The sequence below is a fragment of the Mauremys reevesii genome, linkage group 24 (assembly GCF_016161935.1).
Source record: "Mauremys reevesii isolate NIE-2019 linkage group 24, ASM1616193v1, whole genome shotgun sequence".
NCBI classification, from domain to species: domain Eukaryota; kingdom Metazoa; phylum Chordata; order Testudines; family Geoemydidae; genus Mauremys; species Mauremys reevesii.
Window position 1 is genome coordinate 8,073,091 of NC_052646.1, and position 239,081 is coordinate 8,312,171.

Consider the following 239,081-nt stretch of genomic DNA (forward strand, 5'->3'; position numbering starts at 1 on the left):
AGCTGGAAGCCTTTCCAAACCACCCACCTTATGCAAATCTGCTGCAAGCTGGGAGCCTTTCCAAAACACCCCACGTACGGCTGCTGCTATTGGCAGTTGCACAGTCCTCTACCTCTGTCCTAGTTCCAGTCAATGCTGACCCTTTACTGGGAATCGATGTGTAAACGCCCAGTTAACCTCATTCTGCTGCTCTTGTACCCGGTGATGCTGTGAGCAGGGATCGGATGAAGGGAAGGAGACTCAGACTCATAGACTTTAAGGTTAGAAGGGACCATTATGATCAGCTAGTCTGACCTCCTGCACAACGCAGGCCATAGAATCTTACCCATCCACTTCTATAACAAACCCCTAACCTATGTCTGAGTTATTGAAGTCCCCAAATTGTCGTTTGAAGACCTCAAGCTGCAGAGAATCCTCCAGCAAATGACCCATGCCCCATGCTGCAGAGGAAGGCGAAAAACCTCCAGGGCCTCTGCCAATCTGCCCCAGAGGAAAATTCCTTTCTGACCCCAAATATGGCGATCAGTTAAACCCTGAGCATGTGGGCAAGACTCACCCGCCAGCACCCAGGAAAGAATTCTCTGCAGTAACTCAGATCCCATCCCATCTAACATCCCATCACAGACCACTGGGCATACTTACCTGCTGATAATCAAAGATCAATTGCCAAAATTAGGCTATCCCATCATACCATCCCCTCCATAAACTTATCAAGCTTAGTCTTAAAGCCAGATATGTCTTTTGCCCCCACCACTCCCCTTGGAAGGCTGTTCCAGAACTTCACTCCTCTAATGGTTAGAAACCTTCGTCTAATTTCAAGTCTAAACTTCCTAGTGTCCAGTTTATACCCATTTGTTCTTGTGTCCACACTGGTACTAAGCTTCCTCTCCCTCCCTAATATTAATCCCTCTGATATATTTATAAAGAGCAATCATATCCCCCCTCTGCCTTCTTTTGGTTAGGCTAAACAAGCCAAGCTCTTTGAGTCTCCTTTCATAAGACAGGTTTTCCATTCCTCGGATCATCCTAGTAGCCCGTCTCTGAACCTGTTCCAGTTTGAATTCATCCTTCTTAAACATGGGAGACCAGAACTGCACACAGTATTCCAGATGAGGTCTCACCAGTGCCTTATATAACGGTACTAACACCTCCTTATCTTTGCTGGAAATACCTCACCTGATGCATCCTAAAACTGCATTAGCTTTTTTAACGGCCATATCACATTGGCGGCTCATAGTCATTCTGTGATCAACCAATACTCTGAGGTCCTTCTCCTCCTCTGTTACTTCCAACTGATGTGTCCCCAATTTATAACTAAAATTCTTATTATTAATCCCTAAATGCATGACCTTGCACTTTTCACTATTGAATTTCATCCTATTACTGTTACTCCAGTTTACAAGGTCATCCAGATCTTCCTGTATGATATCCTGGTCCTTCTCGGTGTTAGCAATATCTCCCAGCTTTGTGTCATCCGCAAATTTTATTAGCACATTCCCGCTTTTTGTGCCAAGGTCAGTAATAAAGAGATTAAATAAGATTGGTCCCAAAACTGATCCCTGAGGAACTCCACTAGTAACCTCCTTCCAGCCTGACAGTTCACCCTTCAGTACGACCCGTTGTAGTCTCCCCTTTAACCAGTTCCTTATCCACCTTTCAATTTTCATATTGATCCCCATCTTTTCCAATTTAACTAATAATTCCCCATGTGTAACCCTGTCAAATGCCTTACTGAAATCAAGGTAAATTAGATCTATTGCATTTCCTTTGAGAAGGTAACAGATTATTTAGACAAAGAAGGAGATCAGGTTGGTTTGGCATGATCTACCTTTTGTAAAACCATGTTGTAATTTGTCCCAATTACCATTGATCTCAATGTCCTTAACTACTTTCTCCTTCAAAATTTTTTCCAAGACCCTACATACTACAGATGTCAAACTAACAGGCCTATAGTTACTTGGATCACTTTTTTCCCCTTTCTTAAAAATAGGAACTATGTTAGCAATTCTCCAGTTGTACGGTACAACCCCTGACTTTACCGATTCATTAAAAATTCTTGCTAATGGGCTTGCAATTTCATGTGCCAGTTCCTTTAATATTCTTGGATGAAGATTATCTGGGCCCTCCGATTTTGTCCCATTAAGCTGTTCGAGTTTGGCTTCTACCTCAGATGTGGTAATATCTACCTCCATATCCTCATTCCCATTTGTCATCCATCCGTTATCCCTAAGCTCCTCGTTAGCCTTATTAAAGACTGATGCAAAGTATTTGTTTAGATAATGGGCCATGCCTAGGTTATCCTTAACCTCCATTCCATCCTCAGTGTTTAGCGGTCCCACTTCTTCTTCCTTTGTTTTCTTCTTATTTATATGGCTATAGACCCTTTTACTATTGGTTCTATTGGAGAGTGGGAGGCAGCTCAGATGGACCTGACGCATATTATGTGAATTACCATAGCAGCTGGAAGCCCCCCACTGTGGTGGGGGCTGCACATATACCTAGTGAGCGACAGGCCCTGCAGAGCTTACAGCCTAAATAGACAAGCCAGACACAAGGTGGGAGGAGAAGTGATGTGCCCAGGGTCACGAGGCAAATCAATGGCAGAGCTCAGAACATAGAATCCAGGGTTCCTGAGCCCCCCTCCACTGCCCCCACGAGTTGTCACAAAGCTCCATTAAACTAACCAGGAGAGCCAGGACGGGTGGTAGCTTTCAGAAGGCCCCCCCTCGAGGAAATACACATCAACATGAATAAAGGGTTTCCCCCTGAACCCAGAGCGCTGGCTATTTGCTCGTTTTCAGCCATCTCCGTCCACCGATTCAACATTGCAGAGTTTGCTGACCACCTTGATCCTGCGTCCCACATGAGGGATGTAAAAGGTTAACCGGTTAACGGGTAAGCATTAGGCTTACTGTTAACTAGACCTTAATCATTAACCCCAGCAGCCGGCCGGCCGGGCTGGCGGGACCCCAGCACTGGCCGGGCCGTGGTGTCCCGACCTCGGTTAACTGGTTAAACGATATAATTTTAAGAGTTTAGCCAGTTAACATTTGCTGTTGTCATCTAGATGGACCATACGGGTCCCAAGACATTGACATAATGCTGTCCAACACGGACCTGTGTCTACCCACCCCCCACCTTGGTTAACAGAGACCTCGGGCTGCTTCGCCCCATAGCGAACGCACTATTCAAATTCTTTTAAAATGTGATTAAAAGCTACAGAAAAAGAAACAAGTTAAAAACACATTTGGAACAAAGGTTCCATTTTAACAACATTTCCCTTCACCCCTCCCGATCAGCTGAAAGCCCGTGGGCCCGGGCGAGGGCAGCCCTGATGGCAAACTCGCTGCAGTAGCCTCCGTCTGTTCTTTCGTCTTTCTTCTGTCTTCTCTTTAAGCACCCAGGGTGCGGAACAGCCCATGCTCTCATGATTTTGTCCAGCCCCTGGGCCTAATAGCCAATGCACCAATTTTGGACCATTTGTTTCCAGTCCCAGTCTTCTGTTTTTACTAAGCACGATTTCAACCTACTCCTTGAATTACATCAGTGCGGTTGGTTTTTTGCCTGCACTAATTCGCTTTCATAATTAATGTTATAAACAGGTGCAAAACACCTTGACCTCTTTTCCATCGACCTCTGTTGTTAGAGGTTATTGTAACATCTTATAAACTTTCATATACTTTTCCCAATTGATCTTACAATTAACGTAAATTCGTAAGCCCAATCATCACACCAGGGGACTTACAAATTGGCAATTCACTTTATTCTCTGCATCATCTCCACCCAACACAACAGAGGTCGAACATTCAGAGGATGGGCTGTGCTGTACCTTAACTGCTGGCTGCGAGAAAAGGCCCCTGGCAATGGAAAAAATGAAAACAAAGCACTCACGCCTGTGGACAAGGAAATGGGATTGTTCTGCAATTAATGAAAACATCAGTAGCAGCAATGAGGCAATGGAGAAACAGCTGCAATTTCCCTCAGGACCTTTGCGTTACCCCCCATTGCTGTCCCCCTGCCTATAGGATTCAACAATTCTTTTCTCATGAATTGGGGGGAGGGATAGCTCAGTGGTTTCAGCATTGGCCTGTGTGGCAGAGCACCAACCTTGTCCTCATGGGTCCCGTGCTTCATGCTAGCCTCAGTGGCTCACTGCGACGCTCCACGTAGCCCTTCTCTCTCTAGGGCCAGGGATACCGTCTGAGCCCTTTTCACCATAAGCCAGCAAGCTCTTTTCATCACATCCCAGAGTCTCTGTTGCTTCTACGGCCTCATACCAGCCAATTTAGCCTCCTGCCCTGACAGGGCCCTGTCTTCCCCTCCCAGGAGGTGTTTCTGTAGTGATGGGTTGGGGGGAACCTGGGCCCGTCCTCTACTCTGGGCTCCAGCCCAGGGACCCTAATGGTAGCAGCTATTGGCAGCCGACCTTTCACTGCCAGAGTTGCTACATTTCCCTGGGCCACTTCCCCACAGCTCTCCTGCTTCTCCCTTCTTCACCCTTAGGGCTCCCTTACCGATGGTTTGAGGGTGTCTTCATTAACCAGCCCTTCAGCCGCATTTCCTCTCCTCTGGCTCCCCGGCTCTCCTCTGCCTGACTGGAGTGAGCCCTTTTCTAGTATCGGAGGGGCCTTAATTAGAGTCAGGTGGTCACATTAGCTTAATGGCCTCACCTGACTCTTTGCAGGTTAATTGGAGTCAGGAGTTCTCATTAGCCTGGCACAGCCTCTGCTCTGGTCAGTCAGGGAACAGAAAACTGTTAATTCAGTAGCCAGTATATCTGCCTTCGACTACTCTGCGGTACCCAACTGGCCTGGGTCTATAATACCTGCTAAACCCAGGGTTGTGAGTTCAATCCTTGAGGGGGCCATTTAGGGATCTGGGGATTGGTCCTGCTTTGAGCAGGGAGTTGGACTAGACGACCTCCTGAGGTCCCTTCCAACCCTGATATTTTATGAGTGGGGGATTTTTCCAAAGGAGGGGGGGGGGGAAGAATGGACATTTCTGCACAGTGAAACGGACAGGACTATTTGCTCCCAAGAAACATGGGCGATTATCTCAGGTAAAGCCCATCATGCTTTGGAATAATGCCTGTTGATCAAACACAACCTTCCTAACCCATTTTCCACGTCTTTTTTTCCCCCATCATGGCTGGAGAGTTAACTTGCTCCTTAATGGAGGTAGGGTATAAGAATTAAACACTTGGCATTTTCTTCCCCCATCCACTAGTCTTCATACGAAGTCCATTTTCTAGCTGCAGGCAGCTTCCTTTGCTAGCCAGAGGAAGGACAGACGTAGGGTGAAAGCACAAGAGTGGGAGTTAGAGATTCTCCTATGGGTGTTCTTATCGTCTGTAGTTGGGTCCCTCATGGCTGTAATGTGCTGTTTGATCTCAGACTCTCCCCCGAATAATTTGATTTCAGTTTTAATATGTCCAAGATCTGAGGGATCTGGTAAAACTGAAGTTCTGTAAAACACAGGAGTTCAAGATTTGCATAATCCAGAAAGGACCTTCCTGAATTTGGCAGCACTAACCCCATGGTTGGCTTATTGAAAGCCTTTGTCGGTGCATCGTCACAGGGCACTGACTGGGGTTCCTACATGCTACTGTAATAAACTGAAGAGAAAACGCTTTGCTTCACCTTCTGCATTTGCTCAAGATACAGCTTGAATAGTGCCCCTAGTCCAACTCCAAGCCTCCCCCCCCCCCCACAAAAATCTCAAGTGGTACTTTAAAAACTTAAGCTAGGTGGCAGGGCCGCCCAGAGGGGGGGGGGGACAAGTGGGGCAATTTGCCCCAGGCCCCACAGGGGCCCCCATGAGAGTTTTTCAGGGCCCCTGGAGCAGGGTCCTTCACTCACTCTGGGGACCCTGGAAAACTCTCGCAGTGCCTGGGCCCCCGGAGTTTCTTCGGCTCTGGGTCTTCGGCAGCGGGGGATCCTTCTGCCCCAGGACCTGCCGCCGAAGACCTCAGGCCCCCTGAATCCTCTGGGCGGCCCTGCTAGCTGGCTTGTGGGGGGTAGGAGGTTGACGCTCCGGTGCTGCAAGTGCTCAAACTAGTAATGCAGTGATCATTCCCGCTGTAACCAGATCCTGCCGCCTCAGCAGCTGCTAAGCCGGTCACTTCGCCTGGCTCCAGAGTTGTTTCGCAAGATGGTTGCTCTCACTGGAGCAGAGGAGCCGGAACGAACCATTGCACGGAAGACCAGCCTTGCATCAGCATCCCCGGCTGTGAAACGTGAATCGTTAGACTGTGCAGAACACAGTGAGACTGGAAGCTCTTGGACCTGGGAGGGTCTTTTCCTGTAGTAGTACAGTACCTAGCGCAAGTGGGTGCTGGTCCATGCCAGGGCTCCTAGGTGCTATCCCAATGCAAACAGAGACCCTCCTCCAGGGAAAGGAGAGGGGCAGAGAACTGTTATTTTCAGGGTGGATGTTTTGTTACTGATGGAATGTAACTGCAGGGAATTTGTTCATTACCTCGTCGCAGTTCAGATACGTTTGTTTCCCCAGTTATGGGCCCAATTCAGCGCTGTAAGTGACACGTCCCTGCTGCAAGTCCCTTAAAGCAAGCGCAGTTATACCAGGAATAAACCAGGTTGGACTTGAGCTCACCACTACATCACGGTGAACACCTGCCATTCAGATCAGCTCCGTTAATTAGCACTTGGCAACCCTCAATGATGATGTGTGCTAATAAGTACCTCGTCCTGGCACAGGGGAGCTCAGTGGTACACAAGCAGCCAGCCTCCCAACTGCTGCTGGACAAATAGCACTGGGTAAATAAATTTCACCTCTCTCTGGTTGGAAGTGCGCTGCGATTTCTCAATCTGAGATCCAGATATGCACGGTAAACCTTATGCTACCGCCACCTTTCGCTCTGACGACTGAGGGTCAGTGGAGAAGCCGAACCACACGGACCAGGCAGTGCGTGCCATAAAGGTGCACTCCTACAGCACCCAGTGGACATCTTTTAGATGGGCCCAGAGCTCTGCTGTTCCGGAAGCACGTCCCCAACAGTGAAAGAACACGCAGAGGCCGCCTCAAAGCATCTGTTCCATCTAGGCATGTCCCAAAGACCCTGGTCCTGGCAACATATCTGCACACGCGTGTTTGCAGAATCCCGGTTCTTGCCAGCAGTGGTTTGAGATGGTCAGAGTTTTACAGGAGAGAACTTTTGAAAAATGGCTTCTGTTAGGATGTTATAATTGTTTTAATGTTGCCGCTGCAAGGTAATTCTGTCCTTGTGCACCCTCATTTGTCCATCTCCACCTGTTGTCTCATTTGATACTTAAGACTGTCAGCTCTTTGGGGAAGTGATTGTATTTTTTGTTCTGTGTTTGTACCGCGCGTAGCGCCCTTGGTCCATGAGGGGCGGTTAGTGCAACACAAACAAAAATAAATACGCGCCGCAGGGAAAAACTGCAATCAGATTAGCTTCAGCGCGTATAAACTTTTAATTTTAAAATACAAGTTGAAGGGCACATGTAAGAGGAACACGGTTACAGAATAAATCAGATCATCTCTCTCGTATACTGCTATACAAGCCCTCAGACTCCATAGGGACATGAAAGCCACTCTGCAGTGAACGCTCTTAACATTGGACTTGAATCAATCCTCCCCTCCCCGGTCTCAAATTCCTATTACATCGGGTTTTATTTAAAAAAGCAAGTTATCCTCGCAGGAGATCTCAGCAAGGATTCCCCTTCCCCCTCTCTGGCCCAGCCCCTGCAGAACGGCCTGTGGAGACCACCATAAGCCAGGCTGATCCCTGCGTCTTTCTTGGGGGACATGCAGGTAGCCTACGTCTCCATCGTACAGCCTGGCAGCGTAATATCCTCTTGGTGTATAGAGCCACAGAGCCAGCGGGAAGGTAAGGCCCAGCTAGAAGAGGGGGAGACGGTGCCCCTGCTGCTGCAGGATCCCCACGCACGTTGTGGGGTGACAATCGGACCATACAATTCTGCAGCTCCTTGGCTCTCGCTCCTGCTGAACATCAATGGGCCCCGTTACCCTAGTACAGCCCTGGGAGAAGCGTCACTGACTTCAGGGCGGTTGTTCTGCATTTACAGCCGAGGGAGAGGGGAAATTCCAGCCCTGAGCTGGTCCCAGCCCAACGTCACTCCAACCAGCCATGCCCACTCCCACCGCTGGGGTCTGTAACAAACGTCCGTAGGTCCCTTAGCGGCTCTGAAGCAGGGCTGGCTCCCATCAGGCTCCTGAAGGAGGCATGTTAGATCTTAAAAAAAAAAAAACAAAACAACCACCCCACATCTCTGCTGGGAGGACCCTCTTCTTGCTCCATGAGCCACACAGCTCATCAGTGGCCGTTTCTGGGGAGTCCCATGTCCCGTTACTTTGACAGCTGGTGGGGGAAGGGAACCTTAAATTCCATCTCCTCATTCCACCCCTACAGCCTCCCCTTTGAAGCTGCTGCTTCGCAGAGCAGCTTGCCTGTAACAGTGCAGGGGGTGGGTCTCTGCACCCATCAACAGAGCCCCGATGAGGCGTCTGCTGTCCCGGAAGACCTCCCTGGGATCCAGAGGCTGGCCAGCTCTCGAGAAATGCTCTTGGCTAGTTCCCTCCCTGCAGCTCCTACAGATCAGGCGGGTTTGGAGGAGAAGCAAAGCCAGGCGCAGAAGGCAGAGGCTGCCTGCAACGAAACCCACATGGGCCCTTTCAGATGGAGAGTGAAACAGGACAGCCCTCAAAAGGGGCAGACTGCAACCCAGTTAGTGAAACCGTCGCTCCAGCAAAGCCTTTGCAATGGGCACATTCCTACAGTCACAGAGCATCGCAGGTTCAGGCTGTCATCCAGCTACAGCCACACCCATCCAGGGCTTTTTTGGGTGTGTGTGTTTGGGGTGGGAGGGGGAAAGAGATTCCCCCCCACCCGTCTGTGGGTGTTTTAACAAGGCATCTTTGTTTCAGTAATTAAGTGCCTAGTGTGAAGAGTCCCAATTAAAACCCACAGAGAGAGAGAGAGACGCAAGCCACCAAGATCAGCTGAAAATCCAGCTGTTTGAAAGCTGGGGCAGATTCGCAGTCTTCCATCCACGGCAATGGAATTACTCCCCTGGTAAGCTGACGATGTAGCCCTGATTCTTATGTCACCACCCGCTCTTCCTCAGTGGCGGCAGCCTCGAAACGAAAAAAGAAAAAAAAAAAAAAAAAACTTGGCTCCCTGAGCAAATTCCTCATGGTGCAGAGCTGGAGCTGGTTGGGGTAGGTCGAGAGATTGTCAAGGTGTCCCTGAACCAGTGTCCCAGGAGAAGGTGACAGCACTGGCTTGTCGATGACCCGAGATGCATCCTGCAGAATTTATCTATGTTTTTTGGGGGGCTTGGCCTGGAAACGCTAGAGCCAAAGACCTTTTATAACAACTAGAGCAGCCGCTTGGGGAGTTCCCAATTAGGGGCTGCTACTTAAATGGTCCCAGCAAGCGTCTGGGAGTGGCTCTCTGTGCTGTGACACCAGCACGCTGCCATGGAGCAGATGAGAACTCAGAGGACTTGCTGTTCCCATGGCGTTTTGCTAACTGCCTGGCCCGTAGCTGCAGACATTCGAACCGAGCATCAGGATAAAAAACAAACATCCAAAGCGTCGCCTCCTCTGCGTGGCTACAGAGATCTGCTCTAGGGCAGCACGCCAAGCACAGCAGGGTCCAGAGACGGGGCCCCTGTTCGCACCCTTCTGCTGCCAACACTAGTGGAAGCTGAAATCATGCCAGACAAGGCAATGGCTATATTTGAGCATTGGGGATTTTTGTTAGCCCTTGAGCTCTGACCAAGCACCAAGGTGGGTTTATCGCCTCCCCACCTCTGCTCCTGTGTCTCGCCGCCTTGGGTGGGGGGCAGGTGCGTGTTAAACCAGGTAGGTTACTTTAAAACAGAGGCATGTTTAAAAGGTTCTACCCCCAGTTCCCTTCCAAGCAGAAATTCACTGGACTAAATTTCCCGCACTGGACATTCCCCATTAAGGCACGACGGTCAAGGCCTGACCTGCAGGTTGCTCTGAAACCTCTGAGCTGGTGAAGTTTAAAAAAGTAACAGAGGGAGACTGAGGTGTTAGCAGCTCAACCCGCAGCAGAAGCAGGCGGGGAGGTCACACACTTAGTGGATCCTCCCCAGCCCCATATATTCCCAATCTATAAAGCGGCACTTTATGAACAGGTGCAAATTCAGCTACAAAACGAGGCTCAGTGGGAGCTGACAGGCAGGTTCCCGTTTCAAGGATACGCAGGTCTCAAGCAGCGCTAGCTCAGTATTGTTCTTTCCCCTCTCAACTGCCCGGGTGCATTACAGCCCTGGTCACACTCCACTGACCAGGACTGCAACTCGGTGAGTGAAGCAGGAGCAGCGTTTGGGGACACGGAGCTCAGGTGAGAGAATGCGGCTGCCCGTCCCATCAAGGCCGGTACAGCCCTTGCTTTTCCATCAACATCCGCAGCACATGTGCTTCCAAACGCAGGGGTTTGCCTTTCCCCGGCTGGTTTACTGCCAAAAAACAGAAGCGAGAAATTGCTGGAGAGGTGCAAGATAGGAGGGGCCCCCAGTGGGCAGACCCCAGGTGTTTCCTGTTAACTCTGTAGCGGAGACAGCCCTGGAGGCTGGATGTCCCTTTATGCAGGACAGCACAGTGTGGACAGCAGGACAGCCAGGCAGCCCGGCCCTGGATGGACCCCCGGGCTCCTGCCTCATTTCGCGATTGATCGCTCAGCTCAGACGGAGGTGGGGGCAAGCTCTCGTGCTCATCTGTCTCAACAACAAAGTGATATCGTGTCAGATCCAAGTCTCAGCTATTCCAAAACCAGGGTTACTTCTTCCTCCTGGGCCAGCTGCACAGGGGATTAGTGTAATGTCACTGGCAGCTGGGGACTGGACCGAGACCCCCAGTTCCTCTCACACAGGCCACGAACCCTTGGGATCCTGGTCAATCTGGGCGATCTCAAAACTCTTCCTGTCCTACACCCCGATCCTTGGCCTCCTCCAGAGCAGGGCCAACGGAAAGGACCAAAAAAGTGGCAGCAGAGTCCCTTGCCCAAGCACACTAGCCCTGTAGAGTTTCGCAAGGCTGAGGCTCCCGCTCCCCATCCTCTGCCGTTCCGAAGGCAGATCCGTCTTTCGGCGCAGCAACGTGCTCACAAAGAGCGAAGAGAAGGGCAGAGCAGCACGTAGGCCACACGGATCGATGGGCTGGCTGGGAATTTCTCTTTAACGTGGCATGAAGAAACGACAGCTGCACAAGTCCTGGAAAAAGCAGCCGCCGGATTTTAGACCCAGGACTCCACGAGGGCGTCTATAGACATTAGAGAGACTCTCAGAGCAGACACACGCCCGGGGCCGTCTCCTAGACTCTGGTTGGCGACTAACCTACCACGCTTCCCCTTCTGGCAGGGAAAAGCCAACTCCCGCTGTGGCCAAAGAGACAGGTTCACCTCTTGTTTATGAGCCACAGACCATCATCCTGCCTTATTGCACATCTGTTTCCACACCCCCCCCCCGTATACACACAAACATTTGGTTAAGATATGAAACATCTGGAATTTAAGCAATGCCCTGAGAAATCACAGAGAAAAACAGATTAAACAGAATTTTCTGGGGAGCTTAACACCCAATTCCCCCCCCCCACATCCTCCCTCCCAATTTAAGCAGAAAACCTTCCTGCTTAAACATTGTTCTCAGTTCTTCTGCTGCCGGCTCCTCTCCAGTTAGCTGCTTTTTGGAACGGACGCATGTGTCAGCCGACTCCAATCCAAGGATCGCTGGCCTCTAGGATGCTGTTTTTCCTGCTAAAGGGACTGGAACGTCAGTAGGTCGGGGATGCTCCCCCGTGGAATGACGCCCTGCGCCAGCCTCTCAAGGAACCCGAAGCAGTTCTGACCATGGGAAAGAGGGGGCACCCCAGGAGCCAGTTAACGACCCGCGCAGGCCGCTGCTAGCACGAGCTGGTCTGCAGGTTCCCCTCCGTCAGCAGTGAGGCGATGGAGGACGGGCCGTAAGCGCTGTCGAACTCCTCATCCGAGCTCAAGCGGTCGTCTTCCAAGGAGGCCTCTGCGGCCGAGCGGGTGGCCTTGCGCCTGGGTCGGGGAGAGGATGAGCCAGTTCATACCCGCACAGCAGAGCGGCTGCGCTTACCCGGCCCTGCACTCTGGCCCCTGCCGGCTGATTCCCACCAGGGCCCACACCAGCGGGGAGATCCCTGCTCTAAACCAGGGGTTCCCATCTGCCCACCGCCCTGATCAGACACCGTGCACCCCACACACTGTGTCAGAGGGCAGCAATGAGAAGAAAAAAAATCAATGAAATTCCGGACAGGAACCGTTACAAGCCTGCTGGGCTGAGACTTCCAAGCCTTTGCTGGACTCTCAGAGGCCCTGGGGCAGGATCATTTCATTATCCCCGCCCAGTGCTAGGGACTCCCCTTGGCCGCAGGCTCAGCGTGAACGACCCTAGCTAGGGCACTGGAGCATGGCTTAGATTATGGGCACACGGCCGCTCTGCTTCGGGGAGGTCGCTTAGACCAGATTCCTGCTCTCCTCGGCGCGCCCAGCACAGAACTAGGCTCAGCTACAGGCTGGAGGGGGACAGGGGACAGGAAGCCTGCAATTATTCCTCAAGGGGGAGTTTGCTACTATCACATTTCTGCTGGGAGATGAGCTCGGGCTTCAGCCGGCTGCACAAGGAGACTGGTACGGAGCAGGGCTAAGGCGGGATGCGTATTGCTCCAGGAGCCCCTTGCATCTGGCTCTGGGGGACCCCTAGGACGCAGGGCGAAGGAGGGGATTTTGCAGCCCCCACCCCACCCACTGCCTACCAGGCCTCCTTCTCCAGGGCCTTGACGCGATTCTGCAGCTGCTCGTTGAGTTCGTGCTGCTCCTCCAGCTCCCGCTGCGCTTTCTTCCTGGCGCTTTCCAGGCGCTCGATCTCCTCCTCGGCCTCGTCCATCTGGCGCTTGAGTGCCTTGACGCGGAGGCTCAGCTGCAGGGGGCAGAGCAACGGGGGCGTAAGGGGAGGGGCAGGTTGGCTTGTGGTGCTGGGAGGATGCAATCGAGACCTGGACATCCAGGCGGTGCTGGAGGGACCTCACCCCCACTTCTACCCCTCTCCTCCTCCCCCAGGACACTCGGGGCCTCTGCTCGCAGCAAGGGCCATTCACAGCCACAGCAGTGTCCTGGTGCTGAAGGAGGCTGGGGCGAGATGGGAACCAGCCATGCTCAGCTCTCTCTGGAGGCTGGGAGTGGGATAGAGACATGAGGCCTCACGGGGGCTCGTCCCACAGTTCTTAGCGCTGCAGTGAGCGGAGCCGCTCTAGGATTCTTTCCCAGTGAATTGTGGGAGAACTTGTCTGGCCTTCTGGGCATACTGAGAGGGTGGGAATTGGGGGAAGGCACTGGAGGACTGTCAGCACTAGCAGGCGTACAGCCTGCATCCTCATTTCAAAGTGGAACCCGAGCCCTCACCCATCGCCAGGCCAGCATGATCACCCTGACATCTGCTGGGACAGCAATAGAGCAGTGCACGGACAATCTAGGACGCTTTTGGAGCGTGTTGGGGACAACTTCCTGGTGCAAATGCTGGAGGAACCAACTAGGGGCCGTGCTCCTCTTGACCTGCTGCTCACAAACAGGGAAGAATTGGTAGGGGGAGTAGAAGTGGGTGGCAACCTGGGCAGCAGAGACCATGAGATGGTCGAGTTCAGGATCCTGACAAAAGGAAGAAAGGAGAGCAGCAGAATACGGAGCCAGGGTTCAGAAAAGCAGACTGACTCCCTCAGGGAACTGATGGGCAGAATCCCCTGGGAGGGAAAGGAGTCCAGGAGAGCTGGCTGTATTTTAAAGAAGCCTTATTGAGGGCGCAGGAACAAACCATCCGGAAGTGAAGAAAGAATCATAAATATGGCAGGTGACCAGCTTGGCTTAACAGAGAAATCTTCAGTGAGTTTAAACACAAAAAGGAAGCTTACAAGAAGTGGAAACTTGGACAGATGACTAGGGAGGAGTATAAAACATTTCTGGAGCATGCAGGGGTGTAATCAGGAAGGCCAAAGCACAATTAGAATTGCAGCTAGCAAGGGATGTTGAAAGGTAACAAGAAGGGTTTCTACAGGTATGTTAGCAACAAGAAGGGCTCAGGGAAAGTGTGGGCCCCTTACTGAATGGGGGAGGCAACCTAGCGACAGATGATGTGGAAAAGGCTGAAGTACTCAATGCTTTTTTTGCCTCGGTCTTCACAGACAAGGTCAGCTCCCAGACTGCTGCACTGGGCAATGGTATGGGGAGGAGGTGAGCAGCCCTCGGGGGTGAAAGAACAGGTTAAGGACTATTTAGAAAAGCTGGATGAGCACAAGTCCATGGGGCCGGATGCACTGCATCCGAGGGTGCAGAGGGAGTTTGCTGATGTGATTGCAGAGCCATTGGCCATTATCTTTGAAAATGTGTGGAGAGTGGGGAGGTCCCAGACGACTGGAAAACGGCAGATCTAGTGCCCATCTTTAAAAAAGGGAAGAAGGAGAATCCAGGGGAAAACAGCCTCAATTCAGTCCCTTGAAAAATCATGGAGCAGGTCCTCCAGGAATCCATTTTGAAGCACTTGGAGGAGAGGAAGGTGATCAGGAACAGTCAGCATGGATTCACCAAGGGCAAGTCATGCCTGACCAACCTGATTGCCTTCTATGATGAGATAACTGGCTCTGTGGGTATGGAGAAAGCGGCGGACGTGATATCTTGACTTTAGCAAAACTTTTGATACGGTCTCCCACAGTATTCTTGCCCGCACAGCAAGGCTGATTGGCTGAATGGACTGTAAGGTGGATAGAAAGCTGGCTAGATCATCAGGCTCAATGGGTAGTGATCAACAGCTTGATGTCTAGTTGGCAGCCAGTTTCAAGCGGAGTGCCCCAGGAGTCGGTCCTGGGGCTGGTTTTGTTCAACATCTTCATTAATGATCTGGAGGATGGGATGGATTGCACCCTCAGCAGATTTGCAGATGACACTAACTGGGAGGAGTCGTAGATATGCTGGAGGGTAGGGATAGGGTCCAGAGTGACCTAGACAAATTGGAGGATTGGGCCAAAAGAAATCTGATGAGGTTCAACAAAGACAAGTGCAGAGTCCTGCACTTAGGAAGGAAGAATCCCAGGCACTGCTACAGAAAACGACCTGGGGATTACAGTGGACAAGTAGCTGGATATGAGTCAACAATGTGCCCTTGTTGCCAAGAAGGCCAACGGCATATTGGGCTGCATTAGTAGCATTGTCAGCAGATGGAGGGAAGTGATTATTCCCCCTCTATTCAGCACTGGAAAGGCCACATCTGGAGTATTGCACCCAGCTTTGGGCCCCCCCACTACAGAGACAAGGTGGACAAATTGAAGAGAGTCCGGCGAAGGGCAACAAAAATGATCAGGGGGCTGGGGCACATGACTTACAAGGAGAGGCTGAGGGAACTGGGGTTAGTCCGCAGGAGAGAAGAGTTAGGGGGGATTTGATAGCTGCCTTTAACTACCTGAAGGCAGGTTCTAAAGAGGATGGAGCTCGGCTGTTCTCAGTGGTGGCAGATGACAGAATAAGGAGAAATGGTCTCAAGTTGCAGCGGTGGAGGTCTAGGTTGAATATTAGGAGAAACTATTTCATTAGGAGAGTGGTGAAGCACTAGAATGGGTTACTTAGGGAGGTGGTGGAATCTCCTTCCTTAGAGGTTTTTACGGCCTGGCTTGACAAAGCCCTGGCTGGGATGATTTAGTTGGGGATTGATCCTGCTTTGAGCAGGGGGTTGGACTAGATACCTCCTGAGGTCTCTTCCAACCCTGATAGTCTCTGATTCTAAAGCACCAAACTTGGGTGAGAGGGTTTTGTGGGAGGGGGACCCAAGGTTGGGAGGGGGACCAGGGGCAACAGCTGGCTAAGTGCCCAGGCAAGCTCTGCAGGGAAGACAGACTCCCTAGAGGGTTAAGAAGCAACCAGGACAGGAGGGAAAGGTTTTTGTTAGAGTCTGGGGTCAGCTCCATGGACAGGAGTAAGGTGGGGGAGGGGAAGGGGGGGAAATAAAGAGGCTCAGATACCGATCAGAAGTTGTGCAGTCTTCTAAGCTGTTGTACATTGGCAGGCTCCCTCTGCCCCATGGACAGATCCAGCCGCGCTCCATCGTGCCACATCCGTCAGCCACAGCTTTAGGAAGCCAGGCGCGATTAGGACTTGCTCCATCAGGAGTCCAGGCGGAGAAGATGCACACTACTGTCCTGCCAGTGTATTATGTGTGGAAGCCTCTGGCTCTGGGACATGCTGTCAGCAGGCAGATCTTGGCTAGTGGCTCAGTTTAGTCAGGCAGCGAGAGGGGTGTTCTTGTTCCCTCATGCACGGTCAGTAGAGCCCAAAGGATCTGCCCCCGACACCGAGAGAGCAGCTCAAGTAGGAAAACGGGAGCAGAGAACCGAAAACAAAGCGCAGGCTTGGGAGGTACGATGGCAGAGCAGCTGTAATTAGGCAAGACGGAGCAGCAGCAGAGACCAGGAAGCTGAAGGTGAGTGGTGGCCTGTGAGATGGGGCTGGCGGATTCTCAAAATGCTTCTACAAGACTATTCTGCATGGGGTCTTCCCCCCAAACCCTGCCCCCACCACACCCTAAAAAGGACGGTAGAGACACAGAAATATTTGGCTGTAATCAGGATTGGGGGGGGGGGGTCAATGAGGCAGGGAGAATGAGGTGGCTGCAGCTGGAATGGGGATTGCTCTTGCACCAAAAGGAGAAACGTGCTGCGTGAAGGAGCAGAGAGGAGACGTGTGGGAGATGAGCCGAGAACAGATCCGTGGGTCTGGCCCATGGTTTCCATTGGTACCCAGACTGAATTGGCCAGTAGGAGAGGTCAGCCCCGAATTGGAGCCAAATCACTGTCTGAAAGCACACGTGCAAACATGCATGTGTACACACACACACGCTGAGCTCTCCAGCTGCACAGAGCCAACTTGGCTGAGGTTTCCCCATTTGTCTGCCAAGCAGGTGCCAGAGGCTGTGGGAGCCATTTAAACAAATAAAAATTGGATGATAAAAATTGGAAGAAAAGAACGGAGGGATGAGAGCGATGCCCCAGGGTAGCTCCAAGAGCGTGTGGGTGGTCTGGTGGGGTCGGGTGTGTGTGTGGGGAGAGACAGCAGAATGTCATCTACACACCTGGTCCTTCTGGTCATTCACATGCTGTCTTTCATCGTCGATCTGGATCGTCAGCTCCTTCACTTTCCTTTCCAGTTTGCGGTTCGAGGACACCAGGATGTTCTTCTCCCTGAAACCACATTGAGCAGAGCAGACGCTGAGCTCCGTTCAGACACGCATGGGATCTCTGTTTACCATACGGTGGCCCCCAGAAGCCCTTAGTGAGACTAGGGTCCTCTGTGGTGCTGGGCACTGCACAGACAGCCCATGCCCCAGAGAGCTCACAATCTGAACAGGGAAACTGAGACCCAGAGAGATGAAGCACCGAGCCCCAGCTCTCACAAGCAGTCAGAGACAGAGCTGGGATTTGAACCCAGAACCCCCAAGTCCCAGTGCAGCATCCTAACCACTAGGCCACCCCTTCCCTCTGCGGGCAGCATGACTGGTGCTCACCCAGGCCTGGGACGAGCTACCTGCAATTGGATTTGGCTGAAGAAAAACGATGGTGCACGAGCATTTAGTTCTGGGGCAAGGTGCCAGGTTGACAGGCCTGGAAACAGACACCCCGTTTATTGACAACGCAGGAACAGCCCCAAGGCAGAGAGCACTGGGCACGCTTCCCCCAGACGCTGCCAACAAGGTTATTACGCAAGGCCGTGCCTGTTGTGCACCTGGGTCATCGTCCTAGGGTGGCGGCTCTGACAATGGCAACCTGAGCTGGAGGAGCCTCTCAGCCCCCTTTTATACAGCAACAATCAGTGCCACAATCTCCGGATGATGCATTTTTCCACCCCCATAAAACTAGACAGCGAACAATGAGCCCATTCAGCCATGTGAGTTGCACCAATTAGGAACGTCTGTTTTTAAAACTCTAGTCTGAGATGGGGACCCCCCTAGAGGCAGCCTTTAGCGACTGGTCTACGTGAGAAAGGTGCATTTCGGGGGTTATTTTAAACCAAATTCTGTTAAATCGGTACCAAAAGGACACTCAGATTTCAATGTATTTACATTTTAAATAAAAAACATTGGGAAACGCTCTTAAACTGAAACCAAGGCATCACACAGGGGTTTGAAGTGGTTTAGCCAAAATCAGTTTAAAAATTGGCGTTAACGGAGTGCAACCCACCGCATAGACGTTTTTCTTTTCATGATTTTTTTAAACCTGGCAACGGCTGCTCATGCTGCTGAAATCCCAGTAGCAGGGGCTGTCTGCAGAGCTGTTTATTCTGCCTCATGCCACTAAGGTAGTTCGAACCCGTCCAGAAGCACAGAGAAGTGAGGTACTGGCCCTCTCCTGCCAGCTAAGAGAAAGGTTTCTGATCCCATATGGCAGACACCTTCCTCCACACCCCCACCGATTGGGAGTCCGTTCCAGCCTGCCACGATTGGTACCAGACCACTACTGAACTCGCACGTGCCAGTTAAAGGGTTAACCGCACATTCTCACGCCACTTCGCACGGGAATGTATTTGACACTTACACAACATCTGACCTCTCCTGAAAGCTGTTATCATGAAATTAAGCCTCGGAACATGCCTGGGAGGCAGATCAGGCCGAGGTCCGTTTTGAAAAGGGATGGGGGGGGGGGAGAAATGGGACGTAGGATGGAGAGGATTCTAGACGTGAAGGCCCACAGACAAGCACCAATACTACCGAACTAAACCCCTTTCTGAAGCTGCAAAGCAAGATGAGGGCACCGATGGGGCTAGAACCCATGCACTCCCCTGAAACCGCAGTCCTGTGTGGAGACCCTTGAGCTTTCTGGTTAGCGCATGGGGTGGGGGTAAGCATTCCTACACTCCATTATCAGCTCTGCCACGGACATGGGAGGAGTCACAGGCCTGCTGTGTGCCTCAGTTTCCCTATCTATAAACTGCGGGTGGTGATTCCCTCCATCTCTGTGCACTTATAGTTGTAAAACTTTCCAGTGTAAACCAGGGTTGGTTGTCAGTTCAGGTGTGAATTTTTACTGATATGGTTATACCGGTGCAACCCCTAGTGTGGACACCGTTATACCAGTATAGCTTAGTCTCCTTTGCACAGAGAAATAACTATACTGGTAGAACTGCATCCGGTCTGGGGGGTGGGAAGGGAAGGGGTGTAGCTCTCTATACTGTTAGAGTGGTACAACCTGTGTTTAGACAAGGGCTTAGCATTGTGTGCTTTGTGATCTTCTGCCAGAACGGGGCTAAGTCCACATCTTTTACCTCTCTTCTGCCTGCAGCTTATCCTGCAGTTCCTGGATCCGCGACTCCAGCTGAGACAAACTGGCGCTTGGTTTCTGCAAGCCTTCCGAGCTGGCCAGTCGGCTTTTCAAGTCTTTGTTCTGGTGGGAGAAATTACACCTGATTAGTCACCCAAGAAACCAACAGCCAGCAGCGGAGTGAGAAAGTTGGCCTTATAAACAAACAGAGAAGGAACAGAGAGTTATGTAAACCCTGGCAGGGAGTCAAATGAAATCTCTTTCACAAATAGGGCTCTTTGCTGCTTTTACAGATCCAGACTAACACGGCTACCCCTCTGATACTTTTCACAAATAGGAAGCTTCATGAGTTGGGTTATATAATGGCATATTATTTTTCCTGCATTATAAATGTTGCCAACAGAGCGTAGTTTAAAACTGTGTGTGGAATCCAAGCACTAAAAAGCAGGTGAAGACAGTTCTCCCGCTCTGCAAAGCCGATGCTGTCAGAACATGCTGGCTGGAGTCACGGGCCAGGGAATAGCTGACATCTCCATTTAGGCCATGCCTCCCAATGCTCCATCACGATCAGCAGGAAAAACCCGCACACGTCCCCCACAGAATGGAGTTTACAGGCCCACAGTCCTGTACGGATACAGCTTTAGCCAAGGATCTCCTGGAGGGGACACAATCCAGTGCAGAACTCAGATATTAATGACCAATGTATTTAATAGCTTCCTCAGCCCGAAGAGCTAAAATTTGCCAGCTTCACCTCCTTCCTTAAGAGCCATCACAGATCCTCTAGCCTGTTCCGCAGGAAGCAACAGCAGAGACATTGTCAATATTAAACACGCCTCTGTAACTGGCAACGTCCAGGAGGGAGAAATAAGGCTGAAAGCTTTTGAAGAATGAGATTGGTGCACTGCAGGGAACTTCGTGACTTTTTGCACCATCTTAAGTCAGCAGCTCAAGCCGAGTGTTGTTTTGTTCTTGTTAATTACATGCAGAGAACAAGAACAGCTTGAAGGATTTGCTTTTTTAAGCCAGCACACACTTGTGTAACAGAGTATTCGGTAACACAAGTCCGGGCAAGCAGCTGCTGCATGTTCACAGCAACCTGGGCGGTAGTTTAATCACCACATTTTTTTTTAAAATTGGGAATTAAGAGTCCATCTCCAAGTTAAGGCGCACCACAGAACCATGGCAGGGAAAGCTGTCTAGGAGGCATCAGGAGCAATTTCAAGTCATTACAGACCGGTCTTAAATCGGCCAGTTTGTCTGAAGTGTGGGTCAATGAGTGCTGGCTCCGAATGGATTTGAAGCATGAGTCAGTTCAGATCTGCAGATAGAGCCTGAAGATGTGGGCCTTGTAGTAAGATGAAGCCCTGAAACAAACCCTTATATCAGAGGCCTGGTTTGAGGCCTAAGGCCTGAACTAAAGTAATGGTCAAAACTTTGCTGACATAAAGCAAAGTTAAGCTGTGAGCCAGAGGCAGGCCCTGCTCGCAGCAGCTGGCAAGGAAAGGGCTGATGCTGCACAAAGAGACATTCCTAAAAGGTACTGAACACTAGAGAGATAAAACAGATGCTAGGATGGTACCAGAACACTCTGATACGTGCACATTCCACACCGATAACAAGGAACAGGCTGACCCACCCTAAAGACAGGGGCAAAGGGTAATATGATGGATAGAGTTGTTTTGCTTGAATCAACGCGTATAAGGTAATAGGCGGCACTCTGACACGTAGAGGGGTTGCACCTCAATACGTCGGGAATGATGTGTAACTTGTTTGTACCTGTGTATAAGAATGCACCCCTGGGGCGGTGTCTCTGTCCAGCCTAGGGGGCAGTGGAGAGTCCCACCACTGACTGAGCCGGTCCATTGTCAGGGGGCACATATCCGTAGTATGTCCTGCAGAGCCTGCGGGAAACTATTACTGTGCTTCGTTCGTGCCTTGGTACCTTATCGGAGTCTGTGGTCATTGGGGGGTTCGCTCGGGGTCTGCTGTGCCAGTGACCTGCACAGAGCTGGGGCCGCCCACAAAGGGAACACAACTGTTCTCTACACTGGACAGAGCAGAGCACCACACCGCTGACGGCTGACGACAGGCCTCAGGTCTGTGTTTCTGCCGACTGCCCCGGCAGAAGACTGGTGGAGATGCTCTGTGCCACTTCCCCCCTCGTGCAGGAGTGTGTCTAAGGAAGGAAGGGGCGAAGGCAGAGAACTCTGCCCTCCGGCTAGTCCATGTTCCTACTTGGGGCCCCCTTGCAGCCAAGGTGCAGGTTAGAGCTGCCTAGGTGCAGCTTCAGCTCCGGTAGCCTCAGTATCCAAGAGACACAAAGCCACCAGCACCAGAGCCTCCACTCCAGGGCTGTGCCGAGCCGGGTCTCAGTCTCTGAACTCAAACCCTAAGAGTTTCTTGTGGACGGCAGGTGACAAAGCCTCCTTCCCCCAGGCCCTCCCTCTCCCTGCCTTCAGGAACGGCTCCTGGCAGTGAGGTCAGCATTCTGGGATGGCAGGAGAGAGCTGCCTCTTGGACCCAAATAGCTCCGAGACCCCTTCTCCTGGGGAGGCAAAGGGCATCAGCCTGCCCATAAAGGCCCCATCTCCAGATCTACAAAGGAGCCAGGAAACCTGGGAGTGTTGACTGCACAATAACCTGCAACCAGAGCTCGCTGCCCCCTTGCAACCAGGTCAAGAACAAACCCCGACTGCTTAACACTTGAGCCCTGTTGCAGGGTGCTCTGGGTCCAGGCCGCACTAACGAGATGCCCTGGCTCACAGCCATGGGGCAGGCAGGGGCCTTGGGAGGGTCACAGCGCTGGACAGAGCACAGCGGAGGGGTATTTTCAGAGGTAAGGGCAGGGCAGAGAGTGACACAGCTGCTCTCCAGCAGTCCCATGTGGCGCTTGCTGGTACAACACGTCCATGGATTGCTGCAGAGTTCACTTTCACTGAAGGCCGTTCCGGGCACTGCATTATGCTGCAGCTGGGAGCGAGTCTCCTAGGCTGGGCAGGCAGATAGTTCAGTTCTTTGGCTGTCTCAGAGATCTGCCCCTCGGCTTTGCTATCTAGGACTCCCCACCCGCCTTTCGCCGACAGCCCCTGCATTTCACCTATAAATTCCTCCTCCCCTTTAAGAATCAGGCCGAGCCCCAGGTTCTCAGCCTCCCAGGGCACGCTGCTAGCCTCACTCCCCTGCAGCCAGGGAGAGGTTTATGGGAGTTCCTGGGGATTAGAAAATCGTGTCCATTAAGAGCTCCCGACACAAGGTGCAACACGCCTGGGGCCCCCCCAAGCTGGGCGTGTGCAATAAACTGAAAATTAAGAGTGAGGATTAGGAGAAGAGACACCCCTTATTATCCTAGCCGCCTTTGGAATGCCGCTGGAGGGATCGCAGCGCCGCTGGCAGGAGGCACAGCGATGCTGCCAGAAGAAATCCCGAGGATCTCCGACTCTGTCCCTGCTTGGAGAGGAGGTTAAACACTTCAGCCATTCGCAGCATTTTGCTGTTCATATGCCAGTAGCCCCCAGAAACACCAAACAGGGCCCACTGGAGCAGGGGCTGTGTCGCATCTGTCACAGAGAGCAGAGAGTCATACTTTGGGATGCAGATGAGGGAGGGGGAAGGGATGACAGGGATACACTCTTCTTTGCATAGGCGGGCTGGGAACACAGCGTATTATTTATTGTTTCTATTATGGTAGCATGGCCCCTGATCCTGTTCCTTTTTGTGTTAGACGTTGGGCAGACGAGGAAGACAGAGAGCTTGAGACAGATATCGAGCAGGACACAACAGGTCATAGATTGCAAGGCCAGAAGGGACCAATGCGATTACTTAGTCTGACCTCCTGTATGACACAGGCCAGAGGTAATCCCCAGAGCAGAGCTTTTACAAAAACATCCAGTCTTGATTTAAAAAGTTGTCAGCGATGGAGAATCCACCATGAGCCTTGGTAAAATGTTCCAATGGTTAATTACCCACCTGTTAAAAATTTACACCTTATTTCCAGACTGAAATGGTCTAGCTTCTACTTCCAGCCATGAGAGCGTGTTCAACCTTTCTCTTCTAGACTGAAGAGCCCGTTATTAAATATTTGTTCCCCATGCGGGGGTTTAGACTAATCTAGCCACCTCTTAACCTCTTCGTTAAGTTACCTTGTTTGTACTCTTTGAGTCTATCACTCTGGGGCAGGTTTTCTAATCCTTTAATTGTGCGTGTGGCTCTTCTCTGACCCCTCTCCAAATTTATCAGCATCCTCCTGGAACTGCAGGCGCCAGAACTGGACACGGGATTCCAGCAGGAGTTGCACTAGTGCCCAGTACAGAGGTAAAATAACCTCCCTACTCCTACCTGAGATTCCCCCATTTATGCATCCCAGGATCGCATTAGCCCTTTGGCGACAGTATCACACCGAGAGCTCACATTCAGCTGCTTATCCACCATGACTCCCAAATCTTTTTCAGAGTCACTGCGTCCCAGGTGGATGAAACGGATGCAACGTGAGGATGAAACAAAGAACGAGCAGGAGTCCTGGCCGGTCTAGCCAGCACCAGACAGTAGTCCGTTGGGAGGGGTTACTGCAGAGGCAGGTTTTGAGGGTGCTAATGAGAGGTGACAGCTTTATGAATTGTGATGGGGGTGGCATAGGAGACTTTGCAATAGCGCAGAAGGGGTGAGGGGATATTTGTTGATAAATACAAACAAGCAGGATCAGAGCAAGATGATCAACCGAGTCACAAGACCACGCTGGCTTAAATGCATTTTCTATCATTGTCACGTGAGGGAGGGGGCAGACTTGCAACCCCTTGACGTCTCTGCATTTGCAAGAAGTCACAAGAGCAGCCATCAGCTACCCAAGCAGCCAGCAGAGGAGAGGCAGAGCCGTGCAGCAGCACACCCCAAGCAGCACCGGCTGCCAGCATTGAAAGAGGTGTCCAAATCCCACATCCGGTCACAGCCTTACCTGCCTCTCCAGGGATATCTTGTCGCACTCCAGGTCCTGCCGGCTGGAGCGCTCCTGCAGCAGCTCCGCACGCAGCTGGTCAATCTGGAGGAAGGAAGGTTGGTTTTGGTTAGGGGTTATTTCTGGTCAGACTGGTGTGTCTTCTCTCAGCCGGTGGCAGTTCTCTCCCTGGCAGACGGCTAAGATTCCTGAGGCCATTCATGGATACGGCCAGTCAGAGGATTGAGGGGGGTCAGAAACTCTCAAGTTCTCATCTTGGCTATTACACACATCCCGAGTCCCTTCCCCACGGTGTGCCTCAGTTTCCCCATCTGTTGCCTGCCTTTCCTGCGGGGGGCTGTAAGGACTAGAGGCAGCACTGCATTTCGAGAACACAGAAGCTAGGCACAATTGGCATTTGGGGGGAAATCAAAGTCACCAGGGCCTAATCCTCAGTTCAGCCCAAGTCCCTTGCGATCAGTGGAGCCGCACCAGTGGCAGTCGGGAGCGGCTGGCCCATAAAACGTGACAAGCAACGGGCACTGTGGTTCCATTACATTAATGTGGGTTCAGTGGGAGCTGAAAGCCATTGTACTAAGATTCCAGGATCAGGGCCCCTTTGTGCTAGGTGCTGCACGAAGTCCCCCCCCCGCAGAGTTCAGTCTGAGTAGGCAGGACAGGAGTATCCCTATTTTACAAACCGATACTAGAAGGCTTGGCTATCCTACCTCTCCCGGTGGCTCTAAATCAGCCCCCATCCATAGCCCCACCCTGCTTAAGCCACTGCTACGTGCTAGGTCCTCAACTGAAACATGCTGAGAACTCAGAGGCAACGTACGGCAAATCCAGCTCATGCCGCTGCCTGTTGCGACACTGAGCACTCCAGGGCCATCTTTGGTGGGCTGCAGGCCCGCACTGGCGGCCGGCATGGAACAAAGCAGCACTAAAAGGGGAAGCCGTTCTCAGCTGCCGTCCATTGCCCATGGCTGGTGCAAGCACACAGCAATGCATGCTGCTCCTCTGCTGCCGCAGCTGGGTTCAGCGAGTTAGAGACACCATGAATACCCGGGGACCTGGAAGAGGTGCATGTACAGCAGGGTGCAGCCCAGCTTGAGATCATGGCTTGGCAGAGTCCCTGATGCTGGTTAATTGCATATGAGACACTGTGAAGAGGCAGCAGCTCATTTCATCCCCAGCGAGATTAGATCATTGTTTACTCAGCAGCCAGATAGATCTTTTTTATTTTCTTAACGTTTGCCAAGGTTAGGCCCTAGACATGCTGCCAGCCCCCTGCCAACAACGCCCTTCCCTTTGCCAGGCAGAACCGACGGGCGTTTTAACTGCCATGAGCAGAGCGCATGGCGGGGATGTTCTACACTGCAGCTGGGACGTTCTGACTCCTATTGGCGCGCTACATATGGCGGTGTGAATGCTGTGGACACTCCAGCCCCTGGGTCTGAGCTCGGACGGCTGGGCCCGAGCCTCTGCCAATGCCACATTGCTATTCTGAGTGCAGAGGCCGTGTCCCGTTAGCACGAGTCTGTCCCAGCTGCAGTGTGGACTAAGGTTGCCAACTATCTAATTGCACAAACCCAAACACCCTTGCCCCGCCCCTGCTCACTGCATCCCATTTCCCTCACTCACTTTCACTGGACTGGGGCCAAGAGGTTCGGAGTGTGGGAAGGGGCTCTGGGCTGAGCCTGGGGCAGGGGGTTGGGGTGCAGAAGGGGGTGCAGGCTCCGGGAGGGAGTTTGGGTGCAGGGGGTTGGGGTGCAGGCTCCGGCTGGGCAGCATTTACTTTGGGCAGCTCTTGGAAGCAACTGGCACATTTGGCTTCTAGGCTGAGGGATGGCCAGGTGGCTCTGCACACTGCCACTGCAGTGCCAATGGGAGCTGTGGAGTCGGCGCTCAGGGCGGGGGCAGCACACAGAGCCCCCCTGGCCGCCCCTGAGCCTAGAAGCCAAAAGGGACGTGCCGGTCATTTCTGGGAGCTGCCCGGTGCCAGGGCAGGTAGGGATCCTGCCTTAGGCCAAAGTCCAGTCAACAGCGCAGCAGGGCTATCAAAATCTCCCAGCTTGCCTTTAACAGTCACCAGGAGATTGGGGCCTATTCCAGGAGATTCCCGGCCAATCCTGGAGGGTTGGCAACTCTAATGTAGACACACCCAAAAGCCCTGGCAGGAGAAGTTAGGCTCTTACTGCTGTTGCGCATGTATACATTTTCTTAAGACACCAGCGATCTGCAAGGCATTAGCAGGGCATTTCCGGCACCTTTGGCTTATACATCATCACCCCTGCACCTACTGATGGATGCAGCCATGCCCCCCATGGCACTGTACAAATACAGAGGAAAAGAGTCCCTGCCCCGAAGATCTTACAATCCAGGTATCGCCACCCATTTCTGTGCCTCCCTTTCCCCGTCTGAAAATGCGGAGCTTGGACTTTGAAGGCAATAAGCACCCAGATTAGTAAATGGGAAGGCCAGTAGGGACCATTAGGATCTAGTCTGATGTCGTACATGAACGCCGGCCAGAGAACGTCACCCAATCATTTCTGCACCAAGCTAGAGCAGATCGTTGAGAAAGGGACGTCCAGTCTTGACTCAAACTGCATGTGATGGAGCATTGAGAACCATTCAGTGACAGCTGTGTAGAGTCTGAATAACTGTGGCTACTTGGAGAGTACACCAGGGCTGTACCTGGCTCTAAGAAGCACTGAGCCGATCTCTACAGCAGGCAGTCCCCAAACTTTTTGCAACTTCTCCATAGACCACTACTGGCTTAGCAGGACAGAATAGCAGGCTTGGGGCTGACAGCTGGCTTTCAGATTGCATGCGTCAGCGATTTGGAAGCAGACAAAATATAGACTGCAATTCAAAAATATGTACCCTTTACAGCACTTACTGGCTCTAATAAGAGTTAATAAGCCATAGACAATTCTGTTTGGAGAATTTAAGCGCCAAGAAAGCCATTCCACCTGTATGTAACCTGTTCTCTCTCTGCCTATTAAAATAATCACCATGCAATTCAAAACGCACTTGCAGCGTCAATAGGGGTCTGCCATTTGGATCCAGAAAACAGAAACATAGGTAGAGATGGAAGTGGTCAGAAGGCCACCAGAGAAATGAGGTGCAGCAGGAACCCATAATTCAAGCAGGATAATGGTAAGGGGACTTATGCCAGTGGCAGAGCAGTTTGCAGCAGAAGAGCAGCATCTGATAGCAGCTGGAGCGTCTAATGAGCTCTTTATTTTTAAGAGGCTCCGCCGTCTCATGTTTTATGCACACATTAGAGGATTGTGTTACTACAGGGATTCAAGCTACGAACAGGTTTCCAGAGCACTGTTAAGAGATGCTAAGATTGCCAGATGGAAAGCAATAGAGACCTGGTCTGTAGGAGCTCCGTCAACATCCAACAGTCAGTTCTAGTAGCATGTTTGTGAAGCAGGGAAGCACCACAAGAATGGGGGATATTTGCCCTAAGTTGTTGCTGCTGCATTTGGCAAGGAGGGGAGGGGGCAGGGAAAGCAGAAAAAAGAACAGAAGAAAAAGCTGGCGCCGAGCAAATATTTCTAGGAACAACCAAGAGGCAGTAGCTCCTAGTCAGAGGTTGCTTGAGAGGATGAAACTTAGTTTAGACATGAACATACAGCTTCTCCCTCCACCCCCCACCAGTTCTGCAGATGGAGAAGCCGAGGAAAAAGGGCAGGGGAAGGAATTCATTCAAGATTGCACAGTGGATTCAGTCACCGAGCTAGGAAGAAGGATCCAGGACTCCTGATGCCTGGGTGTCCTAGCCCCTAGATCACAGTGTCTGAACGGGACTGCACTGCTAAAACAATGGCACCTATTGGGCATGGAGAGCGCACTTGTATGTGTCCATTGCAGTGAGGGAAGTTCTGCTTTAGTGTCCTTTGCTGAAGCAACTGAAGCTACAGAGCATCCACCTCAGTCACACGCCGACACGATGCAGGGGAATAGATGGGAGGAAAGAACCAAGAGCCAGACAGCTAAGCCCCTGCTCCACTGGCAAGTCTGTCAACAGCAGAGAGCTTCCAGGAAGCAGTTACCTTAGCATCAGCAAGGCTAAGGGCTGCATTCTGCGCCCGACAGGCTCCGTGCGGCGTTAGACGCTAGCTTGGAAAGGATGCTGAATGAGGAGCAGAGTCATAGGGCGCTGTCTAGTTACTGGAGCACCAGGGCTCCTGGGCAACTTCCCACCTCTGGGGAAACTGAGGCACATCTGCACAGGGAGGGGTTATTTGGTCATTGTTCATATTGCAGCAGCAACGAGGAGCCCCAGGCATGGCTCAGGGGCCCATTGTGCTAGGAGCTGTACGGACACAGAACAAAGAGATGGGCCCCTGCTTCACAGAGCTTACAACGCAGGGTGCTTAGACTAGCGGGGCCCACGCTTCATAGCTTCTGTCAGCCAAGCTTATTGCACACCCCAGGGGCTCCCTGAATCCCTCCGTTCCCCCCAAACTCCATTTTTGGCCCCCTCCTGCCCCCGTACCAGGGGCCCTCAGTCTCTCCCCAATTGCAGGGACTCTGTGCCTGCCCCCCGCCTCCTCCTCACACCAGGTCTCCATTAACCCATTGGATGACGCTGGGCTATGGTGCGGTTTTCAAATCCTTCCCTTTGCCGCACACGCCCCTACCTGGTCTCTGCTGCGGTTAATCCGGTCAGTCAACAGTTCCACCGTGTTCCTCTCCTCGTCCAGTTCCACCTCGAGGCGCTTGGATTTCTCCTGTGAGCAGAGCCTGGGTTATTCTAGCTTCGGATTCTGGGGAGGACCGGGGGGTGGGGGGGTTTATGGGACACTAACGCCCCCCACCCCAACCTTGGATCAGACAGGGCCATTCACAGAGCTTTGTGGCACTCCCAGGAGTTATGGGCTCACTGAGCCATCAGTGTGCTCAGAAGTGGTGACGCTAGGCAGTTAACCCCCGAGAGTGCTGGAGTAAGGACATGAGCGTGACGGGGACTCGGTGGGAGAGCCTGGTAGGACCCCCAAGACCCTACTCCTGAAACGTGAGCCATGCAAGTTGGTCCCTGGGCCTGTGCAGAGCCTCACTGCCCGTTGCAGGGCTCCGAGAGCCCCAGGGGCTGCCCCTACCGAACAGCCTGCAGGAAGGAGATGCCAAGCTCCCTTTCCGGGAAGGCTCGCTGATTTCAGGCGCCCAACAGGAGGCACCGTTGGCTGAATTTCCAGAACGCTGAGCGCCCGGAACTGGAGTCAGCGGCAGGCGGCCCTCACTTTTTTCAGAGGTGCTGAGCAAGGATGCCTCAAGCCAGGCAACCAGAGATCAGTGGTCATTTTGATACGGCGCTGACCCCAACCCATTAATTCCTTCCTCACAGAGCCACAACTTTCTAAGGACTCCCACCAGCCGGGTCGGGGGACGAGGGGGCAGAAGGGCTCAGGGCCAGCTCCAGGCACCAGCCCAGCAAGCAGCTGCTTGGGGCAGCCAATGGAAAGGGGCAGCATGTCCGGCTCTTCGGTGGCAGATCCCTCATGGAGCGAAGGACCAGCCGCCGAATTGCTGCTGAAGACTGAAGCGGCGGCAGTAGAGCTGATCGCGACCGCGGCTTTTTTTTTTTTTTAAAAAACACTGCTTGGGGTGGCAAAAACCCTGGAGCTGGCCCTGGAAGGGCTTCAGATTTGGAAAGCTATTTGTTCTCTGAGGCCAGACAGGAGATACCTTGGCCCCCAGCAATTGCAATTTAAACTCTCTGAAGGGGGGCATTTGTCAGCCAACCTGCGGGGGGGGAGGGAGAAGAGAGAGAGAGAGCATCCTCTGGTGAAATCCCTTCTCCGGTGCTTTAACAGGCTCGCTGCACTGCAGAGCACTGGGGATTTCAATGCACACTGCAGCAGGGAGCCAGTTAAGCAGCCTTAGGACTGGTCTGCCACGGGATTTGAACCATGCTTGGAAATAAGAGTTTGATCCCTAGTTAAGTTTCACTGCTGCTAAGCTGGCTTCAAACCATATCGTTTGCACAGACAATGCAGAAGGTTCAAGCGAATCTGAAGACTTTCCAGAACTCAAACGTGGCTGGGAAAGGCCTGATCTCCAGACACCGTGTCCGTGGCTGTTTGGGTTCTGCTGCCTCTGCTCTGTTCCATATCACAAAAGCCATTTGATTTTTCTAAGGGATTGGTTTGGGCTGGATCTGCCTGGGAGCTCCACCTAAACATACTGGTGAACAAGGACTTGGATTTGATCCAAAGGGATTTAAGTTTTACCATGAGATTGGTTGCAAATCACGACAGACCTGCACAAAAGAATCTCAAGCCTGCTGTTGGCATTCAGATCAAAATAGCGGCTTTATAAATCCATAAATAAAGAACCCCGGAAACAGAACAAGTCTCTGCCGTGAACAATTATGCTGCAAGGCTTGAAAGAGCTGAAACTAAATCAGTTACTTGGCAATTAAAGACAGTGTTAAACAAAAGGTCCTGTTTCCAAGTGAATGTGAGACTCTGAAGACAACTCTGCCCTCTGCTGTTAAAGGCAGGCTTTGTAGCGAGCAGGTTTTGTGCCACAGACAGCAGCAGATGCTCTCCTGGATTGAGTGCAAGCTTTCTTACTTGGGGTAAACTCTCAGCTCTCCCTCAAAACAGAGTCCTTGTCATTTCTAGCCAGGCAGCTCCCAGACTCTTGCTCCCTGGCGATTTTGTCTCACCATTACACACAGGGGCAGCTCTAGGTATTTGCCGCCACAAGCACGGCAGGCAGGCTGCCTTCGGGGGCTTGCCTGCGGGAGGTCCCCGGTCCTGCAGATTCTGCGGCACGCCTGCGGGAGGTCTGCCGAAGCCACGGGACCAGCGGACCCTCCGCAGGCATGCCGCCAAAGGCAACCTGCCTGCTGCCCTTGCGGCGACCGGCAGAGCGCCCCCTGTGGCTTGGCGCCCAGGCACGCGCTTGGCGTGCTGGTGCCTGGAGCCGCCCCTGATTACACAGATGCACCAGCTGGCTACTCGTAAAAACTTACTTGGTTGCTTTTAGTCTAACATCTACAAGCATTTGGTTTTAAAAATCCCAGTTACAGCAGATATAGCTGCTCGTTAGCAATTGCCTTTAATAGCACGAAGCCTGTGGCTGTTGCAAGAAAGTTTGATCATTGTTCTTGAGTATCTATGCAGAGCCCCACAGCCTAGGATGAAACAGTCCTTCTTAAAAAGAGGTGAACATTCGGGCTCTACTAACTCTGATGGTTTCATGACCACTATGGGGAAAGGGGGCAGGGTTACGTCACAAAAGGCCCCCAACATGCAGTCAGTGGGAGTTTGGCCTAAGAAAAAGCTGTGACTCTTTCTGTCCTGCTGGCCCAGAACCTCAGCAATCAGCATTAACTGACCTGCTGCTTGCACGTGCTGGAGGAGAGAGCAGACCGCGTGCTTACAGGTGCTCTTGGGGAGACGAAGTGTTTGACCAGCACCTGCAGAGCTGTAGCACTAAAACAGGCCAATCCAGAGGCTTGGACTCCAGTGAGACCCAGAGATACGGCCCCCACCCACTGCATACTCATGGGTCTGTGTCCCCCAGCTACGCCATTACTGGGGCTGCAAGCATGAGAGGCAGCACTGGTACCAGGGCAGTCTAGTCACCACAGTGTGGCTGGGATTGGGGTGCGTCGCACTGTTCTGTTGCGGTTTCACTGTCTCGCCCGTTCTGCGGGGGAACAGAGAACGACGCTACGTTCTGTGCGTGGGGATTTAGTGCCGGTGAGACATTCTGGAGGCAGACGGCACAGACAGGATCGCAGCAAGGAGGCCAGTGGAGATGGGGACTTGGTCATAAAGACTCTTCCCTGAGAATGAGCTCCCTCACGACCGCTGACTGCTACAACCTTCCCGGGGGGACCCTCACGCCGCCAGCACTTGAATAAGAACTCCTACAGTCCAGTGAGCTCCCGGTGCCAGGAGTCGAAACCGGCACTAGGGTCAAGGAAAGCAAACAAACCTCCAGCGCTTTGACCTGCCGAGAGCGATCGTCCTGGGAGCGTTTCTTGGACTCCACCTCCTGCTCCAGGTTCTGCAGGCGCTGGGCCAGCACCTCCTTATCCAGCATGGCGCTTTCCCGCTCGGCCTGGCTGTCCTGCAGTGCTTGCTTCAGCCGCGTGATCTGAGGGAAGAGACGGCGTCAGAGAGCTACCGCGCTAGCCCAGCGTTCCCCCAGAGCCTGCAGAAAGCTGCATGCGCCAGGCATCTAAAGATCTCCCCTAGTAACCACACAGGCTGCCTCACAGGTGTAGCAGCTGGACAAAGCAGAGGATCATGGTGGGGGGAGAAACAAAGGCTGGGCCAGATAGGACCAGTGTGGTGCCAACCCTGGAACAACCCACCTAGGGGCCTCTGGTGATACCATGTGGTTGATGCTTGCTGCGCTAGCAGGCCCTGCAGACAGCCATGGCCAACCTGCTTCGGCTGGAGGAGAGGAAGAGAAAAGAGCAACAGCTCCCGTTCCTGCACTGTGCGGCAAGAGGAGATTCTTCCCCTGCACTTAGACCAGAGCCTGCGGAGGACACATCTGGGCACCCATGCACGGTACCAGTGATCTGCTCTCTGCATACCGGAGAACACCCAGTTCTGTCATCAGGGTGAGTAACAGGTTTAGGAGGGGCCAGACACCACCAAGCTACATACTTCAGGGAGCGAGGGGCCCTCTGGACGGCAGCTGGATTCGGAATAGCCGGGCAGAGCTCTCCAGCCCTGCGAGCACACAACCCCACCCCACCCGCACATTCTGGGGCCCAGCACTGGGCTCGTGGGTTTCACAGGAAGCACCTTAGAGGTTTCTGGCCTCAGGCAGGCCGAGACGCTGCACTTTCACTCGGACGGCAGGAATTACTCCAGCTTCGATCTGTCCAGTCTGCGCTCCCAGTCAGAGCAGAGCAGCTGACTGAACTAAAGGGAGATTCCACTACCTGTCACTCCTCTTAGCCAGGGAGGGCCAGCCCAGCTCCAGGGGAGGGAACCAGAGTCTGTCCCAAGTCCCCCCAGTGATGCAAGAGGGAGGCAGACTCTTTCCTGGCTCGCAAACAGAATCTCCAAGTTCTGACTGCAGGAGCTTTATTGCTGCCCATGTGGGAGCCAGACGGAGCCCAGCCCGACGCTGGTCCCTGCTGGCACTTGCTGTTACAGACGCTCATCCCTTTACTTGTCTATTGAGCAGATCTGATCTGCGATTGCTGGCGATACAGCCCCCACGATGCCCTTGAGCACAGCTGCCTTCAAAGCAGCCAGTCTCAGGTAGCGCAGCCTCTCCCACTGGAACTGGGGGCAAGGGAGCTCTTGTACTGTCTAGAGTTACGTCGGCTGCCGCTCCCGCATTCTCCCGTGTTCTAACAGGGCTACGCTCGCCTTCAGATCAAGGCCTGAGCTGAGCAGGCAGTTTGCCTGAGGCAGGGAAGATGCACGACTGGGTTCCACTGGGTAATTTGAAAGTGGACGAGGAATGTTCACATCTTCCCAGCGCTAGTGATTCCTGGCAAATGCATCGCAGACGCCCTCTCCCAAGACAGCCCCTGGCAGGTTGTGAGCAAGACGAACCGCCCGAGAGCCGGCGGCCTACCTCGTCCTGCAGCCGGCTCGTGGTGAACTGCATCTTCTCCATCTCTGCACTGCGGTCCTTGGCCTGCTTCTGGGAATCTGCCATCTCCTTCCGTGACTTCTCCTTGTACTCCTCCAGCTGCGACTGCAGCATGGCCAGTGAGCTGTGGGACTCCTGGGCCATCTGGTCCAGCTAGAGCACAGGGGAAGGAGTACTCAGGAACCCACAATTAGTGCCCATGACCAACCACCTCCCCCAGGCCACATGGGGATCAACGATGCCATTGGAGTCACACGGGGGATCCCAGTTAACTTCAATAGGAATGGAGGGAAGGGGGCTCCATTAGGTTTAGCCCCACCATGAAGAGGAAGGGAAGGCAATACGAGGGTGTCCCTACAACACTGGTCAGTGGGCTGGATGTTCCCCTTTTCCCCCCAGATATTTGGCTTGAACGACAGAGCTGAACGTCTGAAGGAGATGTGCAAAGCTGAACTCAAAGCAGAGATTTAGCACAGAAATGCCTATTAAACGCAGCTGGCTAACCCGGCTGGGGCCAGCATTACAAAGTCCTTGCAGGTCCCCCAGCAGCACAGCTTAGATTTATACAGCACCTATCACTGGGGTAATCCGAGCGCCAGAGCTCATCCTCCAGTGAATGTCATTAGCAAGCCTGGCGGGCCAGAGGGCTGCAGAATGGATACCAGAGTTCACCCTACAACTTCCAAATCTTCTAGCACCCAGGAGATGCCAGGATGCTGCATCCCCGGGGGTCTCTAGTGAGCCGGGAAGATGTCATGGGTTTTATGGAGACTAGCAGGCAAGAAAAGCTCATCTATGTTAATATCCTCCCCAGCTGGGTGGCTCAGCATCTTCCAGATGGCTCCATATTTCAGCTGGTTTTGCAAGGCAGCTCCAGTTACTCTACTGGGCAAGCTCCCAATGCCACCCCTTGGAGAGCCAAGCCACAGCAGCACAAGCCACATGCGCTCCAGCTAGCGGGCCAGCCCGCCGCGCCTGTCACTAGTCGGCTCTGCAGAATCCCAGCCCAACACCAAGCATCAGCTCTGTAAGCCCTGGCGACAAATGGAGTTGGCAGCCATGAGACACTGAGTAATGATCTTCTGTCAGGCACTGATGCGTCTTAGCGTTACTGTTTGAACGCAGCCAAGTCCTGTTTTCAAGCAGGTTGCTGGTAGGGTGACTGGATGTCCCGATTTTATAGGCTCAGTCCCATTATTCAGGACTGTCTCTTATATAGGCACTTATTACCCCTCCTCCTCAGCCCCTGTCCTGATTTTTTTTTTTACAGTTTCTATCTGGTCACCCTAGTTGCTGGGAAGATCAGAATCCCAGCCCTTTGCAAACAGAGGCCTCTCGCCTTGTTGGCAGCAAATGCCACCAGTGTAAGATTGGTGGGGGTGGGTTGAAGTTTAAATTCAGGGCCCTTGTGCGAACTTCTCACGACAAAGATGGCTGCACCCCACAGAGACTACATGTCCCAGCATGCAGTGCAATAACTCGATCCAAGCAGCCATGGGACACCATAGGCAACACCTGGCCCCTCCCGCAGGCTTTAAGCTGGTGACATCAGCTGAGGAGTCTCACAAACCTCTCTGGTCAGCTTCTCGGTGGTCTTATCCAGCAGCCTCTTCTGCTCCTCCAGCTCATTCTTGGTCCTTCTCAGCTGCTCCTTCTGCTTCATCTCCTCCTGGTGCGAGGTGCTCAGCACCTGGTGCTCCTGAGACAGCCGGCTGAGACTCCTCTGGGCTTCTTCCAGGCGGCTCTCCAGGGACCTCTTGGCCATCAGCAGCTCCTGCTCCTGCTCCACAGCCTCCTCCAAGGACTCCTCCATCTGTCTGCGATCAGCCTGGAAGGGGAGGAGCTCTCAGAGAAACACAAAGCTCCCAGGGACTTCAGGGGCTGGGCTAGCTGAATATTTCTGTCTGGACGGGGCAGCATGGTCCAATGGACAGAGCTCAGGAGATGTGTGACCTGTGGGTGACCCTGGGCAAGTCCCTTCCCCAATGTGTGTGGGCTACACAACAGCAGGAGGTTGAGGTAAGGCAGCTTATATCAGTCTAATTATGTCAGAGTACACACGACAGCCTTGCTCCCGCCGATACAAGCGCCCAGCTACACCGACATAACAACAACTCCATCTCCATGAGAGGCACAGGGCTTATGTCGGTGTAGTTAGGTCGACGCAGTGTCCTGTAGATACTATGACTTACATCTATTGGCTCTCATTCCTGTCAACTTCACAGCTCTGCTGGAGCCGTGGTGGTCTCCACTGCCGGCTCAGGCTGCCCCCTGGGCTTCTCAGCTCCCCGCTAGGAATGGAGCAGCCGACCGGACACCGGGCGTGGATCCCCTGGGCTCTTGGCTCCCTGCCGGGAGCACAGTAGCTGGCAGGACTCTCAGCCCCCCCGCCACACACACACAACCCCTCTAAAGTTGGTGGAAGCGCTGCTGGTGAGGACGTGTGCACCACTGTCGGAAAAAGGACAGTGTGGACACGAATCACGGGGCAGAGGTTAGTACAGTGGCTGTAACTCTATAGCGTAGACATGCCCTGAGGCACTGACTTTCTTTAGGTCTGTGCAGCACCCAGCAGCATGAGGCCTTCAAGAGGCCCCTCTAGGGAGGAAGCTGGGGAAGGAGGTGGGTCTGTATGCAGGGCAGTGCTGCAGCCCTCGTGTACCTCCAGCTTGGCGATCTTCTCCCTGAGCCTGGCCTCCGAGCCCTCCCAGTTCTCGGAGAAGTGCCTGTACTCCTTGACCTGCATCTCCAGGCCCAGGATCTTCCTCCTCAAGTCGTCGTTCTCCTCCTGCGTCTCCCGCAGAGCGGACTCCACAGCCTTCCTCATCTGCTCCGTGGCCTCCTTCTCGCTCTCCACGGCCACCTTCACCTGCACGCCGGGCAAGAAAACATGCACAGGTGAGTCCAGGGCCAGACCTGGACACCATCCGCTGGCACATGGGAAGCCGGCACTCACAGGAGCAGGTCTCCAAAGGCTTGTGCCCAGCGGACGGCAAACAGGCTCACAGGTGGAGATCTTTGCACAGAGGGTGCCCATTCCGCTATGGCCCCACGCACAGTGAGCAGGCATCTCTGCAAGAGGCAGCACCTCTTGTTTGCTGGGTCAACGGGAGGTGTCTGGGGGGCGGGAAATGGAGCATATGACGGAACTCCAAGGAGATGGAGGCAGCACACAGCCAGGCATGCATATGACGGAACTCCAAGGAGATGGAGGCAGCACACAGCCAGGCATGCCCAAGGGCTCAGCGATTCGCTGCCGTCTCAGCGATAAAGGTCTCAGGGGGAAGGAGCAGCAATACAAGCTATGCAGAAGGCGTCCCAGATCTGTGGCCTGGGTACAGTCCTGTGCCCCACTCCTCCTGAGCTGCTCTAGTCACTGCCAACCAGTGCCAGTTACCCAGGCGTGCAGCCTTCAGCATGCCTGCCTTGAGGTCAGGCCGGGATAGGCATTCCCAGGGGTCCTCTACTATAGGGGGTCTGAGCTGGGAGGCCCTGGGCTCTTGCCTTGGCAGCTTCGTCGTAGTCCTTCCTGAGCTGCTGCAAGTTCTTCTGGAACTGCTGCTTCAGCTGTTCTACCTCCGTGTCACGGCTGGCCACCTCTTCCTGGAGCGCCCCCTTCAGGGCGGCCAGCTCCCGCTCCCTCTGGTGGACCAGCTCGTCCTGGGCCTGCTTCTCTGAAGCCAGCTCCCTCAGCTCCTCTTGGGCTTGACGCAGCTCCTGCGGAAGGAGGAGGAGGAGAATTGCTAACAGGCTTTAAAGAGCATTGAATACACGCACCAAGCTCTGGGAGTCCCGGCAGCACTCACGAGGTAGCCAGCGGCCTAACAGAGCGGGAACTGGGCTCCCAGAGATTCTGCTACCCTCAGTATAGCGGTGGTCCACATTAAGACCATTGCGTCGTGGTAGCTAGGCCTGGGCAGGAAGTGTTTTTTCATGTCCCCATTTGGGGGGAGGGGGGGCGGGAGGGGGAAAGGGGAAGAGAGAGAACGAACCATTTCAGCAAAAGATTCCCGACCTGCTCTAGCCATAACCCCCTGGGAAGCAGAGAACAGCGGGGCAAGCTCTGACCACTCCCTTACCCTGCCCTCTATGCCAGCGGTTACGCCAGTGGTACAGTAGCCCCATGTGCCACAAGGATCTCAGGGAGCTCATTTTAAGGCACCAGAGTGGCCTAAAGAGGTGTTGGTACCCGTGAGAACCAGGCCCCAACCATCCCGTCAGGCAGTTCACACAGCTGCTCTGTGAGTCAAGAGCCACCTTCCTCCTGACCACGCCCTGTCCATCCTACCTTCTTCAGGGCTTCTGCTTGGCCAGCATCCACAGTGCTGTTCCTCACTTGGTCCACTTCCACCCGCATGGCCGAGAACCGCTCCCGCAGCTCCCGCAGCTCCTCCTCAAACTCCTCGCGCTCCTGTTTCACCTGCATGAGCCTGCATGCGGGAAGAGAAGTCGTGGCAGGTGGGCTCCCCATTGCCCCATGGAAGAACCATGGGGAGTCTGACCCTGGGGGAAGCTGGGCTGAGTGGGAAGAGGCCTATGAAGGTCACCAGGAGGGGTGCAGAGACTCAGACGGTGGCAGCATGTCCTGTGCACGCCAGCCAAGCCTGAGCTACATGACCCCCCAGTCCTCCCTGGGTAATGCTGAGACATGATCAGAGAGAGGGACCATGCACCTCCTTGCTGGGCTCTGCATCAGCAATGCCAGTCACCTGTACGCCTGTCCACCGGCCGCATCATGGCTTCTGCCAGTGAGCCCAAGCCAAGAATCCTGCCTTGATTCTCCATGGAATGACACCCTAGAGACAGCTCTGGAGACATCCCCCAGTCACCTTTCCTGGATTTACAGGAAAGACGTTTCACGGGATAAAATGGAGCAGCCGAACCCTTTAGGGCCACTCTAGCCCCTGGGCAGATCGGCACTAGCTAACCACGCCCAGTCACAGCTGCGATCCTGGGATGGACACGGCGCATCCGTGAGAGCTCACTCCTGCTTGTTGCTGCGCAGCTCCTCCTTGTTCTTCTGGAACATCTCCCTCCAGTGGCTGGTCTCCTCGTTGCTCTCCTCCAGCTCCTTCTGGAGGTTCCTCACTATCGAGTTGATTTTCTGCCTCTCGATCTCTAAACTGACTTGGTCCTAGGGACAGGAACGACGCTGTCAAGCATTTGCTGTTGGGTTGGGTGCATTTACTGCAAGGAGGCTGGGGAAGGTTATGCCTTGGTAGAAACCTCTGCAAAATTTACACGGGGTTCCTTATAGCTTTGCATGTACTCGGTGGATGCTGCTAATCATAGGCACCAACTCCATGGGTGCTCTGGGGCTGGAGCACCCATGGGGAAAAATTAGTGGGTGCTCTGCACCCACCAGCAGCCAAGCTTCCTTCACCCCTTGCTCCACCTCCTCCCGAGCGTGCCGCGTCCCCGCTGTGCCACCTACCTCCCAGCGCTTCCCACCTGGCTGCCACCAAACAGCTGTTTGGCAGCGTTAGCACGCTCCGGGAGGGAGATAGGAACGGGGGTGTGGTGCGCTCAGGGGAGGAGGCAGGGCTGGGATTTGGGGAAGGAGTTGGAATATTGGCAGGGAGGGGGTGGAGTTGGGGCAGGGACTTTGGGGAAGGGGTGGAGTGGGGGCAGGGCCGGGAGCACAGGGGAGGTCGAGCACTCACAGGAAAGAGGGGAAGTCCGTGCCTATGCTTCCAATGCACACCCAGCCTAGATCCTGTTCTTCGTTACACCAGGGTCATCTGCAGTAGCTTCTCTAAAATCTAGGGAGCTCCTCCAACTGGGATACTAGCGTAACACGGCAGAATTCAGCACCCCAGAGAGACATATCTGAGCCATCGCTTAAGCAAGTGATTTGAGCACCCCCATGTAGCGCTTGGTCAGCGGAGTCAGAAGTTCAGTGCTGGGGGAGGAGGAGCGTTAAGTACCGTGCCCCTTTTCACCGACCCAGGCATCGTCTGAGACGCTGTACCAGTTTAAGTGAAGCCGTGACCTCTTTTAAACCGGCGTTCGTTAAATCACTGAAGGCTGCATGGACGCTGATTCTGGTCAGCTGTGCGGAGCAGAAATAAATCAGGTTCTGACCAAAATGAGCATCCACGGAGCTTTCTGAACCAGCTAGAAAGCAGTTTAAGAGAGATCACAACCTAAGTTAAAACTGGTGCAACTTTCTGGTATAGCCCAGAACGTCACCGTCAATGAGCAGGGACGTGCAGCGCCCATGGCCACACCGCTCCCTAGGATACTTTAGGACAGGAAGCAAAGGTCGTAGCCAACCGAAAAATAACTCGGGGGGAGGGCATTTAAGGGAAGCGGGCCACTGCTATGATTTTCTATGGTTTATAAATCCAGTCCATTGGACGAGCAAGCCTTAATCTCCTAGCAAACGCCAGCCGTTCCCCCCCAACGTGTTTGCTTTACGCTTCCACTTCACGCGTCTGTGGCTTTACCTGAGACACGTCCTCCATGTTTCGCCTCAGCTGGTCCATGTCGCGCTGGTACTGCTGCGTCACCCGGTCCAGCTCCTTGTCGTGATTTGCCACCTCCTCCTTCAGGGCTCCTTTCAGCGCCGTCAGCTCCCGCTCCCGCAGCCGCAGATGTTCTTCTTGCTTCTGTTTGGCGTTGAGGACCTCCTCCAGCTCCTCTCTGGTTTCCAGCAGCTCCTGAGGGGAGGGCAGGGACAGAGATGCTTTCCACCACCTGGAGCTACACGCTACATCTCTAGCAGTGCTGTAGAGAGGCAGTCTTGGCTGGTGGATAGAGCACTGGGCTGGGACTTTGGCAACCTGGGTGACCCTGAGCAAGTTACTGCACCTCTGTGCCTCAGTTTCCCCATCTGCTCAGTGGGGATAATGAGCCTGACCTCCGGTGAGGAGGGGTGAAGGGCACTAGGGATTATTGTTGAGACGCTGATTCAGGGAGAGGCCCTGCTCCCCCAGCGCTGTAATTCAGCGCAGCAATGTCGGCTTCAATGACTGCATCCATTTACCCCGGCTGAGAACCGGGCCCACAGCACAGTCAGGATCCAAGACGCGCAATCAGGAGGCAAGAGTCACGTACCTTCATGAGCTCGTCTCTGTCTGCAGAGTCCACCGAGGTTTTCCGCAGCCTGTCCAGCTCCTCGTGCATCCCCATTAGCTGCTCTTCCACGTCTCCCAGTTTGTCCTCTGCCTGCTCTCTGGCAACTTCCACTTCCTTCAGCCTAGAGGAGACCGTGTGAGCCTGTTCAGAGCCAGGTCTCAGCACAGTATAGCCAGAGCCCACATACAATTCTGGCCCAGACATCGGCTTGCTGTGATCCCCCTCAGGGGCCAGGTTACCTAGTGGATAGGGCTCTGGGCTGGGAGTCAGGAGACCGGAGTTCAATTCCTGGCCTCAGCCACAGACTCCCTGTGGGACCTTGGGCAAGTCATCCCATCTACCCTGTGCCTCAGTTCTCCAGCTGTACAATGGGAATAATACCTCAAGAGGACAAAGCCATGAATGGCCTTGAGGCAGTTAGGATCAGCTAGATAAGGCAGGTCACTTCATCTATAACACAGGGATGCCTGCAACCTAACTCAGCGGGTGGAACGGGCTTGTTAATGAGGGCAAGCACGGTATCCATCGCGAGGATCATTAGCGCTCTGCCAGGACCTGCGTAACCCACAAGAAACGGCTCCTACTCTTGCAAGCGGCTTTTCAGCTCCTGGGTTGTCTTCTCCAAGGCCCCCTTGAGGCGCCTGCACTCGTCCTGCGCCTCCTCCAGTCGGCTCTCCAGGTTCCGAGCAGCACCGCTCCTGGCCTGCTCCGCTTTCTGGCGGAACTGGGAGAGGAGAGAATAGAGCGTTAGCGGCCACGGAAGAGGGAGCGGCTAGGATTTAAAGGGACGCTGCCACCAGCTAGCTTCAGAGAATGTTTCTCGCGGCATCCCGTGAACAAATCCTGAGCTGGCGTAAGCCAGCCCACTGACTTCACCGGAACTGGGCCAGCTGAGGATCTGGTCCTAAGGGGATTAGGCACCTCACTCCTAATTCAGGGAGAGGGAAGGAGGTAAAAAAAGGGGATATTCCAGTCCAGGAGTAAAGGGTGAGACCCTACACAGTACTTACAGCCCCTGGACCAATATAATTACAGAGTCACTGGCCGAATCCCCCCCCAAAAACCTCCCTACTCCCATGCTAGGGTGTATGGAGACAGCAGAGCCCAGGCTCCTCTGCAGCGCACCCCAACCCAATGCAGTGGAAGGTGGCAGCTCCATAGGGCTGGCAGCCTTCCACCACCCGCCCAGCAAAGCAGGAGTTTACTGTCCAGTGCATCTAGCTGACCAGGTACTGGCATCACCTTGGTCTCTTCATCTAGTTTCTGCTGCAGCTCCTCCACCTTCCTTTTCAGCTCACTGTTCTGGGAAACAGATCCTCTTGCGTCCTCAGGAGGCACCACCTGTCAGACAGAGCCCCCTCTTTGTGTAACAAGCACCCTGGAGATGCTGCCTGAAGTCAATCACTGGAGAGGAAGGATGGTCTTGTGGTTAAGACACTGACTGGGATGGGACTCTGGAGCCCTGGGGTCAAGTCCCAGCTCCACCAGGAATGAAACCAAGATCTCCTGAGTGCCAATCCAGTGTTCTCCGTCCTTCTCCCTCAATGCTCAAGTAGTTCAGGCCACCAGTTATAAACTTGCCTTAAGTTAAGGGGGGAAAATGCCAGTCTCGTTCATTCACAGCAGCAATTTTTTTAAACCTGACACTAGCAAGCAGCCCTCTGATGCCAACATCAAAAGATATGGCTCCGAGTCCTGCCAGAGGTATGTTGGGCCTCAAGCAGGAGGCTCTGAAATGCCAGTTTTAATCAACATCGCTGTCATTTCAGGCAAGCTTTGAGCACAGCATGCAGCAGCCAGCACCAGACGAGCTGCGATAATGGTGGAGTCGGCAAAATGGGTTCAGATCTCTTTTAATACAGAATATTAAACGGGAAATGCACTCTCGGTTAACATCTCCAACAGTGTCAGAGCAGATTCCTGAAAGGAAGCCATGTTGCTTTCATACACAGATAATTCTAGGTATTAAAGAGAGTCTCATTTCTGTCTGCTGCCCTGGAGAAGATGACAAACAAAACAAAACAAAAAAAAAACAATTCCAGGGCCACATCGGTGTCCACAGGAGAAACTGATCTCGTCCGGCTAATGGGATAATGTAAAAACACACACCCAGAATCCCAGCCCAAAAACTTTCATTCTTGCTTTAAACTGTTTACGGTTGCAGTTCAGAAAGGATAAAAATATTGAGCCCTAGAGAGCAAAGCATTTGTCAGATTGACCAACTTGTCAAGCCTGGAATCCAACCTCCAGCCGGGGCCAATCGCTGAAAAGCCCACAATGCATCTGACCACGCTGCGTACTGAGAGGCGGGGGGGAGAGAAAAGCATCCTTCCTGACCCCCTGCCACAGGCAGCCAAGTTAAAACCTCAAGTACGAGATTGGACTCTCCTTGTTATCTTCACGTGCATGGGCATGAAGATTTGCAGAAATCTGGACATAGTACAGCTCCCTCCTGGAACAGGGCGTTCCACACTGCGATTTCACCAGTTCTGCCCAGAAATGGGTGTGTGTTTGTTTGTGTGTGTGTGTGTGTGTGTGTGTGTGTGTGTGTGTGTGTCGGGGGGCGGTATTCTTTCAGCAGGATGCATTGAGCTGGAACAACTCAAAAGGGCTAAAAAGTTTTGACCGGCTAAACTCTGGGGAAGGCCCTTTCCTGATACAGATTTGCATTGTTGCGATGAACTAAAAGGCTTAACGGAGATGCTCAGCCCGTTGGTGCGGGTCAGGAGAAGAGGGTAATATCTACCCTGCAGCTGTAAGTTTCCAGCTCATAAGAAGAACGTAAGAACATAAGAACGGCCCTACTGGATCAGACCAAAGGTCCATGTAGCCCAGTGTCCTATTTTCCTACAGTGGCCAGTGGTAGGTGCCCCATAGGGAATGAACAGAAAATCATCAAGTGATCCATCCCCTGTCGCTCATTCCCAGCTTCTGGCAAACAGAGGCTAGGGACACCATCCCTGCCCATCCTGGCTAACAGCCATTGATGGACCTGTCCTCCATGAACTTATCTAGTTCTTTTTTTGAACCCTGTTATGATCTTGGCCTTCACAACATCCTCTGGCAAGGAGTTCCACAGGTTGACTGTGCGCTGTGTGAAGAAAATACTTCTTTTTATTTGTTTTAAACCTGCTGCCTATTAATTTCATTTGGTGGCTCCTAGTTTTTATATTACGAGAAGTAGTAAACAACACTTCATCTACTTTCTCTACACCAGTCATGATTTTATAGCTCGGGTCAACATGCCTGGGCTAGCTTTGACGGAGTTAGTGCACTAAAAATAGTAGTGTTGCCACAGCAACGCAAGCTGCCCGGAGAACAATCCCATGTGAAACAGTAGCTAAGTAGGAGGATGGTTAGTCTCTCCCGCGGCCCACAACACCCCAGCATACTTCTATTTTTAGGGCATTAACTTGATCAGAGTTAGTGGGTGTGCGTCTCTCCGACCAGGGAATCACACTTCCAGCTGCAGTGCAGATGTACACTAAGAGACGGCAGTCATCCTGGCCGATCAGTATCACCCGGGCTTGATAATACAGGAGGTGAAAAATTCACCCTTCTGCGGAGAGCCAGGTGCCACATAAGTCTCACAGGGCTTTTGCAGTGGACTCAGTCCAGGGGTGAATGTCACTCTCTGCAAAGTAAGGGGAGGTTGGTATGGAGACTTACAGCGAGCGCTTGGATCTTCTCAAACATCAAGTTGGTTTTTCTCTTCAGCGAGCTTTCGCTTTCTTTGCTCCTGAAAAAGAAACAAGCAAATACCAACAAAGAAAATCATTCAGGTTAAAAGGGACATAGGCATGTGGGGGAGAAGCAGAGCAGTGTTTAAGGCACTCGCCTATGACTCTGGAGACTTAGGTTTGAATCCCAGCTCTGCCACAGGACCTGCGTGACCCTAGGTAAGTCACTTAACCCCTCCATGCCTCAGTTTTCCCATCTGAACAAGGGGATGAAATACATTAAAGACTGCGAAGTGCTCAAGTACTTTGGTAACAGGGACCAGGTAAGTACTTAAGAGACAAACACTTTTGTCTGGATTTTTTAAACTTAATGTTGTTGCAGGTGACACTTCAGATGAGCATCTCTGGGGCAAGTTAGGGGACAGTTCTGTTCACTGCTCCCCGCAGTCTGAGGCCCAGAATATATGAATGGAAGGTAAAGGGGTAAATCCCTGCTTACAAGAAGCCAGGGGAGTCAAAATCTGAGAGTGAATGTTTCAGTCAAGAGTCCACAAGGCGGGGAAGCGGGAAGGAGAGAGATTGTCTTTAAACCCTCGCTTTCCCGTAGAGAATCCTTTTAGTGATTAAGTTCAGCGGATCAGCTGCATCATATGCCCTGTACTCCCACCCAACTGGGGTCTTTCCAGAGAACAGACACTATCCACCTCCACAGGATTATTTAAAACAGGAGGCGACTCTGATAGGAATTAATTCCCTTTGTCAGCTCCAAGGTTGCCAATTTGCACCTTTCTAGAGTCGCTACCGCTTAGCCAAGAGGCTTACAGTTGTTAGTTCGTGGGCTTAGCTGTAGTTCAAAGGTGCAGAAGTGTACACTCCCACAAGATGCCCAAGGCGCTAGACTCCTATCCCAGGGTTGGATTTAAAGAGACAGAGTTTTGTTTTATTTAAAGGACCAATTTTCCTGCACATCTGGGGCCAGACTTTCCAGACTCAGATTCCAAGGCCAGAAGGGCCCATTGTGATCAGCTAGTCTGAGCTCCTGTGTAATAGACTCCATAGCTAGGCTCCTGTTTCGGATAGATTTCCCCTAGCGAGAGCCGTGGGGCAGATTTCCTTTGAAAACCACCGTCCCTTTGAGAGAAACATGGGTCTCTGATACATCATGTTTGCTGGGGCCCCACCTCCTCCTATTTCACTTTATTTACACAGATTTTACAGATTTTGGGGGGGGAGGGATGGGGGGGGGGGCTGAGCTCAGGGCCCCAGTACAACTGTGCCCCCTTTTTCCCTCTGCCTCTGGTCAGCCCTGATCCTGTCCCTGAGAAGAGGCAGCACTTTGTACTGTTTCAGAAACCTCTTTCACTAAAGTGAGTTTGTGCAGTGTTGTTGGAGCCAGGTTGGTCCCAGGATATGAGAGAAACAAGGTGAGACAAGGGAATATATTTTATTGGACCAACTTCTGTTGGTGAGAGCTGTGAGCATCAAAGCGTGTGCCTCAGTGCCTCCAGTCCCCCATGCTCCAACAGAGCAAGCTGCACATCAGACGCTGCTCCCCTGTCTAACGCTGGACCCAAGGGCGCTCGGCCCAACACTCACCCATCCTTCAGGATACTGTAAATCAGCTCCTTGGTGGACTCGCTGCTCCCAGGCGGAGAGACTTCCTGCTGGTCTTTCAGAAGGTCTGGAGTGGACTTAAGCTGCTAACGAGACAGGACAAGCGTCACCAGATGCTCATTGCACAGCAGTAGGACCTGCCAGACGGGATCAGACCAATGGGCCCATTTAGCCTGGTAGCCCGTCTGATGGCAGCCAGCACCAGCTGATTCAGAGCAAGGCACAAGCCAAGCCCACCACTCTCTTTATGGAATAACCCTGCCCCCCAGGGTAAGTTTCTTCTTAAGCCCAGGCAACGAGTGCTTGGCTTATGCCCTGAAGCAGGAAGATCTGCATCCACCTATGACGCTGTCACTGTGCTCCCTATATTAGGAGAGGACAACAGCAGCAGTTTTGCAAGCAAACGTGGCTGGGGATCTGATGTAACTAGGTGTAGGTGGCAGTTAGGTTGCAGCCCTTAAGGTCCTAGCGAATTTCTGAGTCAAATGCACCTCGGGACCTATGCTCCCGGCATTGAACTCTCGTGCATAAAGCACTTGGAAATAGGCCAGCTGGGAACAGCATTCCTTAAGGAGGAGCAGCAGCTTCCTCACTGGGGTAGGAAGAAGCAGAAGATGGGGCATGCTGATTTCAGGTTGAATAACCACACTGCTGCAGCCATCACCAGCGTGTGGCACTGCACGCGGCCACTCAGGGCACGTCTACGCTGCGACTGCAGCGCAAAGCTAGTGGCAACCGCAGCAGCAAAGCCTCAGCGGCACGAGCAGGGGTGGCTTGACTCTGCCCCAGGGTGCCAGGCGGGGCTAGCCTGTGCAGTGGCAGTTCACTGCTCCCCTTACTGCCATCACACCTCCCGACTGCAGGGGAGGCATATCCTGAGATCAGGGACCAATGGCGTCACCCAGCAGTGAACTTAAGGCCCAGAGAGCTAATTAAGGCTCCATCCTGAGCACTGAGAGCACATGGTTTGCTGGGCTGTCAAGAAGTCATGCACATTGCTACCCCCATTAGCTACGCTCCCCAGGCAGGCCTGAGCCCCGAACCAAGAGTTACCTGCAGTTCTGATTGCACTTGACTTTGCTGCTGCTCAACGACAGGCTCCTCCAAGCTTTTATGGATCCAGTCTCGCGGCACCTGGGCCTTGACTGAGTTTTCCTTCAGATCTTCCTGGAGCGCACGGTTCAGGCTGCCGGCGCGAGGCGCATTGGCCACACCAGGCTGTTTGGCGGCCAGGCCCTTCGGCCCTTCCCTGTGGCGATCTTGGAGCTGGGCAGCGCTCAGCTCTCTGGAATCGGCCGTGTCGTGGTAGGACACCCTGCCGTCGAGACTCTGCGACCGCTTCCTCTCCTCCGGGGAAATCCGGCTTCTCCTGGCGGCTCGGCCCCTCTGCTGAACCTTCCCGTCGAACTTTGTGATCAGGGAATCCACTGAGGACAGGGGCTTCGTGTCGATGTCACTTTGGTCAGCTGGCTGCCGAGGCCTGGAGGACTCTGGGTCTGGTGATGGCTGCTTGCCTACAAACCTTCGTCCAGAAGCTGCATGGGATTCCTTGCTGGGGTCAGTCCTTTTCCTGCCTGCAATGTCCAGCGTGCTGCTGCTCTTGGCACTGGCTGGAGACTGGGATCGGTACGTGCCCCTGGTCTGCATGCTGAGAGGGCTTGGGCCATAGGCCTCCTCTGAATTGGGGCTTAACAGAGAGCTGTGAGATTGAGTCCTCCTCAGCTCCTCCCCAAAAGGCCTCTGGGGTGGCAGCTGTCTGGAGCTGCCCTGAGGGGACGAGGAGCCATCCCTGCGGTAGGAACGAGCTGCCTCAGCGCTGACAGGCCTGGTCTCCCTCGGGTAGCCCTGGGAGCTCAGCTCCTCGTCAGAGGTGCTGTACTGGGAGTTATACTGGGAATGTCTGGCCACGTACCGGCTTTCCGGCAGGTCAGAATCAGAGCTGATGGAGCCCAGGCCTTCCCTGAGGGAGTTAGGGGGCAGCTGCTCAGGCCACTGGCTGTGAGCAGGGTTCCCGTATTTACTCTCACTTTTGATCTGCACCCCGAAGGAGTCCTCTCCTTTTGCCCCGCTGTTCAGGACCACAAAGGGCTGCCCGTCGATGCCCTGGACCCTCACCGCGACCCCGTAGGAGCCTGGCTTGGAATGCTTGGGCCTGATCTTTTGTGACTTCTTCATTTCCTTCAGGTCATCTATGAATCTGATCTGAACCCCGTAGTCCACGGGGTTTGGCTTCTCGGCCATAGCTCCGTTCACGTGCCGCTCCATCCTTGGGGGTTAAAAGCACTCCAGGCTCCTGCAGGGGAAAGAGGAAAACACTCTCATGCCACTGGCACAGCTGGGTTTAGGTAGGGAGCCAGGAGCAGCTGCTGGCAAGGCTGCGCTTGAGGAAACTGGGCTGATAGATTTCAACGCCAGAAGGAACCATTGGCCCTCCTGGATCACACAGGCCCGATCTTTTAGAGGAACATCCAATCTGGATTTAAAAATTGAATCCACCCATGACCCTTAATAAATTGTTCCAGTGGTTCCTCTCGCTGTTAAAAACCCACACACCTTATTTCCTGGCTGAGTTTGTCTAGCTTCAGCTTCCAGCTATTGGCTCATGTTCGACCTTCCTCTGCTAGACTGAAGAGCCCACTATTAAATATTTTTTCCCTCCATGTAGGTACTTGTAGGTGGTGATGGGGCGCCTGCCCCTCACTGGGCTCTAAGGGGTTAATAGAGCCCTAGGGAGGCTGCGCAGGAGGCAGCCAATCAGAGAAGGACTGAGGGGAACAGCCAACCAGGCCCATATAAAAAGGGAGCTGCAGGGCAGAGGAGGGGAGTTCTCTGCTAGGAGCCCAGGGAGGAAAGACTGTGTCCCCAGGGCTGAGACAACTGCCAGCACCCTGGACAGAGCAGGGACCGGGGCAGCAAGCGACAGCTCCTGGCTGGCTGCTGGGGTTTGCAGGCTGAAGCCCTGGGGCAAGGGCAAAGAGGATACTGGGGCCATGAGGAAGTGGCCAGACAATTAGCTCCAGTGCCACTAAGGGAGGTGGCTGAAGAGCGGACTCCCCCCGGAAGAGGGGAGCACAGTGTGTGGCACGGCCAGAGGGCTGCGTCACTGAAGAGGACGCCGCGGTCCTTGGGGAGCCCTGGGTCCTAGAGCAGGAGTGACAGCTCAGTGCCCTCTTCAGGTGGTGTCTTGCTGCCAATTCCCAAGACAGCCAGCAGGAGGCACCACAGTGGTGACTGGAACCCCATTACATAGGATAATCAAGTCACCCCTCAACTTCCTCTTCGTTAAGCTAAAGAGCTCAACCACTATAAAGGCATGTGATTAACCTTGTGAAAGCAGAGCATAACCCACCAGAGCAGGCAGGCGCTCTCTCTCGCAATCCCATTCAAATCTGGAATGCTTTGTTGATACAGAGTTTATTTACACGGGAGATACGGAGCCGTGTTTAAGAGATTAAAGTTCGGCACGCCTAGTACGTGTCTCCGTTTATTACTGAACAACACATACAAGCGGAAGGCGCCCTGGGCAGGGCCCTAGAAATGCAAGGTTCTCAAAGCAGAGAGTGATCCATCGCCAGATCAGGGCCTAAGCCAAGCCATGAAGGAAGCAGGGCTCCACAAATCGGGCTTCGCCCATACTGACACCCTTCTAGGATCGGGGCCTGCGTGACTTGCCAAGGACTCGGCAAATCGGCAATAGAGCCATGAATAGAACCCAGGAGTCTCAACTCCCTTTCCCTCTCTATCCAACAGATGCCCCTTAAACAAACAAACAAACATACACACGCTTCTCAAGTGCAAGATTTTGTTGTTGTTTCCAATATCTCTGGGAAGGGGACGAATTTTACTGCAGAACCTTAGACAACACTGAAGATTCCTTTTTACTTGTCACACTAGCAATGCATCTCATGAGAGGATTAGCCAGGCTGGAGATCAATCGCTTTCTGAAGTTTATACACAGCATTTTTCCTTCAAAACCTCCCCCACTCCCCAAAAGCAGACAAACATGCAATTGTTAAAACGTTATGAGACACTAAACCAAAAAAGCATATGACAGACCAGAAGCCTCACGCTAGCACTGCTGAACCGAGCTGCATTTCTAGGACAGAGCCATTTCACACACGGTGAAAGCCTGTTATCCTGACCCGGAGTACATGCCATCCTTCGAGTCACCAGCATTCCAGATGCAACCCATCCTATTCTCCTTCTCCCATCAAAATCCTGATCAGCCGCACAGCTCCAGTGCCTACAGCCTTGGGCTCCTATTAAAAAATATGTAGCGTCAGCAAATACAACATGCACACGCTCACAAGGGAAAGTAGAGGAGAAAAGCAGGATATGATCTGAGAGAGAGAGAGAGAGAGAGAGAGAGCGAGCATGTGTGTGCACCAGACTCCCTACCTCTTCTGGCTTGCTTGCCTAAGAAACACAAGCAGAGTGCTGCATACTCACTGCAACTGAAGGTTGGCACCTCTGCTGGGTACGAAAGCAGAAGCCCGACATCCACAAGAGACCTGAATAAGAACGCCACTGCGCCCAGTCACCGGCGTCCGATCTAGGCTAGCGTCCCCAGCACTTTGGTAGCCGTAAGACTCCCATTTGGTGGGAACAGATATTAGCAGTGACATATTGAGCACAAAAGTGATGTAACACTCATCAGTCCCAGGGGCAGCCTGCCTGAAGAGAGTCTTTTGCTCCCCATTGGATGCAGTGAGCTTCACTGCATCAGTTCCCTTTGCAATATGTTAGACGACCAATTACCATAAGCTACACGGACTGCTTCACCGTAGGCACGGGCAGGCGGCCGGCAGCACGTAATGGGAATGACAGCCTGCCTGAATGCCCTCCAGCATGTAACTGACCGGCAGTCAGGGCGTCTGTAGGCGTGTCTGATATGCCGCCGCTCCAGCTGCCTGATAGCCAAGCAGGTTACCTGCTTGAGCTCCCAGGGCTCCTTCTACCCTTGATCTGCAGAGCAGCTTGCAGACTACCTTTCCAGCTGGAAGAAAAGCAGGATTCTGCTCCAGGGTACCTTGTGTTGCCCCAGTTTAAGAGGGGAGGGGAGATATAGACGCGTACCTCACTGCCTTTGAGCAGTCTTGCCCTTTGAACCTGGCTGATGCACTCGTCCCAAAGCCAGAGAGGCGCGCAGCCAGATGGACAGAGCTGATACTGGGGACTACGAACAGTTCACAAAAACTCTACTGCTTACGTTTGAATCGACACCTGAGGCTTATAGCCAAAGGCTTCAGGGTGTGCAGAAGACCCCAAGTGTGACCCTATATGGAAGCCACCACCCTGATGGGAGAATCTCTCCATGTCCTTGAGAAGCAGCAGCTAAGTCGACGGAAGAATTCTTCCATTGACCTAGCGCTATCTACACAGGGACTTAGGTCGGCTCAGCTACGGTGCTCAGGAGTGTGGATTTTTCACACCCCGGAGTGACACAGCTGAGTTGATGTAAATTTTCAAGTCTAGTGTTAACCAGCCCTAAGTCATCAGTGACCAGTGATTTTGGGCAGGCGCCTTAGAGGGCAGGTGTACTTTAACAGTCTGGGCCCCTTTAAGATGTTTCCAGTTGGGATCCTCACCTTCCCCCCCCACACATTGGGAAAAGCAACCAGGGTAGGTTGTATTAGCTGTTGTGGTAGAACACAGGGAGTGTGTGTGTGGGGGGTGGATCTCAGGCAGTGAGGCCCTAAAACCACCTTACCCCTCTGTATACAGGTTTTCACGGGATCACTTCACAAGCAGTGTCGCTTGTACATTTCGTACAAGGGTAGAGAGATTGCAGCAGTCTGTACAGCACCAAGCACAATGGGGTCCTGGTTCGTTTCCAGGGCGCTGCAACAGCATTTCACCGCTCGCTAGGATGCCTTGGGAGCCAGGCACTTGAAAGCCATCTCTTGTGCTTCTGAGTCCTTAACTCCAGAGGGCTCTGATTCAGGATCGGGGCTGCTACCACAATCATTATGGCACTTCAGAGGTTACATTTCTGCGAAGTAAATATGGCTAAGGACAACCTGAAAGTTCTTATCTGGCCCTCATTACCATAGTATCTGAGCACCTCAAAGTCAGTAGTGTATTTATCCTCACTACCCACCCCCTGGCAGGTAGGGCAGTGCTATTATCCCCAGTGTACAGATAGGAAATTGAGGTACAAAGAGGCTAAGTGACTTGACCAAGGTCACCCAGTCTGTGGTGGAGCAGGGAGTTGAACCCAGCTCTCCCAAGTGCTAGGGAATAGCCCTAACTGCTGGCCATCCTTCCTCAGTGCTACGGAAGCAATGGATTAGCAAAACGATTAAATACAAGCTTCTTTGACTAATACGGACAATGAGAGATTTTTCCAAAGGCCCATGGCACGTAGCACAGTTTATATAACATAAAAATTCCCATCTCCCCCAGGAAGCAGTGTCAGCTCCCTACTTGCAACGCCTGCATTCAGGCAGCCTCCCTGTAGGGCAGCATTGAGCTCGTTTCTTTAAGCAGCACATGACCTTTCTCCTGGTTTTCCTGCAGGTCTGTGGCAGGGACGCTCTGGACAGAAATGAGCCTGCTGATTATTTTGGCAAGTATGACTGTTTGGGGGAAGGGAGGAGGTTTTCTAGCGCTTTGAAGTCAGGAAGGATTTCCACTCTAATGCACAGTCCTGCTGCCTTCCAGCCACAAGGGCACTAGATTTTTCTGTAAATAAGTTGTCTCAAGACCACAGCTCAGGAGAAGAGTCAGCTGATAGGCACTGGCTGTTCACAACCAGGTAGCAACCTTCAGTTACCCTAATTAGTGCACAACGGAGATCCAGAAAGGAGACTTTTTAAATCACAACTGGTTTGTGTTTCCAGCCTAGCTATTTTTGAGAATCAGCTTTCTCACCTCTCCCCCAGACCATGGATCGCTATCATCTGGCCCCCATCCTCCTGTTTGATTTTTGAAAGGAGTCCCATGCCCTCTGCTTGCTTATGAGCCTTTCAAACTGGCTGCCGCAGTGGTCTCCAACGCGGTGCCCGCCGGGGCACGTATCTGTCCCCGCGTACTGGCTGGTGGACAAGCATCCGCCAAAATGCAGCAACGTCAAGAGGCGTCACCGCCGAAAAGCCGCTGATTTTCGACGGCATTTCAGTGGCAACACCTCTTGACGTTGTCGCTTCTCGGCGGCATTTCGGCAGATGCTTGTCCGCCGGCCACGGTCCTCGGCGGTTCATCGTCCGGCACCCGCCGGATGAAAAAGGTTGGGGACCACTGCGCTGGCGTATGAAATACAGAGCCTTTGAAGAGGCATGAGTTTGGACCTCACAGCATCTCCTCCCCACCGGAGGCAGAGCGGAAGCAGAGAGTTATTACTGTAGCCCCGAGGAGCCTCAGTCACAGTGAGCCAGGACCCCCATCGCGGCAGGAGCTGTGCAAACTGAACAAATTAGTCCTTGCCCCAAAGAGGTCACAATCTAATTTTGGCTGCCACAGACTCTCTGTGGTCTTGGGCAAGTCATTTTGCCTTGGGCCTCAGTTTGATCTGTAAAATGGGATTACACCTTTCTTCCTTTCACCAGTTTGCACTGTGAATTCTTCGGGACAGGGACTCCCACACCCCATCTATGCAAGCGCCTGGCACAACGGGACCCTGATTATCGCAATCTAGACCTCTAGGTGCTTGCGTGATGTAGGCAGCCTCGTAACCCAAAAGGTATTTTCAACCAGGAATTGTCCAGACTCTTTGGTGGCAAGACTAATCAGCTGGCATCAATGGGCAACCCTAAGCCTAAAGAAAAAGTATGTTGGAAGAGATTCAGCTAGCGAGGTGCCATTGAAAGCAATCAGCAGATCGCGTCTTTAAAACTGCTAGCAAGATGTGCAGTGACACAGGTAGAGACACGCATTTGGTCTTATTTCAGCACACGTAGCACATGCAGTTAAGTGGCTGCTCTCAGAAACAGCGGGATTATTGAAGAAGAGATTTAATTCGAGCGACAATAAACCTTTTCAGATATGTCCCTTTACCATCCCCATCCAGCACCAAGCCAGCACTCATGGCACGAGTCAGTTTTCAGAACGCATACGAAGACACGGGGAGCACGGTAAAGTTATTTATTTTAAAGGCTGCAAAGAAGCCATTTGCTCTCAGTTTATCAAGCTTGCAAGGCAGCCTAAGAATTGGTATTTCCATCACCCACTGCAGAGAGCTGATAACAAGGGACTCGATTCTGTGAAGTGCCCAGCACCCTACTCAATCGGGCCCAGGGTGACCTTTGAATGCTCCATGTGCAAAATCAGTTGGGTGGGAGAAAGAGGGGGAGGGAGATGGACAAACAAAACCCAACACACACACACAGGGATCATTTCCCCCTCACTCTCTGCCTCGAGGGGGAAAAACCCTGCGCTGTAAGTGGAGGACTCTGGCTACTCTCAGCTGAGGATTTAAAGATTTAGCAGAGCCTGCCAGGGGGTCGCTTATCCCACTTTCCCTACAAGAGTGCAAGCCCCCGGAAGAGTCGTGAGCCTGCTACAGATTCATGCTAGCAGGTCACGATAGCACCACAGAGCGAGCACTACTGGCGAGGCACTGGCAGACTCTCCCCAGACACAGATCTCAGGAGCAGACGTTTGGGTGATACAGAGCACTGCACAAATCCATCCAGGAATGGAATAGACAGACAGACAGACAGACAGACAGTGTGTGTGTGTGTGTGTGTGTGTGTGTGTGTCACAGACTTTACCCTAGTGTCCAAAACGGAGACCGGAAGCAACAGACATCGCTTCAGTCTGATGGGGAGCCTTCAGGACAAGCAAGGAGGAAAAACTGGGCATAGCCCTATTGGAAGGAGGAAGAGAACAGGCGGATTTCTGTTATACACTAACCTGCCTGTTGATCATCCCTGCTCCAAATAGGCACAAAAGGTAAAAGCCTAAAACATGTTGCAAAACCTCATTCCTGAGCAACTGCTTGTATTATTAATCCACCTCTGCCAGATTCTAAAAGGTCTCATTTTTAGTGCAATGAGGTCATGGCAATTAAGTATTTGAGCAGATTCTGGAAGAGGAGACCAGTGGTTTCCGCTGCATCCCAGTAGCCGTCACTCAGGTGAGAGAGCGGATATGCTACTCCCCCACCCCAGCTCGGCCCCGGAACTTCTGGGTGACCTTGGGCAAGTCACGGCCCCGTTCTGTGCCTCAGTTCCCCCCCCGTATGTGTAAAATGGTGGTACGGATACTGACCTCCACTGTGAAGCACTTGAAAGCTAGGGATGAAGAGAGCTGGGAATTATTAAAGTTATGAGAAAAGCAAAATGCCGAACACTCCCCCTTTTAATCTAGCGCTGTTCATGTCATTTGTATTCAGTATCACCCCGGTCACACCAGGGCCCACTGTGCTGGGTCCAGGAGCTTTATGAAGATGGGCACTATTCCTTGTACCTCTTGGCTTCTCCACTTATTGTTTAAGTGGAGAAGCCAACACAGAGGGCCAGATTCTTCCCCAAGGTGTGAGCAGTTCCCAGTGAAGTCGCCTGTAGCTGTGCACATACGCCAAAGAGGTAAAATTTGCTTCACATAAGGTGACACAGCAAGGTGGGGACAGAACCCAGAAGTCCCTGCACTAACTACGACACCATGGTTCCCAGTCCAGATCTGGACTGGACGTGGAGGGTAGTATCCCTTTAAATGGTTTGAGAGCCCTCCAGTGGTGCTCACTGTGTGCTGTACTTCAGAAGCTGCAGAGGCCAGTCGGAGCAGGAGCATGCGAGTAGCTAGGTCGGGCATATTTGTGTGTATTCAGTAAGCACAGTTCTTTGGGGCCCATCATACCATGAGTGTCCTGCAGCTTCTAACAAAGAACACAATGGGCACCAGTAGTAGGCTCATGGCTATTTTAAAAGGATACACAGTACAGGAGCCCGGCAGTCCCAATTCACAGCCTCCCGATCTAACATTAGGACTGTCTGGGTGGGGGGTGAAGACTTGCGGAAATCTTTCTGCCAGTCACAGTACCAGTCTCAGGGTTTGGTTCATCCTTGGAGTGGAAATTCAGAATTAAGGTTTGCAATCCACCCTTAGAATCATAGAATATCAGGGACGTCAGGAGGTATCTAGTCCAACCCCCTGCTCAAAGCAGGACCTAAATCATCCCAGCCAGGGCTTTGTCAAGCCTGACCTTAAAAACCTCTAAGGAAGGAGATTCCACCACCTCCCTAGGGAACCCATTCCAGTGCTTCACCACCCTCCTAGTGAAATAGTGTTTCCTAATATCCAACCTAAACCTCTTCCACTGCACTTGAGACCATTGCTCCTTGTTCTGTCATCTACTACCACTGAGAACAGTCTAGATCCATCCTCTTTGGAACCCCCTTTCAACTATCTGAAAGCAGCTATCAAATCCCCCCTCATTCTTCTCTTCTGCAGACTAAACAATCCCAGTTCCCTCAGCCTCTCCTCATAAATCATGTGTTCCAGCCCCCTAATCATTTTTGTTGCCCTCCACTGGACTTTTTCCAATTTTTCCACATCCTTCTTGTAGTGTGGGGTCCAAAACTTAACACAGTACTCCAGATGAGGCCTCACCAATGTTGAGTAGAGGGGAATTATCACGGCCCTTGATCTGCTGGCAATGACCCTATTTATACAGCCCAAAATGCCGTTAGCCTTCTTGGCAACAAGGGCACGCTGTTGACTCATATCCAGCTTCTCATCCACTGTAACCCCTAGGTCCTTTTCTGCAGAACTGCTGCCTAGCCATTCGGTCCCCAGCCTGTAGCAGTGCATGGGATTCTTCCATCCTAAATGCAGGATTCTGCACTTATCCTTGTTGAACCTCATCAGATTTCTTTTAGTCCAATCCTCCAATTTGTCCATATCTAATTTGTCCTTAAATAGGTCCATATCGTGCCGGGGGTGAGGTGGGGGAGGGAGCGGGTGAGCATGGTCTAGTTAAAATATGTGCCTGGGCCAGGGAGAGAGGAGACAGGAAATAATCCCCAGTCTATACTCTCATAAATGTGATAACTCCATAGTTATACCTGTTTCACACTGAATCTAACCTGAAGTCTTCAGCATGACATGTACCAGACATTGACCATCACCAGACAACCAGCCCTCTGCAATGTACAGAGTGTATCAAGATACTGGAGCCCTCTACACTCCGTGTCCTGAGCTTGTTATCCACACAGTCTGTAGAGCATTGAGATAACGAGATTGATTTTATCCGGGGGAGTTTATCCCTAGCATCTGTAAATATACCCAGATCACGAGCAGATAGCAAACACGCTTAATCAATCCTATTATTTTCATATTTCCAGGCTAGACGATGCAGAGCATCAACAAGATGCAGAACTATCTTACCAGTTGGTCCTAGATCATCTTCTCTGAATGCATGGGAGGAAAGACCCTGTAAAGCAGAGGGATACTAAACACCTAGTGAGAGACACCTCTGTGATGGGATGGTGCAGGAGGAAAGACAGTATCAAGGATTCGGAACAGCTGTTTCAAGACTCTCCGACCACCTAGTGACTAGAAGAAGGAACAAAATCTGGCAAAAGCAACTGATACAAGAGAGAAGCAACAGGAGCCTGGCTGGTCACAGCAAGTAAGAAGCGGTGGGTGGATTTTGTAACAGGAAAAGAACCGATGCTGCAGCACATCAAGGGGGAATGGAGACAGTGAAGTCAGGTCGGAGATAGCCTTGCTCGTAGGTGCCAACCCTAGCCTCAAGATTCAGTCAGACGGAGCATGCATGATGTGCCGCTGCATGAAGGAAACAGCAGTTGGTACAGGAGAGGGAGAAGCTGAGATGCATCAGCTGTGCTTACCTATAACAGCCACTATAAAAAGTATATGCAGTAAGTTCCCAGGATGCAGAAAGGCAATAAAGTTGGAGCAGACCAGATTCCAGGAACTAGTGCCGAGGGAAGCAGGAGTAACATCACTATTACAGTGTGCAGAAAAACTGATCAAGCAAAACACACAGCTAGAACGTTAATACTGCCTCCAGCTCGCAGCCCCAGAACTCCCTAGCTTGCACCTTGCAACTCCCATATGTTTGCTGCATACAACCACGTTTAGACAGAGGCAGGGACTAGAGACTTACATAAGTTGTAAGCTTTTGGGGGCAGGGGCTTTCTTTGTACAGCACCTAGCACCGTGGGGTCCTGGTCCATGACTGGGGCGCCTCGGTGCTCCCTGAATAGAGTTAGTATAGGAGTATGCTGCATCTGAATCACACCATGTCCTAGGTGGCCGTGAGAGGAGGTGGGTGAGTCATGGTAAATGTTTAATCTCTCAGGAATTCTTACAGTCCAGCTCAGCTGATAAAGGGGCTTGAGAAACAGCATATCTGGACTCCGCTCCCACAGGAAAAAGGGGAAGAGCAGTCCTGAGAGAAACCCAGCCCGAATGCTGTCCCGAAGGAGGGATTTGAGTGTGTACAAGATAGTACGCATCAAAACAGAGGGGGGAGGAGAAGAGCGTTGTACCCAGTTACATTAAACTGAGCACTTTGTTCACCCAGCCATGGCCAAGCTCGAGCTTTATGACACAATTGCATCTTAACTCTGCCCTGCAATAGCCTCTCCAGTGTTTGCTGGGTTAGCACAAGCACTGAGTAATTCTGCAAGGAGGATAGAATTTGGGACTCCAATCTCTCAGGGTACATCCACGCAGCAGCTGGGAGGGGCCGTTCCCAGCTCGGGCAGACACACACACATGCTCTACATGACCTAGCACACTGAAAATAGCAGCGTGGCGGCAGCCGCCCAGGTGGTGGGTCGGGCTAGCTGCCGGAGTGCCATCCCGCCCGGCCCCCTGGGTATGTATTCAGGCGGCTAGCCCGAGCCAGTGGCCACACAGCTATGACTAGTGAGAAGAGCTAACACGTGTAAGCCCACCTGAGCTGGGAACCACACCTGTCCGCTGCTGTGTAGACATACCTCCAGCTCCAAGCCCTTGAAGGACCAAAGCCTGTGCCGGATTTCATGCAAGCCATTTCAGTGGTATATCGCAGGGATTAATTCGGCCCATAGAGTTAAGATAAGGACGTAGGGACAACACAGGAAAGGCAACTGTAGGTTGCTAATGGACACGGACACACACACACACGGACACCGGGGCTGTTGAATCACTGTTTTACTGATAGAAAGAGGCCAACTTCTGCTCATGGGGTTAGCAACACAATAGTACCACAATAATACCACAGCCTTTGGTAACAGGTTAACCCAAAAGGGTGTTTTGCAACTGGCAGAAAGAGAATGGAAAACTAGTGGAGAGCTGCAATATAAATCCTCTTAATTCAAAAAGGAAATCTAGAGTCTGAACATCTGCAAGACGTGGGAAAATGCACCTAGATGCACAGCTCAATGTTTGTAATTTAGACCTTATGGCTACTGAAGAAACGGCTGTGGTAGGGCTCTAACAAATTCATAGCAGTGAAAAACGCATCACGGACCGTGAAATCTGGCCTCCTCCGTGAAAGCTGGCTATCGTAGAGGGGTCGTGGTATTGCTGCCCTTACTTCTGCGCTGCCTTCAGAGCTGGGTGGCCGGAGAGTGGCGGCTGCTGGCCAGACACCCTGCCCAAGAGGTAGTGCCACTGCCAGCAGTAGCACAGAAGGAAGCATGGCATGGTATGATATTGCCACCCTTACTTCTCCGCTGCTGCTGGCAGCGGCACTGCCTTCAGAGCTGGGTTCCTAGCCAGCAGTTGCCACTCTTGGGCTACCCAGTTCTGAAGGCAGTGCAGCAGTAATGGTGGCTATACTGTTAAACCCCTCCTCCCACAACTACACCCTGGGACCCTCTTTTGGGTCAGGATCCCCCATGGTTACAACACCGTGAAATTCACGATTTTTCAAATGCTAGGACTGTGAAATTTACCAAAATGGACCATGAATTTGGCAGGGCCCTACATACAGGAAATGTTGTTTAAGACAAGTCTCAAGTCTTGGACTAGTCTAAGGAATTGGCCAGACAGACCACACCCAGAGTGACATCACTGAGATATGCCCTCTTGTTTTAACTAGCACAATGGAAAGAAATTGTTACTATTTCCTCCTGTTATCTTCCACAAAGCTTTAAGCCATATCCAGTGTGGACCCACAAGAATTGCAATCCATTTGAAATTTGCTGTCTCATGTTTAGATACTGTCGTCCACATGCATCACGGGAGGCCTGACCCTATTCCACACAGCCTTTTGCCAGCATATCCACCTGGACAGATTGAGCGTGGTGTCAGAAAAGTGGCCACCAAAGGTCTGAGTGATCTTAGGGACGGACGCACGCACGCACACACAAACACTGCATCACATACCGCATTAAAATGTGCAAGGTGGAACACACTGTAGAATCAGGACCCACGGTGACTAGATCCTGTGGCCATTTCTTGACGTTTGCGCTGGCCAGGCGGTCAGAACCATGAGACAGTTAAAATAAAATAAAGTACTTTAAATGAGTCCGCACAATGCAGCGTTCCATTTCCGTCACACAGGATTTGCCTGCAGGTGCTGCAGACAGAATGGAATCTCAGGTATACAACCCACTTCGCAGCCATTGCACAACTTTCAGCAGTGAAAGGTAAATAATGATTAAAAGGCAAGACACGTATTCCACAGGAATACAAATATGTCCGTTTTCCTTCTTGGCAATAGAGAATGTTCTCATTGACCAATGCTTATTAAATGTTTAATTGTAATAAAAAAAATATGGAGATCTACCTATCTCATAGAACTGGAAGGGACCCCAAAAGGTCATTGAGTCCAGCCCCCTGCCTTCACTAGCAGGACCATGTACTGATTTTGCCCCAGATCCTTAAGTAGCCCCCTGAAAGACTGAACTCACAACCCTGGGTTTAGCAGGCCAATGCTCAAACCACTGAGCTATCCCTCCTCACTCCCAAGAGTTTTAAAGGCACTCTCTTGTCTCTTTGTTGAGAAAGACAAACTATAGCCGGTTTTGCAAGAAACTAGGGCTACAGTGCCTTGTATTTCACATTCAATGGGTATAGAGGGGACTAGAGAAATTCTACATAGCAGTTTCCTCCTGCTGCACCCACTGATTGTCACAAGATTAGAAGACAGATTGCATCCACAGGCCTGGGAGTCAGGATTGATGGCGCTAGAACCCAAGAATTTGCTGGGTGGCCTTGGGCAAGTCATAGACGATCAGGGTTGGAAGGGACCCCAGGAGGTATCTAGTCCAACCCCCTGCTCAAAGCAGGATCAGTCCCCAACTAAATCATCCCAGCCAGGGTTTTGTCAAGCCTGACCTGAAAAACCTCTAAGTCTCTTCCTCTCTGCGTCTCAGGGTAGGTTATTCGGCAATAAAAACCTGCGCCTGGCCCATATCAGCTGACTTGGGCTCGGGCTGTAGGGCTATAAAATTGTAGACCTTGGGGCTTGGACTGAAGCCCAAGTGTCTACACTGCCATCGTACAGCCCAGGCCAGAGTCAGCTGATAGGGGCCACGCACAGGTGTTTCACTGCAGTGTAAACGTACCCTCAGTTCACCCTCACCCCCAATCGGAGAACGAGGATAACGCAAACATTAGACCAATGCATTTGAGATCCGCAGGTGAGACTAGATGCAAAAGGAATCTCAAAATGTGCCTACGCATTTAACAACGCAGCTCTTTCATCCCACAAGCAAGGAAGAAAAAAAAGTCCATAGTTAATGATCAACCACCAAGATAATGGAAAACAGTTTCCCCATACCTCTAGTTTCACTCCATATTCCCTACGCGCTGTCCCACAAGCCAGCGTAATGCATTTTAATACTTTTACTGTCACTTCATAAATCAAAAGCATCGTTGATGCCACATTAGGCAGGACCAATTCCTACCATTCCAGCAAATGCAAGAGCAGATACAGAAGCAGTTATACAATAGTTTTCGCAGTCCAGAAAACTTTCTTCTACAGTTGCATTCCCTCTCCTATACAGAAGCCAAGCTAAGCTGTTTGTGCTACAAACGGTTTTATTTATGCCTATGCATAAGTTATTAAGCAGGTGGAAAAAAGCCTCTGTTATTATGTTAAAGGGAAAAAAAAGGTTAAGAAGCTTATTGAAATGCTAACCCTTACAAGAGGGGGCAGGGACATAAAACCTCTACCAAAGGAAGCCATAATAGATACACTCTTTACATTGAAAAAAAGTTTCCAATGAAGCCTGGGCCATAGTTACGCTAGTATTTTAGAGTGACTTTTGAAAAGGATGACGTGACTTTGAGAAGTCCGTGGGACGTGTGCTGTTTCACTTAGAGCTTGTCTACACAGGAAAGTTTTTACCAGTAGAATCCACCATGGGAACACACTTATGCCAGAAGAGTGGCTTTCCCACCACCAGTTTAGGTTCGAATCCCTTCCCAAATGACATAAACTGACAGGAGACCCTGTTATTCCAGAATAAGAGTTATACCAGTATCATTTATTAGGCAATCCCTAATAGGAATTGGAAAAGTCCCTCCCCCACAAAAGAAAATAGTGACTAAGACACTGACAAATTACATATCAGTTGTAAAAAAGAAGTGCTAAGAAGCTACCACCATTTTAGATTATGGGCTAAATTTTCAAAAGAACCCAGGTGATTTAGGAGCCTAACGGTATGTCTGCATTACAGCTGTTACAGTGGCAGTGATACCACCGCAGCATAGACACTCCCTACACTACTGGAAGGTGTTTTTCCTGTCAGTGCAGTTAATCCTCCGCTCTAAAAGGCGGAAGCTAGGTCAGTAGACGAATTCTTCTGTTGACCTTGACGCAGCTACACCAGGTGTTAAATTGATCTAACTACAGTGCTCAGATCACAAAATTTTTCACAGCCCTGAGTGACGTAACTAGGTCGATCTAACTTTTAAGCATAGACCAGGCCTAAGCCCCACTGACTTTCAGTGACCCTTCAGAGCCCCAAGGTCTACCTATCATTTTGAGAGGGGGTGGATTTACTACGGAGCTAAGTGAGAGTACTTCTGCAGTATAGACATATCCTAAGTCACTTTTTAAAAATGGGACTCCGGTGCTTTTGAAAATTTTACCCTATGACAGGGTGGGTTGGGAGATTTTTTTTTTATTTTGTTGTTTAAATTATCCGGTTTTTATTTTTAAACATAAAACTGTTTAAAATGAAATCTGAATTTAATACAAAATATATTAAGGCCTAAACTTGTTATAATCTCTTAAAATATGTAAATTAAAAAGATAAAGATGCTGTTTTGTCTCTTTAAATTACAGTTACCATCCTAGTGCAGCTTGACCCAAATCACGAGAAAAAGTTAATTTAGTAAATATCATTCACTATTTTCTAACACACTAACGTACAAGAATCTGAAAATATTAAGCTATATTATTGCTTATATAAATGTATCTATTTATAGCACACTCTCCTAAATAGCAAAAAGTTGTACCAAATCTAGTGTAAAGATACTATTCAGTAGTAAATCAACATATTTTAATGGTTATATCAACCAAAATTCTTTAGAAAATAACTGAAGTACAAACAGAAAAGCTGATTAAAGTTCGAGTTAAATCAACACTTTCCAATTTGAAATCAATCCACACTGCCTTTTACTAGCTGGATTTTAAGAAACCCAATTCAGTAGTCCCCATTTGTTCTTTTTACCTATTTTCTGCATTTCATTCAACCCAGCTAGTGAAGATTGATCCCAAAATATGGAAATAGATTGGTCACTTGCCTGATGCTGGAGCATCTGAATTGCAAGACAGAGAAAATGCCGGGGGTTTTAAAACCCCAACATGCTTTCCTTATTGATTTAGCGCCTGATCCTGCAGAGACTGTGCATAAAGATAACCACATACATGAGAACAGACCTGGTTTGGGCCCCTGTTCAGCAAAAGCTTTGAAGTTGGTAGGAATCCAGTGTCTTTAAGGGCTTTGCTCAAACAGGGCCTGGAGCCGTAAGTAGTTAATATTCCAAATAGTCTCTTCAGATACTTCCTGCCTAGGTATGCGCAGTTAGAAAGACTAATTCCAACAACCTAGATACATGTGAGATGCCAGATTTTAGAAATAAATATTTAACTTAATAGTAAAATAAAACAAACAGTTACATGAATTGCATCATGTCAGAATTCCCCCCAGATTTCTGTTCCAGTTAACCTTCCATTTGTCAGTTTCCAAACAAATCGTGCTTTTGAAAACAGGTTATTCAGATTCACACAGACCCACCAGTAAATATTTAATGGCGGACATAAATACTGGAGTAAGAAACTGCTCCTCGGCGCATGTAATGAATCTGCACCTGGCTGTTTTTCCCAGCACAGTGCCAAGGTATTTTAGAATACTAGTGTGCATGTCATTAGTTTGGTGTTTGGGGATTTGGCCTTCCTGAAACTTAAACCCTTTGAGAACAAATGCAAAAGAGTGAGGGAAAGTAGGCAGACCTAGAATAATCTTTAAAATTATATCAGGTAGTTCAATCCCCTCCTCCCCCCGCAAAAAAATGCTTTTCCATAATGTACTTTTTATTATTTCAAGCACTTTTGTTTGGAGTTAGAAAGCCGTACGAAGAGCCTGCAACCCAAAACGAATACAACCGCGTTTGTGCTCAGGCAGTGGTTTTCAACCTGTCATCCACAGATGACATCTCCATTTGAAAATTTTTAGAGGTCCACAAATGAAAAAAGGTTGAAAACCACTGTGCTAGTGCATGAGTATGAGAGCCTGAAGCTAACACCTGTCCTGTACCATCATTATTCAGACTAAAACATGGGGGAAAAGCAAAACCAGGTCAACTGTTTTTCTAATAACACATTACATTCTTCCAGTGAGTGGTCTAAGGACTTTCAGAATCATATATGGTACCTGTGGGGGATTTTTGATTTTTTTATAAAACCTGTAGGAATATCTAAGGAAGACAGATAGATTGTGGGTACTATTTACAGAAGAGCTTATGTGATTTAGGAGCTCAGAGCCCCACTGACTTTCAACAACATGTTAGGGACCCAAGTCGCTTAAGCAGTTCTGAGAATTTCAACCTATACCAGTAACATGACACATACCTTGATAGCATCTTGGATGTTTTACTTGTATATTGTTTGCCTGTTTGCATATTGAGGATCACGGTGAGCAGCAGTGTAATCCATGAAAAACCCTACTGATGTCAATGGGCTACTCAACACATGAGACTGGCCATACTGGGTCAGACCAATGGTCCATCTAGCCCAGCATCCTGTCTTCCAACCGTGGCCAATGCCACATGCTTCAGAGGAAATGAACAAAACAGACCAATTATAAAGTGATCCATCCCTTGGCGTCCCAGTCCCTGCATCGGAGACTCAGGGATACCCAGAGCATGAGGTTGCATCCTTGACCCTCTTGGCTAATAGCCATCGATGGACCCATCCTCAATGAATTTAGCTAATGCTTTTTTAAACCCAGTTATACTTTTGGCCTTCACAACATTCCCTGGCAATGAGTTCCACAGGTTGACCATGCGTTGGGTGAAGAAGTACTTCCTTTTGTTTGTTATGCAGCCTATTAATTTCATTGCGTGACCCCCGGTTCTTGAGTTATGTAAAGTGGTAACTAACACTTCCTTATTCACTTTCTCCACACTATTCATGATTTTAATAGACTTGTATCATATCTTTCTAATATATATTTTTTGAGATGGGGTGACCAGAATCACACACAGTATTCAAGGTCTGGGCATACCATGGCATGATGATATTTTCCGTTTTATTATCCATCCCTTTCCTAATGGTTCCCAACGTTCTGCTAGCCTTTTTGACTGCTGATGCACATTGAGCGGATGTTTTCAGAGAACTATCCACAATGACTCCAAGATCTTTTTCTTGAGTGGCAACAGCTAATGTATAGCTGAGATTATGTTTCTAGTGTGCATTACTTTGCAATTATCAAGCAAAGATTTCAGCCAGGTCATTGGATTATAAACCCTTTGGCACAATGACTCTGAACCCTATTCGCCAACGCCCTGCACTTTTTAGTTGGTCACACTACAGCAAAATACACACATAAATACTACACTTAACAGCCTTTTTATATTCATTTGGCAATGTGCAGGGCAGTAGAGAATGAATCTCTCCCTCTTATGGTTGTACAGCTCCTAACACCCAAAATGTGCTACTACAATAGGAAGCAACTACATTGCAGTATATTAGGATTAAGGGTAAAGTGACCAATACACAGACCAGTTAGTTTTTTCCAAAAAAAAAAAAAAAAAAAAAAAAAAGGTCTTGAGGCCCAAGAGAGATCCTGCAAGTAACTCTTTGCCCCCTAATTATCATGTGTTCTCCTAAGTGAGATAAGGAATTGTCAACAGGAATAGCCACACAAAACAGCCCTTTAATCTACTAGAACTCTTTAAACAGAAACAGAGCCTATTCAAAACCAGACCAACTGGTTGGGGGGAGAGAATGAAGGAAAAGAAATCCCCACAACCAACCTGTTAATGTATTCTAAAACAAAGGTTGTTATAGTAGGCTAAAGATAAAGAGTTATTATTGAAGACAGATACCGAGGGCCAATTTAAAAGCTTTTATGTAAAAAGGGAAGAAGGGAAGGGAGATGCCAGCTTTGAAATAGCTGCCCAAGTACGAAGCACAGCCCAACCAACTTTCAGCACTGCACTTCTGATCAGTCACTTTGAGGTCTGACTTCAGTAGCCAAACAACGACAACAACAAGCAGCGCGGAGCTGGAGGGATATGTGAACTGTTGAAACAAACCCAGCAAGTGACTAGGGAATGCAGGACACAGCAGGATTCCATCCCTGGGGGTGTGGGGGGAGAAACCCAAGTGCGCTGTCCACAGAGAGAATGGACTGAGTTAAAATAAAAAATACAAATAAACCACCATTGGCTTGGGTAAGAGTTAAAGGTACTTAGCATCTTGAAGGACTGGGTCCCAAACCTCTCTCTGCCTCTTTCTGTCTCTCTGCCTCCCTGGCCAGAAAATAATATTGTGGTATTGGATTCTGACAATTCTTAGCTCTTATATAGCTCTTGTTGTTGATCTCCTTTGTAAAGCGCTTTTGAGATCTACTAACAACATTATCCCCACTTTACAGAAAGGAATATGGAGGCACAGGGACAAGTAGTGACTTGCCCAAGGTCACCCAGCAAACCAGTGGCAGAGCCAGCAATCAAACCCATGTCTCCTGAGGGCCAGTATAATGAACTACCCACTAAGCCACACTACCTCCCATGATGCACTACATAATCCCACTCTCAGCCTCTAGATACCAGCAAATGTGATAGGAGACTAGGGAGTAGTTTTTGGTTGTTTTTTTTTAAAGAGAAACATGTTTTAAATGTTCGTATTATTGTTTTATGATGGTAAAACTTCAAAGTCCCAACAGAGATCAGAACCCCAGTGTGCTAGGTGCAGTGCAGCTCTATAGTTAGAGACACTCCGCTCCCCCAAGGAGTTCACAATCAAGACAGAGGAAGCCTTATTATCCCTAGGAGGCGCCTATGCACAAGACTAAGCAACTTGCCCAGCATCATATAGGAAGTCAGTGGCAGAGCATGAACTAAACCCAAAATGTCTCGAGTCCTACCCACTACCTTCATCACTAAGCCATCCATCCCCTCTGCACTTAGAGGTGAAAGATTCCCCAACAACTCATGCCATCAGCCTGGGTTTGTGGCAGTAACAAAACCCTTGACAGGAGTGCTGCTTTATTACACAAGCAAGAACTCTGTATTCCTAATTACTGTATATGAACAAACAGATACCATGCTTAAGGGTGCAGTCTAATTAGACAGAACAGGAGTGGCATGATGGAATATGTCATCCTTCAGCACAGTTTCCATCCTTGAGGACGGTTTCTTAACTGAAGGCCCTTGACAGGATAGTTCAGTGGTTTGAGCATTGGCCTGCTAAACCCAGGGTTGTGAGCTCAATCCTTGAGGGAGCCATTTGGGGAACTGGGGTAAAAATCTGGGGATTGGTCCTGCTTTGAGCAGGGGGTTGGGACCAGATGACCTCCTGAGGTCCCTTCCAACCCTGATATTCTATAGATCATACACTTGGGAGCAGATAGCAATTCCACAGAAACAATCATTCTGCACCAAAGACACCTATCTGTTTTGTTTTGTGAATGGATTGTATTTTTAAAGTGCCCTGTCAGGACACCTTTTTACACAGCTACAAAATAAATGCCACAAGATGTGGTATCAGAACAATACCGGCATGGCAATGATTGCTGAACCTAATGTATTAACACAATGGGAAGGAACTGTCTTAAAAAAAGCCTCAAGCCTATAAAGATTAAAAGAATCACAGCATAGTCTTCACATTGTAACCAGCTGCTGAGTGTAAAAAATAAAATCTAGGGCTCAGATTTTTATCCTGCTTGAGGGGAGGAAAAAAACAAAAACAAAAACACAGAAGCTACTGGTAAAAATACCATCCTTCAGAATGAATGTTAAAGAAGGGCAAGGCAGTGTAAGAAGCTGCACATTCAATTTTAAGGATGCTGCATTACAGAAATTCTGCAACAGGAGGTGAAACCCAAGGTATAGCACTGTAAGTGTGTCAGTTTGCCTTAATATCAACATTCACAAAAGTTGCTGGGTCCAAGACACTTTTTCAAATCAAGGCTTCCCTGAAGACATTTGTCCCCTCCTCCGCTGCAATCTCAGACCTCACCAGGGGTCTTCACATAAAACAAGACCATGACTATCATGTCAAGGTAGGATTATCCCAGCACTTAGTACAGTCAAGAGTTTGGTTTTGGAAGGGGGCAGGGGGGGGGGGGGAGAAGAGAAGAAAAGATGAAGCAGAAAGATGAAACCAGACAACGCCAACCTATTCACTTGTCATGCAGTTACGCACAGCTTCTATGTCTAGGCCAGAGGCACTTGGCTCTTAGAGGGAAACTCACTTTGTGAGAACTGAGCGACTAAACACTTAAACATTTACAATACAATAACTAGTGCAAAAAGTTCATTGTAATTAATTATAGAGTTGGCAATCACCCTCCATTAGAGCAGCTAAAACAGAAGTTCGCATTTGCTTTACATGACAACTGCCATAAATACAGAATTCTTCTGTCCAGTGAGGTATATCAGGCTGAGACACTACAGGTTTGTTTACACAACAGTTTTCACAAAGCCTAATCTCGTTCCTTCATCTTCAGTGAAAAGAGTTTGTTTGGATGTGAAGTATTTCCATCACACACACCATAAGAGACTGGTGAGGGGCGCTCAGAAACAGCAGCATTGTTCTGACTGCATGGGAACCAGAGAGTGAAACTGGAGTAGTGAGTTTCAATGTTTGCTCTAGTTTCGATCAGCTTGGGGAGGGGAGGACAGGGAGGGAGCATGAACACTAGCAAGCTGTAGGTACAATTTTAAGAACCCTTTGGATTTTAATCATTGCAGGTGTTGTCAGCACCACAGGGAAAGGATTCTTGTGCGTTCTTACTGTGTCCCTTTAGAAAGTGAACGCAACAGTGTCCAGGTCACAAGAGATCAGATTCAATTCAGCAGGAGAAAGATACACACAGGTCTACAAGTAGGGGGCCACAGACCATTTGCTGGTCACCGCTTGGAGAACTGTGGTACCCACAATTAAGTTAAGATTTAAACACAGCCACTAGTAACTGGTTAGATTACGTTTTTCTACTGGGCACAAGGCTATTTGTTTTAGGTCATGGTGATTTAATGCTGCTCATATCTTTCACCATGACAAACCTGGAGTCCAAAGTCCCCATTTAGCCACCGATCAGGGGCAGGCTGTGTGGAAGTAGCCGGGGCTTTGGCCAGAATCCCTGCCAATGGACCTCACCAGCAGACAGACCCTCAAGTTCTGCCTCCGTGTCTCATGCAGCCTCTCTGCTGAGGCTGCTGACACAGAGGCCTGTTATGACCATCCAGGATGGCAACTTTGCTAAGCGCCTGGCCACTAGGAACTGGACAGAAAGACTGTCACACAAGGGCCACGGCTTTTAGTCACTTCCAGCCTGGGCTGGATTTAAGCAGGGGGTCTGGAGGTGAAGGGCTCCAGATACCTCCCACTCCCCCAAGCCAGCCAATTCTCACACACCCAATCCCCAGCTGCTGTCACAAACCTTGTAAAACACCGATGGTGTTTGTTATACACACACACACTCTCCAGCAGGACTTTATCTGGGTGGGAAAACCTCAATGGGAATAATGGGGAGAAGTTGGGGCTTGGGACCAGTGAGCAGGGTGTCTCGTCATAGGAACAGTCACTAGAACAGGGACACACCAAGAGGGGTCCTATAGGAGCACGAGCCCAATATGACACACTGAGTATGGGGGGGGGTCTTACGGGGCAGGGGAAGGTGCATGTGTTGTGGGAGGGAGGTAAGCACATGCACATCAAGGAGAATTAGGGGTTTCCCACAGATGGAACCACCCAGGGAAGAAGGGCTGTTATAGGAGCAGATGCTATAGGAGAGAGATCCCTATAGGAGAAGTCACTATAGAGGGAGTATAGGTCCCTAGGGGAAGAGTCCTTATACAGGCAGTGACTACAGAGGGAAGGAGCTCCCTATAGGGACAGTCACTATATGGGGAGAGGCACTATATGGGGAGAGCACATCCCCAAAGAAGAGAATCCCCATATAGGGAAGCCCTATGGGACACTGTGTCACTATAGGGAACCAGCAGGTCCACAGGAGACAAGGAGGCTCCCTAAATTGGTACGTCCCTATAGGAGCAACAGCTATAGGAGAAGGCAGCGCCCTATAGGGGCAGGGGGGCGAGTCCCAGACAGCAGAGCCCCTATAGGAGCCATAGCTGGGGGGAGGGAGCCCCCTATAGGGGCAGGGCGAGCCCCAGGCAGCAGAGCCCCCATAGGGGCCATAGCTGCGGAGGAAGGCAGCGCCCCATAGGCGCAGGGGGCCCCGCACTCACCGTGCCCAGGCCGCTCCCCGCCGCGAACGCTCCTCACCTCCGCGCCCCACCGCAACCTGTTACCTTCGCCCAGGCCCCGCCTCCGGCCCCGGCCATTGGCCCGGGCTCCGGCCAGACCCGCCCCCTCCCCCCGCGGTGAGAAAGCCCCTCCCCCGCCGCGCGCCACCCCGCCCCCGTTGGCCCGCGGCCCGCCCAGTGGGCGGGGGCAGGCAGGAGAGGTCATGTGACTCCTCCAGGAGGGAGGGGCGCGCCGCCATCTTGGCGAGGGTGGGGTTCGAAGGAGACGTTAGCAACAAGCCCCGCCCTGCGCAGCCCCCCCCCCAATCTCCTGCTCCTCCCGAGCTCGTGCCCCTCTGGCTTGAACAGCCCCCCCCACCAGCCTGGGCAGCTTCCCCCACCTCCCCGGGCTCCTCCCAGTGCCCCCGCCTGGCAACCCCACTCCCTCAGTGCCCCCAGCCCAATCAGCCTCCCCACCCCTGCACTTCCCCACCCCTGTGCTCCTCCCACTGCCCCCGCCTGACAACCCCACTCCCTCAGTGTCCCCCCAGCCCAATCAGCATCCCCACTCCCTGCACTTCCCCAGTGCCCTCCTCAGGCCTGGCCAGCTTCCCCACCCCCGGGCTCCTCCCAGTGGCCCCCACTGCCTGGGCAACCCCTACCCCCAGCCCAGTCAGTCTCCCCACCCCTGCACTTCCGCCAGTGCCCCCAGCCTGGGCAGCTTCCCCCACCCCTGCGCTCCTCCTCTGCCCCCTGCCTGGCAACCCCACTCCCTCAGTATCCCCGCAGCCCAATCAGCCTCCCCACCCCTGCACTTCCCCAGTGCCCCCAGCCTGGGCAGCTTCCCCACCCCTGGGCTCCTCCCTGCCCCCGCCTGGCAACCCCAGTGTCCCCCCCAGCCCAATCAGCATCCCCACTCCCTGCACTTCCCCAGTGCCCCCAGCCTGGGCAGCTTCCCCACCCCTGCGCTCCTCCCAGTGCCCCCACTGCCTGGCAACCCCCTGCTCCCTCAGTATCCCCCCAGCCCAATCAGCCTCCCCACCCCTGCACTTCCCAGTGCCCCCAGCCTGGGCAGCTTCCCCACCCCTGCGCTCCTCCTCTGCCCCCGCCTGGCAACCCCCCCCGCTCCTCAGTATCCCCGCAGCCCAATCAGCCTCCTCATGTCCTTCACTTCCCCAGTGCCCTCCTCAGGCCTGGGCAGCTTCCCCACCTCCCAGTGCCCCTCCCCAGCCTGGGCAGTCCCCCACCCCTCTGTGCTCCCCACACTGCATCCTTTCCCATCCTCCTCTTCTCCTCCCCAGTGCCCCCAGCCTGGGTAGCCCCTCTCATCCCCTCCCAGGCCTAGGCCTGGATCAACCCCCTAGTGACCTCCACCCTGTAGGCTTAGGCAGGGCAGCTCCTCACCCTGCCCCATCTCTTTCTCCACTTCAGATCTGTGTCTAGGCCAGGGGTGGGCAAACTTTTTGGTCTGAGGGCCACATCAGGGTTCCAAAACTGTATGGAGGGCCAGGTAGGGAAGGCTGTGCCTCCCCAAACGGCCTGGACCCTGCCCCCTATCTGACCCCTCCCACTTCATTCCCCCTGACTGCCCCCCTCAGAATCCCCCAACCCATGAAACCTCCCCCGCTCCTTGTCCCCTGACTGCCCCCTCCTGGGACCCCCCAACCCTAACCAGCCCCCCAGGACCCCACCCCCTATATAACCTCCCAGCTCCCTGTCCCAACCCCTGTCCACCCCTCCCCCCGACAGGCCCCTCGGGACTCCCATGCCTATCCAACCCCCCTGTTCCGCATCCCCTGACCGCCCCCCCCGAACCTCTGCCCCATCCAACCGCCCTCTGTCCCTTGACCTCCCCCCTGCGACCCTCTGCCCCTTATCCAACCCCCCTGCTGCCAGCCCCCTTACCATGCCGCTCAGAGCAGCATGTCTGGCAGCTGTGCCGCCCAGCTGGAGCCTGGGCAATTTCCCCTTGTATCTCTTCTGACCCTGGGGATGGGAAGCTTCCTCCCACCTCCCTGAAACAATCTCCCCAGTGCCCCCCAGACAGGCCTGGGGAAAAGCAGCTATCCCAGTGCCCCCTCCTCAGTGTCCTTCCCACCTACTCCACCCCCAACTTTCTTAACACAGGCCCTGGGCATCCTGGCATCTCTTCCCATGTCTCTGTCTCTTGCCTCCTCTCTTTCCCTTTCTGTCTCTCTTCCTTCTGCTGCCCATCTCCCTCCACAGTTCGATGTGAGCAATTTGTGGGCTTCTTCATCTCCAAGGTGCCCAAGGCACTGTTGGTGCTGTGCAAAATATACTGATCCTTTCCCCCTCTGCTTTCTCACTGTGACTTAAGGCAGCTGGACTAAATAAATCTCTCCTCTGATTTCTTAGCTTGCTGTACTGCCTTTCAGCTCCATGAGCTTCATGGCTTTATCTGCACAGCACCCCTGAAATGCAGATCCCCCCACAGGAGGTGGGCACAATGCCCCACATAACAATGAGGCAAGGGAAATTTTGGCCGTGGGTCATTGCTGTACTCTTAAATCACTTCTTTCCTTCATTCCCTCCCACTAGTTTCTCTTTTGTCTCTGCCAGAACTCATGTGGTGTAGGTAAGAATGTCAGATATAAGTACTGAAGATCAGGGATAACTGGGTGAAATCTCTTGGCCTGTGTTATACAGGAGGTCAAGATGAGATTGAATGGGCCTTTCTGGCCTTAGAATCTATGGGGGTCTCCACTACAAATTTACATCAGTGCAACTGCAGCACATCTGGTGAAGATGCTTTAAATTGACAGGAGAGACTGCTCCCCGTTGGCTAAATAACCCCACCTCCGCCAGAGGTGGTAGCTATGTTGGCTGTGCCTCCCCAAACAGCCTGCCAACACAGAATATCAGGGTTGGAAGGGACCTCAGGAGGTATCTAGTCCAACCTGCTGCTCAAAACAGGACCAATCTGCAGATAGATTTTTGCCCTAGATCCCTAAATGGCCCCCTCAAGGATTGAACTCACACCTCTAGGTTTAGCAGGCCAATGCTCAAACCCCTGAGCTATCCCTCCCCATGACATAGCACTGTCTACACTAGGGGTTAAGATCAGTATAACTATGTCACTTAGGAGTGTGGGATTTTAATACCCCTGTGCAACATAGTGATATGGAAGTAAGTATGTAGTGTAGACCAAGCCTAATGAATCTAAGGCCACATCTACACTTACAACCTTACAGTGGCACAGCTGTACTGATACAGCGTGCCGCTGTAAGAGCACTCGTCGCGTTATGCGGATGGGAGAGAGCTCTCCCGTCAACATCACAAAACCAGCTCAATGAACTGTGTACACCAGCGCTTGTGCTGGTAAAACATCTGTTGCTCAGGGGGGAGTGTTTTTTTTTCACACCCCTGAGCAACAAAAGTTTTGCCGACATAAGTGCTAGTGTAGACATGGCCTAAGATAGATCCAACACCTTTTCACCACCAACGTGGCGACCAGAAGAGTTGCTTTTTAGTTTGGGTTTGTACCTACATGCAGTATTTCGAACTCTTGTGATTTTTATCACAAGTCTCACCGTATTTGGAGTGTTTCTTAAAGCCTCAGGTCCTGGCAACATGCAATTAGGTGAGACTCTCCACTTGAATTAAAAAAAAAAACCCACCAAAGGCTAATGTCTAACCCTGAAGACTGGACATAAAAAAGCTTGTAAACATGACCTGAGCATGACCCTAAATGCTCAAAAACCAGAAGGCAACTTGTAAAAAAAAAAAAGTCTGTATTTTTAAAAGGTCTTATTTTAAAGCTCATGTTGTGTTTTTTGTTTTGCTTTTATAGCCTGATTTGTGATCTTTAAACATTTGTCCATGCTGCATGTGTCTAAGCAGCATCCAGGACACTGGTGCACTGTTCATTGCCCACTGCGCTGGCCATTCTCCCACCACAGGGCCGAGGCCCCCGTCCGGCCCTGTTTAAGATAAGAAATAATGCCGTGGCTCTCAAAGTGCTTTGCACACGCTCAGTTACAGTATTGCTAATACAGTAATGATAATCCCTAGCTTGTCTATAGCGCTTTCTGTCCGTAGATCTCAAAGCGCTTTAGTCAGCACTTATACAAATGTTGAATCATTTACCCTCACACCAAATTAGAAGGAAACAGGTGCAGAGAGATAAAATGACTTGCCCCAAGTCTTGCAGTGAGTCCATGGATAGAATCCAGGTTTCCTGACTCCAACTTTTCTAATCTGACTTCTAAACCACATCCATATTTTGAAGACTGGTAAATAATGTGCCTTTGCCACTTAAAACATAAACTCTGTGTAAGCTGTCAATCAAAAAATAATGTCAAGTAATAGTGCATAGCCCCTGCGGGATCTCTAAGATTCCTAATTATGCAAAAGGTGAGTCTCTATCAAAAGAGGATAAAGTCAAATATCATATAAATAGGGATTAGTCATTTTGCTGGAGGTGCTACTGCCATGACGTGCATGTTGGAAGAACCATACAGAATAGATCCGTTCCTGACGTAAAGGGTTAGGAGTAGCTCTGTGGCATTCATCAGGAGGAAAAATTACCCCTGACAATTCACAGTGATTGCAAAACTTCAGCCTAATGCAAACTGAACCGAACCCTGAGGGTAGGGCTAGGAGTGCCCTCAGTTCCCAGATAAGATGGGTGCTAAGGGTGCTCAGCACCCTCACAGCATCAGGCCTGAGTACTTTGCCTTTCTCCCAAGGATTTCTAGGCATCTTGTGAATTCAAGTGAGGTTTCTTACTGATAGCGGGAGTGAGGCTCAGAGAAGTGAAGTGACTTGCTTAATGCTCCCCATCCCCTGTTCTAACTACAAGACCAAACTCCTTCTCTGCATTGGAGATAAAAGCAGGAGTCTTCTGCTTAACTTCTAGCCCACATAATGGATGTGGCACAAAGTTTACAAATCGTAGAACGAGATTGTTATATAATGGACTTTTTTTATCCTTTTCTCAGAGTGTGGGCACCAAGTCCACTATTGCATCAACAGATCCTGCTAGACAGTTTGATTAAAAAAAAAAAAAATCTAAATTCCGTTTACTAAGGCCGGGTATGTCTACACTTCAAACACTTGAGTGGCACTGCTGCAGCCGTGCTTGTGTATCGCTTCAGTGTAGACCCCACAATACAGGGACGGGAGGGGTTCCCCCATCCCTGTAGTTAATCCACCCCCCTGAAAGGCGGTAGCTACGTCAACGGAAGAATTCTTCTGTCAACCTAGCACTGTCTACACCAGGGGCTGTGTTCTACAAAAGCGTATAGCAATCAATTCACTCTGGGAACAGGCTCCTAAAGCATTGTGTGGCTTGGATCTTGGGCCCCAGAACTGTACATGGATGCAACAGGGAAACAACTCCAAAGCAGACATGTCTTACTGCCCCTCATTGTCAAAGTGGTTCCTCAAAGCCTCTCTGATGTTAATAGCAGCCCTCTGGGCTCCTCTGACAGCCCTAGCATCCGGCTGTTCAAACTGTGCAGCCAAGCGCTCTGCCTCAGTGCTCCGCACATGAGCAAAACACTGGAATGTGTGTGCCATCAATCACCTACCTCTGCAAAGCCATCCACTATTTCATGCCCATGTCCCAGAGTCACGGTCCTATGCAGCAGGATGCGATTTATTGCCCTGCACACTTGGAGTAATACAGCCCCAACAGTGGACTTTCCTACCCCAAATTGATTTGCAACTGACTGGTAGCAGTTTGGATTCGCCAGCTTCTACACGGTGATGGCAACACGTTTCTCTACCGGAAGGGCAGCTCTCAATCTGGTGTCCTCATGCCACAGGTCAGCTCATAGCTCCATGAAAGTTGCTTTACACATCCTAAAGTTCTGTACCCACTGGTCATCATCCCACCCCTGCATGACAATCTGTTTGCATTTGGAAAGACTTTTGGATAGACTTTACAAAAACTAGATGAGCCATTTACAACACAAACGTTGCTTCTCTACAAAGAAAAAAGGACACTAAACTATCTCAACTGCTATATGCCACAAGGCGCCACAACAGTAGTTCCCTTAACCCACCCAACAATATTGTTAATCTTTCCAGCTATCCTCTTAGCCCTGCATGACAATACAATCCCACCAATCAGTGCTTGTTTCCCTAGCGCAAAAGCGATGGTCTACACAATCGTATGCAGCTGCTCTGTGAATGCACAAAGCACTGATAAATTGCTGCCATCCATATCACACTCGGGTGCCTGCGATTCATCCTCTGCTAACTTTGCGAGTAACGATGTGAGTAACTGCTGCCATGCACGATGTCCTCACGACAGCTAATAGCGCATAGGAGAGAAGTGCAGGATCCATCCTCTCTCACTGCAGATGCTGGCACGCACTATAACAGACTGACAGTTGGAAAAACAAACGTTGCGAAAGGAAGCCAGAGACCTTTGGAGGGGTGCGACACAAAGTGGTGCATGACGGTACATTTTGCACATCCCAGGATGCGCTGTGCTCCGTTTCCGCATTCCCACAACACCTAGTGACGGATGGTGTCGCCAGGCACTGTGGGATACAAACCCACAGTCCATTGCTCTCGCTGTCGACAAAGGTGCCCCAAATGTGGACACGATCTGTCGACAGAGGGAGCAAATGGAGACACGCTTTGGCCACTTTGCTTTTTCCGATTTTCCCTTGGCAACATTAGTTTCATCGAAAAAACTTGCAAGTGTAGACAAGCCCCAAGAGGAGCCAGATCTGGAAGCAGAAGGGTGAGTTTTTAATTGAATGCTTGGCTACAGTATCCCATGTAATCTGCAAACAAAAGGTGGATAAACAAATGCAAATAGCTACTGAAGGTGTGTCAGATAAAAAGCATCTGTCACTTTAGATGACTGATGGGCCACACCTCCCCAAAAAACACAGGTTCTGGTTCCAAAGCTTGTCTCTCTCACCAACACAAGTTGGTCCAATAAAAGATAGTCGCTCACACACACTGTCTCTCTAATATCCTGGGACTAACATGGCTACAACTATGCTGCGTGCAGGTTCATTCAGGCAGACCACAGGTAATACTGTGTTGTTTTCACCATGCACGTCCTGTATAATTAAATTAACTCTTTGCTGCAGATTTTCTTTGTCAAGATGTTTTTTAAACTATGGTGTTTAAAAAAGATCAAAAGCAATATTTAGAAATCCCACATTGGGGGTGTGCGGTGTGGGGGGGAATCTCTCATGGTAACAAAGTGATCGGTGCCTACAAAAGGATTATTGCTTTATGGGAATACCAGTTAGGCCTGGGCAACACTAGCAAATTAAATCGGCTTACCTACGGCGCTCAGGGGTGTTAAAAATCCACACCCCTGAGCGGCACAATTAAGCTGACCTAAACCCCATTGCAGACAGCATTCCATTGACCCGCCTACCGTTTGTCAGAGAGGTGGATTAGCTCTGCCCACGAACTCCTCCTCTAGGTGTGTGGGTATTGTCTAGGCTGAAGTGCTCCCGCAGCGCAGCTGTGCCATTGTAGCAGTTCAAGTGTAGACAAGTGGCAAGCCCTTAGCGAAAGTACCTGTTTGGACTTTCATCCGGACCCTTGTCATGGCTCAAGGACCGCCGGTGATAAACTAAGTCAATATTTTGCTGTTATCACCACGTGGTCTATGACCCTTTTGAAATATTTCCTTAAATAATACAGTGCTCAATTTCTTTTATGTGCCCAAGTCAATGTGTGCAGGGATTTTTACATTGATTTGAATTGATGAAAAAAAATTGACTGTTCCACTCATGTAAAATGTAGGGCCTTTAATATCATTGTAACATGGCAATATTGTACAGAAGTACCGTATTTAAAACTATATCAGTTCACCCCCAAAAAATCGACCATCTCCAAAAGAGCTTTTATTTTGCTACTCAATCAATTACAAAAAAGAGTTTTACAAGTGTTTTTTTACTATTTTGGGAAGAAAAATCATTACTGTAAATAATCCCCAGGTTTTGCAACTACCATCATGCGGCAAATACAGAACTCAGATCTACTGCTCCTGAAACTCAGCCCCCTGCCACTTGAGCTAGAATAATCATATCTAGCTCTTATAATCAGTAGATCTCAAACTGCTTTCCAAACAAGTAGCAGTATCCTCATTTTACATATGGAGAAACTGAGGCACAGGGAGGGGATGTGCCACTTCAGTTTGCCATAGGTCACTCAGCAGGCCAGTGACAGAGCCGGGTATCAGAACCCAGGTCCCCTGAATCCCCATCCACTGCTCTATCCACTATTCCTGGTATGCAGTATACGAGTTATGACACACAGTTGAGCAGTTCTGATCCCTTCCAGCAGAGGGCATATTCGGTGACTCATTAAAATACAGTGACTAACAGATATGTCACCTTTCATCCCTCTGGGATTTCTCACAGCTACTTTATTGTATTTTGCCAGTTTACAGTAGAAATTCTGAAAGATTCTTAACTATGGAAGATAGTAGGGGATTTCTACTGCCATAAATACAGTCTATATTTAAACCGTTACAGTGGTACAGCTGCAGCACTTCAGTGTAGACACGACGGTGACAGGAGGGATTCCACCTCCCCGAGAGGGGGTAGCTAGGTCAGTGGAAGAATTCTTCCATCAAGCTAGTGCCATGTGCACCAGGGGTTAGGCTGGCATAGGAATATCTCTCCACATCTCTGAGAGATGTAGCTATGATCACAGGTGCCGACTTTCCAATGTGCCGTGGAGTGCTCAACCCCCAGCTCTGCCCAGGCCCTACCGCGACTCTGTCCCTTCTCCAAGGCCCCAACCCTTCTCCACCTCTTCCCGCCCCCACCCTGCCTCCACCCACCCCTGCCCCGCCTCTTTCCACCCCATTTTGCCCCCTCTCCCAAGTGTGCATTGCTGTCGCTCCTTCCCCCTCCCCCCTCCAGAGCCTCCAGCACACCATGAAACAGCTGATCCCAGTGGGCAGGAAGTGCAGGGAGAGAGGGGGGAGCGCTGAAGCTGATCGATGGGGCCTGCCAGCAGGCAGGAGGCGCTGGGGGGAAAAGGGGAGCTGATAGGAGGGTTGCTGGTGGGTGCTCAGCACCCACCGCTTTTCCCCCGTGGGTGCTCCAGCCCCGGCGCACCCACAGAGTCTGCACCTATGGCTATGATGATGTAAGTTCTCAGAGCAGACCAGTTGTAAGTAACGCAGTGGATGCCTGAAATAGGTTTGTTGGGAATCCCCAATAATATAGGTTCTACCAAAGGAGAAGGAAGAGAATCACTTCTTTTCTAATGCAGCCTGGTGGCACTGCCAGAGACAAAATGGACACACATTTCCATCCGACTCCCTTGAAGAGTAAAGGGCTGAGAGGGCCAAGGGATGGAAGGTGGGAGCATAAAGGGGTGGAAGATTAAAGGCTTTGGGTGAAGCTCATTCTGGGTTCATGGGGCTTAGCCATACAAAATAATATCAGTAACCTTTGATAAACCTATTCCTGCGCTTCCCAATAACACACAATGTAAGTCATTTAATGATTACTTTGAATCTTCCATCTGAGGATCTCACTTTACAAATATTAATTAATTTAGTTTCACAGCCCCCAGCCTGGAAGGTAGCTGAGAATTATCTACATGTTACAAATGAGGAAACTGAGATAAAGGGAGATCTATTGGCCTAGCACTGAATATCCTCAACCTGCATTGACCTGGTAACACTCAGGCCATGTCTATGTTACCATTTATGTCAGCAAAACTTATGTCGCTCAGGGGTGTAAAAAAACACACCCCTGAGTGACATAAATTTCGCCAGCATAAGTTGTAATGTGCACAGCACTATGTTGGTGGGAAAGCTTCTCCCGCCGACATAGCTACTGCCGCTCGTGGAGGTGGTTTTATTATGCTGGCGGGAGAGCTCTCTCCTGTTGGCATAGAGCATCTACATGAGCCATTTTCCAATGGCACTGCTGCATCGGTCTCTAGCGTAAACTCTCTAGTGTAGACATGGCCTAAGACTATTCAATAGGGATGTTGACCCAGGTATTTAGGCATCTGGGAGTAAGGCTCTGAGGGGGCCTACAACTCCCATTCCTTAACCCTCAGCACGGATTCCTGCTAAAGTCAGTGGAAGTGGGATTGGACCCAGAGTGGTTATGTCTGTGGCAGAACCCAGGTCTCAAGATGTCTAGGCTTGATCCACAGATCTGGCCTTCCTCCTGACAGCTCATTCCTAGAACACACATCACAGTGGGTAGTTTGCCATGCGTTTCTTTCATCCACCATTGTGTTTGCTGTGGGAACTCATCATGAACAGAAATGATGTGTAACTTGGCTCTAAAATGTCATTCAAAGAAGCTGGCTCTTATTATCAGCCCGGGAAATTATTTTCACTGAGTGATTCAGGCAGACATGTGGTTCATGAAACACAGCCTCCGAAATTGTTTTCTCGCTGGGTAATCAGCAGCTCGTTAGCTTTAATCATATCACTCCGCTTGTCACTTCCTTTTCTGTGTGTGTAGATGGCAGAACAAAGCATCACAGTGAGGAGTGAATGGGGCACAAGGGAAGGGGAATGTCATTCTACATTGCTAGTTTTTTGTAAATTGCACTGACTAACTCTTAATTGGATGCTGAGTAGTTTAAACAAGAGATCTCAAAAGGGGAGGCAGAAAGACGCTGGGTTGGACTTGCATTGTCAAAAGTCAAGAGGAGGGGGTGGTGCAGTGTGCTGGGGCTCAGATTAATTGGGACTAAGGCCTTGAACGCATATGAGATTTCAAATTTCTAGTATACATAAATGCAAAATCAATACAGGGGCCCCAATGCAGCTTATTCGTGCTAAAAAACTGGGTAAATTGCATCAGTGCAAATAGCAGCTATACCTGTCTACATTACATTTAGACTGATGTAACTATAACAGTAGCTGTAACTGGGACAAACCCCAACATACCGGAGGGCTAAGTATTGAGGAATTGCATTCATACCAAGGGTTGGATTTAGCTCTCAACTCATTTGTCTGGTCTAAGTTTTTTAATAGAATTAGATTGGCCAGGGTATTGCACTGAGATGTTGTGACATGATGGATGGCATTGGGTTTTCACTCCATGGTGTTACACCAGCATGTATTACCGATTTGCAGGAAACCTCATGACATTCTGACTGCTAGAGGAACGTCTTGCGAAGCGCCATGTTGGGATTCTGCTGGGAATATTTTGTTCTGCAACACACAAAAAGAGCAACCCTGAATGTGAGGTGAGTTGGCATCCTTAGTTCAGTCATAACTACAATGGCCAATTATCCAAATAACACAGTTACATTATTATTATATTTACTTATGGATCATATTCAAATATAGGGGATAGCTTTGGGCAGGGAAGCTCTGGTATCCTAACTACCCTCAAGCCCCACAGCCAGTTCAGGAAAGTGAAATGTTCCTGCTGAAATGACGAGCAATGGACTAGTTAATAGCATTTTCCATGCAAAGCGCCATCAGTAGGGTTCAGAGTTAACACACCATAGTGCTGAATGAGGGCAGGTCACAGCTCCAAGAGTCACTGTTTCAGGGCGGCTTTATTGCTATCAGTGCCTCGCTGAAGGTGGCTGCACCCACAGGTCCTCCCAGGAGGAGCTGGGAGCCAGTCCCCCCCCACGCCCCACCCAAGATGGCGCCCTATGGGACTCGCCTGTTTTCCGTGGGGGCCACGCTCAAGATGGCGGCGCCCGGCGTACGGCGCGCGGGAGGGGACAGTGGCTGCTGCGCCTGCGCGTTGCACAGACTCCGTCCGCGTCAGTCCGCGCCAGAGTGACTAAGATGGAAGCCGGGGGGATGCGGCTGCCGCTGCCGTTCTGGGCCGGGGGCCCGGCCCCGGGGGAGCTGTACAGCCTGACCGGCCCCAGCGCGGCCGGGCCGGGCCTGGAGTCCCAGGCCGGGGGCGGGGGCCCCCTCACGCGGACCCAGTGAGTGACCGGGCGCCGGGGGCGGTTCGGGCCGCGGCCTCATGGGGGCGGGGAGCCGGAGGGGCCTGCGGGGAGAAGAGGGGCGGGGCTGGGGAGGGGGTCGTGGGTGACGGGGTGGTGGTGAAACTAGGGACTTGGAGATTTTCCGAGGGAGGGGAGGGGCCAGGCTGGGAGGGGCCAGGCTGGGAGGACGGGGCTGGGTGGGATGAGGAGATTTTCGGGGGAGGAGGGGCCAGGCTGGGGGAGGACGGGGCTGGGTGGGATGAGGGGTGAACTAGGGACTTGGAGATTTTCCGAGGGGACGGTGGCTGGGCGAACCCCCAGGGCCACATGGGTGGGGGGGGAGGGAGAGATTTGGGGGAGATGGCCGGGAGCACGGAGGACACAGGTGAATTGCCTTCTTGTGCTAAGGAGGGGACAATGTTGAGGTCTTCTGGGAAAGGGGTGAACAGGGTTGGCTCCCCTAAGGTCACTGGAGGCTGGTGTTTCCGCAGCCCCTATTGTATATGCCTGTGCTGCCCTGGCATCGTGCTTTGTGACCCATTGATCCCCATGTAATGAGCAGCCCCCGGCCCAATCCCCAGTGGGTTAATTTGGAGCAGAATTACAGTCTGTATCTGTGAGTCAGGCTTAGGAGAAGAGTAAGGGCCGCTAAAGAAGAATAATGTTGCTGTTGACTGTCCGACTCAGGGAGCACTGATGGTTTTGCTGGTTTCCCCAGGAATCCCATGGTGACGGGCACCTCGGTGCTGGGAGTGAAGTTTGACGGCGGTGTGATCATCGCTGCAGACATGCTGGGCTCCTACGGCTCTCTGGCCCGGTTTCGTAACATTTCCAGGATCATGAAAGTGAATGATAACACTGTGCTCGGTGCATCTGGAGACTATGCTGATTTCCAGTACCTCAAGCAGGTCATTGACCAGATGGTGTAAGTATTTCTCCTCTGCTGACCCATGGAAGCAGACCTTCCCTCTCTCTGTTAGAGGGAGCCCCATTTCCCAGGCAGAGCAAGCTTGCACTCTTGTGCCTATGCTGTGGATACCTAGACATTGCTCTGCTAGACTTTACTGTAGTAAAGAAGAGAATTATCAGACACATAGATGAACACAATATGTTGGGGAATAATCAGCACAGCTTTTGTAAAGGGAAATCATGCCTCACCAATCTATTAGCATTCTTTCAGGGGGTCAACAAACATGTGGACAAAGGTGATCCAGTGGATGTAGTGTACTTGGACTTTCAGAAAGCCTTTGACACACTCCCTCACCAAAGACTCTTAAGCAAAGTAAGCAGTCATGAGAAAAGAGGGAAGGGCCTCTACTGGATCAGTAACAGGTTTAAAATATAGTAAAGGGTAGGAGTAAATGGTCAGTTTTCACAGTGGAGAAAGGTAAATAGTGGGGTGCACCAAGGATCTGTATTGGGACCAGTCTGTTTAACATATTCATAAATGATCAGGAAAAAGGGGCAAACAGTGAGTTGGCAAAATTTGCAGATGATACAAAATTACTCAAGATAATTAGATCCAAAGTTGACTGCGAAGAGTTACAGAGATCTCACAAAAGTAGATGACAAGGCAACAGAAAGGCAGATAAAATTCAGTATTGATAAATGCAAAGTAATGCATATTGTAAAACATAATTCCAAGTATACATACAAAATGATGGGGTTTAAATTAGCTGTTACCATCAAGAAAGAGATCTTGGAGTCATTGTGGATAGTTCTCTGAAAACATTTCCCCAATGTGCTGCAGCAGCAATCAAGCTAACAATGTTGGGAACCATTAGGAATGCGATAGATAGTAAGACAGAAAATATCATACTGCCAATATATAAATCCCGGGTACGCCCACAACTTGAATACTGCGTGCAGTTCTGGTCGTCCCATCTCAAAAAAGATGTATGAGAATTGGAAAAAGTACAGGGAAGGGCAACGAAAATAATTAGGAGTATGGAACAGCTTCCATAGGAGGAGAGATTAAAAAGACTGGGGCTGTTTACCATGGGAAAGAGATGACCGAGGGGGAATATGGTAGAGGTCTATAAAATCATAAATAATTTGAAGAAAATGAATAGGGGAGTGTTATTTACCCCTTCACATAAAGCAAGAACCAGGGGTCTTCTGATTAAATTAGTAGGCCGTAGGTTTAAAAACAAACCAAAGGAAGTACTTCATCGCACAATGCACAGTTAACTTGTGGATCTCGTCAGGGACTGTTGTGAAGACTAAAAGTACAACTAGATTAAAAACAGAATTAGATAAATTCCAGGAGGATAGGTCCATCGATGGCTGTTAACCAAGGTGGTCAGGGATGCAACCCCATGCTCTGGGTGTACCTAAAACTCTGACTGCCAGAAGCTGGCATGGTCAGTGGGAGATGGATCACTCGATAACTGCCCTGTTCTGTTCATTCCCTCTGAAGCATCTGGCACTGGCCACTGTTGCAAGACAGGATACTGGGCTAGATGGAACATTTGTCTGATCCAATATGGCCATTCTTATGCTCTCTAGGGTTTGCCAGTCTAGCATCTTTCATTAACACTACATAAAATATTTTAAATGAATGTAACACAAATACCCCAAACTAGTGTTTACAAAATGAATTAAACCAGATTTTAGCATCTCTGGAGCTGTCATTTTAAATGGGAACTCTTTGTCCATCTGTCACTGAGAGTGCAAACTTGTCTCCATCCTTTAAGGTCCCACCACTACCACTCCTGCTTATCTGGCTTTGAGCATGCAGACTAGCTGGAGATTAATACAGGGGTATTGACTCTTGAGCTGCAGTCTCCTTCACCGCAAGAAGGAAATCACAATTTCTGCACTACAGATCTTTCCTCACAGGCCGAGTGTCTCTCCAACAAAGGGCCTATCAACAGGTCTCTCCAGTTACCCTTCATTTACTTTAGATCTGTGGCTGATGACCTGTAAGAACACAGAGCAGATGTGGTTTTGCTTTAATGGCCTGTGAGGATTTAATATGTAGGGTATATTGTTTTATTGCTAGCTTGGCTGGCAGGGATGGGTGCTGTGGTTAAATCTAAATAATGTCAGATGATTGGTAAGTTCTTCTAAGTTGTCTAAAACTCTTCTCTATACTAGAATTGATGAGGAGCTGTTGGGAGATGGTCACAGTTACAGTCCAAAGGCCATTCACTCCTGGCTGACCCGAGCCATGTACAGCCGGAGATCCAAGATGAATCCACTGTGGAATACTGTCGTTATTGGAGGCTTTTACAATGGGGAAAGGTAAATCCTGCACAAGCTATGCGGGATGTGTAGCGTAACTTCTCTGCTGCGTTTCCACTTTAGGGACTCGAGCCACTCGCCACTCAATAGAAATAGGTGTCATTTATAATCCTTGGTAGAATAAAGCTCAGGGCTTGATTTAAGGAAGGACAAACAGTAAATTTGAAAGATCTAAAAATGTTTGTAAAGCACAGGAAAGGGCTTTCAATACGGTCTTATCAAACTTTTATTAACTAACCTGAGGTCTTGGGGCATCAATTTGCTGCCTCTTTCAGGTCAGACTATATCTTGTCTTGTATCATGGTGCATAGATATTTTTCCCTTCCATTGCATGTGCCAGATTTTCAGTGCTGGGGCACACGACTGCCTGGCTGTATAATTTGCATATGCAGTTGTTGCAACTGAATGTGTAATTGCCAGTGAGGCCTGCCTTTTGTATACACAGTTGCATGCGCCTGCCATTATGGCCCTTGGTGTCCCATAGATCAAATGCACTCTCTTTCCCCCCACCCCCTCACCTTCCCCCCCAATGGGCACTCAATTTACAGCCTTCTCCTTGCTTCTCCTCAGGGACAGCCTGTCTAGGAGAGAGAGCCCCCATTCCCCACTGACTGAACCACTTCATAGGGGAGCAGACCCTCGCTCTTATCTAGCAGCACACATCCCACTCAAATGCAATCTGCTACAAAGGAAAATACTAGAGGGTATTTTAAAAAGAGGAGTAAGCAGTGTTCTTGAAGGCCAGAAAATACCCTGACCTCAAGCAGTTCTTTCGAGTAGTAGACTGGAAGTTTGTTTGATGCTTGGCCTTGAAAGAACTATCTGTTAAAACAGGAGCCACTGAACATTCCTTCCTTTAGTGGCCTGTGTGCCCAGAGTATCAGGTGGACTTCACTTTTTTCTTGGTTAGCCTGAGGGGTGTTTGCTTTGTCAACTTGTGCTGGAGTTGCGTTTGTAAGCTGGCTACAACACCAGGAGTTGTCCCAGATGCTGATGTTTCTTCTGTGCAACCAGGAATGAAAATTTCCATCATTCTGTGTTCAGTTTTCTAGGGTACGTTGACATGTTGGGCGTTGCCTATGAAGATCCTACACTCGCTACTGGCTATGGAGCTTATCTAGCTCAGGTAAGTGCTTGTAGAACATTGACTGGGAACTGTAGAGAGAAGCAGCATAGTTTAGTGGCAAGAGCAGGGAAGTGTGAGTCAGAGGCTTGAGTTCTTTGCTGTGACTAGTGCATGCTGCTCTGTTCCTTTAACTGCAACTTCAGCCTTGTGGAATTGAGTTGTTGAAGGTTTTATTTATTTATTTAAATGCAGCCATTAATGAGAGAAGTCTTAGAGAAGAAACCCATCTTGACGAAGGATGAGGCCCGGGACCTGATTGAGCGCTGCATGAAAATCCTGTATTACAGAGATGCCCGATCATTTAACAGAGTAAGTATCCTGCCTTGGTGTTCCCTAGTCATCCTGCAGGAACTGCAGTGCCTGTTGTGCTGGCTGAACTGACATGCAGAGTCCAGCCTCTAAGTTTGTGTGATTCATCTTCAGTCATGATACTCAGTTGTCGTATAGCAACTTCCTTCCCCTGACTTCAGAGTGGTTTAGAGCTGCTAAGCCTCACAGCACCTCTGTGAGATAGTGAACTGGGGAGTATATTTGGTTGAGATAGGACTTGCCCAGGATGTTACAGGTTGTTTGCAAAGCTGGGAAGAGAGCTCAGTCCTTGTTCCCTGCTCTAATCTTGGAAATCCAGCTTTTCAAGATTTGCAGTGGCTCCTTCATCCCTAGCAACAGCAAAACGCAGTTTGCCAACTACCAGACAGAACCGGCAAGGACACTATCTTAATCTCAAGTTTTCGTAAGGATATTTAGGCAAAATACACCAAATTAGCTGATGTTTCTCTCCACATTTGGGATATGGGAATTGACATTGGCGCTTATTAGAGTGAGTCGCTCCACCTAGCTGACTTCAAGTAAATGTCAGGGCTCAGACCAGTCCTTCAGTTAGCTGTGAAGGACCCCTGCTTTTATTGGGCAAAAGGTAAAGCACTAGGTGAAGCTAATTGAATGTGAAGCTAACTGAGTCGTTATGTTAAAGGAAATTAAGTTAACCCTAACCAAATTTTTTCAGTGAAAGTTGAACTTCAGATATTCATTATTTGGTCACAAACTATTATTTACCCCATGTCAAAGCACTCGCTATCTCAGATTTCATTTGCATTAGTCGGGCTTTACTGGAAATTCTAATTGTTGATCTCCTCCTTAGTACGAACTTGCCATAGTGACCGAGAAAGGAGTTGAAGTGGAAGGACCTCTGTCCGTAGAAACCAACTGGGACATAGCACATCTTATCCGGTAACTTGCCAAAAGTCGTACACTTCACTGAACACTCAAACTGACAAACGTCTTGTAACTTAAGGCCATCTAACTGCCCTAGGAGCGAAGCCTCCCTCTGGCCCTCATGGGGTTGGGGTTTTGTAGAGAACTTAAAAAAACCAAAAACATTTAGTTGTGTTGCTCTGCTGTTGGAACAATATTCCTATTTGGTTCAATAGCTTGGAGGAACTTGGGGGCATGAATGTACAGTTCTGGCCGGGAGGGGGGAAGCATTTCTTCTGTCTTTTCTGCACCAAGCGATAGCCTCTGAGTTTGGCTAAATATTGGACCTGGTTGCTTTGTTTCTATGGCCAGGGTTTGAACCATTACTAAACCAAGGTCCCTAGGGAAGAGAGAGGCTGCTGACTTACCTGTTCACCAGTTTTCCGCTTGTCTTGGGCAACTGCCTTTTATCAAGCACTGTGTCTGACACCTAACATACCCAAATCTGTTCTTCCCACTTATTGATGCTGACTCTGGTTTATGTGTTCTGCTTGTGTAACTGACTCGTCTTCAAACAACTTGACCTTTTTTAAAATCTCCTTACAGGGGCTTTGAATGAAATCTGAAGAATTGCTTGAGCCTGCTGTGTCCATTTCGCCTTTCGTATGCACGGTGTAAATCAGTTATATCTACCAGAGCATAGAGCTCTGAGTGACCCTGAGTTATACAAGTTTTGTAAATGAAATAAATATGTTGAAACAAGTTTGGATGTTTATGGTGTTTAAGCTTGAAAATGTACTCTGCATGGGATATCTCAAACTGGTGGTGTACCAGAAGAAAAGTCTCATTTTTAGCTTTACTGAACAAGTAACTAAAAATCAGAAACAAAGGGTCAGAGCATTTCTGGGTCACAGGGAGTCAGATGTTCCCCTGTTCAGAAATTAATTACTTTTAATGGTTGGTGGTAAGTGCAGATCTATATGAGCCTCTTCTAGAAGAGGCCAGGATTTAATGGAGCATCCGTTTTTTTGCTGGCAAGCTTACCTTTCACAGTTGTCAGGGGCCTGGCCGTGACTTCACCTTCGTTGATAGAAGGCGGTACCTGTTCTGTCCTATAAGCATAGCACATGTATTATAAGACATTCTCTTAGTCATAGCTGCAGCATGGGCGCTATATCGACCCTCTAATGCAGAAACAGATGAGGGATGGAGAACAGTGGGGTCTCCTACTCTACACCCCCCTTACTGGCCTTTAAGTCTAACAGTTGGACATCTTGTCTCGTACTGGTCCTGCTTGTCAGTAAAGGCCACGCACTACTCCCTCTGCTTAGAAAGTGCTTTTATCTAGTGATCTCGCTATACATACAGATTAACTTAAAATAGACCATGGAATGTACCTAGCTCACAGGAGACTGTTCAGGGATGTTACCTAAAACATCTTAAGTTGTGGGCATGTTTACCATACTCACAGCAGGGAATACTGTAAGCAGGCAACTATATTTTGCATCCATTTAAGTTCCTTGTAGACGGCATCGCACTAATCCAAGTACAGAAGTCTCTTTCCAAGCCATCACAACATTTGGAATATCCAGCAGCAGTGGAAGACTGGAGTTGCAAACTTGAATCGAGGTAGGCAGACCTGCTGCTGCCCTTTCAGTGACTGGCAGCAAGGTTCATGGTGAGCAACCAAAGTTTGCTCTATAGATTCCTGTACTGGCTGAGCAGGACGCTTAATCGTAGAGCGTCTATGCTTAGATGGAGACATGCTGAAGACAAAGGCTTCAGGTTATTGTAATGCATGTGAAAATATTACTTACCTGCCAAGTTCATCTGCGCTTGCAACAGGAACCCTCTTCATTTCAGACAGATGAATTAACACTTATAAACAGTGTTACCTCATCTGTTTTGCTCTGGAGCTGCTGACCTCCAGAGTTTCCTGCTTATTTACTATGGAACTAGGTTTGATATCCTATTCTAATATCTGGCAATTCAGTAACATGATTTAACACCATGAGGTGATACAGAGCAAAACGTCACTGTCACATCACTTATTCCCAAGGCTGGTCATTCTAACCCAAAAGGGCAGTGTTCTCCCCTTACTACCCACTATGCTCCACAAGAGTTTAGCAGCTGTAAAGAGATCTTATTACTAGGCCAGCATTGCATTTACACAACCTGTTCATGCTAATATTAATAAAAAACGGACATTTGGGAAAATAAAACTGTTTTGAGATGTAGTCTTTGCTTCCCGTGTGCTCAGTTTCACAACTTAAGCACTCTGCAAAGCTTTAGTGTAGCATCAAGCAGTTTGGGATGATGTGAAATGACTATAAGCCTCGCAAAACTAAGAGCTACCTGGTTGTAGGCCTCAACAGTCTCAATTTACCCTGAAGCTCAACTGAAATGCATTTCAGAAAAACCATCAACATTTAGTAGAGGTGTGTACTCAGAGGTGTGACAACCACTCAAACAACATGGGCAGCCCTACAGCCTGGAATACCAACTGTTAGAGAAACAGGGTCATGAATCTGTATCATGATAGGTAAAAACCTTTAGCTCACCTTTTAATCCAATACCAAGTGCAATGAAAACAATTTCTAATAACACCATATGGAGCAAGTGCTAAACTACACCAGCTAGATGATAACACAGGGCTCCAACCTTTCCTCACAAGTAATTCTGGAGGGAAAAAAAAAAATCAATGTGACCGTAAGTGTTGACTAGTGTGCCTCTTGTCCCCATATTTAAGCACTACGCAGGAAAATTAGACTTGTGAAGACTACTAACAAATAAGTGTTTTATTGGGCAGGCTTGTACTTAAAACATTAAGTAGTCCAATTTCCTGTGAGGAAGGTACTTCAATATCTTCTCCATGGTGCAGATTGGAAAAAAAACTTGATAGCAAGAGGTTACAGATTTCAAGTTTTCAAACTTAGGTGCCTAAAGCTGAGCAGTTGCCTAAATTTGGATGCCTGACTCCAGTGACTTGGCCAAGGCTACATAATATCAGCACAGAGCCAGGATTAGAACTTGAGCTGCTAGCTCCCAGCCTGTGCTCTGGTAACAGGCCTAATGCTTTACTGACCTTCGTAAATAGTAAAAACAAACAACCTTTGCTCTTTAGCTTATAGCTGTCTTAAGAAACAATAAGATATTACCTCTAAAGAATTAAAATACCAGTTCATTCAGTTAAATAGATGGTCTGACACATTTATACTTTCACAAATGATTCTGTATATATGGCTGGTCTTCGACAGTCTTACAGCTCTTACCATTCACTGGTCTAACGAGGTCCTGCTAACATCAAATTCTAAAAGGACTTGGATGAAGCCCTTGGAAGAGAATCTCACCTCAACAGTGAATGAACTAAAACCATGTGAAATTAGGAATTTTAAGAGTTCTGTAAGCAAAGGGCCTCATCATAATAGTAGGAGACACAGTAGGATACAATTTGGTATGAACATCATACAAAAAACTGTCCATAGCACACATGGTCTTAAGACACATACAAGCACTTAGAGCTGAGATGCCTCCACTTTTTTGGGATCGCAGGTCATGTGTCTAGCCAACTAATACATTAGAAGGATAGTAAAGAATGCAGCTACATGTAGCTAAAATACTGAATAGTCTGCTTAAACTGGGCCATCTCTTTGCAACTGATTTACCCTTGTAATTATAATTCATGACTGCTGCTTAAGTTTCATTTAAATAGGGTCCATTTACCAGCATCTATGAGGTAAACAACTTAAAAACTTTAAGCTGTTGTTTAAGAATGTAGAGATTGCCAAATAAAGATGAAATGCAATGAATGTTTTTACAGTAGACTATAAATATGTATCATTTATGCTTTTCAGACTTTTCTTTAAAAAACCCTCAGGACAACAGGCTGTCGCACTTAACCTACGTTACTTAATATAAGGCAATTAGGTGCCAAAATGCTAGCGTCGCATTGATTTTGTGGAGGGTTGCAAGGTACAACTGAGGGCAGAATCAGGCTCTAAGTGTTAGCTACATGTAAACCCATTTCATTACTATCCCATCTCTGGCTTTTTTCCAGACACAGTGAGCTACTGAGTCCCTTCCCAAGCACGGCATTTGTGTACAAATTGAATCAAATCAGGAATTGGTCATGTCAAAACAAAAGCTTCATCAGCTTCACATTTTTTGCAGAGTTCAGAGGAGCAAGAGAATTAATTTAGGATAATATGCACTTTTCTATCAAATTTACAAGAGTTAAATACTTCTCCATAATAAAAACACATGTTTATAAATCCATTTCCCTGGTTTTATTAAATGTTCCACTTATGTACACTTTAAAGATGAACCATTTACAGGTCTGCACATGCTGCCTCCTGCTTTCCTTGGGTAATAGGGAAGGTTCTCAAAAACCTCTATGGAAACAGAAAGGTGCAGGTGCTTCTGATTTTTGTATGTCAAAATGCTTTCAGTTTATACCATAATACATACAATTAAAAAACCCTCAAACATGCAAATTGTAGAAAAATTTAAGCTGGCAGTGAAAAATAAAAACAAACGTCTTCCTTTTGTGCACATCACAGTTTGTTTCATTAAATCAGATTTTCTAATTCTAAGGAACGTAGTGTCTGATGCCACTGGTTAAAGCAGGTTTATCAACTACTAGTAGTTTAAAAAGGTTGTTTAATGGTCCATATAGTTTTAGCTCCCATCTATTGTACAGGAAGATCAAGACAGGCTTGGCTTGTCTCTTCCGTCATGTACCCTCTGTCAGTAATTCTTTGGAGCAAGGTGGGTGGGTGTCAGATGGTTTCTTGGGTGGAGGAATGAAACCATCACACACAGTGTCCTCCAGTTGTCATGAAGTCTACTCAAAAACGAGAGGCTGGCTTTAACACTGCACCTAACTCCCTAAATATAGATCTCAGTTCAACCCCAGTTCAAATACTAATGGCTCCTAAGAACCGTTGCTGGCATTGAACAGGCAAAATTCTATCGCTTGTGTTTTACCCCATGTCAAGATTCACAAGCAAAGTCATTGCTCTTCTTTTTCTTTTTTAAAAAAGAAACAAAAACCCAAATCTCAATGGCCAATAATAGAAGGTTTCACACATTAAAGCAATAATTCATATCTAAAGATACTACAGAAACCTAAATCTCTGGGTCAAGTGTTAAAAAAAAAAAAAAAATTCTGTGTTAAGACAACCAAAAGATTTATATACTGGTTCATTAGCTACATATTTTTTTTTCCTTTCTTTATAAATGGTCACATTGACGATGTAGTATAATTCAAAACATTTTTGCACAATAAAACAGAAAACTATGATACAGTGAGGTAAAGAAAACGCAAAAATATTCACCCACAATATAGCGTCAGAAAATACCAACACAGTGATTTCTTTTTTTTAAAAAAAAGCACAAAACTTATAAATGAACAGCATAAATGGCTATTAATCTGAGTGATCACCTACAAATTTCCTAATCCCACAAATCCACAGGGAAGTGTAATGGTCTCATCCAACATTTATTTAAAAAATAACCCTTTCTGGATCATGATTCTCAGATTAGTGCTCAGATTTCCATCAGATCCAAATCAGCATCTTCAAAGCCATAGAAGGATTCAGTCTCACTTTCCCCCTCAAAGAGCTGGTGGAGGATTTCTGGGCCTGTAGATTCTTCGGCACGGGTCCTATCCTGGAATCCAACTTCTTCGTCCTGCAGCTCATCGCTCAGCTTCAGCTGCTCCTCAAGAGAGGCGATCAGCTCCTCCTGCATGTCAGCATTGCGTGTGGGAGAGTTGGCCGTGCCATCGGGGCCAGGCAGCACACTAGCCACCAGGAAGGACTGCTGCACGAGTTCAGGACAGTCGCCAATGACTTCCAGAACCTCCGCCAGCCAGCATAAAACCAGCTGGAGGAGAATGTCCGAGTCACATGTGGAGTCCGCCATTTCCTTAGCTTGCTCTTTCCACTTTTTATGCAAGAAGTTTTTCACAGTCCTTTTTATGCACACATCCAGGGGTTGGATTTTGGAGCTGCAGCCAGCAGGGACTACGGCTGGCAGAGTACTGGATGCATTCAGTAAGGAAAGTACCTCTTCAGACAGATGTGTTCGGTGGCAATCCAGCACCAGCATGCCCTTGCTGTTCTGGCACTCCGTGTGCTTCTGCCACACTCTAGAAGACCACAGCTCCATGATTTCATCATCGCTGTAACCATTCTCCTTTGCTTCCAATATAATAGACTCTGGCACATTGGCAGGCTGCTCTACGTGACCCCTGTAGAACACTAGTGTTGGCAGAATGCTGCCATCAGCTAAGATAGCGAGGACAACGTCGCACCAGGGCTCCCCGGTCCCCACTGTCTGCAACGCATTCTCTTTCCTGTCGTCGCTGCTCAGTACCTCCACATCAAGGAAAAGAGAGATCTCATCAATGGCTGCGATCATGGAGAGCGGCAGGTCCTGGGTGTGGATCTGCCGCTGCACAAACTCAATGAAGCAGCTGGCATTTTCATCTACGTCTTTGGGGAGAGGGTGAGCCACCGCTCTGCGGGTGTGCATGCTGAGGTTGTGCCTGAGCATGAACCTCACTGCCCATTCGTAGGAGATCTTGAAGCCTCCCTCAAGGGACCGGCCAATCTTGGTTGCCTTCTGAAAGAGAGTTTCCTCATTCACAGGCAACTGCTGCTCTCTTTGAGTGAGGACCCACTCTGCTAGCTTCTCTTCAGCCTCTAAGCTGAGGTACTTGCCCTCTGACAAAGATGCTAAGTTGTCTTCTTGGAAAGCTTGAAACCTCCGCAGCCAGCGCCTGATACGCCTCTGAGGATTCCTGAAGTGCTCTGCTGCCTGTTCAGTGTTGCAGCACAAAGCAAACAATACGACACGAAGCTTTTTCACGGACAGTTGTTCCTTTTTGCTTACAGGTTCGGGCTCTTTTGCTGTCTGTTCTTCTTCTTGATCATCAATATTTAAGCACTCTTCCTCCTGACTAACTTCAGGTCTCTTATATGCCTCTGGCACTGCTTCAGGCTCCAACTCATCCTTCTCAGGTAACGAAGGCTTTGATTTCACAGTAGCAGCTTTACTTGGGGGATAGGTGGAGTATATATTCTTCATGCTTCCGTCAGGGGGCTGGCTGTGCCTTGAAGGGAGAGAACACAAAGAACCAGCTTAAAACAAGAAAAACAAAAACAGGGAACAAAAACTAGAAGAGTATTTGGCAGATCAGAGATGTCAAACAGTTTACCTTGAATGTGAAATCCAAGTGGGCCCTGAAAAAGGAAATATTTGGAGGTTAGTTTGCAAACATCAACGACAAACAACAAAAATCATTTTTCTAGGATGATGATCTTGTACCTCTACAGCGCCAGTCATCCTGAAGGATCTCAACACAATTTGCAAACACTTTATATGTATAATTTCATACCTATAGAGTAATCACTGTATCCACCACTGAAATGCAGCCACCTCTGGGTTGATGCACAGCAGCTAACAATGCACAATGACACTAGACAATGACCACTAAAACCAGCAGAGAAATACTGTATTCATTTGAAGTCACAGAAGGAATATAGTTAGGCTGGATATAGGCCAGTAAATTGGAATTTGCCCAGGCCATTGGAGGTAACACCTTCCTTTAGCAAAATGTAATAGGGATATTTAATGATAAGCGTCTAGGATACAAGTTTTAAGCCTCATCCAAAATTGTAACTTCAGCAGCAGTACAATGCCTCTTAGCCTCTCACTGGTTCAATAGACTCTCAGAGGAAGAATAACTTACTAACAACATTCATACAGCCCCTGGATGAGTCCCACAGCAATACAGCTGTAACTATACGCAAAAAAGGAAAGGAGATATTAAACCAACCCCCCAAACCTCCAGAATAGACAAACTCTCTCATTCTGTTATGAAGGGTCCACAACACTAAACATCTACCTACATGTCCTATGGCCTGGGTTATACAGCAGGTCAAAGTAGCTGATCACAGTGGTTCCTTCTTACCTAATCTATGAATCTACTCTATGTTTTACATATAAATAGCATGGAAAGCTAGAGGAATACTAGGCCAAATTCATCCCACATAGATATACCAGGGAAGCATCTGGCCCATGGTCTATAAATAATTGCATTATGCCCCACATTACAATGTGACATTTCTGCTTCACCTCAAACTCTTACCTCGGAAAATGATGTTACTGAACTCATGTGATGGGTTGAAGACCAGATGCTTGGCCATTGCATCACCTTCAGATGTTGCAAAAAGACAGGAGGCACAAGCCAACTTTACCCCGCTAGGAGGGGGAAGAGAAAAGGAGTGTTTAAGAACACCAGCATCACAACAAATAGATGCATTTCATATAAAGCAGCAACCATTAATAAAGAGATAAGGAAAGTTCTCATGGAGACTAAACAGGCTATAAAACCAGAAAACTTAGTTGAAATCCCCCATTAATATTACTTCCTTATTTACTGGGTACATGTCACTTCGGGATGGGATGAAGAGGTACAATTTCTAGACACCATTACTGACTGCTTCTTGGAGCAGCTAGTCCTGGAACCCACAAGGGGAGAGGCAATTCTTGATTTAGTTTTAAGTGGAGCACAAGATCTGTTCCAAGAGGTCAATACAACTGAACCACTTGGTAATAGCGACCACGATGTAATTAAATGTAGCATCCTTATAGGGAGAAAATACCTAAGAAACCCACCACAGTAGCACTTAACTTCAAAAAGGGGAACTACATAAAAATTAGGAGGCTAGTTAAACGGAAATTAAAAGAAACAGTCACAAAAGTGAAATGTGTGCAAGCTGCATGGAATTTTTTTTAAAAAAACACCATAATAGAGGCTCAAACTAAATGTATCCCCACTCCCAAAAAAACAGTAAGAGGACCAGAAAAAAGCCACCATGGCTAAACAATAGAGTAAAAGAGGCCGTTAAAGACAAAAAGACATCTTTTAAAAACTGAAAGTCAAATCCTAATGAAGAAAACCGAAAGGAACATACATTCTGGCAAGTCAAGCATAATTAGACAGGTCAAAAAAGAATTTGAAGAGCAACTATTAAAAGACAAGAACTAAAATAAAAAAAATTAAGTACATCAGAAGCAGGAAGCTGGCCAAACAATCAGCAGGGCCACTGGACAACTGAGGTGCTAAAGGAGCACTCAAGGAAGACAAGGTCATTGAGGAGAAGCTAAATGAATTCTTTGCATCGGTCTTCACTGGAGAGAATGTAAGGAAGATACTCACACCTGAGCCATTTTTTTTTTTTTTTTTTTTTTAAGATGACAAATCTGAGGAACTGTCCCAGATTGAGGTGTCAGTAGAGGAAGTTTTGGAACAAACTGATACTTTAAACAGAAATAAGTCACCAGGACCAGATTTCTGAGAGAACTCAAATATGAAATTGCAGAACTACTAATTGGGATATGTAACCTATCATTTAAATCAGCTTCTGTGCCAGATGAGTGGCGGAGAGCTAACATGATGCCAATTTTTGAAAAAGGCTCCAGAGGCAATTCTAGCAATTATAGTCTGGTAAGCCTAACTTCAGTACCAGCAAAATGGTTGAAACGACAGAAAGAACAGAATTATCAGACACACAGATGAACATGATACGTTGGGGAAGACCCAACACAGCTTTTGTAAAGGGAAATCATGCCTCACCAATCTATTAGAATTCTTTGAGGGGGTCAACAAACATATGGACCAGGGTGATCTAGTGCACATAGTGTACTTCAACTTCCAGAAAATCTTTGACAAGGTCCCTCATCAAAGGCTCTTAAGCAAAGTAAGCAGTCATGGGAAAAAGAGGCAAGTTCCTCTCCTGGATCAGTGACTGGTTCAAAGATGAAAAACAAAGAGTAGGACTAAATTATAAGTTTTCACAGTGGAGAAAGGTAAACAGCAGGGTCCCCCAAAGATCTGTACTGGGACTAGTGCTTTTTAACAGTCATAAATGATTAGGAAAAGACAGTAGAACAGTGAGTTGGCAAAGTTTTCAGATGATACAAAATTACTCCAGACAGTTAGGTCCAAAGCAGACTGCAAAGAGTTACAAAGGGATCTCACAAAACTGGGTGACTGGGCAACAAAATGGCAGATGATATTCAATGCTGATAAATGCAAAGTAATGCACACTGGAAGACACAATTCCAAGTATACATACAAAATGATGGTGTCTAAATTAGCTGTTACCACACAAGAAACCAATCTTGGAGTTATCGTGGACAATTCTCTAAAAACATCTCTTCAATGTGCATCTGAAGAAGTGGGTATTCACCCACGAAAGCTCATGCTGCAGAACGTCTGTTAGTCTATAAGGTGCCACAGGATTCTTTATTGCTTTTACAGATCCAGACTAACACGGCTACCCCTCTGATACTCTTCAATGTGCGCCAGTCAAAAAACCTAACAGAATGTTGGGAGCCATCAGAAAAGGGATAGATAATAAGACAAAAAATATCATAATACCACCATATATAAAAACATGGTGGGCCCATACTCTGAATACTGCGTGCAGTTATGGTCATCCCATCTCAAAAAAGATAGATTAGAATTGGAAAAAGTACACAGAAGGGCAACAAAAATTATTAGGGGGATGGAACAGCTTCCATATGAGGAGAGATTAAAAAGACGGGACTGTTCAGCTTGGAAAAGAGACAACTGAAGGGAGATACGATAGAGGTTTAGAAAATCATGAATCGTGTGGAGAAAGCAAATAAGGACGTGTTATTCACCCCTTCAGACAAGAACCAGGGGTCAGTAATAGGCAGCAGCTTTAAAACAAGCATAAGGAAGTACTTCTTCAGACACCACACAGTCAGCCTGGGGAAGTCATTGCCAGGAGATGTTGTAAAGACCAAAAATATAACTGGATTAAGAAAAGAATTAGATAAAGTTCCTGGAGGATAGATCCATCGATGGCTATTAACTAAGAGGGTCAGGGATGCAATCTCATGCTCTGGCTGTCCTAAAAGAAGTTGGGACTGGATGACAGGGTGTGGATCACTCAGTGCCTTGTTCTGTTCTCTCCTTCTGAAGCTTCTAGCACTGGCCACTATTGGAAGACAGGATACTGGTCTGGGATAGTATGGCCATTCTTACGTTCTTATGACCAAATTCTGCCTTCAACTGCATAAGTGCATTTCCCATTATGTGCCACATGAAGTTAGCTCACACTAAGGGTATGTCTACACTACTGCGGTAAGTCAATCTACGCTACGCAACTTCAGCTACATGAATAACATAGCTGGAGTTGACGTACCTTAGGTCGAGTTACTGTGGGGTCTACACGAGAAACTCTCCCATTGACTTACTTACTCTTCTCGTCGGGGGTAGAGTACAGGGGTCGACTGGAGAGCGATCTGCTGTCGATTTGGTGGGTCTTCACTAGACCCACTAAATCGACTGCTGGTGGATTGATCTCAGAGCATTGATCCGGGCTGTAGTGTAGACCTGCCCTAAGAAGTCATTAGGAGTTGCAGGTTATTGAGGGTAAAATATGACCCAGGATCTTGTGCTCTGTTTAAACACTTTTTTGCTATTACAGAAAAAAAAATTTGGATCTTCTTGAGAAAGTGGATAATTACAGAAGATGACAGAGTTAGAAGATCAGAATATAAATCACTTTAGATGGTTAGGAAATTAAAATAAGATGTAATCAAGCTTGGCATTACCAGGCAGTATAGTTTTTAAACAAGGCCAAGTATTTTGGACTCTTCCGAGGAACGTGGTTGCTGCAAGGTAAAAAACAAGGATATTTATTAGAGTCTCAGGATTATTCTGCATATTTAAGCCAGACAAAAAATCATGCACACTTATTCAGAGAAATCTGATCCTATTTTAGAATCATTCTGTTGCAAGTCTCCCTATCTTTCAATTAAGGTTTCAGAGGAATGGGATTCCTATCCCTGATTAAACTGCTTGACCCTGGCTCTGGGGGCAACTGTGCTGCATCCATCGTTTTCTAGGATCTGTAGGCTTGTGTGAATGTAGCATGAACTCATTTTTGATCACAAGACAGCAATATCTCTGCTCTGAAACCCACAGCTCTCAGAGATTTGCACCAGAGGGCAGTTAATGACAGTTCTTACCTAGTAATGTGTTATTTACCACAGTCACTCATGCTTAAGAACTTGGAGAGGTATTTAGGACCAATGGTCTAGAGCAGGATCAGCAAATCCTGATTCTGAATGGGGAGGGCAGCTGCAAAAGTTAGACGGGATATTTCGAGGTGGCTGGCAAATTAAAAGGCGTTGGGGTGCGTGTGTGTGTATGTCCCTCATGTGAGCTGAAATGCACTGAGATTAATCCTCGTCCAGCATTTGCCCTCAATTGTTCTCTCATCTCATTTAGACAGGTGTACAAAGAAACCCATTACCACCCTCTGCGTTGATACAAACCACATGCACGCTGCTCTATAACCCACTTTTAGTGAACTGGAACTTACTGATGCCCCAGTAAAGGAGAATGACAATCAAAAGGGGTGGGGTGAGGTTCCAGTGTATTAGACAGGTTTACTTTTCTAGAGAGTCCTTTTACACCTACTTGATCATATGGTTGGCATATGCTCTGGAGCAGCAAGTGCTATAACGACACAGCGAACAGTGGACGTAGGTAGGAAAGTGGTTTGGGAAATCTGGGATTTCGAAGCTGCACTCCAAGCACGTCTGCCTCCCCAGGACACTCCTGCAGATGAAAGGGGACATTCTCATCAGTGGCTGTACAGATACCTCGTGGAGTTACAATTCCTGTTACTACAAACCCCCTCAGACACAAAAGACAAAGCTAATCAGCAAACAGTGAAGACTGTCATTGGCAGAGGCAAACTTCCAGAAAAAAAAATGCAGTCAAAATAATCTCCTCTGACCTATACTTTCAGCCCTAGCTATATAAATCGTCTTAGTGTTAGGCTTTAGTTTCCCCATTTGTGACACCTCATTAAGGAATCACTCTTATGCCATGTACTCAAATGCAGTGGACTGCCCTAACCAGAAAAAATTAAGGCTGCAGTGTGGGACCTCTGAGGAAGACAGGATGAGAGGGGGAAGAGAAAGAGAGAGGCTCCTCTGGGCTCTCTACAGGGAAAACCCCACAAAAGAGAAAATTAAAAAAACCAAAACTGTTTTAATAATTTGACTTAATCCTGGTCTTGTGGAAAGCTGGCTTCTCCTGGCATGATAGTTCTTCCTGGCAGTGAACAAGCCGAAACTGCACAGTGCTGAGGAGCAGTCTGCCATCAATGGTGGCATAACATAGCTGACTGCATTTTCTTTAACAACCTTTTAATTTGAAACTTAGCAAGAAGTTCTGACATTTTCTTGACTGCTCTCTTCTGGATGTTCCTCTGGACGGGTGGGTACAAGAAGATGGGCTGGGGATCCGAGGAAGTCGTCAGTGGAGTGGCTTCCTGCAAGGTGCCCTGTGGCGCATCATTCGAAGATACTGGCACCGTCCGCGGCTGTCCTCTAGATGCTCTAATTGTAACCTGCAGCAAATGACAGATACAGGCTATACCTCAGCTTTGCATATCTTAAGACACATGCTGCCCCACTCCTGATCTCTGCTCCTCAGCTTTGCAATTGTCTGCTCAATTTAACATGGAATGGCAGGTGGAATCAGTCTGTTCCAACAGGTGTAGATTTGAAGTGATCCACATTCTGCAAACAGCTGTTTTATGGCATCTAGTAAAAACTGGTAGAAAAATGCTGTTGGAATTTTTAGGAGGTACATATTGATAGTGTTGATATACTTCTGAGAAAATGGAGGAGGAGGAGCGAGGGCTGCTGTCTAGCTTGGATCCCTTACCTTGGTTCCAGGTTTCAGTCCTTCTAGCTGTTTGGGCTTTCGGAAAGTTTTGTGGTGCTGCAGCTTGTGTTCAATTTTATCCTTGGCAAATAGGAATTGCAGACGACACTTGTTACAGTGATAAACACTCTTCTTCTAAAGCAAAATAAAAATGAAATATATTTAATTTTGGAGAGTGGAAGCAAAAAGAGAAGGTTCTTGGGTGGTTTATTTTATTTATTTAAAGAAACCAAAACAATGGCTTCTCTTCTTTTTATTCCCTTGATCTCAAGTCCAGTCAAGTTTAGGTGACATTTGAAAATGCTGTATTAAAAGTAGTTACTGGTGGCCTTTGTTCAATTTCCAGTGGGTACAGTGTCCACATCATAAAATCACCTCCACCTCGGCAATTATTAGCAGGTAAATAGGCCCAATGGTCTGTGATGGGATGTTAGATGGGGTGGGATCTATTTTACTACAGAGAATTCTTTCCTGGGTGCTGGCTGGTGAGTCTTGCCCACATGCTCAGGGTTTAACTGATCACCATATTTGGGGTCGGGAAGGAATTTTCCTCCAGGGAAGATTGGTAGAGGCCCTGGAGGTTTTTCGCCTTCCTCTGCAGCATGGGGCACGGGTCACTTGCTGGAGGATTCTCTGCACCTTAAGGTCTTTAAACCACGATTTGAGGACTTCAATAACTCAAACATAGGTTAAGGGTTTGTTACAGGAGTGGGTGGGTGAGATTCTGTGGCCTGCGCTGTGCAGGGGGTCGGGCTGGGTGGCCATAGTGGTCCCTTCTGGCCTTGGGTCTATGAATTGGTCCCTTTATCAGCAGAGGCACCAACAACTGCAGGATCAAGAAAAATGAACTCTTCTCTTTCTCCTAGAGGGGGTTTTCTCCTAGTCACGGCTGAGGCACATTGGCAGAGCAGCACGTGGAAGCTGCTTGCCTTTCCATTGCCTACACCCTATAACTGTTCTGTGAGTAAACTAAGGGTTTGGGGTTATCAATCTGCCACCTGCCAAAAGCACTAACTTTACATAATTTAGAACTTAGAACTACTCACACTTAAAAGAGGTCACCATTCTAGGCAATAGATATGGAACTAGAGCTTCCCAATAGCTATAAAAAATGTGGTCTGTGGGATGGAATTTATTTTCTGGAATGTGAACTTTTCACCCAGAAGGATAAAAGGCTTATATCACCCCCCAACAATCTTTGTTAATTACAACTTGGAAACAAATACCGACAGGGAAAACACATAATTTCTCACATTAAATAGTTATTTGTGCTAATTATAGCTGAGGTAAGAGGCAATCCCTATTTAATCCAATTTCTGTCCGGTGTGTGTGTGTGTGCGCGCGCGCGCAATCATCTGTTTCAGGCCCTGATTCAGCTTTAAGCATATGCTCCACTCCCACTGAAGTCTCTGTGAAAAATGAACCATTTTAATCAAAACTTTGCAAAGACTGTAAATCTAAGTCCGTACTTGGGTTACCTGATGCCTCATGAAATGCTGCTGGAAGGCATTGCCATTCTTAAAGACTTTCAGGCAATAAGGACAGAGCAGGTGCCGTGTGTCCTCATGGATCATTCGGAAATGGCTATCCACTTCAGAGTAAAGCGACGAACGATATTGACAGACCTGGGGATGGACAAATGCAAACAATTAACATGGAAGTAATCTAGGAATTTATATCACATCTGTCACTATAGTATATAGTTACTTTCACTGAAGCATCTAAGCAGCTGCTAACCTACACCCCCTTTAAGTTACTGAATGAACCAAGGCTTATCTGAAGTAAGCAGAAAGGGAGATTTAACAGGAAGTGAGACCTAATAGTAAGTGATCTCTCTCAGTTAAAAATGGGGTTAGTCAATCTAAGTAGATTCTTATATGGCAACCATAACCATGGTTCCTGAGCACCTCAGGAGTAATGAGCTCTGAAAGGAAGTAAATCTTATGCAGTCTTCATCACTCAGAATACAGGGCTACAAGAAGCAGGGCCGGCTCCAGACCCCAGCGCGCCAAGCGCGCGCTTGGGGCGGCATTTTGCCGGCAGGCGGCTCTGGCGGACCTTCCACAGTCATGCCTGCGGGAGGTCCACCGGAGCTGCGGGTCCAGCGGACCTCCCGCAGGCATGACTGCGGAGGGTGCGCTGGGCCCGCGGCTCGGGTGGACCTCCCGCAGGCATGCCTGTGGATGCTCCACCGGAGCCGCGGGACCAGCGGAACCTCCGCAGGCACGTCTGCAAGAGGTCCCCCGGAGCTGCGGGACTGGCGACTGCCAGAGCGCGCCCCGCGGCGCGCCGCCCTGCTTGGGGCAGCGGAATTCCTAGAGCCGCCCCTGACAAGAAGAGAGAGGTATCTTGAGGAGTCGGGGGGGAACATTAGGGTTTACTGGGGGATACACATAAAGAATAAAAAAAAGCCACTTAGATTTTTTTAAAGAGACTACATACTCTTGAAATTAATAGTTATGAGAACAGATGAATTCTGTTCTTTCAGATGGTTATAAAATTAGCATTTAATGACACTATCCATCCAATCTAAAAAGAAGAGAGGGAATAACTGTGCAATCAGGAATAATAGATTGTTACTGAAAAGCAAGTCACAGTATGTCAGATAGAACAATTCACTCAGGCCCTATGTCATTCTGAAAGAGGTTACATTTTATAAGTTTCTTATTCTTCTCTTTCTCCCATTGGACAGGCAGCAGTGGGGCCAATTTATGGAGGTTAGCATCTTGAGAGTGGATGTAAGCACTGACCTCAGGCTTAGACAGCAACTAGGGATGTAATGGAGTTAGTGACAGAGCCTTATCTTCTCCTCTAGAGTGACAGCTTTTATTTCCTGAAAAGAAACCCATCTCCAGGCCCTCAATGCAAACTACTAGTGTCTGCTCCCTCAGCACCAACTCCAATGGAACTAATCACCTACTTAAGTGATTTGTTGGAAAGTTCCAGATCTCCTCCTGGACTTCATAGAAACAGCCTAAAGCACAGAGTTTAAAATGTGTGTAATACCTGACAAACGTAGGGCATTTCTCCAGGCTTGTGGGTATCCTTCATATGCTGCAAGAACATTGGCTCACTCTCAAATGCCCATTCACAAATCTTGCACTTCGCTGTAACAGGGAAGAAAAGCAAAGTAACAGTTAAAACCCCCACAATGCAAAGGTTGCAGTGAATGACTTTGAAATCAGATAATATCATCCCTTTAAAGGAAGCAAAATATTACTGGTTCTCTCCTCTTGGATCTGGGGCATGTGATTTAAATCAATCAATCTATCTATTCTCAGCATCTTCTGGAAGGCATCACCAATACCAACTGAGCAGGGAGTAAAAGAGAAGGTTACTCACCTTGCAGTAACTGAGGTTCTTTGAGATGTGTGTCCCTGTGGGTGCTCCACTCCAGGTGATGGTGGGTCCCGGCGCCGTTGATCAGAGATCTTTGGTAGCAGTGCCTGGTCAGGACGTGCTCAGCTGCTGTCTCATTAGAGTCTGCCTGAGCGTGCACGTCCCGCACCCCCCCTCAGTTCCTTCTCTACCGTGGAGAAGTCAGAATAGTACTTCAAAGTAGAGAGGAGGGGGGCAGGGAGTGGAGCATCCACAGGGACACACATCTCAAAGAACCTCAGTTACTGCAAGGTGAGTAACCTTCTCTTCTTCTTCGAGTGCTGTCCCTGTGGGTGCTCCACTCCAGGTGAATGTGAAGCAGTACCCACTATGGCTGGTGGGACTTGGGAGTTGCAGCAGTGATGACTGTAGACAGTACTGTGTGGCCTACTATGGTGTCTGCCGTGGTATCCTGCGTGATAGCATAATGTTTGGTAAATGTGTGTTCAGATGTCCATGTGGCCGCCTTACAGATATCAGGAATAGGTACACTATGGAGGAAGGCAACGTACGTTGACATAGCTCGAGTAGAATGAGTTCTGATGCCTTCGGGTGGTTGGGCATTCTGAATGTGGTAACAGGTTCTGATGCAGTCAGAGATCCACTTGGAAAGGCGTTGCTTAGAGATAGCTGAGTCCTTCAATCTCTTGGTAGTGGAGATAAATAGCCACAGGGACTTACAAAATGGTTTAGTCCTGTCTAGATAAAAGGCGATTGCTCGTCTGATGTTAAGGATATGTAGAGCCGCTTTGTGCGGAGTCTCATGAGGTCTGGGATAGAATGCAGGTAAGTATATCGGTTGGTTAAGGTGGAAGGTGGACACCACCTTAAGGAGAAATTTAGGGTGGAATCACAGGGTAACTTTATCTTTAGAGAAGGTTGTGTAGGGAGGGTAGGCCAACAGAGCGCGTATTTCCCCTATGCTCCTTGTTGATGTTATAGCAACCAAGAAAGCTACCTTCATAGACATGTGGAGAAGAGATGAGGTAGCTAAGGGCTCGAAGGGAGGTTTCATAAGACCGCAAAGAACTAGGTTGAGATTCCAGGCAGCTGCCGATGGATAAATCTCAGGGTAAAGATTTTGCAGGTCTGTGAGAAAGCGTTTTATTGTGGGGTGGGCAAAGAGTGAATATCCATCCAGCAAATCACGGAAGGTGATGAGGGCTGCGAGGTGTACTCTGATGGAGCTGAGCGACAGCCTGTCCTGTTTTAGTTTTGAAAGGTAGTCTAGGATGTTAAGGAGGGTCCCGGTATGGGGTGTCAAGTGTTTATGGGAGCACCACACGGAGAAGCGTTTCCACTTTTGCAGGTAAGTCTTACAAGTGGAGTCTTTTCTACTATGCAGCAGGACATACCAGACTTGCTCAGGACAGGCGAGTTTGTGGGTCTGGAACCATGAAGGAACTATGCCGTCAGGTGGAGGTTCTGGAGCCGCGGGTGAAGAAGCTGGCCGTTGTCCTGAGAAAGCAGATCTGGTCTGTTGGGGGGAAGTCTGTGGAGGACGGATGGACATGTGGAGCAGGTAAGGATACCATGCCTGACTCGGCCAAGCCAGGGCAATAAGTATGACCCGGGCTTTATTTCTGATCTTGTGTAGAACCCCGTGTATCAGAGGGATCGGTGGAAAGGAATACATGAGAGAGTTGTTCCACAGGATGAGGAAAGCGTCTCCTAGGGATGCAGTCCCAAATCCCACTCTGGAGCAAAATAGGTGGCATTTGTGATTCTAGATTGTGCCAAAGAGGTCTATCGACGAGGTGCCCCAGTGGGAGAAGAGCTGTTGTAGTATCATGGGATGTAATTCCCATTCGTGTTCTTTGGAGATGCGTACGCTGAGTGTATCAGTGTTGTGACATCCGGGTAGGTATAAAGCGGTAATTGTGGTCTGGTGGAAGCAGCATGAAGACGAGTTGCAGCAGGAGCTGGCCAGGGTACCACTGAGGCCAAGGCATGGGATAAGAGAAGTTAGGTGCCGCCCACGGGGGTGGGGAGGCGGCAAAGTAGGGAAACTGAGGCTGGTGGTTGTGAGCCGTGACCTAAGGCGCAAAAGATTCCGGTGAAGGACAAAGAGGCAGGTGTGGAGAACTCTGCCTGCTGCTGCATATCAGGCTCGCTGTCAGTGAAGGTAGCCAGGTCAGGTGGGGAGAGCAGCTGGTCAGAGAGTTAGCGCTGTGTGTCAAGGAGCGGAGAGTCAGGCTGAGGGGCCACTGAGATGTCGTCCTGACTTAAGAATTGCTGCTTAAGAATCCCTAGGCTGTGAGCCTGCTGAGCGTGATCTGTGCTCAGAAGCATGCACTGACTTCGGTTTTGCTTTCCCCGGTGCCGCAGGCCGTTTGTAGGCGCCCTGCGGGAGGGTCCCTGCCTCTGCGCTCCACGGGAGCCGTGGCTGAGGTGCTGGGATGGTCGGAGATGCCTGCCTTCAGCACTGTCAGCATTGAGGGTAAGAATCTTGCAGGAGACCCTTTACCCTTTTGAAAGTCTCTGGACGGAGACAGTTGGGCTTCCTGCCTCTTCGCATGACAGGGTGAAGCTGCGCTCCCGATTGGTTTGGACCTGGCTGGGGAGCATGAGGGAGAGGGTTTGCTATTGCCCGTCTCCATAGGTGGCTGTAGGGATTTCTCCATCAGGACCATTTTCAGCTGCAGGTCCCTGTCACGACGAGCCCTTGTTTTGAGGCTGGTACAATAGACACACTTGGCAGGGACGTGTGTCTTGCCGAGGCACTTCACACAGCATGAGTGTCCGTCGGACCATGGTATAGAGTATTTACAGGAATGACATTTCTTAAATCCTGAAGACCCTGGCATTATTGCACTAGGAATGCCGGGGACAGTGTCTCAACGGGAGACAAACTTGAGGAAAAAGAAGGGTTCTTTTGTTGTTGTTTTTTAAACTAGGTAACTATTCTAAAGGAAGGGAAATAACTGGGATGTTACCAACTATTTCTATGTCTTTGCATTTGTTTCCCTCAGAGACCAGGGAAGAGGATCAGCACTGCCCCGAGTCCCATCTTCAGCCGAGGACGGTTGAGAAGAAACTGAGGAGGGTGTGGGACACACGCACTCTGGCAGACTCTAAAACGAGACCGTGAGACAGCAGCTGAGCGCATGTCCCCCGACCAGGCACTGCTACCAAACATCTCCGATCAAGGGCGCTGGGACGCACCATCACCTGGAGTGGAGCACCCACAGGGACAGCACTCGAAGAAGAACTGAGTCATCAAAGAACATGGAAAAGCTCCATTTCCTTTGGCCCAGGCCAGTGCTGCTCTGTTTCCAAAAATACATTTTTGATCAGATTAGTTTAAGCATCATCTGAAGTCTATTTGGTAATCCCTATGTGAAATGAATTTGGAAAGTCACAACTAAGCTTAGAATAACAGAGACTTGGTGGGGTAACTGACATGACTCGCCCACTGTCATGGATGGGTAAAAATTGTTCAGGAAGGACAGGCAGGGGAGAAAAGGTGGAGGAGTTGCACTGTATGTAAGGGAGCAGTATGATTGTTCAGAGCTCCAATATGAAACTGGAGAAAAGTCTGTTGAGAGTCTTTGGGTTAAGTTTAGAAGTGATAGCAACAAGGGTGATGTCATGGTGGGCATCTGCTATAGTCCACCAGACCAGGAGAATGAGTTAGACAAGGCTTTCTTCAGACAACTAACAGAAGTTTCCAGATCACAGGCCCTGGTTCTCATGGGGGACTTCAATTTCCCTAACATGTGCTGGGACAGCAATAGAGCAATGCACGGACAATCCAGGAAGCTTTTGGAGCATGTTGGGGACAACTTCCTGGTGCAAATGCTGGAGGAACCAACTAGGGGCCGTGCTCCTCTTGACCTGCTGCTCACAAACAGGGTAGAATTGGTAGAGGAAGTAGAAGTGGGTGGCAACCTGGGCAGCAGTGCCCATGAGATGGTCGAGTTCAGGATCCTGACAAAAGGAAGAAAGGAGAGCAGCAGAATACAGACTCTGGACTTCAGAAAAGCAGACTTTGACTCCCTCAGGGAACTGATGGGCAGGATCCCCTGGAAGACTAATCTGAGGGGGAAAGGAGTTCATGAGAGCTGGCTGTATTTTAAAGAAGCCTTATTGAGGGCGCAGGAACAAACCATCCCAATGTGCAGAAAGAATAGCAAATATGGCATGCAACCAGCTTGGCTTAACAGAGAAATCTTCAGTGAGTTTAAACACAAATAGGAAGCTTACAATAAGTGTTAACTTGGATAGATGACTAGGGAGGAGTATAAAAATATTGCTAAGCATGCAATTGGAGTTGCAGCTAGCAAGGGATGTCAAAGGTAACAACATGGGTTTCCATAGGTATGTTAGCAACAAGAAGGGCTCAGGGAAAGTGTGGGACCCTTACTGAATGTGGGAGGCAATCTAGTGACAGATGATGTGGAAAAGGCTGAAGTATTCAATGGTTTTTTTGCCTCAGTCTTCACAGACAAGGTCAGCTCCCAGATTGCTGCACTGGGCAGCACAGTATGAGGAGGAGGTGAGCAGCCCTCAGTGTTGAAAGAACAGGTTAAGGACTATTTAGAAAAGTTGGACATACACAAGTCCATGGGGCCAGATGCAATGCATCCAAGGGTGCAGAGGGAGTTTGCTGATATGATTGCAGAGCCATTGGCCATTATCTTTGAAAACTCATGGCGACTGGGGGAGGTCCCGGACGATTGGAAAAAGGCAAATAAATATAGTGCCCATCTTTAAAAAAAGAGAAGGAGAATCTAGGGAAACTACAGATCAGTCAGCCTCACCTCAGTTTCTGGAAAAATCATGGAGCAGGTCTTCAAGGAATCCATTCTGAAGCACTTGGAGGAGAGCAAGGTGATCAGGAACAGTCAACATGGATTCACCAAGAGCAAGTCATGCCTGACCAACCTGATTGCCTTCTATGATGAGATAACTGGCTCTGTGGCTATGGGGAACGCGGTGGACGTGACATATCTTGACTTTAGCAAAGCTTTTGATACTGTTTCCCACAGTATTCTTGCCAGCAAGTTAAAAAAGTATGAGCTGGATGAATGGACTATAAGGTGGATAGAAAGCTGGCTAGATCATCGGGCTCAACGGGTAGTGATCAATGGCTCCATGTCTAGTTGGCAGCTGGTATCAAGCGGAATGCCCCAAGGGTCAGTCCTGGGGCCGGTTTTGTTCAATATCTTCATTAATGATCTGGAGGATGGCATGGATTGCACCCTCAGCAAGTTTGCAGGTGACACTAAACTGGGAGGAGTGGTAGATAAGCTGGAGGGTAGGTATAGCATACAGTGGGACCTACACAAATTAGAGGATTGGGCCAAAAGAAATCTGATGAGGTTTAACAAGGACAAGTGCAAAGTCCTGCACTCAGGACGGAAGAATCCCATGCACTGCTACAAACTAGGGACCAAGTGGCTAGGCAGCAGTTCTGCAGAAGAGGACCTGGGAATTACAGTGGATGAGAAGCTGGATATGAGTCAACTGTGTGCTCTTGTTGCCAAGAAGGCTACCAGCATACTGGGCTGCATCAGTAGGAGCATTGTCAGCGGACTGAGGGAAGTGATTATTCCCCTGTATTTGGCATGGATGAGGCCACATCTGGAGAACTGTGCCCAGTTTTGGGCCCCCCACTACAGAAAGGATGTGAACAAATGGGAGAGAGTCCAGTAGAGAGCAACAAAAATTATTAGGGGGCTGGAGCACATGACTTATGAGAAGAGCCCGAGGGAATTGGGCTTATTTAGTCTGCAGAAGAGAAGAGTGAGGGGGGATTTGATAGCAGCATTCAACTACTTGAAGGGGGTTCCAAAGAGGAAGGTGCTAGGCTGTTCTAAGTGGTGGCAGATGACAGAACAAGGAGCAATGGTCTCAAGTTGCAGTGGGGGAGGTCTAGGTTGGATATTAGAAAAAACTATTTCACTTGGAGGGTGGTGAAGCACTGGAATGGGTTACCTAGGGAGGTGGTAGAATCTCCTTCCTTAGAGGTTTTTAAGGGCTGGTTTGACAAAGCCCTGGCTGGGATGATTTAGTTGGGGTTGGTCTTGCTTTGAGAGGGGGTTGGACTAGATACCTCATGAGGCCTCTTCCAACCCTAATCCTCTGTGATTCTAAGCTTCTAATAGACAAATGTCCTGTTGTCATGTAGAATAGACCAAAGAAAGAACCTAAGACTTGTGTGGAAACAACAGTCCCATCATGCTTTGCAGATAAAATAAAGCTAACTTTAAGAAGTGGAATTTTACTAAGCATAACATTTGGCATGTTTTGAAATTGTTGTGACAAATATTTTAGCAATATACTAACCACAAAATGCATGCAAGATGTGTAACGACTACCATTGTCCAAAGAAAGGTATAAACAATGACTAGTCATCAGGTTTTAAGACAGCTGAAAAGTTACAAGAGATTGAGTAAGGCATAGTACCTGAACTTTCTCATCTCACAACGTGGCACTGGTGGGCATGGTGTGGGGAAACACATCTTATGTGTATAAACTGAGGACTTCAGTCTGCTTTCACCTGCACTAGATTTGTTTTATTGTTTAAAATAATAAATAACGAGCCGCCAATAAAAGCTCCACGGATCTACCTTAGCTCAGAATTTCATTCCTTTAGGAGGTTCATATCAGAACCTAAACATTATCTGATTATCATTGTTTTGGGTCTTGACAATGAAATCGCTTTGGACTAATACTACAATTTAGTTTGAACTTTTGCAGGCATGCAAAATAATTTAATTCCACGTAACCCCACATCACAAACTGAATCATGATGGCATGGTCCCAAAATGGACAGACCTCTTTCTCCAGAGACTTGCACTGAAATCCTGAAATAAACAAACAAACCACCCGCTACCACCACTTACTGGTTGATTCATAGGGACTATGAACGTTCTCTAAGTGGCACTGCAGCTGGAAGGGGGTGGAGAACTGCCTGTAACAGTGCTGGCAAATAGTATGGACATCTACTTCCCCATTCTGCTGATCTAGTTCAACATGGTGTTTCATATGATTCATAAACCTGAAGGAGAGCAGAGAGTATGTGAACATAAATGCAAAAACATTCACATTTATATCAACCCTGGAAATGGTGTGAACCAGACACTTTTACATTGGTTATTTTTGGCATTGCTTTCACTAGTAGCAAAAATGTTTATTTTCAAATAGCTAACTAAAATAACTGCATTTTTGGCATAGTATTAAAATACTCTCTTCTCACTAACCCTACCAAAACCAGGCCTGACATGATGGCAACACTCCCTCCATCAAAGAGAGATGGACATGACGTCCTTCACTCTGTGGCCCAGAGATATTTCAACAGCAGTTTATTCAGCCCCTGGATAGTAGGATACACCTGACTCTGCTCTCTAACTGCCCACTGAAGAAGCAGCATCAAGAGGATAACAACTAAAATTCTCCATCTGCCATAACAAAGCATATCAGCTCAAAGTCAAATTTTTAGTGGTTTCCTAGGGACTGGACTAGTGGTGAGTTAATAGAACTTTTAACATCTGTAATTTCTGATTAGGACTCAGGATTCTATTATTCTAGCCCAGAGTTTCCCAAACTGTGGGCCGTGGCCCACCAGACAGTCCCGGGTGGTCTACTGGCACAGCCATTGGTGGAGTTTGGAGAGGACATTGGAGTTTGTTGTGAAGCAGACAGTGACAGAGGGGCAGCAGATGATGGCCCCTGCTCAGTGCTAGAGGAGCCCAGCACCCCCAGCAGGTGGCAGAAGACGACATGGAGCCACTGTGCGGTGAGCAAGAAGGGGCTGGCCCTGAGAAGTGGCAGCTCCCAGGGTGGCTGGAGGGTTTGTGGCTGTTCCCGCTCCAAGCCACCACACCCACAATCCATGGCTGTCAGGCCTCCTGGAGTATCAGCTCCGCGGCTCCCCCAGTAACCAGGGCACAGCAGTGCTGCTCTGTTTCCTCCTGGACAATGACCATCACAGATAATGGCTGGGTCTGACCCAAGCACCTGCCTCTGCCCAGCACTGGGGCCCCCCCGAGCCTCTCTCCTGTTCCCAGGCAGGGGGTGCCTGTGAAGCACACAAGGGTGCTGGGTGGGTGACGGGGCAAGGCTGCCAGATGACAAGCTCAAGGCACTCAGTGGGCTGCAGAGGCGGAGGGTGTCAGTGGGGGCTGGCTGTGGCACCTGCCTGGCCCCTTCACCCTTTTGCTGGCCCTGCTCCCTGCTGAGGCGAGGGGCCGCGCATGCTCCATGGTGCCCTCTCCCTGGCAGCTGCGTGGCGGCCACACTGCATGCTAGACAGCCCCTTGCCTGATTTCCCATTTGATCACTCTGAGGGGACGATGGCTCACCTGCCTGGTGGGTGAGGTGGGAGGGAGCACTACCAAACTGTATACGCTGATGGTGGGGAGGGCATAATTTAAAGGTTCAGCTGCCCCCTGAACAGCTCAAGTCATACCCCCTGCACTTCCTGGAAAGCAGCGAGAAGTGCTAATAGTGGGCCGCAGTGCCTACTGCAGCTGCAGGAGGGCCTCAAGGAAAAATGTTTGGGAACCCTGTTCTAGCCAAAAGAGTTCTGGGTTCCGTTCCCAGCTCTCTGCCACTGACTCATCGTGTGATCATGGGCAAATCATTTCACCTCTCCGTGCCTCTGTTTCTGACTTACCTAACCTATAAGGGGAGCTTTGGAACTTAATTGATTGACACAGTAACTCACTTTGAGATGTGCAGATTCAAGAACTGCGAGGTATTGTTATAGGGGCATGTGGCATTCCTCTTACCGTATGTTGTTCTTTAGCCTCTTGGTGCAGTGTGGACACCGGAAGGATGTTGGAACCTTGGGGAAGTTCAAAAGCTGAGTCACTTTGCCACCATCCCTGCCATAGTAGAAATCATCTACCAACATGATGAGTTTGCTCTGGGACGAGTCACCTGCATTTTCACTTTGCTCTGGAGCTTTAGCGGGTGGAGACAATGCAGGGATAGGTGTGGAGGAGGGCGGTGAAGCAACAGCTGCAGTTTTTTCTGGAGATGGAGGCTTTGTAGGCTGAATATTTGGTTCGGGTTCCAGAGATTTTCCTTTCTTGAGGAATTCAACCATTTCAGGGCAGCAGTACTTCAGGAAAAAGAAAAGCCACACTAATGATTAGATTGTACATAACAGTTCCTATATCACTACACATTCAACATGGGCTGTGACCTCATTGGTTCGCACAAGCTAAGTAGGCTGGGCCTCATGAGAGCTGGGATAGGAGCCCACCAAGCAACCTTCAGGAAGTCGTGAGGTGAATGCTCTTCCCTCCAAGTCAGTACGGCTGGGTGAGACTGGTGCTAGGAGGGGCAGTGCTAGTGGAGCGACAGTCCTTTCTAACAAGATATAAAATGAGGTCCTGCCTACCTGGAGTTATTAAAGATCCTGTGGCAGATTTTCCATTCCCCCATCAGATTGTCCTACCCAAGCCCCTTCTGTGGGGGAGAACACTGTTCTTCAGTATTGCCCTATACAATCACCAGTAGTGACTAATGAATTCTTCATCTCAGAATGGTTACTTACACACATATGTCCTCTTAAAGCCTCAGTCACTCGAAATTGGGCATTGCATCTTGGGCAGACTTTCCGGCCACCATCTTGTAAATCAAATGTGGGGACAGGAGAAGAGCTGACTGTAATAACAATAACAATAATAACAACAATAATAAAAACTGGATAAGCCAGAACTGGAATCTGATACTACCCCTACATTTCAATAAAAACTTGGACCTAACTTTTGGCCCTATTGAAAATGATTCATTTCAAGAGTCATAACATTAACTGCTAACAGAACTTGAGAGGAGAGGAATGAAAATGTGCAGATTTATGACAGCTCATAGGAGATACACTGCACACTCAGCATTCCCCAGAACACAGTCACTGGTGTCCTAAGAACTTCCTGATAAACATCTTGCAGCTAAAATCATCTTCTCCCACTACTCCAATCACACTTCACTCTCCTTGTATCCTTTCATTGACTTCCTGCCCCCATCCACATCAAGTTCAAACTCCTTGTCCTCACCTCCAAACCTGGGCAGAAGTCTAGAATCTGGATGGTACAAAAGGTGGCTTAAAGCCAACTTTTGCCTCATTCCCACTGAGATGTGCCTTTTGTGCAGAAGTAGCAGCACAGAAGCTGCCCCTCTGCATGTCTGTAAAGAGCTCTGTACGCCCATGGCGATATGTAAATAATAATTCTAACAATGGTAGCATGTGCATCAATAACTCTGCATACACAGTAATAAATACAAAGAGTAATCAGGAACTCACATGATAAACAGAGAACACTCACTAGGAAAAACTTTAGGGCAATGAAGACATGAAATTCAACCGTATAGCTGTTTAACATGTCTGTTTCCTCTTTTATATGCAATCTAGATAACATGCTTAGTTACTTGTTTTCTGCATCAGAAATTGAGTGTTAGGAACATCTTTAAAAGTCTGTGCTTTCAGCAGAATCTAGAAGGCTGCCACAGACCGTACCTTTCAGAGATGAGGATGATGACTCTGAAACACTGGATCTCTGGGAACCATGTGCAGGGCTGCTATTGGAAACCACAAGGGGACCAGGGCTCTGGCCTAATGAAGGAATGGTATTCAGTGTGTTCACCAGCTTAGCAACCTCGTTGCTGTTCTCTCCAGTTACTCCAGGTCTCTTCACAGTCACAAAGCTTGCAATGCTCACTGCCAACAGAAGGGACAAAAAACAATTTAGGAACACAGGATCTGATATACCAGGCAAGACCCCTCATCTATCATGTCCTACATCCTGATAGATCAGATCAGACCATCGATCCAACATGTCCCCCATCATCTACTGTACCACATAAGTCCATTAGTCCATCAGTTCTGGTATCCTGACTCTGACCGTGATCAATACCTGATTCACCAGAGATGTACAAGGAGGGTTGGTGGAGGACAACACCCTTCTGACTCCCTCCAGCAATCAGCTTACACCATGAAACACGAGATTTGTCCTATGAATAACTATACATGTTATTGATTGTCATAAAAATGATCCACACCCCTTTTCTGAATCTCGCTGCAGTATTTGATTCTGACCTCCTAAATGTAATTACATTGTCTGGACCTGTTGCTGAAAGAAGCAGTATTATTATTTGTTCTAAAAGTTGTTTGCCATTACTTTTGAAAAATCCATCATTCTTGTATTATTGGACATCATAAAAAAGGAACGACTAATTTCCGTTGTATCCTTCTTAATCTTAAAAACAGCTTCATATATAATCTTTCAAAACACACAAATAAGCAACACTTTGTGTTTCTTAGGGTCTTTCATCTGAGTTATCTCAAAACATTTTATAAACACGAATTAGTTAATTCTCATACCCATCTGGGATACATGGAACATTATCCTCCTTTTACAGATGGGTAAACTGAGGCACAGAGCAGTTAAGTGACTTGCTCACAGTCACGCAGTGCGTCAGTGAGAGAGTCAGGAATAGAACCCAGGACTCCCACTCCCATACTCTAGCCACTAGGCCACATATTTGAAAATCAAATTATAAACACTTGAGTTCCCACTGCTTTCCCATGGGAGGTCTTACCTAATTTGGGGTTAGTAGCTTGACTGGATTGCCCTGGCTGCTGCACAGTTAACTGTCCAAGTGTTGTTGGCTGCGTTGAAGTAGGAGTTGTGGAGGTGCTGGGAGTGGACTTACTTTGCTGTTGTGCCTGGGACTGTGGTACAGTGCTCCTGATGGTAAGCGTGGCCGGAATGACCGTAGTGAAAGTGTTGGTAGTGGGTCGGACCGGCATGGTTGTACCTGGTCTCACCTGGGCCATTTGAGAGAAAACCTGAGGAACTCCAACGGTGGGTTTAACAAACTGGGTGCCTGGGGCTTCAAAAAGAACAGAAAACCTGGTTAGATCCTATGCTCCCACTCGATGTGTCAGATATCTAACTGCTTGTTTCCCAGCAGCACTGAGCTCCCACTAACTTCAGTGGAGATTATGAGTGCTCAGCACCTTTTAAAATAGTTTCACTTTCCAAGATGAGTGAAATGCAAAAGGAAACATCAGACAGTGAAAATTACATTTTCATATTCTTCCCTTTTTAATAATTTTGGGTGGGATTTTCCAAAGTAGCACAGTTTTCAATGGGACTCATACTCTTAGTCATACAGACCCTGATCCTGAAAGCTCTTACACGTGTGCTTGGCTTTACTGCTGTGAGTGAGACGACTCACAGTAGGAAAGTGTTCGCAGGACCAGGGGCTTAGGTGCTTAAGAAAAATCCCACTCTTCAAGGGCTACTGGAAACACAGATAAGGAAACAAATTTCAAGATATAATATTTTTAGTTTATGTTCCTTTAGTTGGATAAACGCTAAACAATAGATTTCTACCACATGCCCATTTAGTCGGTTTCAATGGCTACACTGCTTACCTGGGACTAGGGTAATGGGTCTAACCGTTTGGCCTTGCTGTACGTTCAGAACAATTCCAACCTGATTCATTGTGTTTTGTACAGGCCGGACATTCCTTACTGGAAATCCCTGCATTTAAGAGGCAAAATTATCTTTAACATATTTATTTCAACAAACCAAAAACAGAGATAATCAGTGTGATGTTAGTTTCTGAATGGTCTTCCTAAATTACTTCTATGGGGTTTGCTAGGTATGTTTAGGAGTGGAAGAGACAAATTCAGCAACCACAGCAGAACCAGTATTTGGTCAGTATGGAGTCTTTGCATCAATTTCAGTTGGCATTAGATCAGACCCTATATTTGCAAAGTCATAAATCCGATTTCTCTTCCAGTAGAAATCTGCTCAAAAAGATCCTCTAACCACAGTTCCCCTCCCACCCACCCCAAAAAGGTAAAGGTGAATGAAGAATTTTCACACTGACAGCACTAGTCAGAGTAAGTCATATGAAGTTGTCAGAGTGACAAACTGATATAAAGTATTAGCCAAGGCTGGCTATTCTTCCAAGCATTTTTATTCTCTATTTTCCACAGGGTGTTTGTGTGTTTGTTATTAAAATAAAACTAACAAACAGAACTGACTGATCTAAGAGCCCAGGCTCCTCTGTGCCAGTCAATGGACCAGCACCATCCCCTTGTGTTGCCATAAGTATTGATAAAAAGGACTTTAAATATAAAGTGACAAGTATATCATTAAAGAAATACTTAGAAGTACAAATATATTGTGGAAATAATACTTATGCATTTATAGGTAAAAAATACAAGTGCAAGTACTTTCAATGCCTGTATTCTCTGGCCAATATATGAACAACTACCTAAATAATATAAGCACATAGTTGAAGAGAAAGAAAAAGAGCAACGATTAAACTTTATTTATATACACAAAAGAGAATGGAACAACAATGAAAAAAATCACTTAAAACGTAAATAAATTTCCTTTCCATTATATCATTTTTTATATATATATTATGTACAAACAGCAGCTCATTCGATGAAATGGTCATTTTCTTCAATAACAGTAGACTCTTGAATGTATCATCCTGAAGACAGTTCCTTCTTGGCAAAAAGATTTGTCTAGCGCTACTGAATAATCTTTCCACTGGAGCATGATTGGCAGGGTAGTATTACATTTGATAAAAAGTTTAACAACCACTGGATATTTTTTCAATTGATCAAATTCATGAGATGGATCACTGAGGAGTTGCATACCAACAATTCTTAAGTGGGAGTCAGATGCCCCCGATCATCAAAGCAGTAGAAATTAGTGGCATCTTTGGATGTTGTCGCTTGATCTGTAGGCTTTGGTAGGCTGTCACATCAAACCATATCATGTAAAAAGAATTTCCTCTGAAATTTTTCTCTCCATCTGATTCAGCAGCCAACGCAACTTTAAAAAAATCGGTGTAGCACAGAAACAACAACAAATGACTTTGCACTTTTGTTACTCACAGCTGCATCAAATGTCAAAATACGTCCAAACCTTTTCTATAATCTTCCTTCACATTATCTACCAAGCAAGAATTGTATTTTGGAAAAAATGAGTCAAGTCTAGATTTTAGCACAAATGTGGCAGGCAGAACCACACCATAGAAAGACTAATGTTCTCCTCCCCTTAAGTTTGTCAAGTCCAGTGGCAACTGCGGACATCACCTCCAACAAGTCACCTAGAAATTCCAGCTGTGTTGGAGAATTTTGGCAGTGGGAGACGCTCTATCAGGCATATTGTAAATATGGTGAAAGCTATTGAACTCTGAATTCCATTGCGTAGGAGGTAGGTTTGGAGATTGTTTTTCCAAGCGTGTCATTCACAATCTCAGAACTCTTTGAACTATGGTATGCAGTGTTGCTTAAGACAGAGCACTTACCCACTACATTTCTGAAGAGATGCTTGTATTGAGAGTTCTTGGCAAGAGCCCTAGAAGCATCAGTAGTTGCTACCAAGTTCAGAGTGTACGAAAAACAGTCATGTGTAGTGACAAAATATGTGATGGTAAAATATACATGAACAGTCAGCAGTATCGCTTGTCAAAACTTCATCAATACTCACATGGCTACATCTATCAGAACGTGGGGTGTCCACTTGTTTACTAGCATCATCCTCCACTTTCTTATCAGCATCATCCTCCAACACTCCAGGTCCTGAAAACAGCTTGAAGGCTTTAACAAAACTGCTAAAACTGTCTTTGCCAAGTGTTATTTTTATTTAGTCCACATCAAACGGTGAGTGGATCTGAGTCAATAGAGAAGTGATCTTATTGTTACCAATGTGTTCCAACAAAGTGTTGGAAGCTTAAAACTGCAGACTCTTGTTGGATTAGTAGTCAATCCAGTGACAGGTAATACCCATGTAGCTTCTCGCCTGAAGTGTCCACACATCTCCAGTTGTGCAAACATAATGTAGAGATGCCATTTTGTTTTTTATGCTTTCAAGAACCAAGTTGTACTGTCCCAGTAGTTTAATCTTTATTTTTTCGGTTCACATGACAGCAGCTTTGGGAATAATTCCAGTAAATAAAGTGCAAAAGCCACACCCCTCAACAGTTGACAGAGTCAGCATATCACTAATAAAATTGAGAATTATCTTGACTATTTTTTCTTTGGACACTGCTCCATCAGAGTCATTGCTGCAGAAAAGTATCAAAACAGGGGGCCTTTTACTTTGGGGTTTCCTCAGATGCTGTGAGCAAGTCATCAATAGTTTGCTTGCATCCAAAGTCTTTTTCTCCAAGACTTCTCTAAAAAAACAAAAAATATTTTATTTTATTCAGAGCAACTATGTATATATTAATTTGTAATTATTATTCTGCTCAAATACAAAAGGAAAAACAAATGCTAAGTTGTGTATAAAACATACCATAAATACTGCTTGGGGTCTGTGTTTTACAAAAAACTGAATTAGAGTAAATATGGTATTTATGGCCTTTTCTAGCCTAGTAAATCACAATTTCAGGAAATATCAAAATAGCAGTTCAAGAAATAATAAATATGTCCAATTGAGGGGAAAATATAGTGAGCAAAAAATGGAATGAACCATATTTAATTAATAATAATTATTTACCTGCATGTTTGGTGAAATCTGAGAACGCCTTCTGTTGTCTGTGAATTGTCTTTCTTTTTGGTTTGCACAAACTATGAAGTGCTTCAATAAAGTTCCCATCATCTTCAACAACATCTGAGAAGTAAGTTCTCACTACAATCGGCAACACTTTATTTTCAGACGCCATTAGTGACTGAAGAGATATTTCCAGATTGAAGAAGACTAAGAATATTTACAACTCAACAGGAAATGAATCAGGAAGTATAATCAATGATACAATGACTGGCAGTGGTGGCACTAGGCAGAAGTTGACAAAACAATTCCTTAGGCCCCAATTTCCCAATAGCCCCTTCAGCATTGGAGCATGCCCAGTGCCTGGTAGGCATTTCTTATCCTATCCTGCAGGGTATGCAGCTACTGCGCTTGTCTTCTCAATGCAGGACACTGAGAGGTATGTGCCTGCCTGCTCTGCCCCCTCCCCTATACTGACGCATCTCTCCAATAGGCTGGACCTGTCGTGATCAATCAGAAATGAAAAGGGCAGGGCCACCACCCTCCCTGGCTGGTGGAACAGCAGGAACAACAGAAAAAAGCCCATGGCAGCTGGAACTGAGGGCCTAAAGTGCCCAACCCAGTGGTTTCTGGGGATGAACCAGAATCCAGGAGAGTTTGAAAAAGTACTTGCAGATTTTTTTTTTTTAAGTTACTTATGATTTGGGTACTTTCAACAGTACTTAAATACAAGCACTAAGTACAGAATACATAAAAATACTTAAGTACAGTTATGTAGAGTGCTTCAAAATATTTAAAAATACTTAAGTACTTGGTAACAGAAAACTCACCTGTGTTGTAATGAAGATAGGTTGGCTGCTCACTGGTGAATTAGTAACATGGTTGGCATTCTGCATCACCTGAACAGGTCGTAACACTGGCTGTGTTACCATTGTGCCTAGCCCCGAGGTTGGGTTCTGGGTAAGGATTAGTGGCTGTCCACCCTGCTGAACAAGAGGGTTGCCAGCTGGAAGAAGAAAAACAGAAGTAGCTGTCAAATAAGATCTGCTTATTTTACACACCTTAAATTTTTCACACAGATTCCTCAGTGACTAGTTTTAGCCTCCACAATTTGAATTAGTTACACTGAACACATTTTAAAATATACTATCCAAAAGACCCACCTCTCCCATGCATCATCATTTTACTAGTCTGCACATCTGAGATTTTCAAAGCTGTCCAGGGAACAGGGCATCCAAATCCCACAGGTAGTTCTAATAAAAAATTTCAAAGATGGATTTCTCCTGCCCCCCAGCATAGCTGTTGAACATTGATCTGGCAGCGTAATGAGACTAGAAAAGTCTCCGAGCTAACAAGAAGAGAATTCCCTTGGCACGCAGGTACTACTTCAGGGTCAGGTAAACTGTCACAGGACCTCTCACAAGCCCAGTGTAAGGGGTGCGCCAGGAGAAGAACCACAGTGCACAGCATCATAGAAATTCTGGGCAGTCAGAGATGGCAGCCACAATCATGCTGAGGGCTGCACTGCCCCTTAGAACAACCCAGTACTGGGAGGGCACAAAAGTGACCTTAAAGCCTCTTCCTGCTCCTGGACAGTGCTTGTATGTGCTGCACATCCAAGAGACACCATACACAATCTCACTTTCAGCCTTAATATACAGAAAAATTATTGAGCATGTTTGGATCACACTAGAGCAGGGGTCAGCAACCGTTCAGAAGTGGTGTGCTGAGTCTTCATTTATTCACTCTAATTTAAGGTTTTGCGTGCAAATAACAAATTTTAACATTTTTAGAAGGTCTCTTTCTATAAGTCTAATATATAACATACAACAATAGTTTAGTTAAGTAAATAAGGTTTTTAAAATGTTTAAGAAACTTGATTTAAAATTAAATTAAAATGCAGAGCCCCCCTGGACTGGTGGCCAGGACCTGGGCAGTGTGAGTGCCACTGAAAATCAGCTCGTGTGCGTGCCATAGGTTGCCTACCCCTACAGTCCTGAGAATATCCTAAAATACTGTAAGGCTTTTGCCCCTTCAGTTCAGAAACTTTTTTTTTTTAATTAAAGAATGGTAACTCTTTTTTGCCTAGCCTACATGCTGGGCTTAAGTCTGTGAAAAAGACAGTATCTTGTGTCCTTTGAATTCAATATCCTAATATTACATGGTATGTGAAATATTCCATCACAATCCCTTTGGTCTCAAAGAGTTATTATGCACCTACCGGGTCTCCTTGAGGGAATACCATTGCCTGTTACTATTACATGCAGTGCTGGTTTTGCTACTATCGTTATAGTTGCCTAACACTTTCCCTTATAAAACGGCATTTTCAGTTGCAGTTAATTTTGCAAGATTTTGACTGTCCAGGCTAAATTTTTCCATGACAGGTGTTTGCCTCAAGCTGAATTTTCTTAGGAAACTTTCAGCATAAAATGGTTCACCATTTCAGAGAGTGAGATAAAAAGAAAATATGTTGTTCTACTCATGTTAGAAAAATTCTTACAGTGTTTTGTTGAGAAGTTCTAGCACCTATTGGCTATGTAGCAGGAACTTTATATTTGCCAGAAGGATCCTCTGGTGTTGAGGATGTGTCTTTTGCCATTCCCATGAAAAAACAAGCGAATTTGGCTATCAGCATCTGAAAACCTTCATTTGCACATGCTCAACAGAGGTTTGTTAGGCACTGACTCCATTATTCTCCAAAGATTCTGTCTGCACCATCCCCATACAGCTCCTTTATGTCAACCACAGTGACCATGCACCATTCTCAGAGTACAACTAAGCATGCTCAGTCTTAGGGCTGCAGGGAACGCAGGGACTTAGCAGGTCTGTCCCTGCAACTGCCCCTCCTGGTACCCAGAGGGCTGCTGTGGCACCAGAACTGAGAACAGGGAGATAGTTTCTCCTGTGTGCTCAATGCTTCTTCAGTTGGCACCCAGGCAGCACAAAGGATGGAGAAGGAATAGGAGGAAACAACCTGACTGCACAAAAGAAAGGGGTTGAGGACAGAGACATACTAGGAAAGGGGAAAATAGGGCAAAAAGGTCTTTAACCACTGAAACATACTCTGCTACAGACCCTGCAATAGAACTCAGGAGTCTTGAGTCCTAGCATACCTCTCTTGCCACTAAATAGCAGTGAAACTCACTGCCAAAATGTGCATCTCATTTTCCTCTCTGTGGGCTAGTCACCTGGGGGAAATAAGTCTTGTTAACTGAAGTCTATGCTGTGGACCTAAAGGTGCCAGTCTTGCTGATTACCCATGTGGGGGGGTCAACAGAACTCCATGTGATGAAATTTCTGTTTTTGCAGTTTACGTGTTTTGGTTTAAGATTAGGAAGTTAAATAAATAAATTAAAAAAAATAAGTTATGTCAAAAGAACATTGTGGTTGCAAAGTCCAGCATGTAAAAGTTAGATAATGCCCAATTAAGGTTGCACAGGCAACTTTAATTCACTCCCCTTGTGCATATACATTATGATACAGACTTTAATTACATGATCACATAATATATTTTCCACAGAATATCTGCCTCATTCAGTGCACAGACTAAAAGGTGCTCTGGGAATGAATCAAGGTTGTGTAACAAATGAGGCCGTGTCATCTGTATGAACCAGCCTCATTTGTTGCAGAGGTTGGAAGGTGTGTAGTGAATGAAACAAAGGACTGAAAGAGGAGAAAAGGGGTTTTGTCCTTATGGCAGTTGAATGTAACCCTAGAGAACAGGAGTCTATCCTGCCTCTCCCACTTAGTTCCTGTCTGATACTGGGTAAGTCACTTAATCCAAAAACTTCTCACAAGTGCCCACTGGATCTTCCTCATTTTCTGGGTTCCCACTTTAGAACACCTGAGACCTGATCTGAAGACGTGCTAAGAGCTCACAACTGCAACTGAAGTCAATGGAGCTGTGCTTTGAACATATACAGTGCTATAAAAACACTAAGTACTCTGAATAAAAATCAAGCCTGTGGCATCTCAGGTTGGGCTCCCAAAATGAGTGGGGCATTTGATGATTTTGGCTTCAATCTGTCTCACATCCTCATCTGTAAAATGGGAGATAATACCATCTTACCTGACAGGGATATTGCAAAGATGAAATTCATTCACTAATGTTTATGAACCACTTAGATACCACAGTGACGCATTTCAAAGAAAAGCCCATCAGGAAATGTATAATACTGTATTCAGGATTTAAATTTGTGTGCAGTAAAAAAGGCATGGGGTCAGACATTAAATGATGATAAAAAGAAGTATTGCATAGCTACCCATTCGGTCAGCAGCATTGTTCCTGTGCACTGATTGAGGCAGGGGTCCTGCAGAAAAAACAGTGTGATCATGTAATTAGAGACTGTATCAAAATGCCAAAATAAGATTGTATAGGTAAGAAGTTGCCAACCCAAAACAAAGGAATTTTGCTGGGATCTCTTTTTAATGAGTATTTCATATAGTACCGTTGGCAATTCAGTAAGAAGTGTTATTCTTTAAATCAGTACTGAACTAAGATTAGCAGGTCTGGGCTCGAGGATATGTTATCTTTCAGAAGAGTTATAAAACCAAGGTCCTGAACAATCATGGTCATTAAAGATCCCATGGCAACATTTGTACAACAAGAAGAGTTAACAGTAGTATCTTGGCCAAAATCCAACTAGAATAGAATGTTACATACCCTGCAGTAACTGTGGTTTTTCGAGAAGCTTTGTCCACAAAGATTTTGCTTTTAGTGGGCACACCCTATCCATGCAAGATAGGATTATTTTGGTCAGCAGTGTTAGTTGGGGCTATGCCTGTGCTCCAGTTGCCCTTGCACCTCCCACACTCCCAAGCACATAAAGGGCAGAGTGAACCCAATCACCCCTCAGTTTTTTCACCAATAGAGAATCCCATAGAAGTAGGAATTAGTAGAAGTGGGCAAGGAGGGTAGGTTGTGTAATCTGTGTGGTCAACACCTCTCGAAGAACCCAGTTAATATAGGGGAAATAATCGTTCTTTCTTCAAGTGATTGCCCTGACAGATTTTATTCTGACTAAAAAGCAGTGTAGTTGTCCCATTGCTTGGAGGTGCATAGTAGGAGTGCTACTTAAATAAATGACTGCAGAACAGCCCTACTAAATCAGCATCTGATCTGGAAGCTTCTACTAAGGAACAGTGTCTTGTAAGTGTGTGGATTGAACACCATGTAGCTGCCCTACAAATTTCAGATATTGAGACATTCCTCAAACAGGCAGCAGAGGTTGCCTGAGCTCTAATAGCAAGGTGAGAGCTCATTCCAACTCTCAACATATCCTTAGGCAATTGCAAACATACTTAGGTAACATCTGAGAGGATACAAGTTGTCCTTTATTTCTATCAGCAAAGGCCACAAATAGTTTGGGTGTGAGCTGGATGATTTAGTTCTAAGTAAAAAGACAGTGCCCATACTACATTAAGTGTGTGAAGTTTAACTTCCCCTTGGGCTGAATGAGGGTTGGGAAAGAAAACTGGGAGGTGAATGGATTGGTTTTCATGGAACTGAGAGACAACCTTGGGCAGAAACTTGGGTGAGGTCTAAGAGTGGAAATGTCCTTATGAAACACCATATAAGGAGGACCAGTCATGAAGACCTGAGTTGCCTCTACCCTTTGAGCTGATGTAATGGCTATCAAAATACAGTCTTCATTGACAAGTGGTATAGTTGCTACAAGCTCAAAATGGGGATCATCAACCCTGCTAATACTATACAGTACATCCTCACTACAATGCCCTTCATAATAATGAACCTTTGGCTATAAAGAACCTGGTCCCTGAATCCCACTTCGAGCTCCACAGCTGCAGTGGAAGCTGACAGCTCCTCCAGCCCTGCCACAGCCACAAGGCTGGAAGAACTGTCAGTGGCCTCCTCTCCTCTTGTTTCCCCGCCGGGGCAGCAGGGCTCTTTCACTATAATGAACCACTGGCTATAACAAACAAATGGCTTGGATCCTGATGGGTTCGTTATAGCGAGGGTGTATTGTACTGAAGTCCCAGGAGTGTGGGGCGCCCAAAATGGAGGAAAAGCCATGTATAAGGCCCTTCAGAAATCTTGCCACTAAGGGTGGGAAAATAACCTGTGACCCCTAGATAGGAAGGTGATGTTCAGATATTACTACTTGATGGAGCCTTATGGAGCTGATGGAAAGCCCAGATTGTTTCAAGGTTACAAAGGTCCAGTATTGGTGATTTTAAGGGAGAAAGCTGGTGGTGACGCCCAAACAGAAAACCTCTTCCATTTAGCTTTGCAATTAAATCTAGCTAAATATTTCCTGCTTTGTAGAAGAATGTTCTGAACCACAGCTAAACAGCTTCTTTTGGTGGATGTCATCTAGCCAGCATCCAAGCTGACAGATGTAAGGAAACTGTGTCCAGGTATGGGATTTGAATGGTGATGTCCCAGACCATCTCAGGCGGAGCGTAGGTGAAGTCTAGTATGCTGTACAATGTAAGTACATGAGGCTGTGTGTTCTGGAAGTCTGAGACATGTTCTCACTTGTGTGAGTTTCACCTAAATTTTGTTTGGAATCTCACTTGACGGTAATCTCTTGCTGATCTGGAGCCTAACAGTGCTCCTATAAATTCTATGCTCCAAATCAGTGTGGATTTTTGTCTGTTGTCTGCCACTTGGATATAGTTTTGTAGGTATGATCATTTCTCATGCTCTTGCTGAAGTCAAATGTCTTGCTCGCCTCGCACCAGAGGTTAACCAGAATCCGGCCGTGTTTCTCTGCCCAGCTAGCAGTGTGCCTGTTGAAGTAAGGCTAGACCATGATTCCCTGTCTCCTCACATAAGCTGTCACAACCTTGGTGAATGCCCTTGAACATAAAAAGTATCAGAAATTTAATGACAATATATATCTCCAGATCAGTGGCACCGCTATGGGCACCCGCATGGCCCCACAATATGCCAATATTTTTATGGCCGACCTGGAACAACGCTTCCTCAGCTCCCGTCCACTCACGCCCCTTCTCTACCTACGCTACATTGATGACATCTTCATCATCTGGACCCATGGGAAGGAGACTCTGGAAAAATTCCACCATGATTTCAACAGCTTCCACCCCTCCATCAACCTCAGCCTGGACCTATCTACACGGGAGGTCCACTTCCTAGACACCACGGTGCAAATAAGTGGTGGTCACATTAACACCACCCTATACCGAAAACCTACCGACCGCTATGCCTACCTTCATGCCTCCAGCTTCCATCCCGGGCACACCACAAGATCCATTGTCTATAGCCAAGCACTGAGGTACAGCCGTATCTGCTCTAACCCCGCAGACAGAGACCAACACTTAGAAAATCTCCACCAAGCATTCTCAAGACTACAGTACCCACACGAGGAAATAAGGAAACAGATCAACAGAGCCAGATGTGTACCCAGAAGCCTCCTACTGCAAGCCCAAGAAAGAAACCAACAGGACTCCACTGGCCATCACATACAGTCCCCAACGCATCATCAGGGATCTACAACCCATCCTGGACAATGATCCCACACTTTCACAGGCCTTGGGTGGCAGGCCAGTCCTCGCCCACAGACAACCTGCCAACCTGAAGCATATTCTCACCAGCAACTACACACCGCACCATAGTAACTCTAGCTCAGGAACCAACCCATGCAACAAACCTCGATGCCAACTCTGCCCACATATCTACACCAGCAACACCATCACAGGACCTAACCAGATCAGCCTCACCATCACCGGTTCATTCACCTGCACGTCCACCAATGTAATATATGCCATCATATGCCAGCAATGCCCCTCTACTATGTACATCGGCCAAACTGGACAGTCTCTAAGGAAAAGGATAAATGGACACAAATCAGACATTAGGAATGGCAATATACAAAAACCTGTAGGAGAACACTTCAACCTCCCTGGCCACACAATAGCAGATTTTAAGGTGGCCATCCTACAGCAAAAAAACTTTAGGACCAGGCTCCAAAGAGAAACTACTGAGCTCCAGTTCATCTGCAAATTTAACACCATCAGTTTAGGACTAAACAAAGACTGTGAATGGCTTGCCAATTACAGAACCAGTGTCTCCTCCCTTGGTTTTCACACCTCAGCTGCTGGAACAGGGCCCCATCCTCCCTGATTGATCTAACCTCGTTATCTCTAGCTTGCTTCTTGCTTGCTTATATATACACACCTGCCTCTGGAAATTTCCACTGCTTGCATCCGAAGAAGTGGGTATTCACCCACGAAAGCTCATGCTGCAAAACATCTGTTAGTCTATAAGGTGCCACAGGATTCTTTGCTGCTTCCACTTGAACATAAAAAGAACATCAGGCTATACTATCCGTTCTCACAATGGGCATCAAAACCTGCTGCCTTGTGGAAACCCCAGTCTATGGGGCAGCAGAGGACCATTTGCGATAGTATTTGTCTCCTCTTCAGTGGCTCCAAGGTACTCCGTGGCCAACTGTAATATTAGGTAAAGGAATGCTGTATGAAGGATGGCTCTTGAAGTGACTGCTTCCTCCTTGGAGTCGAGATATAGACGCCTGAAGAGTGTAGTCACCCTTGAATCCTTCAAGTAGTAGAGGGCCTCATCCATTCCAGTGTTGAAAAGTTTGTTACCCTCAAAGGGGAGATCCTCAATTGTTGCTTGGACCTCCCTGGGAATCCCCAAAGACTGATACTATTACCTCCTCATGGCTACTGCAGCAGCCATTGTGAATGCTGTATAGTGTTAAACATGTACAGCTCAACCTGTAGGGAAGTGTGGGCAGTCAGCTGTCCCTCTGCCATGACAGACTTCATGTTCTCCTGGGGTTCTTTGAGAAACTTGTTTATAAACTAAGACAACTTATCCCAGTTTAAAAAAAAACAAAACAAAACAAAACATACAGGTCTGTCGCATCTTACGCACATTTAACAGGCGCAATTTCAGCTTTACGCGGTCGGCAAAAACAAAAAAAGAGAGAGAAAAACAACTTTAATACTGTACCTGCAGTGCGGGCGATTCCGCCCGCCATTCAACTCAATGTAATTTTGACTATACACGGTTTTCGCTTTATGTGCTAACCGCAGAACGGAACCCCCGCGTAAGATGAGACTCGTCTGTATTTCGAGATGAGGGCTGAGGGCCTGATAGTCACCCTCATCCAGAGGATAGCTGACAAATATACCATGCAGTTAAAGATGGCCCCATTTTCTTATCCTTCTTTCTCAGTGTGGACCTAGGAAGTCCCTGCTGTTTTGATCTCTCCTGAACTGCTGCCCCTACAAGAGAACCCAATGCTGGATGAAAATAAAAATACTTGAATCCCTGATCAGGAACATGGTAGTCCCGGTCAGCTCTTCTGAATGTAGCCAGGTTGGATATTTTTTGCAGGCTCCAGTAGCCATCTTCTAACTTCTGCAATTCTGTTATTTGATTCATAGACACACAAAGGTACCGCCGTTCACTCCACTATGTCCTTCTACTCCCCTTCTTCTGAAGTAGAGTTAGGCCATGTCTACGCCAGTGAGCTTACGCTGTAAGATCGCTCGTGTAGCTGCTCTAGACTGATGGGAGAGAGCTCCCTCGCTGACAAAGCACTGTGCACACTATCACTTATGCCTGCAAAACTTATGTCGCTCAGAGTTCCCTCACCACACACACAACTGAGCGACATGAGATTTGTCGACAAAAGTGGTACTGTATACATGGCCTTAGAGTCTTGTACATTTTAATACTGAAAAGGACAACATGCCCATAAGGGAATTCCTGCACAGGGTTTGTTACTGTAGGGTCACAGGTCCAGAAGCTGACTTTTTAATCAGCATGGTGGATCTTGTTTAAGAGAATTTAAATTTTAGATCTGCTAGCCTGCATGCAGCATTGATTAAGAAACAATAATGTAGTAGCTAGGAGAAGATGGATGAGATTTAATGGACTTTTGCAACTCTAATTTGGAATTATTTTTAATGAGTGTAAAGCAAAATGCAACAAGACAACCTAGGAATGTAAAAAACTAACTGCTAAAAGCTGGGATGGCTCAAGACATGGCTCGTTTCTTGAGCCTTCAATGTAGTCTGCAGTTTAAAACAGGATTTGACCCTCACAATTACTGGGCCAGTAGATATTGCAGGGATTGTAGAGGTGACAGATGCCCCTCTGGCACTTTGCCATTTCAGTCCCTGCTGGCAGCAAGCCTAAAGGGATTCCCCTGTAAGCCAAAGTCACATAGTAAGAGATGGCATCAGCTCAAATAACACTACTGCTCCAGAAAGAAAAGTCCACATTCACAGCCAAAGAATTTTATTCATATTGGTCTTAAAAGTTAATTGCCTGAGTTCTTCTCTGTTGTACTAGTAATCCAACTGATATTAATGGAGAAGTATGACAGCAACCAAAAGAAGAATGTAGCCTAATGTATGTAAACTAATGGGCTCTAGAGAGATATAGAAAATAGTCATGTTTCTACAGCTCCATTCATCTCAAGGGATTGCAAAGCATTTCACAAACGTAAACTGCTATTAGCAACAATTAAAAAAAAAAAAAAACCACCACTACCACAAAACTACGTTTACTAGCAGTTAAGGTTGACCACATATTCCATCCACCTAAAATCTTAAAAGAATGGAAATAAGAAGTTAAGACTTGTGCATTCCTTTCCACTTTCATATTGCCTACAGCACTCGATAATGCACTCCAACACTCCACAAGACTTTCACTTCCATCTCCAACAGATACCAAAAAGCAACATATATCCCAACTTCATCAAACTCGCACTCCAGCACAATGATCTATAGACAGTAGTCTCATATACTATTATATCAGTACATCTGACAGTCATACATTCCATGCATTTGGGATGTTATTCTGCCTCAGTACCGTGTGGTCATTGTTAAGCTTCCCCCTCTGCTTCTCCAGAGTATTTCCCTCTTACACACACCTCTTTAGTTAAAAAACTTTGCATCAGAATTCTGTAGTGGCCACAGTGTTACTTTTTAGGCCAAATGTTGACCAAGAAATTGTATGAGCCCTCAGACTCACTCCTCTTTAGAGCATCCTGTGGCGACCATAGGTCCCAACATACAGTACTCCACCATGAGCTGAGAAGTAGGCAAAGTATTTAGATGCAGCTCCTATGCTCCTGTGCCATTGCCATCCAGAATTGAACAGAGTTTTGGCAACACGTGCAATGCTGCACACTATAATTCTTCATTCATTTCTATGTCAGGTAGCCTATGACTGAAAGACAGTCTACAACACATACACACAAAAGAAAAATAGCTGTGAAGAATGCTCGGGACCCTCATTTGGCTTGGCTCAGTCTATGTGACTGAAGTTTTTAATCTCTTCCTTAAAGATTAAAAGAAACAGAAGGCTGTGACATTTGCACAGTGCCAATTGCTAATGCATTTCTGTAAGCCAGACCAAAAAAAAAAAAAAGGTCTTCGTTAATTGAGACCACACCTCTTCCTTTTAATATAACTGTTGGAGAGACAGATATGTAGAAACGTAATACCAGCTGTTAATGGCCAGGGCATGAACAGTACTCCAAGCATCTAATTCATTAGGAAGACAATTTTATATACTTCTGTGATTTACAGAACACATACTGAAATTTTCTAACTAGCCTGCAGCATTATGTTAGTAATCTTGCTAAGCCTCCAATGTTCTAGATGCCCAAAGGGTTTGCTTGACACATTCAGACTCAACGCAGCAGTCTCTCAGCAGGGACTGAGAAAGGAAGAGAGAACAGTCTGGTTTCGTTTTCAGATGAGACAGTGGAGCTTTGAATTAGAGTATCATGGCAGCAGTTTTCCAAGACTCTTAAACAGCCAACAACAACAAAAAAAGTGGACAAAATAAGAGGGTGTGTCAGAGTTTGGCAGGACTATCATAGAATTATAATAATTTCCGATGTGACAAAAAACTATTCTACTTCAATTTCTGTGGATCATTTAGATAGTGACCACCCCCTAAGTTAAAAGTACAAATTTTGGATACTCATCTAGCAAACTCAGTTTTACTGATTAATGCGTATTTCTAACAGACTTTTAAAATATTGAATATTATCAATCAGTAACCCTTAAGCTTTAGTTTATTAGTGTTAATCTAATTAGCATGCCAATACCACAAGGATTTGTATTAATTTTTTGTGATTGATTTAAGGCACCTCCCTAATCAACCTTTATCATTAAAACTATTAAATATTTTTAATACTTTTTCAATAAACAAATTACTACTTCAAATAAGGTATAGCACCTGTCCTATTACCTGCACATATGATCAATTTTTCTATTAAAAAATTGGTATCTGATTATTAAGTAGATTTATTGGACACTGAATAATAATCATCTTACATTTATATAGCCCCTTTAATCCCAAAGGATCCTAACACTCTTTATTAACGTAATTCATTGAAATACAAAGTAGACAGAGAAATCGCTTTAGCCACCTCTGCAATTAAACACAGCAGCTGCTTAACAGCACACTGAATGACAATTTTACGATAGGAAGTGAAGAATACCATTATCCAATTCAGACAGGAGGAAAGGTTCAAGGAAATAATATTATTCAAATTTAAAGATGGCCAATGCACCAGTTTAATATCTCTACTCTTCCAAAATGCAACACTGGTTCTTTAGTGACCACAAGTGGTCAAGTCCTTTGTTTTATACCACATCTGAAAGACTATAAAACTGGCAACAGCAATTTCCCCTAACATGCTGGGGCACTGGATTCAGCATTGAATTAGAGAAAAGAGAAGCATCTACTCCACTTCCAGCAGAAGAGGTTACTCACCTTGCGCAGTAACTGAGGTTCTCCGAGATGTGTCCCCCTGTGGGTGCTCCACTTCAGGTGTCGGTGCACCCCGGCACCACTGATCAGAGATTTTCGGTAGCAGTGCCCAGTTGTGACGCGCGTGCGCAGTAGTTGCCCCGCAGTACCGCTGACGCTTCATCTAGCGCTCGCGTAGCCCGACCCCCTCAGCTCCTTCTCTACCACAGAGTCTTTTCTGCGAACTCTAAAGTAGAGGGGAGGAGGGCGGATAGTGGAGCACCCACAGGGACATACATCTCAAAGAACCTCAGTTACTGCACAAGGCGAGTAACCTTCCCTTCTCCAAGTGCTGTCCCTGTGGGTGCTCCGCTTCAGGTGACTGCAGAGCAGTACCCCATTATGGAAGGAGTAGGCTGTACAGCTGAGGTTAGTACCATAAGGCCAAGTATTGTATTGGCCTCTGAACTCTGAGTTATTATGTAGTGGTTTGTGAATGTGTGTACGGAAGGCTCAAGGGGTAGTTTGGCATATTTCTCTGACTAGAACATTATGTAAGAATGCGGTCCAGGCAGAAATCGATCTAGTTGAATGGACTCTAATCCCTGTCAGGGGTTCTATATTTTGTTGTTGGTAACATAAATGGATGCAATTCAAAATCCATTTTGATAGTCTGTTTCAAAATGGCTGTGCTCTTTGATTGTTCTTGGTGACTTATAGAAAGGTTTCATTCTATCTAGGTAAAATGCTAGTGCTCTTCAAACATCTAGAGTGTGAAGAATAGATTCCTGTGTAGACCTATCTGGTTTAGAGTAAAACGCAGGTAGAAGGATAGGTTGATTGAGATGGAATGATAAATTTAGGGTGTGGTCCCATAGTCACTGTGTCTTTAAATAATATGGTATAAGGAGGATGGGCCATGAGGGCCCCAATTTCACCCACTCTACGTGCTGAGGTGATCACGACCAGGAACGCTACCTTCATTGATAAATGTAGTAAAGAACAGGTAGCAAGTGGTTCAAAAGGGGCTCTGGTAAGGCCTTGGAGGACTAGATTTAGGTCCCATGCTGATGTAGGGCTGCAAACTTCAGGGTACATGTTCTAAATGCCTGCAAGAAAGCGTTTCATAATGGGGTGCACGAAGGCTGAAAAACCATCTATCTTGTGGCAGAAAGCAGCTCTGGCTGCGAGGTATATCCTAAGTGAACTAATAGATAACCCCAAGTGTTTCAAATGCAACATGTGCTCCAAAATCAAATGTATCAGTGCTGATATGTGGCTGTCGTGACACCATGAGGAGAATCTTTTCCATTTATGGAGGTAAGTGGTAGGCATGGTAAGTTTCCTGCTGTTTAGCAACAACTTTTCAACCTCTTCTGAACAGGTTAGTTTGTCGTGATGGAACGATAGAGGAACCATGCTTTCAGGTGGAATTTTCCTAGATTCGGGTGAAGAACTTGACCCTCATCCTGAGAGAGAAGATCCCGATGGAGAAGAAGGGTGTACAGGGTGCATGGGGTGCAAATTGCGGTTCAAGTATGGAAACCATGTCTGTCTGGGCTATGTCAGAGCTATCAGTACGATCCTGGATCTGTTGGTCCATATCTTGTGTATCACTCTGGATAATAACGGTACCAGTGGGAATGCGTACAGGAGGGGCGCGTTCCATCGGATGACAAAGGCATCTCCTAGGATTGTGGTCCTAGTCCTGCTCATGAGCAAAACCATGGACATTTGCAGTTTCGTGATGTTGTGAACAGACTGATGTGCGATGACCCCCACATGCGGAATATGTGTTGTGCGATGTCATTGTTCAGTTCCCATTCGTGTTCTTGGGAAAACTGTCTGCTCAATGTGTCTGCCATTGTGTTCTGTTGGCCCGGGAAGGTACGACGCAGTAATGGTAATGTTGTGGATAATGCACCGGTTCCATAATTTTATGGCTTCTGTGCACAGGGAATGAGATCGAGTTCCTCCCTGCTTGTTTTGTAGAACATACAGGCTATGTTGTCTGTCATTATTCCTAGTGATTTGTTTCTTATCATTGGTAGGAAATGTTGGTATGCGTTTCGAACTGCTTGTAGTTTGAGTAGATGGATGTGTAATAACAACTCCACAGGAGACCATTTCCCTTGGATTGTGTGTTGATTCAAGTGTACACCCCATCCGATCAGTGAGGCATCTGGATGGGTGCTGGGTCTTGGTGAAACAGGACACCTGCGCACACATTGCATGGGTTTATGCACCACTGTAGTGATTGTATGACTTTTGGTGGTAGTGATAGAAGTCTGTTTAGATTGTGCTCAGTCATCCCTAGAGATCGTGCATGTGTAGTCATTTGTGCTTGATCACAAAGACAGAGCCGCCATGTGTCCTAACAGTTCTAGGCAGGTGCGTGCAGAGACCCTTGGACTGTTTGTGACTACGGATATGAGAGTGGTCATTGTGAAGAATCTGGTCAATGGTAATGAAGCTTTGGCTTCTATCGAGTCTAGGTAAGCGCCGATGAATTCTAGTTGCTGAACCAGAACTAAAGTAGATTTCTTATCATTTATTTGTAACTGTAGGGTATGGAAAAGTGTCATACTCTTCTATGTGAAGTGTATTGCTTCTGCTCGAACGCGACCCTTCAATAGACAATCGTCCAAGTATGGGAATTTCATAATTCCCTGTTTACAGTATTCTTGCCAGCAAGTTAAAGAAGTATGGGCTGGATGAATGGACGGTAAGGTGGATAGAAAACAGGCTAGATGGTCGGGCTCAACGGGTAGCGATCAATGGTTCCATGTCTAGTTGGCAGCCGGTATCAAGTGGAGTGCCCCAAGGGTCGGTGCTGGGGCCGGTTTTGTTCAATATCTTCATTAACGATCTGGAGGATGGTGTGGACTGCACCCTTAGCAAGTTTGCAGATGACACTAAACTGGGAGGAGTGGTTGATACGCTGGAGGGTAGGGATAGGATACAGCGGGACCTAGACAAATTAGAGGATTGGGCCAAAAGAAATATGATGAGGTTCAACAAGGACAAGTGCAGAGTCCTGCATTTAGGACGGAAGAATCCCATGCATTGCTATAGACTAGGGACCAAATGGCTGGGCAGCAGTTCTGCAGAAAAGGACCTAGGGGTTACAGTGAACGAGAAGCTGGATATGAGTCAACAGTGTTCCCTTGTTGCCAAGAAGGCTAATGGCATTGTGGGCTGTATCATTAGGAGCATTGCCAGCAGATCGAGGGACATGATCATTCCCCTCTATTCGACATTGGTGAGGCCTCATCTGGAGTACTGTATCCAGTTTTGGGCCCCACGCTACAAGAAGGATGTGGATAAATTGGAGAGAGTCCAGCGGAGGGCAACAAAAATGATTAGGGGACTGGAGCACATAATTTATGAGGAGAGGCTGAGGGAACTGGGATTGTTTAGTCTGCAGAAGAGAAGAATGAGGGGGGATTTGATAGCTGCTTTCAACTGCCTGAAAGGGGGTTCCACAGAGGATGGATCTAGATTGTTCTCAGTGGTAGCAGATGACAGAACAACGAGCAATGGTCTCAAGTTGCAGTGGGAGAGGTTTAGGTTGGACATTAGGAAAAACTTTTTCACTAGGAGGGTGGTGAAGCACTGGAATGGGTTACCTAGGGAGGTGGTAGAATCTCATTCCTTAGAGGTTTTTAAGGTCAGGCTTGACAAAGCCCTGGCTGAGATGATTTAGTTGGGGACTGGTCCTGCTTTGAGCAGGGGGTTGGACTAGATGACCTCCTGAGGTCCCTTCCAACCCTGATATTCTATGATTCTGTGTGCTGTTACTATGGTGAGGGTATTGGTAAAGACTCATAACCATTCTGAATTTGTGGGTATGTATAATTTGTTGAGTCTTTCTTCCTGTCTGTTGTACTGGAACATGTTCCATGGCATCTAGTTGTACAAGATGGTTTACTTCTTCTCATAGATGATGCTCATGAGAAGAGTCCTGATATGGTGTGATGATGCCCCATGCTCGGTAAAATGGCCTTAGTCGGTGGCCAAACATCTGGACAGGTTGTGTAATATGTGCTGGTTGTCAGAGGAGGTTGATCAGATCCAAATTGCATCTTGGCTGGTGGTGCCTGGGTCTGAGATCTGAAGACCTCCCATGGGTCCCATTGTGCCCAGTGCATTGGGAATGGCATAGGAGGACACATCCATGGGTTAGCCAGCCATAGAATCATAGAATATAGGTAACCCATTCCAGTGCTTCACCCTGCAACTTGCTCGTTGTTCTGTCATCTGCTACCACTGAGAACAATCTAGATCCATCTCTGCAGACTAAATATGTGCCATCATCATCATAAATGAAGATAATGAACAAAACCCCATTGGACTGACCCTTGGGCATTCGCTTGATACCCACTGCCCACTAGACATGACATGGATGATCACCACCCCCGAGTCCAATGATCTAGTCAGCTTTCTATCCACCTTATGGTCCATTCATCCAGTCCATACTTGACCCTTGGATGGATGCTATCTCAATGTCAGTTGAGTGCTGGCATCAAACGTGCTCACCCCACTGGCCATCGGCAGCGAGGGTAGTGATCATGCTACAGAGGTTCCTCTTCAGAGGTTCTCCATGGGTTGGAGATGTCTCTCTCTTCCTCGATTTTCTGGAGGAAAGGGAACTCGCTCTGTCCAGTGAGGAGGCACCTGGAGAATCCCCGATGAGGTTTTTCCAAGGTAGACCATGGCGTTAGGGATTTCTCCATAAGGATCCTTTTAAGTCTGAGATCACTATCCCTCCTTGCTCCGGCTGTAAAGTTGCTCCAATGGTTGCAATTTTGAGGGATGTGCGTCTCCCTCGGGCAACGGATGCACTGTGAGTGTCCATCAGAGACAGGCATAGCTTCCTTACACAAAGTGCAGCATTTAAAACCAGGGAAGCCTGGCATTTTCATTGTCCAATTTTGTCATAGTACAAGGAGATAGAAACGAAGAGGAAGGCTCTCCGAGATTTTTTTTTTTTTTTTAAATGGGGAAAGTCTAAGTCATTAAATGGAAACCTAAGACTAACTATGAACTAACTACTGGGAATTAAACTTAACAGTAAGATTAGAAATAGTTTTCTAGGTAAATTTTTGACACTGCCGTTGGAGCTCTGTCTGCAGCCAAGGACAGTTGAGAAGGAACTGAGGGGGTCGGGCTGCGCAAGCGCTAGATGAAGTTCCAACAATACCGCGAGACAGCTACTGCGCACGTGCATCCTGACCAGGCACTGCTACCAAAAATCTCCGATTAGCAGTGCCGGGGTGCACCAATATCTGAAGTGGAGCACTCACAGGGACAGCACTCAACGAACCTACCGTTTTTAAAAGAGGTCTCCTATCCAAGTACTAACCTGACCATTCCTACTTAGCTTGTGAAATCTCACAGGATCACAAGCACAAGAGCGTATAGCTACCATTATGGCCTAACATTCCCCCCTGAACACCCACACCCATAATATATTGAAAGCAATTCTGCTTACCATTGTTGTTTGCAAACAGCGTCACTAGTGTCTTCTTAGCACTGTCACTGTTTTGAGCCCCACTGCTACTGACCGATGTAGCTGTAGAGAGATTACCTCCTATGGATGCATGGGCAACAATCGGCAGAGGGGCAGAAACAGGCTGCAGACTCACTGAAACTGCCAGGAAGGAATTTCATAGTCACATTTAGAAAAATAACACAGAGACACTACAAAGTTTGCAGAGATGCCATAACAGCATGCTGTTTGGGCATATTGCTATTGTATTACACTAAGTAAAACCTGTAGTTTCAGGTATCCTCTTTTCTAAGCCCAGTATTTCCTACCAAGCTACACAAGTAAAAAAGGCATTTGGCCAGTTCAAGACCATTGTTACTTATTTGCTAAAACAGATTATTCCCCATCCCCTGCTGAATTATTTTCTCCTTGCTGATGCCACTCTGTCTGCCACAGAAACCTCCCTCTAGCTCTGCTCCAGCTGGAAGAACATGAAGAAGCAGATGGCACCAAAAAGCAGCAGAACTACACCCTCCCTGTTGGAGGCACTGTCTTATCCTACTCACCTACCAATATACCCAGCATCTACTAGCTTGTGGTTTCTTGTAAAAGCCCTGGTGTTGAATCCTTCCCCAAATATCCCATGTTAACAACATGATGCAAACAGCAGCTAGTCAAAAGAAGTTAAAAAATTAGCTGCCAAGAACACCCCCAGAGCACCGCATAACAGGATTAGAACCTAGGTTCATAGTAGTTAAAGATGCAATAGGCCAACTACCCTTGAACTAGAGCACAAGATAGTCCCTAAAAGTACCAGATATTAAACTGATGCTATTCTTGATCTTAGCCAAAAGGCCAAGAAAAAGCAATTCAAATGGCCAAACAAACGACTAATTTATTAAATATGCCAGTCTGTTCCACCCACATGCACAGCTAGGAAAGGACTTAAAAAAAAACAACAACTCCTCACAACACACACCAGGCTCAATAAACTGGAATGAACCAGAAGGATAGTGAGTAAATATTTTTTGATATTATTCATGTTACATCTACTCTTGAATTTTAAATCAATTATTATCGTGATAATTACCCAATTTAAATATTTATTACTTTATCCCAGCCCCGTTCAACATGTTCATAACAGCTCAAGTCAATATTTATGATGCATCATTCTTATACAAATACCTAGATTGGGTAATTATAACTGGAACTATTAAATCAAAACTGAAAAATGAGAAGTGTTGTATCTACCTATTAAGTCCCTTTAAATTAGTCTTAACATTTCTCTTAAAGAAAAACAACAATATAATAAAAAGATATTCTAAATCACCAAATTTAATTATAAACAGTACGGACTTGAGATCCTTCAAGCATGCATGCTTTGAAGTCAGTAGAACTACTTAGGTGTTTAAAGTTAAGCATACATGCACTTGCACGATCAAGACCAAAATCAGTTAAAATAGTGAAATAAAGTGATTTTAAAAAGTAATTAATCAAACAGGTTGCCATCTTGACAGTCTGACAATATAGGCTAGGACATAGGAAATGCAGTCTGCTGTTGAAATTAGTGGGAGAGTCAGCTTTTCAAAGCTGTTGGAATGAGCAGACTACATAACAGTAACATTTGCAAAAGTACTTTGTAAAATGTAAAGCACTATATATACACACATACCCACAATGTTATTTAATATCTTATTCTTATACAAGTTATAAATTGGGTACTTTTTAAAACAATCACATTGGTTGATTTAACAATAGATGAACAACTATTAACCAAAGTTATTACCTTCAAATAACTTTGAAAATCTCTAATTCCACATTAATTCCATTGTTAAACCGCATTTCCTGCCTCTTAATAAGCAGGAGGTCCAGTCTGCTGAAGTATAACCAGAAGGTCAGCTCCTGCAGAGCCATATGAAAGCTCTGTTCACAGTTACACATCAGGAATTTCTAACTGTTCAGAAAATTTATGTTTTAATATATCTATTATTTGATAGCTAAATATTTACTGAACAGCACATAAAGGGAAACTTCAGTGATTAGTTAAATATAAATACTGTGTTATACAACATCCGTATCTTGCATAACTCTATACTAAAATAGCTTTTTACCCGTAGCAGTTTTATCAACTGAATTATAATCTTCAACAACAGAATCTTCAATCACGTCACTGATTTTCTGCCATGGCTCCAGCTCCTCCTCCTCACATTCCATAAAAAGGTCGGTGTCTGCCATCCTGTAAAGGGAAGAGAGGAAAGACCCTTTATTGGGTGTTGAGAAAACTAGATTTCGTCAGACAGCAGAAGTCTCATAAAACAAAGAATCCTAATTCCAGATCCACTAGTAATGTCCATTATTTCTTCACTGGGGTGGGGGAAAATGTGAAACTTGGAACTGCAAATTACATTTTTCTTTCTTGTGTTTTAGAATTTAATCCACATGCTACTTGAAATGGATTTGTTTGTACTCATTTCAAAAAGAAAATTGTTTTTACCTTAAAACATCAGGATTTCAAATCTTTACATTTCTGTTTCAGTACTGCCAACCATAGGCACCAACTTCCTCAGTTCCCAGAGGGTGCCCGTGCTGACTCTGCCCCAGACCCTGCCCCCACTTCACCCCTTCCTCCAAGCCTCCACTCCCGCCCCACCTCTTCCCGCCCGATCCCACCTCTTCCTGCCCCAGCTCCTATCCCCAGTGCCTATGCTGCCATCCCTGATGGCTCAAAAATCATGATCCAGAATCCCCAAATTCATCAAATGTCTTTTTTAAAAATCAGGAGATTTAAAAAATAATAATGATTTTTGGTCTATCTTCTGGTTTTTGAGCACTCCCCAACTACTCTCAGTATTTGTGTGACTACTGCAGGCTGAAAACGTCAATCTTAAATGTGTGCACACAAAAATGCAGGCCTCTGCTCCTCAGCCCTGCCCAGAATCCTCCTCAGCTCCCCACTAGCAGCCTTTCACAGGCACTAATTCCCCAGCAGGCTCCTATAGCCATCTCTGTCAACACTATGCTTCCTTGTGGCAAAGAGTTCCACATGTCGAATATAAGCTAATTTTAAAAAAAGTGAATTTCCTGTTATCAGTCTTATAATAATTTCCTTTCCAATTCACTGAATGATTTTATATTATGAGAATTGTAAATAGGAATGCCTAATTCACTTTCTCTACACCACTCATTTTCTATACCTCTAGCATGTCCCCTCTTATCTATATTTTGTCTAAAGTAAACAATTCCAAACATGTTAATCTCTCTTCATGTGGAACTCTCTCCTTCCTGATAATCATTTTTGTCACTCTTCTCTGAGCTCCAATTTCTTCTACATCTTTTTGAGATATGGTGACCAGAACTGAATACAGCTGAAGGTGTACCATGGATTTATACAGTGGTAATATATTTTTCACTGTTATCCACTCCATTCTTTACACATCCTAACATTTTGTTTGCTTTTTGACCACCATTGCACATCAGAGAGAAATTCTCACTGAGCTGTCTACAACAGTGGCCACGTCTTTTTCCTGTGTGGTTATACTTAATTTAGACCTCAGTGACACATGTAGGAGTGCAATACTAACACATAGATTGTACATCTTTAAGTTGTTAACTAAACATTCAGACGATCAAGCCAGTATTAAAACAAGATGGAAACTGCTTTGCAGTTTGATATTAGCCTCTAGCATCACAAGGAATGTCTCTTCTCAGATGGTAAGACAAGCACCAGTACCAGACCTCCAAAAAGTTGGTTTTAATTATTACTGTTCAGTTCTACATATAGGTCTCCAATAGGGCTTTACACCTTGATAACTCCTGGGCCAAGCAAAATGGAAACATCATTCTTGTAGAACTAGGTCTGCATTGTTTCATTTAGCAGGTATTAGTCTCTAAACTCCATCTCGACATGTGGTTCACCAAAAAATTCAATTCAATGGCACATTTATGGCCATGTCTACACTAGAAAGCTTACAGAGGCACAGCTGTACTGATACTGATCGCTTGTGGAGCTGCTCTATGCCGATGGGAGAGAGCTCCCCTGTTGACATAATAAAACCCCACCTCAATGAGCGGCGGTGGCTATGTGAATGGGAGAAGCTCTCCCACTGACACAGCGCTGTGCACATCACCACTTAAGCTGGCAAAACTTATGTCGCTGGGGTGAGGGGGTTCACACAGGGATAGTGTAGACATGGCCGTAGAAATCTTTAACCCAGACCAGTAATTTCAAAAACGGTATTACATTTTTTTTAAAAGAAACTAGAGGTTTTAATAGGTTACCATGAAAACTTTATTTCCTAATCTTCAAGACTGCTTTATTGATGTAACCTATTGTCCTTTCCATCTACTATAGACCCACCTGAATGGGCTGAATGCAGAACAAGTGGCAGTTCTGTAGCATAGCTAAATGAGGCTTCACACTTGCAGAAAGGATTTTTCTCCTCTTGATTATGTTTTGGTGGAAGAGGAGACTGTTGTGATTGCATTTTGTCATCTCTACCACCATTTGACAGCCATTAAATCTGATGAGAAACATTCTGAGACAGATTGGCCAAAGTAAACAGCTGACAATAGAAAACAAGCAAAAAAGTAATCCAGATCATTTACAGACAATCTGTGTTATCAATAGCCAAAGAAGCAGAGCTGACCAGAATGCTTAAATACAGACCAAGATTTTCATTAGCTTGCTGTTATAAGGCAATTTTAATTTTATACAGTATACCATAAATTAAGTAATCATACTGTGACTAAATGCAAGTCAGATCATTGAGCTACAGTCATTTTACTCCTAATACAATCAAAGTTCGAGCCAAACAAAAGTTGTATCTCTCACAAACTTCAGGACATAACTCACTCGAAAGCAATTGTCTAAAGGAGAATGGTTTTTAATGCATCCAAATACTCAGTCATGATTGCTTATGAGTACCTGTTTGCTGGGTGTTGTTAATGGATCACAGACCTGGGTGGGGTCAATGGGTGTACTAAACACCTTCCATTCAGGCTAAATGAGGGAACCAATAAATGATCCATTGTTTACTGATAATTGAAACAATGGAAACCATCACCTGTGAACTGAAGCAGCATGGCAAGCCTGGACAGTGACTGGACCATGCTGGCTAAGGGGTCTTCCTGAAGGCTGATAGCAAATGCAGGGATTGAGTAGAGGGGATGTAAGTGTCTGAGGCCTTGGCTACACTTGCACGTTATAGCGCAATAAAGTCGCCAAGAGTGCTCTACCTCACTCCACGTCCACACTGGCAAGGCACGTAGAGCGCTCTGACTCCGCGGCTGGAGTGCTCCTGGTACTCCACCTCCCCGAGAGGAATAACGTTTGTTGCGCTCTCACTGGAGCGCCGTGGTGCCAGCGTGGACATCTAATGCGCTCTGATTGGCCTCCAGAAGTATCCCACAATGCCTGTTCTAGCCACTCTGGTCATCACTTTTAAACTCTGACACCCTGTCCTCAGGTGACCAAGCATCAGACCCGCCCTTTAAATTCCCTGGGAATTTTGAAAATCCCCTTCCTGTTTGCTGAGCCAGGCGTGGAGTGCTCTCAGAGCATCTTTCCAGGTGGCCATGCCTCCATGCGCCAGGCGATCCCCAGCATGGAGCAATGGGAAGGTGTTGGACCTCATCAGTGTTTGGGGGGAGGAACCTGTGCAGTCCCAGCTGCGCTCCAGCCGTAGGAATTATGATACCTTCGGGCACATATCAAAGGCCATGATGGACAGGGGCCATGACCGAGATGCAGTGAAGTGTCGCGTTAAAGTAAAGGAGCTGCAGAATGCATACTGCAAAGCCCGCGACGCAAACGGCCGCTCCAGTGCTGCCCCTGCGACCTGCAAATTCTACAAAGAGCTGGACTCAATACTTGGGGGCGATCCCACCTCCACTGCAACGACCACCATGGACACTTCCGAGCCCAGCACAACAAGGGGGGGTGGGAGGAGGAGGAGGAAAGCGTGAGCGATGGTGCTGAGGCAGGGGGAGACACCCCAGAATCCTAAGATGCATGCAGCCAGGAGCTGTTCTTGAGCCAGGAGGAAGGCAGCCAGTCGCGGCATCCGGTGTTTGGGGAAGGACAAACAACAAAGGAGGTTCCTTTCGGGAAGGAAGTTTTTAGGTATGGGCTCTTTGGGCGAGGATGGGGGACCATTGCTGCACACAGGCAAGCTGCGTATGGGCCAGGGCGGAAGCCACATTGTAGAAGAAGACCCTCCCTTGCTTCCCTCGTCACCCTCAGCAGCAAGATATCTTCCAGGACGAACTCCTGTGGAGAATGTTGGGACACTGTTCAGTGTAGGTGCCCCCTGCAGCTGTTGGCTCTCCCCAAGGCACAGAAACCCAGAGGACAGTACAGCCATGAAACAATCAGCCCCCATGGACCCTGTGCTTACTCACCATTTCTGGGGCTCCCGTGGGTTATGTGCATTCGCTTTGGGACAGGCAAAGTATGTTTTTTGTGATTGCCCTCCTTAAGTGCAGTGGAATCACTACTCTGTGTGTACAATGCTGCCTCCGTTAAGTGTTGCATTTTGCCTGTAGAGGTGCAACCTTGAGATCTCAGCTGTCATTCTTATCACCAGCCGACAGACTGAGAAGACTCCAGAAGAGGCCGCGTAAAAGCAAAGTAAACGAAAATCGAAAGACAGAAGGAGAGCAAAAGGAGGATCTGCCAGGAGAACACGATGCACCGGCGGCAAAGCACAGAACAGCTGATTAGCATAATAGAGCGCCAAGCAGACTCTATCCAGACGCTTGTTGCCTGTCGCCATGCAGGCAGGACACTACCATGCTAGCCCCGCCCTGCCTCCAGCCTTTGTCTCAAAACTCTTCTCCTGTGCTCCCATGTCCCCTCCAATCCACCTTCTCCAATATCCGGGTTCTTACCACCCCCAGCTGCCTCCTACCCCCTTAGCTTCGCCATCCACCCACGAAAACTACAACCCTTATTCACTGCACTCAACCCTTCTCAACATGCCTTATAGCCATCCTGAAGTGCAGCACTCAGTGCGCAGCACTCCAGACAGGATTCAAGAGTATGAGACCAGGACATACTCAAGCTTATGAATGAATCTGTCCCCACCCCACCCTCTTGCCCTTTTGGTATTTCTGTGTTACTTTGGTTTTTTTTCCAAGAAATGAATTTTCTTTTCAATAAATGGAGTTTTTTTACTTTGAAAACATATTTTATTAGTGCATAAAGCAAAATATACCTTAGCCCAGGAAAGCAACAAGCACTGCAAGTCAGTGTACCAAACACAGCCACTGCACTTAACTCCTGTGAAGAGCACCAGACACTACTGGTGGCTTTCAGCCTCAAATTGCTCCCTCAAGGCATCCCTAATCCTTGCAGCCCCACGCTGAGCCCCTCTAATAGCCCTGCTCTCTGGCTGTGCAAATTCAGCCTCTAGGTGTTGAACCTCCGAGGGCCATGCCCGAGTGAAGCTTTCACCCTTCCCTTCCCAAATATTATGGAGGGTACAGCACGCAGATATAACCGCGGGGATGCTGTCATCAGCCAAGTCCAGCTTCCCATAGAGCGCCAGCAGCCCTTCAAACAGTCAAAAGCACACTCCACAGTCATTCAGCCCTGTTCCTGGCTGCTATCCAGGCTGTGTAAGGTTTCATGAGCCACGGCATTAAAGGGTAAGCGGGGTCTCCAAAGATGACAATGGACATTTCGACTTCCCCTACGGTGATCCTCTGGTCTAGGAAAAAAGTCCCGGCTTGTAGCTTCTTGAACAGGCCAGTGTTCCGAAAGATGCGTGCGTCATGCACCCTTCCGGGCCAGCCTGCGTTAATGTCAATGAAATGACCACAGTGATCCACAAGCACTTAGAGAACCATGGAGAAATACCCGTTTCGGTGAATGTACTCGGAGGCTAGTTGAGCTGATGCCAGAATAGGAATATCTATCGCCCCTCCACAGTTAGGCAAACCCATTTGTTCAAAGCCAGCCACATCATGCACATTACCCGGAGTCACGGTTCTTCTGAGCAGGATGCGATTAATGGCCCTGCAAACTTGCATCAACTCAATTCCAACCATCGACTTTCCCACTCCAAACTGGTTAGTGACCGATCAGTAGCTGTCTGGAGTTGCCAGCTTCCAGATTGCAATAGCCACCCGCTTCTCCACCAGTAGGGCAGCTCTCAATCTCAGCACACAGTCCCATGAAAGTGGCTTTTCTCAAACGAAAGTTCTGCGGCCACTACTCGTCATCCCAGACTTGCAGGACAATGTGATCCCACCACTCAGTGCTTGTTTCCCGAGCCCAAAAGTGGCGTTCCACGGTGGAGAGCATGTCCATGAATAAGACAAGCAATTTCATGTTGTATGCGTTACGTGACTTGATATCATCCTCGGACTCCTCACTGTCACTTTGGATCTTAAGCAGTAACTCGACTGCCAAACGAGACATGCTGGCGAGTCTCGTCAGCATGTTCCACGGCAGTTCGTGCTCTATTCACACAGACCAAAAGGGAAGACAAAGCGCGCTCTGCACCGAAACCGTTGAAAGATCGTGCCAAATGTGAACAGAAACACAGGGATTGCTGGGATGCAAAGTGATGCATCACGTGGCGTTGGGACAGGATCCAGAATGCCCCGAACCCCACGCCCCCTTCCCACAAGCCACAGCGCCAGAATGGGAAGAGGTGCTCTGTGGGATAGCTGCACATAATGCACCGCTCCAAATGCCGCTTCAGGTGCCGCAAATGTGGCCACGCCAGTGCACTTGCAGCTGTCAGCGTGGACAGACTGGAGCGCTTTCCCTGGTGCGCTCTCCAAAGGCTGGTTTAACCCAAAGCACTATACATCTGCAAGTGTAGCATGGCCTGAGAGAGATACACAGAAGCACCAGAGCAGACAGACTCTCTGAAGTGGTGAAGGATACATCCAGAACCAGCATGGCCCTGAGAGAAGCCTAGGAAGAGAGCTTTTGGGCTAAGTGCTGCTGACTGGAAAGGGGCTTGGAACTGTGAAGAAAAGAAAATTTCCCGTTGTTTGGTTCCTCCTGCGTTCAGGGAAGCAGAATGTTGTACATTCTTTGTAAATAAACAGGACTGCACCAAAGATACCCGACTCTATCATCAATTTCTTCTCCTAAAAGAAACAACCCTCAGAACCCTGAAATTTGGCTACCACTTCAGTCAAAAAGGGGTAACAATACTGACTTGAATGGGACTTCTTTAATTACAAAAAAAAAAAAAAGATTGGGTAGTAAGCGCATGAACCAACTCCACAGAGTAAAGTTATACACAATTGTTTGCAGGACTGAAGCCTAAATAAGACTATACACAAGGAAACAATGAGTTATGGGATACAACAAATACTCTGTAATTATATTCAAAAACAGAGGAACTCAAGAGGGTTAGGTTGTTAGGGCAACACAGTGGTGGTATGTGGTTAAGCATGAAAATCAACTTGGGGGAAAGTACTGAACCATTTTATCTTTTAATATTAGTTCATAGACCTGATTAGAAGCTTAACTAAGTCACATACAGTTTTATTCAGAGTAATAGCAGTAGCCCCCACTTTTCTCCACTTTCATATCTGTAGAATAGCAGGGTACTGAGGTTAAAAAAACCAAACTGTTGCACATGACTAGAGATATGGGCTTCCTCTAAATACCTTTTTTTAATCATTCTTAAAACATATGTTTACATGTATTTAAAAATATAACCCGAAGTGACAACTCTTCGCAAAACTAATAGATTCATATATAATAGGCATTAAACCTGAAACAAGTATCTATTAGTAGGAAAACAGATTGTCATTTCATATTGTGAGATGTTTACATGGCATATATCTGAGATCCTTTTATTTAAAAAAAAAAAAGTGCAAAATGAGGCACTTGGTGTAAAATGTAGTGTTCATATTCCGTTGGGGAAGAGGAGGCTTAAAGAACTGGATACACTGTTTCAAAACTGTAATTTTTCATTAGCAAGCACTCAGCAGCCAAGTTTTGTGCAGCTCCATGCGTGACATTTTATTTTAATTATTTAAGTATGTAAATTCACATCAGTACAAATCACTTTCGAAAACATTGTGGATTTAGTGCTCGTGAAAAGTGCTGGACTGAGACTAGATTTCCTTTACAAGGTTTCCCAAGGAGAGAAGCAGGTGTGGGGAGCCACGTGGCTCCTGGGCAGGAGGGGAGGTGTGGCGGTTGCTATAACCGTCCATGTCTGAGCAAGGATCATTCACATAAGTAAGGGTTTTCAGAACTGGGCCTTTACTCATTACATCTATTTATGACATTTTGAGTTTTTTTGTTCTTCACGTCTTTCTCTTTTAATCAAAGAATGTTTACAGGATATCAGGAACTCTAGACAAGTAAGTTAAGTTACATGACAAAGATAGGTCATAACTGCACTGGGAGGTAAGTAAAAGAAAAAGAACAGAATGAGGATTTGAAATTGTACACATTCATCAACAAAATGGCTACTGCTGCTTTTCTTGCATATCTAACAAATAACAAGCAAATGCATTTATGTAGCTGTTGCTATGAGAATCCATACTAAGAAAAATGATCAATTCACCCTAATAGTTTACTCTTTTTCTCCTGGCAAGATAATGAACAAAAAGTTCACAAATGTAACATACTATTTGAGCCGGGTTATTCCAGTTTAGAACAACCAATCTCCTTTACATCTGTTTAAGCACGTGTCCATTCAGTAACCCCCTTACTCCATATGTCCACTGAACTCATACAAATATTTGCTTAAAAGAAGCTTGTTCAGTGAACAAAAAACCTGGTAACCAATGGGAAAATACAACAAATGAACAGCTGACTGGTAAAAATAAGAATCTTAATTGCCAAATAAAATATTAGAAAAAAATCCATAACTCATCATCATGCATTTGACTAATTGTACATTAGAGTTAGTATGTTAGGCTTCTGTGTTCCTTTAAAATGAATTAAACAAGTGTTTTTCATAAAAACTTCAGTAAAGATCTCTCACAATATGGAACCAGCTCCAGCAATAAATTGCTTAGGGAGGTTGTGGAACCTCCATCTCTGGAGATATTTAAGAGTAGGTTAGATAAATGTCTATCCGGGATGGTCTAGACAGTATTTGGTCCTGCCATGAGGGCAGGGGACTGGACTCGATGACCTCTCGAGGTCCCTTCCAGTCTAGAATCTATGAATCACTTTCAGGGGAAAACTATTTTTCTTAAGTAAATTATTCTGTTGAATTATATCACCTCTGCTATTTCTATTATTTAAGTATCACTACAGAGCACTCATCAACATAGTATCTGAGCATTTCAGAAACATTACTAATGTATTTTATTTATCTTAATAACCCCAGGAGGCAGGGAAATATTCTCCTCATTTTAAAGATGCTAAGACTCAAAGTGACTTGCCCAATATTCCACAGGATGTCTTTGCACAGTCAGAAACAGAATCCAGGTTTCCAAAGTCCTCGTCCAGTGCGTTAACCACAAGACCAAACTCCCCCTCATTCAAAATAAGAATAATTTCTGGATGACAAAAGATAAGGAAACACTCCCTGACAAATAAAACAAAAGAAGGCTCTGCAGCATCAATCTACCTTTAAACTCTGCATAGCAGGGAAAAATAAGACTCCGTATGTCCTAAATACCATTTTTTTCTCTCCTTTGGTTCAAATTTATAATAATTACATTTGAACTTATTTTAAAAAATCCAAAACCATGAGATAGATCTATGCACGTTTCTAGTAGGTCATTGTCTCAATTAACAAATGCCTGCATATTTGTGATTTTAAATAATCATCCTCTTAGAAACATCTAGAAAAGAATTCCATGCAATAAAGCTTCGCTGAGATAATAAAAGAATGGTGACACTTAAAACAGTAACCATTTGTCTGGAGTCATATTACTCCATACTAAATGAGCAACAGTGCCTACACATAATATTGATGGGCACTTTATAAATATTTAAGACAGACAGTCAGATCTGTACACTAAAGCATGCATGGTACGTCTATCCAGTAAGGTAAAAGCTATGAAGTTTAAAATTACATTAAGGAAATCTTTCCACACATTATTAAGAATACATAATTCAACACCTCATAATTATTCAAAAGATGCTAAGGTAAAACATTAAAGACACTGTAGCTACAAGCTTTCTTTGACACTAACTTGCATTAAGTGCATGGTATTTCATCTGTTCATATCAACTCAACTAAGAAAATGTCTTCTCTCTTCTACAATGTAGCAGCTTTGTTTTTCGTAGCTTTGATCTTGAATATTTTTGTAAGTAAGAAGCCCTTGCTCAATAAAATGATTAATCCCAGTGATAAATACTCTACATTTAGCTTTTCAGCTTATAACTGGCAGATTGCTTGCTTGCTTGCAAATATGGATGCCAAAAAAAACCCAACAATCACTAAATGTGCTAAATATACTACAAGAAATAAAACATTTTAGATGCATTTCCCCCCCCCCCGCTGTCAGCTGAAACGTGGGAAAAGACCTTTATAGTGTTGAAAGCCAGTGTGTATTAATTATACATAATTAATTGGCACAATTACAAAATATGGCCCCTTTGGCTTATGTGGACCAACATGGCTCATATTCATCTTTACCACAAGGAAAAAAATCATTAAGCCAATGGTCATTATGTTCTTGTATTAAAAAGGTTAGCATTTGATTATACATTCTGCTAAAACAGCTACCTTCACTGGTGGAGAGCCAGCAATAAAAATTTGAATTTGCATCCAAGTAGACAGATTACCCTAAATTTGAGAAAGGTCTTTTTTCCTTCTTGCCTAGCAGCAGAAAGCTGCTTGTCTCTTTTCTAATTTCAGCTGAAATTTGGCATCTGATCTAGGCTCCAACTGTATTTATTAAAATTAATAAACTGCCATCCTGTACAATTAGATAGATATAAAATGTAACAATTATGAACTGCCATTTTTCTCCAGAAAGCTTGACGAAACAGCTAGGAAGAAGGAGAGTTTTTCTTTTTTGTTTTAAAAATTTAGTGCTATTTTTAAACCTTCAAAAAGCATCTCATCAAACAAAATTCAGTTAATTCAGATCCTACCAACAAAAAAGCCACAAATTAAGGTCCTGATTCTCAACTAATATAAGATTTACCCTAGTGTAGCTCCATTAACTTCAATGTAGTTAGTAGTAATTTATACAGACGTAAGTACGTGAAGAGAATCGGGTCCCAAATGTGTTTATCAGAAGCACCTGTGGGTACTGGAGTCTACATGACAGCTGTAGAATAAGACAACTGTGGCTCACTGAAGTGATATCTAGGTCATGAGATTATATATTTACTATTTCGCTCTCAAGTCTATATTACTTGACACAAAATGAGTTACACCCCCCAGACCCGCCCCCATACAAAAACTTTTTAAGGACTGCAAATTCAAGATTCTCTCTACAGTATTCTTGAAAGCTTGCATGACAGGACATGCTATTAGTGTACAAGTTTTATTTAACGTTTTGAATTTAAAAAAATAAATCTATATAAATCAACACTTGTTAGGCTACTGCTGGTGGCCCACTTTCTGCTAAATAGCGACCTCCTCTCCAACACAGGCAGTCTTGGGGACAGAATATTGGATCATAAGTGAATATCCATCCTACTACATGGGTGGTTAAAAAACAACTTTGTTTTAAGATTAAATAATATTTTCTATTTCTATAGTGTCATTTAGTCTAGAAATTCAAAGCTTTTTACAAACATTACTTAATTCTCACAACATCCACATGAAGTAGGGAAGTATTTTTATAACCATTTTATAGATGGGGAAACTGAGGCAAGGAGATGTGAATTGACTTGCCCAGGATCAAATATAGCAGGGGTCTCCAACGCGGAGCCCGTGGGCGCCATGGCACCTGCCGGGGCATCTCTGTGCACCCGCCTACTGGCCGCCAGACAAGCAGCCGCCGAGAAGCGGCAATGACAAGAAGTGTTGCCGCTGAAATGCCACCGATTTTTGGTGGCATTTCAGCGGCAATGCCTCAAGATGATGCTGTTTTTTGGCGGCATTTCAGCGGTGACCCTTCTTGACATTGCCGCTTCTCGGCGGCATTCCGGTGCCTGCCACATGGAAAAGGTTGGGGACCACTGAAATATAGCAATTTATATAAGAGCATTAAAGAGAATCAAGGAGCTTTGACTTCTGGTCCCCTGCTGAAACCATTAGTTAATACTGTCTCACTCAACATAAAGCCCTCCTCATTATTAAAACCAGAATCAAAGCAAAATAGAAACAGATTTCCAGTCTCTGACCTTTCAGCTCCCCCAAATTAATTAATTGCAAATTATGTCATTTTAAACAACATTCAGCACCACCAATGCTCACAAATGTGGATTTTAATTTAAAAAACTTTATTCACAAATACAACAAACATGGTGAGAAGTACTTGACTTCATGTGAATTTACAGGGTATAAAATGAAGACAGTTATCTTTTAAAACAAGGGAACCTGCAGGGATGGTCAGTCTAAGTATTGGACCATATCATGTTGTTAATTAATTTTTTAGACAAAACTCTGCATTGATTCCAACGGGGATCTTACACTCATGGCCCACTGTTTGCAATTTAAGATTGAATGCTCATCATGGAAATAACACTAAAACAGGAATGTAATTTAATCTGAACACAACACAGCAAACCTATAAACTCTGATTTAAATGTCTGGATTTATTTCTCCCCAAAGAATATAGCAGGATAATTTTAGTTTGAACACAAAGGGATTGAATCCTGCAAGTCTTAGGTAAAATATCAATTGAAGGCAATGGGCCCTGATTCATCATTGCCCTGCAACCCCTCTTATGCCAACCAAGGTAAACTGGTGCAAAGGTGAAAGCCTCTCCAGGAGATCTTTGCAACTGCTCTCAGGCTCTCAATCAGGGGGCATTCTGGGATGGGGCCAGGAGAGGAGGTGTGTCAGGGGCAGGAGGCATGCCCAGCACACAACTGTGCCCTGATGATTCTGTGCCTACAATAATGCCCACAGAGGCCACTGAAGGAAATGCATGATTTGGGCTGTCCTAGCTGAGAACTAGTAGATGCACAAACTGCCTTCTCTCTGTCCCTTCACTAGGGTAGAATCTAATCAATGAGTTTTGACTAAGAATTGCAGGATTTGACCCAAGATTATTATCTGTATCCCAGAAGATTAATTTTAAACACTAAATTATATAAGCTTTGTGCACATTCCTTGCCAAACAAGTTCATCACCATTTTTTACACCAGTCTGGATTTACTACCAAAGATTTTATTCAAGAACACTTATAATATATCCCAGCTAATACTTCAGTCCTCTCCCACAACTGTTGTTTTTCTCTCAGTGTGAAAAAATATCATCTGCATTAATATGTAATTGCCACTTACATTTTCTTTCCCATTTACTAAAAAAACAAGACCAGGATAGGCTTGAAAACAAAATAAAGTTAAAAAAAATGGAACTCCTTCACATGAAAAACAAAGCTAAAACCCTAATGATGCTTCATTTGTTTTTTTATCAAGGACGTTAGACATAAATGGAATGTATAAATGTATCGAGTCAACCACTCTCCCGCTTCTAAGCCCATCTCTTCTCTCCATCCCACCTCCCTTCTTGCCTCCATACACTCCCCTCACCTAATCTGTCATCTTGTTTCTTGACTTCTGTATGTTGTCCCCCTATTTTGATTGTAAGCATTCAGGGGCAGGGAACATGTTTCATCTTTACAAGAACTATGATAATTGATGGCACTGGAATGTTTCTTAATAACATATAATAAAGTAATACCATGATTAGGGCAGGATATATTCCTCTGCTATTGAGGCAAATCCTGCAAGATCCTTACTCTGACAAAACGCCCATTGACTTCAAGGAGTATTTTGCCAAAACAGCATATTGGATATAAAACCGAAAGCAGACTGGATATTAGTCGAAAAGCAAAGAATCTATAATGGGTTTCATATGATGTTTTAATTATTGTTGATATGACTATTTTGACTCTTTATAGCACTTCAGGAGAAGTTCGTGGGGGGAGGAGGGGAGTTGTTTGATATGTCAGAGTCTAACAATTACCTCCTCTAGGGTAAGGCAAATTTATTTTTCATTGGCTGATGTGGTTCATTTTAGTTCACTGGCTACCAGGATTACTTTAAAGGGCATATTAAAATGTGTACAAATGTTATCACTTTGGTTTGTTACATGTTTTATTAAAGGCTTTCAAGTGTGGGACAGCTATTAATTAAAATGTATTATTATTGTACATTAAATTATCATCTGTTCTTACATTTTGAACTGCAAAAGAAAAAAATATATTTAACTTGCTTTCTGATATACTTGTGCATCTAGACTAGCCTTATAATTTTGGGGTCTCATATAAGAGATCCAGGCTATGGGAGAGACTTGCTGGGAGCCTGGGCATGCCCATGAACAGCAGGTCTGTTCAGTCTAGGTTCTTATAACATCTTTGGCACTGATCTTGCAAATGTGCAGGAGGACCCACAAAGAACCCCACTGACTTCCATAGGGCTCTTCCATAGGAGTCTGGACATATGAACCCAGTTGAAAGATAAGGGGAGTAATTAGTGTCTGAGCATTTGTGATGTGATGCTCATAACTACTAAAAATGTATCCATACATACACATGCCAGGGAGGGGGGAGGGAGGAGGAACCAGAACATTTGCAGAACCCCAACCCAGATTGGGGCTCCAAGCAGATAGCGGCCAGAGGCCGTTTGGAATGATGTGGTGGGTGGATGAACCAGGTAGTGTCTTGTTTAATTCACACTGATGTGTAATTTAGAAATGTGCATTAAGATACATCTGTTAATTTCTGTGACCTCCAAACTGCTGGACAGTGGGTAGTGGGATATGGATCAGGGCCATTAGTCTCAAATGGCTGCACGATGTCCCCCAAAAGGAGCAGCAGCCCTAAAAGAATAAGTCACTTGTGCCCTGCTTGATGTGTCTTGGTGACAGCAACTACTGCCAAGTTCACAAAGCAGAGAGCTTCTTGTTGATGCACGTGGGATGTTGATGTCTGAACCCATCCCCATATATTCTTCCCACCACAACCTGGCAAAACGGGGTAAGCAGAGGGCATTTTAAAAGATGCCCTAATGTTAGGTGTCTGAGGTTTCTCAGACACCCACTCATATCAGACACTCCGAAGGGGGAAAAGCAGTAGGGAAGCTAAATGGTTCCACCTCACGCTGGGAGGAGCGAAAAGCATGTTATGGGGACCTCCAGCTTCATTGAGGCAGCCAGGCTGAGGGGAACCACACTCACTCCCTAGACCCAACCCCCTCCACTCTGGGGAGCAGCAAGTATGGCCAGAGCAACCCCTCATTGAGGCACTCAGGCCAAGGGGTACCCTCTGAGAGTGACAGTCAGGCTAAGGGAACCGCCTCCTTTCTCTGAGGAGAGTGGGGGGCTGGATAAGGGGACCCTATCGCTGAGGTGGGTAGGCAAAGGGGGGGGCTCACTCTGAGGGTCGGGGGGACAGCAGGAAGGCCAACCCCCGCCTCACTCTCAGAAGGGCAACTAGGTGGACTCCCCCAGTTCATTTTCATGTAAAAGGATGGGGGTGGCACCTTCCCCACAGGAATAAAAACAGACTAGCTTCCATTTGTTGCGGCTGCTTGGGAAGAAAAGGTAGAGAAAATAATCCCTGTGCCCAACATGGCCGCCCACCCAGCAGCAGCAGCCCTAGGAAGGGGGTGGGAGGCACAGAGACAAGGGAATCTGCAATCCTTCTCCCCGCAGGGTCGGGAACCAACGTGAGGGCAGCGTGGGAGGCACTTTAGGACGGCGCATGGGTTGCTCGGTGCAATGTTTAACCCGTTATGTTCGTCTCCAGCCAGCCGGGACGGGGGGGGGGGGCTGACGCGGAGGGAGCAGCCAGGCCGCATCACTCCCCTCCCCTCAGAGGGAGGAGGGGGTATGCGGATCACTCCGCCTCCCCAGTCAGCGAAGGCGAGAGATCGAGCAAGGAGATATTCCACCGCCCAGCGGGAGCAGCTCCTCCCCCCTCCCCTCAGGAACCGCGATCCCTTCCTCCCTCCCCGCTAAGCGCGTCTGGCCGCTTTGTGTACGGCGCGCGCTGCCCACCCCCCACCCGCTCACAGACCCGGGCGGTTCGAACCGGTTCCAACGGTCACCGCCACCCGCATTCTTGTCGTGCGCGCGCGCCGCCAACCTCTCCCCCCCTTGTGACCCCCCCGGAGTCTGATTGATTCTGCAGCGTCCGCCCCCCCACACACATAACGGACTCGCGCCAACTCACCTTTCTCTCCGTCTCCCGCCGCCGCCGCCGCCTCCTCAGCCGAGCTTGGCTCGCTCGCACACGCTCTTAAAGTGACACGCACCCCACACAACCTCTTACAGGGCGAAGTGGCCGGGAGGGGAGGGCAGGTTGCATGAGCTCCCCCCAAATATTTTTGCCCCTCCTTCCGAAAAAAAGAAGCTGCGGGTTGATACACACAGAAAGGACCAACAGACACACACACACACACAAAAAGGGGACCGGACCGGCGGAGGGATACGGTGACGTCATTTCCTTCTCGGAGCCAACGCCGTCCTCTGATTGGCTGACTGAGGTGACATCACTGGCAGCTAGGCGCATCCTAACATGTCATGGGGAAGTTTGTCTGAGGCACAAATTTTTTGGAGATTCTCTGGGAGGGAGGTTGGTGATAGAAGGGGACTTTTTTTTTTTAGGTTGATCCCAGTGACATGTCCAGAAATGACTGGGAAGATAGAGATTTGGGGGGAGGGAACCAAGAAATGGCTAGAGCTGCCTTTTAAGGGCCTTGTGGCGAGTAGGTCTGCCTCAGTTGTGCTGCTTGATGAAGGCCAAATAGTTAATAGTCCAAACTGGTATCCAATGTGTCTTAACTTTTCCTACAGGTGGCAAAGGGAGTTTGAAGGCAGGACTCGAACCCACCACCTGAAGTGGGTATTCCCTTTGGCATGGCTAGTGACATGGCAGCGTCTCAAACCCATCGCCTGCACCAGTTATTGGCTTTGACGTGATTAATGATGCGGCTGAGTCTCAGGCCCACCATCTGCAGCAGGTATTGGCTTTGACATGGTTAACAGTATAATCAGGACCTGAACTCACCAGCTGCAGCAAGTATTGATTTTGGCCTCGTTAGTAAAATGGCTAGGTGCCAAATACACCACCTGCAGAGGATATAGGCTTTTGGATGGTTGGCAACATGGCTAAATCTGGAACCGAGCCCAACACCTGCAGTATTTAATGGCTTTTGGGTGGTTTGCAACATGGCTGGCACTAGACCTCCCCACCTGCAAGATATAATGTTATTTGGTGGTGTAGTAACATGGTTGGGATTCAAACTTGTCACTGGCAGTCTTCCTCCCGCTCCCACCCTTCTTGGTGTAGCCACAGGATTCAAACCCATCACCCAAAACAAGTAACATTTCTTTGATGGCTAGTGATGTGGTTGGGATTAGAATCTGCAGCCTGGAGCGTGTAGAAGTGTTTTTGTGGTTAGCAATGTGTTTGCAACTTCAAGCTACACTTGTAGCAGGTAACTATTTTTGGTGATTAGTGACATGTCCAGAATCTGAATCATGTTTAGTCAGTCAGGACCAAAAGTCATTACCAGCAGACATTTTTGGGCCTCCGTTGTAGGAGTTGGAGTTAAAAAAATGTTTCATGTCCTCTCCACAAAACCCATAATTCCATCAGTATTTGGCACTAATTTCTTCCCACACTGGCAGCTTGAGCAGAGAGACCAAGGAATAAATGGACCATGGAAATTTAACATCTCTGCTGTCCTCCAGGGGGATTGTTGCAGGACAGGACTCAGGCACACTGACATGGAGATGAGAGAATGTATAGTAAATCTGTAGCCACTGCCCAAGTGGCTATACAAGCCTTGTTCAGTAGGATGCTTAAGCACATGCCTAACTTTAAGTATGTGATTAATCCCACTATAGTCATTGGGACTACTCAGAGCTTAAAGTTAGGCACTTTCTTAAGAATCTTGCTGGATCGGCACCATAGACTTTTGATTTCCAGCACATAACATCAAGGGCTAAAATTCTCACACACACATTAAATATTTTAAATCCTTAATAGTAGTCACATTTATAATTAATACATACATTTAATAATAATCAGTAACACATTTTATAGTAACCACATACAAGTACAAAATTAACAATGACAGTATGCTTAACTGATAATACATATAACAGTAATCAAATCATACCTTGTTATTAGGAATACATATTTAACAATAATGTATTATTAATATTACCAATACTGAATAATATATTAAAATAAATTAATCATTATTTTGTGTAATAGTAAATCGGTTCATTTATATATTTGTCAATCACTATTAATAAATAGCTATTTACATCTTTAGTGCACATTTAAAACATTAACTTACGTTTTCTCACTACGCTCCTGTGAAGTTGGTGAATAATAGTCTGCCCAAATGGACCAACTTAATGAGGCATTCACCTGTTGCTAGCATGTTATTTATTATCCTGGAATTTATTAAACATGCATGTTAGTCTTCTTCCGAGGGACCTCTATGAATTATCAATCATTCTTCCCAGCTCACACTATGCATCAGGTTACTCGACCACTTATTGGTGGGAAGTGTTTGCATGTGTATCACTTCTTTGCCATTTGAAGTTCCAAATCTCTGCTGGGCTATTTCCACTGAAGTCAACAATAGTAGTAGTAGTAATGTGTATTTATTTGTTTATTTACACTGCAATAGTATCTAGGAACCCCAGTCATGGTCCTGCACCCCACTGTGTTAGGTGCTGTACAATGGAATCATTTCAAGAAATACCAGCAATTTTTGCTTGCTTTTCCATGAACATTTTCTGGAGCTAGCTGAACAAAGAGTGAAATATTCAGGAGACAAAAATTAAAAACAGTTCATTAAAGTTAATTATATTCATTGCTGGTCTACACTTAGAAGTGGAAATGTTAATAAAAATGTCTCTACAAGGAATTCAGATATTAAAATAATGGAACTAAAAATGGCAATATTTTATAACAATAACAGATCAATAACTATTCTGATAACCACTTAAAAATCAACATTTACCACACCACAAGATTTGATTTCTGTATTGTATTTACAATATTTTTTAGAATAGAAAACAGAAGGATTAACTTTGACCTCTGTCTTCATCCAATATATACAATTAAGATATCAAGTTCAAGATGAGTCTAATAAGCAGGACAAAAAGAAATAGAGGCTTTAACTGTATTCAATCACCTCAGTACTCTCAAGTTATTATAACTGTGTGGTGGGTACATGTGAAACAAAAGGGAAGACAATGCCACTTTAGGCAATGTATCAAACCTTGGATTTCCTGGTTGTCACTGTGCTGCACACTAGGCTGCTCAGAAATTCACAGTGATAATAGGGTTAGGATTCAGATCCTCATGCTCCAAAAAGCTCAGACAGATGTCTGAGAATAAGGGAGAATTTTTTTTAACTGACGGCTGTGTAGGGTTTATGACCCAAAACTGATCACTCCTGATTCTACCCAGCAAAGAACATTAGCACACAAACACTGGCAAGTTACTTAGGCGTAATATAGATTTTTTGATTTAGGACCTATTATTAAATAAAATAAAAAGACCTAGTAGGCTTACTATTAAATGTATCAGTCTCTTAAGAAAAATTAACTATTTATCTGAGAGCTAGTCTTCCTGGAAAAATGGGAGGAGGCGAGGTCCAGGTGTGTCAACTAACCTTGACCTACCTATGTCATTATTCCTAGCATGGATGCATTGTAATGCCTTTTAACACAATTGAGCAGGTTGACATACATACCCCAACCTAACCTTTACACATTTGTCTAGTGTAGACTAGCCCTTAAATTACAGTTTAGCAAAAGTATGAGTGACACAGCAAAGATTAATTGATACATCAAACTAGCTGTTCCAAAGATAGTAAATTGGAGCATTGTGTTTAGCTTCTGCAGTCTGCCAGTTTTCTTGGATGCCTGCCATTTAGGGTTTTTGCCATGAGTCTAAAATTGGAACCACCTGCAGCTTGGCTGGTGTCAAGGCAAGAACTCAAAAGGTTTCAACATGTGGTTTCTTAACCACTGAGAAAGTCATTGTAAGGGTGTACGATAGCTTGGAAATGGAACAACAGAAGGCTTTGCTACATCAGTTTACAAGCAGTTTTTCACACCATATAGCAGGAGTAGGCAGCCTATGGCACGTGTGCTGAAGGCGGAACGCAAGCTGATTTTCAGTGGCACTCACACTGCCCGCGGGTCCTGGCCACCAGTCCGGGGGTCTCTGCATTTTAATTTAATTTTAAATGAAGCTTCTTAAACATTTTAAAAACCTTATTTACTTTACATACAATAGTTTAGTTATATATTACAGACTTATAGAAAGAGACCGTCTAAAAACGGTAAAATGTATTACTGGCATGCAAAACCTTAAATTAGAGTGAATAAATGAAGACCTGGCACACCACTTCTGAAAGGTTGCTGACCCCTGCCATATAGTCTGGGGCTGACTGGAAGACTCAGTAAATAGGTCCACAAAGCAGAAGTTGCCACTTGGGATTATGATTTTGTTGTTGTTTGGATGGAACAAATTTATTGAACACATCAGGATTTAGTGGTTTAGAACTTTAAAGAGGCACGAGCAATTATACTTCGACTAAAATGTTTTTCCTACTAATAGTCTCAGTTCAGCAAGGTACTTAAGTATGCACCTAACTTTAAACATCTGAGTCCCACTGCCAATCTAAAATGCACATTACTATAATTGACAGATTAGAGGCAAATGTTTCCCTCTTATTTTTTCAATTTATTTTATGCATTTGTCAGCACTTTGAATATAGTAAGATTCGCTATTTCCTTTTTATTCTTGAAATGCTGTTCTCGCTCTACTCATGCAGTTGAATTCACACTTGGGATCTAGAATGATTTTATTTGTGGTAAATTAATATATATTTGAGATTTCTTGAGATCTGAAAGTTTCAAACTTCTGCATGTTCTAGTATTGCACTTGATTTAGAAGCTTTAAACATAAGAACGGCCATACTGGGTCAGACTAAAGGTCCATCTAGCCCAGTATCCTGTCTTTTGACCATGACCAATGCCTGGTGCCCCAGAGAGAATGAACAGAACAGGTAATCATCAAGTAATCCATCCCCTGTAACCCATTCCAGCTTCTGACAAACAGAGGCTAAGGACACCATTGATGGACTTTCCTCCATGAATTTAAGTTTAAAAACTTTGCCTTACTTTCCTCCCAAATAAATATTGAAATAAATGCCTCCATCTTTCTAAAATATGCCTCCCTAATCTCCATGGGAAGCATCTGAGAGAGAGCATTCATCTGTTACGAAGAAATCAACTGCATTACTTTACTCCACAAGATTTGTATTTCCACCTGTCAGAATCTACTTTCATATTTTGCATAATCAGATCCTAATAATACCTAGCTATATTAATGTATTTAACTTAATTCCTAAATAAATTAAGTTAGTTGTTACTCATTTAAATTTACAAGGTATAAAAATGGCTGAATTGTTTAATTCTTGGTAAGAATAAAATTTTGATTAAGAATTGTTTAGTTTACATCTATTGATTCCCCCCCATCCTCTCCCCACCTGACCCCGCACCCACCAAAAACCCAAACCTCCATGATTTTTAAATGTGCAGAAATAATATTCCTTGGATCACTCACTTATTGATTAAGTATTAGTTTCTGTTATTTAGTATGTCTGCATAACAACAGAATTAAGTCAGAATAAAATTTAAAAAATGCAGTCTGCCGCCCATTCTAGCACCAGAGTCACTTTCTGTATCTGATAATGACTTCTAAAGGGTCCAAAGCAGTGGCAATCAGAGGTAATCCTACCTTGTGTACCTGTGAAGTAAGAAAGGAGATCTTAAACCATATATCTGTAATAGGATGTGAATAAATGTAATCAAACATCTGAACTTTGACACAGTGTTCCTACGGACACAGTCATTCAACTGTCAAAGGCCTAATGTCTAATGATATCATTGCCAGTTGATTTCAATTATCTTTAGACTCCAGTATGATACAGAAGCCAATAGTTTTCTGAGATTATCTGATGCTTGCTTCTGTGGAATAACCCCCTCCTGACCTCTTTCCCTATAATTGTATTTAAACTATTACCCAAGATTTTAGTAGGTACTTTGTAATCCCTGTTTCACCACAAGCCTATTCTGTAATTAATACATGGTTTTGGTCTTTTTAAAGTTTATAAATGAAGAAGACCACAGCTTCAGTCTTGGTATCTGATAAAGGTATTCTTTCATTAAAAATACCCACCAGATATTGAGTCCAAAAAGTCCTCCATCTGGTGTACAAAATTTCTCTAGTAAGCTATCTTCTCCTGCAAAGTTATACATTTTCAACCTCTTGATATAACTTCATGTAACAAATAGCCAAGAAAATGAGCACATTAAAAATTGGGAATTTAATTTGAAAGCTATCTGGAAATTATATTATCCAATGAAGAGAGTTTGTACTTTATTTTCTACCCAGCAATCAACATTTACTCCAGAATACATTATATTTATTGTCACATGTTTTTTATGAAACTGTTCTGAATTGCAGCTAAGCACTAGATTGTCACTAGCCCTGTGTGCTGGTTTGCTCCCTGGTGCCGGCTTTCCCTACTGCTGCTTACAGTACTTGAAGGGAATCAGACTCTGCAGAGCTGCTCTGTTCCCATCTGTTGGGATTTTTTCCCAAGACCTTTTCCAATCGGTTCCCAAGAAATCAGCTCAGATCTGGACTTGTCACTGAGGTGGTTTTTTTTTTTTTTATTGGTATACAGCAACACTACACTAAGGTGATTAAACTCATATGCAGGAGGGAGGGTGTAGGAGTTTACCACAGCGCCAAAAGCTCATAATAAAAAATCAAATTATATACATACACTAATGCACGCATATTCCATTTTGCATTGTATCACACATAATAATTGGTTTAATAATTGTTATAACCAATCCTTGTACAATTCCTGAAATGTCCACAAGCTACAAAATATGCTAGTAAACAAAGCTGTAGCTGCAAGCTTATCACGCATTATTCTTCCTACTATTTCTTTGTCTTTTGACAACATGTTATTTACAAGGCCATTTGTAAATTTGTATTTTGTCCATTGTTAACCTCTTTTTCCTTACTTCCGTTTTCTTTCATTGTTTATGCAAGGCCTACACTGCCTTGCGTAAAAGGGTAGAAAGGGTTCATCGCCAGGATGGCCAGCATAGGTACACCAACATGTTGGGCAGTGAATAGGGTGCCCAGTATATATCTGGTGCAGTTTACTTACTCCCTGGAGCAGCCAGGAAACTGGGAGAGAGATTGTGACTTTCTCCTGGGCTGTTCCAGAATCAGTTCTGCACCTACCTACCCGCCCATTACTCTGGGCAGATGGCTATCTCACAATCTAGGCTGAAAGAAATATAGAGACAGATTGTGATACCCACTAGATAGTACCTGCATCACAAGAGGTCTTGCTGAAATCAATGGGATTTTTTGTGGAGTAAGATACAACCAGTCAATGATCAGTCAGTGTGAATGAGGGTATCACAGTCTGTCCCACAATAATTAGGAATTATGGTTCAGTGGAAATACTGCTTGACCTTTGTGTTTAGATTCCAGTGATTCCCTGTTGATGGCTTAACACCTCTTTGTTAAAGGAGCAACACAGTGCTTATGATTTTATCTTGAGTCTTGCAATATTTGATGTTTTCCTTAACATCCCAGCTGCTGGAATAAAAAAAAATTGTTTTTGTTAAGTAACAAAATGATTAGAAAGAAAAGTTTGAAAACATGAAATGAGTGTGCCCTAAAGGCTCAGAAACCAGAAGGCAATTAAAAAGAACCCAAAGTTGGGGTTTGTTTTTGTTTATGTTTCTTAGTAATCATGAGATCTTAAAACAATCTAATGATTTTTGGGGCCTGACTCCTGATTTTTGAGTGTTTGGGGTTGGCAATAGTGGAACAGCAATTTGCAGAGGGAATAAAGCAAGAACTTGAATATGACTTGCAAAGGGGAAAAAAATGGTCTTAGGCCCTTTTTGCGTGTTTTTGATATATGGAAAGATTCCCCCCCCCCCCCGCCCGCTTTTCCTTAATATAGGACATCCAGGTCTTGTCTGCCTTGTTTTTCTTGGAAAACTCCATGGATGGCTAAAGAACGGGCAGGTTTAGAATATCCTGGATACCAAGAAAATTGAACCTAATTAATTGCCAAGGGAAGTGATTTTCTTTTGACTGTTTCTTTGTTTTTATTAACACCTATTTAACCCAAACAGTTGAAAGTCTTTTGTTAAAGACTTCGGACTCTTAAAATTTAAAGATTCAAAAGCCTTCAGTTTGTTCTCAGTCCATATCTCTGTGACTTGCAAGGGAGCACAACAGCAAAATTTGACATTCATGATATTTCAAGAACTTTTCAGGTCTTTTTTATGCATCATAAAGAACCAAATAAGGATGCAAGTTTTATTTTATTTCCTCTTTGGGGCATTTAAAAGGTTTATTTGTTTGGGTTGTTTTTATTACTTAAATGAGGTTTTTCAGTATGAAGTCCTGTGGGACTTTATCTGAGACAGCTGGAGGTATGTATCAGAAGTTACATAATAAAAATATTCTCTTTTAAGCATAAATCAGTCTATGGACAAGTTATATCCTTAGAGTTCTCACTGAAATTTTTGGGTCCATTTGCCAAGAAGTTACTTGAGAATTTAAAGTTGTATGGTTTAATAGGGTAAACTATTATTTAAATAAATTATTGGCCAATAAAGCTGAATATACATTGTGCAGATTAAACCTAAAGAATTATTATTCTTTTAAGAAGACAATAACCATGTGACCTCGCAAATATGGAAACTAGAGAACACCAGGGCCCAGATTCTCAGCTGGTATAGGTCTCTTCTTATTCTGGAGAAAGCCTTTTTGAACCCCAGAGATATAAATAAAGAGCTTGACTGCTTTTCTAGAAAGCTGCTAACACATGCTGATTAATCTTTTCTTAACTGTTTTTAATTCTGGTATTGGACAACTGACAATATTATGGGTCAAAATGTGAGCTTCTTACTCAGGCAAACTCCCTGAGGAAAGACAGTAAAAAATTAGTAAAAATTATGTTAAGGACCTCAGAATTCATACCCTAATGATCCAAAGGACTTTAGGATTTGGCTCTGAACCAAGATATTTCTCTGGAGGAAGCTGTTGTGGCTATAAAAGTGTTTTGTTTTTTTTTAAATCATCAGTTTTGTTTGTCTCATCAACTCCCAGCTGGGATTTCCTCTTGCAGTTTCTGTAAACATCCATTTGTTATAATTTCAGAATTACAAACCGCAAGCATTTAAAAGTCATGAATCAGCCCCTCAAAAATCATGAGATTTAATTTGGGGTCCTTTTATTGGTTCTGTTTTGACTTACACTTTGGCCATGTTTTTAAGTGGAGAGGAGCAGAGCAGGATGAAACTTAAAATGTCTCATGCTGGGTGTCTGCCTTAGGATGAATCCTTTTGGAAAGTTTTAGGTAAAATGGTTCAGGCATTTCCAAGAATGAGTTTAGGGAAAAACATGTTAAAAAATTCTTGCAACAGTTTCACTGAGTAGCTTTAGTACCTTCATGGTTTCGAACATTGGAGATATGAAATTTGGTAGGGGGTTTCCCTGGTGTCAGCGATGTGCCTTTTGCTGTACCTGTAAAAATTCGCCCAAATATGGGCAAGTTATGAGTCTCTGAAAATCACAGTTTGCACATGCTCAGCAGAGACTTGTTAGGGTTTGGCAGCTAAGTTTTGGTGAGTAGTGAGGACCTTGTTGAGGAAATGGTTGTAGGGGACAACCTTGGCTCGAGTGATCATGAGCTAATTTGGTTCAAAATAAATGGAAGGATAAACAAAATTGCATCTGAGACTAAGGTTTACGATTTCAAAAGGGCTAACTTTACTAAATTAAGGCGACTAGTTAGGGAAGTGGATTGGACTAACATATTTAGGGATCTAAAGGCGGAAGACGCCTGGGATTATTTCAGGTTGAAGTTGCAGGAGCTGTCAGAGGCCTGTATCCCGAGAAAGGGAAAACAGTCCTTAGGTAGCAGTTTTAGACCGAGCTGGATGAGCAAGCGTCTCAGAGGGGTGATTAAGAAAAAACAGAAAGCATACAAGGAATGGAAGATGGGAGGGATCAGCAAAGAAACCTACCTTATTGAGGTCAGAGGGTGTAGGGATGCAGTGAGAAAGGCCAAAAGCCGGGTAGAGATGGACCTTGCGAAGGGAATTAAAACCAATAGTAAAAGGTTTTTTAGCCATATAAATAGGAAGAAAACCAAGAAAGAAGAAGTGGGACCGCTTAAAACTGTAAACGGAGTGGAGATTAAGGATAAACTAGGCATGGCACAATATCTAAACGAATATTTTGCCTAGGTCTTTAATGAGGCTAATGAAGGTTTTAGGAATAGTGGCAGAATGACTGATGGGAATAAAGGTGCGGGATTGGAAATTACAGTATCCGAGGTAGAAGCCAAACTTGAACAGCTTAACGGTAGTAAATCCGGCGGCCCGGATAATCTTCATCCTAGAATATTAAAGGAATTGGCGAGTGAAATTGCAAGCCCGTTAGCAATAATTTTTAACTAATCTCTAAACTCGGGGGTTGTACCGTTTGACTGGAGATTAGCTAATATAGTTCCTATTTTCAAGAAGGGGAAAAAAAAGTGACCCAGGTAACTACAGGCCTGTTAGTTTAACATCTGTAGTATGTAAAGTCATGGAAAAAATATTAAAGGAGAGAGTAGTTACGGACCTTGAGGTCAATGGCAATTGGGACAAATTACAACATGGTTTTACGAAAGGTAGATCGTGCCAAACCAACCTGATCTCCTTCTTTGAGAAAGTAACAGATTTTTTTAGACAAGGGAAATGCGGTGGATCTAATATATCTTGATTTCAGTAAGGCGTTTGATACGGTACCGCATGAAGAATTACTGGTTAAATTGGAAAAGATGGGGATCGAAATGAAAATCCAGAGGTGGATAAGGAACTGGTTAAAGGGGAGACTGCAGCGAGTCGTATTGAAAGGTGATCTTTCGGGTTGGAGGGAGGTTACCAGTGGAGTTCCTCAAGGTTCGGTTTTGGGTCCGATCTTATTCAATCTATTTATCACTGACCTCGGAACCAAAAGTAGGAGTGGGCTGATAAAGTTTGCGGATGACATGAAGTTGGGAGGTATTGCCAATTCGGAGAAGGATCGGGATATCCTCCAGGGAGATTTGGATGACCTTGTAAACTGGAGTATTAGTAACAGGATGAAATTCAATAGTGAGAAGTGTAAGGTTATGCATTTAGGGATGACTAACAGGAATTTTAGTTATAAGCTGGGGACGCACCAGTTGGAAGTAACGGAAGAGGAGAAGGACCTTGGAGTCCTGGTTGATCGCAGGATGACTATGAGTCGGCAATGTGATGTGGCCGTTAAAAAAGCTAATGCGGTCTTGGGATGCATTAGGCGAGGTATTTCTAGTAGAGATAAGGAGGTGCTAGTCCCGTTATACAAGGCGTTGGTGAGACCTCATTTGGAGTACTGTGTGCAGTTTTGGTCTCCCATGTTTAAGAAGGATGAATTCAAACTGGAACGGGTACAAAGAAGGGCCACTAGAATGATCCGAGGAATGGAAAGCCTGTCGTATGAAAGGAGACTTGAGGAGCTCGGTTTCTTTTCCTTAACCAAAAGAAGGTTGAGAGGAGATATGATTGCTCTCTTTAAATATATCAGAGGGATAAATACCAGGGAGGGAGAGGAATTATTTCAGCTCAGTACTAATGTGGACACAAGAACAAATGGATATAAATTGGCAGTCGGGAAGTTTAGGCTTGAAATTAGACGAAGGTTTCTAACCATCAGGGGAGTGAAATTCTGGAACAGCCTACCGAGGGAAACAGTGGGGGCGAAGGACCTCTCTGGCTTTAAGATTAAGCTTGATAAGTTTATGGAGGGAATGGTTTGATAGGATAACGTGATTTAGTCAATAGGTCAATAACGTGCGACCACTGGTAATTAGTACCGAGGGTCAATGTTGGGATATTGAAAGTCTTTTTCCTTAGTGTCTGGCTGGAGAGTCTTGCCCGCATGCTCAGGGTTCAGCTGATCGCCATATTTGGGGTCGGGAAGGAATTTTCCTCCAGGGTAGATTGGCAGTGGCCCTGGAGGTTTTTCGCCTTCCTCCGCAGCATGGGGCAGGGGTCACTTGCTGGAGGATTATCTGCTACTTTAAGTCTTTAAATCAGGATTTGGGAACTTCAACAGCTGAGTCAAGGGAGAGAATTATTTCAGGAGTGGGTGGGTCAGCTTTTGTGGCCTGCATCTTGCGGGAGGTCAGACTAGATGATCATAATGGTCCCTTCTGATCTTAAGTTCTATGATTCTATGATTCTAAGTCCAAAGAGTCCATAGGCATTGAGCATACGCCATCTCTCACAGCTCCTACACACCACCAGTCTGGGCATTTACCATCCTGATAGCTCGACCGGGCATGCTCCCTCCATGAGCAGCAGGAGCTGAGATTGCTCCTTCTGGCTGCTGGAGCTCCTGTGGCACCAAGCACAGGAACTGAGAGTATGCAGAATATCTCTCATGCCCTCAATGCTCCTCCATGCAGCAAGCTTGGAGGAGGAGGAAGCTGCCTGATCCAAATGCAGAGGAATTATGGTGGCGAGGAATAAAGGAAGAAGTTGCAAGAGTCAGAGGCTGCGGAGGAGCAGGGAGGGAGAAAGTCAGAAGCTGAGCATTGGAGGGAGAGGATAGGAGTGAAGCAGGAAGGAGTCAAGCTAGGGGCACAAGGGCAGATGGGTCCCCTACAGAACCTGGAATTTAACACAGGAGCTCTCAATCTTTGTTCCTTTGTTGTCAGCAAATAACTGTGAAACCCACTTGCAAAGGGTCTGACTCATCCCATCTCCAAAGACTGGTCCATGTAGAGGATAACAGCCTACTATTGCTACCAGTTACTCCATTAACTGGCACATTAACTCCATTACATCAAGAATTGTAACTTTCAAAAACCAGTAGGAGAGCACTTCAATCTCCCTGGACACTCAATAACAGACTTAAAAGTGGCAATTCTTCAACAAAAAAACTTCAGAAACAGACTTCAGCGAGAAACTGCAGAACTGGAATTAATTTGCAAACTGGACACCATCAAATTAGGCCTGAATAAAGACTGGGAGTGGATGGGTCACTACAAAAAGTACTTTTTCCCTCTCTTGATATTCACCCCTTCTTGTCAACTGTTGAGAATAGGCCACATCCACCTTAATTGAATTGGCCTCGTTAGCACTGACCCCCCACATGGTAAGAAAACTCCCATGTGCAGTAATAGTTATACTGCTTATTGTATTTTTCACTCCATGCATCTGATGAATTGGGTTTTAGCCCACGAAAGCTTATGCCCAAAAAACTATGTTAAAGGAACATTAAGGTTCCAAAGTCAGGCACTGACAAGTTAGGAAAAGCCAGAATGAAGATTTGCCCATGGAAACTTAATTTCTCTTGTATGTATACATTATGAAAACAGTCTTTAATTACACAATCACATACTATTTTTAACACAGAACCCCTGTCTCATTCAATGCAGAGAATGTATGGTATTTTGAGGATGAATCACGGTTGTGTAGTGAATGAGTGTTGTCTGTAGGACCTCTGCCTCATTTGTTGCAGAAGCTGAAAGGTGTGGGGGGATTGTTTTTGTTTGTTTCTATTGTAATAGGGATGCTGCTTTTTATGACAGCTGGGACTGCAACACGTGCTGCTGGGATGTGATGGGAAAGCCAAGCAGCATACAGCGGCGGTGACAGGCGGTGACTCTTAGGCAGCTCTGGGTCTCTGTTGGGAACAGGAGATCTTGGAATAGGAGACAGACTGTGACCTGTCTGTCTAAGTACTTATCTGGACCCCCTGAAAGGTGTGTTGTGAATGAGAGATCGCAAAAAGAGAAAGGATGGTCTCCTGGTTAAAGAAGTAGAATACCACCTTGAAGAATCAAGGTATGAATACACTGTGATAAAAAACCTGCAGTAGTGAGTATCAGGGTCCCGATCAGCTGGCTCGGATTTGTGGGGCTCGGGCTGTGGGGCTATACCATGAGCACCATGAGTCCGAATCTGGTGACCCAGGCCAATCATGGCTGTGCCACAGGTCTTTTATCACAGTGTAGACGTACCCTTGCATAGAGGCCGACTCTGGGGGTGCTCCGGGTCTGGAAAAATTGGTGGGTGCTCTTCACCCACTGGCAGTCAAGCTCCCTGCCCCACCCCACCTCACCTCCACCTCCTCCCCTGAGGGCGCCATGTCCCTGCTTCTCCTCGCAAAACAGCTGTTTCGTGGTGTAACAAGCTCCGGGAGGGCGTGGGGAGGAGCAGGAACACGGCACACTCGGGAGGAGGCAGGGAAGAGGCGGGGCTGGGGCAGGGATTTGGGGAAGGGGTTGGAATAGGGGCAGGGACTTTGGAGAAGAGATTGGAATGGAGGCGGGGCACGGGTGGAGTCGGGGTGGGGCCAGGGACGGGGGGGGGGGGTCGAGCACCCAACCAGCGCCAGCAGAAGTCAGTGCCTATGTACCCATGGAGTCTATCCCTGCCTCTGCCACAGGGTTCCTATGTGATGCTGGGCTAGTTACTTAAAACAAAATTTTCACAGCTTGCCACTAATAGGGTGTTCCTCATTTTGTGTCTGCTCAATGTGAGACAACTGGGGCCAGATTTGTACAAGTGCTGAGTGCTTTGATCACTATGCAAAATGCTAAGTGTTCTGAAAAAGTCAGACCATAGGCATCTCAAATTGAGCTCCTGAAGTTAGTGGATGCTTTTGGCCTTAATCTCTCTGTGCCTCAGTTCCCAAGCTATAAAATGGGGTAATAATGCCACCTCATCTCACAGGGGTGATATGAAGATAAATTTGTTAATGTATTTGAAGCACTCAGATGGAAAAATACATCTTTGAGGAAATTAATAACTATATATTCAGTTCAGGGGGGTGGGTTTTACATAAGATCTGGGGCCGCACATTGAATGTGGATGGTAAAAAGAACTATTAAATAACTACTCATTCACTGAGTCAGGGGTCCTGTGGAAAATATACCAGGGTGATCTTGTAATTCAAGACTGTATAATAATGTATATATACATTATCCTTATTCTGCATGATATTCTTAATTCTAGCATTTCCTAGTTTTTTAAGTTTAAGCTTAAAAAATCAATCAATCTTTTCATGTCATTTTTCTGGATGTAATTCTGTGTCAGTTCTTAACCCACCCGCATCTCTGAAGGACTGAATTCCTTCCAGTCCTGCACTGAGCCACTTGACTAACATCTGTCACATATAGTTCCTTCTCCTCTCTCTTATCTCCTCTGTGGTAAGAGAATTCTGTGTGCAGTATTATGTTTTGTTTTGGTAGGGGTTTTGTTTTTGGTCCTTTATTTTGATACTTATTTCACAATCAGAAGAGGAAAAAATTAACATTATCGGGCCAAATCCTTCAGTCCTTACTCAGTCAAAACTCTCAGTGCCACTTTTCCTAAAGACTGCACGATTTACCCTCTTATTTTGTAGACATCCATTTAAACAGACACAGTGCTTTACAAACACTGAAAGGACAAGATCCCAATCCCAAGATGCCTGTAAAGACAAATATAAGACAGAAGAGTATTGTTTACAATTAGATGATGATATTTATTTTCCTTGTATGCTTACCCTGACTTCGTTGGCCAACATATTTTGTTTGGATTAATGATATATGACAACCACAAAAGCTGAGGACAATGAAGGTCAGATCCATGCTTCATGAGGAAGGTTTGCAGCTGGTGTGATGATGGGACAAGTGATACAAACAAAGTGTTGCATAATTTTTGGTTTCTTAATGTGTTCAAGTATCGGGTGTGGGGAGAGGTCAGTGATGGGGTAGATAAATAGATTGATGGATGGCCAGTTTCAATCTTGTCCGAGGCAGCTTTGAGCAAAAGTAATTACCAGCTCAGATTGTAATTGTTTGTTGACTTGCAGCATGTGAAATATGTTTGATATGTCTCGGTCCAGTTCCTAGTAAAACAATTATTATTACTTTTATCATGGTAACATCTAAGGACTCCACTTTACTAGGCTGTCTGCAAACGAATAACAGAGACAGTTGTTGCCTTAGAAAACTCACAATCTAGTATCCACAGCACACTCTTAATTGGTACAATTGGTGGTGGTCGTAGCACTGAGACCGAAAATTGAAAGAACCTGGGGCAACTCAATGTACATGCTGTCAGCATTTGAAACATTATAGATCAGAACATGAGGACGTGCAAATCATCTTGTGCTGTTTGAGAATGGACTGTATAGACTCTCACAAAGAGCTATAAATAAAAATAATGACATTTTAAGTTATTTGCTTAATACATACCTTCATTTCACATTCTGTACAGTGCAATCAGGCTGTCATCTGTTATTGCAAAAGTGGGGAGGCCGGCAGGTATTGTTAAATCTCATGCTTCAGGGCGTAAGATGATTGCTTGAGGTATGAAGAAAAACTCAATCATTCATCACATACAGAATTGCACTGCTGGCCATGGAGGAGAAGAATTTGCCTTGCTGTGATTACTGGGGATGTGGGACACCAAAACAGATGGGCCAAATGTCTGATTTTCTATAACAAATTCAGGGTTCTCATCAGACATCAGCTGCGGCTCAGATATCAATTAAAAATCTGTGGGCTAAATTCAAAGGGCATACAATTTTTGCATTGCTAGAAATATTCTGATTTAGAAACTGATATAGTTATTGTAATACAAACTCCTCCTGTGGATGCAGGTATGTTATAAAGGTACTTTATAACAGTATAGCTTATAAATGCCTAGTTGTATCGCTTTAGCTATATCGGTTTTGTATAACAGTACAAAAACTGTGTGTAGATCAGCCCAAAGCGAGGTATAAATAGGTCTAAGGGAATGGAAGTTGGTCATCAACACTTAAATGTCATGGTAGTAAGTGCTATACAGAAACCTTAGACAGACGGAGAGGTAGGACCAAATGAAGTTGTACGTTACGCATGGGTTTTTTTTGTTCTTAAACAGAGTTTCTGTCCTGCTGTGTTATAGTTTTGACCTCAAGGACTGGGTGAATGTGCTGTACCTGACTTCACCATCTTGCACCCAGTGCATTGGGGACCCAGGAGGGGGGAGCTGGGAGCCCCAGCTCAAGGCTGAGCCCAGTTCTTTTCCAAGGTCTATATGTGTGCAACATAATCAAGGCCTGACTACAATTCTGTGCTCATGATAGACACCTTCCAAGGTGAGTACTAAGTCTCACTTCTTCCACGACACCCACTAGACATAAGTCAACAATATTTATTATTTTATATTGTTATATTTGTTATTTTTGTAATTAACCAAGCCAGTGTGAAGCACACATGGCTAACCTGAATAACAGCTTGATCATATGGATGTAACTCATACTGACTTCAATGGGATGCTGCAGGAGCATATGGGTCTTCCTGGGGAGATCTGATTGCAGGATCAGAGTCTTAAAATGCAAACTCTTTGAGGCAGCTCTTCAGTATATGTTCTGGGGGTTCTTTAACACAGTAAGCATGCCTTTGGGTACTCTAAAAATAATAGTAAGGTGGACTGGGGTGATATAGTTACTCTTTTAAATGGTAGCTTGAAAAACACGAAAGTAGGCAACTATTTTTAGCTAAAATTATATGTTAAAAACAAAAAGTTAAGGAGGGAACAGGGTGTGGGGTAGGCAGTGGGGATCCTGTTGTATTAATTTTGATGAAATAAATGGGCCAAAGATATTAACATAACCACAGTGGTGTTTGTATATAGAGACCTCAGCCTGCTTAATACCATGGCAAACACACTATTAAAAGTCCTTGGACCCTTTTATTAAAGATACAGAACAGAAGGAAAAGCATTTGAAATGTAAAGTATTAAGTAAGGCTTTCATTTTAACAACATGCCTTGTTCCCTTTCCCTGCAGAGAGATTTATAAGGAAAAACCTCTTCTTTGACAGTTTTGTAGATTTTGTTAAAGATGGTAAAAACTGGTCTTCTGGGGAAAAGAGAAGATGTTAGTTGAAATGGGCTGGAACTGTTGCTAAAGTTCAAACTGGTTTCATCTCAGGCAGTGTTGGGATTCAGGTGGAGCTGGTAGGGGTGGCGACGTCACCAGGGTCCCTCTCTGGCTCCAGTTGGTCAGAACATGTCTAAGGATTAGGACAAAAAGTGTCTGGAGTCCTAGAAGATGGTGGGGGTGGCAGCCATGATGGGAAGCTCACTCCAGTAGCCTCCATCTGTTCTTCCCTCTGATTTTCTTTTCTATTCTCCCCACAAATTCTTTTTTTAAGGATCCCCAAAAGGGAACAGTGGGTGGAATAGCCCATCCCCTCATTATTTTGTCTACCAATTATGCCTAATATTCAACATGCCAATTTTGGTTTGTTGATTTCCGGTTCCACATATTTTGTTTTTGTAAGCAGAGTCAGGATGAGCTCTACCCTGACATCTGGTGGTAGATTATGGGGAGTGCAGAGTGGAAGTTTCAAGTATTTGCATTAGCATTTCAGTTATTTGCATGGGCACTCCCACCCCACTTAGCATACCGCAAAGCAGCATGGGATGGTTATTTTCACAGCTGTGGGAGCCCCAATTTTGTTGTTATTGGGGCAGGAGGAATGAAATGTTGTCACCCTGATTGGGTAAATGGGGAACTACAAAATTGTCTTGTGATGGGGGGTTTCATTGTCAGCTGGATAGCGCTTGCTAGATGGGGCACATGGGTTCCAAAACCCATTGAAAGGAGAGAGGCTGGGGACAGATATCTGTACTTGGTGGTATAGGCTCCTTGTGTGAGCCAGAAGCACCAGTTCCACCTATGCCTCTCTCCACTATGGAATGTCAGAGTTAATTTTTGATTTCCTTAAGAATCTAGATGCAGGTTACTGAGCTGAATTCACTGGTGCTGGGGCTCCCCTACTATGAGCTGGAATCACTAAGAGCTGAAATCACTGAAGAGCTGGACTTGCTGAGCTGAGAGCACTGTGCTAATGAGTGGAGCTGAAATCACTGAAGAGCTGGACTTGCTGAGCTGAGAGCACTGTGCTAATGAGTGGGGGAGCCTGAAGCAATACTGGCAGAGCGGAGTGGAGCAGTTTGTGCAGCCACTGGGTGAGTGGAGCTGAGCAGCTCGTGAGGACGGCTGGAGTGGATCACAGGACAGCTGGTGGACCAGAGCAGCTGGCAGAGTGGAGCAGCCCACAGAGCAAGCGGAGCTGAGCTGTTTGCAGGGACGACTAGTGGAAGCAGAACCCCATGAAGAGGCAGGGCATTTGGCCCCGAAACCACGTAAGGTGCCCCTTTCTACCTAGGCTGGGGAGAGGGACCTCTGCAAAGAGACTCTTGAACTCTGGGGCTGCACTGACCCGTGACAGAGACTTTTGAATTGTGGGACTTTTGGGACTGTGGGTGATTTGGGGGGTTGCTGGACTCAAGGGCCCAGAGAGAAGGACACGGCCCAGTTTGCTGGGGTGGGTCTTTGCTCACGGTTTGACCTATGAACTCTAGTTGAGGTATTTTCCAAATTTAATGCTTGTTGTTTATCTTATGTGATTAAACCTTTTCTGCTACACCAAGAGTCTATGCTTGCGAGAGGGGAAGTATTGCCTCCTTGAGGCACCCAGGGGTGTGTGTAAGATTTTCCCAGGTCACTGGGTGGGGGCTCGAGCTGGTTTGCATTACATGGTGAGGAAGGGACCCCTATGTATTGAACTTGGCCCTTGCTGCTATCGTCTCAGCCTAGCAGAGGGGTTACATTTTTACCAACCATGATTTCAAATCAGTCCTTGAATCATATCATCATGGACTTTTTGTTCAGACTAATTTAGTTTTCCTGTCTCCCTTTTGTTCCTTTTCCCATCAACTTTTCTTGTTATAGGTTATTGTATCATCTACTTTTTACAACTGAGCTCACAATTAAAGTACATTTGTCAGCCCAATTATCACAACAGCCCCCAGCCATTAAACTGTGTAGAATTTGATGAGGTACAAAAGTAACTATTAGCAGAAACACCAACCCAAGGACAGGTAGGAGTTGTAGCCTCATGTTTCTCTTTGAGTGATTCTTTCTATCTGATTAAAGGAGTGGCTTTGTTCAGAGCCAGAGGATGAATGTGCCCGGAGAGCAGGGTGAAGAGTGAGAAAAATAATACCTATTATAATGCTTTTCATCTGTAGCTAACATGTCATTATCCCCATTATTAGAGATGGAGAAACAGAGGCACAAAGACATAGATTCACAGATTCCAATGCCAGAAGGGACCATTGTGATCATCTAGTCTGATCTGTGATCAGGGCCGACTCCAGGTTTTCTGCTGCCCCAAGTGGCAAAAAAAAAAGCCATGGCAGTGCGATCGCACCGCTCCACTCTTTGTCGGCAATTCGTCGGCAGGTCCTTCGCTCCAAGAAGGACTGAGGGACCCGCCGCCAAATTACAGCCGAAGACCTGGACATGCCTCCCCAATAACGGCTGGAGTGCCGCCCCTTGGTATTGGCCGCCCCAAGCACCTGCTTCTTTAGCTGGTGCCTGGAGCCGGCCGTGCCTCTTATATAACACAGGCCAGGAACTTCCTCAAACTAATTCCTAGAGCAGATCTTTAAGATAGACTTCCAATCTTGATTTAAAAATTGTCAGGGATGGAGACTCCACCACAACTCCCAGCAAATTGTTCCAATGAGTAATTACTCACTGTTAAACATTTGCACCTTCTGTCCAAAAGACTAGCCAACAACACCCAGCAGGTCAGTGGCTGAGCTGGGAATACAACCCATACTGGAAAATATTAAATGAATTATCAATAGAGCATTGCTAAATTTTCTTGCATCCTTTTTTATGCACTATTCTCAAAGTGTCATTTAAGTGACGCTTTGTTCATTCAAGCATTTGCAGAAGACAAATTTCAGGCCCATCGTCAACATTAACTTAATCACAAAACAAGCAATTGATAGAGGCCAGAGTATCCAAACAGGAAAGAGAAACAATGCCATGTGACTTAAACAGCCCATCACACAGCTGGAATATTGAATTGTAACTATCAAGTACATGGAGGAATTCACAGCAAATAATTTTCGAGCAACCATTAAGCTGGAATTTATTTGCACAAAACATTTGGCAAGTGGTTTGGAATGGCAAACAAATTAGTAAAAAAATGCAAACTGTTCATGTACAATTTGCATACAGGAAAAAGGTCTAAACTCACCAAATAAATAGTTAGCTGCAGTTTGTTCATTTGATTCTGCCTACCAGTCCCTTGGCTCTAGTATTGTCAAGGGGGTTCTCAATGGTGGGTTTTGAGAAGCGGTTAGGGTTTCAGTTGAATAATTTGTGGATTGTGGGGGGGTGGGGGAAGGGATAGGCGTGCAGCTCTACACTGCTACATCCTCCCCAGGAACATTTTTGGAAATGGCAGGGCAAAATGACTGCATTCTAGAACAAAAAAATATTGCTCTTTAGAAAGCGGGGGGGGGGGAATATTATATTCATTCCTGATCAGGGACAGTTTAGCAGTATCCAAAGTGGAAGATGATCTTTCCTGGGAGCAGAATAATCCCCCCCCCTTCAAATCAGCTGTTGGGGGTCTATTGTGGAAGAGGGCTCCCCTCAACAACAAAAAATTAAGCTCTGAAGTTTTCATGAGAGGAATGGATCTAACTGCAACTAGCAGTAAGAGCTTTTGCAGCTGTCTTGCTTAGAGGATTGAAAAAAAACACCGGCCTGCCAAGCAAGAGACAATTGGGAGCTGTAACTAGGTCATGCATTCACTGCCTGCTGGAGAACTTGAAATATTGCCCAGAAGCGAGAGTTTTATTAAATGCCTGTTTTTTCTCTGTGTAAGAAAGCTATTGGTGTGCAGCAAACATACACACGTCCCTAGTATATGAGTAGAAGCAGGTGGGAGCTCCACCAGAACCAGCTGCATTACCCAGCGTTTGGGGAAGGGAGTAGCAGAGTCCTGCAAAGCTTCCCTGTGTATTATTGGCAGGGAAAGAAGGAGGTGGTGTGCTACTCTGGAACCTCCCACATGCTTTCCACCATTAGACCTCCCCTTGGCAGCTACCTCTTTCAAACCCTCCTGCCCGCCCACTGAACTGCTATATATGATCCCTCAATACCAGCCTTTGCTCTGTAGAATCTTCTCCTGTCACGCTGCAAACGCTGCTTATTCCAAGTCATAAGCAGCTGAAAAGATCTGACCAGAAGGCACTCAACATGGGTAAGAAACTGTCCCCAATCTGCAAGGAGCATTAGGCATGAAGACCCACAGTTTTGGCTGGTGGTTCCAACCTGTTATCTTACTGCTGTTGGTATTTACAGGCTGCAGCATTCATCCTTTGCAACTTCCTACCTTTCCCCTAAGCAGGGACTTGCGGATTTGCTACTGCGTAACCAATGCAGAGTACATGTAAGGAGCAGTGTGGGCTAAAGTTTTGTTGGACTGATAAAAAGTTTTTCTTTAAGCTACTTAAACTAGCTAAAAATAAGACTAAGTTTTAAAATCTTTAAATGCATCTCTTGGTATGTGAGCAACAGCTACATTTGTTTGTTTCAGAATTTGGAAGCTGCATGAAACATGTGACAACAGTAATCTTGCTGAGTGACTAATTCTCCTCTCCTTTAAGGAGGACTGTCAGGTAGCTAGGGACCAACGTTTAACGTTGTATTTACTTGCTTTCTACAAATCCTACTACTAATATAAACTCCTTTCGGAAACATTTTTTGGGGAAACAGTGAACACAAGTAGAGAATTTTTTTTCTTTAGATATAAATATTCCCCTGTATTATTTACAGCCTGAACTAGTATATTGTGCTTGTCATGGTACATGAAAAGGTCCTTGGAGACCATGATAAAAAATTCTTTCAGAGGCAGAAAGCTAAACTGACTAGACTGGTTTAACTGTCCAACCTGAATGTTAACTTTTTGCAGTTCTGACAGCGTAAATGGTGAAAAGTAAACTAGAATTTCGGGTCTGTTTGTTTATTAGGAGGGTTTGATTAGTAACACAGATAAGGCTCCTGTCATAATGACTGCGGTGTACATGCCTAAAGAGCGACCTGAATACCATATATGTAGAGAAAACTACATCTCTGTGCCAACACGGAGTTGAGCTGCTTCATGGATTTCTGACAAACATGAAAAATCGAAAAAAAAAAAAAAAAAAAAAAAAAAAGCCAGCCGCGGCGCCCACCAGGCCCAGTTGCACAGCCCCGTCCTCTCCCCCTCTCTGACTCCCCCCCCCCCCTCCCCCCCCCCTCCCCCTCCCTCTGCAGAGCCGAGCTGTGCAGCCCCTCTGCGCTCCCGGCCTCGGCCAGCTCCCCGCAGCCAGAGCCCCACAGCAGCCAGCGCTCTCCCTGCCCCCCCAGCCCGGACGGCAGCCCCTGCCGGCTGCAGGCTGCTCGGGGGACCGGGCAGGGGCAGGGGGCGAACCAGGCAGCCGGCCCCCCCCCTCCTGCAGCGTGTCTGCCCCCCCCCCCCCTGGCCCCCCCCACCCTGGGCCCTGCCTGCCTGCTGCTGCAGGCTGGCTGCAGGTGTGAGCAGCCCTCCGGGGGGGGGGGGGGGGCAGCAGGTCAGGGAGGGGAGGGGGGGAGGGTCCAGGGGGGGGGAGGGGGGGGTGGGGGCGGGGGGTGAAAGCCTCCTCCATCGCTGCATCGAGGGGAGGATTGTTTGTTTGTTTGTCAGTTGTGCCGATCGGTCGGCGGTCGGGGACGGTGACAACAAGCAAATATCGGGACAGTCCCGATAAAATCGGGACATCTGGTCACCCTACATGGATTTCTGATGAGCCCTAAATCAATCTCGGATGGGGGAGGAGGGGAAGGGAGAAGCCCTCTTGTGCAGACTTTTAGAGTTGAGACAGAATCCTCAATCTCCATGATCACGAGTGATCTGTTGTTTGGGTGGGGTGGGGTGGGGTCTTGTCTCACTTTTTCACAGGAGTGTTACTTTTGGTCCTTTCATACTTTTATTGCTTAGGTTGTGACTGTTTGAACAATGGCATAATTACAGCTCTTGTCCTCCAGGTCTGCTGTATACTCTCATCAGTTTAATGTGGGCAAAGTTATGTCATAAAACTAACTTATTTCTCTACCTCCTTCTTTTTTAATACGTTACCAGATAAGTTAAACATAATCTTGTAGCTTGATAAGAGAACTGCCTGTTTGATCAAACTCTAACAAGCAGATGATGTGCAAAAGACACTCCACCAATCTAATGCGTCCAGTATGAAGAGGAAAACTAAAGACTTAATCCCATTTGATTTGCTGTAAATGGGTTCCCCCCCCCCCCCCCGCCTCTCAAAAAGAGTATAGCACAGACATGCTTTAATGTAAGCTGACTTACAAAGCATACTGTAGTAGTGGTAGGTTGTGTTGATCAATGTGAAAGGTCTTCTGTTTTAGGGGAGGCAGTTATAACTTGTCTAAGAATTTACTGTTGCTGAATCATGCTACACAGTGTCTAACTCAGAAATCGTGCAATCATATACATAAAAGGGTAGTTGTTTAGTGGTGTGGTTAAACATGCTGGAATCTTTCATACTCCTTTAACCTCAAACATATTGCTTTAAGCCAAATTATATAGGAAGGTATCCCTTGATTGTGCAAACGGCTGTTACATTGAACTAACTAGCATGAAATACTCTATACAGAGGCTAAAATGGTTTTTATTATCATATTGCATGTTGTAAATCTATAAAATCTAGTCTCTTTATGCAGACTTCCCACAACTCCTATTTTATCCGAACAGTCTGCAAATTTACTGTAGCTGCCTCAGTAGGCTTTATAGCTCAGCCATATAATGTAACAGCCAGGTTGCATAAGCATAAAGCGAATGGCCTTTTTATTTTTAAAAGATTGTTCTTTTCAGAAATTATTCTGAAAATAGGCTCCCATGTCCCATTTTTATCGCTTGCATGGTACCCAGTGTCTTTGGGCTTCCTTGTATTTCCATGGCATCTTTGCCCTAAAAATCTGAAAGCACTTTACTGCTATTTATTAAAAGTCTACAGTCCCCAGGACTAACATGATCCAATGGCTGGAAGTTGAAGCTAGACAAATTCAGACTAGAAATAAGGCAAATATTTTTAACAGTGAAAGTAATTAACCATTGGAACAATTTACCAAAGGTCATGGTGGATTCTCCATCACTGACAATTTTAAAATCAAGATTGGATATTTTTCTAAAATATCTGCTCTAGAAATTATTTTGGGGAAGTTCTATGGCCTGTGTTATTCAGAAGGTCAGACAATGATCACAATGGTCTCTTCTGGCCTTAGAATCTATGAAAGTATTATTATTCCCAAACAGGCACAGAGAAATGAAGTGACTTGCCCTAGGATCACACAGGGAGTCAGCAATAGCTACAAATAGAACCTAGGTACCTTGAGGTTAGTCCCCTGTTCTAACCACTAGACTAGAGAAGGGGTTCTCAACCTTTTTCTTTTTGAGGTACCCCCAACATGCTATAAAAATTCCATGGGCCGCTTGCACCACCATAACTGTTTTTCTGCATATCCACTAGATTAAAAGCCAGGGCTGGCGTTAGGGGTAGCAAGCAGGGCAATTGTCCAGGGCCCCATGAAGCTCATAGGCTTTAAGGTTAATAGGCAGCAGGTTTAAGACAAATAAAAGGAAGTTCTACTTCATGCAGCGCACAGTCAACTTGTGGAACTCCTTACCTGAGGAGGTTGTGAAGGCCAGGACTATAACAGCGTTTAAAAGAGAACTGGATAAATTCATGGTGGTTAATTCCATAAATGGCTATTAGCCAGGATGGGTAAGGAATGGTGTCCCTAGCCTCTGTTTGTCAGAGGATGGAGATGGATGGCAGGAGAGAGATCACTTAATCATTGCCAGTTAGGTTCACTCCCTCTGGGGCACCTGGCATTGGCCACTGTCGGTAGACAGATACTGGGCTAGATGGACCTTTGGTCTGACCCGATACGGCCGTTCTTATGTTCTTATGTCAGAAGGAACCATTATGATCATCTAGTCTGACCTCCTGCACAATTCAGGCCACTAAGTCACTTGGGCTTCAACTTCAGCCCTGGGTGGCAGGACGGTGGTGGGGCTCAGGCTTCAGCTTTCTGCCCGGGGCGCAGCGAGTCTAACACCAGCCCTGCTCTCCGGTTTATTTTGGCAGACCCTCTGAAACCTGCTTGAAGCCCCCCAGGGGAGTCCAGACCTCTGGTTGAGAACCCCTGGACTAAAGGATACAGTTGTGACTTTCTGACTTTGTACAGCATGTTATATCATTTAGCAGAACTTGGTGGTTAAAAAAACTAGGGTGGGGATGATCTGTCATTCTCAGGGATGACCTTTGGTTGTATGAGGGTCCTTGTAATCATCAAAAGATCGGCCCTTTACTATTTCCATGAGGTCATGGGGAAAACTGCCTCCCCCAACTTTAAACCCTGCTGGGTGGCAGGAGAGGGGGTGCTGCAGGCCTCTGAGGTCTGTTCCTTCACTGTTCTGTTGGGAATTATGGTTCATATCTTCAAAACAACTATCAATGTTGCAGCAGGTCATCCATATACCCTCTTGTTAACTAGAACAGAGGTTGCCAAGCTGTGGCCTATGGAGCACTTGCTGGTGGTTGATTGCTTATGAGCTGGCTGTTCACGTGGGGCTGGCTCACCTCTTGGTTTAAGCTGTGGGAAACAGGACAGATAGACGAGGGCGACAAAATAAAGAACAAAAGGAGACAGTGGGACACTCTACTTTCCTGCACCAAGCACTGGTGTAAATGACTGCAGAGGATGTAAAATGCTACCAACATCAGAATGGCAGTGTTACTCTCACTTTGCACGGGGGCAAATGACTGCACAAAATACAGGGAAATGAAGAATCAAGCCTAGTGCGATGTCTTTGTGAAAAAGGACAAAACACTGCACTAAAAACATAGCTTCCACGTGAGCAATTGCTGTAATTGCCACAAGGCTGTTATCTGTATGGTGACCGAGAGGGAAGGTGGATTGCATGGCACGGGAGCTTTGTCAATAAAGATATCCTCCACTTTTGGGGTGGAGGGGACGGGACCTCAAGTATTCCTGATCTAGCAGTAAACTGAACTAGCTACTTATCCCAGTCACACTGTGATAAATGACAGTAGTTTGCAAATCATGTTGGTCTTTCACTAGATTTCTCTTACAAATACAGTCCAACTTCAAGGTATTCTAAACATTCAGTCCGACGCCAAGATAGCTGGGAAGCTGCATTTAATGACGACTATTAGTATGTGTAATGACACATTAATATCTCTAATGTAAACATTTTTATCAACATCTTGCTGCAAAAATGGTACAAATAGCAGATTCGTGACTTGTGTGTTCATGAAGAGTCTGACCCAAAATACAGTGAAAGCTATAGGTCAACTTCAAACAGATGCTCAACGGTTTATTACAACAGAATATTTGAACACATAGGGAAGGAACGGAGAGAAAGTGGGAGGGAAGGAAGGAGGAGTAAGGGGAGGGAGGGGAAGAGGAAAGGCAGGGAGTGTCACCATCTTGCCCTAGGTTATCTCTAGCAAACATTCTAGTTTAAGCTGTCTCTTACTTTATTAATCTGCAAAAGAACAACGTATTTGTGCAATACTAATCTAGTACTGATCTAATCCATGTTTTGTCCCTGCTAATTTAGCTGACTAGGAAAAATAGGATGGAGTTTAGTGCTATGTATCTATTTTTAATAAAGTTTACATTGTGCCTTACAGGGCTTAGACATTCAGTGGTGTGGAATACATCAGATTTTCTGTCCTTTTGTCTATTTTCAGACAGTCTTCTAAGACAGCCTCTTTAGTACTAACGCGCCTTCGCTTTTTGAGGAAATCATGTTTTAAAGTAACAAACCTCAGAAGGTAGTGAGTGGATTCTGCAAAGTAACTTGTCATCTTTGTTTCCTAAAGAATTGCAACCTGATTTAATGGGGAAATACAGCTGTCACATCCTATTGAGCTGAAGGTGTCGGATTCTGTAGGGTTTGTTTTGAAGAACTTGTTTGTCACAATATAAGATTATAACACGGTGAAAATGAGCAAAATGGCAAGTCATTTATCAGACAGATGCTTGAAGCACTGCAGTCAACTGCAAAGCGGGCATTACATTCTTTGGTCCTGCTCAGAATTATCTCAGTTTATCACATTGCTGCTGGCTGCTCATTATTTGTATAAGATGGGGATGGGGAGGGGCAGTTGGACTCTCCATCCATGTTGGAATGGGTTCAGCAGGACTATAGCAGTGCAGAATTGTATACTCTGATAAGGTGGATAAACTTGCCATGTGGTGTTAATGTGTTTTTAAACAGTGCGTCAGGATAATATTTTCTTGATCCTAGATAGTTATTTGTTAATGTAAACCTGAAACACAAATCCTGTGACTGTCTGGAATATTGACTGTTACAGTAGCAACTGCTATACAGTAGATTTTTATTATTATTTTATGTAACTGTCAACCATAGTGCTCCTATGTAGTTAAAACGAATACGCTCCTGCATTGATACAAAGGGAGCCAAGAAACCTTTAGAAAGAAGGCTAGTAACTGGCAACTGTCTGTCCAGTGTCTGTTTGCACCTGTACTACTACTTCTACATGACCTGGATATGGTGTTTATCACAGTCCTGATTTGAAAATGATCAACAGCTCCAAATTGTGAGGCTTTGTGCCAAAGAAACGTGTGTAGTCCATGGAGCTAGCTTTAGCATTTATTTTATTCAGCAGTAATGTAAGGAACCCTCAGGCCTGTAAGACATTGGCTTCAGCAGTTAGCATAAGGCTTGAGGCCTATGGACTTCGGCACAGATAAATGGCCTAATGGTCACCCCTAAATTTTAGGGAACTGAGAAGAGAACAGTTAAGGGGGAAGTTAGTCCATAATGACACCAGCCAGCCACAGGAACATGAGCAACACCAGCTTTTGGATATCTTAGAATGGGAACATCTTCAGATGTCTAACCACAAGAGTGCCATGTCAATGAATTGACATATGTGATAATACATTGAGATCTTTAATATATAAATCTATAGGAGAAGGGTACCCCAACATTAGTAGGGCGAGGAAATACAAATAAGGAACGGGAAGAAATCCCTACTGAAAATGCATTAGATATAGTGGCATCAGCATATCATATTATACAAGTTGTATCCCAGCCTGTGGGCAGGAGGAGCGAGAGATGTAGCCCTTGGGAGGTGCCAGAATGATGACTGCTAGTGATAGTGATGGTGATGAGGAAGACAATGGCTAACATTTCACGTTGTTCTGCAAGGGATGGTGTGAGTATGTACATGTTCAGATGAACATTCTGTAGTATCTCTGTCTTTCTGGGTTAGAGTGTTTGTGACTTTGCTAAATGCATTGATAAACTATTGTAAATACAGAAGGTTTCCTAAAGTGTGAGTGCCGCAACTGTGCACATTGGAGTTCCCAACTGAACTAATTTTAATAATACTGGGCCTGATTTTGGGACAAGATCCTGTCAAATCTCAAAGTGATAACTGGGAATTCTTAAGTATTCAGTATAGTTAATATATGATTCATAGATCGGACTACACACATGGAATGCACCTTGAATCCACTAAATTCCTGCTTGACCCCTTAAAGCACAGAGGTACACTTGTTTTCAGTTCCTCTACTGCTTTTAATGTACCTTGATCTCCCCTAATAAGGAACAAGCCCTGAGCCTCCAGCCAGATTTGAACTTCACCTGCTGCTTGTCAGATTCCTCCACTGACACTCATCAGGTTCCTTCCCAGACTCGCACCTGAGCTGCCCCCGCTTCTGCTGGTTGAGACTAGTTGAGGAGTGCAGATAGGGATCAATGAAGGTTTCAGTTAGCAGGAAAGTAGGAAGGAGTGCTGAGGAGCACAAGCTGGGGAACTGAGTTTCTAGCAGTGAGGAGGTGGTTCAGGTGAGGATTCCCACTAAGCAAAACACTCTGCACTACTGGCCCCCAACCAGCTTCTAAATCTCTAGAATCAGCCACTCCCAGGGTTAATCCACAGAAGAGGCCTGCACAGTGTTCCTATAATGGGTTAGTCAAATTGAGCAATCTGTCTAGCTGAACTCCTGACAGTGCTTCACTACTAATCCCTAAAACCTTTCACAAATCAAGTCTTTCTAAATCCCCAATGTTTATCTGACTGCTTATGATTCAGTCATTTGGTGTTAAATTGCAGGGTGGGACTTTTTGAAAACTAAGACCCAAGCTTTCTTCCATTTTTGGATCTCCAACCTGACATGCTGGGCCTCATTTTCAGAGGTCTTGAGTGCTCTCAACTTTTACTGGTCCGTGGGATTTGTGGGTGGCACTTCTGAAAACTGGGTCTAAGATCTCTTAAGCTGAGCACCAAAAGTCAGTGACCTTTTTGGAAAATGTGCAGGTGAATAACTTGGAGATATCTAACCTTTTTTTTGTTTTCTCCTCTTTCATCAGCAAAATGTGGAGCATGTGGTCCTGGGTACAAGACTCCTTTAGATGCCATGAAAGGCAAGTCCTATCAACTGTGTTCTGAAATCTAGGTTATCAAAACAAGAGTTTTATTGAACCACCTTCAGATTCAGTGAAGATTAACAAGATGCCTTTTGAGTGTAGCATTAGCTAACTCTATTCTGCAGCTGGCATAATGGAAGGGCTGACAAGCCCTTGTAAGGGGTAGGGAGATTCCCTGGTCTCTCCTTCTTCAGGATAATTTTTTGAAAGTGTGTGCACATTACAGTCAGAGGGCCCTTCAGAAATATCTCTGATCCAGGGATGAGTCCTCCTGGTAATAGAACCTCAAACTGTGAATGGGCCACACCACAGGCAGGGAAATCCCCTTCAGACTGACCCCTGCCTAGTGTGCTTTCCGGCATAATGAAGACTCTGATAATATCTACCCCACCCCACCCATGAGGAAGACAAAGGAAGAAGGTTCCCAACCTCCAGTTCAAGGGGGCTGGAAATTTTTTTAAACTGGGGGTGCTGAGAGCCATTGAACCAAATTGTAAACTCTGTATATAATGGAAACCACTTCAAGATGGGGGTGCAGCAGCATCCCCAGAACCCCTAGCACCTATGCTCCCGTTGGGCAAATCCAACTCAGTGAGAGAGACCTCCAAGGCTTGCTTTGGGGATAGCGTGGAGCTGATTTGTGTTGACCTAAACAAGCTCTCTGCCTTGCAAGGTCCCAGAGAAGAGATTGTGTACCTGCCCTGTATCTACAGAAACACTGGGATAGAGAAGCCTGACTATCTGGCAACAGTGGATGTTGACCCCAAATCTCCACACTACTGCCAGGTACCCGCTGTCAAGATTCTGGCTCTAATCCTCTTTACTTAGCCTGGGCTGACCCTAGGCAACTTTACTGCCATTTAGTAACACTCTGTAGCTGCAGCTCCTTGAACCCCTTCTTCAAAGGGAAAAATTTCTGTGCTTGCCAGTGGTGGCTAAATGGGGACCTGATGCACCAAAATTTGGAGGACCTTGAACAATCTCTCTCTCTCTCTCTCTTTCCTCTCTCTCATATCTATCTATCTATCCTTGATGGATTCTTGTCTTGTGCCTACTCCTAAGCCATTAATTTTCCTGCCAAATGGGGCAGGTCAGCTTTATGTTGCCATTTCTCCTTCTGCTCCACTTCTTGCTATCCTACCTGGGACCTCCTAAAATCAAGAAGGTTAGATCCCAAGGATCCTGCCTTAATCTTTCTTTGTCTGCTTTCTCCCTGGTATTTGACTCTGGTAGATCTTTCTCCATGACCACTCTCAAATAGATGTCTCAGTATTGACTATCAATCTAACTTCATGCTACGTTTCTTAGAGATGTGCAGCCAGTTCACAATGAAACCCCAAACCATGGGTAACTCAACTTGTTTCCTATTTCATTAGAAGCTCTAAACTCAACCTTCCTCTTGGATTTGCCCGGTTTATGATTTCACATAAAAGCTATATGAAACTTAGTGGCTTAGTGGTGTGTTTGCTTTGAGTTTTCAGCCTCTTTCTAAACTTGGTCTTGGGAATCTTCCAGGGATTGCTGAAAGCTAATATTTACCTGTTGTTCCGGGTCTCTTTCAAAGCCATTCTGTGCTTAGTAAGCATTTGAGTAGCTCCCTCTGAAACCCCATTGTCAGTAGGTATTGAGCAAGATTATTAATCACCGCAGGATCAAATTTGTTTGGGGAATCCAACGGATTTGACAGTTACTCATTTGTTGAAGGTAAGTAACTTGATCCTGCTTTAGGCACTCTATAAAACTAATCTGTTCTGTCATAAAATGGGAAATCACAATCTACCTGGCCAAGACTACAGCTCTCAGTTAGCTGGTAAAACTGTATTTTAGAACCACAGTTCTAACAGTTTTTGGTACATGGTTAAAAAAAGTGTAATCTAAACTGCATTTAAAAATACTACCGTAGATAGTTGTATGTCTCAAAATGCTTTAATGCATTTTAGCCTCAGATCTCTAGCATTACAGTGCACCTGAGGGGCAGTTTATCTGTGACAAGACATCTTGTCACAACTGTTCCTTTGCATAACTATTGCTAAGACTCTTACTGGAGGGATGCAGTTTCTTAAAGTTTCTTAAGCGCTGATCTCTCCATGTTTCTTAAATGCACACAATATGCTACTAAGGACCAGCCGCCAGAGTGTAAAGTATTATTACTCCAGTCAGTTTGCCACAACTTGTCCCAACTGAAATCAGATAAACCTTATAAAGTCAGACCCTTGCTGCCTAGATACAATTATTTTTTTTCTCTCTATCACTGATCTGTGTCTCTTGCAACTGCTAGCCAGTCTTTCTACCTTCCAAATATTAGATACATTTAATAGCACACCTATTAAAAAACAAATGTTAGGACGTCATGATGCCCAAATTCACGTGTGATGCTGTCACAGGGCTCTCTACTCACCGCTAGAGCACCTCTTTCTGGCTACATCTGGGGATTATCTCTGCCAAGCCAACAACCCTTCCTGCAGTTGCACTCTGTCACTCTGTCTTCCTCTCTCAGGTCTCAACTGCTCTTGCTTCATCTTTTTGGCCCTCCAGCCAGGTCATTGTGGTTTTCCCTTTCTGGGGAAATCATGTGCCTCAAAGTATTTCAGGACTCACTGTCCCTGTCATTCTTTTCTTTCACTGCCCCTTAACAGTACCACTTCCAGTGGCTTCTAGGGGATCCCAAGCCCATGGGAAACCAAGGCCCATCCTCTACACTGGGTTCCAGCTCAGGGACCCTACAACAAGGTGTCAAGGTCTGCATAGTCCTATCCCTTACTGCTTTATCCCTGGGTGACCTCACCTTCTCTCACCCTAACATGCCTGCCCATCACCCTAAGCTACAGCCCCTCCTGTTCCTCTTCAGCTGAGCTTCATCTCTAATTAGTCCTCCTTGTTCCCTGGCTCCTCCTCCAGGTGCGGCCTAAGTGTTTAATTGGTCCATTTGGCCACCTTAACCTCTTCATGCCTTGTGTGGGATGGACACCCAGTCACAGATGCACAGAGAGTGATTTGCCCAATATCACACATGATGGAGGTAGAGGCCAGGAATAGAACTCAGGAGTCCTGGCTCCTGGTCTCCCGTGCTAAAGACCCAGAATGGGATTTTCTTCAAAACCACCTAAGGGATTGAGCACCAAGGGATTCTTAAACTACTCTGAAAATCTCGGCCTAGAACTACTCACTGGATAACATCAACAATTTCACTCGTGTTTCCTATGCTATGTCTGTATTTCTAAAGAACTGTTTTCTTAGGACTGCCTGTCTTACAGACTGAATCTGAACCATGCCTTTGACTTCATAGGTGATCCACCGCCTGCCCATGCCCAACCTCCGAGACGAGCTCCATCACTCTGGGTGGAACACCTGCAGCAGCAGCTTTGGGGACGTCACAAAGAAACGGAACCGGCTGCTTCTTCCCAGTCTGATTTCTTCCCGCATTTATGTGGTGGATGTGGGCACAAACATGCGGGCTCCCAGGATTCATAAGGTATGTCTGAGGTGACTCCAAGAGATGTATCTCACCTAGGAGGTGGGAACTAAAATTTCCCACTTACGAATGTGAATGAGGAAATCCAGAACAATTTTTTAGGGCTTTTGGGGAACCTTAAGAACTGGTCAGTCTCAAAAGTCTTAGAATATTTAAGAAATTTAATCTTCTTTGGCTGTGGAAAAAGAGTAAATTCTCAAATCCTTGAGTTCTATATGTAGAGCAACACCCCCTCCCTCGACCTGATGTAAATTGGTGCCCACAACATACAACTTGTAGTTTAGGGTAACTTTGCTTCTTTGGGTAACAAGTGTGACTAAACAGTACATACAAGGGGATGAAGGGGGGGGAAAACCCCTGCTCTAGAGCAATGATGTCTGCTTTGAACTAGCTCACTCGATACGCCAAAATTACCTCCTTTTTCTAAGTACCAAAACTTCCAGCTTAATCTGGCACCTGAAAATCAGGCAGTGTTCTCTTTGCCTTTAATACAATCCCCAGTAATAAAGATGTTGCAGTCACAATTTAGCTGACAGCTATCTTGCTGATTCACAGACAAACTAGACTCCATCTAGTTCTCCTGTAGATTTATTGAGGGAACAGACAACTCCAGTGTGTCACAGGCAGCTCTGACTTTCAGACATACTGAGTAACTCGGGCCACTGGTTTCACGTAACTTGTCCTTTGACTAGAGACATGCTTTCTATGTAGCAGCAGGGTATGCGTTCTTCAGGAGAACCACTTAGTGACAGTGGAATTGATTAAAATTCCACCTTTGAACTTCAGGCAAGCAAAGCAGTGGGATTTTGTTTATTCTCTCTTTATATAGTTCAAGCTGGGCAAACGTCAGATTTTTCTGTTCACTTGCAATTAAAAAGGAAATTTGTTTTGGGCTGAACAAAACATTTTGTTTAACCCAAAATGATACATTTTGTTTAAATTTCAAGCATATTTTTAAACTTCTTTTTTTAAAATTTGAAACAAAAATTCATCAAATGGGAAAAATCTAAATTTTTTTTCCCCTGAATAGTTTCAATGTCCACCCCTCCCCCCCACCACCAAAACAGTTCGGTGAAGTTGACATGAATTCATGAAATGTTTCGATGTCACCAAATCTGCATTTTTTGCTGACTAAATTTTTCGGTTGAAAAATTTTGCCCAGCTTTATTCATAGTTTCCATCTCTCTGTCTGGCCAAGCCCAGAACACACAGGGGTTGAGTTTTCAAGTGGAAAAAATCCAACAGCCTAGAACTTTGAAGAGTTTTGAGATGGCAGGAAACCCTTCTCGATGGGAATGGGGGTTGACACTCTGATTTTGACTGGGGGTGGCCTGACCAAGGAGTGATTGACTATGTGCATATAAACTCTCCTTAGATGATTGAGCCAGTGGATGTATTCTGGAAGTGTGGCTTAGCCAATCCCCACACAACTCACTGCTTGGGCAATGGTGAGATCATGATCAGCAGCATGGGAGACCCATCTGGCAATGGCAAAGGTATTTATCCCCCTTAGTCATTCAAGAGAAGGAATCCTTGCTACAGAAATTCAAGCTACAAAACTGGAAGCCTTGTTGAGAACTTGCAATCCTTTTGAGCTGCTGGCCAGCTTAGCAGCCCTGTAGCCAGAAGTTCTCTACTTTACCACAGAATAGGTGCTGCAGGAGGCGTGGGAGGGCAGATTTCACAAACACAGTCCCCTGTCAATGTGATTCAATCCTGACTTGGAGTACCCACCTCCAGTGTTATAGGGGAGTTCAGTATCTAGGGCGCATTTAGTCCTTGAGAGCTTTGAGCCTAACAAGGGGACAATTGTGAATGTTTGTAGTTTGGACGCTTGCCAATGGGTGTACTAGGCTGAGATTAATAGGACTTTCTTATTGCATGGTTGCTGTCAGTTGTTAACTAGGATAGGGCTGATCCCCCCAATGTGCTGGCATTGCTTTTCAGAACAAAGGGAACTGAAACATTTTGATTTAGAAGAGAATGCTACATGTCTGGAGCTCTGTAGCTCTGTCCCCATTCCCTTCCTCCTCCTCTACCAGGGGCTCCATGCCCGCCATCCAGATCCCTGCTTCCCTCGTCACCACTACTCTCCCCCAGTCCTCCTCAGGCCCAGCTTCTCCACTGCACCCCTACAAACCCTCCTTGTAAGGCTCTGATTTCTGTTAGTCCAGTCTACAGACAACTTCCTCATTAGGCAAGTTAAGCAGCTGCCTCTGATACATGTTGGCAGCAGCAGAGAAATTCCTCTGCCTACAGCACCAGGCAGTCTGGGGCCCCTGGTTTTCCTCTGAATCAGGCTTTTACTGTTTTCTGATTTGCACCCAAATCAATATCTTGGGCCCATCAATGCCTAGATCGTTCCCTGAAATTTTGGAATTGATCAGATGCTCCGTTCCAAAGTTATCGCATACAGGCCAACAGAAATGCCATTGAGTTGTGCTGGGCCTCACTTTGCTTGGCCAGTTGGCATACGTATCTGGTTAGGAGAACACTTACGTTAAGATACTTCATCATTGAATCTTTGGGAGGAAATTCTCTTTGAGTTAATTTGCTTACCGTTAGAAATACTAATGAAAGCCCTTGCAATGGGAAGCACAGAAAAAACATCTCCTTCCAGAAAGCTTCTTCACCTTCCCTCAGAGTACATGTAACATGCTACAGCCTATTAGAGGAAGAGTTCACTGTTGCATTGTGTCTTATCCTGCTTAAGCTCTTAAACTGGGTGATTAAAATCAAACAATTTGTTCTGTTTTGTTTTTGGCATCAGGTGGCTTTATCTTGCTGGATGGAGAGACTTTTGAGGTGAAGGGGAACTGGGAGAAAGGATCCAACCTCCCTGCACTTGGCTATGACTTCTGGTACCAGCCACGGCATAATGTCCTGATGAGCACGGAATGGGGAATCCCCAAAGTCTTGGCAAATGGGTTAGACCCAGCAGACCTAAAGACTGGTGAGGGCGTGTTTGTTTAAAATTCGGTGACATTCTGGTCCAGCTTTCACTAAAGCAAGAACTGCATCCAGGGACTCTCCTGTCACCAGTGAAGCCTGGTGATTTCAGAGTACATACGCAAAATTGTCATGTAAAGATGTCTGCAGAGCTAGTTTACACCAGTCATTAAAGATCACAATGTATCTGACCCCAAACAAGGCAGGCCAAACCTACTCTTAGTGTTCTTTAATAGTTCTAGCTGGTGACATCAGAAGTTCAGCAAAACCTTGGGCATATATGAACTAGACTGGCCACAAGGGCTGCTATGGAGCTGTACTCAGTGTCAGAATTCAGCTGTGAGGTGGAAAGGGCATCTCAGTTTAGTCTGACCTCCCCTCAGAAGGTCATCTTGTTCTTCTCTATCACCTCCGTGGAAGATAGTCACATACCCAAAATGTTGGAGGCCACTCATACTGCTTTTGAAAAGACCCGTATGCAGCTAACCTGGGGTGTTCAGACCTGAAGGATCAATGGATTGAGACCCTTTGTCCTCCAGTCTCCCATCGAACTTGGTCTTTCTCTGTTTTCTACTCCACACGGGCCAAGGTGGTGTTGTGACAAGAATCCCACAATCTGATGCCTGACGCCTCATCTGACGATTTTTAAATGGGTGAAGATTTTTGGCATGGTTATATAGTTAAGAGCAAAGGTCCATTTGCTGTGCTATTAAAACCCTTGAAATCTTTCATAAAATCGTAGGACTGGAAGGGACCTTGAGAGGTCTTCTAGTCCAGTCCCCTGCACTCAAGGCAGGACTAAGTATTATCTAGACCATCCTTGACAGATGTTTGTCTATTCTGCTCTTAAAAATCTCCAGTGATGGAGATTCCACAGCATCCGCAGGCAATTTATTCCAGTGCTTAACCACCCTGACAGGAAGTTTTTCCTAATGTCCAACCTAAACCGTCCTTGCTGCAATTTAAGCCCATTGCTTCTTGTCCTATCCTCAGAGGTTAACAAGAACAATTTGTCTCCCTCCTAACAGTAACAACCTTTTATGTACTTGAAAACTGCTATCATGTCCCCCCTCAGTCTTCTCTTCTCCAGACTAAACAAACCCAATTTTTTAAATCTTTTCTCACAGATCATGCTTTCTAGACCTTTAATTATTTTTGTTGCTTTTCTCTGAACTTTGTCCACATCTTTCCTGAAATGTGGCGCCCAGAAATGGACACAGTAATCCAGTTGAAACTTTATTAGTGCAGAGTAGAGCGGAAGCATTACTTTTATTGTGTTTTGCTTACAACAGTCCTGCTAATACATCCCAGAATGATGTTTGCTTTTTTTGCAACAGTGTTACACTGTTGACTCATACAATATTAAGTTTGTGATCCACTATGATCCCCAGATCTCTTTCCACACTACTCCTCCTTCGGCAGTCATTTCCCAATTTGTATGTATGCAATTGATTGTTCCTCCCTAAGTGGAGTACTTTGCATTTGTCCTTATTGAATTTCATTCTATTTACTTCAGACCATTTCTCCAGTTTGTCCAGATCATTTTGAATTTTAATCCTATCCTCCAAAGCATTTGAAACCCCTCCCAGCTTGGTATCATCCACAAACTTTATAAGTGTACTCTCTATGCCATTATCTAAATCATTGATGAAGATATTGAACAGGATTGGACCCAGAACCCATCTCTTCAGGACCTGACTTGATATCTGTTGCATTGGTGCCTTTTAGGCGGGCACGGACAGAGCCCAACAATCAATGTGATTGCCAGTTTGTTTATTTATTACAATGCATTATATATTATATATATTTTTTTATATTAGCAAACAGACACACCAACAACACATTGCTGCTTGCTTTTTTTTTTTTTTTTACACTTTTTTTTTTTATGGCCCTTTTTTTTTTTTACTGATTTTTTTTTTTTATGCACTTTATGATTTATGGACTTGTTTATTACCTTGAAACCATCCCAGCTAGGCCACCTGGCGTCTGCCTCCCTCTGGCAGTTCTCAACTTTCTCATAACGACTTTATCTAACTCCTCTGTTCTTGTTGTTCTGCTGCTGTAACTTTCCACCAAGGCAGCATAGGGAAGATGTAACCCCACAGATATCCCTTCCAGCTTGACTGTGAACCACAGATAACTACTCTGTGGGAACGGTTTTCCAACCAGTTATGCACCCACCTTATAGTAGCTTCATCTAAGTTGTATTTTCCCTAGTTTGTTTATGAGACAGTCATGCAAGATTGTATCAAAAGCCTTACTAAAGTCAAGATATAGCACATCTACCACTTCCCCCCTATTTGCAAGGCTTGTTACCCTGTCACAGAAAGCTTTTAGGTTGGCTTGACATGTTTTGTTCTTGACAAATCCATGCTGACTGTTACTTATCACCTTATTATCTTCTAGGTATTTGCAAATTGATTGCTTAATTATTTGCTCCATTATCTTTTGGGTACTGAAGTTAAACTGACTGGTCTGTAAATCCCTGGGTTGTCCTTATTCCCCTTTTTATAGATGGGCACTATATTTGCCCTTTTCCAGTCCTCAGGAATCTCTTCCGTCTTCCATGACTTTTCGAAGATAATCGCTAATGCCTCATTTATCTCCTCAGTCGGCTCCTTGAGTATCCTAGGATGTATTTCATCAGGCCCTGGTGACTTGAAGACATCTAATTTGTCTAAGTAATTTTTAATTTGTTCTTTCTCTATTTTACCTTCTGATGTTAACTTCATTTTCACTAGCATTCAGTATGTTAGATGTCCAGTTGCCACAGTTTTGGTAAAAACTGAAGCAAAAAAGTCATTTAGCACTTCTGCCATTTCCACATTTTCTGTTATTGTTTTTTCCCCGTCATTGAGTAATGGGCCTGTCCTGTCCTGGGTTTTCCTCTTGCTTCTAATGTATCAGTCTAGTATAGGCTGCAGCTGCAATAACTCTCCTTGCCAGAGGCATTTAATTGTTTAGTTGTCTGTCTTCACTCTTGGAATTGGTTGTTCTCCAATTCTAAAATCAACTCTCCTGACTTTATTTTTGTTTACCTTGATCTCTCAGGGAGCTATGGCCGTCACATTAACGTGTGGGACTGGACCACTCATGTCTTCACTCAATCAATTGACCTGGGGGAAGACTCCATCCCTCTGGAAATCAGATTCCTCCACAATCCCGATGCAGCAGAGGGATATGTTGGCTGTGCTCTGAGTAGTGCAATCCATCGCTTCTACAAGACGGGGGTAAGCACTCTAGCAGCTGCCGTGTGACAGAAGGCAAGGTTCAACGTGAGCATGTTTCAGAAAGCCACTTGGACAATGGGTCACTTAGACAATGGAATTCAGTTAGGATAGATTTGGGCAGCATCTGTTTTTTGTGTTGCATCCAGGTTGACCAAGCTGTATGGCTCTATGAAACAGCACACCTCCCAGAAAGGCCCTGGATAGGAGCCAAATCTTTGCTCTAGAAGGCCCAGGAAAATACTACTTGTTCCCTAAGGAAATCAATAGGCCAATGTCAGCTTATATTGGGAGCTCTCACAAGCTCCTAATGTTCTCTGTCTTTTGGCTGAGTTTCACTTGCATTGTACAAATTCTCAGTGTCCACTGAGCCCTGCCACAGCCTTTACATGCCAGTGGGCATTTGGAAACTAAAAGATAGTTAATAAATCCCAAACTTGCTATACTGAGAACCCAACAAGAGTCAATATCTCCATGTGAAATAATGTGCCCTCAACCACTAGCCACTTTAAAATTAACTCTTTGGCTCTTGAGAACTGGGTGGCTTGGAGAGGTCTTGCCAAACAACATGTTCTTACAATAGTGTTCTTGTTCGTGGAGTTAATTTGAGGTGACAAGCTGGGTGAGGTAATATCTTGTACTGGAACAACTTCTGTTGGTGGAAGAGACACGTTTTCAAGCTTACCCAGAATTCTTCTTCAGGTCTGGGAAAAGTACTGTGTCACAGCTAAATACAGGATGGAGTTCATATAAGGGACATTCATTTTACGTCTTAAGATGGATCTAGAGAACAGCTTAAATGGAATTAAACTGTTTTTTCTATATGCGTGTATAATTATCTAGGCTCTTTGTGGTGAACTAACTGCCCAGTGGCTACTGTATTTTCCCTGCTATGTTCTTTATGGCCTGTGCTAAAGGCTTCTGCAAGCCTTATGTTGGGGAGATATAGCCCCAGTTCCATAGACTGCACAAAGCCTCCTAACCCATCATGTATATATCCCCCTGTCCCTGGCCTATACCTAACAGTTAGGTTGACTTAGCTACATTGTATAGGATGTGAAACATTCAGACCTCTGAGAGACTTAGTTTTAAGTTGACCTAAGCCCTGGTGTAGACACGGCTAGGTCAACTGATTCTTCCATCAACCTAGCCACTGCCTCTCAGAGGAGTGAAGTGATTAACTACAGTGTCTACAGTGCAGCAGCACAGTTGCAGTGCTGTAGCTATACCACCGTAGCATCTGTAGTGTAGACATAACTCCATGGCTATGCTCCAAAACCTAGGCTATTGTTGAGGTCCAATGAACAATGATTCTATTTTTAGTATTGACAGATATATAATCATTAACTCTGTGTTTCTAACTAGTCACCTATTTACTATTCACATCAATTGTTAACGTTTATTTGCAGTACCTTTGTATATGCTAGGTACACACCAGCACATGCTTATTCTGCCTCTGTCATGTATAATTGGGTTCTTGCTGACTTACCGCAAGGGAATATTATGTTTACTCTTGTACAGAATGGAAATTGGGCAGCGGAGAAGGTGGTTCAAGTCCCCAGCAAGAAGGTGAACGGTTGGCTTTTTCCTGACATGCCAGGTTAGTGTAAGCACATTTCAAAATTTTTCCTCCTCATGCTCTGCAGCTGGGCTGAGCATCTTGTCATTGAATGACAAACGCTTTTTGCATGAAACATATGGAGGAGCTTATCAGTTATACAAGGACTTTGGCATACCTTCAAAGAGATGCAAGTGTCCTTCTGAAGAGGGAATGGCTTAGAATTGCCAATTGCATACCTATTTGTATTAAGATCTCCCAATGTGTGTTATGAGTGGGAATCTGGCTCATCTTGACTGACGCTCTAAGGAGGTGGCCAGTGTCTCTTCCTATGGAAGATTCTTTTGCAGTGCCCTTTGGATACCAAGCATAGGCACTGACTCCATGGATGCTCTGGGACTGGAGCACCCATGGGGCAAAAAAATGATGGGTGCTCAGCACCCACTGGTAGCCCCCCTATCAGCACTCCCCCAGCACCTCCTGCCCACTGGCTGGCCCCACAGATCAGCGCCTCCCCTTCCTTCCCTGTGCCTCCCACATGCCGCAGTCAGCTGTTTCACAGCATGCTGGAGGCTGTGGGGGGTAGAGGGAGGAGTGAGGACACAGCACGCTAGCGGGAGGGGGTGGGAAGGGGTGAGAAGAGGCAGGGCTAGGGTGGGATCTTGGGGGAAGAGGTGGAGTGGGGGGCGGGACCTGGGGCAGAGCCGGGGGTTGAGCGCCCCCTGGCACTTTGGAATGTCAGCACCTGTGACACCATGTATCTGCCTCTTTTCATCACCCTTACACAATAGTTATCACATTCTCCCTCAAGTAGCTGGTTCCCCTGGAGCAGATTTATGGGCTGGTGAATGCCAAATGGTCCCTGTATTTGAGAGACCCATTTCTGCATCCAAAGGGACTTGAGGGCCTCTCAATTGAGATCCCAGTCATTGGTTGGTCAGGGGAGAGCCCATTTTCCAGTTGGACCCTTTCCTTTAAATCCATGCCTCCGATTCTCCCACCTCTCCAATTTAATGACCATAACATCACCTCTTGCAGTTTTCTCTCCCTGCCCCGCCTCCAATGGTGGAAATTGTGGCTGAAAGGAGCAGCTGGGAGCAGTACGCTGCCGGCATGTCTCCCCAGCCCATGAAGGACTCACTGCCACATTGAGTCTTTTCCAGGCACAATTTGATTCTCCTTACATAAAACTTAAGCAAAACCTCAAAACAAAACCATTCCTCAGCCCATCCTGGGCTACAGCTCCCAGGGGTTTTCCCCTTTTTTCTCTCTGTCCCTCCTGCTTCAGGACGAACTACTGGAGGCCATCTCCTCTTGTCCTTCTTCAGCCCTCCTCCAGGCCATTTATCTGGAAGTTACTTTTCTCCAGCACCTCCCAGAGCAGCCAAGAACCCTTCTGCAGCTTCTCTCCCTAGCAGAGCTCTCACTCTTTGTAGGCAACCCAGGACCCACTCCCAGCTGGGCACAGTAATTAAACAGCCACATGATCTCTAGCTGACCAGGATCAGATGGAAAGGGAGCCAGTCAGTCACAGATGAGGCTGGGCCCAACTCTCTTGTCCATGACAAACTGGTTGCATCATTTTTGTCTTGGCCTGAAGGTTTTATTCAGAGTAGCACAAGGCGTCCTATTCCTTCCCAAAGCAGCTTAAACATGCTGATCCTGGAACAGGTTGGGTTTGGATTCTCCAACATAGTACCTCTGGTCTGGGCCCATATGTAGTGTGCTATATTCTGTCACCAGCTGCTGATCGGGAACGTTCTAGGTTGAAGAGTGGCTTCTGCTCAGCCCTGCTTGTGAACTACCATGCAGGCGACAGGGTTTGGCTCTTCCTCCCAGGTTGGCTGCTTGAAGATTGACTGACAGTGGTCTCTAGAAAGAATGTGGGAGTCTCTATGTCTTTTAACAGGAACTCACAATAGTTGTGTTCTCCAGGGAGTGGGTTGATCCTGGCTGGAATCCTGGTAATTAATGAGGGCCGAAAAGAGACCTGGAGAGGAAACAGAGTGAATATAATGATATGGCTGAGACCATCTTTTGCTTTGGGCCTGGGTTTCAAATCTGAACAAGATTTGTATGATGTGGGTCAGCGCTGATGCTCTAGGACTGGGGTTCTAACAAAGACGGATCTGTGGCCATATGAGCCTTGTCATTGTCTGCTGCTCTCTGTGTGTTTCCTGACTCCACCTCTGACTGCCCTCTCCAAGGTCTCATTACCGACATCCTGATCTCACTGGATGACAGGTTCCTGTATTTCAGCAACTGGCTCCATGGAGACATTCGTCAGTATGATATTTCCAACACTCGGAAGCCCAAACTGGTGGGACAGGTAAGTCAGAGTCATAAAGGCTTCCATTACTAGGTTGCGAAGCTGGGGAATCCCATCTCTTTAGGAGAAAAAAGGACTGTTTTCTTTTGCATAGGGGTTAGATGGTCAATTCCATACCCTCATGGCCATGTTCCTTTCATACACGGACACCCTGACATCTTTGTGACATCTTTGCTTACAGGTGTTCCTGGGAGGCAAGATTCCAAGAGATGGGCCAATCGTTGTGGTGGAAGACCAAGAGCTGAACTGTCAGCCAGAGCCTTTTGTGATCAAGGTGAGCAATGCTAGGTATTTTCCCCACTGCTCCATTAATACTTCTCTATTGGCAGCTGTCTCTTGGTGCATGCCAGCTCCTATATGAGTGCCAGATTCTGCACATCTTACTGAGGCAAAACTCCCATCCAAGTACAATAGGACTTGGCTGAGTAGATGCTGTGGAATCAGGCCCTTTCTGGCATAACCCAGTCTGTGTGGGCACAGGTTAGCCAGGAACCTGTATCAAGCAAGCAGTCAGTCTTGGTTAGAACTGCCCCTTGCCCAAATGGAGGGGTTCACCACCCCATGCATTCAGCAATGCTGGTTGTCAGATGTACTCATAGACTTAAGGTCAGAAGGGACCATTATGGTCATCTAGTCTGACCTCCTGCACAACGCAGGCCACAGAATCTCACCCACCCACTCCTGTAACAAACCCCTAACCTATGTCTGAGTTACTGAAGTCCTCAAATTGTGGTTTAAAGACCTCAAGGTGCAGAGAATCCTCCAGCAAGTGACCTGTGCCCCATGCTGCAGAGGAAGGCAAAAAACCTCCAGGGCCTCTGCCAATCTTCCCTGGAGGAAAATTCCTTCCCGACCCCAAATATGGCGATCAGCTAAACCCTGAGCATGTGGGCAAGACTCACCAGCCAGTACCCAGGAGCAGAACCTGCCATGCTGCTGTACTCCTTCCTGTTGCATTTTTCTTTCCTTGTGGTGCCACTAGCAGCTTATAAACCCAGGTCTTGTTTTCCTGTAACACCAGGGGAAGAGGGTGCAAGGTGGACCGCAGATGATCCAGCTGAGTTTGGATGGCAAGAGATTATATGTCTCCACTTCCCTCTACAGTGGATGGGACAAGCAATTTTACCCAGACCTTGTCAAGTAAGAAACCTTTCTTGGATGGGAAATCCCAGGGCCAGCCATAGGCAGCTGTGCCTGCAGCAGAAGTCCATTTTCATGAGCCCCGCAGCGGAAGTGGGTGGTTTTTGCACTATCTCCAAGGGCCTATGGATGTGTGCAGAAGGACTGGCTTTATTAGCTCATTGCACACTACTAACCCATATCAGCGTTTCACACACCAGTAAGAATCAGCCCACACTTAACAGGCACAACAGCCTCTGAGCAGCTGCAGAATTTAACAATGTCTGATATTGAAATCACTCCTCTAATGGTGGGGGTGTGGAAGAATTCATTAGATGCTAGTATTCTGAAGATGACCTAGCCTACAGGAAACCTTCAGAGCACCCGCAAATACATTTTTATTACATAAAGCTGATGGTTTTCCACATGACCACATGAGGGCGTGGTGTGGCTTGCCTGTCACTTGCAGTTAATGTATAACTGCACATCTAGTTGTAGTCACCTCCGGTTCATTGGCAGCTCTGCGTCAAGGTTTTCAGTGGAGCAGTGTGACTCTCCACAGAACGTTTCTGAGTGTGACCCCCAGGCCTCTGTTGGGCGGTTCAGTGTAGTGCAGTGAACCTGCACTATAATGAACCTGAAGCCTTGGCCTGTCACAGTGGGCAGTACCGTCTGAGTCTCAAACCAAAACAATTTTTTTGGTTCCAAACACCCCTGAATACTGGTGTGCCCAAACATTGAAGCTGGGGGCTCATCTCCACTCTGTCTAAAAGACCTTTTGGTTAACTAGAAAATCTGGAAGAGAAGAACAAAGTGTAAGAATCTCTTAAACCAGGACACAGTCTCTTTTCTCCCCCTTCCCCCCCCAACATCTGCTTTCTTGTTTCTTGTTCAGGGAAGGCTCTGTCATGCTGCAGGTTGATGTGGACACTGAGAAAGGTGGACTGAAGGTGAATAAAAACTTCCTAGTAGATTTTGGGAAAGAACCTGATGGACCCGTCCTTGCTCATGAGATCCGCTACCCTGGTGGAGACTGCAGCTCTGATATCTGGATCTAACCATTGTGTGTGGGTGCCTCTCTCTCTCTCTCTCTCTCTCTCTCTCTCTCTCTCTCTCTCTCATTTTAACTATAATTGTGAAAAAGGCATAGGTGGGTCTGATCTGCTGGGGCTCTATCCACTACGGATGTCTAGATTTCCATAGGTGCTGAGCCACAGAAGCCCTGCACCTGTTTGCACACTTCTGGCTGAGGCAGCCATGTGAGTGTGTTTAGCCATGAAACATGATGCCTCGCTTATTTCTCTACCCTCTCCTATTCTTGATGGCCTGTCTATTCACTGGTGGCCATGAACTTCAAGGTGTATAACTCCCTGTGTTGTGGGAGTCCTGATGATCATCTGTAAAGAGGGATTCTGGCAGCTGCCTTCATGCCACTGTCTCCAAAACGATGCTACAGACCTTAACATCTGCTAGACTTCCTAAATTGGTAGAGTTAATGGAGAGGGAAAAGCTACAATTTTGAACACATACAATTAAGTTTAGAATTAAATTCTTCTTCACCCCAGTCTCTGGGTCTAACAATAAGGAATCTGTGATCTGTGTGCCCAGAGCTGTAGCCAAATCTAAATACAACAAGCCTCTGAGCTGCCACAAGGCTCCAACAGCTCTTTGACATGACTAGAGTTACCCATTTTAATCCCATACAAGAGATGGGATTAAACATTGTTTTTTCTCTTTACTGTAAACTTTAATCATTCAAGCTTTAGGGCTTGTCTGTGCTCAAACGTTAAATGGATTAAGGTAGGGTGCAAATTTAAAGCACAATAACTGAATAATGGCATGTAGAGACATCCTTATTCTGGAACAGAGAACTTGTTTCTGTTTAGCTTAATACACTTATTACTTAGTCAATGCCTTATGGCACAGTACTATGTAAACAGGATTTGATTGTAGTCTGCAAATTGGTGTCTGTTTCCTAAAGCCCCCTTCAGTTCCTGTGCAGTAATGCAGCACTTAAACTGCTTTAACAAACAAATAATAAAATTGTTCTTTGCACCAGCTAAATCTTCATGTCATAATTTTTAACTCTTCCGCGTCTTTCAGGGAGCAGAAAAATGTAAGATGGTGATTCGTGAATCATGTGTCTGAAAATCAAGAAGACCTGTGTGCCTGAAATCTCTTACGAGGGAGACTTTCCAAAATCACTTAAAAAAGATCCGGAAACCAGCTGGTACAAGGTCTTCCTGTTCCCAGAAAACAAAGCATATTTGTGTTACTGCAGTCGAAGTCACTGAAACGTAGCATTTGTCTAGTAACTATATTCTCAGTTCCTGATCAGTAAAATGAGGATAATGGCACTTTGCCATACCACTGTGAGAGTAGGGGACCAGGGCATAGGCAGTCTTGCCTAGCAGTCACAGCTGGGCTGAGGTCTGCCCACCGGGGACAGGAGTTGCCAGGCTGGAGTTGGAGGAATCGCAAGGTCAAGTCCCATAAATAAGTGTCAGGGTTGGTGGCTGGGGTCCGAGACTGGAGATCAGAGGTAATACCAGGTTAGAATCGAGAGGCAGGAGTCAGGCTGAAGTCAGAGACCAGAGGATGAGGCGAAGTCTGGCGTCTCAGCAGGCCAAGGTCTGTGTGGCTGCCCAGACAACCTTCTGGGGCAATCCCTGAGGTTAAGTAGGGAGAGTTGGCCAATCAGAGGGCCACAGTGTACTGTCACTCTGGGTCTCATGGGCGGTACTTCCTGCAGCACCTACTCTTCACAGCTCCCTGGCTGTACCTCTGCATGGCCTCCTAGTGGCACTGTGGGATTATCAGCCACCCCCGGGTCCGTGCACTAAGGCTGGCAGGACGAATACACTAATGATTGTGAAGTGCTCATATAGTACAGTATTGAGGGCCATATAGGTCCCATAGACAGAGGATCTAGTGTAATCTAGTTGTAACTATTATCAGCATGATCCTTTCAGTTCTCATAGGGTTGATCTTGACTAGGATAAAGGGTGCGTGTGTAGAAATCGCTGTGTCGCTCTAGCATGGCCTTTAACACTGGTTAGCTGGTCAAGTTGATGTTAAGAGGATATTTGGACTGCACCTTGATCAACTAGCGCATCATTCTAGCACAGACAGGGCAGGGTAGCGTTAGAGTGGGGTAACAGAAACCTTCTAAATACACCTTTTAAATCTTGGTCAAGACAAACCCGGTCTCGATAAGATATTTAATATGTTCTCTACAGTTACTCTGGATTTACATTGGTATAAATTGGATTAAATCCTCCATCTAAACAGGATCTAGTTTCTGCTCTTCCAGCCTTTTGCCATGGGCTTCCTAGGGCAGGTCTACACTATGGGGGAAAATCGATATAAGATACTTCGACTTCAGCTATGTTATTCACGTAGCTGAAGTTGCGTATCTGATATCGAATTACTTACCATCCTCACGGCGCGGGATCGACGTCCGCGGCTCCCCATGTCGACTCCGCTACCGCCGTTCGTGTTGGTGGAGTTACGGAGTCGACATGAGCGCGTTCGGGTATCGATATATCGCGTCTAGATGAGACGCGATATATCGATCCCCGAGAAATCGATTTCTACCCGCAGATACGGGGGGTAGTGAAGACGTACCCCTAGACAGTGATACTGAACTCCCCCAAGTTCCCATCCTAGCACTCACAGGTGGAGCTACGTGCACCCTTTGGTGCAAACGCTCTCTGTGTATCTTGGACTCCCCTAGCTTTGGTTCCACTTGCTCCAAGCCTCTTGATGGGGTGATGACTTCTGGATGATTTTTCAGTTCTTCCTTGGACTCCTGGATGTGATCTGCCTCCCTGGGCTGTGATAGAGCTCGTGACAGAAGGAAAACACTTCAAAGAACAAAAGATCTAAAGCATACTTCTAGGTTAGCAAGCTGCCAAGGTGAAACCTACAACTGAAGTGAATACAAAGTCCGGTGTTCTGATGTGGGGAATGTTCAGGGATGGGGGGACAGGGAACAAAACCTTTCACGTGAATTTTAACTCAGGGCAAATAACTCCCCTGCCATTTAAAATGTCAGCATTTGCCACTTATTTCCACAGAGGTCTGTTCTAATGGTAGAGTGCAGTGTCTCAGAGCACCAGTGGTAACTATTGGCAGACACGGAGCATTCTTTTTAAATGGCAACCTATGTCTGCATGTCACCTGCTGCGATCAGCTGCTTCCTAACATTGCTCTTCAGCATCCTCTGCCAGGCAAGGACAAGTCAGTGAGGGCTGGGAAGACTCTGCAGCAGCCAGCGAGGGGTAAGAACCCCTTAGAGTTGGACGCGTTCCTCTGCAGAGAGCAAACCTTTGGAACGCTGGCACGCCAAGCCTGTTGACCCTGGTTTTGTTACAGAGGTGTGGTGGCTGCACTCCGTTACTGCTTTCAGTTCCCCAAATCACTGTCACCTTAACCTTCTTGCCAGAGCTCTGCAAGCTGCTTCTTTGTCAACTACACTAGCAACACACAGTGAAATCCCCACTTCCCCTGGAAGCCTGGCATGAGTCTCAGCCCACCGCTACCAAGAGGAAACCACTTCCCTTTTGCCTGTGGGTGATACGTAGGGGACAGGGAGGCAGTTAGTTATGAGCTGTGTTCTGACAGTGCTCCGGGAGCCTAGTCACGGAGCATGGCCCCACGGCGCTGTGCGGACACGTAACTGTGATGGTCTCTGCTGTCAGTAATAAAGGAGAGGAGAGGCAGGTCCTTGAGAGTGAAGACAAGTCACTTGTGTTTGATGGGTGGAGAAGGGGAGCCGGAGCAGGGCTGCAGAGAGAGGGGTGATGCAGTGAAAGGGGGTGGGGGGCAAGCCAGAAAAGCGATCTTCGCTGCCCATTCTGAATGCATGGGCAGGGGGCAGGATGGGGTTAATCCAGGCCGGAGAAGAGGAGGGTGCAGTGGCTGAAAAGCAGGATGATGTGGACCTGCACGGGAGCTCAAGTGGGGTGGATGACAAGGAAAGGCCAAATCTTAAAGATGTGATGCAGGAAGAATTGGCAAGTTTTAGACGCATCCTGAATGTCAGGATGTACAGAGAGGGCTGAGTCGAAGGTAGAGTGCCCAGGTTATGGGTCTGAGTTAGGGTTGCCAACTTCCTAATCACACAAAACCAAACACCCCTGCCCCACCCCACCCTTTCTCCTAGGACCTGCCCATGCCCTGCCCCTTCTCCACCAGCCTCTGGGAATGCAAGCACTGCCTCCCAGGTGCGCTCCCACCCCCGGCTCGGTACAGATCAACAATAGGCCCATGCCAACCCCTGAGTCCTCCGGAGCACCCAGCCTGTTCCACTGAACACTCACAGATCTCTTGGAGCCTCTCCTCCCAAAGGAACGGCACACGCCCACTGATTCAATTCACGCTGCTTACCACACAGCACTCACATGTATTTATAGTGAAAACAAGAATAAGTTTATTAACAAAGAACAGAGTCAAGTGATAGAAAGTAAGACTTTTGGAAACAAACCATAACACACTTTTTAGAGCCTAAACTTTACTCGCAAGGCATTCCCCTGGCCCCTACAGGATAGCTTACCCCAAGACCTTTTCCCGGTGTTTTCAACCATTTTGGGTGAGCTCCCTTCTCATAAAGATCAAGCCTGCCGGAAGCTTGGCCTCCGGGATGGAAGGAATACCTGGGGGCTGCACAGCAGTTATCGTTTCAAAAGTTCATTCTTTCTCCTAACCAGGATCACACTTGTTTGCTTTTTCCTGCAGCCCCCACAATCTATTGATTAACGTTTTGCTCAGGATGTAAATGTGGGGCCTTTGTGAACCATTCAATACTGTACTCAATTTGCATGTGACCAGCCCGAGTGCAATACACCCCTCTGCCTCGCTGCCTGAGACGAGTGTGTGGATCACCTTTTGGTGACCTGCCTTAATTCACAGACCTGTAGGGAATAATTTTTAGCATATAGATATAACTTAAGGCCCTACTTAATTTGCAATACTGCAGAAATTGCAGATCCCGCAATATTAGGCTTCCATCACAGTTTTGATTTTCATGAGTTTACTTTGCACAGTCCACAATATTGCACACAGGTTGAGGTTTGCAACACACACTTTATGCCCCCGTTAGTGCAGCAGAACCGCCATTTACCTGAGCAGACAGCAGGTGGGGGTCTGGCTGTCAGCCCCGCACCTTAATGGCTGGAATATGGCAGCAAAATGTCTGATATAAAAAAAAGTTAGCAGGCATAGCATAATACTTGAGTGTTTATACTATTCCAGCACCTTTTTCTTAAACAAACAGGGCTTCTCTGGCTTGTCCAAATTACCACAATTAATACAGGTCCCTTATTACTTTTCTACGATTTTCCACGTCTTGTCCACAACTCAGCTGCAATTATTTGAAGATCGTCTCGCGATACAAGTAGGGCATTAGGTATTACTCTTCACAGATATTCCACACACACATCACACAATGATTCTGCTGACCGGTGCATAGGCGCTGACTCTGTGGGTGCTCTGGGACTGGAACGCTACAGAAAAAAAATAGAGGGGTGCTCTGCACCCACCAGCCACACCTGTTTGGTGGCACCCCCAATTAGCTGTTTGGCGGCGCACCCCATTAGCTGATTGGAGGTGCCACCAAATAGCTGTTTGGCAGTGGAGGGAGGGGCCTGGGGGAGGACAGAGAGCAGCAAGTGGATGGGGTCACAGGGAGGGGGCAGGGCGGGGGTGGGAAGCGGTGGAGTGAGAGTGGGGCCTTGGGGGAGAGGGTGAAATAGGAGCGGGGGCCCCAGGGCAGAGCGGAGGTGGAGCACCCCTGGGGAAAAGAAAAACTCAGAATCTATGGACCAGTGAGACACCTGCTTTCATCAGAGACTTTCTATTACCTTCTTTGGCAGACTAGTATGTAAACATCAGACCCAGAGGATCCCTGTAACCCTTCTGTACCCCTCTGCCGGCATCAAGGGGGCCTTGGGCCACAACGAGACCAGCCCAGAGTGGGTAGGCAGATCTGTGGGTCATCACCCTCAGACGGTAAGTGAAGTTCTGCTTGCAAACAAGATCCCCCAGCGACAAGGGTGCGGAGCAGTGGCGCTCAACCTTTGCAGACTATTGTATCCCTGTCAAGAATCTGATTTGTCTTGTGTACCCCCAAGTTTCACCTCACTTAAAAATGTACAAAATCAGACATAAAACTCCAGAAGTGTCCCAGCCCACTATTGCTAAACAATTGCTTCCCTTCTCATCACCACCATAAAATAAATCAATTGGAATAGAAATACTGTACTTACATTTCAGTGTATAGTATATAGAGCAGTATAAACAAGTCATTGTCTATGAAATTTTAGTTTGTACAGACTTCACTAGTGTGTTTTACGTAGCCTGTTAAACTAGGCAAATATCTAGATGAGTTGATGTTCCCCCTGGAAGACCTCTGAGACCCCCCTGGGGTACACGGACCCCTGGTTGAGAACCACTGGTACAGAGGAAGAAGAGGAGGGGGCCAAGGACAGAGCCCTGAGGACCCCCCATAGGAAACTGGAGGGATGATGAAGAGGCTCCTCTGAATTAACCAACGCTGAAGCAATGCTATCGGATTTGCCCTTCTAGCAATGAGCACAGGGCCGGCATGTAGGGAAATCACAAAGACATAAGGTAGAAAGGAGATTAGAACGGAACAAATAGGTTTGCAGCTTGCTGGAGGCAGAAATGGCCTTAAGGGGTTATGCTCTTGTTGTAAAAGAAGAGAGCCTGGAATTCAAGGCCTGAACCGAAGTCAGCAATAGCCAGGCTATAAGCAAAAGTCAGGTCCTGACATAAAGCAAATGCCTGTTTACACGTTCGCTGTCCGGTACATGAACTTGGCAAAAAGAGGCCTGGCATTGCTAAAACACAGGCAGTCCTAAGAAGTCCTAGGCACTAGGTATTCATATAAACACATTCTACAAGACTAGTACAAGTACACCCAACATAAACTATCGGGGGGGTAGCCATGTTAGTCTGGATCTGTAAAAGCCGCAAAGAGTCCTGTGGCACCTTATAGACTAACAGACGTTTTGCAGCATGAGCTTTCATGGGTGAATATCCACTTCGTCAGTTGCATCCGACAAAGTGGGTATTCACCCACGAAAGCTCATGCTCCAATACATCTGTTAGCCTATAAGGTGCCACAGGACTCTTTGCTACCCAACATAAAGTTATGGTATGGACACGTTCCTGGAAAATGGTATAGAAACACACTGACCCCAAGTAAGACAAGGATGGGAGGACAGAATTATGAATGGGGATGTTTTGTTTGAGCCAGCAGGTACAAGGTGTAGGGTTGGTAAGTAACCGTGTCAGAGGTGTCATATGTCACTGTTTGTATTAACATATAAAAGAGAAATCACAGGAGGGGGCGCCTTTGTCTGGCCTAGAGGGCAGCAGAAAGTCGGTGCTGATTGAGCTGATCTGTTGTGACGGGCATACGTGTGTTAGCGTACCTGTAACCACTGAGCCAGGGCGCTAGACCCATGCTTCGTTAGCAATAAACCTGGCCGAGCCTTCACCATCGAACCGAATCTGTGGTCTTTCTGAGTAATGCTATCAAGGTCTGCTGGGCTGGCGATCAGCACTCAGCTGGCACGGCACATGGGAAAAAACACACACAGAGGCATACATGCCAACTACCACCACCTGCTAGGGGTGGCTGATGCCAGTGAACGGGGGCTGCTGCTTGAGGAGGAGAGCAAATGGCAGAGGGTACAAGCGGTGATCTCTGAAGTGCTGCTCGCAGTCAACCGCCCCAAGCGGAAAAAAAAAAAAGCCCTGGCAGTGCGATCGTGCAGCTCCATTCTTCAGTGGCAATTCGGCGTCAGGTCCTTCGCTCCGAGAGGGACTGAGGGACCCGCCGCCGAAGACCCGGACGTGCCGCCCCAGTAGCAGCAGGAGTGCCGCCCCTCGATATTGGCCGCCCCAAGCACCTGCTTCCTTGGTTGGTGCCTGGAGCTGGCCCTGCTCGCAGTGAATGCTACTGGCGCAAGCAGAGAGGGGCCTGGCACAGATGAAGGGTAAAAATTAAGTGTAAAAACAGTGAGGCCCTTCCACCTACGATTTAAAACCAAACACCTTTCTGATCCCACACACCATGTAAAATCTCTACTCCTAGTCTGGTTTCATCAGCAAAATGCAGATCTACGTGCATTTCAGCCAGGAGCAGCTGTGCGTGACTGTAGGAGCCAGTCAGCTGAGCATAAGCCAAGGAGACAGGAACTCTAGTTCTGGCAAAGCTCCGTCTCCAGCTTTATGTTTTTGTTTTAAATCCTGACCAGCCAGCAGTTTTCAGAACAAGTGCCAGCTAGTGATGGAGGGACCTCCAGGATGTCTGGCACTCAGATAAACACCTTGGTAGTTGGATGAGTGGGTCAGCTTTAAGGTTGGTATCCATGCCAAAGATTCTGGAACCCATGTTACGTATTCAAATAAATTATCACTAAGTCCGTCAACTTTCTTTCAAATCTAGCAGTGTTCCTGTCTGGCCACTAGTTATGGGAGGACTACAAAAAGGTTGTGTGGACCACTAGCTGGGTCATGCAATTGTCTTTTTGATCTATCCCAGGTCCAGCGGCCTGATGTCTGGGGAAGACCAAGCCAAAACACCCAGGTTACCAATTTTATACATGTTATTAATGAAACGAAAGCATAAAATAAAGTCCATATAAACAAATCCGATTCAAAGATTCAAAGTAATATCAAATTAATCAAATTTGCGGGTTGTGGGAAAAAACATTTCTCTGTAAGCTTTGTGTAATAATTTAGCAAGAGGGAGTTTTCTTTAGCCATCAGCCTCAAAAGCAATACGGGATTCTGTCTGCTTGTACTGTGCTCTACATCCTGCTATGCCCACAGCTGCATTGGCTCAGCTACTGGCGGCTGGAGGAACATAAACGTCCCTTGGTGACGGTGTCTGGAGCCCTCAGCTTCGAGGGTTACAGTCGTGTTCCTGATGGAAAGGTGGGTTAAAGGGATGGTCTAGACAGTATTTGGTCCTGCCATGAGGGCAGGGGACTGGACTCGATGACCTCTCGAGGTCCCTTCCAGTCCTAGAGTCTATGAATCTATTCTCACTCTCAATGCCACTTGATAGACTGATGTTTCAGCCAAATAGCGGTTAGAGGGAGGGTCAGATTGCTCCCAACTTGAAGGCAATATGGAGACTACATCTCCGGCAAATCAGAATGAAGCACTCCCCAGTTGAAGTCATGGGCATTACCCAGAGGGATTTGATGAGGTCTCCTTTATGACATGAACCTTCTTGTTCCAGTAATGTTGGGCCGGAAAAGTCCACATATCTATAAGTATATCTAGTCAGTCAGTAGGTCTATAGGTAACCTGAGCCATGTGAGGTCACGTGTCAGCCCACAGACATCATCTCTACCATCTTACAAAAGCCCTGACTCAAAAATGATCTAAAAATGGCAAAGTTAGCAAAAAATTGGAACTGAAATTGTAGAAAAAACACTAATCACACACTCCTTCAACCCATGCACTGAGAGAGAGAGTTCCTGTTTCATACAGATGCTTATAACTTCCTCTTGCATAGTTGAGTACGCAGTAGCTCAACTTTGAACAGCGTGTTTTGGCACATGCAATGTGGGTGAAAAGTCAGATTTTTGTTTGGTCAGAGCCGCAAGCCTTTAAAATAAAAAATATTGGGGTTTGATTTGTTTATATATGTATTTTTGATATACAAGGCCAGTCTGCCTCATAGCCAACACTAATCCTGGGCTTACGCCTTCTCAAATGTCCCAAGAATCAGCACCTTTGAGTTGGGTTTGGTGTCCCCTCCCCCTCACTTTGAGGGTTAAAGGATCCACAACATTTTGAATTTCTGGCACGAGTCACTTATCTGGGGACTTTGTCACACCTCCACCCTGGATTAGGGCCCAGGCAGGCCTTGGCTCCTTAGACTGGCTGACCTTAGATGAACGTGCGCATGCATGTCTAGCACATGAAAAGTGCCTACACTTTATTCTTATAAATCTCTGGTGTTTGCGCTAGTGTAATGTCCCTAGCTGAGTTCTGGACATAGAGGCAGCTGACAGAAAGAGATGACCTAAGAGCTCTACATTCAGAGCATCATGACCACCTGATTCAGGTTCTGTGGGTCTGATCCTGACGGTCTCACCTGAGCGCTGGGAGAAAGGAGTGGGCATCTGGGACACTCTAGCAGGGATTTGGATTGGGACCCCTGTTACGATCTGTGGGGCAAGAAACCTGGCCACTTAGCTTTGGTTCCATTTGCCCCAAACCTCTTGGCAACGTGCTCTTGCATTTCCACTCCCTGTGTGAGGTGCTCTACTTCGGCCTGCCTGGAGCCACATGGAACAAATAATAACAAAACCCTACCAAAAAAAACCATTCCAATGCACAACGGGGAGAGGATGAGCGAGAGGGAGCCGTGCATGACGGGGTTAGTCATATTGCTTAGCTGGAAGGTGCTTAGATATGACAGCAATGAGGGTGGGGTAAGAACAGAATAGGCTGTTGTGATGGAGGTGCCAGGATATTTCCCCCTGAGTGTGGAAAGCAGTATCTGCCGCCTAATGGGTGTCACTCCCGGTGGGGTAGGGGAACCTGGGCCCTCTCACCAGGCCAGGTTCCGACCCAGGGGGCTGGGAGTGTTGGGGACGCACTTGGCATATACCAGGTAACTCAAGAGGATGGAAGGCCATGAGAGCCGATGAAGCCCTCTTGCTCTGAGCCAGAGTGTACCAGCTCTCCTCCAGACTCCATGTTTGACCCCAAGTTGCCCTTGTTGGGTGGGGCTACTCTTATTCCTACTGTTACTAGGCAAACTTGCAGGGGCGGCTCTAGGAATTCCGCCGCCCCAAGCAGGGCGGCACGCTGCAGGGGGCGCACTGCCGGTCGCTGGTCCCGCGGCTCCGGGGGATCTCTTGCAGACGTGCCTGCGGAGGGTGCACTGGTCCCGCGGCTCCGGTGGAGCATCTGCAGGCGTGCCTGCGGGAGGTCCACCTGAGCCGCAGGACCAGCGAACCCTCTGCAGTCATGCCTGTGGGAGGTCCGCTGGTCCCGCGGCTCCGGTGGACCTCCCGCAGGCATGACTGTGGAAGGTCCGCCGGAGCTGCCTGCCGGCAAAATGCCGCCCCAAGCGCGCGCTTGGCACGCTGGGGTCTGGAGCCGGCCCTGCAAACTTGGCCCTGGGCGGGAAACTGGATGGTTACTAGGCAGACTTAGCCTTGGGCGGGGACAGTGTGAGTGACAGATAATGTTGTAACATGTAACAGTTTTGGTTCTAGTATAAATAGTTAGGTAAGCTGTTTGTTTGGCGCGCTTGATTTGAATCCTGCTTGGCTCCAGGCGTCTATTTGTGATCACAAATAAAGTTCATTTACTTCTCCACCCTGGTATGTTCTATTGGTTGTGAAGCACACCGGGCAATGGACCCAACCGTTGCCATCCTCCGGCACTGTGTGCCGGCAACAACATGACTACGTGAGGCTTGCCGCTTGCAGTGTTAAAGCACGGCCCTTGTATTGTTAGAGAAAGACTTGATCCCTAAAGGCCAGAAACAGACAGACACAACCCCACAAGGCAGGCAGAACCCCACCTACGCTTTGTCTTAAAAATCATGATTTAAAAAAACCCTCATCATTTTGGGGGGGAGGGTTCTGATGTATTTTTTTGTACCACTCCCCACCCCTCACCCCCAGACGTCAAAAAGCCTGAGTCAGGCCTCCAAAAATAATGAGATTTGTGTAAAAACAACGAGTTTGTTTTTTTAAATAATAAATTTGGGCCTTGTGTTATTCATCCGCTGCTTTCTGAGCTTTTCGGGTGCACTCGGGACAGGGTTGCATGCCTTCCTCTGCAACCAGGAGAGCTAGAGATGGAACAAAAGCTGAGCGGCTCCCCTAATCACATGACTCCGGGAGCTGGGGCTTTAAAAACACTCCAGATAACGCCGGGTCTGGATACATGGTGCTGTCCATGGCGGGTCAGGCATTGCTGGCAGCACCAGAGAGACCTGCTTTATAGCGAGGGATGGGGTGGTGTCAGTGCATCGCTTTGCAGACAGGCTCTCTGCCAGGGGACAGGGAGCAGCCGTTGCTGCTGTGACCCTCCGACCACCCCTGTGAGCAAAACCTTCCCACAGGCCTGCACTGCAACTCTCCCTCCCAGCTTCCTCCTCCAGCTGCCCCTCCCTTTACCAATCCGCAGCTTGTTACTAGGCAGAGTTCACATCCAGCCGGCCAATCAACAGACACATCCGATTTGTATCCGGGTAGAAAAGCCAGCCGCGGCCAATCATATTAATGAAAGGCCCCAGTTTCCAGGCAGATCAAAGGCGTGTGAGCCAATCAGAAAAACCAGGCGGCAATCAGGGGATTTTGGGGTGGGTTTTTGAGTTTTCTCCCCCCACCCGCGGGAGTAGTTGGTGCTTAGCTACTTTCTTTTTCTGTTTTGCAATTGCACATGCCTGGATTGGGTGCTCGGCGAGGGGGGGAAGCGACCCGGAGGGGCTGGCAATGCAGGGAAGGAAGCCCGGGGCTTGGAACATGTTGCAGGGGAGCGCTCGCAAGCCGGGGCAGCACGTCTGGGACTGAGCCGGCCGGGGTGTGTACCTGCTTCTCCACTCCTGCAAACGCCCCGCGGGCAATTTGACTCGCTCTAGAGGGGGGTTGTTTTGACCCTGAGATCTGAGAGTAGGTGAGTGGCCTTTGTTTTGTTTCTTGCTTTGCAACATAGGCCAGGCGGGGCAGGGGGAGGTTACAAAGTGCCGGTCGCTTCCAGAGAGAGGAAATCGGTCTTGCAAAATCATAAATAAAAGGACGCACAAGAACCTGCTTTTTTTTTTCCCCAACCGAGCATCATAGTCTTAGCTGGGCCAGGCTGTGTGTGGGTATCGCTCTCTGGACATTGCGGCTGCTGTCAGACCTTGTGACCGCGTGGATGTGCGAAATTTCAGCCCCCCTCCCCCTTGAAAATTAAATGATGAGATCTGGAAACACATGTTGCAAAATAAAAATCGAGACAGGAGGAGGGAGATTTCCCCAGCCTGGGGAGAGCGCGTATTGGCAGGTCTGAAGCTGCGGCTCCCAGTCCAACTGCAAATATTTAAATCTCCCTCTTCTTGGGATTCCCCCCCCCCCACTTCCCCTTGGGGCATTCCAGGCATTAATTGATTTCCTCTCAGTGGCACCTCTCCCTGAAGAAGGAAATATAGATATAGGGTCTGTAACTAACCAGCCTACTCCAGAGCTGAGGTTTGCAGAATTGTAGCATTGCATGCAAATTTCTTGTATAAACTAATAATTAAATTAGCTCCAGTCTTCTGTTGAATTCAGGGTTAATAATGGAGCCTCCTTGAGCTCTTCTGAATCCTCACTTTCGCCATTAAACGGGAAAAACTCAGCAAAAACCTTTTGGTCTTGCTAATTTAATTTGATTTTTTTTTAATTTTTTTTTTTGGAAGAGAAATAGGACAAGAAGAGGAACACTGCCTGGCGGAGGTAGTCAGAGCTGGGGCTGAGTGTCAGGACTCCTGGGTTCAAATCCTGGTCCTAGGAGGGAGTGTGGTCTAGTGGTCAGAACAGGGGACTTAGGCATTGGGACTGCAGTGGTCTGTTCCCAGCTCTGACACCCACCAACTTGCTGGGCGACCTTGGGAAAATTACTTGACATAAGAAAATATTATTTCTTCAGTGCGCTCAGCTCGAGTTCTATATCAGTATTATTGACATTGATTTTTTTACTTATTGATTATTTTCATATTGCGATAGTGTCCAGTGGCCTCAGTCAGCATTTGTGTTAGGTGCTGTACAAACTCATAGGAATGGTTTACAATCCTGCAATGAGTTCTAAGCCCACAGACCCGATTCCAGGGTCAGGGCCTACCAGGAAAAGTGTGTGTGTGGGGGGAGAGATCTTAACTGCTTGGGGTCTTTAATGACCACATGGCACTTTTTGCAAGAATCTGGGCCCCGGTGTCAAATTCCAGCAGGGGTTATTGCATTCATTCAAGGCTAGGGAACTCTTTCCAGGCAGAGCTCTGTCTCCACGCGGAGCGCCTCTGCTTTTCATGTCTGTCTGTGCTACTCTCCTTTCAGAATTAGGAGCCAAAAATCCCTTTCATGCTTTCTGTGGGATTCTCCTTCCCTCACACTTCCTCTCCTTGGCCCCGATCCCGCAATGCGACCCTCTAGCTGCTCTGTTTAAGTTGGGGGGCACTGAGGGCGCCGAACACCTTATTTGGGTGCCTAAATGCAGATGTGGGGGCCCTAGAGTTGGGCCCCAACCTAGATGGCATCAGCCTTTGCTCCCAGCTCTCCTAACCAGCCTTACAAGCGTGAATTGTATTTTCATGCATTTATTTATTTGCAAAATGACTCCCTGTATTGTGACAGCATCGACAAGCCCCAGTCGCACACAAGGTGTGAGGTGCTGCACAAACACAGGACACTGCCACTCTCCCTTCGGACCTCTGCCTCGGCAGTGACACCTGACTCACCCTAAGCTGTCAGGTTTCTCCCCAAGCAGCAGGGAAAAGGGGCTGAGCGCTCGGGTGTAATAACAGATGGCAGTTCTGCACCGGTCGGGTGGCCGTCTGCCGCGGGGCGATCCGTCCTGGGCTGCTTTTTCACTGCTCTTGTCTTTTAGGCAGTCGCTGAATGTCATGGCTGACGACAAAGCTGGTCCCAAGGTCTCTAAAAAGGGAAGCTCGCAGTCTGGAAACTCCCGAGGGGATGCCACAGAGCCCAGCACCCTGCTGCAGAAACTGAAGAGCACCATCTCGTAAGGGCAGCATCTCCCTCTCGCTTTTCTGTGGCCGGCATCTTACTTGTTTTCTTAGTGGTGGTGAAAGGGGCTGGCTGCCCAGCCCCGGAGACGTTGCGTTGCTCCGCACCTTGAGGGGGGTTGTTATCTCTTTGAATTGTGGGAGTGCCAGGATCTCGTGGTGCTTGGTGTTGTGTGTGATTGATTAGTACAGGCCAACTGCAGCACCTGCACGCTAAACCCACACAGAGTAACCTTAACTCTGCCCTGACATAGCCTCCTCTCCTTCACGCTGGCCTCCTTTGTAAAGTGCTTGGAGATCGATGGATGAAAAGCACTATATAAAAAACAAGTCAGTGTTATTTGCTAGGTGAAAGCCCGCGTTGTCATATAGACTCATAGACTTTAAGGTCAGAAGGGACCATGATGATCATCTAGTCTGACCTCCTGCACAGCACAGGCCACAGAATCTCACCCACCCACTCCTGTAACAAACCCCTAACCTATGTCTGAGTTATTGAAGTCCTCAAATTGTGGTTTGAAGACCTCAAGGTGCAGAGAATCCTCCAGCAAGTGACCCGTGCCCCATGCTGCAGAGGAAGGCGAAAAACCTCCAGGGCCTCTGCCAATCTGCCCTGGAGGAAAATTCCTTCCCGACCCCAAATATGGCAATCAGCTAAACCCTGAGCATGTGGGCAAGACTCACCAGCCAGCACCCAGGAAAGAATTCTCTGTAGTAACTCAGATCCCACCCCATCTAACATCCCATCACAGACCATTGGGCCTATTTACCTGCTGATAATCAAAGATCAATTGCCAAATTAATTGCCAAAATTAGGCTATCCCATCATACCATCCCCTCCATATGGACGTAATAATTCCTGAAGAGTAAAAACAAACAAACCTGAAAGTGGCTGAGAACTTAAAAAATTGGAAGGTTACAGGCCGTGAAACCCGGCGATGATTCAACCTGGTGATACGCTGAACAAAAAGTTGTTCAGCCATGTTTGTAGCTGTGTCTGTTGCTTCACACCAACTCAGTGGTCCTCAGTAGACTCTGGGCGTGTGATGATTTGGTGATGCTGACTCAGCCAACATTCTAGGCTTCAGAATGATACACAGACAGATACACAGACCCTGGACTCTGATTACCAAATTATCGCCTCCTGACACTATTCGTTGTAAGTGTTTGATGCAGAGGTGTGACACAGTGGTTAGTTTCTGTGATATTTTTATGAATCCTAGGTATGCCTCAGTTTCCTCTTGCTACTCAGTGGTTTAACCCTGCTCCTGGAAGCGGGGACATGATAGAGGTATATAAAATCATGAGTGATGTTGAGAAAGTGGATAAGGAAAAGTTATTTACTTATTCCCATAATACAAGAACTAGGGGTCACCAAATGAAATTAATAGGCAGCAGGTTTAAAACAAATACCAGGAAATTCAGGCTTGAAATTAGACGAAGGTTTCTAACCATCAGGGGAGTGCAATACTGGAACAGCCTACCGAGGGAAACAGTGGGGGCGAAGGACCTCCATGACTTTAAGATTAAGCTAGATAAGTTTATGGAGGAGATGGTATGATAGGATAACGGGCTTAGTCAATAGGTCAATTAAGTGCCACACTGGTAAATAGTACAATGGGTCAATGATATGATATAACCTTTTTCCAGAGGGTATGGCTGGAGAGTCTTGCCCGCATGCTCGGGGTTCAGTTGACCGCCATATTTGGGGTCGGGAAGGAATTTTCCTCCAGGGAAGATTGGCAGTGGCCCTGGAGGTTTTTCGCCTTCCTCCGAAGCATGGGGCAGGGGTCGCTTGCTAAAGGAGTGGGTGGATCGGCTTATGTGGCCTGCATCTAGCAGGAGGTCAGACTAGATGATCATAATGGTCCCTTCTGATCTTGAATTCTATGATTCTATGAAATAAAAGGAAGTTCTTCTTCACGCAGCGCACAGTCAACTTGTGGAACTCCTTACCTGAGGAAGTTGTGAAGGCTAGGACTATAACAATGTTTAAAAGGGGACTGGATAAATTCATGGTGGCTAAGTCCATAAATGGCTATTAGCCAGGATGGGTAAGAATGGTGTCCCTAGCCTCTGTTCGTCAGAGGATGGAGATGGATGGCAGGAGAGAGATCACTTGATCATTGCCTGTTAGGTTCACTCCCTCAGGGGCACCTGGCATTGGCCACTGTCGGTAGACAGATACTGGGCTAGATGGACCTTTGGTCTGACCTGGTACGGACTTTCTTATGTTCTTATGGAACAGGGCAGGAGGGGTGTGCGTCACCTCGCTGTGTGGGGGGGAATGAATCGAGTCAGTAAAGAACTGAGTCAAACCAACCCAAGTCAACAGAGTGTCCAGCAAGACAAAGAGATGCCCTCAGGACTCAACATCTAACGGCAGGAAACCCCCGCAGTCTGGACTGGGGGTGTCAGGAACAAGGTGTCAGGTGACTAGAGGAAGGGCGACCCTTTTGGAGGGACTCAGGAGCCTGGAGCTGGGGAGATAAAGAGGGAAGAACACAGGACGAGAGCCAGAGGTGGAGTCCATCACAGCTTGGCTGGCTCATCACGGCACTGGTTTAACCAGAGTGGACTATGGCCTAACTTCTGCCTCTCTGTGCTACCCCAAGGACGTTCCGATTCTGTAGCCAGGTGACTCCTCAGTGGTTCCTTTGCTCTGAAAAAGGCTGCCTGTGTCGCTGTAAATACTCCCTGAGAGCACGGTGCAGGCCCAGTACAAGCCTCCCGTCGGAGTTTGGCTTGACTGGATTCACTCGAGGGAGCCAGAGACAGGAAACGCTGGGGCCAAAGTACCAGCCTTGGAGGCTACGGGCTGCGTGGATCTGGGTGGGTCCTTGGGGCCCGGCACAGTAAAGGGATCACTCCCAGGGGACTACTTACAGACTGGGACATAGCCCAGACCCTGTGACTCTGTGAGTGGTGGTGTGTTGGGGGAGGGCAGTTTGGTAAAGGGGGTGACAGAAGGCTCACACCCTGCGCGTGCAGGGCCATCTTAATGCCTTCAGAAGTCCCTGGGCACAGTGTATCTTGGGGGTGGGGGTGGGGATGTATTCTGCTGATTTAGAAACGTCTGCAGGCAGCAAAGCGACAACTGACCCCTGAAAATCCCGTTTCCTGAATCACTCCAGACTCAATATTCATGATAGACGAGATGTTTTGTTACACATCACTGCCGGGGCCCCTTTCCGTTGGGGGCCCTGGGCACATGCCGTTAGCCCATGCCGTAAGCCATCCCTGCCGGTGTGAGCAGGGCAGTGTTAAGGTGGGTGGGTTACGGTGGATGGTCGTTGTAGCAAGGGTAAGGAATAGGCCTATGGGTGGAGGAATAGAGGGGATGTACTGTTAGGTGACTCCACATTTCATTGCTCCTGTGGGTTTGAGTCAGGAAGGCTGTGTGTGTAGCAAGCCTAAACGTTTCCCAACAAACCTTTTTGCCTGTTAATTTCCTAGTTTTTTAATCCTTAAGCAGATGCGTCTTTGGCGGGGAAGTGGATCTGTGGGATGGAGGTCGAAGCAGCTGCTGACTGAGAAGATGTTATGTTACAGCAGCTGCTGCACATGAAAGCTTTCTCTGTTATGCACAGAGGCTGTGCTTTGACTCCAGTGTCCTGGAGGCAGCAGGGAGGTTTGGCTGGGCAACCAAGAGGTGTTTTCCATCCCTGTGGTTCTGCTTAGCACAGGGAGTGCCGCGCAGTCCATGCTCTGTGGCTTCATAACGTAACTGACGCTTTATTTTTTCTCCTGTTTTAAACAGCAAATCCGTGCAGAACAAAGTAGACAGCATTCTGGTGAGTGTCTTGAGCAGCTCTTACATTGCTTAAGAGCCCTGTAGCGTAGAGACCAGCGCAAGTGGGTGTCAACCCTGGATCTTCTCAATGACAACATCCCATGCTGCTCTGCCTCATCGTACTGGCTCAGGATTCCACCTAATCCTGTAATCCTGCCATAATGGATCCATTCAGTGGTTCAGTCAGTCCAGGATCCGATCTCTGGGAGGAGCAGTGAGCAATGCATGATCTTTCAGAGCAAGTCAGACCATCCTCCCCCAGGCAGCCCTTGTATTGCTAAATAGAGGGGTGGGAGAAGGCAAGCTTCCTTCCTGACCCCTTCATTGGTCAAGTCGTGGCCTGATGCATAAGATTTTATTGACCTTGCCTTGCGCAGCAGCAAACATAATTATTGGTCATAGAATCATATCTGCTAAGACGTCTTTTTAGTCATTGCAATTAGTAAAGTAATTTAACATCCAGCTGTTTTGCCGCCTCCTTTGAGTCTCTAACCATTTTGTCCCTTCCGTCCCGTGTCCCTGCCGACAATAGCAAGATGTGCAGAAATTTTCAGACAACGATAAACTCTACCTGTACCTACAGCTGCCGTCCGGTCCGAGCTCTGGGGAAAAAAGGTAGAGAACAGACCGAGATACCATTGTGCCTTGTCTTTCACTACAGAGCGGTTCAGCGGTTAGCGCAGGAGGAGATTGGGGATCAGGATTCCTGGGGGCTGTTGCCAGTTCTGGGAAGGGAGTGCAAGAGTTCTGGGCAGTCGGACCCTTGGGGTCTGTTGCCGGTTCTTGGAGGGATCATGGCCTGGTGATTTAAGCAGCGTGACTGGGTTCTCTTCAGGCTGATGCCACTGATTCACTGTAACTCGGTTTTCCCATGTATTACCCCCCCACACACCCATTTTATATTGCTTCCCAGCCTCATGGGTATGGGAGGGAGGGAGTCTCTAAATAATGCCTACGATCCTCTGAAAGTTGCTACAGAGAGGCCTGGCCTGGCAACCTCTCTCGGTCTCCCCCCACCGATGCTATCTCTGTGCTAATTAATGTTGTCTCTAATTTGATCGTGTCTGCTTACCCCTTGGGAGCAGCAGCCTGGACCTGAGCTCCCTAAGCACTGCTGAGCACATGCATGCATGCAACTGGATCCGGAATCACCTGGAGGAACACACGGACACCTGCCTGCCCAAGCAGGATGTCTACGACACATACAAGTGAGTGTGCGCACAGGGCCCAGCGGGAGCCAGTGCAGCCAGCGGCCTTGCGTCGCCAGCCCTCTGGATCTTGCAGGCTAAGCAGGGACTCGCTGCATTAGTGCTTGGCAGGGAGGCCTCCAAGGAAGGCCTTTGATTTCCAGCCTCAGTTCATTCATCATCAGTTTGTACCCATAACACCCTGGATTTCCACCTCTTTGGGGGAGGGACTGTCTCTTTGTTCTGCGAATGTACAATGTCTAGCGCTGGTCCATGACTGGGGTTCCTAAGTGCTACCGTAATATACCTAATAAATACTGTACAGCGCCTGGCGCAATGGGATCCTTCCTGCTCCATGAGTGGGATGCCTAGGCAGTACCGTAATACACCTAATAAATAATCCTGACCAAATGCCAACTCTGCTAGTGATGCTCAGCGTTACTAATTCCCAGTGGTGTTTCAGATACACGCCCAGATATTATCCTCCACACACCCTGCTGTTCTTACGTGGGCAAAAAATCCATTGCCTGAGTCAGAATTGTAGCACCGGGCTGTAATGTATAGGGCAGCTGTTAAAATGCCGTTTCACCCAGAGGTGGCTGCATTTCAGTGGTGGAGAGTCATTTCCCTCTGTACAGGGAGTAGATCACGTTGAGTTTGCGGAGGCTGAGTTTACAAAGACCCTCTGTGATAAACGTAATATGACTTAACTAGAAGAGGTGCCAGCACCCAGTGTTCAGTACTGCTGGTGATAATCCACAGGGAAGCAATTGAATGCCTGGCCAAGACAGTAGTATCAAGTGCAGGACCTTGGCTTTGGGATGAAACTCTCTCGCCTCTGACCCCTCTCTCTGTCTCACCCGGCAGGCGATACTGTGATAACCTCTGTTGTCGCCCTCTGAGCGCCGCTAACTTCGGGAAGATCATCCGGGAGATCTTCCCAAACATCAAAGCCAGAAGACTGGGAGGACGAGGACAATCGAAATATCCTTGTATGCTAAATAACCACTGTCTACACCTCAGAGAACTAGCCTGAGCAAAGGGACGATGTCAGCTTAGTTTTGTGTGGACGGGGTTGGCTTCTTTTAAAGTTTAAAGAACAAGAATGAATGGGAATGATTTGTTTTTAATTGATTGGTCATTACCTTTTGCAGCACCACAGGGGAATGGAGTGGTTGGAGCAGGGAACTGGGAGCAGGACTCCTGGATTGTATTCCCAGCTCTGGCAGGGAAGTGGCATCTAGTGGTTAGGGCAGGGGGGCTGGGAGACAGGAATCTGGGAGTGGGGTGGTATTGAATGGCTGAAATAAGAAACTGCATGTCAGGACTCCTGGGTTCTGTTCCCAGCTCTCATTAACAAAGTGCTGTGGGATCCTCGAGCACAGAGGTTCTCAAACTCCATTGCACCGCGACCCCCTTCTGACAACAAAAATGAACCCAGGAGGGGGGACCGAAGCCTGAGCCCGCCCAGACCCCACAGCCCCTGGTGGGGGGCCGAAGCCCGAGCTGAACTGCTCTAGGCAGGGGGGCCAAAACTGAAGGTCAAGGGCTTCAACCCCAGGCAGGGGGCCTGCAACCTGGGCCCCACCACCCAGGGATGAAGCCTTCGAGCTTTGGCTTCATCTCCGGGCAGTGGGGCTCCGGCTTCAGCCCTGGGCCCCAGCAAGTCTAAGCCAGCCCTGGCGATCCCATTCAAAGGGGGTCCCGACCCACTTTGGGGTCCTGACCCACAGTTTGAGAACCAGTGTCCTAGCAAAACAAAAACAACGCGGAGTCTGGTGGCACCTTAAAGACTAACAGATTTATTTGGGCATCAGCTTTCGTGGGTAAAAACCCCACTTCTTCAGATGCATGGAGTGAAAATTACAGATACAGGGCCGATTCAGGCAGGGTTGATATGGTCCACTCCCAATCATTGCTGAGGAGGTGTCAATACCAAGAGAGGGAACATCGCTTTTGTAGTGAGCCAACCACTCCCAGACCCTATTTAAGCCCAAATTAATGGTGTTACATTTACAAATGAATTTTAGTTCTGCAGTTTCTCTCTGAAGTCTGTTTTTGAAGTTTTTTGTTGAAGGATGGCTACTTTTAAATCTGTTATTGAGTGTCCAGGGAGATTGAAGTGTTCTCCTACTGGCTTTTGTATGTTACCGTTCCTGATGTTTGATTTGTGTCCATTGGATACAGACTAACAGGGCTACCCCTCTGATATCTAGCAAAACAGTGTTGCCAACTCTCATGGTATTTGGCAGCTACCTTAAAGCCCCAGCTCTTAGAATCACGTGATTCCATGAGAAACCTGTCTTTCCTATCACAACCCCCACCCCAAGTTTCTAGCTCTCATGATTGCAAAGAAAAGCTTGGCAATGCAAACCCTAAAGGCTCAAAAACCGGAAGGCAAATAAAAAAGAACCCAATTTTTTTTATTTTTTTTTATTTTAAATCTGGTGATTTTTTTGGAGGGGTGTCTGACTCATAATGGTTGAACATATGGGATTGGCAATAATGTTACTCTGGAACACACTTTGGGATCCTCTAATGAAAGCTGATGCAAAAGGAAATGTATTATCTCTAAACCCCTGATAGATTTTAAGTAGAGCTGTCGATTAATCACAGTTAACTCACATGATTTAACTAAAAAATATTAATCACGATTAAAAAAAATTAGTTGTGATGAATTGCAGTTTTAATCACACTGTTAACAGTAGAATACCAGTTGAAATTTATTAAAGATTTCGGATGTTTTTCTACATTTTCAGATATTTGAAATTTACAACACAGAATACAAAGTGCACAGTGCTCCCTTTATATTACTATTTTTATTACAAATATTTGCACTGTAAAAATGATAAACAATAAATAGTATTTTTCAGTTCCCCTCATACAATATTGTAGTGCAATCTCTATCCTGAAAGTGCAACTTAGAAATGTAGATTTTTTTTTTGTTATATAACTGCACTCAAAAACAAAACAATGTAGAACTTTAGAACCTACAATTCCACTCAGTCCTACTTCTTGTTCAGCCAGTCACTAAGACAAACAAGTTTGTTTACATTTATGGGAGTTAATGCTGCCCGCTTCTTATTTACGGTGTCACCTGAAAATCAGTTTGCGTGCCGCCTTCGGCACACATGCCATAGGTTGCCTACCCCTGCCCTAGAACTTCCCCAAAATAATTCCTGTTTGAACAAGAGCTGATCTTTTACAAGAACATCCAGTCTTAAATGGAAAATTCCCAGTGATGGAGAATCCATCCAGCCCTTGATAAATTGTCCCAATGGCTGATTACCCCAACTGTTAAACAGGGATGCCTCATTTCCAGTCTGAATTGTTGACCTGCTAATCCAGTTTGGGACAGAAGCAGCCTCTTCTGCAAGTCCAGAGAGAATATTTGTCAGAGTTGAGATTGGGAGTTGAAAAAGCAGGAAAGTGTATTTTTCCTCTTCCACTCATGGTGGGCGTTGAGCAGATCTGAGCTGGCTGATGGGAACTGAGAAGTGGACTGAACTAGTCTGGAGCATGGTGAAGTATAAATTGCATCGGCAGTGAAAAGCAAGAGGATTTGTGAGTCCCAGATCTCTAATTGGAGGTGGAAGGAGTCACATTAAGGACATAAACTGTCTCCTTTCAAGCTTTAACTTCTCATTTTTGCAGCTTTATTTAGTTCCTTCCAACTTCCCACTGAAATCCCTTAACCTTGCCAAACGTATTGCTACAGCGGGATCAGGAGGAAGACAGTGGTCAGCATGCCACCCCTGCCCAGCCTGGACCTCAAAGTTACCGATACTGTAAGTTCCCCAGAAGCACGGTCTCCTAGCGTGAAGGCTTCTTGAGCTTTAATGGGCCATCCTGGTGCTCATGGGCTCTGAAGCCCTCCATGGTTAGGGGGTGTCTCATTCGATTTCTGCGGTGTCACTGCCCCAGCCTTAGCTACCTAACATACCTGCTCTGAATTTTAGATCTAGTGATGAGTCGTTTTGCCTTCATGCCATTGGCCATGGGAAGGTCCCAGCTGAGCCCCATCGGCTATAGGAGGGTAGTGGGGAGGTTGTATAGTCTCCCTACCGTGGGCACTGGGAATTTTGGGGTATTTGTCCCCCTGTCATGTCTGGGGTTGTACCTAGAGGGGTTTGTACCTAGAGCTGGGCAAAACTCTTCACCCAAAACATTTTGTTGTTGTTGTAAAAAAAAATAAAAAAAAAAATGCAGATTTGGCAACACGGAACCATTGTGTGAATTCATCTCCGTTCCGCCAAATTGTTACGAGTGAAAAAAACCTAAAAAAAAAAAAGGTTAAGAAAAAAATTAAACCTTTTGGTGTTTTGGCTCGAAACGACGTCGTCTCAAAATATCATTTTCTGAACCTTTTAAAAATGGTCAAAAATCAGACATTTTGGGTCGAACAAAATGTCTGATCGATTTTGACTTTTCGGAAATGCCAGCGCATCTGTTGCCAGAAAATCGATTCTTCCCCCCAGCTCTTGTACGTTGACATATAACGCGACCCATCCGTGGGAGCTGCCATCACGATGGTCCCCCTGTAAATTCAGGCGGGAGCGCTGGGCGTATGCCGGGACCGCCCTGGGAATTTCAGGCGCCTGATGACTGAGCCCAGGGAGGGGAGCAGAAGCGCTACAAGGCCCAGTGCCAGTCACTGACCTCCCTCCCCTCCCCTGACGCAGTCGGAGCTCACAGACCTGGTGCAGTCGTACCACGACGAGCTGGTGGACGCGGCCTGCGCTCTGACCTGCCACTGGGCTGAGAAGATCCTCAAACGCTCCTTCAACAACATCGTGGAGGTGGCTCAGTTCCTTATCCAGCAGCACCTCATCAGCTCGCGCTCCGACCGCGCTGACCTGGTCATGGCCATGGTGGTCTCAGGTGAGTCGGGCGCTCAGAAGGGGGATTCCTCCCACAGGACCCGCTCTTGTGCTTGGTGCGGGGCAGGCGGGATCTCCATTGCCTAGCGTGGGGCTCGGTGGAGTACTGGGACTTCCCCGTGCAGCGCTCGTTGCAGGGTTGGGGCTATTGACGGTGCCGCAGGCCTGTCTACCCAGGCTGGCTTCAGCCTTAGTTTCCTCTTCATCCACTCCCCAGTAATGGACGTAGGGCTGCATGTGTTGAGTAACACCCCTTCTTGGGGCTGGGTTTATTCAGATTCCCAAGGAAACGCAAGAACTCCCTTCCACCCCAGCCTCCCGGCTGGCTCCCACTCCGCAACGCAGGGCTCTTAGGCATAGAGATCATCCAGCCTGACCACCTGTGTATCGCAGGCCACCAACCCCACCCAGCACCCGCACCCCAAAAGCAACCAGACTGAGACCAAAGTATCCCAGCCGGCAGGAGACTAGACTGTTTTGTGCCGCAGGCAGAGAAGGGGAAGGATCCTGGTGCACCAATGCCCGAGGCCTCTGCAATGGCAGAGAATTAAGTGAGAGATTCCCAGCACCTTGTGCTTGCAGAGGGAGGCAGAACCTCCCAGGGTCTCTGCCATGCTGACCTGGGGGAAATTCCTGCCCGACCCCACATATGGCAGCGATTGGTTAGACCGTGAGCACGTGAGCAAGAGCCAGCCAGCCGAGCAGCTGACGGGAGGAATGCTCGGTGCCACCTCGGAGCATGGCCGTCCCCAGCTGGTGTCCCAGCTCCACCCGTCCTGTCCCCGCTGCATCAGCCGCAGACTTGCTCTCCGGTCTCCCTACCAGGCTCCTGCAGGCTGCACCCCTGGGCTCTCTGGCTGGGATCTGGTGGGGTCGCTCCGTGCAGAGCAGCTCGTGCAGCCCCCCCTCCTCCTTTGAGTCACCCTTCTCCTTCCTCCGAGTCTTCACAGGCTTTCTGCCAAAGCTCTGTCTACACTTAACCCACGGCAGCTGCGCTGCTGATGCGCCTCAGCATAGACCCTTGTGACAGCAATGGGAGGGGCTCTCTTGTCGCTGACGTTAATCCACTGCCACGAGAGGAAGAACTCTTGCACCGACCTAGCGCTGTCTTTGCTGGGGGGCCAGATCTGCTTCGCTGTGTCACTCGGCGGTGTGGAGTTTTCACACCCCTAAGCGACGTAGCTGGCTCGACAGAACTTTTTAGGGTAGCCCTGGCCTATGACGGCCAAGCACTGGACACCAGAAATAATTCAAGTCTTTCCCCTTCCCTAGTGTCCTTTAAGAATTGCAGCGTTGCTTTTAATAGGTCTCCATTTTCCTGATGCTCTTACTAGGTGTTGCAGTGAAAATCTGGATACTTTAAGTATCTTTAAGTATCTAAACCTTTACGTTTTCCGTATATCCCCTTTCAGTGGTACACTCTGCACTCCCAAAGGAGTTGATCACCTCTGTCCTGGACCTGGCCTGTTCTGGCTTTGTGTTTATTAGAAAGAAATGACTGTTTGAGCCACAATGACCAGTTACAATTCTAACTAGAGCCACATCACTCGTTCTCTCAGGGCCTTGGAGTATGAGTATTTTTTACTTTTGGGCACGTTTAGTAGAATCACAGGACTGGAAGGGACCTTGAGAGGTATCTAGTCCAGTCCCCTGCACTCATGGCAGGACTAAGTATTATCTAGACCAGTGGTCCCCAACCTTTTCGTCTGGCAGGCGCCAGACAAAGGACCATGGCGGTGGTGGAGCATCCGCCAAAATGCCGCCGAATTTCTGCGGCGTTTCGGCAGCGACACCTCTCGATGATGCCCCTTGCCACCAACAAGTGACGTCATCGAGAGGTGTCGCCGCCGGAACGCTGCAGAAATTTGGCGGCTGCTCCACCACCGGCCAGGACGCAGGCACATTTAGATGCCTGCGCGGGCACCATGGCGCCTGCGGGCACCGTGCTGGGGACCCCTAATCTAGACCATCCCTAATCTAGAGGGTTTGTCCAACACTCTTAAAAATCTCCAGTGATGGAGATTCCACAACCTCCCTAGGCAATTTATTCCAGTGCTTACCTGCCCTGACAGTGAGGAAGTTTTTCCTAATGTCCGACCTAAACCTGCTGCAGTTTAAGCCCGTTGCTTCTTGTCCTGCCCTCAGAGGTTAAGAAGAACAATTTTTCTCTCTCCTTCTTGTGACAACCTTTTCACAGCATCTTTCCCCCTTTGTTTCTTTGGGCCCATATTTCCTGCCGTTAACTTGTTTTTAATTAGATTTTTAAACTCCGGTTTACTTACAGGGGTGTCTAAATCAACTTGCTTGTGGTTAACGGTATTGTAGACGTGCGGACTCACCCCTGCAGCGCCTCCTGCTGGTGACTTCTGGGAATTAGCTCATTCCAGCTCTGGAGCGCCCTCTGCAGGCCGGTGATCCACCTGTCCTCTGGCCCACGCGTCCCTCCCAGGACCCGGTGCCCCTTTAACTGGGTGCTGCCTCCTGGCAGTAACCCCTCAGTCCTAGGGTCTCCCCCTCCCAGAGGAACCCCCACCGACTATCCCCACTTCACCTCAGTATCAGGCGGCTGCCAGTCATCGTCTAGCCCCCGCGCCCTGGGGCAGACTGCAGTATCAGCCACTCAATACTGGCAAGGAGGGTTTGGACCTGCTGCCTTGGCCTACTCCTGGGCTGCCCTCTGCAACCCCCAGTACCTGTTGCCTTCTATGAGGCCGTAGCCTGGGGCTTTCCAGGCAGGAGCTCCCCAGCTCCTTTTCCTTTCCCCAGCCCTGCTCCACTCAGGTACCCTGTGTCCAACTCCCTGCAGCCAGGCCCATCTCCCTCTACAGGCAGAGGGAGACTGTCTGCCCTCTGGCTTCTCTGCCTTTATAGGGCCAGCTGAGTCTGTCTGGGGCGCGGCCCCAGCTGCAGCCACTTCCCCCAATCAGCCCAGCCTAAAAGCTGCTTTCCCCAGCCACAGCCCCCTCCCAGGGCTGTTTTTAAGCCCTTCAGGGCAGGAGCGGGGTAACCACCCTGCTACAGGTATTTTTTGCCACACTGTCATTGCCCACCACCCCTTCGTGCGCTGGGATCCGTGCTATCACTGTGATTACACCCAGCTTCATCAGTTCTGCGGTTAACGGTGACGTTTCATTACATGGAGCATTGCCGCTACCCGAAGAGTGGTTTCTGATCGCCAGGAGTCCTGATAAGGAATCAGACAGGAGGACCACAGTGGCTGGGCGAACATCTATGATCCAATTTAACGCCAGCATTTTCACTCCCCGTTCGGTCCTTGAAACAGCCCCAAAGTTTGATAGCTCTGCAGCTTTCTTGATTCCACATGCAGGAATGCAGAATGCTGTTCCCGCCCTTCCTGTTCTCATATCTTTGGAGCTGTCAGCATCCATTTTTGGCAGTACCATCCCCACTTATCACAGATGTATTGATTTGCTGTATCTTACATGCATAACATTCCTTTTCAGTTTCACTATACAATTCTGTATCTACCACCGAAGGTATAATTTTCCAATGTTAATGCAGCTATAGATTTGAACCTCTTCTGGGTCATTTTCTATGCCAAGATTCTTTTGTCCACACTTTAACCCTTCTTACATGAGGCATTTTGTGGTTTTGCCCTGCACGTCGACCATTTAATTCCCAGCATTCATCATATATTAGCTTAGTGTATCTCTTCACTGTTTCCAATGGTGTCAGCCCCAAAGGTTACATCTAAAAGCTTCATTCTTAAAGTAATGGGCATTTCATCCACAGCTATCCGCCGTTCACAGCGGCGTTGTGATGAAGGCACCACAGGCAGTATGCTACCGTCTGCTGAGGCTGCATTGAGTCAAGCCTTCTCAAATTGGTTTTTGATGCCGAACTGAAATCCTGGCACCGTAATCAGTAACTGGTCTTATTAGCGTTCTATGCAGCGTTACTGCTGCTTTCTGCTCTGCACCCTGGGAAGTTCCAGAAATACCTTTAAGTAGGTTGATTCTGCCTTGTCTCTAATATTTTCAATATGATCCTTCCGTGTGAGCTTGCTGCTAAATATCACCTCTAAAAATTTGAAGCTTTTAAATACGCTTCTTTGGGGCCCGTGTAGATCCAGTTTATAATCTCGTTCAATTTCCCTTTTAGTGACTATTGTTCCCTTAGTTTTGTCAGATGAGAATTTAAAGCCCCGCGTTTCCCCATTCCTCCTCCTTGCCACTTCTCTACCCCAGAAGCCTGATTTAGCCACATGACCTAGGGAGGTGAGCTAATTCTGTGACAGGTGGGGCTGGACCCATCTCCCTTAAAGGGGCCAGCCGCCCTGTGACAGAGCACTGGGTCCTGCTGCTCCTGGGGAAATCAGGGGCAAAGTTCCCTCTGCTCTTAGCAGCCCCCCCCCCCAAATCACCTGAGATTAACCCTTTCAGCCGTGACTCACTGTAGAGCTCAGTGGGACATTCCCTTAGCGAGAGCATTTGAAGTCAGTTGCCCAGTTTCCATTAGTGCCTCTGCATACCGTTTACACCAGTATAACTCACGGGGAGGAGCTGCACCGTTCTAACAGTGCCAGGGTGGCACAGCTGTTGTGTGTAGACAGCACCCACCTCCATTAGGCTAACCAACAGTGGTAGCGCTCTAACCATGCCGGCCTAGCTAAAGCAACACAAAGCCCTAAAGTTGATGCGATAATACTGGTGCATCCCTATTTATTATCTCTATTGTATGATCTGTATAAGCTCTTTGAGACAGGCACCGTCTAGGATCATTTATTAGGTGTATTACAGTAGCCCCTGGGAGCCCCAGGGCCCCATTATGCCTGGTGGTGTAGGTACACAGAGTTGTGATGGCAACTCCCCCTCCCCGGGACCCTGGATGGGGGGAGCGGGGTTGGATGTGGGGCGTAGAGGGGGGAACAGGGCTGGACATGGGGGGTTCCGGTTTTGGTGTTCCCGAGCCAAACCTGCAACTTTAATAATAAACTGGGCCCACCACTTTCTGACATAGCCTTGTACGCAGCCGCTTGGTGGTTTAATGTCCACGTAAAGACCAGTCTTAAGTTATACTGGTGCCGCGTTCGCGTGGAGACAAGCCCTCAGGAGCTGGTTTAAGCGGAACCAGAATAAACCCACTCTGAAACCGAAGTAGGGGATTGCACCAGTCTTTGGCCAGGTCTACACTGAAAACGCTGCAGCTGCTCCGCTTCACCGCTTCAGAGGGCTTCTCCCATCGCTGTAGTTCATCCAGCCCCGAGAGGCAGTACCTAGGTTGACGGAAGAATTCTTCTGTTGACTTAGCTACTGGCTCTTGGGGAGGTGGATTGCCTACCACGATGGGAGAACCACTCCTGATGATGTAGGTCGTGTTTACTCTGAAGCACTGCTGCTGTAGTGTTTCAAGTGTAGACAAACCCTGAATGAAACCAGGGTAGCTCTCCTGTATAGGCCTGTCAAGCAGACCAGAGTTGGGCTTTCCTGGTCTGTGACAATAATAAATAATATTCAGGATGGAAAGTAAATGCATTTTTTCCAAATAAAGAAGAAGAATAAACATAAATAATCCCTAGTGCTTTTCATCGGTGGCTCTCAAAGCACTAATAATTTAAGGGAAGGGACTTTTAATGGAAAGAGGGTGTTCTTTTAAGAACAGTCAAGTCCATGTATTTTATTTTATTATTTGGTTGGTTGGTTTTGTTTATAGAAAGTTCAGAAAATATCCACCGAGACACTCGACCGTCACAAACTGCCAGGAAGAACGGATTGGAAACATCGGACAGCACTGTCAAAACCCAGGCTCAGGTGAGAAAGTGTTGGGCGCTGGGGAGAAACCTTCCCACCATGACTAGGGCCCTCCTCCCCTAAGAGCTGAAAGGCTGGTATGGTCAGCCCCTTCTTGGAATTCGGCTTACTATTAATCTAAGGAAGAGTGAGGTCTAGTGGTTAGAGCAGGGGGGCACTGGGAGCTCCTGGGTTCTAGCTCCAGCTATGGGAAGAGAGTGGGGTGTAGGGTTAGATCAGAGGGAGCAGGGAGCCAGGCCCCCTGGGTTCTAGCCCCAGATCTGGGAAGGGTGTGGAGATGAGAGTTAGAGCTGGGGGGCTGGGAGCCAGGACTCCCGAGTTCTTCTCACACCTCTGCCACTGGATTCATGCCATTGGCAAGTCAGTTCTCTGTGCCTCAGTCTCCCCCTATAAAATGGGGGTGGCAGGAGCCTCAGGAGTGGGGCTGTGGGCCCTAGTCGGGTGTAGGTGTCTGGTGGAGGCACTGGAGATGGGCACAGTGTGGGTGTGTGGTAATGCCCCTGCTGCTAATGTCCCTCTGTCTTTGCCTGTCAGAACAAAAAGGAGAATAACTCGAAACCCTCCGTCGCGCCCCGAGCCGAGAGGAAGAAAACCCCAGAGACCCCCAAGCCGGTGAGCAGCCCCCAAGTCAACGCCCTGGTGGCTCGCCTGCCTTTCCTCCTGCCTCGCATCCAGGCCAACGAGAGACTGATGCCGCCGGGTGCCCAGGCCGTGCGGTCCTCCCCTCCCATCCTGGCGCCCAAGATCACGGCCACACCCATCGGGGGCACGGTCAAGATGGCCGCCCTGCCGCTGCCGGTGGGCACCGCCTCCTCCCTGCCTATCAACCTGGCACCAGGCGTGAACGGGGCGGCGGGGCTGGTCAGCCAGCAAGCGGCAGTGCCGGTGATCAACATGATCCTGCCCAGCATGAGCATCCCTGTGGCCGAAATTCCAGCCAAGCCCAAGAGCGCGGCCGGGGGCGGCAGCGACAGGCACGGCCCTGCCAAAAGCAGCGAGGGGCCGGCCGGCAGCCAGCAGGAGGCACAGGGAGCCAAAGGGGCCAAACGCCCCCTGGAGTCGCCCACGGAGGCTGCCACCATTAAGAGGAAGCGCGGTCGGCCCCGGAAGAGGCTGGATGAGGCGGAGGCCTGTTCGCCGGATAAATGCAGCAGTGCGGAGGAAGGGGGTGCCCCTGAGACCGGAGGAGGGGGCGATGCCGGCCATGAGGGTAGCACATCACGGAGCTTGTTCGTCTCGGGCGGGACTGGAGGGTCGCCCAGCCCGTGTCCCGGAGAGCCGGGAGGGCTCTGTGTGGGAGGCCTGGACAGCCGGGCTAAGGGAGCGTCACCTGGTGCTGACAACAGAGGCAGCTCGCTGGATGCTGTCCGAGCCACGGGCACCTCCCAGGTGAGCGTCATCCAGGACAGCCGGTTCAGTGGTCAGAGCCAGCTGAAAGCTGGCGCCCAGGAGCTGGAGCTGGAGGACGATTTGCAGGTGCCGATGAACCCAGGCGAGGCTTCTGTACCAGGATCTCAAGGCCCCCAGGAGGGGAGACCTCACCCCCGCTCTCCCTCGGGAGACACCAAACCGAAGAGCCCGCAAAAAAGCCCAGCCTTGCTCCTGCTGTCAGCGATTTCTTCCCCCGACGATCACGCTCAGCTGTCCGATTCTGGGAGCTCTCCCGATTTGCAGGACGATGCGTCTGGATCGGAGGAGTCGTCGCCACCGCCACCGCCGGGTTTGCGTTGTGCTGGTGCTAGCGAGGACAAAGCCGCTAGGCGCCAGCGCAACCCTGCTTCCAAAAGGCTCCACAGCCCCCCATCTGCAGCGGATCACCCCTGAGCACGCTCTGCACAGCGTCCACGCCTCAGCAAGCCGAACTCGTCCTCTGCCCACGTCCAGGAGCTGGCGCTCTGCCGCAACCGGACGCCTCGCAGGGAAGATTTTAAAATGATATTCATTTGCTAACTGCCTCCGTCCCTTCCCAGGGCTACAGAATAACACCCCTCCTCCCCACCCTCCCTGTTGCCATGCAATTAAATAAAGCCAGTCATTGCCACACACGGTTTGTCTGTGATCGGCAGCTGTCACCTTTCCTCTGGCCCAGCAATTTGGTTTTGCTGCATTGGGAGGCCAGGCCAACACACCATCACTCCTGCCCCCTCCGGGAGGAAAGGGCCCCTGCTCCCAGGGGTGGAAATGATCCCGCTGGAGAGTAGGAAGCCCTCAGGTCAAGAAATGACTTGAGTAACATCTCTCTACCTCAGCCAGCAAGGGCGTCTACACTGCTCACTGCGCCCAGGCTCCGACTCGGGTTTAAGCCCCAGCCCGCCTTCTGTCCACACCAAACCAGTGACTTGGGTCAGCGAGCACTCAGGACCCTGCTGGGGGGTGGGTCAGCATCTAAGTCCTGCTGTGAGTTGGGTCTGAGCCCTGTCGTTCTGCAGTGGGGATGCAGCTTGAGCTGCAGACCCACGTCAGAAGGTCAGTGCAGTGCGGCACAGACACGTTCGCACGGCTGAGACCTGGGTCCAACCATTGGAAACCCAGGTTTGCAGTGCAGTGTGGCAGCTCAAACGCAGCCCGAGTCCACAAGCCCAGGTCCCACAGATCTGGGTTAAGCGTGCAGAGTAGAAGTAACCCAAGAGATCGTGTTCACGGTGCCCTCTGCAGACTGCACTGCTCTTGGATACTCTGGTTTCAGGCCACTGGTGTAACCCCCAAAGCAAACCCCTGGAGTTAATGCCATTCGCCCCGGCGCAGCATCACTTGTGCTGCTGCGGTTACACCAGGGCTGAAATCAGAGGCTTTTGGGGCACACCGCCAGTCTTGCATCTAGAGGGAGTTTTTGCTGCTGCTCCTCTCCTGTGTAGGGCTGCGTGCCCTTGGCTTGCCTCAGCTCGCAGGCGCTAAGCACCCCGCAGGATGGAAGCTGGTGTTCCCGCTGATCCCAGGTTTGATTTTAAAGCTCAAGCTTTGGGTGACCTTGTTGTTGTTGTGATGTGTCTCGCCTTTAATTTCTCCCTTTTGGTCCATGTTTTGATCTGCCCACGAGCATCACTAACCTAAGCAATGAGCTGGATGCATGAGGTTCTCTGGCCTGTGCCCCTTCTTGCCCTGGGATCTATGAATCTAAGCCACCCTGGGACTAGGGAGCAAAGATTTCTGCTTGAAAGGGCTCAAAGAGAGGTGGCCTTTACAAAACTGGGTTTTCCTGCTGCTGTCTGGGGTGTAATGGATTCCAAGGCCAGAAGGGGTCAGTGTGTGACCATCTAGGCTGACCTGGATAACACAGGCCCTAAACTAATTCTCAGAGCAGGTCTGCTAGACAAACAGCCAATCTTGATTTAAAAAGCATCAGTGATGGAGAATCGCCCACAACCCTTGGTTGTGCAGAACAAGAGCGTAGAGAAGGCGTCTCTTGTTTTTCAATCCTAGGAACAATCAGGAATGTCAAATCCAGTCTGCCCGGGTTTTGCGAGGAGGTTTCTCCCTTAACTGAAAGACCTGGGATGTTAGCTCTTTAACAAAGATGTCCTGTATCCAAACTGATAGTTAGTCATTGGAGTTAAATAGGCCTCACCCCTAAAAAAAAAAACCTGATTACACCCCTCTCACTAGCTGAGTGTTCACTCTCCTGAAGTCCCTGTTTCACTGACTTTCATGCCCACCCAGGCCCTGTCTGCATTTGCATTTGATTTATCTCCTAGCGTTGCCCTAGCACTGTTGCAGCTTCCACAGCTGCATAGAGTGGGAAGCGCTAGTACAGAAGAACAGCTGGCACCACCACCAGCCGCTTGGCCTGTGCTCATAGCTAACAGCGGGAATAAGGAGGAACCTCTCAGATTCTCTCTGCCTGATACACCCTCCCCAGGTGTCTCATTGCTCCACGGGAGATTTAAGTGATGGGCTGGCTGAGCAATCGTTCTCCAAATGCATTTGACAACCTCTAGCATCGCCATGCGGAGGGGTGCTTGGTATCTGGTGCCCCAGTACTTCCCGCTAGCCCCAGCATGGGGGCTACACCAAACCAGTGACAGTGATGTTTTGTCTGCATCATGAATAAAATCCTCCATACTGTCCTGCATGGGGGGGGAGGAGGAGGGGGGGACAACTGGAAACTGTTCTTCCAGCCTTCACCCAGGCAGGAGAGCGGAGAAGTGGCGAGTTAGGCTCCCCCTGTGGATCTGAGAACGAGGTTTTGGGCTAAAAAAGCATGAAAAGTGATTCCTTGAATTCAGGTTCCAACGTTGCATTAGACACAAACAAACGCTTATGGACAGCAGGGAGCCCAGAATCGGTTCCCAGGGGATCCAGCAAGCGGAGTGACTTTCTTCCTCTCGCATGGAGCTTTCTCCTTCTCACCACTCATCTCTGGGTTTCCTAGGGAGCCTCAGGCTATTAGATCGTGGCAGAGGCTTCCTTACTAATCTCCTCTGGACACTAGCAAGATAAAGAATCCAGGTAGTTATCACAGTGAGTAACCAGCACAACCTGCAGAGTCTGGCTACACATGAAAGTTAATTAGAATTAAAGTAGGGTGTGACTTTAAAACCGATTAACTATTCCTGGTTAATGCGCTGTGTGGACACTTTTATTCCAGAATAACTCCCCATGTAGACAAGTCAGTGCTGCACTTTGCTTCCATTCTCCCTTCCTGCCAGCAAATGGTAAAAGCCACAGCTGTAGTATGATTTATTAGGTGTATTATGGGAGCACCTAGGCTCCCCAGTCACGGACCAGGACCCCATGGCGCTAGGTGCTGTACAAATACAGAAGAAAAAGACCGCCCCAAATTGTTTACAATCTTTTGCCCTTTATGAGTTTATAAACTGCTTTCTCTGAGATGGATTTATAGGTGAACTGGAAAACTTTTCCCACACACAACAGACCCTGACTCACTATATTTGTTTTTTAAAAAATTGCAAATAAAACCATTTTAAACCAATGAATCTTAGAACCTCATTTTCTGTGGGGCCCAGGTGGGTCAGAGGATTGGGAATCCTTACCGCAGCGCCAGGTCCAGCCCGCATGGTGTATTTATGCGGCCCACATGGCCAGGATCTGCAGCATCTCAGCTTT

General features: G+C 47.1%; 5 protein-coding genes across 25 annotated transcripts; 3 read left to right on the plus strand and 2 right to left on the minus strand.

Moving 5' to 3' along the window:
• Positions 1–7,423: 7,423 nt before the first annotated feature.
• Positions 7,424–71,148, minus strand: CGN (cingulin). Of its 5 annotated transcripts, none has more exons than XM_039513015.1 (21): positions 71,080–71,148; positions 47,299–48,538; positions 46,228–46,328; positions 44,621–44,690; positions 42,194–42,292; positions 41,536–41,675; positions 40,931–41,072; positions 40,321–40,533; positions 38,857–39,005; positions 38,160–38,301; positions 37,376–37,588; positions 36,534–36,740; positions 35,442–35,699; positions 33,854–34,024; positions 32,243–32,404; positions 28,933–29,022; positions 24,296–24,379; positions 19,352–19,470; positions 17,166–17,274; positions 12,814–12,977; positions 7,424–12,076 (listed from the first exon to the last, which is right to left on the minus strand). In XM_039513015.1, the coding sequence occupies exons 2-21, from the start codon at positions 48,508–48,510 to the stop codon at positions 11,935–11,937; spliced, it is 3,987 nt and encodes a 1,328-aa protein (XP_039368949.1). In that variant the 5' UTR covers positions 48,511–48,538; positions 71,080–71,148; the 3' UTR covers positions 7,424–11,934. The 5 variants fall into 5 exon arrangements, with proteins under 5 accessions (XP_039368949.1, XP_039368947.1, XP_039368950.1 ...); XM_039513013.1 differs by having other exon boundaries at positions 46,228–46,331; XM_039513016.1 differs by lacking the exon at positions 35,442–35,699 and having other exon boundaries at positions 46,228–46,331.
• Positions 71,149–82,778: 11,630 nt separating this feature from the next.
• On the plus strand, positions 82,779–89,290 carry PSMB4 (proteasome 20S subunit beta 4). Its single transcript, XM_039513612.1, has 7 exons — positions 82,779–82,959; positions 83,681–83,887; positions 86,062–86,208; positions 87,253–87,334; positions 87,527–87,643; positions 88,476–88,564; positions 89,135–89,290. Exons 1-7 carry the CDS (start codon positions 82,814–82,816, stop codon positions 89,145–89,147), a joined length of 801 nt encoding a protein of 266 aa, XP_039369546.1. The 5' UTR covers positions 82,779–82,813; the 3' UTR covers positions 89,148–89,290.
• Positions 89,291–92,791: 3,501 nt separating this feature from the next.
• On the minus strand, positions 92,792–157,897 carry POGZ (pogo transposable element derived with ZNF domain). Of its 10 annotated transcripts, none has more exons than XM_039512295.1 (20): positions 157,639–157,897; positions 141,507–141,631; positions 139,399–139,557; positions 125,437–125,484; positions 122,005–122,180; positions 118,090–118,198; positions 117,363–117,542; positions 116,167–116,367; positions 115,207–115,316; positions 114,434–114,768; positions 112,547–112,701; positions 105,324–105,424; positions 103,787–103,942; positions 102,318–102,452; positions 101,825–101,997; positions 101,058–101,198; positions 100,187–100,246; positions 96,684–96,796; positions 95,751–95,775; positions 92,792–95,645 (listed from the first exon to the last, which is right to left on the minus strand). In XM_039512295.1, exons 2-20 carry the CDS (start codon positions 141,628–141,630, stop codon positions 94,076–94,078), a joined length of 4,071 nt encoding a protein of 1,356 aa, XP_039368229.1. In that variant the 5' UTR covers position 141,631; positions 157,639–157,897; the 3' UTR covers positions 92,792–94,075. The 10 variants fall into 10 exon arrangements, with proteins under 10 accessions (XP_039368229.1, XP_039368225.1, XP_039368224.1 ...); XM_039512291.1 differs by having other exon boundaries at positions 115,207–115,280; positions 117,249–117,542; XM_039512290.1 differs by having other exon boundaries at positions 102,318–102,449; positions 103,796–103,942; positions 117,249–117,542.
• Positions 157,898–158,131: 234 nt separating this feature from the next.
• Positions 158,132–204,669, plus strand: SELENBP1 (selenium binding protein 1). 3 transcript variants are annotated; one of them, XM_039512298.1, is made up of 13 exons: positions 179,421–179,689; positions 180,026–180,107; positions 187,901–187,954; positions 188,631–188,743; positions 191,244–191,429; positions 192,805–192,925; positions 194,200–194,382; positions 197,430–197,608; positions 199,127–199,205; positions 201,371–201,492; positions 201,674–201,766; positions 202,514–202,632; positions 203,507–204,669. In XM_039512298.1, exons 3-13 carry the CDS (start codon positions 187,948–187,950, stop codon positions 203,667–203,669), a joined length of 1,365 nt encoding a protein of 454 aa, XP_039368232.1. In that variant the 5' UTR covers positions 179,421–179,689; positions 180,026–180,107; positions 187,901–187,947; the 3' UTR covers positions 203,670–204,669. The 3 variants fall into 3 exon arrangements, with proteins under 3 accessions (XP_039368233.1, XP_039368232.1, XP_039368231.1); XM_039512299.1 differs by lacking the exons at positions 179,421–179,689; positions 180,026–180,107 and adding an exon at positions 158,132–158,428; XM_039512297.1 differs by lacking the exon at positions 180,026–180,107.
• An 11,256-nt stretch (positions 204,670–215,925) lies between these two features.
• RFX5 (regulatory factor X5) lies at positions 215,926–236,060 on the plus strand. 6 transcript variants are annotated; one of them, XM_039513432.1, is made up of 10 exons: positions 215,926–215,983; positions 218,248–218,382; positions 222,147–222,180; positions 222,712–222,794; positions 223,265–223,387; positions 224,234–224,350; positions 227,073–227,154; positions 228,049–228,247; positions 233,920–234,017; positions 234,552–236,060. In XM_039513432.1, exons 2-10 carry the CDS (start codon positions 218,264–218,266, stop codon positions 235,839–235,841), a joined length of 2,145 nt encoding a protein of 714 aa, XP_039369366.1. In that variant the 5' UTR covers positions 215,926–215,983; positions 218,248–218,263; the 3' UTR covers positions 235,842–236,060. The 6 variants fall into 6 exon arrangements, with proteins under 6 accessions (XP_039369366.1, XP_039369371.1, XP_039369365.1 ...); XM_039513437.1 differs by having other exon boundaries at positions 215,963–215,983; positions 218,252–218,382; XM_039513431.1 differs by lacking the exon at positions 215,926–215,983 and adding an exon at positions 215,992–216,297.
• Positions 236,061–239,081: the final 3,021 nt, after the last annotated feature.

What these genes read in the sequence shown, in the direction of transcription:
- CGN (XM_039513013.1), bottom strand. Translation starts at nt 48,510, where the DNA reads ATGGAGCGGCACGTGAACGGAGCTATGGCCGAGAAGCCAAACCCCGTG. An exon ending in AAGTGCAATCAGAACTGCAG is followed by an intron (nt 46,332 to 47,298) that starts GTAACTCTTGGT and finishes CTGTCTCGTTAG; the next exon opens with CAGCTTAAGTCCACTCCAGA. An exon ending in ACAGAGACGAGCTCATGAAG is followed by an intron (nt 40,534 to 40,930) that starts GTACGTGACTCT and finishes CCCTCCCCTCAG; the next exon opens with GAGCTGCTGGAAACCAGAGA.
- PSMB4 (XM_039513612.1), top strand. Translation starts at nt 82,814, where the DNA reads ATGGAAGCCGGGGGGATGCGGCTGCCGCTGCCGTTCTGGGCCGGGGGC. An exon ending in ATGGAGCTTATCTAGCTCAG is followed by an intron (nt 87,335 to 87,526) that starts GTAAGTGCTTGT and finishes ATTTAAATGCAG; the next exon opens with CCATTAATGAGAGAAGTCTT. An exon ending in ATGCCCGATCATTTAACAGA is followed by an intron (nt 87,644 to 88,475) that starts GTAAGTATCCTG and finishes TCTCCTCCTTAG; the next exon opens with TACGAACTTGCCATAGTGAC.
- POGZ (XM_039512288.1), bottom strand. Translation starts at nt 141,630, where the DNA reads ATGGCAGACACCGACCTTTTTATGGAATGTGAGGAGGAGGAGCTGGAG. An exon ending in CAATGCTGCTGACCGAATGG is followed by an intron (nt 122,181 to 125,436) that starts GTAGCTATGCAA and finishes TTCTTCTTCCAG; the next exon opens with CTGGCAACCCTCTTGTTCAG. An exon ending in AGGCTAAAGAACAACATACG is followed by an intron (nt 112,702 to 114,433) that starts GTAAGAGGAATG and finishes GCTCTCCTTCAG; the next exon opens with GTTTATGAATCATATGAAAC.
- SELENBP1 (XM_039512297.1), top strand. An exon ending in AATCTCCACACTACTGCCAG is followed by an intron (nt 188,744 to 191,243) that starts GTACCCGCTGTC and finishes TTGACTTCATAG; the next exon opens with GTGATCCACCGCCTGCCCAT. An exon ending in AGCCCAAACTGGTGGGACAG is followed by an intron (nt 201,493 to 201,673) that starts GTAAGTCAGAGT and finishes CTTTGCTTACAG; the next exon opens with GTGTTCCTGGGAGGCAAGAT.
- RFX5 (XM_039513432.1), top strand. Translation starts at nt 218,264, where the DNA reads ATGGCTGACGACAAAGCTGGTCCCAAGGTCTCTAAAAAGGGAAGCTCG. An exon ending in GGAGGACGAGGACAATCGAA is followed by an intron (nt 224,351 to 227,072) that starts ATATCCTTGTAT and finishes ACCTTGCCAAAC; the next exon opens with GTATTGCTACAGCGGGATCA. An exon ending in CTGTCAAAACCCAGGCTCAG is followed by an intron (nt 234,018 to 234,551) that starts GTGAGAAAGTGT and finishes TTTGCCTGTCAG; the next exon opens with AACAAAAAGGAGAATAACTC.